Source organism: Cervus canadensis, chromosome 4 (assembly GCF_019320065.1).
Source record: "Cervus canadensis isolate Bull #8, Minnesota chromosome 4, ASM1932006v1, whole genome shotgun sequence".
In the NCBI taxonomy this organism is placed as follows: domain Eukaryota; kingdom Metazoa; phylum Chordata; class Mammalia; order Artiodactyla; family Cervidae; genus Cervus; species Cervus canadensis.
Window position 1 is genome coordinate 48,828,255 of NC_057389.1, and position 243,793 is coordinate 49,072,047.

The 243,793-nt window shown below is 40.1% G+C and overlaps 1 protein-coding gene and 1 non-coding gene across 14 annotated transcripts; one reads left to right on the forward strand and one right to left on the reverse strand.

Moving 5' to 3' along the window:
- The first annotated feature begins 58,839 nt into the window (after positions 1-58,839).
- HTR4 (5-hydroxytryptamine receptor 4) lies at positions 58,840-242,874 on the forward strand. Of its 13 annotated transcripts, none has more exons than XM_043465031.1 (9): positions 60,981-61,439; positions 82,568-82,640; positions 113,641-113,710; positions 160,227-160,352; positions 161,838-162,038; positions 183,439-183,592; positions 184,514-184,555; positions 186,874-187,442; positions 240,613-242,873. In XM_043465031.1, the coding sequence occupies exons 3-9, from the start codon at positions 113,667-113,669 to the stop codon at positions 240,695-240,697; spliced, it is 1,221 nt and encodes a 406-aa protein (XP_043320966.1). In that variant the 5' UTR covers positions 60,981-61,439; positions 82,568-82,640; positions 113,641-113,666; the 3' UTR covers positions 240,698-242,873. The 13 variants fall into 13 exon arrangements, with proteins under 13 accessions (XP_043320968.1, XP_043320966.1, XP_043320974.1 ...); XM_043465039.1 differs by lacking the exon at positions 240,613-242,873 and adding an exon at positions 213,439-213,502; XM_043465030.1 differs by lacking the exon at positions 240,613-242,873 and adding an exon at positions 209,825-213,390.
- Positions 165,978-166,084, reverse strand: LOC122441074. The gene has a single exon (XR_006269218.1). It is a non-coding gene; the product is annotated as a U6 spliceosomal RNA (small nuclear RNA).
- Positions 242,875-243,793: the final 919 nt, after the last annotated feature.

Consider the following 243,793-nt stretch of genomic DNA (forward strand, 5'->3'; position numbering starts at 1 on the left):
GAATTGAGCTGCCATCTTGTGCATTGCGGGCAGATTCTTTACCAACTGTGCTATCAGGGAAACCCTCCTTTATAGCAATAAATTCTAAAAGCAGATCATGGTAAAATGGTGCTAGCATTTATTTCCACTGCACTTATTTATGCTAGCATTTATTTCCTATGGGAAACCTTGTTCTTGTTCTGGTACCTGATGGCCCATACACTAAGCAACGACAAAAATAACCATCTGTATTCTCAGGGAATTGGTCTAATATTTATTTAAACCCTGAAGTTTATGGTGACTCTTGCTTCCTGACTTCTGCACTCTTTCCTTCCTGCCTTCCTCCACCCACATCTAGTCCAACTTGGGGCTTCATGATTTCACTCTGGCTCACTACTGCCCACCCTTTTTTCACCACTAGTTAAATGCTACCTCTTCTTGGACAGTGGGACTAGTGACTTTTTATGTCTTAGATCAGGCAACTGTAAGAACAGTAGGTATCAAGAACCATGCCAAGGAAAGAGTTGGCTCTGAGTGGATGTAGTCATGTGGGAAAGCAATGAAGTGAGGCGATTTGGGAGGCATTTGGTTATACCAGTAATTTAGAGATTCATTTGCCATTACTGGATTCCAGAAACCTTTCAGGCTGACTTCTTCCAGTTTCTGGGCGTGTCTCCTTCGGTCAGGATTTATTTGTGATGAGAGTCAGTTTCCAGGAATGAAAACAGAAGAAAGCAAGGACAATAGAAAAAGTTGTATTCCAGATTTATGAGAGGTGACTAGGGAATGAAAGAGATAAGGACGGAGCTCTTTAGAGCAGGAGTTGAAGAAAATTCCTGGTATAAGTAGCCCATTCTCAGCTTTTAGATGGGGATGTCCATCTTCACTGTGCTCTTGCCATTTGTGTAAGGGGTGACCCACATGTCTTTCTGTACCTGTAAAATGAAGACTACAGAAAGCCCTGCATATCTCTGGCGAGTCATGATACCTCAAATGAGTCTACTTCATTAACTATAAATTTCTCTTAGAAAGAGCTACTCTTAAGAGTTAAATGAAATCATGAGCCAGTGATTGGAACTCTAGATGCAGAGAGCCAGGGTCATAATCCCAGTTACGCCACTTGCTCTCTGTGTGACCTTGGGGCAAGGATTTCAATCAGTTATTTATTCCAATTTCTGTATCTAAGAAATAGGGATAAAATGTATTGAGCACATACTGTTGTTGTGAGGACAAATGGGATGATCTGTGTAAAACACAGAGAACAATACTTTGGCCCGTAATAATTGTTCAGTAAGTGTTTCATGGAGTAGTTGTGGTAATGTTAGTAGTAAAACATAATGCATATGAAAACACATGCAAAGTCTGGTACATAATAAGCCTTAATTAGGTGGTATCTATTATCACTCCGGCTTCTCCTGTCTTCAGGACCTGCTCACAACTGCATCTGCCCCCAAGTCTGTTTCCAGTTCTAGCCCTTCCCTGTAACAGGAACTTCATCCCTACCAGCAGGTGTGGACTGAGGGTAGTTTGATGCTCTTTGGGAAGGGGGGTGATGTGAATGGGAACTTCTTATTTATCATGGCTCTGATTTTCAAGCTCTCAGGACTGTACTTGTGCCTGGTTTTCTGAGCTTATTACTATGTCTCTGCTGCATCCAAAAACTGGCAGTGAATTCCAGTCTGTCCAGTGACCTGATTCATCCTTTGTTTGCCTTGTTTTACCCTACTGGGGTCCTATTTCAAACCAGCTGGGACTGGGATGTTACCACTCATGTGATGCAGATAATTCTCTGGGCATGGACACTTGCTACAGAGTCCAACTCTGTATCAGCAGCCTTTGATATCTGAACCTGCTGAGACTGGGTGGAATTGTTGACAAGCCTGCTGCCCACCTCTAGGGGACCAACTTCTTACTTAGCCTAGGATGCTTCTCTTGATATCTTTGTCTTATATTTCCTGTCTTCCTGGTCCCAGTTCAACATTGTTCATGATACTTTGAATTATGAGGTTCTGTTACCCCTTGTTGAACTCCAGAAGCATATAATAATTTCAAAAATAAGTCCCTGTGTTGTAGAAAAAGAACAAATGTCCAAGATACAGACGGTCTTGGGTCAGAATTTCCTTTGAAGCTCAATAATGTAGAGGTATCTGGAGACATAGACTTAGATATTTCATTCATTTCATTTTTATTTAAAAAACATTTTTGCTGAGTATCTGCTGGCACCTAGCAGAATCTCTGGGCTTCTTTCTGTCAGGTTTATTGTTTGTTTTTTTTTAAACTTTTCTTGGGAAAAAATGCAACAAACTCAACTATCATAATGGAAAGCTTTAGGATGTGGCATTTACAAAACAGATGTTGAGAACCAGTACAAATTATATTCATGTTACTATTCTGTTATGCTTCAGCAAGAAGTGTTACTTGCTAATTTCATCTTCCAAGAGACATTTTAGAAGGTTTCATTGAATTGATCCGTTAAATTAGGATCTGAACATGAAACCACTGAAAATTTTGACTTTTGAGGAATGTAACACTTAGACTACAAATTTGATTTTGTACCTTGAAATCACTCTTATCTTTAGCTTGTGCATGAGTACACTTTTGAATTGCTTGACTTTTATTGCTAGATGTAGAAAAACTAGCTATAATAAAACTGGGTTATTTGGGTCAGAGTTATTATCTCTATTTAGGTATATGTTTGAAAATTATTAGCATAAAAAGTTAAACATGCAGGTTGGGCAGTACATGAGTGATTCAGATTCATATTGCTCTTCTCTGCTCTCAGTGAACATGCAATCTGGTGAGGAGAGAAGCTAGGAATAAGACAGTTACACTAATTCATGCAATTTGCATTGCCTACTAACACAAGACACTTTTCAATAAGTAATGGAGATAGAGAAATGAACAAAATAAAGTATCTACCCTTACAAAACTTACATTCTTACTTAATAGAATCTTATTTTATTCTTACTTAAAAGAATTTTGAATTAAAGAATTCAGAGAAAGAGAATTTTTTTTCCACCTGTGAATTGGTGGTTGAGAAGAATTTTGACGTATGATGTGGAATGGTTCAAGATTTAAGAGTCTGAACAAAGGCACTGTGATATACAATATGTACACAGAAACTTATGGCTATAGTAAAAAATTTTACTGCAATAATAAGTGGAAGAATGGACATATTATATGGAACACACTTAATTTTCATTTCTATAATGCTAAATCTAATATTTTAAATAAGTCACTGAGTATACGCAACTCTTACATATAAGTTTTTAAGGATCCCAGGGATCAAAATTTGGAGATGTTGGCCAAAACATTTGATTGCATTGAGGATTTTACAGGTAGAGAAGAAAAAATAGGAAATGTTAATAGAAAGAAGGAAACTGATCGGCTGGTCTTCCGCTTGATGGGTTTAACTCACCCTGGGTTAAAATGACCTTGGGGAACATAATGGTGCTGATTAAATTCCCACCCAAAACTGACATGGCCAGAATTTTTACCTAGCCATGCTCAATAGGAGTTCCACCAGTCAGGAAAAGTAACTTGTCTTTGACATGGAGCCCTCATTCTTGACTAAAGAGTAATTTCAGATAGTTGGTCAGTATAGAATTAAACGAAAGAAAGCTGAAAATTTTAAGCTCCACACTGGAACATTGTGATGAGCTGTCATTGTCTCTCTGGAAAAAATCCTGCCTCACTCTCTAATGAATTACAAGTCTTCCCAGCGGGCGATGGTCAGTCACACTGACCACTCTTAATCAGAATTTCTCATTTTTCTAGACCTGTTTACTTGGCCTATAAGAGAATTATATGTCAGGAATTATATTGTTTGAGTTACATTTTAATCTCCTCCATCATATATGAGAGGCATCCTTGTCTAATCAGCAACACATTCATAGATCTTATTGCTGCTGCAGATGGTAATCTCATCTGCTTCACATGGCTTCTTTGGGAGAGTGGTGCCTCATTGAAAAAGAAAATTTCATTGCTTATTTTCTTAGTATAAAAGTCATACACACTTGATGTAGGAATTTTGAATATAAACATAAACAAAAGGAAAAAGCTCAAATCTTCTGTAATTCCATACATACAAAAGGAAACATATTGTAGATAACATTTGATAATTTGCTTTTGCTACAACAGTTAAAAAATCTTTCTGTATAATTAAATATCCAGGTATGAGATTCTGTTCCTTTTGTTGAAGTATAATTAATTTACACTGTTGTGTTTGTTTCAAGTGTACAAAAAAGTGATTCAGTTACCCGCACACACACACACACACACACACACACACACACACACACACACATTCTTTTCCAGATTTTTTTTTCATTATAGATTATTACAAGATATTGAGTATAGTTCCCTGTGCTATAAGTAGGTCCTTTTACCTACTGTTTACCTGTGTTATGTACAATAGTGTGTGTATGTTAATCCTGAACTCCTAATTTCTCTCTCATCCATTCCCCACCCCAACACTCCTCCCACCCCCACTATCCACTTTGGTAACTGTAAGTTTGTTTTCTTTCTTTTTTTAAGTCATTTTTTGTCACTCTATTTTTTTTTAATTGAAGGATAATTGCTTTACAGAATTTTGTGGTTTTTCTGTCGTACATCAACAAGAATCAGCCATAGGTACACACATGTTCCCTCCCTCCCAAAACTCCCTCCCATCTCGCTCCCCGTCCCACACCTCTAAATTGTCACAGAGCCCCTGTTTGAGTTCCCTGCGTCTTACAGCAGATTCCCATTGGCTGTCTGTTTTACACATGGTAGTGTACATTTCCCTGTTACTCTCCCAATACTTCTCACCCTCTCCCTCCTCCCCTCCCCCCATGCCCAAAGGTCTGTTCTCTATGTCTGTTTCTCCATTGCTTCCCTGAAAATGAATTCATAAGTGCCATCTTTCTAGATTCTATATATATGCATCAGTATACGATATTTATATTTGTCTTTCTGACTTACTTCACTGCCTACTTCACTCTGTATAGTAGGCACTAGGTTCATCCACCTCATTAGAACTGGCTCAAATGCTTTCCTTTTTATGGCTGAGTCGTATTCCACTGTATATATGTACCACTGCTTCTTTACCCATTCATCTGTTGATGGACATTTAGGTTGCTTACATGTTCTAGCTATTGTAAATATTGCTACAGTGAACATTGGGGTACATGTGTATTTTTCAATTTTGGTTTCCTCAGGGTATATGCCTAGTAATGGGATTGCTGGGCCATATGGTGCTTTTATTCCTAGTTCCTTAAGGAATCTCCATATCATCGTCCATAGTGGCTGTATCACCAGCAATGCAAGAGAGTTCCCTTTTCTCCACACCATTTGTTTGTAGACTTTTTGATGATGGCCATCTGACTGGTATGAGGTGTAAGTTTGTTTTCTAGGTCCCTGGGTTTATTTCTGCTTTGTATATGAGTTCATTTATATCATATTTTTTTTAAGATTTCACATATAAGTGATACCGTATGATACTTGTTTTACCCTGTCTTCAGTTCAGTTCAGTTCAGTCACTCAGTCATGTCCGACTCTTTGTGACCCCATAGACTACAGCACACAAAGGCTTCCCTGTCCATCACCAACTCCCAGAGTTTACCCTCATGTCCATTGAGTCAGTGATGCCATCCAACCATCTCATCCTCTGTTGTCCCCTTCACCTCCTGCCCTCAATCTTTCCCAGCATCAGGGTCCTTTCAAATGAGTCAGCTCTTCACATCAGGTGGCCAAAGTATTGGAGTTTCAGCTTCAACATCAGTCCTTCCAGTGAACACCCAGGACTGATCTCCTTCAGGATGGACTGGTTGGATCTCCTTGCAGTTCAAGGGACTCTCAAGAGTCTTCTCCAACACCACAGTTCAAAAACATCATTTCTTCTGCACTCAGCTTCTGTCCAACTCTCACATCCATACATGACCACTGGAAAAACCATAGCCTTGACTAGACGGACCTTTGTTGGCAAGTGATGTCGCTGCTTTTTAATATGCTGTCTAGGTTGGTCATAACTTTCCTTCCAAGGAGTAAGCATCTTTTAATTTCATGGCTGCAGTCACCATCTGCAGTGATTTTGGAGCCCAGAAAAATAAAGTCAGCCACTATTGCCACTGTTTCCCCATCTATTTGCCATGAAGTGATGGGACCAGATGCCATGATCTTCGTTTTCTGAATGTTGAGCTTTAAGCCAACTTTTTCACTCTCCTCTTTCACGTTCATGAAGAGGCTCTTTAGTTCTTCTTCACTTTCTGCCATAAGCGTGGTGTCAACTGCATATCTGAGGTTATTGATATTTCTCCCAACAATCTTGATTCCAGCTTGTGCTTCTTCCAGCCCAGCATTTCTCATGATGTACTCTGCATATAAGTTAAATAAGCAGGGTGACAATATACAGCCTTGACGTTCTCACTGTTACTTCACTTAAACAGCTGTATGACTTGTTTGTGTATTTTGGAACTCAATCCCTTATCAATAGCATTGTTTGTAAATATTTTCTCCCGGTTCATAGGTTGTCTTTTTGTTTTGTTTATGGTTTCTTTTGCTATGCAAAAGCTTTTAAGCCTAATTAGGTCCCATTTCTTTATGAGATTCTTTTTAAATAACTATATAGTATTTCATTGAGTGTATATTCCCTGGTTTACTTATACATGTTGTTGTATATTTAAGTTAAATATATTAGGTTAAATGTTGTGCTGCATCAAACATTCTTATAGTTTAGTTTTATTTTTGTTAACTTTTCCGGTCAGCCATGGTTATTTTCATGAGAAGTTTTTGCATGTAGAGTTGCTTGGTCAGTCTACACATACTTTTTAAGGCTTTTGCTAGATATGGTCAAACTGCTGTCTTAGAAGGTTGTGTAATGTATATTCTGAACTGTATTGTTTGAGGATGGTTGTTTTCCTAGATCAAATGTGTTCCTTTTGAGTTAGTCTCCAAATTATGGGGTTTTCAAATTTGAAACCTGTGAATTATGTTGTAGATGATGACTGTGAGGGAAGAATAATGAATTTCCACTATGATCCCTGCTGATGTTTATTACATTTGCTAATAAAAATGAATAATTAGGTAAGAAAATTGTTTTTAGATATAGTAGTACCAAATTCAAAGTCTTTAGTACAATGGAAAGAATTGAATATAAAAGTAGGCGATATGACTTGAATTCTCACTTTGTGGTCTTAAACAAGTGCAATTGCTATAAGCTTCAGTGTTCTCATCTGTACAATGAGCCTCCAGTTGACCCCATTTATAGGTGAAATGAAGACCCCGTGGTCTCGGTGTGGTTGATTCCATTCCCACTTAGGGGGTAGATTTTGATTGATACAAGCCCAAAAGTATAGTCCTGTGTCTCTTACCTGGTAAATGGTTCAGAGATGAACAACTCAATTTATCCCAATCAGCATAGCATTTGAAATAGATTATGTTATGTTCAAAATATATCAAGCTCATCCCATCTACTAATGATCCTACCAAAAGATCTTACTCCCATCCAACTGACGATATACTTAGGCAGTGATTTTCTTTGCCCCATAAAATGTGGGTGGAACTTTCATATGCCATTTCAAAGTGGAGGTTTTGAGGGCCAGCTTGTAGTTCGGCTGTCACTCTTCCCTCTGCCACAAGAGTAATATGCCCTAGAAACTGGTTGCTCCTTCAGTCTTAGTCCCAGAACAAAGAGGACAAGGAGGGAGTCTCAGCTGTTCCACAACTGCCAATATGCAAGTTGGATGAGAAACAAACTTTTATTGCTTTGTAAAACACAAGGCCTGGTGGTTATTTGTTACCACAGCACAACTTAGCCAAGGCTGGCTCATACGTTATTTTTTTAGACCAGAAGGAGCATTTTCCAAGAGTGGGAACCTAACCTGATTTTGTCCTTTAGGAATGAACATCTGGGAGAAGAGGCTCTCTCTTTCTTCAGATGCTGTGATATGTAGTTGTGTCACCAGGAACTACTGTAGCATTTTGTTGTTATAGTAGATATCAGTCAGAGGAAAGAGCAGACAGAGAGAACACAAAGAGAACTGCAGAGAAAGGGAACCAGAACCCTAATTTTAAATTAATGCCTGAAGCTGACCTACCTTTGAACTGCTCAGTTAAATGAACCAGAAACAATGAATTTTTATAGTTTAAGATAATTTCAGTTGAATTTTTTTTTATTTGCAACCAAAAGCATAGATAGTGGCTGATTCAAATTTCTCTCATAGTATGATTCAGAAGAATACAATTTGAGAAGCTTGAAAACAGGACATTAACTTGAGACGATAATTTCTGATAAGTATATGAACTAACTGTGGTTGAGAAAGGACAAAGGTAAAACTCAGAAGATTTCCAGAAGATGAACATCTCTTGAGATTAGGGTGCAGTATAGGTTTTCCACTGTAAGAGGGTAGGCAAAAACCGAGTGGAGGATAGGATGAAGAAGAGATGGTCTGTTGTTTCACATACGCTGATTCTGTACCTTCCTGTTCTTACAGTGCTAATAGTGCTTCTCTCTGCTTTAGCTAAACTGTGTGCTCACTCAGTCCTATCTGACTCTTTGCGACTCCATGGGCTGTAACCTGCCAGGCTCCTCTGTCCAGGGAATTTTCCACATAAGGATCCTGGAGCAGGTTGCCATCTCCTCCTCCAGGGGACCTTCCTGACCCAGGGATCGAACCGATGTCTCTTGCATCTTCTGTATTGGCAGGCGGATTCTTTACCACTGTGCCACCTGGGAAGCCCCTTAGCTAACCTACAGGACTGCAAACACTGCCTGCTTAACTGGACATTCATTTCCAGCCTACCCTGTTTTGTCACAGTCCATACTTTTAGCAGAGAGCTCTCTTCCTGTATACATCACTAAACTGGTAGGGGGCTTAATTAATTAGCATTTGTAAGATGTTTCAGCTCTTTAGCGGATTATGGGTAATTAGGGAAGCAGAGCCAAGAGCTTTTATAACCTTCCTCTCTGCTGGTCTCTTTTCCTGCCTCTTCTGGAGAGAATGGCATTGATGTTGACTTAAGTAAACTTGAACTTGTTATGCTATGTCATTTCATTTTTCATTAAATAGATTCAGAAATCTCCCAGGCCCCATGTGGGAAACACTGTCCAAGGATCAGTCATTTCTCCTATAGACCAGGCAAATTCAACATTGATAAATAATGCAGGCTTAAAATCGTCATAAAGGGCAGAGTGTTTGAAAGCCACAGGCAAAACCTGCTGGATCTTGCAGTTTTCTCTTATAAGAACTCCATCCACTAGCCAGCTTGGACATCACAGTTATCCCTTGGCACTCATCTAGTAATTCCCTCCCCAGAAATGTACCATGCTCTGAAAACTAGAGAATTTTACAATGTTCTCCTTTTTAACATACTTATTAAATATTATTTTTTTGCTCTGTTTTTCTTTTTTTACCACATGGAAGATGAATCAGTTAGGAACTGTATTTGACGGCTAATAACAGAAACCTGAAATTACATGGTTTAACAAGATGGAGAGGTTTATTTTCTCTCATCCATAGGCAGTCTGGAGGCTGAATTTCTATAATTATTACAGTTCTGTGACACAATCTGTGCCCTAAGCTTCTAAAATTTTGTTCTATCATCATTAGCATGTGGCTTCCAACTTCAAGGTGCAAGGTGGCTGCTATAGCCCCAGACATCAAGTCTATATTCCAGGCAAGAAGCAGGAGGAATGAGAAAAATGCAAAATAGCCTCCTATCTAATTTAGCAGCCATCCTGAAAGCCTTATCTTATATTTGGTTACCTGGCTACTGTTTTTTTAAGGTGATGCTGGAAAAAGTAGTTTTGCATCAGTGCATGCTGATGCTCCCAATAAGATCAGGTTTCATTATTAAGGGAGAAATGACAATTGGTAATTATCAGCTTCTATCACACCACATTCCTGAAGTATGTCTTAAGTAATAATCCTTACCTCAATAATAATTACTAATGTGTGCACAGTGTGTTAGGTTGTCAAAATTAAACCCCTCAATGGTTATGACTTCTTGGGGTCCTGGGTGATTTAAAAGAACACAGAGATCGTTTTATCTGGAAGAACACAGGAAATTTTGTTTGCTACATGGTACTCAGCCATAACCTGTCTAAAAGAGAAGCAGAGGGAGAAACCTTCTAAAAGATTTTAATAAGCTCAAATATTATACTGACTTCCCCAGACACCTCCCAGTAGTTTCACCTATAATTACTCTGGAGCAAAAAGGGACAGAATATGAGGTTCTAATTCTTCCTCTGCAGGAGCCCTGTTCAATCTCTTGCTCTTCTGCTTGGATTTATGTCATTTCCAATATCCAACAGTGTGTTTTCAAAGTGAGTTACTTAATGTGTTAGACATCAACTGGGATGTATCCCAGCTCAGGATGCAGGAGGTCATTGCAGAATTCTAGACTTGGGGCAACAACAAAAGATACCCATTGTGCGACTATCTGACCACTGACCATTTTCAGAACTGCTCTGCCTTACAGATAAAGACAGATGGTTGTGAAGGGGTGGGCAGTAGGGGCAGTACAGGGAAGAGACAAGTAGAAAAAGACTGGACAGTCTTCTGAGTTTGATGTTAGGAAAATACCCAGCAGGTGAGCAGGTTAGCAGGTGCTCACTCACTGTTAGTCCTGGGCCCTTTGTGGTTTTGGGACTAGCAAGTTTAAGAACTGCCACGGAGATGATCTCATGAACATAAGTTGGCATTTCATCTCATCTTGTGCTATCATCCAGAAATAATGAGAGAAACTGAGGCCAAAATGCTGAGATCGTATTCAAACCGAGGGTTAGAAAACATTTCCTCCACCACCTTTTTGGGATCATTTAGTATTTGTGTGTTAGACCTTACCCAGAAGCTATTTCTGTCAGCAAAATGCAGCTTTCTTCTGTCCCACCACCCACTTCTTGCCCTGTCCTGCCTCTGCCAGCTGTTGTTTTCAGAGAGCAGAAAGCAGAACTAATACTCCCTTTGATTCATTTCTGGTGTCTACTGACGAGGTTGTGGTTCAAGTATGTGAGGTTGTCATTTTTCCTGTGAGGTCCCTTTGTCCTTGTCTTCTGCTGGTGCTATGTTAGAGCAGCCATCAGTATGCAAAGTTCAGAAGCAGGGTCATTGTTTTGAAAGAGCATATGGAATCTGAATTTCACTTCTCCCCTGGGACATATGCTGTTAATTAAAGGCAGATTCTAAAGACTGTAGTCAGCGTATGCATTGTCACAGAGGAGAGAACTGAAAAATCGACTGAATGTATTTAAGCTTCCTGTCAATCATTCTATATTTGAGTGAAAGCAGTGAGTTATTTGTTATATATCACATTTAACAGAGGTGGTTGATATACTGCTTAAAATCCTCCAGTGCATTCCCAACTCATTGGTGAAAGCCTGAACTCTCTAGCATAGTCTTTATGACCTTTTGTGACCTGGTCTCTGGCCATCTGTCTTTTCAGTCTCATGTTTTAACCACCTTTTAATATATACTTCATTATCTAGCCACATCAAGCAGATAATAATAAAAGTTCACATTTCTAGGGCCATCATCTATGGTGAACACTTAACATATACACACATACACACCTCATTTAGCTCAAAGTAGGAATTCCTGGAAGTGGGATTGCTGAGTAAATTAAGATCTCAGAGGTATGCCCCTTAGAGATGCTTGCATACATTGTTCATTGTTGATTGATGTTCTGGTCTTTTCAAGTTCCCTGAAACCATCATGTGTCTTTCATCACAGTTTCTACCAGTGTCCTTTAATTCAGTTCCTGGCTGATGCTCCTGGGCTGCAGGACCATTCTTCCTGCTCCCCCAGATCTGCCATGAATGCAGATGCTGGCTGATCTGCATCCTCTGAGCTGCAGCCATTCCCTTGAAGCCTCCTGGGGCTGCTGTGACACTTGCATTTCAGCATGTAGATTGACACCTGTCCTTTGTTACCCTTAGGGGTGCCCAAACCTGTTACTACCCAGTCTTGGTCAGCTGTTACGGGTCAACATTGCTTGCCAGAATGTGAAATAAATGGCACAGAGGAAATTAACAGCAGAGTAAACTCTGTATCTTGATGATACCTTCTATGCAGGCTGTTCTTGAGCTCTCATTGGTGGAGGACAAAAGTGTGTGTATAGACAGCACTGTAATGATTCATTATATGTAATTTACTACAATGATTTATATCAATATGCAGTACATTTTAATAAAAATATATCACAGATGACTTTATAACAAAGCAGCATTTTCAACAGGATCTAGCTGTACATGTTTCTTCATTTAGTTCTCACAAAAACCTGTGATTTTAATAACTTAGATTAAGTACTATTATTATTAAAGATGTGGAAACTGAGGCTTAGAACAGCCTCAGTGATGTGTTTAAGGTGGCATAGAGCAGAACAAATCAGCCAATATATTGATACAAGAGGGAGTGCACTAATAGCTCTCAGGTTGCAGTCAGTCATAGATTTTGCCAGAGAAAAAAGAGAAGGCAGAGTAGATGTCATTATTATAATTTTAAGGCATTTGAATAGACTAACAATTAATTTCATACATGCGCCACAATACAGATTTGTATTTCTGTTGAAAAGTGAAGATTTACAGGAACACGAGGTCCTGCCTAGCATTGATCACTGGAGCCACGGAGGGCTGTTCTCTTTGAGTGCAGCACACCCTCCTCAGTTTCCACAGTCTGCAGTACTCCCCCTTGTCTTTCTCAGGACCCAGCTAAGTCCACTCATTCACATTATCTCTGACTCCTATGGCCATCTGAGGTTAGAACACTGACTAACACACATACCCTCTCTTTGTAGCTCCTCCAAAGCACTCTAGTTCACCCTTTCCCTCTTTTACAACTGCTCAATGTCCTATCACTTTAACTCAGCCAATACAATCAAATTCCTTTCCTGACTCTTTTATCACTCCCTCTTCCCAACGCTTTCCACCCCTACTAACAGATGCCTCTATGAGCACTGGGCAATCCTCTGTGTTTGTCCTACTGTAGTGTACTGTTGTTGTTATTGTTGTTTAGTTGCTAAGTTACATCCAACTCTTTTGCAACCCCATGGACTGTATCCTGCCACACTCCTCCTTGAGATTTCCCAGGCAAGAATACTGGAGTGGGTTGCCATTTCCTTCTCCAGGGGATCTTCCCAACCCAGGGATCAAACCTGCTTCTCCTGCATCTCCTGTGTTGGCATGGGGATTCTTTACCACTCAGCCACCAGGGGAACCTGCAGTGTACTGTAATTGTCCTTAAATGTGTTGTTCACACAGCCCACTGGCAGCTGAGAGTAACATAAAGTCTTTCCCCCTGAATCTTGAGGCACAACTTGCCCAGTAAGGATTTGAATGAGTGGATGAATGATAAGTGGATGTATGGATAAATGCATGATTTATTGACCAGACTTACTTTCTACTCTCCTTTCCAGAGTAGGGGAGGTGAATATTAAAAGCCATTGGTAGTGACCTGCCCTTGACTTTTGACCAGAGCATAGCATGTGCTTGAACTGCATGTTGGTTGGGTCAGCAATTGCTTCTAAACCAAAAATATCCAGGAGGAAAGAATATGATGCCTTTTTCTTGCCAGAGGAACTCAGAGCAGTAAATACTATTAAATCACAGATAAAGCTGTATGGTCATTTAATTTTTAAGAATTAAAAAGAACAGGTCTCTAGGATATTAGCACTGACTATAGCTGAGTGTTGAATTTAGCCTTAATTGGCAGTGAAGACAATTCTAGTTCACTTAAGAGAAACAGTTATTAAACAAGACATTATTCTAGCCAGAAAGTAAAAACAAAACAAAACAAAAAGCTTCTTTATCTGATCACATTGCTGAAATATTTTAGTTGACTCTTACTTCAACTAAGCATTCTGCGTTCTGCAAATAATGATATTGTACATACACTTTCCCAACAGCTAGATTTTTTCTTTTGTAACATTGAAAGTGAAAGTGAAGTTGCTCAGTCGTGTCCGACTCTTTGCAACCCACTGTAGCCCACCAGGCTCCTCCATCATTGCATTTGTACAATTCCCCAATCCAACATTAATTCTGAAGTCAAATGTCAACCTTATCCTGGTCCTTTCTTAAAAAAGTCATCAAAGTAATACATTCATATGGGTAAAAAATGAAGTGGAGTGGAAGGCTCGGAATAAGAAGAAGCTGTCCCTTGTTGCTCCTCCTCAGAGTCTCTCTCTAGTAGCAATCATTTGAAACTATTTTTAGTTATCTCTTACTTTAACTAACTTAGTATTTTGAAAGGTTTGCCTTTACTGCTTTTCTTTATTTATTTTAGATATTATATACTTGACTCCTTGTTATGGAAGACGGTGACTCAACTCATATCACCCCTGCTTCTACTTTGCCTCCTCATCCTCTTAACACTGTTATTTTAAAAACAAAATCTACATCCAGTCCTTTTTACTTTTGCATGCAATAGCTCCTTAAAGTCCCCTTGTTTCTACTCTTACCTCCTTCATTCTAATCTTAAGAGCAACCAGAGAGCTCCTTCTAAAATGCAAGAAAGATCTTGTCAAGTCTCTGCTTACAACCTTGCGGTGGTTTCTCAACTTACTTGGAGAACAAAGCTCAAGTCTTTATAATACCCTTCAAAGCCCTATAGGATCTGATTCTCAATACCTTTTGATCTAGTCTCCTACTATTCTCTGCTTTGTCTCCACCTTTCCTCTGTGTTGATCTATTTGCCAAGCATCTCAGACTCTTTCTTACCTTAGAGTCTTCACAAGGGCTGTGGCATCAGAATGTAGCACTCTTCTCCTAAATATTTCTATAGCCAATGCCTTTTCAACCTGCCCCTCTCCTGACTCTTCTAGCATTTTTAGGTCCCTTCATTCTGTTAAGCCTTTCTTTCTCAATAGCACTTATTACCTTCTAACCTACTGAGTTTATTTTACTTTATGTCTCAGTTTGTTTCTATATTCCTACTCCTTGCTAGAGTGTAAGGTCTAGGACAACAAAGATCATTTTGTTTACAAGTGTATGCCATATAGCTAGACGAGTGCCTAGCACCTAGTAACTGCTCAAAGAATTGGATAAATGAATGAATCAATATTATGATTAAATGTGACACAAGGCAATGCCAGGTATAGTATCATGGGGAGCTCATCACTTTTCTTACATAACTTTCTTTTTATCCAAGAATTTATAACTACCCTTTTCTTCTCTTATCCCATATGTTACCCATTCACTCCAGTTTTCATTGAAATGTTCTATAATATCAAAGTTTCACTTTTAAGGAGACTAATTAACGTTTCTCTAATAAAGTATAATTTTGTCTTTGGTGAAAGTTTTTTTTTTTATCATGTTAAGAGAGCATTCTTATGCTATTTTAAAACCGCTTTTTAAAGATGTAATTCATGGATCATACAATTCATTCCTTTAAAGTCTACAGTTTGATGATGTTATGGAAGAATTGTGTCCCTTCAAATTTTATATTTTGAAGTCCCAACTTGCAAGACCTCAGAATGTAGCCATATTTGGAGATAAAGTCTTCAAGGAGACAATTGTTTAAAATGAGGCCACTAGGGTGGGATCCTAATTCACTATGGCCGATGTCTTTATAAAAAAGAAGAGACACCAGAAGTGCAGATGCACAGAAGGATGACCATATGCGGACAAAGAAGCTAGAGGGTGGCCATCTGCCAACTAAGGAGAGAGGTCTCAGAGAAGACCGATCCTGCCAGCACCTTGTTTGTGAACTTCTAGCCTATATACCTTTCTGTTGCTTAATTCATCCACTCTGTGATATTTTGTTATGGCAGACTTAGAAAATTGATACAGGTGTTTCTTTAGTATATTCACAAATATGTGCACCCATCACCACAGTTAATTTTAGAAGTTTCATGACTTCAAAAAGAATACCCTTTAGCTATCATCACCTTCTGCCTTCTCTGTCTGCTCTAGACTTGGGCAACCACTAATCCACTTTGTGTCTATTCCAAAATTTCATATTATAGATATTATATAATATGTGGTCTTTTGTGACTGACTTCTTTCACCCAGCATGTCTTTAAGGTTCATCCATGTTGTAACATGTAAAAGCACTTCATTTTTTTTTTTTTTTTGTGGCCTAACACTATTCTTTGTATGGATATACCACTTTTTGTTTATCCATTCACCAATTGCTGGATATTTTGGTTGTTTCCAGCTTTTGGCTATTATGAATAACCCTCCTATAAACTTGTGTACAAACTTTTGTGTGGGCATTTGTTTTTATTTTCTTGGGTATATACCTAGGAATGGAATTGCAGGGTCATAAGGTACCTCTATGATGAACTGTTTCAGGATCTATCAGACTGCTTTCCAAAGTGGCTGTACTATTTTACATTCCCACTGGCAGTATATGAGTGTTCCAATTTTGCTACATTCTCACCAACACCTGTCATTATCTGACTTTTTTATTGTAACTATTTTATTGAGGGTGAAGTAGAATCTCTTTGTGGTTTTGATTTGCCTTTCTCTGATGGCTAATGCTGTCATGTACGTTTTTATGTGCTTATTGGACATTTGTATATCTTCCTTGGAGAAATGTCTGTTCAAGTCTTTCATCTATTTTTAAATTGAGTCATTCAACTTCTTATTGAGTTGAAAGACTTCTTTACATTTTCTAGATACAAATTCCCAATCAGATATATGTTTTGCAAATTTTTTATCCCATTCTATGGATTGTCTTTTCACTTTCTTAGTAGTGTCTTTTGCAACACAAAAGCTTTTAATTTTGCAGAACTCCAGCTTGCCTATTTTTTCTTTTGTTACTTATGATTTTAGTGTTGTATTTAAGTATCCATTTCCAAATCTGAGTTCATAAAGATTTATGCCTATGTTTTTTTCTAAGAATTTTGTAGTTTAAGCTTTTAGATTTTAAGCCTTTAATCCATTTTGAGTTAATTTTTGTATGTGATGGGAGGTAGGAGTCCAATTTCATTCTTTTGCAGGTGACTATTCAGTTGTTACGATGCTACTTGTTAAAAAAAGGACTAGTCTTTTTATTTATTTATTTTTTTTAGGACTAGTCTTTTTAAATTGAATGGTCTTGGCATCCTTACCTAAAACCAGTTGACCACAGACATATGAGTTATTTTTGGCTTTCAGTTCTTTCCATTGATCTATATGTCTATCCTTATGCTAGTACTGGACTGTCTTGATTATCACTGTTTTCTTTTAGGTTTTAAAATTGGGAAGTTTTAATCCCTCCTAGTTTGTTCTTTTTCAAGAAGGCTGTGAATATTCTGTGTCTATTACAATTCTATATGATCTTTTTTAACGAAACTTTTAATTTATTTTTGTCTGTGGTGGGTCCTCCTTTCTGGCATGCGGGCTTTCTCTAGTTGTGAGTTGGAGCTACACTCTAGTTGCAGTGCGCAGGCTTCTCACTGCAGTGCGGCTCTTGTTGCAGAGCATGGTTTCTAGGCACACAGGCTTAAGTGGTTGTTGCGGGTGGGCTCAGTAGCTGTGGCTTGTGGTCTCTAGAGCACTGGCTCGATAGTTGTGGTCCATGGGCTTAGTTGCTCCGGGCATGTGGGATCTTCTCAGACCAGCTATTCAACGGGCGTCCCTTGCATAGCAAGGTGGATTCTTAACCACTGAGTCATGAGGAAAGCCCCCCGTATGAATTTTAGCATCAGTTTATCAATTTCTACAAAGAAGTCCAGTAGGATTCTGACAGGAATTGTGTTGCTTCTGTAGCTAAATTTGGAGAATATTGCCGGCTTGAAATATTAAGTCTTGTGATAATGAACATGGGATGTTTACCATTTATTTAGACTCTTTCATATTTCTTTCAGTATTGTTTTATAGTTTTCAGAGTACAAGTTTGCATGTCTTTTGTTAAACTTATTTTTCAGTATTTTATTCATTTGATGCTATTATAATTGAATTATTTTCTTAATTTCATTTTAGATTGTTCATTGCAAATACCATTGACATTGTTCTTTTTTTTTCATTTTTTTTCCTCTATGTTCTTTGGATTATATAATGTCTACAGATCCCTTCTGAAGGAGTCTTTGGGCCTAGAAAAGAAAACAATGATCTCAAAGGCCCTTGCTGAATCATCTAACTTCGGAGAAAAAAAAAAAAAACCAAACTTTAGGTCCCGGGCCGGTTGCATCTACTTGGGACTTATTACCCCCTATCCAGAAACCTTCCACCCCCTACATCTGCCTGGGACTTATCACCCCCTGCCCAAAACCTCCCACTCCCTGTTCAACTACAAATGCCATCTCAACTAAAGAATACCCAAAACATCCCGCCTGACTAACGTTTCCCTTGTCGCTTCCACAAACCTCCCTTCAAATATGAAGTCTCCCTGATCCCTCCTGCACTCAGCCTGGTCGTTAGGCCAACTGTCACCCCTCCTTGCCTGAATAAAGGTAACCTACTTCTGTTGAGGTCGTCTCTCCTTTTCTGCCTTGGCCCGAACTATACCTTACACCTTCAGGTATGCTAATTCTTTATTTTGCAGTTCATATCTGCTGTTGAACATCTCTAGTGAAATTTTCATTTCCACTATTATACTTTCAATTCTAGAATGTCCATTTAATTACTTTTAAAAATAATGTCTTTCTCCTTACTAATATTCTCTATTTAATGCAACATTGTCATCATATTTTACCTCTTTAATCATGGTTTTCTTTAGTTCTTTGAACATACTTTTGATGGCTACTTTGAATGCTGTGTCTATTAAATCTGACACTTGATTATCTCACAGGCAATTTATTCTGTCTGCTTTTTTCCTCAGTGTATGTGTTGTATTTCTCTGTTTCTTTGGACATCTTTGCAGTTTTGTTGGAAACCAAATATTGTAGGTAATATTGTAGCCACTCAGCACTGCCTTCTCCCGTTTCTTTTCACGGCTGCTTGCTTATTGACTGGCTTGATTATTTGGTGAATTCTATTTCCCTTATGCACAGTGTTAAGCCTCTGATTATGCTTCTTGGGGGCTGAAGCCGTGTATATGTCTGCTGTCATCTTGGGCTGATAGAGATTTTGGCAGGGCTTTCTTTGACTATCGTTTTCTCTGTCCACAACGGTTAAACTCCATTAACTACAGATTGATCACTCTGTGGTTTAAAAAATGCCCTGGGATATAAATTGCTCTACAGATGAAACCATCCAAATTGTCTGTTTTGAAGAAATAATTTGTTCTGTCTCTACGTGTCTCCGGCTGTGCCTTTCCCTGGTTCTCTCGGACAACTAGCTGGTTTACAGTTCAGGCTGTAAATCGAATGAATCTCCAATCTCTTCCCAATTGCCTTTAACTACAGTCTCACTGTTCTTGAGAACATCCTTAGGCTTGAACTTCTCTACATTGTATTCCAAGTGAAGTCAGTTCTTTTGGAAAAAGATTAGGATCTATCTACATTGTGGCCTGCTTCTTTCCTCAAGCAAAATATCTGAGGTGGTTCTGGACTGAAGGGTGGGGATAATGAACCTTTCCTCCCTGAGTGTTACCACCACTTTAGGAGCTGAGCTCCTGGTGGAGGTGGGAGCAGCAGAAAGGCAATGCCAAAGACTGCTCAAACTACTGTACAATTGCACTCATCTCACATGCTAGTAAAGTATTGCTCAAAATTGTCCAAGCCAGGCTTCAACAGTAGGTGAACTGTGAACTTCCAGATATTCAAGCTGGTTTTAGAAAAGGCAGAGGAACCAGAGATCAAATTGCCAACATCCGATGGAGCATCGAAAAAGCAAGAGAGTTCCAGAAAAATATCTACTTCTGTTTTATTGACTATGCCAAAGCCTTTCACTGTGTGGACCACAGCAAACTCTGGAAAATTCTTCAAGAGATGGGAATACCAGACCACCTGACCTGCCTCTTGAGAAAGCAATATGCAGGTCAGGAAGCAATAGTTAGAACTGGACATGGAACAACAGACGGGTTTCAAATAGGAAAAGGAGTACATCAAGGCTGTATATTATCACCCTGCTTATTTAACTTATATGCAGAGTACATCATGAGAAACACTGGGCTGGAGGAAGCAGAAGCTGGAATCAAGATTGCAGGGAGAAATATCAATAACCTCAGATATGCAGCTGACACCACCCTTATGGCAGAAAACGAAGAAGAACTGAAGAGCCTCTTGATGAACATGAAAGAGGAGAGTGAAAAAGTTGGCTTAAAGCTCAACATTCAGAAAACGAAGATCATGGTATCTGGTCCCATCACTTCATGGCAAATAGATGGGGAAACAATGGAAACAGTGAGAGACTTTATTTTTGGGGGCTCCAAAATCACTGTAGATGTTGATTGCAGCCATGAAATTAAAAGACACTTGCTCGTTGGGAGGAAAGTTATGACCAAACTAGACAGCATATTAAAAAGCAGAGACATGACTTTGCCAACAAAGGTCCATCTAGTCAAGGCTATGGTTTTTCCAGTGGTCAGGTGTGGATGTGAGCGTTGGGCTATAAAGAAAGCTGAGTGCCCAAGAATTGATGCTTTTGAACTGTGATATTGGAGAAGACTCTTGAGAGTCCTTTGGACAGCAAGAAGATCCAACCAGTCCATCCTAAAGGAGATCACTCCTCAGTGTTCACTGGAAGGACTGATGTTGAAGCTGAAACTCCAATACTTTGGGCAGTTGATGTGAAGAACTGACTCATCTAAAAAGACCCTGATGCTGGGAAAGATTGAAGATAGGAGAAGAAGGGGACGACAGAGGATGAGATGGTTGGATGGCATCACCTACTCAATGGACATGTGTTTGAGCAAGCTCCAGGAGTTGGTGATGGACAGGGAGGCCTGGTGTGCTGCAGTCCTTGGGGTTGCAAAGAGTTGGACATGACTGAGCAACTGAACTGAACTAACTGACTTTGTGGCCCGCTTTTTTCCTCAAGCCAAATATCTGAGGTGGTTCTGGACCTGAGGATGGGGATAATGAACCTTTTTTCCCGGAGTGATACCACCACTTTTTAGCTGAGCTCCTGGTGGAGATAGGGGCAGTAGCCCTGGTCTTCTCAGCCTGCCTCTCCTGCATGGACCTACCCCCTTAGGGCAAGGACTGTTGGGGCTCCACTATTCTCAGAGGCAGCATACCCAACATAAAGGCTTCATACCACCAATGGAGGACGAGTGGAAGAAGAAAACCCCCACCTCTCAGTGACATTTGCTTGGAACTTAGCCTTACCAACAGGTAGCTACAGGCAGAATGAAAAGTGCCAACATTCTGCTCCTCTTGGGAAGATAGCCCTTTGACTGGGAGCCAAGGGAAAGGGAGCCCTGTTTTTCTGTCTGTGCCAGTCTGGAGCAGAGTTTCCATCTCATGGTTACAGAGGGAGAAGAGAGTATGTCTCAGTTGAAATGCCAGACTTGCTATTATTATCAAACTTTAATAGATTTTCAGTAAATTTCATTTGCTGTGTTTCCTTGGGACCATTTCCAGAGACTTTAAATTGTTGTTTTTGTTTTTATATAATCTTCACCAGTTTCATTGGAGAGCAAGTCTATGGAGTTTGTCATGTTGTCATGCTGCCCTTTACTATTTTTAAACCATCCAAAAATCAGGAGTGGGTCTAAGGTTCTGTCAAATGTATTGTTGGACCTATCAATGTGATTTTTTGTGAAGAAGCTTTTGAAATGAAAATAGTAATTAGGATATATTTCTTTTTTGTTTTTTCTTCTGGTATACATGTATTCTTCTGGCATCTTCTAGAATGTCATAATTTATTGCTTTATTCAATTTGCTTTTTTATTGAACAGTTTGCATCTATAAGGGGAAATCTCACCATTGGTAGGTGTGTATGTGTGTACTCTAATCACAATTAGGAATAAAAATGATTTTTTCTTTTATAGTAGTATGCTGTTATTTTCTTCTTGGGGAATGAAATTGGTAGGTTGCTATTTGCTATTTGAAAGTTTAGAGAAGTTTTGATCTGAACAAGCTTATCCAGTTATGTGTGTGTGATGTGTGAACAATTTTTGAACATATTTAGTTACTAGATACTAAAATTTCCTCTTCCTTATTGTGACTATTCTGATATTTTACATTTTTAGGAATGAAAACATGGGAAAGTATTAATAGTATATAGGCCTTGCAGATCTGAATTTGAATTCCAGCTGCATGTCCTATTAGTTGGGTGATCTTAGATACATAGCTTCATCTCTCAAAGCTTCAGTTCTTGTCCTTAAAAGGAGGACAAATATTTATCTCTTGGGGTTATCACAGTGACAAAAAGAAGGAATGCACATAAAACATTCAGTGCTATGATTGGGTGCTTGCTTACTGATCAGTATTCAGTAAGTGATAATTCCCTTGCTTTTGAGAAAATAATTCATTTCACATAGAATTTAAAATAATTAGCATTTAACTGTGCAAAATGCTTGCTGATAATTTTTTTTCCTATTATCCTAGATGCTCTATTTCCTTTCTCATTTCTAATTTTATTAGTTTTCAAATTAGATTTGCTGTTTGTTGGCCATTTGTTAGTGTTTTCCAACAAGTTGGCTTTGGCTATATCAATCACTTCTTTACATTTTAGTTACTATTAAACTAATTTATTTTTCATTTTATCACATTTATGACTTCCTATCCTCTCTTTTTCACTCTTTTCCTCATTTTATATAATAGGTGAGAAGTTAGCTGATTTTCCTTTATTTTTTAAAGAATTAAGACAAGCTATGAACTCTCTCTACATATTGTTTTGATCACTTCCCATAGATTTTGATTCATAATTATTATTCTCTTTATATTCTGCTGCTGGATTCTGAGGACGTGATTAGAACGAGACATTCAAGGATGGACTAGAAGTAGGGCCTAGTTAAAGAGCTGAAAGGCCTTAGCCAATTATCTAGATTGGGAATATTGTTGGGGGGCAGAATATCTGGGGCTTAGTAATAAAATCATTCAATACCAGCTGAATGCCAATTATGTGCTGAACACTTCTCCTCATAACAGTTTTGCATATGTAACTCCTTAATTATCACAAGTGTTGTGACACTTATTTCATGTCTTTTCTGCAATTGAAGATACTGAAGTAGCCAAATGACTTGCCCAAGAGCACAGAGCAAGTATAATTCATTCATCAAGAATCCTGGTTAGACATTCTCTGCACTGCTATGTCCTGTCACTCCATTATAAATCTCTCACAGGTTTATTCTTAAGCCAAGTCTTATTCTCCACACTGTCAATAGTGAGCATTTTTATCTTTTAATTTACTTTGTGGTGACAGAAATGGGTTGTGTTTACTTTGCAGTGTTACTTGAGTTACCCTAAGAGAAGACAAGGGTGTCAATGGGGAGAGTTTTCAAGTATAGGAGAAAGCTTACATGTGGAAGAGCTCACTGATCTATTTCACAAGACCCCGTAAGACCAAGCTAAGTAGAATAAGGTGTAAAACACTAATTGCACTATAGCTCCAGTTAATTAAATAACTACTATGTGCCAAGCATTGTGCTATAAGAATATTTCATGCATTATTTTAATTAGTCCTTATCACAATCCAAAGAGGTAGGTGTTATTACTACTATTCCTTATTTATAGATTTATAGATTCTTCCTTATTATAGATTCCTTATTTATAGATTGGGATATTACCACTCCAAAGTATTAAGAAATTCATCCCAAGTTGCAGAACCAGGAAGTGACACAACTGGCAATAAAAGTCAGGTTATCTGACTCCAAAATCTTAAACCTTATCTTTTTTTGCTTAATTGTCTCTCCTGGAAGCTATAAGAAGGCAGAATAGTAATCGTTATAAAGGAAAATATTAAGAATGTGCTACTTCAGGGGGTGATGGAGCTTTCATTTCTGGAAAGATCCAAACAGAGGCTTGTGATCCTCTGTCCACAAAAATAAGAGGGAACCTGTGACCTACAGGCCACAATGGTACTGACCGTGAAAAATACTCTACAATTATTGTAAGAAACAGGATAGTATGTGGTAGAAAAATCAGACTGTCTTGTGAGGTAGTGAGACTCCTGCCAGTGAGTCAGGTGGGGTAAATGCAAGAGCTTAGAAATAGAATCTAAGTTCGGATGGATAATTTAATTCAACAGCCTTTTAATTTTTTCTGATGAATTTTTAAGGACTTTTTACAATCTAATATCTTAACCACTAATTCTGATTTTGCCAGAAAGAGAAGTTATAACAGCAGTTTTCAGGTTTTTGAGTATGTGGCTTACATTCAAACACTAGAAATTTAGAGCTCCCCTCAGGGGATCAGGAGATTCAAAAGAGGGCTAAACAAGTCAACGGTACTTGCAATGTAAATACTAACCCCATATACCAGTGCCTCAGAGAGTCTGTAGAAGCATCCTGGTTTGTGCTGTGTAACTTTATCACCCATCACCATTAGGGAGCTCCTAGGGGACAGCCTTTTGTTGCTCTCTCCTGCTCCTCCTATATACACAGCCCTGTGCCAGCAAACATGCATCCTTTCTTAGATGCCAGCTGTATACCAAACTGTATCAATTATTCAAAACAAATTCTACCAACTCTACACTATTTCAATAAACTATTCAACTCATTGTTATACCCGACAAACAGCCATAACAGTGTGAACCAACAGGTAAAGCAAAATTAAGTTTACACATTGAGTAACTAGGAGCACACCTGTGATGAAACCATAGAACAATTGCTATATGATGAGCATGATAGAAACGGTTGTTTTTTGATCACTAGTGTGGTGTGGGGCACAAACTGGTGGCTGAATTAAGCCTTTTACCATTACTGCCCATGATTTAGGTGTCACCAGTAAATCACGAACATATCCTAATTCAAAGGGAAGATCTGTCCCTTATTTTATTGTGGGCTGGAATAACCTCTATCTGAAGTCTTCAGAAGACAAGGCAAAATCTGGCTGTGACTCAGTGGACACTGTTGCCCAAGGCAAACAAACTCCATGAACCCCTAAAGCCTCATCCTCTTCCGTCGACTTATTGATGTGCAATCTAGGCAATTCACTAAACTTTATGAGCCATGATTCCTTTATCCATAAAATGGTGATACTGGTAATGTTTTCTCTGTAAGATTGTACTGTGGAGGCAAAATGAAGTAAAAATCATTAAAGATCTTTATAAACTGTAAAGTGCCATGAAGGAAAAAGAGTAATTATTATTTTTAAAGTGATGTTCTAACAGAGCCTGGACTGTAGCCGAAAGCAGGCTGACTCAGAAGCAGGTTTGTAGGGGAGCTGGAAGGCTGCTGGGGCATTGCTAAGGAAACCAGCAGAGAAATGTACGTCACTGAGCCCCATCCTTATCTGCCCACTGCACAGTATCTACCAAGAGCACAAACAGTGCAAGGGACTGGTCATGGATAATTTGGGGAAAAAACACACATCAGATTCCATTTAAGGAAGGAGAGAAAGTGGGAGCAGGCTCCAAAGAAGGAAACTATTTCTTTTGGTTACAGAGGAAAGCGCTTCCTGAACATTTCTAATCGACATGTATAATGCCATCTGGAAGGCAGAGGGAGAAAGCTGGCTCTTAGGTTTCCTTTCAGAAGGGGAAGCCTTTGTCCCTGGCATCATTAGGATATTTGTAAGTAGATGAAGTTTAGTAGCATAAGCCCTGGGAGTCCCTGGGCTCAGCTGATGGGTTCCATTGTCAGCTTCTTTGTTGAGTACAACAAGTTGTGTAAAATTGAGTCTTGTGACCCTGGGAATGAAAACTGTGAAAAGTTCTCAATGTGTCCCTTTGAATCTCTGCAACATCTCTCATATGATCCCCTTCTTTGCCATGAATACTTCTGCCACATTCATAATTTCCATGATGGATTCTTTTCCTCGCTCACTTTATACCTGAAAAGAAGATACCTAATAAATATTCCAAATTCAGCTTTCCTTAATGGAGCTCAATATTGGCCATTCTCACCCTTAAGAGTGTTTCTCCCCAGCATTAAAATTTCAGCCACTACTGAACCACTTAAGGAACAAAAGGTTATTTTGATCCTTGTCACTCTTACCTAGTATAATGTCAAAAAATCCTACTGATTGTATCTTCCTGGGACTTTCCAAGTTCAGACCTTCAGTATGTCTTGCCTGGACCTTGGATTTGGGTCTCACCTCTAGTTTTCAGTCACTTTAATACCTCTTCCTGAAAAGGCTAAATCTACCTTTCCAAAAGGTAGACCAATGTGTGCTTTTTCCTTACTTAAAAGTATTTGATGACTCCCTGTTACAGAAGTGCACACTCTTTTCTATGGCATTTGAATGAGTTCCTTTTAGGGGCAATACTGGGAACTATATGACCAAACAAATAACTGTAGTATCAAGTGGGGCTTAATGCAGTGTGGTCTTGAGCTAAGCTCTTGGTATGATCAAGATTCTTCTACAGACAAGAAATTGTTGTAGGGAATAGAGAGAAGCACGGATATGTAATCCAAATTGTTTTTAAAATTGTGCTTTCTGAAAATTCCATTGGTCATTAGCAGCTGTGTAGGTCCCTGAATCACTTTTGGCCTGGATAACTAGGACTAACAGAGATGTGATAAATGAGGGAGGTGTTAAATAAACAGACTAGAAAGTCTTTTCCATTACAGATTTGTAGGCATGAAAACTGAACTTGGGATCATCATTATTGAGAATAAGTGAGTGGGGTTTATTGAAGAAAGCCACTTATAGCTTGTTTTTAACACTGGATCACACTCAAAATTTATTTGTATATTGTTTAGTTGCCTGTATATTCTTATTTTAATCACTGTTTCTGATTTATGGCTTAAAAAGATTTAGAAAACAAAATATCTATTCCTCTTAGAAACTTTTTTGGTGAGGCCCCTTTTCTAACCACTCTTCCATTTAGGGACTGACCTGGAAATTACATTGTATGGCCTTCTGGGTGATGGACAGTTCAGATAGACACATGGAGAGAAGAAACTGGAACTACAATAACTGCTCTTGGTTAAGCATAATTAAAAGCAGACAATACATACTCACATATGCTTAAAATATTCAAATGGATTACACATGGAGTGATGAACAGTGGTTACTTCTGCAACTGGGTGGTTCATTTTTACTTTGTATTTTACACCTTATAGGATTTGCTTAACCATGAAAAATAATTACACATGTTTATATTATTACAGATATGCAGATGACACCACTCTTATGGCAGAAAAGGAAGAAGAACTAAAGAGTCTCTTGATGAAAGTGAAAGAGGAGAGTGAAAAAGTTGGCTTAAAACTCAACATTCAGAAAACAAAGATCATGGCATCTGGTCCCTTCACTTCATGGCAAATAGATGGGGAAACAATGCAAACAGTGACAGCCTGCTTTTTTAGGCTCCCAAATCACTGGAGATGGTGACTGCAGCCATGAAATTAAAAGACGCTTGCTCTTTTGAAGAAAAGTTATGAGCAACCTAGACAGCTTGTTAAGAAGCAGAGACATTACTTTGCCAATAAAGGTTTGTCTAGTCAAAGCTATGGTTTTTCCAGTAGTCATGTACGGATGTGAGACTTGGACTATAAAGAAAGCTGAGTGCCCAAGAATTGATGCTTTTGAACTGTGGTGTTGGAGAAGACTCTTGAGAGTCCCTTGGACTGCAAGGAGATCCAACCAGTCCATCCTAAAAGAGGTCAGTCCTGAGTATTCATTGGAAGGACTGATGCTGAAGCTGAAACTCCAATATTTTAGGCAGCTGATGCAAAGAACTGACTCATCTAAAAAGACCCTGATGCTGGGAAAGATTGAAGGTAGGAAAAGCGAATGACAAAGGATGAGATGGTTGTATGGCATCACTGACTCAATGGGCATCAGTTCAATTCAGTTCAGTCACTCAGTCATGTCTGACTCTTTGCGACCCCATGAACCACAGCACGCCAGGCCTCCCTGTCCATCACCAACTCCCGGAGTCCACCCAAACCCATGTCCATTGAGTCAGTGATGCCATCCAACCATCTCATCCTCTGTCATCCCCTTCTCCTCCTGCCCTCAATCTTTGCCAGCATCAGGGTCTTTTCAAATGAGTAAGCTCTTCACATCAAGTGGCCAAGTATTGGAGTTTCAGCTTCAGCATCAGTCCTTCCAATGAATACTCAGGACTGCCCTCTTTTAGGATGGACTGGTTGGATCTCCTTGCAGTCCAAGGGACTCTCAAGAGTCTTCTCCAACACCACAGTTCAAAAGCATCAATTCTTGGGCACTCAGCTTTCTTTACAGTCCAAATCTCACATCCATACATGACCAACGGAAAAACCATAGCCTTGACTAGATGGACCTTTGTTGGCAAAGTCATGTCTCTGCTTTTTAATATGTGTCTAGGTTGGTCATAACTTTCCTTCCAAGGAGCAAGCGTCTTTTAATTTCATGGCTGCAATCACCATCTACAGTGATTTTGGAGCCCAGAAAAATTAAGTCAGCCATTGTTTCCACTGTTTCCCCATCTATTTGCCATGAAGTGATGGGACCAGATGCCATGATCTTCGTTTTCTGAATGTTGAGCTTTAAGCCAACTTTTTCACTCTCCTCTTTCACGTTCATCAAGAGGCTCTTTAGTTCTTTACTTTCTGCCATAAGGGTGGTGTCATTTGCATATATGAGGTTATTGATATTTCTCTTGGCAGTCTTGATTCCAGCTTGTGATTCCTCCAGCCCAGCATTTCTCATGATGTACTATGCATATAAGTTAAATACGAAGGGTGATAATATACAGCCTTAATGTACTCCTTTCCCTATTTGGAACCAGTCTGTTGTTCCATGTCCAGTTCTAACTGTTGCTTCCTCACCTGCATATTGGTTTCTCAAGAGGCAGGTCAGGTGGTCTGGTATTCCCATCTCTTGAAGAATTTCCCACAGTCAAAGGCTTTGGCATAGTCAATAAAGCAGAAATAGATGTTTTTCTGGAACTCTCTTGCTTTTTCGATGATCCATCAGATGTTGGCAATTTGATCTCTGGTTCCTCTGCCTTTTCTAAAACCAGCTTGAACATCTGGAAGTTCATGGTTCACATATTACTGAGGCCTGGCTTGGAGAATTTTAAGCATTACTTTGCTAGCGTGTGAGATGAGTGCAATTGCGTGGTAGTTTGAGCATTCTTTGGCATTGCCTTTCTTTGGGATTGGAATGAAAATTTACCTTTTCCAGTCCTGTGGCCACTGCTGAGTTTTCCAGATTTGCTGGCATATTGTGTGCAGCACTTTCACAGTGTCATCTTTCAGGATTTGAAATAACTCAACTGGAATTCCATCACCTCCACTAGCTTTGTTCGTAGTGATGCTTCCTAAGGCCTACTTGACTTCACATTCCAGGATGTCTGGCTCTAGGTGAGTGATCCCACCATCGTGATTATCTGTGTCATGAAGATCTTTTTGTACAGTTCTTCTGTACAATTCAATGGACATGAGTTTGGGTAAACTCCAGTAGTTGGTGATGGGCAGGGAGGCCTGGTGTGCTGCAGTCCATAGGGTCGCAAAGAGTCAGACACAACTGAGCGACTGAAGTGAACTAACTGATCTTATTATTATGAAAAGGATACAAAATATATTGTAAATTGAAAAATGTAAGTATAAATGTTGTATATTAAATAATTCCATTCTTGTGAACAAATATATATATATATACACATATATATGCATATATTTTCCAGAGTCTTTATTTATATGTGTATTAGTGCTTAATCTTGTATGTATGTATGTGTACATACATACATATATTTGAATCAAATGAAATCTGGCTCTGAGTCCCCATTTTGTCAGGAGGACAAGATATTCAGTCCTCATGATATTCAAGGTGTTTTGCCCTCTTCTTAGAGTCACATATAAATTACCTGGTGCCACTCTCTTATTTTGGCCACTGATACCTATTTTGTCCACGTTTGCATGGGTCTTTGATTGGGCAATAAGTTGTTTTACATGCCAAGCTTGGAGGAAAATCTTTACTGAGACTAGATTTTCTCTCTGAGAAATCCCTCTGAGGTCCTGGTCTCTCCTTGAGAGTGGCCCTGGAAATTGTAGCCTAAGTTCCTATTGCTTTTGGAATGCAAAGATCTGTGTCCTCTTGCCTGTGTTAAGGATTGTCCTATCTCTAGTACTCCCAATTTTAGCACAAATCACTCCATAAGTTCAAGGTCCAGAAGCAGGTTTCATTTGTAGGCATCTTTTTTTGGCTCTAAGTCAAAGAGACACAAAAGGCTTGGAATTCTTGGAATACTTCTTAGAGTTCTATGTGTGTACTTGTATGTAAGGATTTGTGCATATACATTTGTCTGCACATGTATGGGCTTCCCTGGTGGCTTAGTGGTCAAGAATCTGCCTGCCAGTACCGGATATGTGGGTTCAATCCCTGGGTCAGGAAGATCCCCTGGGGAAGGAAATGGCAACTCACTCCAATATTCTTGCCTGGGAAACCCAATGCACAGAGGGGCCTGGTGAGCTACAGTCCATGGGGTTGCAAAAGAGCTGAACATGACTGAGCAACTAAACAAGAAGAACAACATGCATTTACACCGATGCATATGTATGTGGGGGGTTGGTCAAAATAGAGTGAGAGTGAAACACAATTTACTATTTTAATAAATCACTTTGCCACACTCACTTTATAGATAAGGAAACAGATTCTGAGAGATGAAGCAACTCATACAGGTTTAAGCACTAATAAGTGGCGTGATAATTTTAAATCCTGATCTCTCTAGCTCCAAAGCTCACTCTAATTTCCTCAGACTTAACCATAATCACATTTTTACAGCACACACAAAGACTGAAATTTCAGGCAGACTTTCCCAGATTTTTCAGCTTTTTAGCTATTTGAAAACTTGTGTGGAAAATGCCAAATTGCTTGGTTTTTTTTTTTCCTTCCTTTTCGGACTTTATCAGAAGGGTAGATATTCTGATAGAGAAACAATTTAAGACCTAGGAAGACAGTAATTTAAAACCATGAGGTGATAGGATTGGAGGAGACTTTAGGGGTCATCTAGGTTGTGGTTTTGACTTTTTTGTCTTCTAATAAGCTCTGTGCTAGGTTATTAACAACAGAAACCCACTCTGGTTTTAAACAATGGAAACCCACTTTGCCTAGTATATGCCAATGAGGAATTTATTGAGAGGATCTGGGGTAAGTCACAGATTCCAAGGGAAGTTGACATACCAGACCTTAGAAAGAGCAGGTCTGGACCTCCAAGGCGCAAAGCCCTGAAGCCGTCTTTTCAGTCTTCTCTTGGAGATTAATATGTTCCACTTTTTTGTGCTTTTCTTGAATTCCATGTGTTAAACTTACTTTCCCAGAGAATCTGACCACCCTGATAAGGGCATGGAACCACCCCTAAGTCTGTAGAGGTTAGGGGCCCTTGACTGACACCCCATGAGACCATGCAAAGTGGGATTGGGGACGCTTATCTTTGGCCCAAGTTGCCACCCCCCTGCCCCCAGCAAAACTGGGCAGAACAGAAATCACAATCTAGACTTTCCGACTTGAACCCTGGGCAGCCCCTGCTTTTGATACTATGATTATTATGCATTCCATCCTAAGCACATTCAAATTAGAAGCTACATTACATAATTTACTAGGGGTGTTTTTAGGTGCTAAGCACTTTTTCGAGGATTTTAAAAAACAACCATATCCAAACACTCAAGAAGAAAAATTGAAAACATTGTGGGAAGTGATTATCATTCATCAACTGAGATCAGACATCCTGCAAAACTGTGTTGTGTGTGGTTGACCTGTTGCCTGATTAGCACTGGATGAAGCCTGGAAACCTTTATCTGTCAGTTCTCAAACTTGGCTTCATGTCAGAATCCACTGTGGGTTTCCGTAAGTCCTGGCTTTGGAGCTATTTGACCTGGGTTGGATCCCAGCATTGTGACTACCCAGCTGTTTAACCACATGAAGGTTGCTTAAGCTCTCCAAGCCTCAGTTTCCTCATCTTAAAATTCTGACAACTTTACTTTCAAATCAAGGTTGTTGGAGAATTCAACAAAATCCTTTATGGATTATATTTATCATCATGGCCTGGCATAAATGCCCAAAAATGTTAGCAGTACAGTTCACTAGATTCTTCTTCCTTTAGTGTGGCTTTTTAGGCTTTGCAAAACCTTTTCATACATACCCACCTCATCAATCTTCAGCAACTCAATAAGATCTCTCACAAAAGCTGGAATCCCATAAGACTGCAAAAGAGGTTTTTTCATGAAAGTAGAATTTCAGAGGTAAATTGGAATTGATCTGCTTTTAGAAATGAAAAGTGTTTGATCCAGAAGGTTCACTATTATATTTAAATCAAACAGTGCTTGAAAAAGCAGTAGAAAATCCTATCAAAAGCAGAGTAAGATTCTCTTCCCTTTGAGGGTTATGACTCCTTTCTGGCGGGAAAACAGCAATCAGCCAGGGAGCCACTATGTACTTGCTCCTCTTTGTGAATGAAGAGCGGCTGCAAAGCCAGGAGCCAGAGCAGAGAGATGGCTAGTTCCTTTCTCCTTCCTTCCTGTTAGCTAGAAGCCTCCTCCTTGTAGTATCAGGGCAAGAAGATGGACATGCAGGTGGTAGGCAGAAAGGCTGTGGCTGGCATAAGATACCCACAGAGCAGCAGGCCCCTGCTGGCACTTGGGGACACCTGAGAGCTGACGTCAAACTTCCTGCAGTCCTAGGAAGGGTCTGATTCTAAGAAAACAGACTGTGATGAGTAAGAAAGCAGTGTTCTGATCAAATATGCCTGCAGATTAAATAGTGAATCGTGCCAAGATTTGTGAGAAAGGTGACAGTTTATGAGCAGGTGTTTGTTTCACCCAAGTTGTTTTGTGGAGAGGTGAAACTAGATTTGCCTATAATATTCACGTCTTTTCTAATCTTCAGTAGCTACTAACAGTGTTTTTGCTTAACAGTTTTCTTCCTCCCTTCAAGGACCCATACTTCTGAAGAGAAGAAAGATAAAATTTCAAATTCTGTTAAAATATATATTTTTTTCAAATGCTCTCTTAGGTTATACTATGGGTTTTTACATTCTGATAAAGAAGTAAACTTGTGAGTTGCAGTCATCGGAACAGAATTAATAGGAGCAGCCTTACTTAAGCCCTGGCTAGAGTTGTTTGTTGTCTAGTGTAATTAGGTTAAACACCCACAGGGAAATATTACCAGTAGATAATTCTACAAACTGAAAAAGCAAGGGAATTAACAAAAATTACTTTTAAGAAACTTAGACTTTAAGTTTTTAGTATCTTGTTCTGATTATCTCTTGCCATGTAACATAATTCCTCCCTTTTGCAAGCTAGTGGCACAAAATAACACCAATTTATTGTTTCTGATTTGGGGAGTCAAGAAGTCAAGGGAAACTTGCCTCTGCTTCACATGTTTAGGACTTGAGCTGGAAACACCGAAGGGCCTGTAGTGACACACCAGGTGAGGGCTGGAATCATCTCAAGGCTTAGTCACTGATATATCTAGAGACAAATGTTAGCTGTCCACTGGGGCCTCAGAGGGGGCTGTTGGCAGGAACATCTCTTGTGGTCTTTGCATGTGGTCTTCCTGCTTCCTCATAGCAATGTCAGAGGACCAGGTGGAAGCTGCAACCGTTTTTATGACCTACCTAGGAATTCATGTAAGGTCACTTATCGTCACAGTCTCACCAAGATTCAAGGGGAGGAAAGATAGACCCCATCTCTCTCTGGAAGGGTATCTACTTCACACTGAAAGATGAGTAAGTAGAGTGGGATATTTGCTGTGACTATTTCTGGAAAGTATAATAAGTCATACATTTCAATACCATCAATCAATTCCAGAGCTTAAAACCCTTCCATGATTTCTGACGACACATATGATGAAGTTCAATATCCTAAGAAAACCCCACAAAATCTGACTCCAGCCTCTCTCTGACCTCATTTCCTATACTCTCTACTTTGCTCTTTGAGCTCCTGCTACACCAGCCTCCTTGCTGTTCTTCACTATATAAGCTCTTTCTTACTTGAGAACCAACAAGCATGCTGTTCCCTCTTCTTGGTACACTCTTCCCCTCTTTATAATGTTCCTTCCCAAGGAAGGGACAAAAGCAGGATTATTTTCTCTTTTGAACTTCTTGGCCCTGTTTATGCAAATTCTCTGATTCACATGGCACCAAACATATATGCTTTTTTTTGCTTACATCCTCTACCTGACCCTAACACAGGGGTGAGGAGAATGTTAGCACTCCAAAAAAAAATGCAACCTTCTTTATCCTCTTCCTGTGTCTGAGCAGAAGGATGAAAGAAGTGAGGATTCTAAGCCCTGGCAGCCTTGGTGTCACCAGATGCTGGCTGTCTGCTTCTGACATGGGTGATGACAAGTCCCACAGGGACTTTTTCTTTTTCCAGATATGGCACTGCTAATGGAACTCACGTGCCCCCACCCCTGCAAGTAACTGCCTCATCCTAGCAGGGGCAAAGTGGCTTATGATATAGGAGTGAAGCCTTCAACTGAGGCCTCAGTTATCTCTTAGGGACACCTGGGGCCAGAGAACAGGCAAGTCACTTTTCACACGGTGAAGGTACTTTTCTTGGAACCAATATAATCCCACTGCTCTAAACATTTAAATCCTTCCCTCAAGCAGCAACTTCAATACTGGCAATTTTATCTTCTAAAAAGAAACACTTTCTTATAATCCACAAAAAAAAAAGTTATGGCAAACTTTTTCTGTCAAGGGCCAGATAGCAAATATTTTAAGCTTTGCAGGCCATATAGTCTCTGTCACAGCTACTCAGTTCTGCTGTTGTAGCATGAAAGGAGTCAGAGACAGTGTGTAAAAGAAGGGGTGTGGCCATGTTGCAATGAGAGTTTATTTCTGGAACAGAAATTTACATTTCATATAATTTTCATATGTCATGAACTATTCTTCTTTTGATTTTTTTCTATCACTTAAAAAAGAAAAACCAATCTTATCTCATGAGCTGTGAAAAAAAACAGGGAGTAGTGCCATATTTGGCTCACTGGTCCTAGCAATTTAACTCATTACACTGGAATACTCAGTTCTCTCCAACTTAAATTTAAATTATGAAGTCAAATGGTTTGCCAGGAACGACCTGGCTTGATGGTAATGTCTTCTCAGAATTTATACCATGGTGTCATTCTTCTCTACTTTGTTAGCTATTACACATTCTTTCAATTTCAATTTGGTAGTTTTGCTTTTTTCAAGGGACCTCCATACTGCTTTCCATAACCTCTGTACCAGTTTGCATTTCCACCAACAGTGCAGAAGGTTTCCCTCTTCTCTATACACTTGCCAACACTTGTTATCTCTTGTACTTTCGGTAATAGCCATTCTGACAGGTGTAAGGTGGTAATCTCATTGAGTTTTGATTTGCATTTCCCTGGGGATTAGTGGTTTGACACCTTTTCAAATACCTATTAGCCATGTGTTTGTCTTCTTTGGAGAAATGTCTATTCAGGTCCTTGGTCCATTTTTAAATCATGTTATTGCCTTATCTTCTATCAAATTGCTTGAGTTCTTTACATATTTTTAATATTTATCCCCTATGAGATATACAGCCTATATGATACATGGCAAATATTTTCTCCTACTGTATAGGTTGCCTTTTTATTTTTGTTAATGGTTTCCTTTGCTGTGCTGAAGGTTCTAAGTTTGATGTATACCCCCTTGTATATTTTTGCTTTTGTTGTCTGTGCTTTTGGTGTCAAATTCAAAAATTATCTCCAAGATTATGTCAAGTTGCTTACTACCTATGTTTTCTTCTAGGAGTCTTATGGTTGCACGTGTTACATTTTGGCTGATTTTGTGTATGGTGTAAGATGTTTCATTCTTTTGCATGTGGTTGTTTTTTAGCCTTGGAAAAGAAGGAAACCCTGTCATTTGCAACAACATGGGTGGATCTGGAGGATGTTATGCTAACTGAAATAAGTCAGAGAAAGACAAATACTGTATAATCTCTCTTACATGTAGTATCTAAAATAATCAAATTCAAAGAAGCAAAGAGTAGAATGGTGAGTTCCAAGGGAAGGGAAAAATGGGGAGGTGATGGCCAGAGGATACAAAGTTGCAGTTATGCAAGATATGTTCTAGAGATCCAGTTTTCAGTATGGTGCCTGTAGCTAGCATTACTGTTTTGTATAAATCTGTAAGAGGGTAGATATTTATGTTCAATGTTCTTACTACAAACACACACACACACACACACACACACAAATACAAAGAACAGGGGGAAACCAAGGGATTATGGATATGTCTGTGATTGTGGTGGTGATGGTTTCTAGTGAGTTTTATAAACTCACAAAGCTGTTTATACTAAATATATAAAGCTTTTTAACATGTCAATCATACCTTAATCAGTTCAGTCATTCAGTCGTGTCCGACTCTTTGCGACCCCATGACTGTAGCACGCCAGGCCTCCCTGTCCATCACCAACTCCTGGAGTTCACCCAAACCCATGTCCATTGAGTCGGTGATGCCATCCAACCATCTCATCCTCTGCCGTCCCCTTCTCCCGCCTTCAATATTTCCCAGCATCAGGGTCTTTTCAAATGAGTCAGCTCTTCGCATCAGGTGGCCAAAGTATTGGAGTTTCAGCTTCAACATCAGTCCTTCCAATGAACACTCAGGACTGATCTCCTTTAGGATGGACTGGTTGGATCTCCTTGCAGTCCAAGGGACTCTCAAGAGTCTTCTCCAACACCACAGTTCAAAAGCATCAATTCTTCGGTGCTCAGCTTTCTTTATAATCCAACTCTCACATCCATTCATGACTACTGGAAAAACCATAGCCTTGACTAGATGGACCTTTGTTGACAACACCACAGTTCAAAAGCATCAATTCTTTGGTGCTCAGCTTTCTTTATAGTCCAACTCTCACATCCATACATGACCACTGAAAAAACCATAGCCTTGACTAGATGGAACTTTGTGGACAAAGTTTTCAATACGCTGTCAAGGCTGGTCATAACTTTCCTTCCAAGGAGAAAGCGTCTTTTAATTTCATGGCTGCAATCACCATCTGCAGTGATTTTGGAGCCCAGAAAAATAAAGTCAGCCACTGTTTCCACTGTTTCTCCATCGATTTGCCATGAAGTGATGGGACCAGATGCCATGATCTTTGTTTTCTGAATGTTGAGCTTTAAGCCAACTTTTTCACTCTCCTCTTTCATGTTCATCAAGAGGCTCTTTAGTTCTTCTTCACTTTCTGCCATAAGGGTGCATATCTGAGGTTATTGATATTTCTCCCTGCAATCTTGATTCCAGCTTGTGCTTCCTCCAGCCCAGCATTTCTCATGATGTACTCTGCATATAAGTTAAATAAGCAGAGTGACAGTATACAGCCTTGATGTACTCCTTTTCCTAATTGGAACCGGTCTGTTGTTCCATGTCCAGTTCTAACTGTTGCTTCCTGACCTGCATACAGATTTCTCAAGAGGCAGGTCAGGTGGTCTGGTATTCCCATGTCTTTCAGAATTTTCCAGAGTTTATTGTGATCCACACAGTCAAAGGCTTTGGCATAGTCAATAAAGCAGAAATAGATGTTTTTTCTGGTACTCTCTTGCTTTTTCAATGATCCTGTGGATGTTGGCAATTTGATCTCTGGTTCCTCTGCCTTTTCTAAAACCAGCTTGAACATCTGGAAGTTCATGAAGTGGTTAAAAAATGCAATGTGAATTTCAGTTCTTAGAAAAGTCTTTCAAGAATCATAATTGAAATCCAATTATGTTTTCTCATAGGTTCTTATACTTTTGGGCACCTATAATTTGCATTTATGTCTTTATTTGTGAGAGCAGGTGATTGCACTTGATCTCCTACAAAACTGTAAAGCATCAGAGGAGAAACCATACTCATCCTTTTCACCACCCACTGTATCCTAAGCTCTGGCAAAGTGCTTGAAACATAGCAGGGACCTCATAAATGTTTGATGAATGAATGAAATATAGTTTCCTTTTGTCTGTTTCTGTTCCTGCTTTGAAGTGAAGCAGGTCCCCTAAAAATGGCACTTGAAAAGTCAGATCAACTGTGGAGGCAATAGGAGAATGTCTTGCTTGGGTCTTAAAGTGAAAGCAGTTAGAACTGAACTCAGAACTCAAACATAAAGAGGAGTTTGAGTTGCAACAGACCATCACTTCCCACATTCTGAAAACTTGACCTCTGTTAATCAGGTCATTGTTGCTCCTAGTTCCCTCTGTTTCATACTACTTACTGAAATTGTAATTATACATTTATTTGTGTGATCATCTTATTACTGTCTTCCCTCCATGACTGGAGGGACTATGTACATTTTGTCTAAAAAGTGTTAAAATAGGAAGACTTTTAAGACAAGCATGGAACTTGGAAATTGCATTGGATCAGATAAATGAGCTGGAAAATGAGCTCATTAGGTACTTTTATTTGGAACACAGTTTTTGGTCAACTTTATTTTTCAGCTTTTAATTTTGTCTACTTCTTACATTGTCAGGTTAATATAACTCTGTCTGATGCTCTGATGGGTTTTAGAGTATGTTTAACATATTGTTTTAAGGTAATAGCAGAGAAAGGCTGAGAACTTATTCATTCATTCAATGAATATTGAGAAATGCAAGATTACAAAAACATGTTCCTTGACTTAAGGAAGTGCAACATGAAATACGCATACCACTTCCCTTCCCCATTCCTATCCCATCCTTGGCTTGTTCTTGATTCTATAAATTGGCATTTGGCTCAGTTCAAATCTGGATTCATCCCTGACCAACAAGAAAGTTTGCTCTGGTTTCTGGCTGTCTCTCTGCTCCCAAGACATTAGCATGAGTGAGGGGACACTGTCAGTGTCTTGGATCCTCCACAGCCAGAGGGTCCCCTTTCTTTGTCCCTATGTGGAATGAGACCCTAACAATGAAATTTGGCCCCAACTCTGTGAGGAATCTCCTGCCAGTGAAGGAAGGAAGTCTGAAGGGTATTGCATGGCAATTTGAAAACTTTGGTTTCATCCTTGTTTCCCCCACAACTCACGACATAACCCTAGGCAAATCACTCTTCTCCCTCTGGACTTCAATTTCCTGTAAGAACAAGAAAATGAAAAATTAGACAAATGACCTCTAAGATGTTATTCAGGTCTCACATTCTCACTTTATGCTTATCATTGTATTCCTGTAGTTGAGAGACCGCAACCAAGTCTGAGATTCATGCTTCTTAGTTTACTAACCATCTTGTTTTGTTCAACTTAATTTTTCAGGGTTTATAGAAAGCAAAATCAAGTTCAACTACTTTATCAGGTTTCTGGCTGAAAGCAGATGAAGATTAACAGGCTTTATCGTATAAAGTTGCAATTGAAATTTTGCAGGAAGGAGAAAGCTTCACTTTGATCTTGAGAATCCTTTTGGGCAATTTTTCTTTGGATGAGCCCCAATCTGATAGCAGGCAGAGGGAGAGGGTTTTTATAGTTCAGAACCCTTAACATTTATTGAGCATTTGTTAGATGCCAGGTACAGTCCTAAATGCTTTGTGTGTATTACCCCTATTTGGGTTTCCCAGGTGGCACTAGCGGTAAAGAACCCGTTGGCCAGTGCAGGAGACATAAGAGACACAGATTCAATCACTGGATAGGGAAGATTCCCTGGAGGAGGGCATGGCAACCCACTCCAATATTCTTGCCTAGAGAATCCCATGGACAGGGAGGTTGGCAGGCCACAGTCCATACATAGGGTCACAAAGAGTTAGACATGACTGAAGCAACTTAGCACACATGCATGGACACCCCTATTTAATCCTCTCTGCAACAGTATGTCATTCAAACAGAAAATTTAAAGAGTTCTCTTCTAACAGTACAGCAAGGAGCAGGATGCCTAGCATCATGATGAAAGTGTTAAGGGAGCAATTAAGAATGCATTTTTATGAATTCATGGCTCTGCTGTGAATTGCCAGTGTTTACTCACTAAAGGCTTTCTAGCAGTCTTCTTGGTCCAAAACCACTAGTTATCTCCTGTCACTGTAGCTTAAATCCCATGTTTAATTGTAAAAGATAATAAAAAGGAATGAGGTGAGTCTACTGAAGAGAAAAAGCCTCAACAAGTAGGTGGATGGGGAATGTATGTTTGTTCTAGATTTATTAGCCCAGAGGATATTTCGTGTAGTTATAAGTGGAAGAGTAGTTTGGAAGAGTGAATCAAGGAGAATTAGTAGAAGGATTTCTTATATGATAAAGTCATTGTGTTTGTTTGTAGGGGTCTCAGAAACCAGATTATAAGTGGTTGAAAGTGACAGAAATAGGAAGTGCTAGTAGGCACCCAGGAAAAGAATTAGGATATAGAGCTTGTTCTGGAAAAAAAAGAGGAGGTTGCTTCAGGATAAGGAAGGCCCAACGATGTGTGTAGAAAGGGAGCAAGAGGTGGAGGGAAGGAGGGAGAAGAGATAGAGGGCAAGAGATGGAGAACTCAACTCTCTTGTTAGCTGTTCTATTAAAGTTTCTAAGTTTCTTCAAAATTAGTATTTCCCACTTTCTGGAAGAAAGTGAGTTCAAACCCATTTTATTCTAAACACTAACTTTATCATAGGATAAAATGGTGTTGAATTTGTTTTCATTCTATCATAAAATAAAAACAATCCTCGCCCTAGTTTTTCCCATCTCGCTAAAAAGCATAACCCAATTGTTTATATCCAAAACCTGGGAGTCATTCTTGATTCCTTCCCTGACCTCCTACATTTATAAAGCAAAATTTATTGAGTCCCTATCATGTAGCAGACTTTGTTCCACATTATGGATATCTCATGGATGTTTCTCCCATTCTAGTGCAAGGAGTTTGACAACGAGCAATATAAAAAACAAAATAAGACAACATATTAGAAGGTGGCAAGTGCCAAGAAGAACATTAAGACAGAAGGGTTGTAAGGACTGCCAGTGTAGAGACATACAATCTCAAAGAACATGGTCAATGAGGGATTTGATGAGATTCATTTGTGCAAAGGTGGAAAGATTTGAGGGAGTGAACCATGAGAGGAAAATGGTGACATCCTGGAGAAAATTGTTTCAAGCAGAAGGAACAGAAGAACTGATAACATGGCTTTGATGTTCAAGAAACGGCAAGGAGGTGAGTGTGGTTGGAATGGAGCAAATGAGTGGGACATGAGAGCAGAGAGGTGAGGGGTGGGACAGACCCTGCAGGACCCTCGCCCTATACTCTGAGTCATAAGAAGAGCTGTCAAAGGATTTTGAATAGAGGAATGACACAAGAAGTCCTTTCAAAATATTCCCCCCACACATTCACATCTTCCTGTCTCTCCTGCCACTATCTTGTCTAAACCACCATCTCTTGTTGAAATTCTTGGAAATCTCATGCCTGGCTTTCACATTTTGTTATTCATCTTGTCAAAACTGTCCTCTATGCAGCAACCACATGATCTTTGAAATACATTCTGGATTATAACACACTCCTGCTAATAACACTTCAGTGACTGAATTCCTCTCCACCACACTAGTCAATTTCCTTCTTTCGTACTCTGCTAAGGGACCCATGAAACTTCTTTCCATTCCTCAACCCTGTGACTCTGCCTGTAGCTCTTTGCACCTGCCTGGAACAGTCCTCTCCCAGCTCTTATAGGAGCTTCCCTGGTGGCTCAGTGGTAAAGAATCTGCCTGCTAGTGCAGGAGATGCAAGTTCAATCCCTGGGTGGGGAGGATCCCTGGAGAAGGAAATGGCAAGCCACTCCAGTATTCTTGCCGGGGAAATTCAATGGACAGAGGAGCCTGGCAGGCTACAGTCTATGGGGTCACAAAGAGTCGAACATAACATAACTCAGTGAGTAAACAACAACAGCAGCTCTTCATAGACCAGACCCTTCTCATCTTAGAAGCCTCTTCCTGAGAGAGGCCCATCCCCACTCTCCCCCTATCAGTTTCTATTAAAGCACCTTGTAGTTTCTGTACCTCCCCTGTGCAGTTGGTAAGAATGTGTTTTGTTTGCTTGCTTTTTAAGTTATCTATTTCTTCTCTTGACTGTGAACTTGTTGAAGGAAGAATTTCTCTTGGTCAGGATTCTGTCCCCAGAGCTGACCATGGTGTCTGGAACATTATTATTAGCACTTGTTTTAAAAATGACTGAATGAATAAACAAAAAGAAGAGAGATGGGCATCAATACAGACCGTGCAGGGACCTGTTTATATACATATGTATGTATTTTCTGTTATAGTTACCATGGGCTGCTATAGCAGAATATCATAGGCTAGGAGGCTTAAATAACAGACTTTGCTTTCTCACAGTTCTGGAGGCTGGGAAGTCCAAGATCAAGGTCCCTGGAGGCTGGGAAGTCTAAGATCAAGGTCCAGTTCTGGTGTTTGACAGGAGTCCTCTTCCTAATTGACAGACTGCTATCAACTCATTCATCCTCATATGGCCGAGAGAAGAATCTTTTATCTTCTATCTGTTCTAAGAAGGACACAAATCCCTTTCAGGGTGGCTCCATCCTCATGGCCTAATTATCCTCAGAGGTCCTACTGTCATATTGGGAGTTAGGATTTCAACAAATGAATTTTGGGGGTGGGGGGTGCATAAATATGTGGCCCATAGCACCATGCAATAAATTGTATAATTAGGATAAAAGAAGAAAGCTCTGTAAGTAACAGAAAGTCATCATTTTATAAGCTGTCTTAAACATTCTCCTAAAGGGAAGAAAGAGCAGCAAGTATAATGTGAATACTTAAAGAAGTGATATTCTTTTACTTTGTAAAATGATATTTTTAGTGTGTTCATTTCTAATTGTTGCTGTGTTTATTTTGATTGCCATGGGAACATAAAGAGGTACTTTCCTTATTTTCCACACCCCTTTGGGCTTCAGTAAGGACCATAAGGGATTCTTCAAGAGCTGCTTCAAAATTCATTGTTCAACAGGTGGTTGAGGACAACAAGTATTTGCTGGGACTTGCTCAGTGCCAGATGCTGTGCCTGGCGTTGTGGAGAAGGAGGTGAATGAGCTATCTCATTCTGCTTACCAGAGAGATCTGGGGTACATTGTACATCTCAATACAGTGTAATAAGTGATGTGATAATCTTTGCACACGGTGCTGTGTGTTAAAAAGAGACGTCAAGAGAGCTTCTAAAGAGACAATGCTTAAATTGTTTGAATATTGTCCTGGAGTCACCCCAAAAAAATGGAGAGGAGAGAAGAGTGGGAGGAAACCTGTCATCATTTATCAGTTATTTTCCCATTTCAACGTAAAAGCATTAAGAAGAGTTGAAACACATAAGGAAAAATAATGAAAGGAATCAGACCTCCCAAAAGTAAAAAATATATTCTGCCCATTGATTATGTCCTCTGCAAAGGATGGACATGAGTGTAGGCAAAGAAAACTGTGAACAGTATAAGAAAAGGAAATAACTAACCTTTTGTCATTTTAGGTTTTTCCCAGATCAAAAAGCCACTTTTGGGATATCTTCAATAATCTCATTTAAGAGATTACTTTAGAGTGCATGTAGGGTTGGGAGGGGTGTATCCATCTGAAAGGGGTAAACCTGCCCAGGTGACTCCTGGGCTCTCTGCAGCCAATGGGAAAAGTGATAGTGCCACAGGTTAGAGGGTGGGATGGAGTGTGGTGGTGCCCTGGTTGGTCTAGGACTGGACTAGTGTTTTATCAAAACATACCCAGTTGTCTACAATCGTTTAAAAACAAATTTGTAAATTTGTCTCAGTAACTGAAGCAGAAACATAAACCCTAGGGACTTTCAAATTCCCCCATTTCCTGCTTTCTCCCAGCCACTTGTCAAACTGCAGATTCTCCTTTCCAGTTTCCCTGCCCTCTCTCCCCCCAGATCCTCACGTTCTTCCTGTTATCCTCACCGCACACCATTTTCTTTTGATCCTAGATCCTATAATCCCAAGAATGATAGGGAGGATTCTCTTCCCAGGCAGAGAAGAACCTTCAAAAGATAATTATTGTCATTTTGTCAAATGCTCATTAATTGAATCTGCAGAACTCAATCCTGCTACAGACATAGAATCCTAAGATGTGAGAAGCAGAAGGAAATGGGAGATCTTCTAGCTATTAAAATATGAACATATGGCCTCACGTATCAGACAGTTCCCGGCCCTGAGAAACTATTCTGGCTTCCCCTCTACGTACCTCAGAAGGGGAAGCCAGAATAGTTTCTCAGGGCCAGGAGCTATCTGAGACGTGAGGCCATATGTTCATATTTTAATAACTAAACTCCCTTGAATGAGGCTCAGAACTTAATTTCCTTCTATTGAATTCCCATCCCCAGAAGATTCGCTTGTGTTCCAGTAGGTTCATAATGTTACCTTAAAGATTCTCCTCATGAAGCTAGAATACATTTTTTCCCTTCTATTTTTATGTTTGAATTTGGTTATAATGTTTTTAAAAAGTGCCCTCCTTGTTGGCATTTTTATTGATTCTTTCCCCTCAACCACCCAAAATAATTAAATGCATAACATGGAGCAAAATGGATAGAATGATCCAAATGCTTATTCTTGGTTATGATCTGCCAAATTAAAACCTTGCAAAGAGGGAGTTTAGAACAAAGTGTAATAACAAGATGCCTGGCTCTGAGCCTAGGGATTTGGATACCTTGTGGAAGTCTTACAACATCCCTGTGAATGACAGGCTACCATGTTTTCATTTTAGTAAGCCAAGGTTTAGATTACGTTCCAGGTCAGATGGTAGAGCCAGACTCCAAACCTAGGTATGGTAGAATCAGCATCTGGTAACTTAATCTGTCCATTTTACTCGTCAGAAGACAAAATAAATTTATTCAAAAGGTGTGATCATTTTACATTCCACAATCCAGTTGTCATAGATGGATGCCATGAGAATAAGCAGTTTCCACTGTGTGTAGAGCCCTGAGAAGGGTTTAATTTCAGAGGACTCTTTTGCATGGGCTGTGAGAAGGCTACTTAGACAGCCCCTTTAGGGCAGACCAACCAAAGTATCACTGGTAACAGTTTTGATATCTTATCAATTCCTGACCTGAAATTCTGTCTGCTTGTTCCACCCTGGGCTTCCAGTTGTGTGTCTCCTAGAAATCTTTTTGGATTCCTGGGTCAACAGCAAAGTCAGTGTTTCCTGAGTAGATCGTGTGGCCCCACTGGTCATATATGCACATGCACACGTGCGTGTGCAGACACACACACACACACACATCATGATTGTCTCTTTTGCTTCACAATTCATTGTTAGTGTTTTCTGGTTCAGATACTAACATAAAACTATCTTTACATTCCTTTGATGATTGCTACAATTCCGCTTGTCTATTAACTTTTTTTTTGTTTTTTTGTCTATTAACTCTTAATTTTTATTAAAAATAAATAGGACACAGTCACTGTTAAGTAACTGAGCTTTGATCAGGAATGCAAGCATAATGTAATTTCTCTTGATCTCTCAGCAACCCATGGAGAAGTCCAAATAGTGGTAGCAGCCATTATTCAAGGTAATGTATTTTCCTGTAGCTTTTTGTGGACGTAACTAATAATGCCTTAACCTAATGGATGACCCCTAGGAAGGATTTCAAGCTTGGTGGTGATCCTCCATATTTATGACATTAACAGTGTGAATAACTTCTTCACTTCCATTTCTAGCCTAATTTCTCATCCAAGGTCCCAGTGCTTAATCTTCAAGTAACTTGGAGGCATTGCTTTCCACATGTCCTTCAGGCAAAGCAAATTGAATAAGTTTAAAACTGAACTCATTGTTATTCTTGAACTATGCTGTTCAACATGCAAAGTGTGGCTATTGGGCACATGAAATGCAACTCATCTGAATTGAAGTGTGCTGTAAGTGTCATTGGGCTTTCCTGGTGGTGCTAGTGGTTAAGAGCTTGCCTGCCAATGTAGGAGACTTAAGAGATGCAGGTTTGATCCCTGGGTGGACAAGATCCCCTGGAGGAGGGCATGGCAACCCACTCCAGTATTCATGCCAGGAGAATCCCATGGGCTGAGGAACCTGATGGTACAGTCGTTAGGGTCGCAAAGAGTCAGACACAACTGAAGTGACTTAGCATGCATGCATACTAAGTGTCATCATGTTATCTATCAACCAACAACACAGAACATCTACATCTCAGCTACTATAGGTATTTTTGTAGCTGACCTTCACTTACTTGAGTCACTGAATTAAGGGAAGCTCTCCATTTCCTCTGTAAAACTTCCTAATGCCCACATTGTTGTTGTTTACTTGCTAAGTTGTGTCCGACTCTTGCGACCCTGTGGACTGTAGTCCCACCAGGCTCCTCTGTCCATGAGATTTTCCAGGCAAGAATACTGGAGTGATTACCATTTCTTTCTCCAGGGGATCGTCCCAACCCAGGGATCGAACCCACATCTCTTGCATTGGCAGGTGGATTCTTTACCACTCAGCTCTAGGTGTCATCCACACTCAACTTCAAATACTGAGTACAACAAAAAGAATGCAAAATATCTCATTAATAGGTTTTATATTGATTACAGGCTGAAATGATCTTACATATATATGTAATTAAATAAAACATATTTAAAATTACTTTTGCCTGTTTCTTCTTAAAATATGGCTATTAGAAAATTGGAAATTATGTAGCTTATGTATTTCTATTGGACAGCAATATGCTAAAATATCAAAACTGGGAGTGACTGTCTAATCTTATCCCTCACTTTATGATTGAAGAGTGATAACAATAACTCATTATTGAGTAAGTTTTGCATGCTTGATAAGAAATTAATACCTTAGCACTTACACATATTATCTCATTTAATCTTTACTGTAGCACCAAGAGATAGGTACCATAGTTGCAGTCATTTTACAGATGAAATGCATGGAGGGGAAGTAGCTTGTTCAGTGTTACAAAGTTTGCAACTTGGATGCTCTCTGTGTAGCTTCAGTTCCTATGAATGATGGAATATAAGTACTTTTCAAGACATAGATGCCATGGGTATACTTCTGTGGTTCTCTCCCGCTGAATCCACCTTTCTCTGGTAGCCACAGTATCATGGAATAACTTATCAACTAACTTTACCTCCAATTCTGATCTCATTTTCTCTTTGTAAAAAACATATACCCAATTTAAGGAAAAAGTCATTCTCTTGTAATAGGGATCTCTACAATTATTGCTAAATTGACTTTATTAACTACCAAAGGAAGGTGACAAAATGTTAAGCTCTGTGATGGAAAGTGAGTTTCCATTCTGCCTAAACCATCTTACCTGTCACGGCAATATACACCCATGTGTCCTGGAACACACAGGCACACTCATACACATATTCACACATGTTGGAAATCACTCTTTCCAGATATCGTAGACATTTTACAGTGCAGCTGTATCTTAGACTTGGTCTCCAAAGTTGGTTGAAACGTGAAAATAATATATATGAGCAAAAATTGCAGGGTCAATAGAATCCTTGTAAGGGACAACACTGGAAAGCAACCTTCTATCTCAGAATAAACCCAACTCAACTGATTTCTTCTCCAGCTGAAAATCGATTGTAGCTCCTTTAGTTGAGTATCAGATGACTGGTTGTTTGTATTTAGGGGATATGTTATATGAAAAATGTATCACTTTAGACAGTAAAATCACACTTAGCATAATGAGATGTTCATTTCAACAAATGTGCAGGAAAACTGAGATCAAATGAGGGAAATGAAATTCATTTCTCTCATCTCATGTTAAGTCTAAGACACACAGTTCTTGAAGGAAATGGAGGGCAGAATTGCCTTAATGTATTTAAATTGTTTTTCTCTATTTTTGACAAACATACAAAATTGAATTTGTGCAAGTTAAATGAATATGCATATTACCTCCCAGGCCTCTGGTAAATAATATTGGCTTCTAATGAGTCCATGATGCATAAAAGTCCTCAAGGAGGGGAATTCTGTGAGAGCAGGGGGTCAAGAATTTGTCTTTAGTGGGCTTGAAGAATTCGTGAGCTCATTCACTATTTTTACAAGATGATTGAGTGTACTCTGTTTGCCTGATGCTGTATCAGGTCCTAGAGAGCCAGTGGTGAAATAAGAGACCATCTTTGTTCTTAGCCACTCAGAAATTTTAAAAGATTTGCTCTTTAAAAAAAAAAAAAAAAAAACAAACCCAGAAGCATTCTGGGTTTTGTTCCCAAGGAGTCAGATGAATTGTTCACATTTTATTCATTGTCATTATTATCATTAGTATTAGAAAAAGGAGGAGGCAGAAGCTAGAAGGAAAAGGAATATTGGAAAAAGGTCCTGGCACCTGAGAGGTCTTATTGCAGAAGGCTGTGGGGTAAAAGTGGGAAAACATTTGTGCTTAGGAGAAGGCATGACACAAACCTTGTGAGAACTTGAGTAGAAAACAGTTAGAGAACATATTTTGCTCTTCAAAATCGAAGTATAGCTGCTTTACAATGTTTTGTTAGTTTCTGATGCATAGCAAAGTGATTCAGCCATATATATATTATATTCTCTTTTAGATCATTTCCCTGTATAGGTTATAACAAAATATTGAGTATAGTTCCCTGTGCTATATAGTAGGTCCTAGTTCATTATCTATTTTACATATTGTAGTGTGCTTATGTTAATCCCAAACTCTTATTTTATCCTTCTTATCCTTCCTCCCTCTTTCGGTAACCATAAGTTTGTTTTCTGTATCTGAGTATATTTCTGTTTTGTATATAAGTTCATTTGCATTAATTTCTCTAGATTCCACATATAAATAATATCATATGATGTTTGTCTTTCTCTGTCTGGCTAACTTAGTGTGATAATTTCTAACTGCATCCATGTTGCTGCCAATGGCATTATTTCATTCTTTTTGATGGTTGAGTAATATTCCATAGTATATATGTACCATATCTTCTTTATCCCTTCCTCTGTCAATGGACATTTAGGTTGCTTCCATGTCTTGGCTACTTTAAATAGTGCTGCTATGAACACTGGGATGCATGTATCCTTTTGGACCATGTTTTTTTCTGGATATATTCCCAGGAGTGGGATTGCATTTCACATGGTAGTTTATTTTTGGTTTTTAAAAGAGCTATCATACTGTTCTCCATAGTGGCTGCACCAGTTTAAATTCCTACCAACAGTGTAGGAGGATTCCTTTTTCTTCACACCCTTTCAAGCATTTATTATTTGTAGACTTTTTAATGATGACCATTCTGACTGGTGTGAAGTGATACATCATTATAGTTTTGATTTCCAGTTCTCTAATAATTAGTAATGTTGAGCATCTCTTCATGTGCCTTTTGGCCATCTGTATGCCTTATTTGGGGAAATTTCTATTTAGGTTTTCTGTCCATTTTTTGATTTTTTTTTAATATTGAGCTGTATGAGCTGTTTGTATATCTTGGAGATTAATCCCTTGTCGGTAGCATCATTTGCAAATATTTTCTCCCATTATATAGGTTGTCTTTTCATTTTGTTTATGCTTTCCTTTGCTGTGCAAAAGCTTTTGAGTTTAGTTAGGTCCCATTTGTTTATTTTTGCTTTAAACTATACATGACAAGTGCAGACAAGAGGATTAATGTTAATGAACTGGTGTCAATCTTATATTGGACTCATGCCCTTCTGGTAATTTTACTGTGTAATTTACCAAAAGTTTAAAAACATTAATCTTACCTAATTATCTAATTTTTTAGCCTATAAAATGAAGCTAGAGAAGGCCTTCAAATTAAATATTTACCTTTAAAAAGACTTTATTTTCCTCTTAAGATTATGATGATTTTGTTTTGTATTTAAAAGTCAATTGGCTAATTCATTTCAAAAGTTCCTCTTTGACTCCATGTTCTTAATCTGGAGTTTATTGTACTTACTGGTGCCAACATGAGAAAATATCTTTATCAACTTTGTACCTTCTTTCATTTTCTCTCCTCAGGGTGCTTTATGACCCAGGCTGCCTTCTGGATCAGAAAGATACTAGAAGCCGTAAAACACACAAAGCCAGGCTTTGTTATCACCTGTGTGTGCAGAAGGACACTGGCCCTAAGCATGCGCCACTTCATGCCCTTGTCACGTGCTCCTCTGTCTTCCTGACTCCACTTTCCCGGGTCCATTCCTGGCCAGAAGATGGGGGAAGCCACTTTCATCAGATCTAGATTTTTAGTCCTGTATCACAGTCATTTCTACAAGTAGGATGCTATTAAATGTGCTGTTAGGCATTCCACTTTTTTCTTTCCATACTATTTTGTGAATATTTTTACATATAATTTAATAGTCTATGAGACCTGTTTGAGTATATTTATGTGTGTGTATACACATGAATACAATGCTTTCTAGTGATTTATTCCATAATTTAAAATTTCCCTTAGATGGAGAATTATCCTGGGTTCTATATAACATTAATCTTCATAAGTGGTAACCCTAGAGCTCCCTTAAATCATGTATTTTAGTGTTTACTTCTTACTCTGTGGTCTTTCCATGACTTGTTATATTGCCTTCCTTTTTTTATTTTTCATGTCCAACTTTCAAAAATCAAATAATGTAGTGCTTATAGGAAAAGTGATAGTCATCTGTCTACTTTTTCAACTATCTGAGAATCAGTGGTCTCCAGAGAAGGGAATTTTTTGTTTGAGTTCAACTATTAGGACTGTTCAGTTTTTCAAATTATAGAAACACCAGCTATATTGGTTAGGAATAGGTTTACTGAATATAGTGGAAAATACAAATTAATAGAAACTTTAACACTTTATCATTTATTTTCTTGGGTAAAAGGAAGCCTGAAGATACACAATCAGTCTTTGCTATGTAAGCTCTACATTCATCAGGGACTTGGGCTCTGTTATTTTCCCACTTCCTCATGCCTTCCATTTTCAAGGTTTCAAAATGCTTGCTGCTGAAGCTCCTCCATCCACACGACAGGAAGGAGGGAGGAGCAAAAGAAACACAGCGTGCTCTAGCTGCAGTAAGAACCCTGAGGGAGTCTTCCTGGAAGTTCCATGCAGCACATCTGTTTAAATTTCACTGGCCAGAGCTCAGCTAAGTGCTGGGGGTTGAGAATATTTATATGGGATCAGTGCCCCACTGAATAAAATTGGAATTTTATTACCCATAGAAGTAGATGAAGAATACTGTGTAGGCAATCAGGAAATATATTGCTTTACATAACTAAGTCAGTCGAAGTTTATCTATGGCCCCATGTACAGTTTGATCCCACTGATGATGGCATCATTTGGACTTTTGCTCATTTCTCTGGCTTATCCTCCTCATGCATTATTTTTACCCCCAGACTGGCTCTGCCTAGAATGATAGAGATGGCTGGAGCATTTCATGATTTTGTATTCTATACTTCACTGTAAGAGAAGGGCACTTTTTTATTTCTTCATTTGTGGTTGTTTATTGACCTCCCAGTATCATAGTCTCAATTCCTTCTGTGGTCACCTCTACAACTTTAAATAACACAATTAAACCTTCATTTCTCATTCCATTAATCACAGGGATTCTCTTGATTCCCAAACTGTATGATAAGGACATTTGCCACACTTTCATTCATTTACCACACCTTCTCACTTTTACTTCTCAAACTTTGTCAGTTGTACTGTTATTCATACAAAGTTGAAGTTGAGAAATACACAACCTGACCGTCTTAGTTAAGTGTTCTTAACTGTCTCCAGGCTGAAAATAACACTTAAATCATTATAATATTATTTTGCCCGTGAACATCCAAATGGTATGCTTACATTATGCTTCTTTCCAGGTAGTCAAAGAAGCAAGTCTGTGCCACTCAAATTAAAATTACTCCTTTTGTTTTTGTTGTTGTTTTGTTTTGCCATACCACAAGGCACACGGAATCTTAGTTCCCTGATCAGGGATCAAATTCTGAGAAGTGGAAGTGCAGAGTCTTAACCACTGACTGCCAGGGAAGTCCAAAAATCCTTCTGTTTTTAAACACCACCAAACACTGTTACCATTTCTGTAAGTTTTCTAAGATCTTGTTTAAACCGATTCACCTTTTTTTTTTAATGTTTTTCCATAGGGAGAGCTCTTCCATGGTCATCTAGGCCAAATTAGACCAAGTATTCCCAAGACCAACAGCCTGGATATCTTATATTTGAGAGATATAACTGAAGCTCTGAAAAGAATTCTGGGCTCGAGTTTGGCACCTGTTAGCATACAGATGATAATTAAAAAGCAAGCACAGTGGATGGAATAGTATAGGGGTGTACAGAGAGTGAAAGAAGAGTAAAAGTTTTGACATTTAAGTGTTAGTCAGAGAAGGTGCTGGAAAAAGAGACTGAGCTTTTCAAACTTCAACATAAGAAAATCAGTGAGCTGGGGAAGTAGCAGAGGTGATGCTGAACCTTGCATCTGGAACAGGAGTTCTTGTTTCAGCATTCCTGGCAGATGGCATCCAGCCTGTGCTTTGGTACCTACAGTGCTAGACGGCTCCAAATGTTGAGACAGTCTTAACATCAAGCTGAATTGTTTCTCCATAATATCCTGGCCCTTGTTTTGCTTTCTCATGCATCAAAACTTCAGCCTGATTTTATTGTTTCTCTCTGAATAATAGCTCTTGGAATAGTATGAGATGGTTTAATTGTTGTTGTTGTTCAGTTGCTAAGTCATGTCCAACTCCTTGTGACCCCATGGACTACAGCACACCAGGCTTCCCTGTCCGTCACTATCTCCTGGAATTTGCTCAAACCCATGTCCATTGAGTTGGTGATGCCATCCAGCCATCTCATCCTCTGATGCCTTGTTCTCCTTCTGCCCTCAATCTTTCCTAGCATCAGGGTCTTTTCTAATGAGTCAGCTCTTCACATCTGGTGGTCAAAGCTTCAGCTTCAGCTTCAGTCCTTCCAATGAATATTGAGGGTTGATTTCCTTTAGGATTGACTGGTTTGATCTCCTTGCTGACCAAGGGGCTCTCAAGAGTCCTCTAGCACCACAATTCAAAAGCATCAATTGTTCGGCTCTCAGCCTTCATTATGGTCCAATTCTCAAATCCATACATGATTACTGGAAAAACCATAGTTTTGACTATATGGACCTTTGTTGACAAAGTGATGTCTCTGCTTTTAAATACACTGTCTAGTTTTGTCATTGCTTTTATCCAAAGAAGCAAGTGTCCTTTAATTTGGAGATGCAGTTTTGATCCCTGGGTTGGGAAGATCCCTTGGAGAATAAAATGGCAACCCAGTCTGATTCTTGCCCAGAATATTCCACGGACAGAGGAGGTTGGTGGATTATAATCCATGGTGTCACAAAGAGTCACACATGACAAACACATACTTTGGGCTTCCTGGTAGCTCAGATAGTAAAGACTTCCCCTACAATATGGAAGACCCATGTTTAATCCTTGAGTCAGGAAGATCCTCTGAAGAAGGGAATGGCAACCCACTCCAGTATTCTTGTCTGGACTATTCCATGGACAGAGGAGCCTTGATGGCTATAGTCCATGGGGTCACAAAGAGTGACACACGACTGAAGTGACTAACACATATTTTGGGCTTCCCTGGTGGCTCAGACGGTAAAGAATCTGCCTACAAGGCTGGAGACCTGGGTTTGATCCCTGAGTTGGGAAGATCCCCTGGAAAAGGGAATGGCAACTCACTCCAGTATTCTCTCCTAGAGAATTCCAAGAACAGAGGAATCTGGAGGGCTAAGTCCATGGGGTCATAGAGAGTTGGACACGACTGAGCGACTAACACACATTGACATAGATAAATGCCCAATACATATAATACATCAACCATTAGCATTGTTTATATATTGTTGTTATTATTGTTATGATTTTTATTTCACAGTTGATTTGGAAAAGTCTTTAAATTCAGACAGCCTGAATTCTAACCTTGACTCTGACACTTTCCAGCCATGTCATGTCATCTTAATACCAAGTTCCTTAAACTTTCATAGTGATTGACTAGTAAATAGTAGGCACTTAATAAGTATTTGTGATGTAATAATAAAATGATAGCAATAATAAATACAATGAGTTCTATTTACCACCTATGCTTACCTTATTAACATTTACAATGTGTTGAAATTATCTCTGATTGGCTCTGGATGCTTTGAAAAGAGGGATCCATCCTCTTATCTTATTCGCCATATTCTCATGGTTGAGCATAGGGTCTACCACATAGAAAACTAGTAAATCATTTGCGAAGCAGATATTTGGGACAGCTAGCCAACCTCCTAGCTACCCAGGTAGCCCTTCTTTAAACATAAAATGATAGTTGAAATCCTTCACTAACCATCCTATTATGTGCTGTGCTGTGCTTAGTAGCTCAGTCATGTCCAACTCTTTGCTATTCCATGGACTGTAGCCCACCAGGCTCCTCTGTCCATGGGAATTCTCTAGGCAAGAATACTGGAGTGGGTTGCTATGCCCTCCTCCAAGGGATCTTCCCAACCCAAGCGATGAGGGAAACACAGGTTTCCCGCATTGCAGGTGAATTCTTTACCATCTGAGCCACCAGCAAAGCCTAACCATCTTATTGTAAGTGCCACCTTATTATCTATGGGAGACCCCAAAATGATTCCACACATGTACCTAGAATCCAGCGATCTCATCCATACTCACCTTGTCCCTCTTTGCTCTGACCACTTCTATTGCCTTCAATGCTTCTTGGTGACAGGCCCCTGCTGCCTCTACCTTTCCTGGGACTGCCAGCATCTGTGCCAAGGGGTCTGGTTCTGAATGATCTGCCTCTTCAGGTCCAAGGACAGGCTTCCTCCCTGGGTCTGAGCTCTGCTTCACTAGTTGAATCCTAAACACAGAGTCTTGACTTGTGCCCAGCCTCTCTGAAATCCTTCCTGAAGGCTCCCATTGGTTTCTGCTTCTAATCCCTTCTTGCTACAACTCAAACCAGTCCAAGGAATCTCGTGGGGTGAGAGGCCACTCCATATCCTCCATTTTTCTCTTCTTTTCACTGTAGCTTCTGCCCTCATTAGAGCTCCATCTTCTAGCTACAGGGGAAAAGTTTCCAAATTCATGAATGGGACATATTGATATAAGGCAGGGAAGGATGCGCAGTGTGGAGGGGGAGGAGACTTGTTCACATTAGCCAAAGCTAGTTAAAAATATCCCGCTAAATATAATATTTAAAATTTATCCTTGTCCATATTAAAATTTAGTTTTTCCATATCCTGAATGTGGTTACAGAACTCTATAAATTTGTTAAAATTCACAGAACTATACACCAAAAAAAAAAAAAAAAAACCAGTAAATTTTTACTACTTAGAAATTTTAAAATAAGTTGTACAATTTCAGTTGCACCAGAGTTTTACCTGGCAGATCACACTCATGATGTTTTTCTTGTGACTTGGCTGTTCTTGGAAAATTTTATTTTCCAGTTTTCCTTCCCAAAGACTAAATATTCATTTATTTGATTTTTATCAATAATAAAACATGGATTAGTTAATGGCCATAAATAGATTACACCCAACAATATCAGAATGACTAGAGGACAAAGAACAGCAAAGCACAAAAAAGGGCCAGGAGCCTTTTATCTGGACATGATAACTCTGCTTGGCTGCTTTTATTTGCCTCTGTTCTCTGCTAATTCAGGCACCCAACATTTCAGCATTCAAAGCAGGTTCATAACAGACTTTGACACGTAGCAAGTTACTAAGAACAGCCTGCCTTTGAATTTTTGTGGTCTCATACTCTCTTACTTAATATTGTTAATCCCTTTTGGAATAGACTGACTTCTGGACAGCTCTTCCTAGTTAGAGGCAACCTGAAGCTTCTCACTTCCTTCTTTGGATCCTCATCCACTTTCAGTTGCAGGCATAATGTCAGAGCATCTAAACCACCTGTTCCATTTAACAGCCCCTCCCGCACATGAGTCTCTGTCTCCCAAAGCCACATCCTCTCACAGAAGTGAATGATCATCCTTTCATCCACAGAGTTATGGGTTCTTTTGGTCTCGTTGGTTCTTGGGCAACTTTGACTCACTGGAAAGCACAGTCTCAAATTCTAGTGTCCCGTTCATATTTCGGGAGTGGATACCAAGGAGTATTCACTCTAACCCAGGCTCTTCCTGAAGTTCAGAGTCTCTTACCTCTAGTAGCTTATGTTTTATTGGAGAGGCAGAGAGTAAGCAAGTAAAAAAAAAAAAAAAAAAATGCCAGTGAATTAGTTACAGAGTGAGATGAGGACTATAGGTGACTTAAACAGAGTGCCAGAATAGAAAATAATGGAATGGGGGATAGCGGTCAAGGGGAAGCCTATCTCTAAAAGGCTGAACCAGAGGAGAAGCATTTCAGGTTTATTAAACAGTCAATACAAAGGTCCCCAGGCCAGAGAGCCATGCATGACTAGACACAATAGCCCAGAATGGCTAGAATACAGTGGGAGAGCAGAGCATGTGAGCTGGGCTAGAAGTGGAAGCAAGCTCAAGACAAAACCTCCCTGGAGGCTGAGTTGAGGAGCCTGAGCAACAACCCTGCTCAACAGATCTGCTTTGGGTTAGGGGATGTTGGAGATAATCATACACTCCAGGGTGTGTAGCAAAGTAAGAATAAATATAACCCTCTGTTGGGAGATTTGATTCTTACCAACAACAAGTTGCAAATGTTTATGCACTTTCAACTTGATTTAGAGAAGATTTTGTTAGAAGTTGTTTCTTGACATAGGATGATGCCACAGTGTCTTGTTCTAGGGTCTTATTTATTCTGTGGTGTTTATTAAAATGAAGGCAACCATCCTGGCTTCATTACAGGAAAGGTATTCACAGTTTGGTTTCCATTCTTTTGCAGCTGCATTAAAACTCTTTGTTCAACTGTTTAAATTTTTAGAAGCTCTTAAGTGGATGGAAGGTATGCAGACTTCGAGTTTGTGAGTTCAAGAGAAGCACTGATTTATTTCAGTAATTTGGATTTGGAATTTGATTTCTATCTTCTTTGCTCCTTTCTCTTTGTTCTCTGCCTACTTTCTTTCTCCCTCTCTTTCCCTCCCTCCTTGTCTCTCTCTCTCTGTCTCTCTCTCTCTCACACACACACACACATACCCCTCCACCTTGCAGCTAAGGAACCCAGAGCCAAATAAACTTAAAACAAGCTTTGAACCTTTGAAGATAACCCTCATGCTGTGTTGCTGAGAAGATGCTTCAGTCTGTGGTAGGCTGCTATGGGGTAAATACATAAGAGGACTTTTGTACCAGCCAAGCAAAGTGTGGACAACTAGAAGAAGAAAATAGTATTTTTTTTTTCAGACTAGAAGAAATTAGCAATAGAAAATCTTAACATTTTCAAGTTTATAAGTGAAATAATAAATCAAAGCTTTCTTAAATCTCCCCTGAGTGGTATTTCTGTATCAGAGGTTTCTAGCAGGGAAAGTGAGTCTAGAAGGATGCCTGGCACATCTCAGGGGCCTGGAGTGGTCATTTACTATGGTGGGGCTGTCAACTTCCATTCTGCCTTCCTAACAACACCCCAAAATTACTGGAGATATGAAATTTCCCCTCCTGTTTGTAGTCTTTGTGGAGGGACTGGATCTTTCCTTCCTCACTCTCTGATTCAGGACAGGGGAAGGAGCAGACGCAAAGATAACTTGTGCCTGTGTGGTGTGTTTACCAGTAACTTTGGACTTGGTTGAGTGAGTCAAGGATGGAGAACTGGTAGAGGCCATTCACCACTTCATGACGGATGGCACACGGTCCCGATGGAGTTCTTCTGTGAACCAGGGGCTTAACTTTCTTCTTTTTCGGTTCTCTGGAGCTCTCCTGGTACCTGCTCCTCTAAGCCTGGCTTCCAAAATCTCAGCAATTCTGCATCCCTAAATAACATTCCAATAATTTCCCTTTTGCTTAACTTTTCTACAGTCCTTTTCTGTTGCTTGCTGTCAAAGACGTTAAGTTAATTGAGACGGTACGATAAATGTTCCTAGGGTGAATGAATTAATGGAATGAGTTATATTTCAAGCCTTTGTGATTTTCCCCTGCTTTTGTCATAGTCAGAGAATTTGAATCTCATCTGTAGATGAGTTTTCTTGGAATTTGGAAAAATATTGAAGTTTTATGCAATTTTTCTTTTGGAGGCAAAACTATTTTAAAATAATAATTAAACCTAAGTTTTAAATATAAGCTTATTATATGGTGGCTAGAAAATAAAAATAAACATAGAAAAGAATATAAAAATATTCATAGACATCTTTCTATATAATAAATATCAGTTGACAAAATCATGTTTGATAATTGAATGATATCTCATGGCAGAGATAATTTATTTAGATAACCCCCCATCACACTTTGGGGACTTCCTCATGACTCAGATGATAAAGAATCTGCCTGCAATGCAAGAGACCAGGGATTGATCCGTGGGTTGGGAAGATCCCCTGGAGAAGGGAATGGCCACCCACTCCAGTACTATTATCTAGAAAATCCCATGGACAGAGGAGCCAGGAGGGCTATAGTCCATAGGGTAGCAAAGAGTAGGACCCTACTGGGCGATAACACATTACTACAGCACCATTACATTTGGCCTATTTCTTAATCTTATAAAAGATCCCACACTGAACATGCTCTTAGGTAAACCTTTGTGTACATAGGTTTATTATCCTTATGATACCTTTTTAGTAGTAGAATTGTTGGAGTAAAGAGCCTGCATGATTATAATAACTTTACTTATAATAGTAGCACCTTTTAAATAAAGCTGATAAAAAGGAACTTTTATGGTGGGAGGCTTCTTTAGAAAAAGCAAAACAAAAACAAAAACATAAAGAAAAGGAAAGAAAAGTCTATGTTTTAAGCTATGCATCAAAGCAGTGCCATTTAAAATCATAGCGCATTAACTGAGGTACTTCAATTGACCAGCCCAACTAAATAGAGACAAATGTGCAAGAAAAAATTATTAATAGTCCCATCTGTTCAACACAACCAGACATTGCACTTGCTCTCTTCATCTATTCATTCAAGAAATAGTCACTGAATCCCTACTGTGTCCCCCATGGATCTAGGGGCTGGGACACAGAAAGGGAGGTAAGACGTGGTGTCCACCTTGGAGGCACTCATCATCCAGTGGCCAAAGAGACCTGTAAATAACTCACTGTAACACAGTGTGGTGGTAACTGCTGCAGCAGAGAGAGGAAAACAGCCTTGTGGGAAGAGAGAACCTGGAGCAGTTTCAACCTGTGCATGTAAACTCCATTCTTCTCTCTTGTTCCCTTCTCTTCCCTTAGAAAGCACCAATTGAAATGGAATATACCTTGAAAAATCAGAGTTCTGGAGAATCAGAGAAGGGAGAGAAAGCTCCATGGAATCCATGAGCACTGAAGAAGGTAGGTCAGGCAGCATCTGGAGGAGGGCACTCTGGAGACAACACTGTGAGCACTGGTACAGACATGGAAAGAAAAGCAAATGTTCAGGGGACAGATTGCTTGAAACACAAGGTTTGGGTATGAAACAAAAGGTTTGGATATGCCAAGATGACTGAAAAGAGGTGCTGTCTTGGATTGCTGTTAATAACAAGACAAGGCATTTGTGTGTTTCTCCATAACTAAAAAGGGCTTCCTTGGTGGCTCAGACAGTAAAGAATCTGCCTGCAATGCAGGAGACCCAGGTTCCATCCCTGGGTCAAGAAGATCTCCTGGAGAAGGGCATGGCAACCCACTCTCGTATTCTTGCTTGGAGAATTCCATGGACAGAGCAGCCTGGCGGGCTACAATCCATGGGTTTGCAAAGAGTCAGATATGACTGAGTGACTAACACACACACCATAGCTAAAAAAAGAAGTGTTGTATTAGTTACCTATTCCTGCTGTATTGTTACCTATACCAAAAAATTACTTGGCGGCTTAAAACAACCCAAATTTATTATCATACAACTCTCTAGAGCAGAAATCTGACATGAGTGTTATTACACTAAAATCAATGTGTCTTCAAAGCTGACTTCCTTTTTGGAGACTCTCAGGGAGAATCTGTCTCCTTGCCCCATGTCTCAGCTTCTGCATTCCTTGCCATGGGACCCCTTCTTCTTCCTTCAAGGCTAGCAACAGCTGGTCAAGTCCTTCTCACACTGCATCACTCTTGACCTCCTCTCCTGCCTCTCACTTCTACTTTCATGGACCCTTCTAAAGGCCCACCTTTGCAACCAGGACAATTTCTCATCTCAAGATCCTTAACTTACACTTGATTTGGTCCAATAGGAAGAGGAGGAAAGAATAGTTGCCTGTGGCAGAGTAAGGAGAGACTCCCTAGGAAATGGGAAGAGATTGACTAGAAACTGGGGAGAAGGGGAGGGAGGTAGAGTTGTCAGAGATGAATCAGGCTTTGCACTCCCATGAGTGTGAGGATCATGGTGTCATTCATCAGGAATATTTGGTTTAGGGAAGTGACACAGTGATAAATTTAAGTTTGGATCTTTAGAGAAATAACTGACAACTTTTCCACTTTCAAATTTTGAATGGGGGATATATGATCAATAAATATTCAAGACATACAAGCCAGGGAGAGAAATCATGGGTGGGAACGACTGAGAGTGAGACCTGTTGAGATAGACACAGGGCACAAAGAAGGTAGAGAAGAGACACCTAGGTGGGGGAGAGACTGAGATGGGAAGAGAGAGATTCAAGTGAGAGAAAGTGTACAAGTAAGATGGGGAAGGAATACCATTAAGACGGGCCAGGTTGGCAAAAGGAGGAAGTAAGAGGCAGGAGTATCAACAGAGAGAATCTTAGAAAGGGACCAGCTCAAAGGTTTCTGGCATGAATTTGTTGGTCAATTTAAATTTCCCGTTCACTTGGGTTGTGCTCACAATTGTAAGTTAATAATTTTTCAGATTGTCTGGAAAGATTTATTTGCTTTCGGAGGTTAATTACTATCACAGCTCCTCTGTTTTGTTAAGCTTCCCCGAAGACTCTGTGGTCCAGGAAGTGGGGGTGGGGTGGGGTGAATTATCTTCCCAACAGGCCCTTTGCCACTTCCCTCCCTCGACCCTCCCCCGCTCCCACCCCACTCCCACTCCCCCCAACCTGTCTCACTAAAGGAAGACTTTCCTCTTCCCTTCCCTACATGACTTATTCTTGAAATGGTTTGTCTCTGGTATTGGAGGCCTTGGAAAGACGAGTTGAGGAAAAATGTTTCTCATTCTGTCACGATTCCTCACAGGTGTTACACACAGGCAGGAGCTCTGGTAAGTCCCAACACAGCTGGGAGTCTACGGTCCCCATTTTACTCACAGGAGCCCAGGAGCTAAGTCTTTTGTCTAACCCCTCGCTCAAGGTCACAAACTGATAAAGCCAGAATAGGCTTCCTCCAGATTATGGAAGCAAAACGAGTGTTGGCAGGATCACTTGGGAAGACCAGTCAGTTGAAATACTGACCGGAAAACTTGGACGCCTTATATCTAAGGGACTACGGATCTCACGCTGAACCCTGCTCACAAGCTAACCATGCCCTGGCGGAGTCAGAGGCTGAGAAGGAAGTAGACTGTAGATTTCCCCTGGCACGGACACCGCAGGCGCCTACCCTTTTCACGTTTATTATCTTTCGCTAGAGGAGTGGGTACTCAGAGAGGTTAATCAACTTGCCCAAGGTCACCCAGGAGCCAGCAGTGAGCCCAGGACTACCTTCCTCGGTTGGGCAGCGGTCTCCAGGCGAGGCGCCCGCTGGCCCGTCCTCGAGGAGTGAGGTCCCTCTGGCCCCCGCCGCGCCCACTCCCGTGCGCACCCGGCCGCGCCCCCGCCATCCCTGGCCTCCGGAGGGGGCGGTCGCGGGGAGGATGCGGGCTGGGGGCCGCTGAGCCCGCGGAGCCACCGTCGGTCAGCCGAGAGGGGGACGATGCTCGGCGCGCTCAGGTGAGCCGGGGCTGGGGGCTCTCCGCCGCAGCCCCAGGCGGGCCCGCGCCTCTCGCTCGCCGGCCTCCCAGCGCGGGGGCTGGAGCCCGCACTCGAGGGGGCGGCGGGGAGGGCGCAGGCAGCGGCTGGGAGCGCGGCGGCGGCAGAAGCTCGGCTCCGCGGCGAGGGGTGGCCGTTCCCGTCCGCCGGGGCGCCTCGCTCCCTAGCCTCAGCCGAGGGTAGGTGCGGCCAGGGCGCCCGGGTCACAACCCCGCGAGCCCAAGCGTGCGCGGGGACGTGGCGGCGCGGCGGGGACGGGCTGGGGGCTCTGGATTCCTGGGACCCGGCTTTAGCTCAGGGATGGGCTGCGTGGCGACTCAGACTGTAGGTGGGCTGGCTGGTTGTGTAGTACACGCCTTCAGCATGGGACCACTAGGGTTGGGGCTCATGCCCTGCACTTGGGTACGTAAGTACTTGTGAAACTGCTTCTGTGTTTGCTGACTCTGTGAGGTAGTATAACGTGTGCGTGTGTGTGTGTATGTATGTGTGTGTGAGAGAGAGAGAGACATAGGCTGTGCGTCCATAACCGTGTGTGTGTGTGACAGGGTACATGTGTGGACAGTATGGATGATCCTGGATGTATAACGGAGAGAGTGGACTCTGGCTAACTCTCTCTGTGCATAACAAGATACGCATATCCAGCGTGTATAACTGGCTGTGTGGCTGTGTGTGTGAGTGACCGTGAGTGTGTGGGCACGCGGTACTGCATGAAGTATTGGTGGTGGCTGCCAGGGCTAGCTTCCTGCAGTTGTCTCTCACAGAATCCCAACCCCAGTTTAAGATGCCTTTCAGTTCAGCTTGCTCCCCAGTGTCTGGCGCTGTGCTGTTAGTCCCCTTTGGAAGAAGTGGCTGTTGATACAGGGAAGTGGTGGCTGGCAGAGGTGGAGAAGTCGTGGCATGAACTCATGTTCCTAGAGTTCAACGTTGAGAAAACATTGGCTTGGCTACCTATTGATTCGTTAAAATGGATAAAAAATGTTTAAGATACAGGTTCAGCATGACCCAAACAGTGGCTTTTGATGGAAAGACCCTTAGGCTAGTTTGCTCTTCTTGTCTTAATATTACTGCGATGGAGTCCATGGGTCAGAAAGCTGTGGGTGACCCTGAGGGTGATGGATGATGTTTGCCTAGGCCCCTGTGTGGAACCCCGGCCTCACTGATGAGGGAGGAGAGGTTGCTATGTGCCACTGGTGAGCCCAGGTGATGAAGGGAAAGGACACTGATGATGGACGCAGTGCCCTAGAAACAAGGAGTAAGTCAGGACATGGGGTGAGACTCGTGGAGTTCTGAGGAGCAGCTCTCTCCAGTAAGAAATGATGAGTGTGGAAAAAAATTAGTAAAAAGTATTTGCATCATTCTCACGTCATTTTTCTGTCTTATGTATATTTTTTCCATACCACCCTTACCCTGAACTCACTCCTGTGTCTGTATCATTTTCCACCTTGGAAATGTCTTCATTATAATTATTATTGTACAGCTGAGTGGGCCATCACTTAAACTCCAGGAGAGCTGTAGCACATTAGACAAGCGGGGGCATCAGGGAGTGTTCGGTTCAGCCCAGTTCAGCCCAGTTCAGCCCAGTTCAGTTGCTGAGGCCCAGAGGACAGTGATGCTCTTGGTTCCTCTCAGTTATCTGGATTTTGCTCCTGATGCTGCTCCTTCTAGGCGCCACGATGGCCTTGCAACCACCAAATTGAATACGCCTTCTTCCATTTGAGTTCTTCCAAATCTCCCTGACACTGTTCATCCCCTCATCTCTTTCTTTAGCTTCACAGACTGAAGAACAGCACCCGAAACACAGTGTAAGCAACCTGCTACCCAGACCTCTTCCTGACTTTCCTGTCTTTTATTGAACCATCACCATCCTCCAAGTCACTGTGGCTGGAACCGAAGTCACTTCTTTATTTCTCCTCTTCATCAGTAGCAGCCATTGCTTAATTAATAAGCAGGTCTTATTCATTTTTCCTCAATACCTATTGAAGCTATTTTTTTTGTTTTGTTTTGTTTTGTTTTTTAATCTCACTGCCAGCACCTAATCAGGTGAAACCCATATTCAGGGATTTCCAGAGATAGAGACCGATACTGTAATCATTGAAAAAACGCAAAATAAATGCATGTAGAGGAGTCCCTTGATATTATCAGTGACTAATAAATAAATTCTTTGGAAGAATCTGGACCTTCTGATGATTATAGTATTATGTGATCAGATCAAATCTCTTGGTTTTTTAAAATCTCACTTTCTTTATCTATGAAATGGTAGATTTCAAGTAGAATTTATTTGTTAAATCATATCTAAGGTTTTCCCCAGCTAATCATATCTAAGGTTTTCCCCAGCTAATCATATCTAAGGTTTTCCCCAGCTCTAAAATTCTCTGCTTATCATTGATGTTCTTTGTTTTTGTGAGAAACTTTTAATGCTTTATGGTTACCTTCCAGTATCCAACCATCATTTTTTTTTTTTTTTAATAGAATTCAGCTTATCTTCAGGGAAAGGAACTAGGCAAAGAGAAAAGGGTGGAAATGCACTGTTGCCTTTGTTTTGTGGTTCAGAGTCCACAGCACACATCAAGTCTCAGAGTTGAAAAGGTCTTCTAGGTAACTATTCCTGCCTCCCATCAAGTGTCAGAATCTTCCATACTATTGCCCATTTGAAAATTTTTAAAAAGTGCCAAGTCTTACTAAGATGACATCAAACAACATTGTAATTCAGGGTTTCTCAAACCTCTTGTACTGTTAATGTTCTGGGTTAGATAATTTTTGTCGTGTGGGACTAGCTTGTCCATAGTAGGATATTTAGCAATATCTCTGCTATTATTAGATTCCAGTAGCAACTCCCTGTTGTGACAACCAAAAACATCTACAGATATTACTAGTACCTCCTTTGGGGACAAAGTCCCCCCTCCAACACCTACTGAGAATGATTGTTGTAATTCAAACACAAGTCTTGGGACCTTGAACAGAAAGACCTTACAACAAAGTATGTTAATAGACAGAGGAATGCTGTGTTGTTAGCTGCTTTCCTACCCGCTTCCAACTTAGCCACCATCACACGTTTACCTTTATGCCTCCTGGTTTCTCACTGCCTTGTTGCTATGTCTGGAAATGCTCAAGATGCTGCTAAAGGCTGAGAAACGTTTTAGAGACAACATAGTAATAATCCTAATAGCTCACATTAATCCAGCCCTTATTATGTGCCAGACACAGCTCTAAATGCTTTACATGGATAATCTCATTTAATCTGCATTAAGAATCCTTTAAAAGAGATACTTTATTTCCTCCATCTTAGAGATGCTGCTGCTAAGTCACTTTAGTCGTGTCTGACTCTCTGCGACCCCATAGACGGGTAACTCAAATTTAGAGAGATGGAATAGCATCCCCAAGTTCTCTCAGCTGTAAAGCAGTGAACCTGGGGTTGGGCTGTTTGCTCCAGAGTCTTTCTTCTAAACCTCCATATTAAACTGCCTTCTGAGAATGAGATCTTGATGTCACAGGGTAGAAAGGATCTTAAACATGGGGTAGTTCAATTGTAGAATCAACTGATTCTAGGTAAGTTAGAGATTGTGAGGTAGATATTTGTGTTCAGCTGATGTATTGTGACTTCTTCCCTGTTTTGTCTTCTGTCTCTGTAATTGAGGTTATTTAGAAATATCTCTAAGGCATATGCAGAGTGAGAGAGGTGGTGGCGGCCTTGGTTAAATTAGGGGAGAAGGGCTCAGAGAAAAGGAAGAATGGCAGGAGGAAGCAAACAATGGACGAAACATTTTTCCCATTAAGTCCTTACTATTATCTAAACTTTAAGTATCTATGTTATCACCCAAATAAAGTCACCATACTTTTATCAGTTCCCTCCTTCTGTATTCTTCTTGGCCTGCCCTTTCATTCGTCCATTCTGCTTGCTGTTTTTATACTATGGGGCATTAGAAAGTGGTATACATTTGGACAGATGGAAATATAAATGTGATATAAATAGCTACTAAACAGGCTTATCAATAGGGCTAACCTTAAATACAGTCAGAGTAAGAAGGACTACTTTACCAATTACCAATTACTTTACTTTACCAATTGAAGATCCAAGGCAAGTCCTATATCAGTACACAGATTGCTGGTCCCTGCTCTGAGAGTTTCTGATTCAGTGTTTCTGGGCTAGGGTCTGAGGATGTGCATTTCTTACAGGTTCCCAGAAGATGCTGATGCTGCTAGTCCAAGGACCACAATTTGGGAATAACATACTTAAGACCTAATAACCAAATAAAGCTCACGACCCACCTACCTGAGACTTTTTAAACAAAAAGTTATCTTATTTTTAAGACAACTAAATATTTGGATTTATGAGAATCAACACAGCAAGATTAAAAGAACAATAGTTGCTAGGGACTAATTGACATCTCTCACTTAGCCTTTCATTTTGAATTTCAGAAAAACCTTTTGTTTTTTTTCAGCTATGGTATTTCTGGGTTAATATTTCTGATCTTAGATCTTTTCTTGTTCCCTCCTTCCACCTATTGCTCAATTTGGGTGACAGAAATCTTCATTATTCACAGGATAATCCAAATAAAAAGTACTTTAAAATCTTATCTATTGCCAGATAAATTCTGACCAGTCCTTCTGAGATTAAGAAAGATGTTACCTCTGCATCCAGCTTTTGTTTCCTGTTGCTTTATACTTCTTTTCCCTTTTAAATCAGTACCAGCCCACTGAAGAAACCCAACAGAAATTCAAGTCAAAACAGTAATAGGTAACTGATTAATTTGTTTTAAATTTCAGAAAACTTTCTTTAAAATCAAATTTCAAACTCAGTCAACCTCTTCCTTCTTCTTGACTGCAAGCATGTGTTTCTTTTTGCAGGACCACACATCCTCCACCTAAACAAGGTGTCTCCAAATACTTAGAAAGATTCAGTGATTCTGAAGCTCAGATGCAATTTAAATAATGTTTATTGAATATTTACTCTGTGCTGTGGAGTTGTTACACCTATTATTTTTTATTTTTCCATCAGTCACAGAGAGATGAGGTTTGTTTGTGTAGAGACGAGGAAAACAAAGCCTGGAAATTTAAACTCTCGTAATATTAGAAAGCTAATTGTCTTAGTAAATATATATAATTTTCTCGTATATAATAAAGGCCACATTAGTTTGCTTAAACAAAAAGTGAAATTTATTGGAAGGATAATGAGGCTTCTTGTAGATCAAGGCACTAGACCCCGGGAAAGATGGGAACAAGGTCACCTCCAGAGAACTCAGTTCCAGGCGTTCACAGTCTTTTCCCCATTCTTCTTCAGTTAATGTGACATATTCCCGCGATTGTGTCTCTTGGTTCAAATTCTCAAGAGAAAGGATCTGATGGCCCAAGGTTATAGCAGAAAAGTGGTTGCCAGGGCTCACTCTTGTACTATGGTAGGTATTCCTAGTAAAAGTGATCTAGAAGATGCTTGAGTGAATATCTCCTGTTGTCACATAATTAGTTGGCAGAGACTGGATTTGAGCTCTGGTCTGACTCTAAATCCGATGCATTTCTCCTACCAAAGGGATAGTTGAGAGAGAAGCACGTTAATTTGGCATGTAGTAATGGCCACTTGCCTTTATTTTCAAGGTTCGCCCATGTTAGACCTTCCCTGTGTAGGGTCTTACAGCTTTCATTTGTGCATGCCTCCTGGGCTTCCCTGGGTGGCTCAGATGGTAAAGAATCTGCCTGCAATGCAGGAGACCTGGGTTCAATCCCTAGGTTGGGAAGATCTCCTGGAGAAGGGAATGACTACCCACTCTAGTATTCTTGCAAAATTCCATGGACAGAGGAGTCTGACGGGCTACAGTCCATGGACTCACTAAGAGTTGGACATGAGTGAGCAACTTACGCTTTCCCTCTGTCTCTACCCTGGTTTCTGATACTTCTGTGACTGCATCCTGGCTCCTCTCTATCCATCCGATTTCTGTACCATGTGGCCTGCTTTCTTATCCTGCTGAGGCATGTCGTGTCTCTGGCTCACCTAGAACAGCTCTAGCTCACAGATTGTACAAGCTGAAGGAATCTATCGTCTTGTCCCATCTTCTACCTGTATAGCAAATCATTTCTAAAGTATGCCAGGCACTTACCACGAGCATTGCTGAGAGCTCTATATCTCATTCAACTCTTCTAACAACCCTTTTGGGGGGTTTAGGTTTATTTCCCAATATTTTATTGTAAAAAAATATTTAAGAGAAAAGTTGAAAGACTTGTATAGTGAATACAAAATACTTACCAAGTAGGTTCTGTAATAATATTTTACTAACTCCTTTTTAAAAACTATCATATTTCTATCTTCACTCCTCTATCCATTCAGCAATTAATTTTTTTTGATAATTTCAAAGTAAGCTGTTGTTTCTAATTCTCATTTTTATCACGGGGAAACTGAGACCAAGACAGGTGACAGGCCTTACCCGAGGTCATTCATGAGGAGGCAGTCGATTATCACTGGAGCTCTGACTCCCCCAAGCCATTTTCTTAACCACCAAGCAGTATTGTTTCTCCTGGAAGGGCAGAAAGAAAGACTCACTCAAGGTTGCTTAGTGTCAGGGCAATGACTAGCACCAGGTCATCTGATTCTCAAGCTCCCAAAATTTCCATTGCATTGAACCATGATAAACAGTCTACTTTCCACATAGAAGCAGGGTTTCTTCTGCTCCACAAATATCTGCAGATCTGGTGCTTTATAACCTACAAAATCTCTGGAAAAATCTGATTTTTGACACAGGTGATTTTTGCAGAACTAATACACTTTTTCTTCCTTCTCAACATTTTAAAATAATTTGTGGAAACAACAGGCTGGGAAATTATCATTTTAGATAACTTGTTACAGTGTTCAGAGGACTTTCACATATGTTATCTTATTTGAACTTCATGAGTAATAGCAGACCTACAAGACAGGTGGGCTGGATATCTAAACTACCTTGAACAGCTGGAGACCTGGGGATTATGGAAGCAAAATGAGGAACTTAGTGTCACATACTGCTATGAGCAAAGTTGGACTTTGTTTTAAAAAAAGTTTTCTCTTCAAGTGTCAGTAGACTTTCTTGTAGGTTTTAATGAGCTACACAAATAATTAATTAATAAAACTGAGCTGCAAAAGTTGAGGCGGGGAACTATTGAGGTCTAGATCATTCATGGGATAACTTAATGGTTGAAAGGTCTGGGCTATGGTGTGGCCTTGGATAATATCTTCTTTCTATTCCTCAGTTTTCTCATCTGTGAAATAGGATAATTGTAGTAGCATCCTTTGTAGCATAATGTGAAGATGAAATGAGGTAATGCATGTGAAGAATTTGGTCCTTAGTATGTGTTAAAAAGTATCAGTTATAGAAACATTATTCTTCTCCTGCTTCTTACCCTAGAAGTCTTATCTGTGTTAAGTGGGCCCCCTTAAAATCTACAGTTTAATTTTACATTTTCCAAGAGGTTTGTTTGCAAACTACTGGTAGAAAACTGTGGGCAGCAGCCTTTTGGGAGGTAACATCTTATCAGTCCAGTAAAGATGCAGATTCTGCTCAAGAATTTACATCTAAGCTCTAAATAGCACATGTCCTCTGAGATTGCACTGGTGTGCTTAATTGTATATGCTAATCAGCACATGATATCTGGAGTAGAGAGTTCTGTATATACTGTTCTCTACTCCAAGAGGTTTAGAAGAATTAGAAAAGAGTGGGGACAGAAGAGATAAACATGCTGGCAGAGATCTTTCTTTCGGTATGCGTGTAGCAAATACTGTAATCTTGGTTTCTCAGCTGATGAGGTATTTAAACAGATATAGGAAAACAATGAAAGAGGATTTCAGAAGAGTGTGCTCACCTGGTGGATTGCAATCCAACCTTGATGTGTTTTCCAAACTGCTCTCCATGAATCATCTGCACCAGAATCACTGAGACATTTGTTAAAATGCAGATTCCTGGACCTACTGATTCAGAAATGCTTTGAATGAGGCACCCAAACCTTCAGTTTTGCAAGTGATTTTAAGTAATCTACTGTTTGAGAACCACTACTGTCAGCAACATAATACTGCAAGATCTAAAACACTAATTTGGAAGCTTAATTTTGATGGAATGCAAATTTTAGCTTGACCTGCTCCCAATTCTAGGCCTCTGAAATCAATGGTGACAAAACCCTTTGGGCATTTCCAGGCTCAGGTTTCAGGGGTCTATTTTATAGAGAAGAGGAATAATTTCTGTAACCATATCCCAAAGTAGGGAAGATCAGCCCCCAGATGCTTAGCTGCCTTTGTGGAGAAGCAGAGTATGAAGCATTCAGACTCCAATGACTGAGGAACTGCCAAACTGGAGACCAGCCTTGCTACAGTAGCTGGCTAACATTATATTGTGAAATCTCTGGGCACCTGCTTTTTAAGTATTCATTTTTACTTATTTTTTGCAGTAACTTTGTTATATCGGTATTACCCTTGCCCCTATTATACAGATGAAGTCACTGAAGCTAAAGAAAGTAAGCAATTTGTCAAAGGTGTAGTGGTAATTGATGCCTTGAGTCAGGGGCTTGCAAACTATGTGACTGGCTGCCTGTTTTTGACTGGCCTACAAGTTCAGAATGTTTTTTTACATTTTGTGATTGTTGAAAAAAACCTAAAGAAGAATAATTTTGTGACACATGAAAATTGTTAAAGATTCAAATTCAGTGTCCATAAATAAGTTTTATTGGAAAGCAGTTATGCTCATTTATTTATGTATTGTCTGTGGCAGTTTTTACACTGTAGCACCAGAGTTGAGTAGTTGTGATGATGACCTTATGCTTGAAGAAGCCTAAAATCTTTGCTAAATGGCCCTTTACAGAAAACAAAACAAGCAAACAAGCAAACAAAAAGCTGCCAATTTCTTCTTTGAACTGCAATGCTAGAATTTCCCAAACTTCAGTTATTTGGGAGTAACTACTGTTGTGATTACTGCCACCTTCTCTTGCAAGCATTTAGAACATTATATGCATAGCATTTTCCTTTAGATCAATTAGTTTTCCTTAGATAAATTTATTTTACAGAGAAAGAAAAGTATAAGTGCAAACCAGTATGAGTTGAAAGAAATAGAAGGTAACTGTGAAAAAGACACAAAAAAACACACAAAGCAACATATTAGATTTCAGTTAAATAGTTGGAGCAGATAACTATCAACTCTTCCTCCCATTTTCCTACAGATCCTCTCAACATTTCTGTGTATACCATCCTGACTTACAATGGTGAACCAGCATAATATTTGGAGGGCTGCCCTGGGTCTGCTGAAATCAACCTTTTTTACAAGCACAATGAGATGACGGTGCTTAGGAATCCATGTTCCCCTGTGGATGGCTCTTAAGCAATACCTAATGGCTGTGGGAGTATCAGTATCCCAGTTCCCTCCCCACTTGTTCAGGATAGTTTTGAGGCATATGTTTTATACTGTTTCCCAGAACTTCCCAGTGGGATTAAGCTTCAGTAGCTTAATAAGCTGCCTTTCATCCTCTCTCCTATATCATTACTTCCCTGCCAGTGTACCTGCAACTGTCAGATCAACTATGTGCATCTCTTTAACCCTCACTTCAAGATCTGCTTCTTAGGAGGAAGCCAAAAGACAGCAGTGCTTCTAACAAAAGACTGTGAGACGCTGACCTGTTTTTTTTTTTTTAATTATAAAAGAGAGATTACCAAATATGAAGGACTTGACGATAAGCTATCTATGAATCCTTTTCTTCAATGTAAATAACAGTAAATAAAATAGAAAACCAAAAAAAATCACATTTTTTACCACATGATCCAATGGTACTTCTGTCCACCTATTGCCTAATATCATGTGCTTTTTCCAGGAGGTATGAGAACCATACTTGCAAAATCTATGTTCTACCTTAAGGAGTCATCTAAGAACAGTAGAATCAGCAATATCTGGGAACTTGTTAGAAATGCAGTTTGTTCACTCTAAACCTACCGAATCAGAAACTTGAGGCTTGTGCTCAGTCATTGTGTTTTAACAAGCCTTCAGGTGATTCCTGTGCATGCTTAAACATGAGAACCACCACTGTACAGTAAACAGTCTCTTATTTAGTTCTGCTTTCATTGCATTCCTGGATTTCATCAGAATTCAGAATCAACCAAGACTTGCTCTTCCCCTCAAACGTGACTGACAGATGGTTTTCTGGCTTCTGTTGAGCCTCCCACTGAGATGGACCTTGTTGCTTGCCAAAGCATACAGGTCAATAATTGGACAGCTCTGGTGTTAAATGACCCACCTCACAGTGTGGCTCAAACTTCTCTTGAGACTCCCACTGATTCCCCTTTGGCAACTCAAAGACAAGTCTAATTCCTTCTCTAATTATCAAGTGGAAGTTTCACATCATGTCATGCCATTCATTCAAGAAATACTGATCATGCACTTGTAGATCATCCTTGTAGAACCTGTGACTGTGTTGGGAGTGGGACAGTAATCAAGTGATCAGAAAAGTAAATACGTAAATAAATGACCCTTGAATCTTTTTCTTTATGAAATACCCAGATCCACATTTACTGGGATCGGGTTTCTTATAATGTCACTGTCTTCTTCACGTTCTTTTGTGGTGGTAGAGAATATGTGCCTTATAAAAAATATGATTTCTTGAAATGCTTTAGATATACTTCATTCAGTTCTACATGAAATGGACATTCATGTTCCTCCTTTACATTTCCTGTAATTCATTTTTTTCCCCCAAAGATAGAATGAGTATGCCTCTTAAATAGTCTTTCATTGGTTAAGGGCTATTTTCAGTATTAGTTTTTTAATTAAAAGACTAAAGTTTCCAGCTGAGAAATATTTACTTACCTAGGAAGAATATTTTTTTAGTTATTTTGAAAAAAAATTAAAAGCCATTTTTCATGCTAATTGTATATATCAGCATAGTAGTCCCTTAAGTGTAACTGAATTGGCATCTGTGTGGATTTTCAGCTATGGAAATGAGACAGCTTTTTATTTAGACCGAATCTTTCTAGATGACTTAGCACAAATAGCATTTTGACATCCAGTCCTAGAAAGAAACACTTGCAATGAAGGTTCAACTCCTAGAATACAGATATTTTTTTCATGGTTTATACACATTTGTACTTGTGAACTACCATCACTTAGATGTCTCAGTCAGTTCAGTCATTCAGTCATGTCCGACTCTTTGTGACCCCATGGACTGCAGCATACCAGGCTTCCCTGTCCATCACCAACTCCTGGAGCCTACTTAAACTCATGTCCATTGTGTCAGTGATGCCATCCAGCTATCTCATCCTCTGTCATCCCCTTCTCCTCCTGCCTTCAATCTTTCCCAGCATCAGGGTCTCTTCCAGTGAGTCAGTTCTTCACATCAGGTGGCCAAAGTATTGGCGTTTCAGCTTCAGCATCAGTCCTTCCAATGAATATTCAAGACTGATTTCCTTTAGGATGGACTGGTTGGATCTCCTTGCTGTCCAAGGGACTCTCAAGAGTCTTCTCCAACACCACAGTTCAAAAGCATCAATTCTTGGGCTCTCAGCTTTCTCTATAGTCCAACTCTCACATCCATACATGACTACTGGGAAAACCATAGTTTTGACAAGACAGACCTTTGTTGGTAAAGTAATGTCCCTGCTTTTTAATATGCTGTCTAGGTTAGTCATAGCTTTTCTTCCAAGGGGCAAGCATCTAGATAAACAAATAATGTGAATTTTTACTAATTTATAGTGAGATTCTTTTAGAGAGTATGATCAGCTGATTGAAGTAAATTTCTGAGCCAGCATCCTATTGATTCCAAACATTTTCCAGAAAACAAAGTCTTAGTAAGTAGCCAAGGAGAGGACTTTTTTCTTCCATTTAGTGAGAATTTATACAATTTCAGTCTTTCAGATTATCCCTGAGTCTCTTTCACAGTGAAGGTAACTAGGAAATCATGATCACCATGGGATGCAGAAGACTTTGGGGAAAATGCTTGTGTGTTTGATCCTGGTGAGATTGACTGTTTTGGTACATGCAGCTGGTATTGGGTTAGGGTAATGGGGTAATGAGGCTAACAATAAGCATCTGACAGCCAACTCTTAGCAAATATCTGGCTTTAGTTAATTATATATTTCTGTGCTCTTCTTTTAGTCCTACCTGTTCAGAAATGACTGGGATAATGCTCAGGAGATGAAATCTGTTTGAGACAGTATAGGTGAATTGAGCATGCATTTGTTTTAATTGGAAAATTATTAAAACACTTGATCTCTTGCTGGGGTTTTGAGCAGAACTAACATAGAGTATCACAGTGCTACAGTTTTAGCACTGGAAGAAACCTTACCAGTCACCAGTCACCAGAATTATATCCTTCATTTAGATATCCTTAATTACCCATATGCTGCCTAAATACCTCCAATGGCAAGTGACTCACTTTTTCAAAATTTCCTTTAACTTCTAAGAAGTTCTAATTACTTGAAGTTTCTTCCTTTGCTCAGCCTGTCTAGTACTGTCTGGCCCAGTTGATTCTACTGTTGGGAAAATTGAGACCCAGACTGATGAACAAACTTGCTTAGGAATAGGAGCAGTGAGTTAGTAGTGGGTCAGGCTGAGTGATTCCTGGTCTAGTGTTCTTTCCAGCGTGCCAAGCTCCCCCTCTCAATTTGGCAACTAAGATAAATAATGTTTTACTTATTCCTGACACTTGTCCAAAACAAAGGTATTGGAATATGCCCTTTGATGTAGAAATTTAACCCATGGAAGCATACTCTATAAAGAAACGTGGTCAGTCCTCTCACAGTTATGCATGAATATACGCTCATGCAGCCAAAACCAAAGGAAAAAAACCAAAGTGCAACAAAGCAAGCTGAGTTATGACATTGCTCCAAGTTGGCAGATGCTGGCACTGCACCAGCCTACATCGATATTTCACTCCAGTAGGTGAGGACTATTTACAGGTGGGCCCTGTGCTCACACTCCTCATAATAGAGATGCAACTACACGCCTTGTGTTAACCATTAACAACTGTTCCACAGAAGTCTTTCAGAGAATTCTCAGTAAAAGGACACAGGTAAAGATGAGATGTGCTTACCTTCAGGGTTCACCCTTTAGTTATTCACAATTTGTAAGTCAGAAAACTAAGGGTTGGAATCAGCATTTGGTGGCACGAAGAATATCACCTCTTTCTTCTCCTTCTCCTCCCCTTTTAAGGAAAGATAAGTCTCAATGTATACAACAAAGAAAAGAAGCTTCAAGGAATCTGATGAAGTTGCATGGTTCTGTATCTTTACTTTTATGGCAAAGTGTTTTGAATGATTAATGGCTTGAGCTTTTCCTACTGCTGAGATAATACTGAGACCTTCATTTATACCTCAAATGCTAGAAAGGTTTATTTGACTCCCTCTTTCTCTTGTTCCCCAGGACTTGCTCTGCTTTTCTTCCCCTGGTTATGACAATCTAAGACTGTTTCTCCGAAGGAGATGAGGATACAGTATGACTGTCATTAAAACACACACATACACATGCATGTGTGCCACAGACATACACGGTCTAATTGAATTTGAATTAGAAATAAGATAAATAAATAAATTAGAAATTTTAGAAGTGACATAGCTTATATCTGAGCATGGGAGATACTCAGTTGACTGTGCTTTTAATTAACTAGGTAGTATTTTGTTAAGGTGTCAGAAACATAAGTATGTAAAATAAAAGCATGGTTCCTTACACACACCTGTCACTCTGAGTATTCTTCCCAGCAGCTGGTGTCCCTATAATCAGCTCTGATTAGATATTCCTGGTAAGCATGACAAAAAATAGTGGACTGTAATCAATGAATCAATTTAGGATAGGTACTGATCACCATTTTCTCTTTTGTTATTCTTCCTTTATCTCTAACAAAATGCATGTTCTCACTGGTTTGTTAAATGGCAGTCATTTAAAATTTGCTCACTGAGTTTCCATGAGCAAAATATAATAATGTACATTGCTATGTATATACAGTTTTTCTCATGTTGTAACATTTTTCAAATGCAGTTTCAGTGACTCAAGCTAGCTTTTAACTGTTGTTTTTTTTTTTTTTTTAGTTCCAGCTTTTCTTCCCTCTAATCTATATACAAATATAATATTGATTTTCCTGTATATCTCTAAGAATTTTTTTTGTTTCAAATAACACTTGGAACCCAACTCAAATTGGCTTAAACGTGAAAAAAGAGAATTTATTGGCTCAGTATAATTGGGAAGTTCAAGTATAAAACTGTCATAAGACACTGCTAGACCTTAAGTCTCAAATTATTTCATCAGGATATGGCAATCTCTGTGTTACAACTCTGCTTTCCATTGGTATTAACTTCATTCTCAGACAAAATTTCCCCCATAGTGGCATGGTTGGCCACCATCAGCTTTAAATTTAAAGTTTAGCAACACCAGGAGAAAGACAGACTCTTTCTAGCAAATATCTCAGGGCTGGCTTTACAGTCTAGCCAGTGAATTAATGAATCCCTGGGGCCAGAGAATGAACTGTTCTGATTGGCCAGTCCTGGTCAGGTGCTCATCAGTGGGCTTGAGGCAGGGGAGGGGTTCCCAAAAGGAAAATCAAGGCATTATTCTCAGAGAAAGAGGAAATAAATGGTTAGCAGAAAATTAAAGCAACATGTTCCCTTTCATGAGGAGTTTCCCTTTTTAACAGTGGGGGCAACAGTGATAGGATGAAAAGAACTATGCAAGATAAAGCTTGAGTTTCAGAATTCCCAGCCCTGAATGCAATTCCTAGTTTGGTTAAGTACTAGCTATGTGACTTTGGCAAGTCAGTTAACCTCTTTGATTCTTAGTCTCTCCATCTAACAATAAATTCTCAGAGGTTGGAGGAGAAGGAAAAGGACAGCATTTGGCACTTGTTAATACTAATGAGTAAATAAATAAGAGGAACTGATTTTTTATATTTTTAAAAATTATATTTATTCTGGAGTGGTTCATATTCTACCTCCCAGAGGGAAAGTCACAAGCTCTCAAACCTCACTTTCTTCATTTGCAAAACAAAGTAACTACTTAGTTGACTCAAGATATATCTATGAAGGGGATACAGTATGTTAGGCATTTTTATAGGCACTGATGTTATAATAGTGATCAAGATATAACTATGCCCTCTTGAAACTTACATTCTAGTAAGGGAGATAGATCACTAATAAAGAAGCAAAGGAGTATATATAATGTATGTACTAAGAAGAAAAAAAAGAGTGGATTACAGAAATGTTCAGAAAATGAGGTCTGAAATTTTACTTAAGTCATCAGGAAAGTGGCATTTGGGCTGTGTCCCTAGGGAACTAACAGAGTGGTCTACATAGTAGCTTTCCAGGGAGAGGAAACAAGTGAAAAGGCCCTGAGGTGAGAGCCTACATTGATGGTCAATGAGAAAAGCAAAAGCAGTGAGTACAAAGGCAGTGAGTGGATGGGGCATTGGAGAGGAGCTGGGCTCAGACTGTGATAAGCTGGTTGTTCAGTCACTCAGTCATCTCCAACTCTGTGACTCCATAGACTGCAGCACACTAGGCTTTCCCTGTCCTTCACCATCTCCCGGAGCATGCTCAAACTCATGTCCATTGAGTCAGTGTTGCCGTCCAACCATCTCATCCTTTGTTGTCCCCTTCTCCTTCTGCCTTCAATCTTTCTTAGCATCAGGGTCTTTGCTAATGAGTCAGCTCTTCACATCAGTTCACCAAAGTATTGGAGCTTCAGCTTCAGCATCAGTCCTTCCAATGAATATTCAGGACTGATTTCCTTTAGGAATGGCTGGTTTGATCTCCTTGCAGTCTAAGTGATTCTCAAGAGTCTTCTCCAACACCACAGTTCAAAAGCATCAATTCTTTGGTGTTCAGCCTTCTTTATGGTCCAACTCTCACATCCATATATGACTACTGGAAAAGTCATACCTTTGACTATACAGACTTTGTTGGCAAAGTAATGTCTCTGCTTTTTAATATGCTGTCTAGGTTGGTCATAGCTCTTCTTCCAAGGAGCAAACGTCTTTTAATTTCATGGCTGCAGTCACCATCTGCAGTGATTTGGGAGCCCTCCAAAATAAAATCTCTCACTGTTTCCATTGTTTCCCCATCTATTTGCCATGAAGTGATGGGATCGGATGCCATGATCTTAGTTTTTTGAATGTTGAGTTTTAAGCCAACTTTTCACTCTCCTCTTTCACCTTCATCATGAGGCTCTTTAGTTCCTCTTTGCTTTCTGCCATAAGGATGGTATCATCTCCATATCTGAGGTTGTGGATATTTCTCCCAGCAGTCTTGATTCCAGCTTGTGCTTCATCCAGCCCAGCATTTTGCATGATGTACTATGCATATAAGTTAAATAAGCAGGGTGACAATATACAGCCTTGATGTATTCCTTTCCCAATTTGGAGCCAGTCTGTTGTTACATGTCTGGTTCTAACTGTTGCTTCTTGACCAGCATACAGATTTTACAGGAGGCAGGTAAGGTATTCCCATCTCTAAGAATTTTCCACTCTTTGTTGTGATCCATATAGTCAAAGGCTTTAGCATAGTCAATGAAGCAGAAGTAGATGTTTTTCTGGAATTCTCTTGCTTTTTCTATGATCTGACACACGTTGGCAATTTGATCTCTGGTTCCTCTGCCTTTTCTAAATCCAGTTTGAATGTCTGGAAGTTCTCGGTTCACATACTGTTGAAGCCTGGGCTTGGAGAATTTTGAGCATTACTTTGATAGCATATGAAATGAGTGCAATTGTGCAGTAGTTTGAACATTCTTTGGCATTGCTCTTCTTTGGGATTGGAATGAAAAGTGATCTTTTCCAGTCTTGCGACCAATGCTGAGTTTTCCAAATTTGCTGGCCTACTGAGTGCAGCACTTTCATAGCATCATCTTTTAGGATTTGAAATAGCTCAGCTGGAATTCCATCACCTCCACTAGCTTTGTTTGTAATGATGCTTCCTAAGGCCCACGTGACTTCACACTCCTAGATGTCTGGCTCTAGGTGAGTGACCGATCACACCATCATGTTTATCTGGGTCATTAAGATCTTTTTTGTGTAGTTCTTCTGTGTATTCTTGCCACCTTTTCTTAATATCTTTTGCTTCTATTAGGTCCATACCATTTCTGTCCTTTATTGTGCCCATCTTTGCATGAAACGTTCCCTTGATATCTCTAACTTTCTTGAAGTGATCTCTAGTCTTTCCATTCTATTGTTTTCCTCTATTTCTTTGCATTGTTCACTTAGGAAGGCTTTCTTATCTTTCCTTGCTATTCTTTGAAACTCTGCATTCAGATGGGTATAACAATCCTTTTCCCCTTTGCCCTTTACTTCTCTTCTTTTTTAAAATTTTTAGAAATTTATTCATTTTTTAATTGAAGGATAGTTGTTTTACAGAATTTTGTTGTTTTCTGTCTTTTTTCAGCTATTTGTAAGGCCTCCTCAGACAGCCATTTTACCTTTTGCATTTCTTTTTCTTGGAGATAGTTTTGATCACTGCCTCCTGTCCAAGGTTATGAGCCTCCATCCATAGTTCTTCAGGCACTCTGTCTATCATATCTAGTCCCTTGAATCTGTCACTTCCAATGTATAATAGTAAGGGATTTGATTTAGATCTTACCTTAATGGCCTCACGGTTTTCCCTACTTTATTCAATTTAAGTCTGAATTTTGCAATACAGAGTTCATGATCTGAGCCACAGTCAGCTCCTAGTCTTGTTTTTCCTGACTGTATAGTGCTTCTCCATCTTCAACTGCAAAAAATATAATCAATCTGATTTCTGTATTGACCACCTCGTGATGTCCATGTATAGGGGTCGTCTCTTGTGTTGTTGGATGAGGGTGTTTTCTATGACCAGTGCGTTCTCTTGGCAAAACTCTGTTAGCCTTTGCGCTGCTTCATTTTTATTCCAGGGTCAAACTTACTCTGGTTATCTCTTGACTTCCTACTTTTGCATTCCAGTCCCCTATGATAAAAAAGACATCTTTTTTTTGCTGTTAGTTCTAGAAGGTCTTGTAGGTCTTTATAGAACCATTCAACTTCAGTTTCTTCAGCATTAGTGGTTTAGGACATAGACTTGGACTACTGTGATATTGAATAGTTTGCCTTGGAAATGGACAGAGATCATTCTGTCGCTTTTGAGATTGGACCCAAGTATTGCATTTCTTGTACTCTTTTGCTGACTATGAGAGCTTCTCCATTTCTTCTAAGGGATTCTTTCCCACAGTAGTATAAATAATGGTCATCTGAATTAAATTTGCCCATTCCAGTCCATTTTAGTTCACAGATACCTAAAATGTCAATGTTCATTCTTACCATTTCCTGTTTGACCACTTCCAATTTACCTTGTTTTATGGAGCTAACATTTCAGGTTCCTATGCAGTATTGTTCTTTACAGCATCAGACTTTACTTTCACCACCAGACACATCCACCACTGGGAGTTGTTTCCGCTTTGGCTCAGCCTCTTCATTCCTTCTGGAGCTATTTCTCTGTTGTTCTCCAGTAGCTTATTATGCACCTACCGACCTGGGGAGTTCATCTTTCAGTGTCATATCCTTTTGCCTTTTCATAATGTTCATGGGGTTCTCAAGGCAAGAATGCTGCAGTGGTTTGCCATTCCCTTTTCCAGTGGGCCATGTTTTGTCAGAACTCTCCACCATAACCTGTCCATCTTGGGTGACCCTATCTGACATGGTTCATAGTTTATTGAGTTAGACAAAGTTGTGACCCATGTAATGAGTTTGAATTTTACCTATTAAGCAAAATCCAAACTGATAAGGGGTTTAAACTTTATTCTAAGTGTGGCAGTAAGCCACTAGTATTTTATATAGGCAAGAAATGATCTGACTTCCATTTCAAAAATGCTACTGTGGGGAGAAGAGATGATTGTGGAGCCAGCAGGAGACCAGTTACAAAAGTTAGGAGAGTGGTTAGGACACCAGGTGGGAAAGGAGATGGTGGCTTGGATCAGGTGTGGTTTTGAAGGTAATGAAAGAAAAATTCAGATTGAGGAATCATTTTCAAAGTAGAGGAGGGCGTTTCCTAATAGTTTGGTTATAGGGTGTGGAAAAAAAAGTGTTACTGGATAAATGGTGGAGTTATTTACTGTGATGGAGGATGCTAGGGGAGGAGCATCTCGTTGTGCTGGAGGGGAAATGAGTTTAGTTTGAAATTCTTTTTAATCATCCAAGTTGAGATGTCAGGTAGGTGATACGAGTCTGGGAAGGGCCTGGGATGAAGCTATAACTTTGAGATTCTTTAGCAAATAGACTGTATTTTAAGACATAGGGATGAATGGTAATCTGTTATTTTTTGCTCTTCAAAAACATCAGTTATTTGTATGATCTGCATTAGGACTAACTACTATAAATAGGTTACTGTATTGCTATGATTAAAATAGTATGAGTATTTTCAGTTTTTTAAGCTCTTTTTGAAGTGGGTGGCTTATCCATGGTGGCTCAGACGGTAAAAGCGTCTGCCTGCAATGTGGGAGACCTGGGTTCAATCCCTGAGTCGGGAAGATCCCCTGGAGAAAGAAATGGAAACCCACTCCAGTATTGTTGCCTGGAGAATCCCATGGATGGAGGAGCCTGATGGGTTACAGTCCATGGGGTTGCAAAGAGTCAGACATGACTGAGCGACTTCACTTTCTTTCTTTGAAGTGGGTAATCATATCCCTTTGGCAATCTAGTAAACTCTTGATCATTGTCTGCCTAGAAAAAAATAGATGTGTACACATATCATTTCACTTCAGGAATGATTCTAGATAGACTTGTACAAAGGGTGGAATCCCACTACTTCAGTGCTTAGGGCTTTGTACTTATGTATTTCAAATAAAAGATTATTCCAGATTCAGAATGTAAAAGAGATAGAGGTAGACAGAGGTGTTTTGCTTGAGGTCAGAGTAGGGAATTGAGCCCTGTAGGCTCAGCCTTCCTCACACCTGTCATAGATGCACAAATGCACATGGGTGCCCATGTTAATCTTACAGGTTTTAAAGAATAAAAACACACAGAAAAAAACACACAGAAATCTATGTCCTTTCCAGCTCTGGTGGCCTGTCATTTTTTTCCTGGCTGCCAGACATATGTGTTTGGTTCATGCTGACCAAGGAATCCCAGGACTCAGGCTGACTTTCATGGTTGTGTTATGTACATAAACATATTTACAGTTTCTTCCCTGTAAAATTTTACTAGAAAGCCAGCAGATGGAATTATAGAATATCAGAGCTAGAAGTAAACCCAGCGATCATCTCTTCCCATGCCTTCTGTTTATTGAGAAGTATTGAATAGATGATGTAGTTAGAAGAAAAAGGGTCTTGCTTAGGGTAACTTCAAAAGAAACAGACTGACCTCTGCCCCTGTGTTCTCTGATTCACCATGTTTTGGAATAAATGTGGTGAGAAATACAGGAATTTTTCTGCGAACCGAAACTACACAGCCAGGTCAGAGGACTGACTTGGTGGAGATCAGTGAGTGTCTGTCCATTAAAGAGTGTAAGGTCTTCTAAAGGTCTGTGCTAGAGGAACTATCAGTAGTTTGAAAGTTGACCTCCTCTTCGATTGTGAGTCCTTAGCCTGGGCTTCATGGAAAGGCCTCAAGGAATTGTGGGCTCCCCAGAAAAGGTGTATGTGTATGCATGCACACCTATTTTTTTTTTTTTCCTAGGAAGAGGGTTCTCAAGAGTTTACTATTACAGAGTCTCAAAGAGATATGATTATCCACCCTCAAAAAGGGTTTTTTAAATAGCAACCTGAAAAATTCTCGTAGGAAACAAGATGGCTGATCATCTTAGACAGTGTTCTAAGTTTTCACCAGCTGGTGTCCTAATGTAGATCATATAAATAAGTATGTTTATGGGAAGAGCAAAAAAATAATAAATAAATAGGTTAAACATGGAGTAAAAAGAAATGCCTTTATGTTCTAATCTCTAGGAGATTAATCAAATGCAAAGAAACTCATCTGTGTGTTTCTTTGATGCAGCACTCATCTATGCCATATCTCAGTATGCCAATAACTTTTTACTGTAATATTGTTTATTACTTTTCCAATCCTGTACAAAAGTCTTAATTATTAAGAAGCAATGATTATTTGGCATTTTTTCCCCTAATAGACTTTTATTTTTCTACATTGCCTTCTTGTCTAACCCCCTTTTTGTTATTTCCCTGTTATAGTACCCAGTGGGCGCTGATATCCAACTCACCCATGCCTATTTCCTGTAATGGACGAACTTGATGCTAATGTGAGGTATGTTGCATTTTTATATATGTTGTGCTATAAATTGTGGTTATTTGAACTCTAAGACTTCTGAAAAATCTGTTTGGGTAGAGTTACAAAGTTAATAAATGTATATTTTCTTCAACATTTCATATATCAATATAATCATGAGTGTGGTACTGTTTATTAATTTTTTTTATTTCATTTACACTTAAATGTTAAGTATAATATAGCTGTAAATGATTCCAGATGCCTATGCTAAAAGTTAGTGTTACAGGAGATGCTGTTGCATGAAAATATTCATCTCTGTAACAGGAAGGAAGAAAATGCATTTAAATGGGGGTAAAAATAGCTTAAGAATATTTATGTGTGTATCTAAACTTTAGATAGATACTTCAATAGCTTTTTGTGACAAGTGCTAGTTTGCTGGTTCTCTTATCAACCAGGTCATTTTATTGTATGGCATAATGGTTGCATGGTATAGTTACAATAAAGCTAAATTATTTTTGCTTTCCTATAATTTCCTGCAACTCTTAGAGATCAAATAATAGGATGACTCCTAGGGAAGTTGTTTTCTTAAAGGCTTGCTGCATTTTTTTCGGTACAACCAAATAATGTGAAAAAATGTATTCAATAAGATTTAAATATTATGAATTGGTGTTTGAGGCTGAAGATATCATTGATATCAATAGCTGGAAGACATCCTCAAAAAATACACTCTTGATACAAGCACAGGAGCAGTTTTTCTTTCATTTGAGATCTGTAGGGAAGCACATTTCAGTTATAGATCAGGAGCACCGTGCCTCTGTGTTTGATGTAGGAGATCCCTGTGACAAAATGAAGCTGTCAAACATCTTGACAGAAACTCTAGTGTAATGTGACTGGAGTTGCAAAGATGTACTATCGCCCTAACCCAGGGGATACTTAAGGGTCGAATATGTCTCATGAATAATCCCTGACACCTGGTGGGTACTTAATAGGAGTTATTGATCAGCCAGTCATTGTGCTACATATATTTCAAATGGGGTGACATTCTAGTGCACTTAGGTATGCACAGAGACTCTATATTCAGCAATAAAGCATTTTTCTCTCCCAATGGAAACATCATGGGTTTTGTTATTTACCTAAAATACTGACTTGATGCAGAGCCTTAGAACTTTAACACAGATTTTTAGGCTAGTGCCACATGTTTAATTTTCCTCTATAAGTTTGGGACATTATTTGAACAGAGAAAGCATAATGGAATCTAAAGAGTTTCCATTTTACTTTTATTAATTAAAAGGCTGAAGTGAGCAATGTCAATGGTGATAAGTTTATCAAATTGTTTTAAGTTTCAGACACTGTATTAAAGTGGATCAGTTGGTTAAAATGTATTTCTTTTTGGATAATTCAGATAGCATGATCCCTGACATTTCTAGATTTTCAACATTTATTTATAGTGGCCTTGAATTCTAATAGCAGAATACAATTCAATTAAATTAACATTAGCCTTTCTCTTGGGTGCTGTAGAACTGTAATGCAGGATACAAGATGGTATCAGTCCTCAGAATCTTGTCTCTGGACCATCCTCTCTGTCTGATTTCTAAACTGATCCCATCAATATATACTCACCCTCACCCAATCCCTCTCCATACCCACAGTATTAGTAATATGCAAATACAACAGACTTTCCACACATTTCCTTCCCAGCCCACACTCTTGGTGTCCATGAAAGGACATTTATTTACCAAATTTTGATATATGGGTCACTAGTAATGCATGATGATTTTAGGTGGCACATGAACATCTGTTTTATTTTAAAGTAAGTATTTTAAGGTAATCTTATGGTGGCAAGTAATGGTGGCTCAGACAGTAAAGAATCTGCCATCCTTGAATCAGGAGGATCCCCTGGAGAAGAGAATGGCTACTCATTCCCGTATTCTTGCCTGGGAAATTCTATGGACAGAGGAGCCTGGCGGGCTACAGTCCATGGGGTCACAAAGAGTCTGACATGACTGAGAGACTAACATTTAAACTTAATACTATTTTGCCACTGATAGTAGTGAAATAGAATTTTCTTCTAAAATACATTTACTTAAAATTTAAAAGTAAGTTTTACTTGAAGGAAGGTTTTATACAACTGTGTTAATTATATTTATCATATTGTAGTTAAACTTATCCTGTAATTGGGGGTTGGCATCTTTTAATTGCCTTCATTCTTGTTGAGAGTAAATCCTAAGAACTTTCATGGCAAAGAGAAGTATTTTTTTTTCTATTTCTTTAATTTTGTATCTATATGAGATGGTGAAAGTGAAAGTCACCAAGTTGTGTCCAGCTCTTTATGACCCCATGGACTGTACAGTCCATGAAATTCTCTAGGCCAGAATACTGGAGTGGGTAGCTGTTCCCTTCTCCAGGGGATCTTCCCAACCCAGGGATTGAACTCAGGTCTCCCACATGGCAGGTGGATTCTTAACCATCTGAGCCACAGGGAAGCCCATATGCATTGGTGGATGTTCACTAAACTTATTGTGGTATTCATTTCATGGTATATATAAGTCAGCTCATTATGCTGTATCCCTTAAACTTATACAGTGCTATAAGTCAATTATATCTCAATAAAGCTGGAAAACAATATTATGTACTTTTAAACTATTCATTAATAAATAAATGTGAAAAAATCCACACAGGTACTATGAAGATGACTAGGGTCCAAAAGCCCATATTCTAGGTATAACTAGATAGAATAAATTTTGTCATTTGAAGAGTAGAGACCAGAAATTCTTTCTTTGGTAAGGAAATGTCTTCATTTGGTAAAGTGTCCATATAGAGTGAAAGCCAAAGGGCCTGGGTTCCTGGTACAGGAGAGGAATTTTTTAAGTTACTCAAGACAGGAAAATGAGTGGCCAGAGGAGGAAGATGTAGGAAAAAAGTAAATTCCAAGAAGGAGAGTCTGGATTCTGCTTAGCAGAAGGTGAAGTATCTAGTTGTGTGGTGGCTGTAAAATGTTGAGAGGAGTTAGGTTGCATATTTTTTTTTGTTTGTTTAAAATGCATGATGTATGTGCTGACCTCTCCCAGCACTGAGTTCTAGAGCAGAATTTTCTAGCTTGGCTAGGAAATCAGTGTTGAATATTTACTATGTATGAGGTCATCATAAGCTATAAAATTAACATGTATTATCTCGTTTAATTTTTAAAACAATCATCCATTTTACAGTGTGTGGTAACTAAGGTACAAAGGGGTTAAGCAACCTGCTCAAGGTCATAAAATCACATTGCCTCCTACTATACTACAGATATTCTATATGAGTGTGTGTGTGTGTGTGTGTGTGTGTAAGTTGGTGAGATGGCTGACATTCCTGTCTTGGTAAATGTAGTTTGGAAGAGAGAATGAATGTGTGAGAATGGACACCCCAAAAATCACAGGATGGGAGAAGAATATAAATGGGGAAATTTCAGAAATCTGGGAGAAAGATTACTATGGGATATAGAATTGAGAGACTCCATCCAGTTTTTCCCAGATATCAAGGAACAGAGAGGTCCTAGGATGACACTTAAGGCTGAATAAAAATGTCTAGCATTTAAGTATTTGGTCAGGCCATACTGAACACCTGACTTTTGGTTTGTTTGGTTTCATTTAATTGAGTTTCTTATTTCATCTTGATCCTTGCTATTGTATATCTACTGTTATTGACTGTAAGCATCAGAAACTAATTTGCTAATATATTCAAAGGTAATTTTGGGGAAGCTATAATGTATAGGTTCAAAGAGTTAAGGTGAAAATTCTGGGGGTCTAAGCTTGCAAATAAAAAAGAACTTTGAGAATTCTAGTAGAGCTAAAAAGTGGAACAATGGCCAGCCATGGGAAGAAGTGATCAGTACATTTCTGCATCATGGATGATGTCCAACTATTTGCTCTATCAGTATATGCTGTTCAAGAATCAGAATCAGACGTCTGATTGACCAGGCTAAGTCATGTGACAGTTTGTTGTCCAGCATTCATAATGGGAGGTGGGTATCACTCAGGAAGATGGTATGCAATGGAGGAAAGTTAAATCCTCTGAAGAAATTTGTACTTTTTAGGAAGGGGGAATTGAGGCTTGGTAGCCAAAATATGTTAATGTCAAACTCCATTTGTTTTGTTGCAGTTGGATTTATCTATGTTATTTACAAGTAAGTTCCTCCATGGGTAAATAAAAATATGTAAGGTTCCTTCATTAGTTTAATATAATTAGTTAAGCACCTAAGTAATGTGCCAGGAAGAGTTAACATAAGTGCCTATTCTTAAAGATCTCAAGCTAGAAGACTGTTACACAAATAGAACTTAGTAAAATGACAAGAGAACCTGAATAGTGAGCTATATACAATGAGCTGTATTCTCTGTGAATTAACTGTAAGGTACAAGCTGGAATCAAGATAGATAGGAGAAAACATCAACAACCTCAGATATGCGGATGATACCACTCTAATGGCAGAAAGCAAAGAGGAGCTAAAGAGCCTGTTGATGAGGGTGAAGGAGAAGAGTGAAAGAGCCAGTTTAAGACTAAAGATTAAAAAAATTAAGATCATGGCATCCTCCCCCATTACTGCATGGCAAATAGAAGGGAAAAAGTTGGAGGTAGTGACAGATTTTCTCTTCTTGGACTCCAAAATCACTGCTGATAGTGACTGCAGCCATGAAGTCAGAAGACAATTGCTTCTTGGCAGGAAAGCGATGGCAAACCTAGACAGTGTACTGAAAAGCAGAGACATTACTTTGCCGACAAAGGTCTGTATAGTCAAGGTTATGGTCTTCCCGGTGGTCATGTACAGTTCTGAGAGCTGGACCATAAAGAAGACAGACACCCTAAGAATTGATGCCTTCAAACTGTGGTGCTGGAGAATGCTCCTGAAAGCCCTTGGACAGCAAGGAGATAGTCAATATTAGAGGAGACCAGCTCTGAATATTGACTGGAAGGACTGAAGCTGAAGCTCCAGTATTCTGGTCATCTGATGCGAACAGATGACTCATTGGAAAAGTCCCTGATGCTGGGAAAGATTGAGGGCAGAAGGAGAAGAGGGCATCAGAGGATGATATGGCTGGACAGCATCACCGATGCAATGAACATGAACTTGGGTAAACTCTGGGAGATATTGAGAGACAGGGAGGCCTGGCATGCTGCTGTTCATGGGGTTACCAAGTCGGACACAACTGGATGACTGAACAACAACAAAAATAAAAAAAAAAAGAAGAAGAAAGAAATGCTAGGTCTGGATTTTAGAAATAGGAGAAGCATTACAAGCATTTTTCCCTTAAGAGCTTTCATTGCACAGAGCAGTTGATGTACGATGGATTGACTCAGGATGAAAAGCCAGCGATGAATCAGGCCCTGCTTGGAGGGGCAAGCACCTGATGAGTCCTAACCTTTGAGAAATATGTCTCACAAACCTTGCAGCCATCTCTTTCCAGACAATCTGACACACATCTGATGTCAGTTTTTGGTCTCTTTGCTTCTTGCTGGGGCTCTGTAAGACAACAGCATTCTTTTTGTAGGGTTGAAGAAAGGAAAATGGAAACAGTGGCTTTGGTGACTTTGAAGCAGATTTTCCTTGAGGATATCACTGGCCTGAGTTTGGGCGGTGAGCCTGGCAGTTCCTAACCCCTGTGCTCACCCTCAAGCTGCTGTGGCTGCTTAATGTGGCTCTGAAATAGTTACTGCCTGACTTCAGACATAACTCATGCTTTTTTCCCCCCAAGTTGTGTAGCCCTTTATTAGCAACTAAAATAGAAGGTATCTGTTGTACAAAATGGACAGTAATTGACTATAACTGGAGATTTTTATATTCTAAAGGCTGGAACCTTTTTAACCTATGCTTTTTATTTTAACTACTAGATTCTTCCCACTGACATGCGTCTTTCCTCAGCTCATGTGTGAGTCCTAAAGGTGACCCAGGTCTGCATCCTTTTCTTCCTGCTGTTTATTGCTCATGAACAGTTTCTGCTTTCCAAGAATTTTTTTTTTCTAACAGTTTCCAATTTAAAAAAGTATAGGGTTCAGGCAGCAGTTAAGTAAGAGCAGAAAAGTTCAAATATTCACAAATTTGCTCTTTGAAGATTTCTCAAGATAAAGAGCTCAGACATTGAAGGGAGAGAAAATTTATTTTTAAATCTTGATTCTTTTTATTTTATTTTTCAGTTTTTTTATCTCTTTATTTTTGTATTTTTTTGTGATGGTTTTTATTTTTTACTCTATTGGTTCCTCTCTTAATTGTATTATCTAACACAATCATCTATTTCGTTACTTATTCCTTAATTTGAATGATAATGAAAGTTTTCAATATTTGGTTCTTCCTCTTTTCCCTCTGCCCTTCAAAATTATCTAATTTTAATTGAATATATTATTAATTGAATATATTATTTTCCTCAGTGTTTACCTTTAATATCCTTAAATATACACTTTCATCTCTATGACTTGATTTATTGATTTTAAATACTCTTTTCTGAGCACAAAATATAGATTGATTGGAAAGTAGCATATTCATATATGCGGTTCCATTCCACCTTCTGTCCAACTTCCTCTCTTGGCTTCTGTCTAATCATTTTAATTCTGTATTGTTGAGGTTTATCATGTACAGATTGTTCTACAACTGTAATTTGTCTTTGACAAAGTCCTGTAGTTCAGATTACTTAAAGCTCACCTTGAATCATTTTCCTATTATTTTCCCTTCTAATATATTATTTACCCAAGGATATTTTTTTAATTTTATTTATTTTTAATTGGAGGATAATCGCTTTACAGTGTTGTGTTGGCATACATCACCATGAATCAGCCATAGGTATACATATGTCCCTTCCATCTTGAACCTCTCTCCTACCTCCCACCGCATTCACACCTCTAGGTTGCCGCAGAGCACCAGATTTGAGCTGTCTGCGTCATGCAGTAAATTTCCACTGGCTATCTAATTTTACATATGGTAATGTATACGGTTCAATGCTACTTTCTCAGTTTGTCCCACTCTCTTCTTCTCCCGCCCCCCTTGGGTATCCACAAGTCTGTTCTCCACCAGCTGCGGCTTCCTCCTAGCCCTGACTCGTCTCCCTGCTCCAGTACACTTCCCTGGTGCACTGCCCCTCTTCAGTAAGAGCACCTTGGTTTAAGACTCTGTTTCTCCTCTAAAGAATAACTGTTATGCTTTCTCATTAATGTTTCTCATTAGCAACCAAACAGCATCATATAGGAATGATGAATCGTGTAAATGGTAGCATTTCCCTCCTTTTGCTATGGTTTCTAGCAGTCAGAACTGCATTTATAACTACCATTAACAAGTATAGAAGATCTCTATAGAAGCACTTATTGTGGCTCTAGCATGCCTTTATTTTTCCAACTCTTTTTGCCACATCATCTTGTTTCTTTTGATTTTTTTAAACTACATCTTATATTGTTTATTTTTGTAAACCACTTTATGAAATGAAGGAAAGAAGGAAGAGAGGGAGAAAAAACCCAAGAGGCATTTTTTTCCCAAGGGAGAATCTTTCTTCTTTCTTTGGTAGGGCTTGCCATGTGACAGGGAGCCACTTAGCATCACTGAACAGAAGATCAAAATGGCAAGCTTTTGTATAGAGCCCACATAAATCTGAATAAATACCAAAAGCTGAATACTTTAAAATATAAAATATGTACACAATGTAAATGCAGTTACCTGTTGTATACATGTCACAACATTAATTAGAAACCATGATATGATAAGTATTTGGCTTCAAGTTACAGTTGATCCTTGAACAACATGGATTTGAGCTGCTTGAATCCACTGATATACAGATTTTTTCAATAGTAAATACTACACTACTGCATGGTTCAGGGTTGGTTGAATCCATGGATGTGTAACTGTTGGTACGGAGGGCCAACTACAAGTTATACATAGATTTTCAACTGCTCAGAGAGCGAGTACCCCTTACCCCCGAGTTATTCAAAGGTTAACTCTAATTCCCCAATTGCCTTAATTCTGTCATGGCACTAAGTTGCAGTTCACTACTTCAAATCAGTAAATAAAATTCATTGGAAATCAGTGTGACTACAGAAATTAATTGAAATGATACAATTTTAGCATAGAGAAAAAAAATAACAGTTTTACAAATTAGAGAGTGTTGTATAACACAGGGAAGTTCAAGCTGGTCTGTGATGACCTAGAGGGGTGGGATGAGGAATAGGGTGGGAGGGAGGGGATATATGTATACTTACAGCTGATTCACATTGTTGTATGGCAGAAACCAATACAACATTGTAAAGTAATTATCCTCCAAAAAAATAAATTTTAGAAGATAAATAAAAATAAATTTTTCAGTTAAAAAAATAAGGGGAAAAAAAGTAAGGGAGTTGATTTCTGGTTTGATTATTAGTACTGGTGACAGTACTTATGTGTATGTGTTTAGTCACTAAGTCGTGTCTGACTCTGCAACCCATGGATGATAGCCTGCCGAATTTCTCTGTCCTTGGAATTTCCCAGGCAAGAATACTGGAATGGGTTGCCATTTTCTTCTCCAGGTGACAATACTTAGATTTCACTAAAGACTCAGGATGAAGTTAGAATTTTTAATGCTAAATATCCTAAAGCCTTGAAATAACTCCTAGAGTTTAAAATCAAGGTGTACAAGTTGTCAGCCCTGAAGACTTATCAATACGTAATTGATTTGGAAGCAGAGTTAATTCATGTTTGTAACCTGGCAATTGCAACTGTGAGCATGTGCAACTTTAAGTCAGTGAAATGTTTTGCAGGAAATCTCTCTTCAGGCTTTGAAATTATGACAAGCATTAGCATATAAGGAGAAAGTGAGTGGGTACCATTTAAAAGGGGTTATTTTTATGTTGCTTTAGAAATGTAAATGAGAATCATACTCAACATTATTACTTGACTGATACAATGGTGATTATTCAGTCAGTTTTCTGATTAGATCAGAAGCCTACAAACTGGAACCTACCTTGTTCCTCATGGGGTCACAGGGGACCTTAAAGGGGAGGATGACATTTATGGTCCTAAAACAGTAGACTCTTGCAATGTGTGAAATTCGCTGGTTATGACTTGAAGCTAGCAATCCTCTACATGATGTCACTCCATGCAGCTTCCAAAGTACATATACCACAATGATGTCAACTGGAACCATCACAGGAAGCTGAAAGAGTGGGGTTTTTGGGAAATAAAACGACATGGGTTCAAGTCTTGGCTTTCTTACTTACTAGCTATATGACTTTGAACTAGTTATTTCATTCTCAGATCCTTTAATTTTGGCATCTTGAAAATGGGGTTTTGGTAAGGATTATAAATAATGTAGGTAATACTCAACATAGTATCTCACACATACGTGCATCAAACAAATGGTGAATGTTGTCTTTAGTGATCACAATAATCATGAGCTATAGGCTTTTATTAGCCCCGAGGACTGCTGATTAACTGTGATATAAGTTTCTTGATTGCTTAAATTTGGTATCCATTTAATTGGCTGATCTTATTAATCACTTGTTCAATTTTTTGACTGTCTGTCCTTGATTGTGCCCATTCTCTGCTGAGAAAACTGAGGCTCTTCCAAAGGTGACAGAAAACCTTCAATGTTGGGTCTCACAAGTGGCATAATTGGGATACTCTTCTCTACCCTATTCAGCACTGTTTTCTCTTTACTCTGTGTCTTCCATGAACATGGATCCATTCCTGTTTGGGAATTGGAGGATCTAGGATTCAATCCTATGTCTTGTTGACTCTTAGTCTTGTGCTCTGTTCAATAAAGCCATCTCTCCATTATATGCAATGCATCTCTTAACTGATGATTTTTTGTTTAGAGGAAAGCACCTCTGACTTTTTTCTTTCTGTTTGTATGTGTATCAGTATCCTGTTGGGAAAATAGAGACTGTTTAATAAATTTCAAACAAAGGTAGCTTTAATGCAGGGCGTTGGTCACAAAGCTCCCTGAAAGGACAGGAAGAAGGGGGTGTTAACCAGAGGTCATGAAGCTTCAGGGAACTGGCGCGAGCCCTGCTCTCATCCCGTTTGTTGCTTACGGAGGCATTTGCTACTGCTCTCACTGCTGATGGCACTTCCAGATACTCGAGAGAAATGGTTCTTTTTTCCTCTCAAAGTCCAGTTTCCCATTCTTGACCTCTTATTTAGAGAACATAACCAGAGCTAGCTAGTAAGGAGGTAAGGAAAGTGGAGTTTTTAGATTTCTTCGCTCTCTGATTGGGAGCCACATTTCTATATGAGGTGAAGCCAGTGTTTTCACTGGGGTTTGCTTGATGTCAGAGTCTAAGTTTCACAGTTTGCTTATGCTGAGATTTCTGTGTTGTAGAGTATCTGTTCTGTTCATTTTAAGACTTGGGTTCCCAAACTGAAGGCCTGGCACGAACATTTGTTTGGCCTGTTTCAGTTTTTAAAAAATTGACTTAAGTGCCTGTGGGGAACCTGGGCACTCCGCAGTTTACCAGAGTAACAATGAATTGTATTATCTGCAAACAGCCATTATGTTACCCCCTCCCTAGCCATAGCATTCAGTTGGTCAGGGAGTTCAGTCTGCCTACCACACCCTCAAAGGCTTTTTATTTTATTAATTAAATTTTGAAAATGGGGTAAGAACCATTTTCAATTTTATAGATCATATTATGACATCTAGTACCTGCTATTTTGCTCCCTGAACTTTGCTTTATTATCAGTTAGCAAATAGGGTTATATTGAATTAAAGAACTTTTTCAATTAAGGAATTGAAACAGGTTTCTAACTAAATATCTGTTAAGTGATTACCATTTTATCAGTCAGGTAATGATGTGCAGGCAATGTTCTTATTTGCATTTCTAAAGAACTGTAAGAATAATCTTTCCTTTCCCCCATTCTCCTCTGCCCACTCACTTGCTCCTGAACTTATAATGGCTTTATTAATTTCAGTGCTTGAAAAAAGTATTATACAAAGTACTCATCCTTGAATGTTCAGTACTATCGTGTATTTTGCTTAACAGATATAGATGCATATTTATTGTAAGATCTCACTGTCTACAGTGTAACTGGCTTTTTTAGCCTCACCATATCTCAAATATCACCCTTGTTCATTATGTATAATTATTGCAATCCAAACCCTCAAAGTTGAGTTCTAGAAAAAGTGTATGTGTAGATAATATAGCACTCCTTTGTTGGTGGTGGTCAGTCTCTAAGTTGTGTCCAACTCTTTGCAACCCCATGAACTGCAGCACACCAGGCTTCTCTTTCCGTCACTATATACCTGAGTTTGTTCAAACTTATGTCCATTGAGTCAGTGATGCCATCCAACCATCTCATCTTCTGTTGTCCCCTTCTCTTCTTGCCTTCAATCTTTCCCAGTATAGGTGTCTTTTCAGTGAGTTGACTCTTCGCATCAGGTGGCTAAAATATTGTAGCTTCAGCTTCAGCATCAGTCTTTCCAATAAATTCGGTTCAGTTCTGTTGCTCAGTCATGTCCGACTCTTTGTGACCCCATGAACCACAGCACACCAGGCCTACCTGTCCATCACTAACTCCCAGAGTTTACCCAAACTTATGTCCATTGAGTCAGTGATGCCATCCAACCATCTCATCCTCTGTCGTCCCCTTCTCCTCCTGCCCTCAATCTTTCCCAGCATCAGGGTGTTTTCAAATGAGTCAGCTTTTTGCATCAGGTGCCCAGAGTATTGGAGTTTCAGCTTCAACATCAGTCCTTCCAATGAACACCTAAGACTGATCTCTTTTAGGATGGACTGGTTGGATCTCCTTTCAGTCCAAGGGACTCTCAAGAATCTTCTCCAACACCACAGTTCAAAAACAGCAATTCTTCTGCGCTCAGCTTTCTTTATAGTCCAGCTCTCACATCCATACGTGACTACTGGAAAAAACCATGGCCTTGACTAGACAGACCTTTGTTGACAAAGTAATGTCTCTGCTTTTTAGTATGCTATCTAGGTTGGTCATAACTTTCCTTCCAAGGAGTAAGCGTCTTTTAATTTCATGACTGCAATAACCATCTGCAGTGATTTTGGAACCAAAAAAATTAAGTCATCCACTGTTTCCCCATCTATTTGCCATGAAGTGATGGGACTGGATGCCATAATCTTAGTTTTTTGAATGCTGAGTTTTAAGCCAGCTTTTTCACTCTTCTTTCACCTTCATCAAGAGGCTCTTTATTTCCTCTTTACTCTCTGCCAGTAAAGTGGTATCATCTGCATATCTGAGGTTGTTACTTCTCCCAGCAATCTTGATTCCAGCTTGTGCTTCATCCAGCCCAGCATTTCTCATGATGTACTCTGCATATAAGTTAAATAAGCAGGGTGACAATATACAGCCTTGATGTACTCCTTTTCCTGTTTGGTACCAGTCTATTGTTCCATGTCCAGTTCTAACTGTTGCTTCTTGTCATGCATACAGGTTTCTCAGGAGGCAGGTAAGGTGGTCTGGTATTCCTATCTCTTTAAGAATATGCTACAGTTTGTTGTGATCCATACAGTCAAAGGCTTTAGCATAGTCAATGAAGCAGATGTAGATATTTTTTTGGAATTCCCTTGCTTTTTCTATGATCTAGCAAATGTTGGCAATTTGATTTCTGGTTTCTCTGCCTTTTATAAATCCAGCTTGAACATCTGGAATTTCTCGGTTCACCCACTGCTGAAGCCTAGCTTAAAGAATTTTAAGCATAGTCTTGCTGGAGTGTGAAGTGAGTGCAATTATACACTAAATTGAACATTCTTTGACTTTGCCTTTTTTGGGGATTGAATGAAAACTGATCTTTTCCAGTCCTGTGGCCACTGTTGAGTTTCCCAAATTTGTTGACAAAATGAGTGCAGTGCTTAACAGCATCATCTTTTAAGATTTGAAATAGCCCAGCTGGAATTCCATTACCTTCACTAGCTTTGTTAGTAGTGATGCTTCCTAAGACCCACTTGACTTTATGCTCCAGAATGTCTGGCTCTAGATGAGTGACCACATCATCATGGTTAACTGGGTCATTAAGAGCTTTCTTGTATACAGTTCTTCTCTGTATTCTTGCCACCTTTTCTTGATCTCTTCTGCTTCTGTTAGGTCCTTGCTGTTTTTGTCCTTTATTGTGCCTATCTTTGTATGAAATGTTCCCTTGGTATCTCCAGTTTTTTAAAAGAGATATCTAGTCTTTACCATTCTGTCGCCATGAATCTGATTCCCTGTCCAGGAACCAATAGAACTACTAAGTTGCTTTTTAAATATGAAAAAAAAAAAAACTACTTCTCAGCATTTGAAAAATATTTGTAATAGTAAATGAATAAAACTAGATATGGAAGGTCCAGAAATGGGATCAGTGTGCACAGAAGAGGGAAAAGTCATGTCAGGTATTGTGGGAGGATGACTGAGTGCAGGCTGAATTATGGTGGATGACAGGAGCTAGGGGCTCAGGGACTCCAGAGACTTGTCCAGAGAACAGTGGATGAGGACCAGAACTCAGATTGAGGGAACAGGGATAGAGGAAGAAGACACAGAAGTTAAGAAGTGGAATTTCTGGTAGAAAATTGAATGAACAAGAAGAGGAAGACATTTTGAAGGTGACATGAAGGAGTAGGGTGTATGGAGAAATCGAGTATAGTTTGGAGCTGGTAGAGATGAAGAAACTGTGAGACATTCTTGTGATAAACAACAAATAGAAAGTTGGCTAAATTAGTGTGGAGCTCAGAGGGGAAATGTTTGTGGAAAGATTCTGATCCCATATGATGCATGATGGATTGAATGGAATAGATGTTGACCCTCAAAGCTTTAATGATCTTCTAGACATGGGAAAAATGAATGTAGCTCTTTAGAAAGACTGCCTATATATGAAACAACTTCTTTCTTGAGGCTTTAGGAATTGTTTCATACTCTAACTTACAAGTGATAAAGAAGTTTTGCACAATTAGTATGTGTGTAAAAGTTACAACTACGACCCTGTTGAATTTCTAAACTCAGAAAGCCTATGGTAACAAGCTACCTGCTGTACATCTGGAAGTACTAAGTTATTTCATTTGTACTTTCATTTCTAGTCACTGTGATTGTGAGTATTGAGTCAAATATTTTTCATGGTTAATAAATTAATGACTCATGAGGGTTATGATGTAAGAAATGCACAAGTATTTGGAAAATAAACAGTGTGTTGATTTAATGTGAGTTTTATACAGGCTATTATAATTAAGGATTTCAACCAATGTAGTACTTTAGTAGAAGATAGGATAAAATTCCCTCCTTAAAAGGGATTTTTTTGGTGGCTTGTTGTGGAATTGAACTGAACTTTGTCATTGTATCACTGATAGAAGTTTTTGAAAATAAGTTGAGTTGCCCCCAAAGAATCCCGAGAATCAGGAAAATTTGGCAGGTTTCTGTTTTTAACTACAAACTTGTTATTTTCTGTGATTGTGTTGTTGACAGCTATCCAGTTTGACACTCCTAATTGATGGGAAGAAGTACCAGCCAACTAGTCTAGCTTGTTGAAAGATTTTATAGGCATCCCAGAACAGTTCTCTGGGCAATCAGCCTGAGGTCAGGGTTGTGACTTTTTACACTAGCAAAAGAGGAATTGGCTGTGGGCAAAGATCAACTTTGGAATCTGGGAAGCACATTTGTGGGAAGAAGGGCAGAAGAGAAAAAGATTCAGTCCACTTCAGAGAAGAATTTTGCTTCAAAGAACCTTATTTAAATTGTTTGCAGGAACATTGATGCTGCTAATTAAAATTAGGGAAGTTGAAAGGTATTTAAAGTATCTCATCTAGTCAAAAAACCCTAAGCAGTTAGTCATATTTTTAAAAATTTGTAATTCATATTTGATTAATTGTGACATGCTTCTGTCCAATTATGCTGAACTGATGAGGTTTAACTCTGTGGGGGAAGAAAAAAAAAACAACTAGCAACCTTTTTACACCAGCTTAATTTTAACACTACTTCATTTAGAATTATGTAACCTTGACTCTGCAACCCTCTTCTTCCCATCCTGTCATTTCTGTCATTAGACCTCACCGTTTATTTCTAAACTGATTGGTGTCGTCACCAAACATTTTTCTTGATTGTGGCTGTCTTATCTCCAGTTCATTTAACAGTCCCAGACCGGCCATCTTCTATAGCTTAAGTCTGATCATGCCTATCCCCTGTATTTTGTAAACTTCCTATTCACACTTCAAATTGAAACTCATCTTCTACAGACCTACAAGCCTTCCCGCCCTGCCCTCTATGCTCCCAGAGCTCTGTATATGGATTGCTGTTATCAGTTGTTTTTAATTGTCAGAGTTGATTGTAGTTATTTGTTTAATAGGTCTGCCTCCTTTGCTTGATTTCATGTTATTGTTGTTCTTTAGTTGCTAAGTTGTGTCTGACTCTTTTCCACCCCATGAACTGTAGCCTGCCAGGCTCCTCTGTCCTTGAGATTTCTCCAGGCAAGAATATGGGATGGGTTGCTATTTCCTTCACCAGGGGATTTTCCTGACCCAGGGCTCCAACCTGTGTCTCCTGCATTGGCAGGTGAATTCTTTACCACTGAACCACCTGCGAAGCCTGGATTTCATATGGTCAGTGTTTAGTACACTGTCTAGCATTTTATAGTGTTGGAGGTAAAAATTTAGCTGACATTGAGAAAGTCTTTATGTTTCACCTTACAACTCTTTAGGCAAGATCTCATCATCACTGAAGGCCTATATTAGACAGGTTTGCACCCAGTGGATATTAACAATCTCTACCCTCTACCTCCTACCCCCCAAACCCTGAATTTCACTTGCAGTTATGGATTCTGAAGCTATGAGATTTAGAGAGGAGATAGGAGGATGGAAAGAATACCAGTTCTTATTTGAAGTTGGAAAGACCTCTCTGGTGAGGCTCTTTACAGATTTCATGGCATGGGACCTCTAGTGACAGGGCTCATGGTCCCTTTTCCTGGGATGGACTCTTCTGCAGTGTTGCCATCACCACCACCATTCCTGCTGTGTCTCACTAACAGATATCAAACACTCAGTACTGTAGGTATGGGGCTTCCCTGGTGGCTCAGTAGTAAAGAATCCACCTGCCAATGCAGGAGACATGGGTTCAACCCCTGGTCTAAGAAGATCCCACATGTTGAGGAGGAACCTAGCCCGGGCACCACAACTATTGAGCCTGTGCTCTGGTGCCCGGGAGCCTCGACCATTGAAGCCTGTATGCCCTAGAGTCCAAGTACCACAGCGAGAAAAGCCACTACAACTAGAGAGTAGTTCCCATTCACCACAACCAGAGAAAAGTCCACGCAGCAGTGAAGACCCAAAGCACAGCCGAAAATAAATTGATTAAATAAATAAAATTTAAAAAGATATTGTAGGTGCTATGCTAAATCCCTTATAAGTTCTTTTTCATTCATTCCATATAATAGTTCTGTGAAGGGGGTGCACTTATCATCTGCATTTTATAGATGGTCACATTGAAGCATATTAAGCCAGTATTATTAAGTCAAGTCCTAAGACCACCATTTCTCATTTACTTCTACAACTTGTACTACTACTTCAACTATTACTAGTAATTCTGTTATTTCTACTGTTTGTTCTACCACAGCTTTGCGTTCCTAATACTTTCTTTGTCCTGAGTCCTGTGCTAAGTGCTTTGTGGACAGTGCCTTGTGTCCCTGGGGAACAGTGCAGATGGGCGGCTCTGAGAAAGGCTGTGTCATCCCAGGGAGAGGACCCTGTGTGCTCTGTGACCAGAGGAAGTTAGGTCCTTTTCAGCAGGCATTCTGTTTCTCTATGACTGCCTCATTCTCTAGAATTCTTCCTCACCTCTAGTAAGAAGTTTGTTAGATGCATTACTTCTGTTTTTCTTTTTTCCATACTCAGAGGAGACTGAGCTACTGAGGACCTGGAGTGTTAGCATAATTATGGTCCTTCAGGGACCTTAAGAGAGTTGAAGTTTCTCCCATATATCAGAATTCCCACTGTGGTGTCCTGGAAAGTAGACACCTGCTTCTGCTTGAAAATTCTAATCCTCTTTTTAAGTATGTCCAGGTAATTGGCTAAATTAGATTTAATCATCAGTTCAGTCCAGATTGTTTTGTATTTCAGTGAAGAAAGGTAACCATGGTGAGATTGTGTCAAATTATACGATATTTTGATAGTCAAGTCTGGCAACAGGTTTCATTTTATAGACTGTTAAGTGTGTGGCCTCTGCCCCTTTACTGTCTGTCTCATTTTCTGTGCCTTAGTTCAACATCCTACTTCTTTGTTTGCTCAGTTGCTGTCTCCCTCTCTTCCCACAGAGCAAACATTGTCTGCATCTGCCTCATGGGGCCAAGTTCGCTGGACCGGATGGCTTTCCTTAAGACAAAGTCAGGCAGCCAGCTGAAAGCCACTGGGGAGCCAGGAGCCCTTTTTCCCTCAGTCCCTGGATTCCCCAGCAGATGACTCTAGTTTAAGAATAACTGACACCTTTTCTCCTCTCTCACCTTGCCCTGTCCCTGCTGTGTCTTCCATATTGTATTACTGGCATGCCATCTTGCATCCCTCTGGCCCTGTCTCCTCCAGTTTTGTTTTTCTCTTGCCTTTCTACTCTGACCAGGACTTCCACTCTCCTTCACAACCCATCACTTTCTACATCTTCTTTTCTCAATGTTTTTATCTCCCCTAACCCCTCACTTAGGTCATTGGCAAACATTTCCTTTTTGTTTTACAAATGAATTTTCAGGAATACTTACATACATATTTGTAAATTGACAAGTATTCACCAACTATCCACAATATGTGTGGCTATTTGTAGTTGAAAAGCAACATGAGATAGTAATTCTGGCTAATGATAAGACCTCATATTTATAGTTTATTTACATGGTATTTCAGAGTTTACTTTGTGGTTTCACATCCATTATTATCTAATTCTCACAGCATCCAGCAAAATAGGGCAGCTATTATTAACCTAACTTACAGATAAAAAGAAATAAACATTTGAGAGGTTATGAAAGATATTTTTAGTGCTTAAAGTCATACCACTGGTATATAACAGAACCAAGATTAGAACTCAGATGTTTTTGCTCTCAGTCCCACATTATTTTTAAACTATACATTGGCCAGTAAGTGCACACAAGAGTATCTTAAGTATATCAGCATGATAACAGTGATGTTATAATATATAACTAGAGGCATGACGTAAAACCTAGGTATTTGTCCTAGGCTGAGACATGTGGAAAGGTTAACTGAAGTTTGGTGAGAAATAGCTGATACCTAATGACAAAGTATACATCAGGATACATTTGTTTATGGAGAAACATAACAGGTGCATGATGGAAAGGTCAGTCCATAAAATGATGTTTTAACAAGCAACTGGCATTAGGCAAATCCAACAAATGGTAATATTCATATCCAGCAGTGGGGAATCTGGAAATCAACCATTTAAAGTCATATAGATAGATCATTGTCCTTAGGGAGGTTTCACAAGATGTACTAGGGACTGGTGGGAAGACTGGTGAGAGAGACCTGTGATGATGAAGTGACTGAGTTTTGGGGGAGGTTATTGCAAGAGGCTGTCAGAAACATAGGGGTGCATTTAGATACCAGGCAAAGTTGGAATGTAAATTGGCAGCTGGGTCTCAGTCTCTATACTGAAGCCAAGAGCCCAGAGCTGGGATATAATCCAAATGAACAGTAAGGATGACTTGATGTCAAGCACTGTAGGTAACTCAGCATGAAATATTGAAGTGACCTTTGAATTCTCTTGGTTATAAATGAACCAGATCTCCATGGCAGGTTCTAATAAAGATAGTGTACCCTCCGGATGATTTATTGGAAAGGATAAAATAAAAAGGAAATTCAGGATGAGCTTACATTAACAGGAGAGACTTAATGAGAAGCTGCTTTTGAAATACAGGAAAAATATAGATTATCCATGTAGCGGCTAAATATTTGAAGAGTGCTGTTAGAATTCTTGCAGTTTCAGGCCAATGCAGTTACTTCAGCAGCAATGAGAATTCATTAACTCACCAAGCTGAGAAGTTCAGGAGTGCAACTTGCTGGACAGGGCCTTAAACAAGATCCTTAGAATTTGTCTCTCTGCTCTACCATCCTGCGAAAGCAGGGCCCTTTCAATCTAGCACTGCCTTGACGTTTAGGCTTACATCCTACTAGCGTCTGATATGGATGAAACAAAGGTCTTCCTTCCTAACAGAATCCCACAGTTAAGTCCCTTGGACCAGTTTGCATCCATGTGCTGTTGTGTTGTTTTAGTCACTAAATTGTGTCCAACTCTTTTGTGACCTCATGGACTGTAGCCCGCCAGGCCCCCCTGTCATGGAATTTTCCAGGCAAGAATACTGGAGTGGGTTGCCATTTCCTTCTCCAGGGGATCTTCCCAACCCAGGGACTGACCTTGAGTCTCCTGCTTTGGCAGGCGGATTCTTTACCACTGAGTTACCAGGGAGAAGCCCTTCCATCCATGTTGCCATCTCTTAACCACTGTGGCTTGTACTGTATTTCTATTGAATTTCTAGGGGAACTAAATATGGCAGTTGGCTAGTCCTAGATTCTGGTCTGTCCCTGGAAATGAGAGTGGGGAGAACAGGCTCAGTCCTGCCCAAAGCACGTGGACCAGAGTAGGAGCAAGATGCTTCCTCCAAGGAAAAGGAAATTCTGTTACCAAATGAAGAGGAGATGAGTGCTGGACCACTTAAAAGTGCAGATGTTCAATATATGGGCCCAAATCCTTACTTAGAGGAGACTAAGCTCAATAGTCAGAGTTCTTCGAGGTTCCTTTGTGAAAGAAATCCTTTAGTGTATCATTATGCAAATTTTTGTATAATTGTATCATTATTATGTTAAGTTACTGTGTCACCATGGTGGACCGAACAGAATTTAGACCAAGAGTTTGATGCAGTTGGCAGGTACTGATAGATGGATGTGCCAGGTGATAGGGTCCAGTAAAACTGACAAGGCTGTAAGAATTAGGTGGCTCTTAGGATTCACAAAGAGCAAAAGTCCAGAGAAGACAACTAAGAGAGTAGGATCCAACTGTGCTGGTTGGTAAATCACACTAGAGGTTTTCATTACAAGACAGAAGCTTGGTTTTCACACTCAGTTATGTATGAGCAGTCCTGGAACTCCGGATAATAGGTAGAAGATTTATGCTAGAATTGCCTCCTCAGTGAACTAGTTGTTTATTAGGAAATGGAAAACACAAAGTTCAAACATTCTTTTGAATTTTAAAGAATCTCTTCTTATCAACAAGCACTAATGACTCTCCTCCATTCAAACAAAAGATTTCCATCAACAGTAGAAATGTGAATGTAACTAGTGATTCTGCTAATATTCCTTCCCTATTTATGGATATTATTCTGACACATATAAGTATGGTTGTGTACGTATATGGTAAGTGGGTGTACACTTGAGGAGGTGGTGGTGACTGTTTTCTAAGTATATATTCCTGAGTGGATGTGAGTTGTTGTGTGGATACAGCAACTGTCTAATCTCAATGTGGTTTTCTTTTACTTAGACTGAAATTAGGCTCTGCTTGAGATAGGAAAGACAGTGAGGGCTAAGTTTGTCTTCTCCAATATAATATCACAGAAACCTGTAGAGAGTGGAAAGAACTTTACACAACAGCTCTATCCAGTTGAAATTACAACGAGGACCACAAATACCTGCTACATAAGTGGTTTAAAATTTTCTAGGCTTCCCTTGAGGCTCAGACAGTAAAGAATCTGCCTGCAATGCAGGAGACCTGGGTTCCATCCCTGGGTCAGGAAGGTCCCCTGGAGATGTGAAGGGCTACCCACTGCAGTATTCTTGCCTGGAGAATTCCATGGATTGAAGAGCCTGGCAGGCTACAGTCCATGGGGTTGCAAAGAGTCAGACATGACTGAGTGACTAACACACAGCAAATGTATTAAAATAAGTAAAATGAGACAAATTAATTTTAATAATTTATTTTAACTCAGTATGTCCAAAACATTGTATCTGCATGTAATCAATATAAAAATTATTGAGATCATTTACATTTTGTTTTAATACTTAGTCTTCAAATTGTGATGTGTATTTTTCACTTATGGCACATCTGAATTTAGACCAGCCACATTTCAAATGTTAAATCGCTATGTGTGGCTAATGGCTACCATAATGGACAGTGCAGCCCTAGAACTCATATTCCAAGGTCAACAAATTACTCAAAAGAGCCACCACTCTCCATTCTTACCCCCACCCCTCACCCTAACTGCAGATGCTACAGACCAGTTTATTGCTCTGTGTTCCTGTGTTCTGGTCCTGTGACCTTACCATCCTTCTTAGAAGTTTTTAAGGCAGACACTACCAAATGACCAGTTACTGGGCAAGTGATTTGAAACCATTTTGCCAATGCACAGTGTTCAGCCTCTGATTTCTTCTCTGTATTCTTCTCACTGGGTTCTGCTACAGGTATCCTGTCCTTGCTTGACCTTTTCCTGAGTAAACATCTAAATCTTCCCCTCTGTTTTCCCCCAATATACACACAAGCTTAGATTCCCACACTCTGTCTATTGCCTGTTCTTATACCTGACTATTTATAATGGATATTTCTACCATGAAATATCTCAGAGCTTAAAAGGTTTTTTTAAATCCTTTTAAATAATATCAACTGCCTCATTCTTGAATAAACAAGCTACTTTTTCCATGCTCCTTCTTCAGACCTGATATGTTTCATGTTTTTCTGTTTTGTGTGTGTGTGTGTGTGACTCTGTCAAGTTACAGCTCGTTTCCTGCTTCAGCCTTTTTTTGATCTTCTTCCTACAGCTTCCACGATCTTGGCTGGGCCAGGCAAACTACACAAAGTAGTGCAGAGACTCCTTACTTTGCAGACTTGCAGCTGTATTTCTAATCTTGCTTTGCGTCCATGGCCAGGCTGTGTGGGCTCCTGCTGGCTTCATTAGTGCTTTTCTTGGGCTTCACTGCAGATCCCTATTGATAGCCCCACAGTGTCTCTACATAAAATTTTGGTCTGAGGCAAGAAGCCTAACAAAAACAATTTTGTTTTGAATTGAGGTCAGTGCCTCAGGTTTCCATTCCATTATTAACTTAAATGAATGCCTGGTTTTCAAAAAGAATTTACTTTTCTTGGTCAGGAGAGACATTTTTTTCCAACTTAGTAAAGTATCTTTATTTTCTTTGAACTGGCAGTGTTTGTAAGTGCATTTGTTTTACAGACATCATTTATTGTAGTTTGTTAGGACTTAACGAGCTACAATAATTACGATAACTACAATATTATTTAAATCCCAGTATTTGACAGATCAGGACAATGAAACCCAGTGAAAGACCCCAACATCTTTGTTATAGGCAAAGTTGGGTTGAGTTTTCAGGTTTACTGACTCCAAAGTCAGAACTCTTTATCCCTATATTCTTTTTTCTTTTCCTTCTTTCCTTCCTTCCTTTCAGTTTTTACTAGGAAAGCTGGATCAACAGCATTAATGTATAACCTTCATAAGGTATATTCTAGATGTACTATGCTAAGTTGCTTCACTGGTGTCTGACTGCGACTCTATCATAAACTGTAGCCCACCAGGTTCCTCTGTCCATAGGAACACGCAAGAATACTGTTCCTCCATGCAAAAATACTGTTGTGGGTTGCCATGCCTTCCCCAGGGGATCTTCCAGACCCAAGTTGGCCCACGTCTCTTACTTCTCCTGCATTGTCAGGTGGGTTCTTTACCACTAGTGCCTCCAACAAATATGAAAGCAGCTGGAATGATTAGTATGTGTTATAATCTTCAGTGTATTCCTGTGGTTGCCAAAGCTTAGATGACAGTGACAGTTGATTTGTATTAAATTGACTGTAGCCCTTAGCCTTGAACTTTCAGTGTTCACATTTATTTCTTGAATGAGGATTTTAATGGTTAACCAGATTTATGGTTGATCTGAAGGAGCAGTGATAAGTTGTGCAACCTGGCTGGAGGCTGCACCTGCCAAGGTCCCCAGGAAAGAGAATCTGAATGAGGTAAAGTTGTGCAGGGTTAAAATAACAGGGGGTAGTGGAGTACCCTGGAGCTCACACAACAGGAAGCTGTTACCACCCGTATGTTTGAGGAGCAAAGAAAGAGAGTTGTTAACAGAACCCAAAGAGGACCTGCAGCGGGTTGTAGAAGTTCATCCAAGAGGAGCTGTGATCTTTAGTATGGGGGTACAGCTGCTGCCAACTGGAGACTAGCAAGGAGGGAGTTGGAGATATTCTCTGACCTCACTCCCCTTTTGACTAAACCCAACCAGAAGCCAGAGGAAAGGGAGCTGATTGATACGGTCCCTACACAGAGCCCAGGTGGAGAAAGGTGGCGAGTGGATCTGAAGGAGCAAGTGGGGCACAGAGGATAATGGCAGTGAACAGCTGTTGTTCCTCAATGCCCAGTATCTATGCCCACTTTCCCTGGTAATGGCACCCTGGTTTTGCTTCGACCCTTCCTTGACTCTTGTGCTTTGTGGTTATTGGATGTGGTAGACTTTGTCCCCAGGCTCCAGGATGGGCATTTCCTCTAGGCCTGGCCCTCATTAGAGCACCTGGCCTCTGGCCACAGTGTTTGATTCAGGCAGGTACAATCAGAGTAACTTCTAGGACTAAATCAGAGGAATGCTCTTTCCCTTGGAATTCCTGAGAATGTAGAAGCCTAGAGATGTCGACTAGCCATCTGGTCACTATTAAGGGGAAGCCTTCCCAAGAATTAAACCTTTACAAAAGAAGGAATTGCCAGGAGATAGAGGGAGTGAGGCCTTGTCCATTGATTTTATTTGAGTTCATGGATCTCACTATGCATTCAGCTAGCCCCTGCTAGTGAAACTTTCGACTGTATAGCTATACATTTACTTTTGCTTCAGCCGCTTTGAGTTGGGGTTTCTGACATTTAGGACCAAAGTGAAGCGAAAAAGTTGGTCAGTCGTGTCTGACTCTTTGCAACTCCATGGACTAAGTCAATGGAATTCTCCAGGCCAGAATACCAAAGAGAGTCCTAAATAATTCATAATTGTAAGAAATAAGGTAAGAGACTTGTACTGGCTAATACTAGTAAAGATGGAAAGGAAGTAATGATGTGAGACTGGGGAATTAACAAAGCTAGCGGTGGTTGTGTTCAGGAGATAAACAAAACAATGTAATGAGATTAGTAAAAATATCTGCAACTGGTCATTTATGCTGTTAATTATCCCAAGTTCTATGGAAATGGTTAAATTATTATGGCATAGTATGTGCTATATACTGTGCTTAGTTGCTCAGTTGCGTCCAACTCTGAGACCTCATGGACTGTAGCCCACCAGGCCCCTCTGTCCCTAGGGATTCTCCAGACAAGAATACTGGAGTGGGTTTCCATGCCCTCCTCCAGGGGATCTTCCCAACCCAGGGATCAAACCCAGGTCTTGTGCATTGCAGGTGAATTCTTTACCATCTGAGCTACTGGGGAAGCCCAAGAATACTGGAGTGGGTAGCCTATCCCTTCTCTAGTGGATCTTCCTGACCAAGGAGTCAAACCAGAGTCTCCTGCATTGCAGGCAGCTTCTTTACCAGCTGAGTTACCAGGGAAGCCCAACACGGTATAGAAGCCATTAAATACTATGTTGGCTCTTGTTGATTTTATGACTTCATTGTATACAGGTGATGCAATTATGTAAGGAAAAATTCTGTGTGTACATGCACAGAAAGTAATCTAGATTGATATGCTTTGAGATATTTATGTTGTTTGTCTCTCATGAATGGGATAATGGATGTTGATATTCATTTATGTATCTCTATTTTTCTGCTTTTTGTTAATGATTATGCACTGCTTTATCATAAGAATAAAATAAACCAGACTTAATTATTGTCAACAATGTTCTATTTTTCACCACAACTGAATGGGTAAATGCTGATCATAGGGGATGGAAGTTGCTTGTAAGGAGATAGAAAATGATAGAAAACATCCTTGTAATTAATCAGTTAGGTGAGATGAACTGGTGTGGATGGGGAGGAAACAAATACGGATCAGGTTGAAGGCTGTTGGAATAGCCAGAGTTATGGGGAATGCATACTTAAACTTGGCAAATAGAAACAGAGATCATTTTTACCTACTTTCTCCATTTGAGCTGATAATCATTATAGCATACTGTGCCAACCTTCCATTGAAGACAATTTTCAACACATCTTGGAAAAATAAACCACCAGAAAGGTTTAAAATAAGTGTGCCTTCTCCATTCTCAGGAAAATCCAGGAGCATGTATGTCAAAAAGTAATAACCCTTGCAGTTATCCAGACAGTTCACTCATAGGCTCCTTCTATTTCTCCTTTGTGCAGATGCTCAGAATCCATTCATTGAGCTCATACATGGCCCTTGTTGCCTAGCAACATGAGTGGAATTGCTATGTTTGCTTCTTAATCACTACAAAGTCTTGTCCTTTATTTTATATCAAAAAATAGAAAGAGGAAAGGGAAAGAAAGACTATGGAAAACAAAATGAAAAAGAAAATGCCCAAACTGTATCACTCAACTGCAAATTAAATCATATGCTCTGAGTAGATTTAGGCAGGGGAACATTTTACAAAAATATTTTTTGTTTCACCTGAGGGATTGATTGACAAATGAAAGTCCTGAGTCACATTTTACCTGAGCAGCTGGAAAGAAAAGCAGTCATAGAACTCATTTCTTCAGGAATATCCATCTGCAAGGTCATGAGGGCTGCGAGAAAACCCCATTGATTCTTTTTCTTGGATAGTTGTGACGAACGATGTTTTCTTTTTTTTTTTTGGAAGGATAACATCATATTAGCATTGTTCTGAAACCTTTCTAGTGTTTTTTCATAACCTTTCTGGAACTTACAAAATTGATATCAATTGGAATTTTTAGGTTCTACAACTTTTAGGATAGTGAATTCCATTATTTATTTTCCTTGAAGTTGAATTTCACTCAAGGGTTTTTAAGGTCAGTGCCTAAGTTGTATTTTCATAGTAAAAAAAAAAATCATCCTTAAAAATTCCTTAAGCTATAAAAGTTAAAGTACAGTATACAAAAGTAGAGATCAAATGCCCTCTTTCAGTAAACCTACATCACCATTTTTCTTCCCTTGAGAACAATATGAAGCAATTGTCTTATATTTTGGGAAAGCATGTTCTTAGAAACTCAAAACTGTGTATTTTTGATTTTCTGATTCTGTGTATTTCTGATTGTAATCAGAATTACAACCAGAGTGGCAAGGTTTGTACCCAGTGCGGAACAGTGGGAGTCAAGTTGATTGAATGAACAGCTGATTACCTGGCTCCCTTCTCACGCTTGTTTGGGGGCAGTGGTCATTCAGTGGAGCAGTGAGCAGAATGCCTGCAGAATTCAATTGGCCCCTCCCTTTCTCTCAGGGTTAGTTAAATGAGTGCACAGTGCAACTTCATTATGAGTAGTATGTTTTATTTTTATGTCTAATCGTTTACCAATTTTCAGGCAACAGGGGGATCCCTACTTCTATTATCCAAGAAATCAGTGAATAAGTAATTATTTACTCTTAATCCCTGTTGCCAGCACAAAGTACTACAGACTTGAAAGGGATCCTGAGTGATGTGAACCAGTCCCCTACCTGACATAAGAATCTCTTTTGTATTTAAACCTTTAATAAAATATATCATCTTGATTAGCCACCTAGGAGTTGATAGCTGAAGATCAGGCAGGCTCAAAAACTAATCAAATATTAAGTCCTACTGCTTCTGTCTCTTAGAACATTATCAACTCTCTTCTGGCTTACTGCAAAAGCCTCTTCGTTGGTCACACAGAGGACTGATGGAAATGTTTTCCTCTCATCTCCCTTCATTCCATTCTGTCACTGCATCTGGAGTGACATTTCTAAACCATGAATCTTGTTATACTGCTTCCTTACTTAAAAACCTTTATCAATTTTCTGTGGTTCTCAGATTAGATCGAAATTTCTTACCATGGCTTTTAAGGATTTCTGCAATTTGGCCCCTGGTCTGTCTCTCTTGCATCATACCACTCTCCCCTTTACTGATTGCATTCAGTCCTTGTGAAGTACTTCTGTTTTTCCATATCTTGCATTCTCTTTCTATTGAGAGCATTCTTCTCCATTTCTTTACCTGATTAAGTTATATCACATCCTCCAGGTCTCAGCTTACATGTTGATTTTACCAGAAAGCTTTTGTGGACCACCCAAGCCTGGGTGGTTAGATAACCTTCCAAGGTGTCCCCCTAATACTTCATTATAATACTTATGATTTTATATGATAATTGCCTGTTTGTTTTCTCTGCAGGGTCTTAAGATCTATGAAGGCAGAAGCTGTTTTGTTTTAGCCAAATCCTTAGCGCAATGTATGCCCAATAAATACTAGTTGAGTAAGTGCAAAGGTAAACCAGGTTTACTCGTTGGGTTCCAAAATAGCCATAGTTGCTTCTTGATAAGATAGCTCTTCATCCAGACAAGACTATATAGACTGTATTTTTGGGTGGAGTTCAGATCTTGGAGTGTGATCCAGACTACCTAAGTTTCTAGTTGTAGTTAGTACAGAGTAAGTATATAGGCTTCTCGACCATTCATAATCTTAGCTGTCACCCTCCAGTGTTCTGATGAATCCAGTGATCAGGGACTTGGCAGTGTAAAACTTAGCCAAGTTAACTTTGAAAATCTAAAGAAATAAGTTTATTTTTTTTTCACTTCTACATTAGCTCACCTATTGAGTAAGGTGGAGTTTAAACCATAGAACTTAATTAAGTTTTATGTTCTAAGTATTCAAACACAGTAAGAAGAAAAATAGAGAATCTTCTCTTGGTAGCTCCTACACATGTATCCTTATTCTTATGAATGGACCAACTTAGATCATATGCACAATGATGAACCATTGAATCAAAATTGTACTTTTAATTTTTTCTTTCATCATCATTTTCCTTCATCATTTTCATTTCATCACTGTTGCCAGAGAAATGTGGTTCTCTGACTGACTGGGCCTGAGTTACATGCTTTATCTCTGAAGGCAAGTGATGCCCCTCCCTCCTCCAAGCCACTTGGACTGAATGGGGGAGTGGAGAAATTTGTCAAAACAATTTAAGGCCCTGTTAGGAGAAAAATGGTGAAAGGATACTGGAGAGAAGGGTATAAAAATAACAAAGACACATCGAAAATTACTAATTTTATTTCCTTCAACTATTAATATCTTCAATAAATTACAGCCCTTGTACAACATTCATTATCACTTCCGACGGTGGAGAATTGGACAGGCTAGGTCAGTGTTGAAACTGTCTCAGGTTGTCTGGTCCAGTCTGTGCCCCATTGCATTTTTTGTTTATGTGGTGTTCTGAGAAAACAGAAAAGAAGTAAATATCATATGCCTCGGTACTGTGTTAAAAACACAGGTATTTTATTTCAGTTTATAAATGAGGAATTGAATGCCTGAGAGATGAATCAACTTCTCTGAAGAGGAAGGAACAGAATTAGACACTAGTCCAGATCAAGCTGATTTCAAAGTTAGTGCTTTGCCCCAGAATACCTTTTTATTTCTCCCATGGTGAATAAGGCTTAACTGAGATAGGACTGGCTTTATTCTTCAGAAATGGTTTACGGGAACCCTGCTCAAATGAGAGGGGCATAGAAACATTGCCAGGTAGGCTTTATAGCTAGAGTATCCACATCCTTCAACTAAAAGTTGCATACTTCCAACATGCTATTATTTTTTATATGAGGCTAATCCATGGAGGTGACAACTGAGTTATATACCCCTCTTACGTATATATTGGAGAAGGAAATGGCAGCCCACTCCAGTATTCTTGCCTGGAGAATTCCATGGACAGAGGAGCCTGATAGGCTACAGTTCATAGGGTCACAAAGAGTGGGACATGACTAAAGTGACTTAGCATAGCACAGCATATATATATATATATATATTTAAAGATAGGTTCCCGCCACTAAATATTATATACAGACTTAATCTATAGCATCACATACACAAATTATAATAAAATTTATAACACTTCAAAAGCTGGTTTTTAAACATCATTATGTACAGGCTTGAGAATGTATGTTACCCTCCTTCATAGTGGTAGCTGTGGAGTATGAGGATCAGGAACTGTCAGATACTTGTTTTCTTTATCTAGGAAAATCTAGCTTGCAGTAGCAGAGAAGGACTCAAACATTTGGAGAAAAACAGAGACCCCAAGAGAACACACAGGAACATGTCCTGGCCATGTTAGATCCATTGGGTCCAGTTGGTCATAATACTCAGCTGAGCCAACACCCTTTATTGTGGCTATGTGAGATATTTCAGTGAGTTTCTATATTGCCTGAGCTATGAAATGGAATAGGTATAGTAATATCTTACTTTGCTTAGTGGTTTACAGTTTGCAAAATGCTTTCCTTCCTCATCTCATTTAATGAACTATGTAGCCAGCCGTCTTCTCCATCTTCCTACCCAGCTGGCCTGGGGAAGTGGTAGAAGAAAGTGTTACTCTTGGAACAGCTGTGCCTGTGAGTTTACTGTTTTTACAACAGTTACAGCTATATGAGGGATGAAGTATTCTGTATTTGTAACCTTCTATATTATGTAAGTGGCGTTATTATCTTGTTAAGATGTCAGTTTTGATAAAGGTGTTTCTGGAATCTTTTCAAATGAAAATTGGATTATAAAGTCAAAGGAAGAAATCAGGAGGACTAGGAAATGACTTGCATAAGAGAAAACAGATTGAGGAAGAGCCTGATGAGAAAAGCAAATGTGGCTAATTACTTTTAAGTAAATTTTTTATTGAATTATAAAATGTACCTAGAAATGTGCCGAGATAAGGGTACACCTTGATAAATCTTCTCAAATGAAAAGGCTTATGTAACCTAAACTCAGATCAAGAAATGTGTTTCCTACACCAGAACACCCAGTTACTATCCCTCCCCATCAAAGGTATCCATTTTCCCACCATATGACATTTTAAATTAGTTTTGAATTTCATATAAATGGAATTGTAGGTTCTGTATTTACTCATTTTATCTTTGAGATATCTTTATAATGTTTATTCCTTTTGCTGCTTGTAGAAGTTGTTAGTCCATTCTCAAGGCTGTTAAGTATTCTGTTGTGTTGAGTATACCACAATTCATTTATTCACTTTACTGTTGACTCTTTGTTTACAATTTTAGGCTATCATGTTTAATGCTCTACAGACTTTTTATTTGAGTGGATATGCATACCTGTTTGTACTGTGCATGAATTAGCAGTGAGATTGCTTGGGCCATGGATATGAATGTTTTTAGCCTTAGAAGAAACTATCAGTTTCCTATAAAAGTATATGAGAGTTCTAATTGCTTCATATCCTTGCCAATGGTGGTATTTTTAATGAAACTTTTGTTCAAGTCTGTTGCCCATTTTACTGTTGAATTGACTGCCTTTTCCTTGTTGATTGTTAAAGACTCTTTCTACAATTCTGGATTAAACTTTTTTTTCTCTTGATATATGTATTATAAATATCTTCTGCCATTCTCTAAAAGGTGACTTTTGATGAACAGAAGTTCTTAAAAATGCAATCCAGCTTATCAATAGCATTTTTTATGGTTAGTACTTTTTAAAATCTTTGGTTACTTGAAGGTGAGGAAGATATACTCTGAAGATACTTTTTAGAAATTTGTTACCTTATTATTCATATTCAGTTTATAATCCATGTGGGACTGATTTTTCATATGGTATATGGCAAAAGTTAAAATGAATTTTTTTCAATATATATATTTAGTTGACCCAGCACTATTCATTAAAAAAGTCATTTTCACCCATTGCACTCTGTATTCTAAGTCAGTGATGGGAGTCCGCTTCAGGATTCCATTGTGTTCTTTTGTTAGTCTTTATTGGTCTATTCTTATGCCAACACCACAGTCTTAATTACTGTAATTCAAGATATTTAATGTATGATTGTGCATCTGTTAATAGCATCATTTGAAATTTCTTATGCTAATTATTTTGTTGCTCATGTATAGAAATAAAATTTGCTTTTAAATTGACCTCGTATCTAGCAAATTTGTTAAATTCTTTGATCAATATGTTTCATATTATTTTGGATTTTCTACATATATAGAACCAGATTTCTTTGCAAACAATGACAGTTTTGCTTTTTTCATTCCTATCTTTGTATTTTATTTTCTTGCCTTATTATACTGGCTAGGACCTCCACCACACTGTTGAATAGACATGGTGAAAGTGAACATCTTTGCCTTTTTGATCTTACAGAAAAGGTAAGGTGAGGTCACTCAATCATGTCCAACTCTTTGTGACCCCATAGACTATAGCCTACCAGGCTCCTCCATCCATGGGATTTTCCAGGCAAGAGTACTGGAGTGGGTTGCCATTTCCTTCTCCAGGGGATCTTCCCGACCTAGGGATTGAACCTGGGTCTCCTGCATTGCAGGCAGACATTTTACTGTCTGAGCTACTAGTGAAGTCCAGGGTTTCATCTTACAGAAAAGATTTCACTATCTTCCTATTAAATATGATATTTGTTTTACAGTATCATTATAGGATATTCTTTGAGATTAAGAAAATTTTCCTCTATCCCTAGTTTGCTAGTTGAGGTTAAAAGACTGCCTAAGGTTACATGGGCTTCTCAAGTAACGCTAGGGGTAAAGAACCCACCTGCATAAGAGATGTGGGTTCGATCCCTGAGTCAGGAAGATCCCCTGGATGAGGAAACGGCAACACACTCCAGCATTCTTGTCTGAAGAATCTCATGGACAGAGGAACCTGGTGGGCTAAGTCCATGGGGTCGCAGAGCTGGACACGACTGAGCGACTGGCACACACACACAGTATGTGTCTCTGATGTGTTCCATATTTTATTTCTAACACTAATAACTGGTGCCTTATCTCTCTCTTTAAAATTTTTTTAATAATGTCTGTTGTCTGTCTTGGATCAATTTTATTAGTCTTTTCAAAGAAGGAAGTTTGGATTTGTTAATTTTCTGCATTGTTTGTTTTAATTTAACTAATTTCTGCTTTAGCTTTTTCTATTTTCTTCATTCTACTTTTTTTGGGGATTCTACTTTCTTTAGGATTCTACTTTCTTTACATTGTTTTTGTTTCTCTAACTTCTTAGGTGAACATTTAAATTACTTAAGTTTTTATTTTTTATTATGTTCTGAATAAATGCTTTTTTCAACATGTGCATTTAAGGTTATAACTTTACCTCTAAGTACCTCTTTATTTATGTCTCACAAATATTAATATGTCACATTTTAATTTTTATTTAGCTCAAAATACTTTCAATTCCCATTCTGATTCCTTCTGTGGCCCATGGTTTATTTAAAGACATACTACTTGATTTCCAAATATTTTAAAAAATCTTCTAATTGTTTTGCTACTGATTTCTAGTTTAATTCCACTGTGGTCAGTGGGTTACTCTGAATGTTTTAAGTTTTCAAAAAATTTCTTGAGATATGCTTCTGATCAGCATATGGTCAGTCTGATAAATTTCCATGTGTACTTGGAAAAAAAAATTCTGTCATTGTTGGATACAGTGTTGTATGTGTCAATTAGGCCACATTTGTTAATCTAGATTCTCTGTCTGTATTGATTTTTTTTAAATCTGTTTTTTTGCTACCAGTTCATGAGAAGAGGTCATTAATGTCTCCTACTCTGATTGTGGATATATCTATTTTGCCTTTTAATTTTGTCTCTTTTTTCTTTACTGTATATGTTTTGAAGATATGATATTAAATACATAAAAATATGGAATAAATATATCTTCTTGATGAATTGGCAGTTTTACAATTTTGAAATATTTCTTTTTACCTCTGAAATACTTTTAGCCTTAAGTTTATCTGTTCTGATGTTACAATAACTCTGCCAGTTTTCTTTTAGGTAATGTCATGTATATATGTGCATATGGTATGTATTAATGTAAATACAATTTGACCCTAGAACAATGTGGAGGTTAGGAATGCTGACCCACCCTGCAATTGAAATCCGTGTATAATTTATAGTTGGCCCTTGGTATACGTGGTTTGTCTGCATCTCCCATTCCACATCTGTGGATTGAGCCAACTATGGATCGTATAGTATTTACTATTGAAAGAAATTAACATATAAGTGGAAACACACAGTTCTTGCTCTGTTATTCAAGGGTCAACTTATTTGTATTTATATTTATGTTTATATTTTACTTGTGTTCTTAAACTATATTATAAGCAGCCTGTATTTTTAGTCATCTATCCTTTCCTTTTTATTGGTGTATTTAAACTATTTATTTTCCAATATACTTGAAAGATATATTAACTATTTATTATATTATAATTATAATATAATTAATTTTATAACTTGTCTATCATATTAGCTATTATATAAACTTTTATTATATTATTATATTAACTATTATTTTCTAGTTGTTCTATTTTATTATTTTCTTTGCTTGCCTGCCTTATTTTGGACTAACATTTTATTTTTAATTATTGTGTTATCTTCTTTATTAGCTTGTTAGATGTACATCCTTTTAGTCATTACCCTAGGGATTAAAATATGCATTAATGTGTTATTAGAATTTAATAACACATTCCTAAATTTGTAAGTTATAAATTTGTACTTTTACCACTTCTCAGACAACCCTAAATTCTTAAATATTTTCCCATATATTTATTCCTTGTTTATGTTTTGAATATTGGCTACATAAACATCACGTTATGTATTGCTTGTATAGTAAAAAGTAATTTAGATTTACGCGTGTATTTAGCCTTCCCATTTTTCCTTATTCTTATCCATATTCCCTTGTTTTTCTCTGTGGTCATTTTCCTTCATAAGGAGAACTCTCTTTAAGATTGCCTTTAGTGAAGGACTAATGTTGACAAATTCTCTTAATTTTACTTGCATGAAAGTGCTTTTATTTTTCTTTCACTTTTTAAGAAAGTTTTCACTGAATACAATGACACTTGTTTTCTTTCAGCACTGCAAAAATATTTTATTGTCTTTTGGTTTGTATACTTACTGTTGAGAAGTTTGGTATAAATCTTGTTGCTAGTATTTCTTGAATCTGGAGTTTGATGTAGTTGAGTAGTTTTTAAAATGTCTTCAAATAATGCCTTTACCTCTTCATTCTCTTCACTTTTTCCTCAAATATTGATTTCATTTATATTAGACCTTTTCAAAGTATCCTATTTCCATGTTATTTTTTTATTCAGTATTTTTAAATTCTCTTTAAAATTTATTTAGTTTAATTGTAAGATAATTATACAATATTGTGAAGATTTTTGCCATACATCACTGTGAATCAGTCATAGGTGTACATGTGTCCCCTTCCTCTTGAATCCCCTTCCCACCTCCCTCCTCACCCCGTCCTTCCAGTTTGTCGCAGAGCACCAGCTTTGGGTACCTGCAAGATTCAGTCAGCATTTTTCTATTTACCTATCATCCTGATTTTTAATGTTCTCTTCATTCATATAAAATCTTCTATTAAACTCTTCTAGTGTTAGTCATTCAGTCGTGTCTGACTTTGTGACTGCATGGACTATAGCCCACCAGGCTCCTTGTCTATGGAATCCTCCAGGCAAAAATACTGGAGTGGGTAGCCATTTCCTTCTCCACGGAATCTTCCTGACCCAGGGATCAGACCTGGGTCTCCCATAGTCAGATTCTTTACTGACTGAGCCACCAGGGAAGTCCCCAACCCATCTCTTACAGTCTTAATTTCAATAATTGAATTTTAATGATCTAGAATTTCCATTTCAATTAAAAAAAATAAAGTTTTTTACTATGAAATTCTGTCCATCTTGTCATCTGTTTTCTTGGATGTATTTTATTCTTTTAGAGTCTTCATCTTTTTTAAAGTTCAAGGAAGGTCTGGATCACCCACCAGTAATTCTACCAGTGATTCATTCTACGATTCAACATGAATTTTGTTACCACAAGGAAAGCTAATAGGCAGGCAGGCCCAAGGACATTAGCCATACTGCTGAATAGTAGGTTTATTTTAAGTAGAAGGAGATTTGGTTAGAAACTATTAAACAAAAGTTTATTTAGTACGTGCCATGTGCCACATCACTTTTTTAAAATGCTAAGTTACATGACTTGATGATCTCATTGACCACTAACCTTCACTAATTTCACTTACTCCGATCTCAACTCCAGCCTTCTGAGCATGACCTTCATATTCCAATTCTTCATTCCCCTTCCCTTCCACCCCAATCTATTTTTCTCTCATTTCCTCATTCCTTCTGACTGTTATATTCCACCTACATTTTTCCTAGTCCTACTGTTTACTCTTAATCTCATAATCTCACTAGAGTTCACTGGATTCAAGCTTGACAGATGCTTAAGTAGTCTCAAATAAACCTTTCTCTGCTTCCAATAACATTTAGTCAAGAGCTTTGAATGCCTGGATAAGAACTGAACTTTGAATGGTGCACAGTGAGACCCAATCTAGGGTTGACATAAGGGAATGACTGAATTGAAGCTTTTTGTTTCAGGATGTTGAGTTAGGATTATTTGTTAATGAGTTAGAGGTAATTGTTCCATTTCAATAGATAGCATATTAAAAAGCAGAGACATTATTTTGCCAACAAAGGTCCGTCTAGTCAAGGATATGGTTTTTCCAGTGGTCATGTATGGATGTGAGAGTTGGACTGTGAAGAAAGCTGAGTGCTGAAGAATCGATGCTTTTGAACTGTGGTGTTGGAGAAGACTCTTGAGAGTCCCTTGGACTGCAAGGAGATTCAACCAGTTCATCCTAAAGGAGATCAGTCCTGAGTGTTCATTGGAAGGACTGATGCTGAAGCTGAAGCTCCAATACTTTGGCCACCTCATGTGAAGAGTTGACTCATTGGAAAAGACCCTGATGCTGGGAGGGATTGGGGGCAGGAGGAGAAGGGGATGGCAGAGGATGAGATGGCTGGATGGCATCACTGACTCGATGGACATGAGTTGGGGTAAACTCCGGGAGTTGGTGATGGACAGGGAGGCCTGGTATGCTCTGATTCATGGGATCGCAAAGAGTCGGACACGACTGAGTGACTGAACTGAACTGAACTGAATGGTAAAAAAAGAGTTTCCTGGGATACCTTCAGAGACTACTAATAGGCCATTATCACCATGCCCTAAAGCTTTTACAAGCACATTGTCACACATGTGGTGCTTATCACTTAAAAGGGATGTCAAATAACTACAATCCATACATTTTGGGTTGTAAGACAGTGCATTAGTATTTGCTTAATTACCGTGTCCTTATTTGCTGCTTGAGGTTGTCATAGAAGCAGAAATGCCATATACTGTGTTTGATTGCCAGCCACACACATTGATCGGAAGTCTGTGGGCTGCAGATTGGTGTCTGAAGCAACTGATCTTTTGCGCTATATTTTTAACTAACTTGGAAAGATAAAAGCATAATGTTGCAATGATTATTAGTCATAGCAATAAATAAGTGTGTCACTACTCTAACTCATGCAGCCCACAGTTTATGGATTTCATCCCTGTAAATCATTGGTATCATTTTTAGAATTTATAATATTTAAATTGGAAAGAGCTTTTAAATAAAATTTTTTTTGAGAATGCTAGAGGATGGAGTAAGTAAAGTCCAAAGAAAATTTAGAAATTATCTCTCGTATCTGGCATAAATGAATAGGAAAGGATTAAGTGGAGTATTTCCTGCTGTATCAGTGAACAGGGGTGTCACATTCACCAGCAACTGTAGCCACCATGGATGGTGAGCTGGTGAGCACTGAAGGAACTCAGGAAGGAAAGAATACCTGTTATCTAGCAGCATCAGACTGCAGCCACTCCCTGTGGTGAGCCCTGAGGAAACTCAGGACGTGAAAACAGGATACTGGCCCCAGATAGCTAAGGTGCATATCAGAGGAATGATTTCAGTGAGCCAAGGCTCCTGTATCTTCCCATACATAAAAAATTGCTAAATTCCTTAGCTTGGGATATTTGACTTTGTTTATTAACAATAATCTTTTGATATTCAGACTACCTGCCTTGTGTTGCAAAACTTCATAACCTGGCTCCTCCCCTCACTTCCTCAGAGCAGTTCTCTCAGGATTACTTGAGATGCTGTCTCCCAGGCTTGAAGTCCTAAAGATCTCCACCAAATAAAACATAGCTCTCAACTTTTAGGTTGTGAATATTTTTTAAGATCACAGGACAAATGAATTATTTACTACATTTGGAATCAATTTTCATTGCTTTAAGCAAGGTGATTTTATAGGTCAGTGTGTCAGTCTCAGCAGGTTAGTAATATAATGGTGTCAGTATAAATTAAAGCAGCCATAAAATTAAAAGATGCTTGCTCCTTGTAAGAAAAGCTATGACAAACCTGGGCAGCATATTATCATTCCAATTTTAGTATATGTGCTGCCAAAGTGAGCACTGGGCAGCATATTAAAAAGCAGAGACATCACTTTGCTGACAAAGGTCAATATAGTCAAAGTTATGGTTTTTCCGGTAGTCATGTATGAATGTGAGATTTGGAGCATAAGAAAGCTGAGCACTAAAGAATCGAGAGTTTTGAAGTGTGGTGCTGGAGAAGACTCTTGAGAGTCCCTTGGACAGCAAAGAGACCAAACAGTCAATCCTAAAGGAAATCAACCCTGAATATTAATTGGAAGGACTGATGTTGAAGCTGAAGGTCCAATATTTTGACCACCTGATGCGATGAGCCAACTCAGATAAAGCCCTGATGCTGGGAAAGACTTAGGGCAGAAGGAGAAGGGGGCAACAAAGGATGAGATGGTTGGATGGAATCATTGACTCAATGGACATGAGTTTGAGCAAACTTGAGATTCAGTGAAGGACAAGGAAGCCTGGCATGCTACAGTCCATGGGGTCACAAAGAGTCAGACATGACTTAGTTATTAAACAATAACAACATAAATTAAAGCAACAGAAATATATTAAAATTTCTCCTGCTACAAATGTTTTGCAAGTGAAAGAGGAGAGTGAAAAATCTGGTTTAAAACTCAACATTCATGGGGAGGGAAGTGGGAGGTATGTTCAAGTGGGAGGGGACATGAGTAAACCTATGACTGATTCATGTTGATGTTTGGTAGAAACCAACACAATACTGTAAAACAGTTATCCTTCAATTAAAAATAAAAAAAACCTCAGCATCAAAAAACTAAGATCATGACATCTGGTCCCATTTCTTCATGGCAAATGGATGGGGGGAAAGTGGAAACAATGACAGATTTTGTCATCTTGGGCTCCAAAATTACTGCAGATGCTGACAGCAGCCTTGAAACTAAAAGACACTTGCTCCTTGGAAGAAAAGCTATAACAAACCTAGACAGCATATTTTTAAAAAGCAGAGACATCATTTTGCTGACAAAGATCTCAAAACTATGGTTCTTCCAGTAGTCATGTATGGATATGCGAGTTGGAGCATAAAGAAGGCTGAGCACTGAAGAACTGATGCTTTTGAATTACGGTGCTGGAGAAGACTCTTGAGAATCTCTTGGATAGCAAGGAGATCAAACCAGTCAATCCTAAAGGAAATCAACCCTGACTCTTCATTGGAAAGACTGATGCTGAAACTGAAGCTCCAGTACTTTCGCCACCTGATGCAAAGAGCTGACGTATTGGAAAAGACTCTGCTGCTGGGAAAAATTGAGGGCAGGAGGAGAAGGGGGTGACAGAGGATGAGATGGCTAAATGTCATCAGCAACTCAATGGGCATGAGTAAACTCTGGGAGATGGTGAAGGACCTGGTGTGCTGCAGTTCATGGGGTCACCGAGTTGGACACGACTTGGCAACTAAACAATAACAACACATGTTATATCACTATATTGTAAGATCTTTAAACAGCTCTCCTGTGTTTGGGGCGTTTTTGTTCTTTGTGAGTAGAGTATGTCCTGTGTTCTGGATGCTGTTAGTCAAATCCACTTCAGTGAAGTATTTGGAAGAGAAGAATATGAGGGTGCAGATGCTATGGGAAGTCCATTTTCTGGCTTTGGGAGGCAATGGAGGATCTGGCTTTGGCAGGAGGTCAGTACAGGTGGTATTGGCTCTAATGCCTACCCAGCACCAGAATGTGAACTGTGGCTTCTGTGCCCAGAGGTGGTAGCAATGTTTAAATTTTCCCTGAAGTAGTCTCATAATGTTGTTTGTGCCTTTTCTGGTCAACTGGACTCCAACCCTAGCTCTTTTATCTTCCTAGAGATTCTGAAACTTCCTAATGTCTTTTAATAAATGTCTTCTCTGTCTAAATTAGCTGAAGAGTATTTTGCTGTTTGCAACTATAAATGCTAGCTAATAACCCTTGTATGATACTATTTGGCTAAAAGAAATTATGTTTGCATAGAAAAAAAAAGTCTCAGTGATTATTTCTGCCAGGTGGAATTTCTGCAGATCTCAATCTTTTATGTATTTGCTTGTCTTCAGTTTTGAAATTTTCTACAATGAGTAGAAATTATTTCTTATGTCAAAGCTTCTGGATAGTAAATACATGGGGAAATATGTTACTTTATAGCATTAATCCGTTTATGGAAGATGAGAAATGAGAAATTCTATTGATTTTCTGAGATTAGGTTGATATTGTTTTTTAAAAAATAGGAGTCATAGCCATAGCAGTTCGTGAAGATTCAGGGGATGGAGTTCATTGCCAGTATTATCTTTGACTAATTGTGTGACCTTGAGTACATCATCGTCTTTTTGGCTTTATGTTCTTTCATTTGCACAGTGACTGAGTTGGGGTAGATGAATGATTTTTAAATTTGGCTCTGTATAGCCTCTGTGTTTCTGGCAAAGGATAAAAGGATTACATGTGCCAGGAGCTACAGTGCCCTATACTTTAAATTAAACAAGAAAAGATTGACATGCATTTGTCTTGTATATTGAATTTCAAAGTTTTTCTTTTTTTTTTAAGTTTCCTGACTTGTAACAGATTTGAGAAACTATGGACCTAAATTATCTCTAAGGTCACTTTTTGTCCTTATAGTCAATGATTTCATTACTTTTCCCACTGAATTACCTTTATTATAATACTAGGTAGCTTTATACACACACACACACACACACACATATAACACTAAAGTACAGAATGCTGAAAGAACCTCTCATTTTTACTCTGATAGTTTCTAATCATATCTAAGAAGCTAGTTCCCTTTTAAGAGCTCACTTGCCTTAAGAAAAGCATTTATCTGTTTCAGTTCAGTTCAGTTCAGTCACTCAGTCATGTCCGACTCTTTGCGACCCCATGAATCGCAGCATGCCAGGCCTCCCTGTCCATCACCAACTCCCGGAGTCTACCCAAACCCATGTCCATTGAGTCGGTGATGCCATCCAGCCATCTCATTCTCTGTCGTCCCCTTCTCCTCCTGCCCCCAAATCCTTCCCAGCATTAGAGTCTTTGTCTGTTTATGAAGAATCTATCATTATGTTTGCCATTGACAGTATATTTATAGGACATAAAATACATTATTATTATTATATATTATGCTATGACTGGAATATGAACAAATGTACGTAATTCCACTAGAATTACGTAAAAAGTAGACTATTGTTGCTGACTACAACAATTTAATGTCTTTTCACTATTAAGCATAATGAAAAATAACAGTCTCATTGTCAGGAAAGATATGACAATAATTCATACTGAGAAGCTTGCACCTGGACTTTATGGATCAGTTCATTGATTTTTTTTTAGTATATTCAAAATACTATATTCTGGGGAACTGAAGTAGATTAAAAATTTAGGATGGTTGAGGCATTGGTCATTTGGAGGCATTGAGAGGAAATTGGTAAGAGGTGAAAGCTTAAAAGAGAGCTCAGATTATCTGTGGCCTTGAATTTCATCTTAGATTTTGGGTGTTAGCTTGGAGGCAATAGAGGGACTGTAAAGGTTTTTAAACAGAAAAGTGATGTAATTAGATTTGAGTTTTAGAAAGATCGGTCTGGCTGCAGTACAGATAATAAGTTAGAAGAAGTCAAGTCTTGTGGCAGAGAGAATAACTAGAAGTTATAACCAGTCAATCTTAAAGGAAATCAACCCTGAATACTCTTTGGAAGGACTGATGCTGAAGCTGAAGCTCCAATATTTTGGCCTCCTGATGCGAACAATTGACTCATTGGAAAGGACCCTGATGCTGGGAAAGATTGAAGGCAGAAGGAAAAGAGGACAACAGAAGATGAGATTGTTGGATGGCATCATCAATTCTGTGGACATGAACTTAGGTAAACTCTGGGAGATGATGAGGAACAGGGAAGCCTAGTGTACTGCAGTCCATGGTGTAGCAGAGTCAGACACGATTTGCCAACTGAACAACAACAGTATTTCAGATATGAGATTTAAAAACTAAAGTAGTTGCATTAGAGGTGGAGGAAAGTAAATGCATTCCAGAAAAAAAAAATGGTAAGAGAAGCTGTAGGACTCACATATTCTTGATGAGGGAGTAAAGAAATAAGAGGCATATTAAGAAGGATGTGTTACTTTCTTAGTTTAATGGAATCAAATCAGAAGGAAGAGTAATTTTGGAGCAAATGATGAAAAGTCATATTTTGTAAGGTAGATGTGAGGTTTGAATTTCTGCTACTTTACTAGTCCAGTAACTGGCAAGCCAAGAAAATATAAAATTGGACCTGGAAGGTCTCCTACCTGAAGAAAATTCAGATATCTTCTGAGAGACACATGCTGAACCTAGGTTGTCTAAAATTCTCACAAAGTCCCACCAAAGATGAACTTAGTCCCAAACTTCAAAGTATATGAGGGAAAAGATTGCTTTCAGTGAGTCATGCTATGCTATGCATGCATGCTAAGTCACTTCAGTCATGTCCGACTCTGTGCGATCCCACGGACAGCAGCCCACCTGGCTCCTCTGTCCATGGGATTCTCCAGGCAGGAATACTGGAGCCGGTTGCTGTTTCTTTCTCCAATGCATGCATGCATGCTAAGTCACTTCAGTTGTATCTGACTCTGCGACCCCACGGACAGCAGCCCACCTGGCTCCTCTTTCCATGGGATTCTCCAGGCAAGAATACTGGAGTGGGTTGCTGTTTCCTTCTCCAACGCATGCATGCATGCTAAGTCGCTTCAGTCGTGTCCGACTCTGTGCAACCCCATGGACAGCAGCCCACCAGGCTTCTCTGTCCATGGGATTCTCCAGGTAAGAATACTGGTTTGCCAGTCAACAGACCCCCAAATCAATAGGATTTTAACTTAGAGAACTTGAGATAATAGGCCAATGTAATAGAAGCTACAAAAAATTGCTTACAATGCATAAAACTATAAAAGAAGGAATCAAAACCATAAGACAGTCATGAGAGGTAATATTCCAAGAAATTATGACTGAAAATTTTCCAGAATTGATGGACATCAGTATTAATGTATAGGAATCATAATGCATCCTAATCAGACTAAATGAAGAGTAAGTGCATTTGTAATCACATTTTAGTGAACTTGTGCAACATTAAAGATGTATAGAAGACTTAATAAAAGTTATCAGAGGGAAGAATAAGTTTAAGTGCAGAGCAGCAGCAAACTTTCAGCAACAATAAGGGCAGGAAGACAAAGGACTATTACCTTCAAAGAGCTGAGGGGAAATAATTTAGGCATCTGTATCCAATCAAAAATCTTTTGATTTTAATTTTGGAAAAAAAAAGACATTTCAGGCAAGACTAAGAGCAATTATATTTCAGTTCAGTTCAGTTCAGTTGCTCAGTCGTGTCCGACTCTGCAACCCTATGAACCACAGCACACCAGGCCTCCCTGTCCATCACCAACTCCCGGAGTCCACCCAAACCCATGTCCATCGAGTCGATGATGCCACCCAACCATCTCATCCTCTGTCATCCCCTCTCCTCCTGCCCTCAATCTTTCCCAGCATCAGGGTCTTTTCCAATGCGTCAGCTCTTCGTATCAGGTGGCCAAAGTATTGGAGCTTCAGCTTCAACATCAGTCCTTCCAATGAACACCCAGGACTGATCTCCTTTAGAGTGGACTGGTTGGATCTCCTTGCAGTCCAAGGGACTCTCAAGAGTCTTTTCCAACACCACAGTTCAAAAGCATCAATTCTTCGGCGCTCAGCTTTCTTTATAGTCCAACTCTCACATCCATACCTGACCACTGGAAAAACCATAGCCTTGACTAGATGGAACTTTGTGGACAAAGTTTTCAATATGCTGTCAAGGTTGGTCATAACTTTCCTTCCAAGGAGAAAGCGTCTTTTAATTTCATGGCTGCAATCACCATCTGCAGTGATTTTGGAGCCCAGAAAAATAAAGTCAGCCACTGTTTCCACTGTTTCCCCATCTATTTGCCATGAAGTGATGGGACCAGATGCCATGATCTTCGTTTTCTGCATGTTGAGCTTTAAGCCAACTTTTTCACTCTCCTCTTTCACGTTCATGAAGAGGCTCTTTAGTTCTTCTTCACTTTCTGCCATAAGGGTGGTGTCATCTGCATATCTGAGATTATTGATATTTCTGCTGGTAATCTTGATTCCAGCTTGTGCTTCCTCCAGCCCAGCATTTCTCATGATGTACTCTGCATATAAGTTAAATAAGCAGGGTGACAATATATTCTTCGATGTACTCGTTGTCAGTCCTTTACTTAAGTATTAAGGGTGGAATTTAGGAAGAAGGAAACTGAGCCAGAAAGTAGAAATACAATGAAAAAAGCAATATCAAGCAAAGAATTTGATGAACATATGGATAATACTAAGCAAGTATCTGTTATGCTGTTGTATGAAAATAAAATAATAATAGTAACGATTTGATGAAATAAGAACAAGGTGGAGCTAAGGATATTTCAAAGACATAGGATGATATTGGGATAGGAAGAAACATCTTTAATGAGACATAAAAATCATAACCTAATAATAAAAGATTGCTATGTTTGATTACATTAAAATTAAAGCTTCTAAATGGCAAATATACTAAAACACAATTAAAAAAAAAACAAGCCAAACTATATTTATATAATTTTTATTTATATTTGTAAGCCATATAACCAACAAAGAATTAGTGCACAGAATATACAGTCCCTACAAAGAGAAAAAAAACAAACAACCAGAAAATGAGAAATAGGGAATTTTTTTGAAAAAGCAAACTGAATGACCAATAAATAAATGAAAGTCTACATGATCTCACAAGGAAATACTTACTACCACACACGAGATACCATCTGATACCTATCATATTGGTTAAAAATAAAAAATCAATAAGGCAAAGCTACCAAGTGTTGACACATAATGTAGAGAAACAGGAGCTCTTATTAATGGGATAATTAGAAAATATAATTATTTTAAAGAGCCATTTGGCAAAATTTTCATCTATGTATTTGGCAAAATTTTAATGTAACTATTTTGAAGAGCATTAGAATTAAAGAACCCACACCCAGTAACTTAGCAATCTATCTTCTAGGTTTTCTCATTAGAGAAACTGAACTTGTGCCCAGGAATGTTTATAGCAGTTTGCTTATGATAACAAGACAGTGGAAACAAATTCTCTGCCCCTCACAGGAGAATGGAAGCTTTAGCTATACTTGGTTTTCCCTATCGTCAAAGCCCAGTGCTATCCTAAAGTTTAACCTGTAGTCAGCTGTGATAGGGCTTCCCTGATAGCTCAGTTGGCAAAGAATCCAAAACAGGTAGCAGGAGACCCTTCCATGCGCGGCTTTGATGTCTGCTGAGAGGTGTTGAGTCTGATTTACTGACTTACTTCTTGGTAAGACTTTTCCTGGAACCCAGGTGGGAGGATTGGCAAGAAAAGAGGAGAGCCCTCTACTCAGGATTGTCTTGTTTCCTCGGAGGTTTGGTTAAAGGAACATCATTCTCTCCCACAGTTTGGATCCCCGCATACCCGGCTTGGAAAGAGTAAACAGTAATTAGTTATATAAAATGACAGAAAAGATACAGATACAAATTAGTGAAGGAGGATGAAAGCACAAATGTATCATTAGGTGGGAGGAGCAATCATCCTACCTTTCAGAGTGTGGCTGGGAAGAAAAGCCTGTAAAAGGCGGGCTCAGCCCAGACAGAATCTTGATGATGTTCTGAAAACCCACGCCCCCATCTCCTAGCTTCCTCTCACCCCCAGGGCCTCAAAGTACCCCTACCCTGTACCAGACCAGTTTGGTGTGATATAAGCAAGTTTGAGTTCCCATCCTAGATCTGCCAGTACCTTGCTCTGTGATTTAAGCATGTCATCTGCCCTTTTGGGCTTCCCTTGTAGCTCAGTCGATAGAGTCTGCCTGCAGTGCAGGAGACCTGGGTTCGATCCCTGGGTTGGGAAGATCCCCAGGAAAAGGGAATGGCAACCCACTCCAGTATCCTTGCCTGGAAAATCTCATGGACAAAGGAGCCTGGTAGGCTGCAGTCCATGGGGTCGCAAAGCGTCGGGCACAACTGAGCGACTAACACTTAACTCTGCCTTCCTAAGCTTCACACTCCCCATTGTCAAATGAAGAAGTGAAATCAGACCACTTCTACATTTTTTTCTACCTCTGATATTTTATGCAACAGTAAATATCTTTATTTCTCTCCATGCCACAAAATTAGCCCTGAATCCTTTACTCTTGGTCACGTTTTATCTACTGCTAGGAGCTAGGGAAATTACATTTTGGCCCTAACACCAAGATGTGGTCAGGAACCAGGGAGGTAATATAATTTCTGAAGCAGGCAGGTGTGACATAGTAGGGGGCAGTGTGGGTGTTGGGGAACTGGAGAGTGTCTGCTTACCGAAAGGCATTCACGTGCAAATGTTTCATAAACACTGTGCTGAACAAACAGTTTTCTGGGGCTGGGTTTGGGCCAAGAGCCACTAGTGTGCAGCCTCTGATTAAAAGAAAAGGAAACTCTGTGATGGAATTTTGGGCATCGATCACAGGAGGTTTAAGAGGACCAGGGGCAGCAGGGAGTGAAGAGATGAGAGATGTAAGGGCATATTATAGTCAGTCATCTTTTGCTATCTCATCCAGCATTTGTCTAACTCTTTAGGCAGGTAGCCTGTGATAGATTTCACCCCCAACCTCATCCTCTATTACACATTAGTTGAATTTAGTCAGTTGAATGTTTTTTGGTTTTTTTGTTTTTTATATTGGGGTATAGCTGCTTTACACTGCTGTGTCAGTTTTTGCAGTATAGCAAAGTGAATCAGCTATATGTATACATAGATCCCCCTTTGGATTTCCTTCTCATTTAAGTCACCACAGAGCACTGAGTAGGGTTCCCTGTGCTATGCAGTATACACAGTAGTGTATAAATTCAATCTCAATCTCTCAATTAATTCCACCCCCTTCCCCCTTGGTATCCATATGTTTGTTCTCTACATTGTATCTTTATTTCTACTTTACAAACAAGGTCATTTATACCATTTTTCTAGATTCTAAATATATGTATTAATGTACAATATTTGTTTTTCTCTTTCTGACTTATTTCACTCTGTATGTCAGTCTCTAGGTTCCTCCATGTCTCTGCAAATGACACAATTACATTCCTTTTTATGACTCAGTGATATTCTATTGTATACATGTACCACATCTTCTTTATCTATACCTCTGTTGTTGGACATTTAGATTCTGTGTCTGGCTAATGTTAATAGTGTTGCAATGAGTATTAGGATGCATGTATCTTTTTGAATTATGGTTTTCTCTGAGAATATGTCCAATAGTGGGAATGCTGGGTCATATGGTAGTTGCTTTTTAAATTTTTTAAAGAACTTCCATACTGTTCTCCTTAGTTGCTCTATCAATTTACATTTCCAGCAGTGTAAGAGGGTTCCCTTTTGTCCACACCCTTTCTAGCATTTATTGTTTGTAGATTTTTCAATGATGGCCATTTTGACTGGTGTGAGGTGATACCTTATTATAGTTTTGGTTTGCATTTCTCTAATAATCAGTGAGTCAGTTGGATCTTGAGGCAAGTCCTGGGCTTCACTTCCTTCCTGTTCCACATGAAAGGCTGGAGTAACTTTGTTCCAAGATCTCTTCTGCATCTTATATTCTACAAGGCTAAATATGAAATCTAAAGCGTCTCTGAGTACCATGCTTTGCTGACCTGATTTATGTCGATTATGGAGTGACAGTTGAAAGAATGAAGGGCGTTAGTTTAATAGGCACAAAATGTTTTATATGCTTTTATAAGATGTGAGAGAGCTTTTGAATACTACTTGTCTCTACTGAAAGTTGAGTGAGAGGGGGTGAAAAGCTTAAAAATAAATAACAGGTAAAATTAGACAAAGGAAGTTGTATAACCAAGAAACAAAGATCAAATGAAAATGCCAAGAGGACTGGATTTTGCACTTTGCAATGCAAATTTCACCATCAAGTTGATATTAAGAGACTGCAAACTTCTTGGTTCTGGTGTGGTCAGTTCTAGGACTAGAGTTTCAATAGTAACTCTAGGGTATTAAAGAACCAGCCAAAAAAAATGACCAAGCATCTTCCCAGAGAACAGCTGCTCCATAGAAATGCCTTACAAAGTGCTCACCATCTCCAGGGTCTTTTCCTGGCTTGTGTGAGGAGTAGGTGTTTGGTAGATGCTCCTCTAGGCTTTTAAGGTTCTCCCTCTAATATAAGGGGTTTCCCTGGTGGCTGAGACAGTAAAGCATCTGCCTGCAATGCAGAAGACCCAGGTTTAATCCCTGGGTCAGGAAGATCCCTTGGAGATGGAAATGGCAACCCACTCCAGTACTCTTGTCTGGAGAATCCCATGGACAGAGGAGCCTGGTAGGCTATACACTCCACGGGGTCGCAAAGAGTTGGACATGACTGAGCTACTTCATTTCACTTTCTAATATAAGAGTTATGATGGTGGTGGTGGTAACTAATATAAATTTATGAGCATTAATAGTATATGCCAGAGGCTGTGATAACCACTTTATAAATATTATCTCTAAGCCTCAATTTATTCATCTTTAAAATGTAGGTGTATTAGTCTCTGCCTCATTCTTTTGTAGAATGAGTAATTATTAGGGACCTAATCAGCAGCAGCCATCCAAGGAACTTCTATACTAGGTTCATTTCAAACATCTGCTCAGAAGATAAAATAATGAAAACAGAGAAACTAATCCTGAGCATATTCAGTACCTGGAAGCATTTGTCATTGTTTCTTTGTATCCAACTGATATTTTTCTGTGTAGTGAGCACCATTGTCCCTCTTGTATGCCTGAAGCTTATGGGGCCAAAGTGGCTTTCCATGGGTGTCAGAACTTGTAGATGCCCCCCAAGATTTCCTGCTCCCTGGAGTGCTCGTTCCTTCTTCTGTACTCAATGGAACACTAATCTAGGTACTGCAGTGAAGGCATTTTGCAGATGAAATTAAGGCCCCAGGTCAGCTGACCTTAAAATAGGGAGATCATCCAGGTAGGCCTGAGCCAATCACATGAGCCCTTTAAATCTAGGTCTGGAAGTAAAAGTCGAGGAAGTTGGAGAGGGAGTTGATGTGGCGGAAAATGCCTCCTGGCTTTGAAGATGAAGGAGGAGGCCCCATGGCATGGGACGTGGGCAGTCCCCAGGAACTGCGTGTGACCCCAGCTGACAGCAGCACAGAATGGGGGCTTCAGTCCTTCAGCAGCAAGGATTTGAGTTCTGCCGACAAACGTGGGAGCTCGGAAGAGGACCCTGAGCTCCCCACGAGACCCTGATCTGCCTACATCTTGACTTCAGCCTGTGAGATACTGAGAAGACAATTCCGTCATACTGTGCTCAGACTTTTGACCTACAAAACTAAAGATTGAGTGTTGTTTGAGGCTGTTAAATGTGAGGTAATTTGTTATGTAGCTATAGAAAACTGAGGTGCTTACCCTGAGAAACCTGACTAGCCAATGATAGAGCAAGAATTTGAATTCAGGCCTGGCTGACTCTAAAGCTTTTGTTCTAGATCTCTGTTATATTGGGAAATGATGCAAATTCCAAATTTTATATTATATTTTAAATTGTTAGTGCAAGTTTAAACAAGTATTAATAAATGATGTGGTTGATTTGGAGTAAACACTCTGAACTATGAGGACAATAGATTGCCTGAAAGTTAACATATTCTATGAGTAACTCAACCTAAAATATTATTAAAATGAATGTGAGAGAGGAAAGTTGGCCATGACACCAGTCTTAATTTAAAAAAAAAAAAAAAACAGAATGGTGACATATAAATACTTAAGTGTATTTCTCTAGTTGCCAAATTAACTTGGCAGTATCTGACAGCTATGAGCAAGCTGAAGAAATTCTTCTGTAAGAAAAGAATGGCTGGAATTTGGACAAATAGAACTTGGTGTGCAGAAACCCAGAGACTGAACATTGCCACGGGTTCTGTGGTATTTTGAAGGGTAACTGATTTCCAAACTCTAGCACAAGTAGAAGAGGTAGACAAAGGAACATCACAGTTGTCCTATGGAGTGGCCATGAACTGGGCTTAGTATAAGGATGTTGTCGTGAGAACCCTTCCCCATAAGGTGTAAGAGACAGTAACTGTAAATAATAATAGTAGTGTTTATCAAGGGCTCCCTATGTGCCAGACATTTCTCTAAATGCTTTTAATGAATTTCCTCATCCAATCCTTAAGCAATCCTGAGCAGTTAGTACTTGTGATTATCTCTGTTTTAAAGATGAGAAGCCTAAAATGGGTAACTTGAATAACTTACCCTAGGTAAATATTAAGCATCAACTGGAACTCAGGCATGTCTCCAAAGTCTATTTTCTTAGTTGCTGGATCCTTCTCCCTGGAAAAACTGTTGAAGTTCTAGGAAAATGTATTTTTGTTAATGAGGAAAGTGTACTTATGTGATTAAGAGATAATGTTAATTAAAAGTATATGTTACATTATCACATAAAAAGGAAAGACACTTGCTCAAACAATGCTATATATGTTGAGTAGAAAAGAACTAATAATTAGTAACAGTATATATCTTTGGAGTGTGCCCAGAATGGACATTGGATAATAGTCAAAATGAGGTTTAAGGTTATTTAAAATGTTTGATTTTTTTTCCTGGGTATTTACAATTTATTATGATATAGGTCAAACAAACAAAGTGGCACATAGTATAATAGAACAAATTCCCATATACCATCATCCAGTTTAGGAAATAAGGCATGACAAATATGGGAGTCCCTCATGTTTGCATCTCTTTACTTCCCCCAGCAGAGGCAGTTGTACCTGAGAATTTGGAGTCTGTTGTTCTCTTGTATTTCCTTATACTTTTTAGTATATAAAGCATGTATTTAAAAAATTATTAATAGGTTAATGAAGTAGGCATGTTTCATGTTTTTAACTTTATGTAATAATATAGTATATGTATTATTTTACAACTTAGTTTTTTAAACTCAGCATCATATGTGCAAAATGTATTGATATTGATATGTTTATCTAGTTTAATTTTTTTCACTCCTGTGTAGTCAGCTATAATTTGTTTTTTTGGTTCTGTTGATAAACATTTAGATAATTTCTAGTGTTTTGCAGTTACAGAAAATTATATTATCATGTCACTGGGTAAATGTGTACATTTCTGTAGGTTCTATGCCTAAGAGTGGTTTGTGGGGTAAATACATCTTGACTTTATTAGGCAGTGCCCATATCCTCTCCAATGAGACTGTACTTGTACCAGCAGCTCATAAGAAACTCCATTGTTTCAGATCTCTGTCAACACTTGGCCACGACACATATTAATTATTACAAATCCAACTTTGTTTAATAAAAAATGTACATGTCTTCTTTAGTACTTACATGTACCCATGTACTTACAAAGAAAGAGAAGTGGGAGGATAGAGAGAGACAGAGAGATAGAGGCAGAGAGAGAGAGAGAAAGAGAAGAAGGAAATCAGGCAAGAGGCACAGGAAAGGAATCCCATTGCTGAACCACAGTGCAGCTTTGGTGTTTGAATAAGGCAAAACTGGAGCCCCAAGCAGGCTGAGGTGAGCTTGAGATCTCTAGGTAACCGACCAGGGCTGCTTACCTCTCCATTTATTAAAGGCTGTATTTTGTGAAGTGTCAGTTGCTCAGTTGTATCTGACTCCTTGCAACCCCATGGACTGTAGCCTGCCAGATTCACCTGTCCATGGAGTTCTCCAGGCAAGAATACTGGAGTGGGTTGCCATTCCCTTCTTCAGAGGATCTTCCTGACCCAGGGATTGAACCCAGGTCTCTTGCATGGCAGGCAGATTCTTTACCATCTGAGCCACCAGGGAAGCCCATACTAGCCTCAGAATTGGAGGTTGAGAGGAGCCTGTAGTGGCTTCAAGTTGGTGAGAAGAGACAGGTAGAAGCAGGTAGACAGAGAGGAGATGCACTCAGAAGCTCTTCTCTTGACTGGACCATCAGTTAGCCAGCCCTTTTATCTGCAGATGATGTGGCTCATTTTCAGGGTGCTTGGTGGTTAACTCTCATGTGGACAGAGTCATTAGTTATCCTGTAATGCTGGCTTCCTCTTGGGATACAATAATCAGCTTCACTATGAGGACATTTTAACAGCATAAACCAGAGAAAATTACTTTATGTCACTTGGCGATTTATAAAAAGTAAAATGAATTCCATGGTGGGTGGAAATTTGATTTAATGTAGAATGTCAGAGATAAATAATTTCCCTGAGAAAATAAGAAGGTACCTTATAGTATAGGACTCGTGGTGCCTCAAACCCAATCTTCCATCACTGACTCTGGCAATGGGGAGGTGTTAGTGGGGTGATGAGATGGTTCTTTTTCCCTTATGTCAACATGTCAACTTTGACACATTAGGAAGTCTGTTTTTGGCACACACTCATTCAGAGGCTTTTTTGTGCACTACACACACACCCCTAGAGAGAGGGAGAGACTTAGATAATAGAGAAGGAATGAAGTTCATCTTTTTGAACCCGAGTTTCCTTATCAGAAATGTCAGTTATAATAACAATCCTAACCTCTCTGAAACATGTGCACTAAACAGGAATATCCAGGGAAGTTTTGCTAACTGAAGGCTGAATTCAGATGCTAACTTTAAAAACCTTTTGTGTGTGTGTGTGACAGCCTTTAATGCAGTTTCTCACATATTTTATCCGTCACTACTTAGTCTGACTGACTGCTAATGGGCTTGGGTGAACAGCCGATTGTTTCCTCACCTAACCACTTGCTGTCCTATCTGTAGCTGAATAGGGAGGCTGCTAGTAAGGTTCTGGTTTTTATAAAGAAATTTGGTAGCACTACAACTCTTGCCATAGGGGTTTCTTCCAGCGGAAGTCTTTTGCCTTGTTTTTGTTTGATTTTTCTGATCGTCATCTCTCCCCAAGGAGAGAGGTAATATGATTGATTCTCTTGCGAAGAAGAGAAGCAATGACGCAACAGTGGTGGTCAGCCCACATTTTCATCTGTTTCGACTGAGTAAAATTCACACCAGTGCTTGGCCGTTTAGTGGTTTGAGAACTAGATCTGGCTGCCTTTAGTACAGGGTTCCACAATGCCCAATTTGTTTCATTTTATTGTGGTAAAGGACTCATGTATAAACGTATAATCATGGGCTTCCTTATTGTTCCTCTAATCTGTTATAATAGACGGGGCTTTCCTGGTGGCTCAGCGGTAAAGAATCTGCCTGCAATGCAGGAGACGCAGGAGAGGTGTCTCCGTCTGGAAGATCCCCTAGAGGAGGGCATGACACTCCAGTGTTCTTGCCTGGAGAATCCCGTGGACATAGGAGCCTGGCGGGCTACAGTCCACAGGGTTGCAAAGCGTCAGACACAACTGAGCGACTGAGCACACGCGCACTCAGCCTGTTAGGTGGTGGGCAGGCGTTGTGGTGTTACTGACTTACAGTTCTCCGAGCTTTTCTGGCACCCTGTGGTGTTGGGTAGCTCACTACATCGAGAAGTTTTGCCGTGATTAGGGCAGGACTGAAAGTATCAGACTTAAACACCAGAATGTCTTAACTGGACCCATGGGGCACACCCCTGCTCACCGTGCTGCTTGTGGTGCTCATCATGCTGCTCACTGTTCTCTCCTGGTCACACTGTAGGTTTGAATATCATACCCCCTCATGGATGTGTGGGGACATGTGTCTAGTTCTGGCCAGCTGTTGAGTGGAAGTGACATGAACCACCTCCAAGCAAGAGCATTTCTTTACCAGTTTGTGATACACACAGGCACCCACCCACTGCTTGAGTTCTCTTTTCCTCTAGCATGGCAGCTAGCAGCATTTTAGATGGTGCCTACTCTATCAGTCTGGGTCCCTGAGTGAAGTGATGAGCAGAGCCTCCCTGACCAACCACCATGAACATGTACATTGAGTGAAAAATAACCCTTTGTTATTTTATTATTAATTTTTTTGGTCATGCTATGCAGCATGCCGGATCTTAGTTTCCTGACCAGGAATTGAACCCATACCCCCTGCATTGAAAATTTGGAGTCTTAACCATTGGACCTCTAGGGAATTCCCTAAACCTTTGTTCTTTGAAACTACTGATGAATGGGAGTTGCTTGTTACCAGAAAGAATCTAGCCTATTCAGACTGACACAATGATGACTGAGGGCCCTTTCTCAGTAACCTTCCCAATATAGCATTTCAGCTATACAAGTGGATTAAGCTTGTAATATGAGGAAAAAAGTATTTGACATTTTCTCTTTGGTTGAGTTGAATTCTACCTGTCAGTATTTTCCCTCACTGGATCCCATCACACTTTTCAGAGCTACTTGATAGTGTTTCAGAGACTGGAGTTTGCCATCCCAGCACCTCTGAGCCTTTTGGCCTTTAGGCTGAAATCCCCATTTCCTCAGCTGCTCTATTTGTGATGCAAGGAATAATTCAAAGGGCTTTTTAAAACTCTGGTTAACTTTGTCTAGATATGTTTTACATCCCTGGATAATCATTATCCAAGACAATTCTTGGGATAGCCTTAGACTTCTGGCATCTTTATCATTCCTGTATTTAAGATCCCATAACCTATCTGTGGTATCTGATGTTCTAAGGTAATAAGAGTGAGGACTAGTGAAAAAGTGTTAGGATCAATGGATTGACTATCCTAGGAGAGTCCAAGAGTTTTTAGAATTATACTGCTGGAGGAATGGGTTCTTAAGATAGTAAATAATGGTTGTAGAGTGAAATATTTGAAATTGAGTAGTTGGGAGTTACAGCTATTGGTAATAAATTTAAGGTTTGAACATTGGAGTAACTGAGGAAGTATAGAACACAGCTTACTGTAGGAGAGCAGGTTCAGAAACTGGTATTAATAGTTCTCAAAGGAGTTTCAAGGAAGTTAGAACATTTATAAGATGTAGCATTTATATTCATCTGTATTCCAGATTATGTATCTTAACTTTTAGATTATCTTCATAAATTATACCACTGATTATTGAATTTTCTCTAACATGTTGGAACATTTATCCTAGTACATCATAGTTTCTGGAATTAGGGAGATCTAGGTTCAAACCTTGAATTTACTGTTTACTGGTTGTATGACTTTGGGCACGTCAGTTTGAATCTTCGAGAATCAGTTTCTTCATCTGAAAATTGGATAGATTTGGAACAGCCATCTTGTCGTGACAAAGGAATGAGTTGATGCCTTCTGCTGGCATGTGGTGGCACTAAGGTAATGATAACAACTAATATTCTTTATCCCATTATTATTAAAGTAGAGAGGCCAAAGAGGCCTGAGGTGCTGGAAAATTGCCACAGTCAACCCCAAGGGAATATCCTAATTATATTACATTACATTATGTTACATTACATATTGCAACCTAGCATTTGTTTCAAGCTAACCAAAAAATTAATTTTTCCAGCTCAGCAGTTTCTAGGACAGAGAAGCATTTCTTCCTCATAAATTACTGAGAATGAATAACACACACACCAGAATGCCACAAACTTGATTTGTCAAATTAGATATTCATAAGATAATGAAATACAGCTTTTTACAGAAGATGTGTGTTACAGCTGTTAAAAATCCTTCAGGGTTGTGAATGAGAGAAACTTAAAGCTAGAGTAAATCTTTCTGATTTTCTTGATAGATAAGTAGTATGCTGCCTCTGCCCCTGCTCTTTTATTTCCAACCTTTGACATTCACTGATCTTCTTTAATTGCTTTTTTCCAGGACTGATAAATCAGGAAAACTTCAGTGCTTTCATTTTAGACAAGACACCTGAAGTTCAGGAGAAGAAAAACCAGGCTCTTAAAAGTCATTACACTTTGCTAGACTAGTGATTCTTGACCATAATCAGATCAGCCACTACCCTACCCTATTTTAAACAAATATTTTGTAATAACCCTTGACTATACAGAAATGAAATCTGAGGATAATATAACCTATCTATTCATAGTTAAATTATGCACATACTTCCTTAACTATAATACAGAAAAGCAATAAAGCAAAAGTTATTTATAATAAAATAATATATGTTTCATTATATAAATGCTCAGATTTGTCTACAGTATGAAACATAATAAAGCAGTCAGATACGTGTCCTGCACGTTAAATCACTGTGAATGCACCCTACAAATGACAGTCAGCACAGGTGTGTTGGATTGTCAACTCTAGTACCACAGGTGGGATCACTGTTGGTGACATTTAGAGAATCCCTGTTCTGAACAAAATGAAAGCATAATTTCCCCTTCGTTTAGTGTATATAAATTACCATGCAAAAAATTATTAGTGTTTATATGTAAAGGGGGTTTAGTTCTAAGTTGAGGAATTATAAACAAATTTTTACTTACACAGATGCGTGATAGGACATTCTAATCATGAAGAATGTGGGATGTGATCTTTTTAATGAGAGATTGTCCCTCATATTATAATGTCACCTGTCTTCTCCCTAAATGCCTATGTGTGTGTGTGCTAAGTCTCTTCAGTCCTGTCTGACACTTTGCAACCCTACAGACTGTAGCCTGCCAGGTTCCTCTGTCCATTCTTGTCCAGGCAAGAATACTGGAGTGGGCCATGCCCTCCTTCAGGGGATCTTCTTGACCCAGGGATTGAACCTACATCTCTTGTGTTTCCTGCCTTGCAGGCAGTTTCTTTACAGCTGAGCCACTGGGGAAGGCTTAAATGCCTATAGTGTTCCCCAGTCATAACCACAAACCTAGGCCCCCCCAAGGATCTTAAAGTGCTTTTGGGGGTATTAACACTTCTACTGAGAACCATGTTCTAGATATGTTTACTGGAGTACCTGTAAGTTTTAAAAATTACTAAGGCCAAAGGCCTTCCAAAATAACCCTACAATTGTACCTTTATACTCTACATTCCAGAGATGTCAAAATGTAAACCTAATCCTGTTACCCATTTTTTTTTTTTTGCTTGTGCTGGATCTTCATTGCTGCACAAGGGTTTTCTGTAGTTGTGGTGAGCAGTGACTACTCTTTGTTGTGATACATTGGGGTGGCTTCTCTTGTTATGGAGCACAGGCTCTAGGCACGCGAGCTTCAGTAGTTGCAACACACAGACTCAATATTTGTAGCACATGGGCTTTAGCTGCTCCAAGGTGTGTGGAATCTTCCCAGACCAGGGATTGAACCCATGTTCCTTGCATTGGCAGAAGGATTCCCACCCACTGTACCACCAAGAAGTCCTGATCATGCCATCCTTTATGCCAACTTTCTTTAGACAGTTGGTGACTCCACTGAACTCATAATGAAGACTTAAATACTTAGCCCAGTCTGTGGTCCCCTTCTGATCTGACCCTTGTTGACCGCAACTGCTGGTGGCTCCCCTGGATCCCAGCACTCCAGTTAAGGTGGTCTTCTTTCACCTGCTAGAATACATCATATTGCTTTCACTGCTACACTTCCAACCTTGTGCTGTGCTGAGTCACTCAGTCGTGTCCTACTCTTTGCGACCCCATGTAGCCTGCCAGGCTCATCTGTCCATGGGGATTCTCCAGGCAAGAATACTGGAGTAGGCTACCATGCCCTGCTTCAGGGAATCTTCCCAACCCAGGGATCAAACCCAGGTCTCCTGCATTGCAGGTGGATTCTTTATCAACTGAGCCACCAGGGAAGCCCCCCTAACATTTCCTACCTGTTTAAGTTAACTCCTGTTCCCCCTTTATTTATTTATTTATTTTTTTTAGTTTTCTGAATGTTGAGTTTTGTTTTTTTTTTTCCCAGTGGGTTTTGTCATACCCTATATGCAAAACAGAAAAAGAGACACAGAAATACAGAACAGACTTTTGAACTTTGTGGGAGAATGTGAGGGTGGGATATTTCAAAAGAACAGCATGTATACTATCTATGGTGAAACAGATCACCAGCCCAGGTGGGATGCATGAGACAAGTGCTCCGGCCTGTTCCCCCTTTAAATTGCAGCTCAATGACCACACCTTCAGGGAAGTGTTTGCTGATCTGGCAACAAAGTTAGCACCACTACATACATCTCTTCTCATAGCCTCCACTTTTATAGCAGCTGCAATTTGATGTATACACATAGTTGGATTCATGTCTGTCTGCTCTGATAGCCTCTGAGCTTTCCGAGGGAGGGAATCATGCCTGCTCTCTCTTCTCAGTGACTGAAATAGCAAAGCCCCTCACATATTCTGTTGAATGCATACACAAATAACTGAGTAGACAAAGGGATGGCTGGGTTAACAAATGAGCAAACATATGCCTATAGCTTAGCTAACATTCCTGGGCCAAGTCTAGTTGAGTCAGTGAATTTGTTTGTTTTCTAATCACAGCAGAGCTCACACCCAGCTGCTTAGAGAAATTAATGCTGTCATGTATGACTTATTTGGCAAGAACAATATGTTAACCTTCTAGTGTGAAGTAAGAAATGTTGTGGTTGAGAAGTACAAGATGAGATTCACAGCAGAGGGGGTAGTACTTCCTTATTCTTAAGTTGAACAAGTAATACATAAATCTATTCTTGTCATTTCAAATTCCAATAATATCCCAAAGGAAAAAGTCTCCCATTATCTTCTAGTCCTCCACCCAAAACATTTATGATTGACAATTGGTTGTACATTCAAATGACCATAACCTCTGAATTTAATTGTATATATGTATTTATATGCTTACATAGCTCTCCTTCTCTCCCTGTTTTTATTTTTTTCCTCCCTGTTTTTACTTTCATTCAAATATAATTTTATTTGGAAATAAAATATGTAAAGTCTTTGTGAAAAAGATAGCATGTTTGATTTGTAAGTAGATTATTAAAGTACCTGAAAGCAGTAGTTTGGTCAAAATAAATAACTACATGTTATTTGTTACAGATTGAATTTTGTCTCCTCCCATTCATATGTTGAAGCCCTGATCCCCCCAGTGTGGTGGTATTTGGTGATGACACCCTTTGGGAAATAATGATAATTAGATTTAGAAGAGTCCCTCATGGTGGGGTTGATGATGTGAATGTGAAGTCCCTCAGTCATGTCCGATCTTTTGCGACCCCATGGACTGTAACCCATCAGGCTCCTCCGTCCATGGGATTCTCCAGGCAAGAATACTGGAGTCAGTTGCCATTTCCTTCTCCAGGGGAACTTCCTGACCCAGGGATCAAACTCCGGTCTCCTGCGTGGCAGGCAGACACTTTAACCTCTGAGCCACTAGGGAAGCCCTGCTGGGCTTGGGTTAGTGCCCTTTTAAGAAGAGAAACCAGATATCTTGCTCTCTCTTCACTGTGTAAAGACACACAGAGAAGGCAGCCTTTTGCAAGTTTAGAAGAGAGTTTTCACCAGAAACTGATCTGCTGGTTTCTGCATCTTGGACTTCTCAGCCTCCAGAACTATGATAGAATAAATTTTTGTTGTTTAATCCACTCAGCCTGTGGTATTTTGTTATGGAAGCCTGAGTGAACTAAGGCTTTATGGTAGCAAGTGGTGTAACCATGAATCCAAGATAATCTTATAGCATCGTTTATTCCTTACCTTAAACAAATATTTGTTGAGTACCCACTATGCGCCAGGAAAACAAAGGCTCTGCTTTCATGATGTTTACAGTCTTCTGAAGGGTGGGGGTGGGGTGGGAGATACAGTCAGTAGTATTACACAACCAAGCAAAGAAACAGGCAATATGTTAGATAAATGTCATGAAGGAAAATAAAGTATTGGAAGGAATTTTACAAAATTCAAGTATAAGAAATGCCTCATTTCTTGTAATCTCTAAATTGGTTAACTTTTTAATGAAGCCCTCTAGTGGGTTTCAGGGAGAAATGGAATCTCAGACATTTGGTGGACTTCTTCCACTTGATGGGACAAGCTTGGCCTTTTACTTTCTAGTCCACTCTGATTACCACACCAGGCTAGTTGTCCACTTTTACCTGGTCCCTGGAAGAAAGGTGGTTTTGCTGCTTCCATATCAAGTTGACATTGATTACAGCCATTGGTCTCCATGGATGCTGAAATGGAGTATGGTGTTCCTTCTAGCTCTTCTTGGAAGAGCTACAAATACCTGCTTTCTCCTTGTTATGGCTCTTCAAACCTTCCTTCCTCCGTAGTTGGCTACTTCTGCCTTTAGGTCAGGTGGCTATGCTCTCATACTAGAAACTGCTGCCTTCAACTCTGCCACTTAAAAAACCCATAACCAACGTTGCTAATAATTCAAAACACAAATTTTAGTTTTCTTCTTGGGACAGAGGAGAAAGATAACTACTCATTTCTTCTAGTCTTTTTTGTGGTATTAAGAAAAAGGTCACAAATCAATCTCTCAATGTTATTTTTCTGGACCTTTATGTAAAGATACATTTTTATTTAAAAAATGTACTTGCTTTTAGCACTGAATAATATTAATGAAAACTTTCCCCTGTTGTTAAATATTATTTTCAATCCTGGATTTTAATGGCTTTGTAAATATTAAATAAATATGAAATTGTTGATGTAACTGATGCTCAAATTTAGATTTAGGTTGTCTCCAATTTTCCTAATTATAAGCAATATGGTTATGACTCATACATAAATCTTTAATTGCAGTTCTAATATGTTTTTAAGGTTAAATTCTTAGAAGTGGAGTAATTGGAGCATGAATGTCTTTAAGATTCTTTTTACATTTGTCATAGTATAATCTGGACATGCATTTATGAATTATAATACAGTGCAGTTCTTAGGTTGACAAGTGGGAAATCCCAGCAGTCATTTTTAAATGATCTGACCTTATAAGCTCTAGAATGTCTAGTAGTATCCAGGTGGAGAGGCTAACTGTGACCTGTCTATCCTTGGTTGATGCCACAGTTACTCTCTACCTGGCTTCCTTTATCCCCATCACTGCCCAGCCTGCTCTTTTGGGTTGTGTTCATGGAGGTGTGAATGAGTGTGCTTGTGTGATGGTGAACTTGAACGCAGAGCCTTTCTCTTCAAAGTCCTCATGCTTATCAAGATGTTAGATATCCCCCACTTATTTTATGCTTATGGTAGCTCTGTATGCATCCAAATTCTTACTCCTTACATTTGTATGTCTTTGTTCTTTAGTCACTAAGTCATATCCAACTCTTTGGCAACTCCATGGAATATAACCCACCTGGCTCCTCTGTCCATGGGATTCTCTAGGCAAGAATACTGGAGTGGGTTTCCATTTCCTTCTCCAGGGGATCTTTCTGACCCAGGGATTAAACCTATGTCTCCTACATTGGCAGGCAGATTCTCTACTGCTGAGCAACCAAGGAAACTTCCAAACTCTATCTCCACGTCTGTGAACTTTCAGCATATTTTTTTTCCTTCTCTGTTCAATCACATTTGCTTTTCTACTAGCTCTGTCTGGAAGAACTCCAGTGCATTCTTACTATATCTCATCTCTGGACTCTATTTTTACTTGTTATTTCAACAGCCTCCAGCCAAATTACAACATGCTGTCATAGTGATCAGTCATCGACCAGACTTTCTTGCAGTCCTATGAGCTTGAGGACCAGGAAAAATGTAAATGCCATTTGTGCATTTTCAAAATGAACAGAAAAGAAGAATACTAATAGCTAACATGTATTGGGCATATAGTATATGCCAGGCAATATCTCAAGTGTTTTACATGTATTTTCTTATTTACTGCTTACAATAGCTTCAGGGCATAGGAAATGACTAGAAAATATATTTAGAAGTGTTGTTCTAGGAAATAGGTTTGGAAGTATTGTTAGCCTTCAGAGCAAATTGTGGGAAAGGCTTCTATTATTCACTGGAGAAACTAGCAAACTATTTGGTAATCTGTAATGTTAGCAATTGCATGTTGTAATTCAAAGAGATGATTGATGACCCTAATACTCCTGACTCAGGGAGTGGTTTAGATGTAGGATTAAATAGACCTGTTAAGTTTAAGAAAAAAAAAAAAAACTTCTTTCAGATGAAAGAAGAAATTGCTTAGCATTACTCTACTGCAGAAGTAGCCAAACAATGGCCAATGGACCAAATTCAGCCAATTGTCAGTTTTGTAAATAAAAGTTCATTGAAACGCAGGCACACTCAACTGCTTATGTATTTTCTATAACTGCTTTCCACTATAAAGGCAGGGTTGAGTAATTATAGCAGCAACAGTATGGCTGCTGGAGTTTAAATTTATGGTGATTGCTGGAGTTTAAATTTCTTTCAAGTAACGGCTAACATACATATCTTTTTAACTTGTTTGGTAAATATTTGTTGTGCTAGGCAATATGGATACCAAAATGAGTAAGATAATATGGTTGTGGTGACATATATTTAAATGAATAATTAAAATATAGTGTGATAAAAGCCATGATGAAGTGCTATAAAGCATGTAGAAAGAAGAAGTTCTTGGAGTCAGGGGTGGGATGACTTCCCAGAGAATACGTTTAATTGAGTATCAATGGACATAAAAGAGCCTGCCAGGTAAAGGAGGGGAAAGAGAGGTGGGGCTTAAGAAGTGTGTCCCAGCTCCCTTTGTGGGCATTTGAGTACTTTCCTCTGGTAGAGTTATGGAGCAGTGTCAGAAATAATCCTGCAATGCAGGAGACACAGGCGACATGGGTTTGATCCCTGGGATGGGAAGATCCTCTGGAGCAGGTAATGGCAACCTACTCCAGTATTCTTGCCAGGAAAATCCCATGGACAGAAGAACCTGGCAGGCTATAAGTTCATAGGGTTTCAAAGAGTTAGACATGACTGAGCAACTGAGCATGCATGCACTCATGTCAGAAATAAAGCTGGAGAACTAAGTAGGGACTGGGTTAAATGAGGTCAAATTTGATATTTTACCAAAATTACAATGAGACTACGGGCTAATTCCTTTTTGAAAAATATAGAAAAAAACATTTTGACTTCAGTGCTGACAATCGGAGGGAAGAGAAAGAGTCAAGGCAGAGATGACCAATGAAAGGTGACTCCATTCATTCATTTATTCCACAAATACTTTTCTAGTATTTGTATGTGCAAGGCACTGTTTTAGGTACTAGAAATACATCAACATCTATAGACATAGCAGAGTAAGTTCCTGCTTTCAATGAGATTTCAATCAAGCCATTCTAGTGTGTGGGAGGGCATACTAGGTAACAGCTGTGAAAATCAAAACTACAAGACAGGAATAGAGTGAGAGGTCCTGTTTTCAATATGGAAGTCAGGAAAACCCTCTCTTTAGGAATGAATCTGAGCATGGACCTGAATGAAGTGATCCCTTGGGATAAAGAGATCCAGACGGAGGCAGCATCAAATGAGAGACCCTAAAAGGGGAGCCTATTTGGCTCCTTTAGGGAATGATGAGGAAGCCTTCATGGCAGGAGCAGCCTGGGAAAAGGAGAGAGTGGCAAGAGCTGAGATCATAGAAGCAGCCAAGATCCAACCTTATAGAGCTATTTGGGCAAAGGTAAAGGCTCTGGGTATTATTGAGTGTGATGACAAGGCATCTCAAGGGTAGTGAGTAGGACAGTGGTATGTTCCACCCTAAACATATTGCAAAGCTTGATCTGTCTACTGCTTGAAGAGAAGGTTATATACAGAAGATGGTGGAAGCAGGAACGCAGTTGGGAGCCTTTGCCATCACCCAGGTAAGGCATGATGTAGTTTAAATTAGGGTGGCAGAAGAGCTGGAAAAGAGCCAGAATCAGAAAACATTTTTAAATTAGAGCTAACAGGGTTTGTTGACATATGTGAGGTCTGAGAGAGAAACTTGTTAGGAATTACTCCAAGGTTTGGCCTGAGCAACAATATACTTGCTGCTAGTTGAGACAAGAAGCAGGTTTGAGGTGAGGGAAATCAAGAGTTCAGTTTTGAACATGTCTAATTGACTGGCAGCTGAGGACAGAGCAGACAGTACTGCTTGTAGTAGTCTAGGCAAATGAAGATGACAGAAAGCTTCCGTTAGAGCAGGGGTCCCAACCTCAGGGACCTAAAGCATAATGATCTGAGGTGAAGCTGATGATAGAAATAAAGTGCACAACTAATGTAATGTGCTGGAGTCATCCCGAAACCATCCACCTCCACCATCCGGTCCATGGGAAAATTGTCTTCCATGAAACTGGGCCCTGGTGCAAAATAGGTGGAGCTTAAAGTACTGACAGTGGACTGGAGAGAAGTGAAGAGACTTAGCAGATACTCAACGGACCACCCTGGTGGTCCAGTGGTTAAGACTCCACATCCGCACTGCAGAGGGAATGGGTTCAGTCCTTTTTTGGGGCACCTAGAATCTCACATGCCACAGAGCCAAAAGAAAAAAAAGGGGAGATACTCAAAGTAGATAACAACTTAGGTAAAGGAGAAGAAATGGGGAAAGATGCCTAGCTTCTGGCTTGGTCAACTGGAATGATATTGTTTCTCACTTAGTGAGAAAATCGAGAGGAATGAATCACCCCCAATTAAATAGAAAGTCTTCGTGTCTCTCCCATGTTCTTCTTTAGACCTAACATATCTCTGGTTCCAAAAAAGTGGGGTCATCAAACTTGTTTCATAAAGGGTCAAAACATAGTTTCACCTTTTGTAGGCCATACTGTTGCTGCTGTAATTACTCAACCCTGCCTTTATAGTGGAAAGCAGTCATAGAAAATACATAAGCAGTTGAATGTGCCTGTGTTTCAATGAACTTTTATTTACAAAAACTGACAGTGGGCTGAATTTGGTCCATTGGCCATTGTTTGGCTACTTCTGCAGTAGAGTAATGCTAAGCAATTTCTTCTTTCATCAGAACTTAAGATTTTTATATTGTCAGAAGCAGAGGTGAGACAGGAAATCATAATACTTACTATACAAGCAGAACCACGGCAAAATGTGCAGAGCTGGATTCATTAGCAGTGGGGCCCAGTGACAGAGCAATGGGGAGCAAGACGTTATCAGAGGAGGGGAAATTCCGCTTTTCCTTGAGGCCTTATCTTTCTGGTAAATGATTGACCATGGTAGAGAGATTCCATGTGGTCCATATTTTTCCCGGGGATGGATTCTCATAACAATAAGAATAATTTCAAGGAAGTAAATGATCAGCTAAATACTGAAAACATGCCATGTGTTTTACTCCAAAGGAAGGCCTTTCTGTACCTGATGAATATTTCTATACCCTGAGCAAATGTGGGCAAAGAGATGTTTGTAAAACAAACCAGAGAAGAAATAACATATGGGAAAGAAAAAAAAAAAGATCTATCTCTGGAACTGTTTGCTGAGTTCCAGTTTTGGAAGAATAGGTTTTCTTAAAGTGAGACTCACCTCTAAGGTATAACTTACTGGCAACTGTCATCTAGCATTTTATTTCCTGGAAGAATGGAAGCCCTGGTAGTTAACACACTGTGCAGCAGTGAGAATCTTGTCACATCAGTTCTGGCTTGGCTTTACATCCAGACATGGCCTTGGAGCACCGTGTCTTTGATCCTGATATCTTTTGTATTCCTTGCAGCTTTGAACTCTATTATACGCCATACAGACAGATCCTCTTTGGGCTTTGAAGTTTTTCTCATTCTCAATGTGTGTGATCTTTGAGGCTCTGGAAAAGTCTATTTAGAGCTTGCCATAAGAATTTTCCTCCACGTGTTGGCATTTGAAAGATACCTAGCCTGCTTCCCTTATGTACTAACCCCCACCCTCACCCTCCCACCTTCCTCTATAAGGTCTTCAAAAACAATCAAAAGTAGTGCTTTTAGAATTGCATAGAAAATCCATTAAGCATAATTTCCATCTGTGTGAATTTTTTCCCTGGCATTTTCTATAGCCAGCATATTTTTAAAAGGCATATTAAGCTGTCATCATCAACATGTTTGATTCTAGGTTTCTAGATACACAGTAAAACTTTAGCTTGTCTTTTTTGTCTTAAAAGGAAATTTATTCAATTTCAAATGAGCACATTTAACATTTAGTGGGTAAAGCATTGATCTTGGAATCAGAATGTGTAGGTTTATAATCCCAGGTCTATTACTTGATCTTAAGTAGGATCTTAAGTCTCCTTACCATGCTGAGCACCAGTCTGTTCTGAAAAAAGGGCATCATGCTATAGATTACATAGTTATTGTGAAGATTAAATGAGCCAATGTTAAAACTGTCCTTAGTGTGTTGCTTGCTATGTAATAGGAGTTTAATCAATGTCACAGTCTCCGCACTTCCAAGCAGGAAGTTCTAAACCTAGGAACAAAGAAAGTAATTTGCAGTGGAGATGTGAGGGTTAGGGCATCTTTCACGATGCTCTTGGTCAGCTGGTCCTCAAAATGTGGTCCCCAGACCAGCCATAGCAGCATCACCTAGAAACTTGTTAGAAATGCATTTTTGGGGCCTCATTCCAGATGTACTTGAAACTCTGTTGGCGAATCCAGCCATGTGTTTGAACCAAGATTTCTTGGTAATTTTGATGCTCTCTTGTGATCCTGGAGCACCAGGATGCTCTGATGCTCTTATTATGAAAATATTTCATATGTTTTTTTTAAAGCATTTTTAAGAATAAAATCATACTGTTAAAAAAAAAAAGTTAGCTGGACCACCTGAAAAGTTACTATTAAAAACCCAAAGTAACATAAACCAAAAAATAAGAAATTTTTCTTCCCCAGAAAAGATTCTACCTGATTTGAAAATATAGTATTCTGGGTAGGTGTATACCTAGAATATGGAAAGAAAGATCACATGGATGAGAACGGAGGCTGTTTCTTCAGCACTTGCTGTAACAAGGAAGTCAGCCATCGTCACTTGCATTTAGCAAAGACTCAAAGTCAGGATGGGGAGTAGAAAAGCTTGTCATGAAACAGAACTTTAGCTGTGCTCTGATCAGAGATTGTTGACCTAGAAAAGCAGGAAGTGCATAAGAAGTGGGGCATCTAATGTAATTGCTTTGAGGAGTGTATTTGGCTTTCTGTGGTAAGTCTTGAGTTGGAAGCAGTTAGGGTGGGTGGTTTTGGTCAGTGTTTCCCCTAACAGCAGGAGGGGGAAAATATGGAAGCTAGCAGTCACTGAACAAGTCCTAACCTTTCTGGACTGGTACCGCAGAGACTGCCAGAGTTTTATTGCTATATAGGGTCTGGCTATTGTTTGTATGTCAATTTCCCAAGAAATCTAGAAAGAAATGGCATATATTTAAAGGAATGCCGACAAAGGTCAGTTTGGTCCAAGTTATGATTTTTTAGTAGCTGTGTATAGATGTGAGAGTTGGACCATAAAGAAGGCTGAGTGCCAAAGAATTGATGCTTTTGAACTGTGGTGCTGAAGAAGACTCTTGAGAGTTCCTTAGACTGCAAGGAGACCAAACCAATCAATTCTAAAGGAAATCAACCCTGAATATTCATTGGAAGGACTGATGCTGAAGCTGAAGCTCCAATACTTTGGCCACCTGATGCGAAGAGCTGGCTGATTAGAAAAGCCCCCGATGCTGGAAATGATTGAGGGCAGGAGGAGAACAGGGTGACAGAGGATGAGATGGTGGATGGCATCACCTACTCAATGGGCATGAGTTTGAGTAAACTCCAGGAGGTAGTGAAGGACAGGGAAGCCTGACATGCTGCAGTTGATGGAGTCACAGTCGGACATGACTTAGCGACTGAATGACAACAAAGGAAAGACAAAGTAGTTTTACAACTTGGAGCAACCTGCCCACGGAAGATAGGACCATAAGTTTCCACTTTCTCACAGAGACTGGGAGATGGGGGCTTTCTTTTCCTTGATTGCATTTCAAAGGGCTACCACATCCTTGCAGAAGACATCCTTGCTTGAAGCAAGAGGCTTTTAAAAAGACTTACATCCCAAAGGGCAGAGAAAGAATTTACAAGTTTTCTGAAGTAAAATGCTGTAAGAAAAGGGAGGCCATAGTCTGGAATAAGAAGTCTATCTGAAGTTTAGTCAAACTGAGTGAAAAAGTTAAGGCCTTCTTGTTCAACATCCAGTCTTTTATTACTATAGGAAATGCCATGGACCTTACACTTAAGGTTAATAAAATTCACACTGGGAAGAAACCATCCAGTTTTAGTCAGGCTCTCCCATTTAATTCAGAGTGCTTTTGTATTCTTTGTGCTGACTGTTGATTGGTAAGAAAATGAACACTGTTTTCTCTAATTTACTTGCAATTATTTGACAAAGGACTTCGCAGTGGTGGGCAGGTTGGGTAAAGAAAGCTATTGGTTAGGGAGTATTTTGAACTGTTTGGAATGCTTAATGGATGTGGTGCGTGTATTTTCAAGAAGAGTGTTTTTTGTGTGGTTGGCATGCACAGCAGTGGCAGAGGAGAGACTTTCTGCAGAGATCGTTGGTCCAGTGATGAAGCTCTGTGGTCAAACATGATTTTATTGCAAAGTGCAATACATAAAAAGAAAAAGAACTACTGTTATTACCCTGTCTCCTTGTTTCCCTTCCTTCCCAGAAGGAGCCCTGCGGTGATTCCCAGGGAACTGTCAAGAAACACCTTTTTTTCCCTCATTTGATATTTTCTTTGCACTTGACTTTTATAGCAACACACTCACCTGGTGTTCCCCAGTGATGTCCTCTCTGCTTTCTTTCTCAGTTTCCTCTGCTGGTTCTTCCTTCTCTATTGCATATCTCAGTATCAGATTTCATCAAGACTCTGGCCCTCTTTTTGAATGATTTCATCCTTCTTCAAGGCTCTAAATTGCATAGAAATGCTGGAAATCCCAAGTGTGTTTCTCAGACCCAGTCATCCTTTCTGAGCTCCAATTGCCTGCTTGACATCTCCACCTGAATGTTTTATGCATATCTCACACTTAATGTGTTTCCCATCTCATTTAATGGTACCATCATTTACTCAGAGAAGCAAATCAGAATTATGACGTTCATTTCTGTTTCTTTCTGTCCATTCATTGTATATATTGTTCTTACCTATACCTCTATTTCTCAAATATACCTTCATTCCACCCACATCTCCATCTCCAGGGCCACCACCCTACTCCAAGCCATTGTCTTCCCTTACCTGGACCCTGGCAAGGTCCAGGGTTTACTTACTTTCTCTCACATTTAGATTCCCAATGTCATTTTTCTCCTTAAATCACTTTACTGTATTCTCATTTATTGGCTAATAAAGCATGAGCTTCTTACCAGCCCATCCAAAACCCTCTGGATCTGACTCCTAACTGCTTTTTGAAGTTCATCTTGGATTTTTTTATTCCTTGTTCATTCCTCTCTGATAGTGAACACAAAAAACATCTTTCCTGTCTCAAGGCCTTTGTACTTGTTCTTCTCCTGGTTCCCCTAACCCTAACTCTTGGATCCTTTGTGTGTATCAGAACAACTAAATCCAGTGTTCCCTGATTGCTTAAATGTTCCCTCTAATCTAGTTGTTCTCTATCACCATCATGCCAATGCCCTTGAGAGTCTTACAGCCCCACGTGTGATTCATGAACTAGTGGCAGGAGTATCGCTGATACTCTTCACGAGCCTGTATGTGGGCTTGTGAGGAATGCAGAACCCCAGACCCCGTGTTAGGCCAAAACAATCAGAATCTGCATTCTAACAGTATTCCCAAAAGATACATGTGAGCACTAAGGTTTAAGAGTGTAACTTTGAAACACTGATCACAAACTGTATTTCTTTGTTAGTTGTGTACTTTCATCAGTGGTGAACTCCATGAAGGTGGGGACGTTGTCCACCTTCTTTACTGTTGAATCCTAGTGCTTGGCATAGATTTTGGCATATGGTTGGCAATGATGCTGAAGCTGAAGCTCCAATACTTTGGCCACCTGATGTGAAGAACTGACTCACTGGAAGAGACCCTGATGCTGGGAAAGATTGAAGGCAGGAGGAGAAGGGGACGACAGAGGATGAGATGGCTGGATGGCATCACTGACTCGATGGACATGAGTTGGAGTAAACTCCGGGAGTTGGTGATGACAAGGAGGCCTGGGGTGCTGTGATTCATGGGGTCGCAAAGAGTCGGACATGACTGAGCGACTGAACTGAACTGAACTGGCAATAAATACATATCTGATAAATGAGAGATTTACTCTGACTTCCTCAATTGATCCAGAATGAAATAGGCTCAGAAAATTTTGATACATAGCTATTTTAACAAAACAAGTGGGAGTGCAGCTGTGGGGGGAAGAGAGATGTCCGTGTATGCCCTTGAGACCCATTATTTTGGATGATATAACAGAGCATAACCTAAAACTTCCTTTGCTATTGTCCCTATATGGGCTTCTGGTATTAATACCAGTGATTACTTGTTTATATTACATTTTGTCATTTACAATCCATTTTCATGTATAAACCTATGTTAAAATTTACCCAGAATTATTGTCATAGATATTCATTTGTTAAGAACAGAGAAAATGGTAAACAGAGCCAGCAAATTTGTGGAATTTCCTTAATGGGTCAAGAGATCACTGGAAAAGCAAAAGAAGAGAGGGAGAGAAAGTAAAATTTCTCATAAGAATAACTGTCAAAGAACCGATTTAATGGAGTGGCCAGCCCTTTGGCCAGATGAGAGTTGCTTGGTGGTGGTTGACAGTAATCTTGAAGGGTGTCAGAGGCAATCCAAGGACCTACCATGAAGTTAGTAGACATAGTTCCTAACTTATTTTAATTATCTTGACTGGACTTAAGTTTAGTTCAAAGGACAAATCTGCCTAATTAAAAATTCTGTGGTTACATTTTGCTCTTCACTTGCAAAGTTTCACTGTATCTAGCTCCTAATTGGCATGCCATGAATGAACCATAACACTGAACTTGGGGATCTCTGACCCTGACATTCCCACTTAATTTGAAATATACATTCTCTGGAGCCAAAGGTGTTCACTTCAGATTCTGAATCTGTTCCTTTCTTCTGCAAGAGGAAGGCAATTCAGGGGAGATGGTTCTTATGGTGAGGGTGTGGTTGATGGACAATCTGTGTTCTGAGGATATGTTCAAATACTGTCCATAGACAAGAGAGGGACCTAAAATCAGTCAGTCCTACCTGCCTCAAGTACAAGAAACCATACAGCATCCTGATATAGGGTCATCCATGTATTCACTAGGAGCAAAGCTAGTGGAGGTGATGGAATTCCAGTTGAGCTTTTTCAAATCCTAAAAGATGATGCTGTGAAAGCGCTGCACTCAATATGCCAGCAAATTTGGAAAACACAGCAGTGGCCACAGGACTGGAAAAGGTCAGTTTTCATTCCAATCCCAAAGAAAGGCAATGCCAAAGAATGCTCAAACTACCACGCAATTGCACTCATCTCACACTCGGATAAAGTAATGCTCAAAATTCTCCAAGCGAGGCTTCAACAGTATGTGAACCATGAATTTCCAGATGTTCAAGCTGGATTTAGAAAAGGTAGAAGAACCAAATATCAAATTGCCAACATCTATTGGCTCATTGGAAAAGCAAGAGAGTTCCAGAAAAACATCTTCTACCACTTTATCGACTATGCCAAAGTCTTTGACTGTGTGGATCACAACAAACTGTGGGAAATTCTGAAAGAGATGGGAATATCAGACCACCTGACCTACCTCTTGAGAAATCTGTATACAGGTCAGGAAGCAACAGTTAGATCTGGACATGGAGCAACAGACTGGTTCCAAATAGGGAAACGAGTACGTCAAGGCTGTATATTGTCACCTGCTTATTTAACTTATCTGCAGAGTGCATCATGAGAAACGCTGGGCTGGGTGACGCAGAAGCTGGAATCAAGGTTGCCGGGAGAAATATCAATAACCTCAGATATGCAGATGACACCACCCTTATGGCAGAAAGTGAAGAAGAACTAAAGAGCCTCACTTTCACTTTGATGAAAGTGAAAGAGGAGAGTGAAAAAATTGGCTTAAAGCTCAACATTCAGGAAACTAAGATCATGGCATCTGGTCCCATGACTTCATGGCAAATAGAAGGGAAAACAATGGAAACAGTGAGAGACTTTATTTTTTTGGGCTCCAGAATCACTGCAGATGGTGACTGCAGCCATGAAATTGAAAGACGCTTGCTCCTTGGAAGAAAAGTTATGACCAACCTAGACAGCATATTAAAAAGCAGAGACACTACTTTGCCAACAAACGGCCCATCTAGTCAAAGCTATGATTTTTCCAGTAGTCATGTCTGGATGTGAGAGTTGGACTATAGAGAAAGCGAGAGCCCAAGAATTGATGCTTTTGAACCGTGATGTTGGAGAAGACTCTTGAGAGTCCCTTAAACAGCAAGGAGATCCAACCAGTCCATCCTAAAGGAAATCAGTCCTGAATATTCATTGGAAGGACTGATGCTGAAGCTGAATCTCCAATACTTTGGCCACCTAATGTGAACTGATGTCATTTGAAAAGACCCTGATGCTGGGAAAGATTGAAGGCGGGAGGAGAAGGGGACGACAGAGGATGAGATGGTTGGATGGCATCACAGACTCAGTGCACATGAGTTTGAGTAAACTCCAGGAGTTGGTGATGGACAGGGAGTCCTGGCGTGCTGCAGTCCATGGGGTTGTAAAGAGTCAGACATGACTGAACAACTGAACTGAACTGATGTATTCTTCTTTTCTATTGTGATAAAATGTACATGACATAAAACTTACCATTAATATATACAGTAACCATTTTACATGTACAATTGAGTGACAAGATGATCACTCACAGTGGTGTGCAGCCATTACCATTATCCATTTCCAGAATTTTTTCATCACCCCAAGTAGAGATTCTATACTCATTAAATAAATCCCCATTCCCGTCTCCTCTAGCTATCTCAGCCCCTGGTAAACACTATTCTACTTTGTTTTTCTAAGAATTTGCCTGTTCTAGGCTCTTGGTATACATGGAATTATACAATGTTTGTCTTTTTGTGTCTGGTTTATTTCACGGAGCATAATGTTTTCAGGGTTTATCCATATTGTAGCATGGATGAGAACTTAATATCTTTTTATGACTGAACAGAAATTCCGTAGTCTGTTTATACTGCATTCTTTTTATCCTTTCACCTGTTGATGGACTCTTGAGTTGTTTCTCCCTTTTGGCTATTGTGAATAATGCTGTTATGAACAATGGAGTGCATATCTCTATTCATGTCCATGCTTTTGATTCTTCAGAATGTATACCTAGGACTGATACTGCTGAATCAGATAGTCTTTCTGTATTTAGCATTTTGAGAAAGCACTAAACTATTTTCCATAGCAGTTGCACCATTTTACGCTTCTGTCAGAAAGGCACTGAATTTCCAGTTTATTCTCTTTCTCACCAACACTTGTTATTTTTCAGTTTTTAATAACTATAGTTTATAATAACTATCCTAATAGGTGTGAAGTCATATCTAACGGACACCTAGATATTCTTAAACACTTCCTGAGCCAGGGCACTCAAAATGACACTGGGAAGCTACTGTGGATCATCCTTAGTTATTAGAAAGTTATTATCCACTACTAAATCTTCCCTCCCTTTAGCAGTGATTCTTAACTTTGGTTGCACATCAGAACCACTTAGGAGCTTTTAAAAATTCTGATATTCAGGCTGCAACCCAGACTAACTAAATCAGAGTCTTTGAGAGTCGGGTTCTAACATCAGCATTTTCTAAGGCTCTTCAGGTGATTTCCATGTGCAGCCAATGCTGAGAGCCACTGTTTAGAGACTGCTCACTGGTCCCACATAGTCACATAACCTGTAGGCCATAAACTCTGACAACCTATTGCTGAGCTTCACTGACGACCCCCATTTAACAGCCAGGCTTTCAGCCCCCACTTGCTGTTCATATTACTAGCTAAATGTATCTGTATTCTTGCTTATCTATTTATTGCTCTCTGTTTTGCTTATTTCTGCTGTTCTAAGGCTACAACAATGCCTAATGCAGGGCAGGTGCTTAGAAAGTATTGTTGAATGAATTAATGCGTAAATCTACTCTTATTTCAAAGGACAGTCCTCAGAGAGTTAACAATAGCTTTTATGTCTCATCCTTGCGTCTTCTCTTGTCTAGGTAAAACCTTTTCTATACCTGCAACCTGTCCAAAGACATTGAAGAATAAACCTCACCATTATGAATTCACTATCTTTCTCTCAGCAAGTAATTATGCACTTCCTATATACTTCATCTACCTTTACACTGCACATACCATAGGTTAGACACTGTGCCAGTTACTAGGAGTTGTGGTGAAAAAGATAACCAAAAGTCAGTCTGTGGAGGTAGGGCACAGACAATAATAACAGAAGTTATTATTTTGGATAACAATAAAGGTTATAAAGAAAATGAAAAATGTTTGAATGTGGCACATTAAATGGTAGTGAACTTTAATCTGAGACCTGAATATTGAGAAGAAGCATTCCAGGAAGAAGGCACAAGTTTAGAGACCTAGAGAGGGGAACAAGTTTCACAGGGATTCTGAGTCAAAGCCTCCAAGAAGGACAAGGCAAAAAGCATTGTTACCTCCTTTATTAGACACTTTGCCTTGATTAACATGGCCTAAATCGAAATAGTTTGGGGTGGGCTAAACAGCCTACTGAAGTCTTTCCTCATTGAGTTAAATCTCACCTGTCTATGATTTTTACCAGCAATAGCTGGAGTTTAGGTGCAGAAGGGTGATTTAGATGGACATAACCTAAAATTTCCTTTCATCTGAATCCAGCCATAAGGACTTCAGTGAAGCAACAAAGCTACTTGTGAGCTGAGTGGAAATTTCTGATTCCTTATTCCAGTTGTCATCTTGTCTTCTATGCCAGGCTTAACAAAAGAGGTTTCAGTCAAAGCCAGAGCCCAGATTTGGAGGGCTGGTGCCATTTCAAACTAGCAGGTATCTTGGTTTTCAATCAAAAGAGCTCAGTGAAGATAGATCTTTCTTGTTGTTTGGACCTGAGTGCCCAGTTCAGTTCAGTTCCTCAGTCATGTCTGACTCTTTGCAACCCCATGGACTGCAGCACGCCAGGCCTCCCTGTCCACCATCAACTGCCTGAGTTTACTCAAACTCATGTGCACTGAGTCTGTGATGCCATCCAACCATCTCATCCTCTGTCGTCCCCTTCTCCTCCTGCCTTCAATCTTTCCCAGCATCAGGGTCTTTTCAAATGACATCAGTTCACATCAGGTGGCCAAAGTATTGGAGATTCAGCTTCAGCATCAGTCCTTCCAATGAATATTCAGGACTGATTTCCTTTAGGATGGACTGGTTGGATCTCCTTGCTGTTTAAGGGACTCTCAAGAGTCTTCTCCAACATCACGGTTCAAAAGCATCAATTCTTGGGCTCTCAGCTTTCTCTATAGTCCAACTCTCACATCCAGACATGACTACTGGAAAAATCATAGCTTTGACTAGATGGACATTTTGTTGGCAAAGTAATGTCTCTGCTTTTCAATATGCTGTCTAGGTTGGTCATAACTTTTCTTCCAAGGAGCAAGCGTCTTTCAATTTCATGGCTGCAGTCACCATCTGCAGTGATTCTGGAGCCCAAAAAAATAAAGTCTCTCACTGTTTCCATTGTTTTCCCTTCTATTTGCCATGAAGTCATGGGACCAGATGCCATGATCTTAGTTTCCTGAATGTTGAGCTTTAAGCCAATTTTTTCACTCTCCTCTTTCACTTTCATCAAAGTGAAAGTGAGGCTCTTTAGTTCTTCTTCACTTTCTGCCATAAGGGTGGTGTCATCTGCATATCTGAGGTTATTGATATTTCTCCCGGCAACCTTGATTCCAGCTTCTGCGTCACCCAGCCCAGCGTTTCTCATGATGCACTCTGCAGATAAGTTAAATAAGCAGGTGACAATATACAGCCTTGACGTACTCTTTTCCCTATTTGGAACCAGTCTGTTGCTCCATGTCCAGATCTAACTGTTGCTTCCTGACCTGTATACAGATTTCTCAAGAGGTAGGTCAGGTGGTCTGGTATTCCCATCTCTTTCAGAATTTCCCACAGTTTGTTGTGATCCACACAGTCAAAGACTTTGGCATAGTCGATAAAGCGGTAGAAGATGTTTTTCTGGAACTCTCTTGCTTTTCCAATGAGCCAATAGATGTTGGCAATTTGATATTTGGTTCTTCTACCTTTTCTAAATCCAGCTTGAACATCTGGAAATTCATGGTTCACATACTGTTGAAGCCTCGCTTGGAGAATTTTGAGCATTACTTTATCCGAGTGTGAGATGAGTGCAATTGCGTGGTAGTTTGAGCATTCTTTGGCATTGCCTTTCTTTGGGATTGGAATGAAAACTGACCTTTTCCAGTCCTGTGGCCACTGCTGTGTTTCCAAATTTGCTGGCATATTGAGTGAGGCACTTTCACAGCATCATCTTTTAGGATTTGAAAAAGCTCAACTGGAATTCCATCACCTCCACTAGCTTTGTTCCTAGTGATGTTTCCTAAGGCCCACTTGACTTTGCATTCTAGGATGTCTGGCTGTAGGTGAGTGATCACACCATCGTGGTTATCTGGGTCATGAAGGTCGTTTTTGCATAGTTCTTCTGTGTATTCTTGCCACCTCCTCTTAATATCTTCTGCTTCTCTTAGGTTTCTACCATTTCTGTCCTTTATTGTGTCCACTTTTGCATGAAAAGTTTCCTTGGTGTCTCTAATTTTCTTGAAGAGACCTCTAATCTTTCCCATTCTATTGTTTTTCTCTAATTCTTTGCATTGGTCGCTTTCTTATCTCTCTTTGCTGTTCTTTGGAACTCTGCGTTCAAATGGGTGTATCTTTCCTTTTCTTGTTTGTTTTTCGCTTCTTTTTTTCATAGCTATTTGTAAGGCCTCCCCAGACAACCATTCTGCTTTTTTGTATTTCTTTTTCTTGGGGATGGTCTTGATCACTACCTCCTGTGCAGTGTCATGAACCTCCATCCATAGTTTTTCAGACACTCTATCAGATCTAATCCCTTGAATCTATTTTTCACTTCCACTATGTAGTCATAAGGGATTTGATTTAGGTCATACCTGAATGGTCTAGTGATTTTTCCTACCTTCTTCAATTTAAGTCTAAATTTGGCAATAAGGAGTTCAGGATCTGAGCCACAGTCAGCTCCGAGTCTTGTTTTTGCTGACTATAGAGCTTCTCCATCTTTGGCTGCAAAGAATATAATGAATCTGATTTCGATATTGACGATCTGGTGATGTCCATGTATAGAGTCTTCTCTTGTGTTGCTGGAAGAGGGTGTTTGCTATGACCAGTGCAGTCTCTTGGCAAAACTCTGTTAGCCTTTGCCCTGCTTCATTCTGTACTCCAAGGCCAAATTTGCCTGTTATTCCAGGTATTTCTTGACTTTGTACTTTTGCATTCCAGTCCCCTATAATGAAAAGGACATCTTTTTTGGGAGTTAGTTCTAGAAGGTCTTGTAGGTCTTCATAGAACCATTCCACTTCAGCTTGTTCAGCATTACTGGTCAGGTCATAGACTTGTATTACTCTGATATTGAATTGTTTGCCTTGTAAATGAACAGAGATCATTCTGTCATTTTTGGGATTGTATCCAAGTACTGTTTTTGGACTCTTTTTGTTGACTATGAGGGTTACTCCATTTCTTCTAAAGGATTCTTGCCCACAGTAGTAGATATAATGGTCATCTGAATTAAATTCACCCATTCTAGTACATTTTAGTTCACTGATTCCAAAAATGTCGATGTTCACTCTTGCCTGAGTACCCGGTGGTGGCCTAAAGAGCAAGCAGCTTCTCCCAGTCTAGATGCTAACACACTCTGGCAACCTAGTTCCTCTCACTGGGTCTTAGTTTCTTCATATTGAAATGTGTGTTTGGGTCTAAAAGTTTTAAGATCCTTTGAAACTTCATTTAAAAGAACATTTTAAAAAACACATTAAAAAACAAATATTTTCCTGCAGCTTCTGAATAATCTGCATTTTTTGTGCTTTTATTGACAGGGGACACTCACTTCCAAGTTAGCAAGACAAAATTGAGTTGACATTAGGAGGGCAGGGTTTATAGAAACAAATTGGTTGCTGAAACTCACAAGCACACAAATTTGAGCTGTTGTATTGGGCACCAAAAGAAATGTAGTTCAAGGCAGTGAAAGGAATCCCTGAGTTTATTGATGGATTCTGTATTTCCAGTGGGTTTCACATAATCCAAGAACAGTTTGTCCAAGTCAGCCATTTAGGAACAAACAACTTTCAAACCGTGACCTAGTCCTTGGACAGCCCACTTGCACACAGCAGCTTCTGTGTGGACTGGGATGAGATACTGAACACAGATGGCCTTTGTGTTCACACAGATACTGGTTCAAGCTACCTTCATTTGCTCATTTCATGCCGTTTTCCTTCATTCTCTAAATATGAATGATGTGTTGAAATTGAATTTGTCAATGGAGAAAACAGGCAATGTCCCTGCCTCATGGAGCTTACAACCTAGCTGTGTTGCTGTGCCAAACAAGAATCAACCAAATAAGCTTTCTGAGCACAAGCTAAGCTCAGTGCTCTGAAGGAAAGCCTCAAGTTCTCTGATAGAGAATCACTGTGCAATCTCAGGGTAGTTAATCTACCTCTCTGAGCCTCCTCCTTCTCATTATGTAGGAGTTAACCACAATAACATGTAAAGTGACAAGTGCAAACATTGGCATATATTAGGTGTACGAGACATGTGTGTTTGCAGCTTCAACAGTGAAGTTACCTTTCTGAAAATGAATGAAGGAAAAAACTAATTTTCTTTCTTGTGTCTCAAGAGTTTTCTTCAGTTCTTCGTGTTTGTGTGTCTTCCAGTTCCAAGGAGGGTTTCGGGTCAGTGGAGAAGGTCGTGCTGCTCACGTTTCTCTCGGCAGTTATCCTGATGGCTATCTTGGGGAACCTGCTGGTGATGGTGGCCGTGTGCAGGGACAGACAGCTCAGGTGAGTCATGTGAGGCAACCTCATGAGAAAACCTGGGTGGATTTCGGGGCTCTCCCTGGAGAACTGGAGTCTGAATTTATAATTTCTGCTAGAATTTATAGCTATGAAGGGAAAAAGTTACATGGCAATGATGTTTGAAAAATGATGCAGGGGAAAAAAAATCACATGTCATCTCATAGTTCTAACATAACAAGTATAAACATGTAAGTGCATTTCCATCCTGACTTTTTTCCTATGTTGTTTTTTCTATAATAGTTGTGATCACTATATATATAATGGCTGAGAGCATATCTAACCTCCTCACTTTATTAACTGATTCAAAGAAAGGATAGCTGGATGTGTGCTTAGTCGTTCAGCCATGTCCAACTCTTTGCGACCTCATGGACTATATAACCCACCAGGCGCCTCTGTCCATGGGATTCTCCAGCCTAGAATACTGGAGTGGGTTGCCATTCCCTTCTCCAAGGGCTCTTCCTTATCAGCGATTGAACCTGGGTCTCCTGCATTGCAGGCAGATTCTTTACCATCTAAGCCACCAGGGAAGCCCCCAAAGGATAGCTGAGTAGTAGCTGATCTAGGATTTAAACCTCGGTCTTCTGCTCTTTCCACTTCATCCTTGGCTGCAATTAGAATCACCTAAAGACCCTTTTAAAATTACTAATGTATTGCAGGAGTGTGTCTCATGTGATATCTGGAGTACACTTATATTGGAAAATTATTTGTTGTTTATCTGAGGTTCACATTTAATTGAGTGCCGTATATTTTATTTGGCGAGCTTGGGTTCATCACACAGAATTCCTGAACTAATAGATCCAGGGCAAGACCTGGGCATTGATATTTAGACACATTTACTAGGTGATTCTATTGTGCAGTCTAGATTAAGATCCACCAGGCCACAAAAGGGGATGAAAGGTTCAGTTCTGTCCCATCTGCTGCTATCTTCCTCTTAAAGCAAGACATGCTGTAATCAAGAAAGCATAAAAACAAAATTCTAACCACTGTGACAAATGTGAGGCACATGGTAGTCAGTCTAAAAGTGGAAAATGGTGGAATTTGACACTGTTTGTGAGGGGGGGACACCTTGGGAGGGTTTCCTGGGAATGACTAATCCGAGGCCCAATGAGTTGGTAGGATATAGCTAGGCCAACAGTAGGGAGAGAGAACACCCCATAAAGACCCTCGGGAGGGTCTCTGTGCATGGGGGGCTCAAGTCAGGCCAGTGTAGTCAAAGATGAGGGCAACAGACGATGTATGGTGCCAGGGGTCTGGAGAAATCCAAAGTGACTGGACTGCACACAAGACAGAAGGGGAAACTGAATCCCACAGAGTATGTTGCACATCTGACTTTTCTCTCCTTTTCTTTCCTCCCTTCTTCCCTTATTTCTTTGCTTCCCTTTCCCTCTCTTTTCTCCCCTGCTCCTTTCCCCCTAACCTCTTTCCTCCATCCTTCCCACTGCCTCCTCCCTTACACTTTTTCACCCACAGGAAAATAAAAACCAATTATTTCATTGTGTCTCTCGCCTTTGCGGATCTGCTGGTGTCAGTGCTCGTGATGCCCTTCGGTGCCATTGAGCTGGTTCAAGACATCTGGATTTACGGGGAGATGTTCTGCCTTGTCCGGACATCTCTGGATGTCCTGCTCACAACAGCATCGATTTTTCACCTGTGCTGCATTTCTCTGGATAGGTAAGGCCAGCGCCATGTACGAAGTGTACCTCCATGCTGGAGACAGCAGCCTGATGCCCACTGGGCTGTGTCTTTTTTCTTCTCTGATTCATAAGAGGAAATGAATCTCAGAGAGGTAAATCTGGCTGTTCACTTATTTATTCACTCTCTGGCTTTTGTATAGCACTCTCTCTTAGCCAGGCATTCTCTAAGGCACTGCAGATGCAGAGATGAGTAAGGCCTAGAAACTGCCTGCAAGGAGCTTACAGTCTAAATAGTGACAGGTACTAGCAACCATGCTTCCCATAGGTAAGCCTGAAATTGTATGCTGATGGCACAAAGAAAATTCTGAGGATGCTGAGAAGCAAGAATTAATCTATCTGCCCAGTAGGCAGCAGGGTAGTTCAGAGTGATAGTGTTCTGTTTGAACACGACCTTCTGATAATGCACCTGTATCATCATTTTATGTGCATATTTAGATTTGTGCCTGTGGCTGGGGAGGCTCTTTTCCAAAAAATCAAAGGTGATTATAAAATCCCTAATAATTGTTGGCTTTTTGGACCCAAGTTAGAATTTCATTCCTCTTGCATAGCTGGGTTCTTTTTTTTTCACATTTGACTTCAGGAGGCCTAATGATTTCCGTCTTTGCCTCATTTGTCAGAGGCACATGTTTATCAGTTGTATCAGCACTTTTCATTTTCCAGTTCATGCTTATTTATTTTCAATAATAAAGGGAGAATACAATTTAAAAGTCAGATGATTAACCGAACATACACTGCCATCACTGTAGTCATATCTTAGGGGTAGATCCCAAAAGAAACTGTGGTGTGAAAGTCTTGTGTTATCAGAATTGCCAGGGACAATCCCTTACTGTCTCTTGATTAGTCCAGAAGACCCAACTTTCCCCCTAATCTTGGGATAGGTCACTAGAATAGGTTCCTTAATAGAGGAATAGGAAGAATAGTTGACTTAAAATTAGAGGTTGTGGTTTATCTAAAATATGTACCTTTATACACTAAAATCAGAGTTTGTCCAAATAATTACTCATACTGGAAAAGATCCTTAGGGACTCAAATCAGTTAATTCATCTCCTATTTTATGGGACACATGCTTATGGATTAGAATGGCAGGCATAATGGCCTGCTCTGTTTAAAATGTGCATGTTCTCTGTTTCTTGCTCTGCCAAGAATATATAGATGAATGTGTTTAATTTAAATGCAGTGTATAATGAGATTCCATTCCACAACTAGAGATAATAACATTGGTAAAACAGAGCTGTTGGTTGGCAGCCAGAACCAGAGTGTCACAGTTTGAAATTTGTGTTTATTAGCTTATTTACAACAATCTGACTTCAGTGCTTGAAAGGCTTTATAAGACAGTCAGTATATACTGTAAAAAAGAAAGAAAGAAAGAAAGAAAATCCACAATAGGAAAAATAAACTGTGAGGAAGTTGAGAATATATGGACATCTTGCAGGGTAGCCCACATGAGACTGTTGCCAACGTAAGTGGTGAGACTGAAAATATTACAGTATTTTGGAGAAGGCAAAGTTGAGGAGATCAGGGCAACTGGAGGTAACCTTGACGTTTGGCCAAAAGCCTGAGTGGGTGGGCAGTGAAGGATGGGAGAAAGTGTAGAATCATCTTGCTGATGTGGACAGTTGTTCTGGGAGGCCTGGAGAGGAAAACTGAAGGTTTGCTAGGAAGGTTTGGCTTCAGAGTTCTAGGGTAAGTATCATGCCCTTTTGAAACCATGAAATTTTTCCTAAGTAGACCTCAGTTGTCATGAAGCAGTATGGGCTGGTAATTAAGAACCATCTGCTTTAGAACCAAGGAAATCCAGGTTCACATCCCAGCTCAGTCAATTTTTAGCTCTGAGAATGGCGATAAGTTACTAAGTCTTTCCAAATCTCAGTTTTCTCATCTCTAAAAATGGGAGCAGTAGCACCTATTCTATAGGATGGCAGTTAGGATTAATTAGATGATCCATTTAAAGCATAGCATTGACCCAGCTTGGCACAGCCCTCAGTGTTAGTGGATGCTAATTTCAGTTTCTGTCCATACAACCCATGGTCTTTCTTACCAAACGTGGACCTCCTTCTCAGTGAGTAGCTTTTCCAGCAGCTGCACACCTAGAAACCAGGTAGTTACTCTTAATGCGGTCTTTCCTTATCCACTGCATTTAAATAATGACAAGTCCTATTGACTTTCCTTCTGGCACAGATCTGAGTCTATTTCTTCCCATCTCTGTCATTCTAGTCCAGACTATTATTGTCTGTTGGATATCACTGCAACAACCTCCTAATTATTTCCCCCACATATATTTTATCCCCTCTAATCCCCTCAGTGTTAACAAAATCTCTTCTAATACTGAAGCTGTTACTCTGTTGTTCTTTTGCTTAAAACCCTTCAATGGCTATTCATTGCACCAGCAATAAGACCAAACTCCTTGGCCTGTAGAGTTTTGCATCATCTATTTCCTATCTATACGTCCAGCCCCACTTTATGCTCTTGGTGCCCTTCACCAGCCTCACTCTTGACCTTCTTTCTTTCTTTCCAGTGCTCTGTACTCAGCCACCTCAGGGCCTTGGCTCATCCCTCTGCGTGCAAAGCTCCTTTGCTTCCTCCTCGCTTGCATGTGTTTCACATTTTAGCTCAATCCTCTCTTTCTTGCAGAAGTCCTCTCTGAGCTGGTCCGATCTGGTCTTCTCCTTTAAAAACTTAATGCAATTGTGATTAAAACCACAATTGATTTTTCTTTCATTTTTTTTTCTTAAATGTCTCTATCTCCCCCAATGGGAAAAAAGTGCAAGAGCATGAGTAAGGACAAAGCTCTTGCCCTCACAGAACTTACCTTTTATTTGGGAGATTGTCAGTTAACCAGTAATTACATAAATACTGATTTAGGAATTTTATAAACACCATTGAACAAAAGGAATGTTCGGCACATTTCTCTTTTTGAACAGTGCTGCCAATAATTCCGTTTCTTTCTCTGAGAGTGGACATCAGAAACTCCAATACCATAAGTTTTTTTTTTCATTCCACAAATATTTTTTTTTCTCTTTCACTTTTTTCTTTTTTTCATTTATTTTTATTAGTTGAAGGCTAATTACAATATTGTAGTGGTTTTTGTCATATATTGACATGAATCAGCCACGGATTTACATGTGTTCCCCATTCTGATCCCCCCTCCCGCCTCCCTCCCCATCCGATCCCTCTGGGTCTTCCTAGTGCACCAGCCCTGAGCACTTGTCTCATGCATCCAACCTGGGCTGGTGGTCTGTTTTACCCTTGATAATATACTTGTTTCAATGCTATTCTCTCAGAACATCCCACTGTTGCCTTCTCCCACAGAGTCTCAAAGTCTGTTCTGTACATCTGTGTCTCTTTTTCTGTTTTGCATATAGGGTTATTGTTACCATCTTTTTAAATTCCACATATATGCATTAGTATACTGTATTGGTCTTTATCTTTCTGGCTTACTTCACTCTGTATAATGGGCTCCAGTTTCATCCATCTCATTAGAACTGCTTCAAATGAGTTCTTTTTAATGGCTGAGTAATATTCCATTGTGTATATGTACCACAGCTTCCTTATCCATTCATCTGCTGATGGGCATCTAGGATGCTTCCATGTCCTGGCTATTATAAATAGTGCTGCGATGAACATTGGGGTGCATGTGTCTCTTTCAGATCTAGTTTCCTCGGTGTGTATGCCCAGGAGTGGGATTGCTGGGTCATATGGCAGTTCTGTTTCCAGTTTTTTAAGGAATCTCCACACTGTTCTCCATAGTGGCTGTACTGGTTTGCATTCCCACCAACAGTGTAAGAGGGTTCCCTTTTCTCCACACCCTCTCCAGCATTTATTGTTTGTAGACTTTTGGATAGCAGCCATCCTGACTGGCGTGTAATGATACCTCATTGTGGTTTTGATTTGCATTTCTCTGATAATGAGTGATGTTAAAAATGTGAAATGCTTCACGAATTTGCGTGTCATGCTTGCACAGGGGCCATGCTAATCTTCTCTGTATCGGTCCAATTTTAGTATATGTGCTGCCGAAGCGAGCACCCATAAGTTATTAATAAATGAAGTCAAATGATTTTGTTTTCTTCTGAGAGTCTTGGAAACTTGCCATTTATCTCCCATCATTTTCTGTCCCAAGAGTGACATTCTCATTGAGCTGGAAGGTTCATTCTAGATGTTACAGGACAGTTTAGTCTGAAAGAGTGTGATCTTATTTATATCTAGCTTCTATTTTGCTGTGTTCCTCCCAGCATTACAACTGGGCTGGGCCGGGCTGGACTGAAGTACAGAATGAATATCTCAGAGAAGTGTGATGATACTGTTTGCCAAGTAGCACCTAGCAGGATGTCTTTTCCTCTGTAAAGCTGCTCTGAGTTTTTGGGGGTGACTGATGTAGGCAGTGCCTCTCGAGCAAGAATGCTCATCTTGATTTCTAATTCCACCCAGATGGTAGACCTCTGTATCAAAGCAAAATGCAAGACTCCATTAATATATTATTAAATGCCTGTGCATGGCTGAGTTGCTCTGCTGTGCACTTGAAACTATCACAGCATTGTTAATTGACTATACTCCAATATAAAATAAAAAGTTAAAATTATACATATATATATAATGCATTTCTCTAGCTATCTTTCTCTATCCACTGTGCTTCCTAGTGCTTTGAGGACTGAGACCTGTTAATGAAAGTTTATTGACTCATTAGAAATAATTTCCAAAATATGACTAAAATATATATGCATCAGATAATATTGGTCAGGGGAGGTCAAAAACAGCATTAAAACTTTACATATAATTGATTGTTTGAAATCTAAGGTTTACTATGAAAATTAAAACCAACCAAGTATTTGTAATAAAGTACTAATTTTTAAAGTGAAATATAATGCAGCCAATGAAACCATGAGAAAAAGTTATGTGTGATATCCTAGAAAGATATCACTGGTATATTATGTGGGGGGTGGAGAAGCAAGTTTCAGACTTGAATGTTTAGAGTAATTTCACTTTTGGAAAGTAAATATGTAGATGTTTGTCTCTGTATGTACGTGAGTTAGTGTGTATGAGAGAATATGAATGAATGAATGAATGAATGTAGGAATGTAGGAATGAAATTGTACCAAACTGTTAAAATGGTTATCTGGGGGCAGTAGAGAGTAGTGTTGGCTAGGCTGGATGGTCATTTGGATCTTGGTCATTTTTACTAATTTCTGAAATATGCACTCAGTTTTCTCTTTACTGGAAGTTAACACTTCTTGACTGTAAGTCTGTCCACAATGGGATATAAGCTGGACATGGTCCTGGGATAGCACATTCCTCAAATCTCTGAGAACATTCTGACTTAGGTATGCGAAGTTCCCTCTGAGGTCAGAACAAGGTGGGGAGCATGGACATCTTTCTGACCAATGAGTTTTCTCTGCTTTCTCACAAAATGCCCTAAAATCTCCCCCAGGGGAGCCCTCACCATCTCCTATTAGCAGATTCTTCCTCACAATGACCCTCACCTTCGTCTTCATTCATCCAACCCCAGTTCATGACCTTGTGTTTGATTTATTTCACCAAGGTCCTTTCTAATCATTACAGTTTTAAAATATCATAACAATAATATCTGAGCATTGTAAAAAAAGTCATTATTTCACAAGTAAAACATAAAAATGTCCCCATTTATTTCTCTCCACCTCCACAACTATATACCCTAGAGTTAACAACTGTAAATAATAGTCCCCTCTAAATGCCAGTCATTTCATGTGCAATAAGCAGACTTGTTATGTGAATATATTTTTAGTTTACTCAATGGTTTTATGTTTTAAATAAGACCTTGAAGAGGGCTTTCTCTTTATATATCCTAATGAATTGCCTGAGTGTAGTGTTTTTACCAACCTGCTTCTCAGGTGATATTTTAGTAAGGTCTTTTTCATCATCGTGTGACAGAAAATAAACTGATTGATTTGTAGCTGAAAAGTCAGGCTTCAGACATGGCTCTGCAGGGTTTGACCAATATCATCTAGTCTAGTTCTTTCCCCGTGTCTCTGTCTCCCTCTCCTCTTTGTCTCCTTCTTTCCTTCTCTTTCTCTCGGTCCTTCTCTCTGTGTCTCTATTTCTCTATGCCTGTCCCTATGTTGTTTACTTGTTGGATTCATTTTTAGGCTGGGTTGAAAAATAGCTGTAGGCAACATGAGTCTTAAAGCATCCTTACCTCATGAATCCAAAGAAGATAAACCTAAATGCTATTTCTCATTGAAGACCATTGACTGTGCCTGGGTCAGACACTCTCCTCTTGGCTAATCATCTTGGTGTGGGGCTGACACATGTGATTGCTGGGCAGAGATGAGGCCCTGTGACTGCCACCTTTACCAGAAGCAGCTGTCTCAGGAAAAATGGCATTTCATTTCCCCATGGAAAGAGGGATGTTGGGCGACATGAATAGCAGCTATCAACATCTCTTAAGCTGACCTGAAGACTTACAGGTATCTTTATGAAGTCTCTACAACATGACAGAGGTGTGTCATCCCCAAGTCTTCTTTACACTAAGCCATATATTGCTAGGTCCTCCCACTGGCTTCACATACCATACTTCTTGACTTTTTGCCGCTGATGCTCTTTCTCTGATCATGCTGTATATTGCCCTGTATTTGGCTCAAATGTAGTTCCCTTTCACTTCATTGAGGATACCATTACCTGTAGCACTGCATCATCTTCTCTTTGATGTGTCCATCTGAATTGCCATCCTTCCTCTTGGCAGCCCAGGAATTTGATGTGTTTTATCTGCAAAACTCCTCCAGCAGATACTCAGTCACACATTTTCTTTTAAAACTGTTTTGCTTCTAAAACCTACAATTCTGAGTCAAAGATTGTATATTTCATCCTGTGCTGGAGATAAATGTGCTGGCATTTCTTAATGATCTCCCTGGAGCATAGCTCAATTTTGCAGTGTATAAATGAAAAGTGTCTGTCACCCTGAGCTTGTGTCACACAATTACATTTGTTTTCCCAACAGGATTGAAATGCATTTCTGCAAGGAGTGGGGATTACAAGTTTCCCCTTCTCACATACTCTTTGAAGTTCATGTTTTTATATAATAGTAATATTTGTTGAATTGAAGCTCATGCTAGAGGATATGAAATCTTACTTTTATATTCATTTTATCAGCTATTTATTGAGTGCTTACTAATTGCTCTGAGTAGAGCACTGGAAGTACAATGGTGAACAATCAGAATAGCTCTGAATCACAGAGATTTTAATCTAGTGAGAAATATAGATAGTAGGTAGATAATTATAGTAAAATTTGTGGTTATTGAAATAGAATAAGGGGAAGTCAGAGGGGTTGTTGGAGCACGTGACTTCCTATGCAGGAAAAGCTCTCAGAAGAAGTGATGGTGAAGCTGGGGTCTGTAGGTGATGTAGGTGCCAGTAGGTGAAGAGGGAGAAGGTGGGGTATGGGGAGCAGCAGTTCTAGGAAACAGCATGTGCAAAGCCCCAGAGGTTTTTTGGTGACAGATTATTAAATATAGACTAAATTCTTAGCTTGTATTTCAGTCCTTTTCCTCAGAATTATCCTCAGTCTGTGTATTCCTGTCTCTGTTCCCACCCATGAGTGGTATGTTATCATTTCCCAAGTGTGGTGTGATTCCTCATAATTCCATGTTGCACCTGTGTCTTGAATTCCTCTTCATTTCCAGGTGAATATGCAGCCTTCTTCAGTACTAACCTTTTCCACTAACTGGCTGAGCTTCATTCCCAAAGAAGATTTGTTACTTCTTTCTCTGAGCTCCCATAGAATGTTAAATATTAACACAGCAGTTGCCGCTTTTTAAATAATTGGTTTATTTACCTGTCTCTCACCAGCTCCTTAAGAGGCAGTCTTTATCTCGTCTGTTTCTGTGTTCTTACGGATCAGTAGTAGCTGCTCCAGGCCTGTTTAGCTGAGCACAGAATGCTCTGAAATGTGACTTGTGGTTTGATATGACTTTAGTGTTAGTTTTTCTACCCTTTAAGAAATCTTGATATATACATGTATCAGAATGAGACCTGGGATCCTAAGTTTCCTGGATTCAAACCCAGCTTGACTAATTATCAATTATATGGTCTTAATAAGTTACTTAAATTCTCAGGTTTTTATCTTCTCATCAGCAAAATTGTATTAATAATATTAATGAGTGAGTGAGTGAAAGTTGCTCAGTCATGTCCAACTCTTTGCAACCCCATGGACTATGCAGTCCACGGAATTGTCCAGGCCAGAATACTGGAGTGGGTAGCCTTTCCCTTCTCCAGGGGATCTTCCCAACCCAGGGATCAAACCCAGGTCTCCTGCATTGCAGATGGATTCTTTACCAGCTAAGCCACAAGGGAAGTCCAATAATATTAATAGTATATTCCATTTTGTTGTTGTTGTTGTTGTTCAGTTTCTAAGTTGTGTCCGACTCTTTCCCATCCCATGGACTGCCGCATGCCAGGATCCTCTCTCCCGGAGTTTGCTCAGATTTATGTCCATTGAATAAGGGTCCTTGAATACAGGAGTGAGTTGCCATTTCCTCCTCCAGGGGATCTCCCCGACCCAGGGATCAAACCCACATCTTCTGTGTCTCCTGCATTGGCAGGTGGATTCTTTACCACTGAGCCAGTTGAGAAGTCCCATATTCCGTTTGGAGTTTCTGAAGATTAAATTACTGAGTATATGCAAAAAAAAGGTATGCTGGTGTGCGACAACTAGTAAGTGTTCAGTAGATGTTAGCCACAATTATTATTCCATTATTGCTTCCCTTTCCCAATGCGAATTCCTGGTGGCTATTGTGAGTGCCCTCCGTGACGCTGATAGTCATCTTTTTCTTCCTGGTGCATAGCTGAGTGTCCTTCAAGGTTAGACCCTCAGCCTTCCAGCCCTCGATATCTTCTTTCTCTTTTTTGGAAGGATCACCCATACCCTGTGGCTTTATCTGCACTTCTGCCTTCATCTCTCCTGCTGTAAACTTGTCCTATGTCCCATGTCCCATGCCTCTGGTCTCTGTAGAACATGTAGCTGCCTGTTCAACATCTTGCCTTAAGCATCTTTCTGTCTTCTTAAACCCAAAGTGGAAATTTCCATCATAAACATTATCCTCTCCACTTTGTACATCAAAGATGCATTTATTAGTTAACTTTTCATCATTTAAAGGTAATTCTTTGAGGGCATCTTTTACTTATCTACCATGACCATCCAAATGCTGGGTCTTAGTTATATTTTCATAAATAGTTGTTCAAATCTATCTTCCCTGTCTTAAACTTTTTTCATCTTGTTTCTGGGTTATTGCAGTAGCTTCTTAGTTATTATTTCTGTGTATTATCTTATCTGTCAGTTTCACCTTTAAATATGTCTTTTTTCTTGTGTCCTCAGCTCAGAAAGCTTATAGGGCATTACATACAGTCCTTCCTATTTCTAGATGAAGTTACTTGTGTCAAGCCTTGCCCTTTTGTTACCATTACTAGGGTATGAACTCTGGCAAATGTGGGATTCAGTCCCAGTTCTACCATATCTGGCTGTGTGATGTTCGGCAAGTATATTAAATTCTCTGGGCCTTAGTTTCCTTATATTGAAAGTGTGGACTTTGAATGCTGCCTTGCAGAGTTGTGTAGGAATTAGAAATAATGTAGAATACTTCTGACACAAAGTGTGTCCTAAAAAAATAGCTGGTATGTATAGTAGGAATGGGCTTCCTTGGTGGTTTAGTGGTAAGGAGTCCACCTGCCAGTGCAGGAGATGCAGGTTTGACCTCTGGGTAACAAAGACCCCCTGGAGAAAGAAATGGCAACCCACTCCAGTATTCTTGCCTGGGAAATTCCATAGAGGAGTCTGGGGGACTGCAGTCCATGGGGTTGTAAAAGAGTCAGAGACAACTTGGCAACTAAACAACAGCAACATGGTTTGAATAGCAGTAATTGTAGCAGAGAAATAAGTGGCAGTTGTAATATAGCTAGAGAAATGCTGTGTCACACATATATACGAGGTACTGTAAAGCAGCAAGGCGGAGGGGTTTCCCTGGTGGTCCAGTGGTTAGGACTCAGCACTTTCACTGCTGGGACATGGGTCTGATCCCTGGTCAGGGAGCTAAGATGCTGCAAGTCATGTGCTGCAGCTGCTGTTCAGTTGCTCAGTCACGTCCAGCTCCTTGCGACCCCATAGACTGTAGCCTGGGCCTCCCTGGCGGCTCAGACGGTAAAGACTTCGCCTGCAATGCGGGAGACCTGAGTTCGACTCCTGAGTCAGGAAGATCCCCTGGAGGTGGGCATGGCAACCCCCTCCAGTTTTCTGGCCTGGAGAATCCTCATGGACAGAGGAGTCTGGCAGGCTACAGTCCAAAGGGTTGCAAAGAGTCAGACCCTACTGAGTGACTAAGCACAAGACCGTAGCCCTCCAGGCTCCTCCGTCCATGGGATTTCCCAGGCAGGAATACTGGAATGGGTTGCCATGTCCTTCTCCAGTGGCTCTTCATGACCCAGGGATTGAACCCACATCTCCTGTGTCTATTGCACTGAGGCAGATTCTTTACCACTGAGCAACCGGGGAAGCCCACAAGTCGTGTGGCATGCCCCGCTCCCCTCCCCCAAAATGCAGAGATGAAGAACCAATCCACGTCTCTGACAGGAGAGAGTCTCCCCTGAGCTTTTTGGGGCCAGAAGAACTTTCCAGGGAATGTGACCCTTGGGCTTAGTCTGGAAGGGTCAGTGGGATAATCATCCACTGTCTGCTGACAGATTGATCAATTCATATATATCAAAATATACCTTGGAAACCTTTCTGTGTGTTCAGTAAACCCTGCTAAGATTTTTGCAGGTTATACTTTTAGTGGATTATCCTTTTTCCTTTAGTCAGTATTAACTCAGGAGACACCTTCCTAGACAGCTGATATTCCCCTTCTTGCAAATTTTCTTATCATGAGTGTACAGAAGAATATTTAACCAAGAAGAACATAGTAAACATTAAATCTGCACATTGCATGTGGGATTGTGTGCAAAGACTCGATCTGATGCCCTCTGCATCTCTGACAGGAAGCAGTCGTTCCCTGTCCTTCCACCCCTATAGTTTTTCCTTACTGGAACCCACAGTTTTATCTCTGCTCTTGGCTGCATTCTCAGCCCCTTCCTGTGCCTGGCTCCTGGTGAATATCCCTGTGAGGTCTTCCCCACTGATCCTCCAGGTGACTGGCAGCTTGCCGAGCCTCTTGGGATGCCAAGAAAAAGGCCTTTAATTTCTTCTTGAGCTACTGGTGCTTTTCTCTGTTCTCCACCTCCTCAGAATAGAACTGGAGGAACTAAAATACAACAAAATCAAGAGCAGAAAGATCAGTTTCTTTCTCTAAAATTCTGCCACAAAAATATGGATCACCTCCTGGAAGGAGAATTACTGCCCAGCTGCTAAACCCCACAGTGACCCGTGACTGTATGCTACCTGTTTACCTCTGTGGTTGTGTGTAACATCTACCCCAAAACTTAGTGCCTTAAACAACCATGCATTATTATTAGATATCACAGTTCTGTTCATCGGGAACTTCGGCTTGGCTGAAGTCACTTGATGGCTTTTAATTGGAGACTGAACTGGCCTGGAGGGTCTAAGGTCATGAGTTATATACCTGGCATCTTGGTGGGGTCATCTGGAAGGCGAGGCTCAGCCAGGCTCTTCTCTCTGTCCATGTGATCCCTATTCATGATCTCATGTTGATGCATGCTGGATGTTTTACATGACAGCTCCTGACTCCAAGAAACCAAGAGTCTTATTAAAAATTGGACCTGAAACTGTCATACAACACTTCCAATGTACTCTGTTGGTGAAACCAGTCACAGGGCAGCCCTGTGGGAAGGATGCAGATGCCCTGTCCCTGGATGGGAGATGTGGCCATCTTTAATTCATTACAGTTACAACCTATTATAAAAACTCAGGTGTAAGTCAATACCCTGTTTACACATAAGAAAACAGAGACACAAAGATGTGTAGTGTCCAAAGATTTGTCCAAAGTCAAAAGGAACATGCATGAAATATTTGGGACTAGAACTTACTGATTTTCTTGCTAAAGGCAAAATGCACTTGTAAATCCTAGGTTTGCTGGTTCAGCGAAGATCTTTAACACTTCTAAATTTTAAAAATGATTGTGCTTTATTGATTAGGAATTGTGAAAATATTGGTGGTGAAAGGTTTCTGTTTTCTCATTCCATTCCAAAATCCAGGTCTTATCAGCCACCTGATACTTCATCTCTTCTGTCCCGTGATTGACATTTTTTTTCTTTAGCTTATCTTAATTGGAGATTTGATTTCTGTGGATCATCCAAGATGTGATCTTCAGCCATGCCAGGTAGAAAAGCTGGGCTTGGATTAAGTCTATGAGAGGATGCTACATCTAATCAACCTCGCTGCTTGTAGCCAGTATGGTCTCATTGTTTCCATTCACCTTGAGGGATCAACTTATTTGCCTTTTGTTTCTTCGAATCAATGACCAGGAAAGAGGTTGAACTCAGTGGCTTCTATTTTATTTGTTAAATGATTTAGAGTCCCAGTTCCAAAATGTATTTAAATTTGTTTATAATAATATTTATTATATATATATACACACACACACACACACACATATACATATATACGTATAAGATCAGGGCTTCCCAGGTGGCACCAGTGGTAAAGAACCTGCCTGCCAATTAAGGAGATGTAAAAGATACAGGTTCGATCCCTGGGTTGGGAAGATCTCCTGGAGGAGGGCATGGCAACCCACTCCAGTACCCTTGCCCAGAGAATCCCCATGAACAGAGGAGCCTGGTGGGCTGTAGTCCATGCAGTCACACAGAGTTTGACACAACTGAAGTGACTTAGAACACACGCACGCATACCTGTAAGGTCAGAGGGGCTGGGAGTAAAAATAGTAACTACTCTTTCTTAAGCTTTGTGTCAGAAACTTTCTAAGTTTTAAACATATTGTTCATCAATTCTCACAGCCAGTCAATGAGCTGGGCATAACAATCCCAGATGAGGAAACTGAGTCTTGGAAAGGTTAAGTAACTGATTCTAAGACCACAGAGTTGGTGGTAGCCACATGCAAAAACATAAGATGACTGCTAAAATCTCCTCTGATTCCGAAAGTCTAGGGCTCCAAGTTGTTCTCTTTGCTCCTTCTGCCTTCACTGTGGTTGGAAGGGCAGTAAGTGAGGAGGAAGAATTTTCCTTAATTGCAAGAGGAGTGGGAAAGATTAGCATGGAACTTAAAAATACATGACTGCCTTCTAAAAGTTGTCAAAGTAAATTCTGTCCCCAGAGACATTTAAAAGCAATTTGATCACACAGTTACACATGGCTATAGTTGGGGAAACTAGTGATTGGTCTACCAAAGGGGATTCTAATGGAGTTTTGTGAGCAATGCTTGGAAATGTTTTGCATAATATATTACTTTGTAAATATCCTTGCTACATTTTAGTTAATCCTGGCCATCTGGAACCTCATTTGTCATTTAAACATTTACTTAACCACTTTGTAAAAGTTTTCTAGTTAAAAAAAAAAAGGGTGTGAATTGTCCAGTGGAAGTCTAGAGAACAGACCTAGATTAATCCAGTGGATTAACCTAGTCCTCAGATGAGACAGAATTGCTTTTTCTGATGAACACTATCCAGCTAGCCTGTGAACCAACCACTCTTTTTCTTGAATTTGTTGTAATTCAGTTCCTTTGGTAGAGCAGTGTTGATTGTGATGGACATTTCCCAGTTCAAAAAAACTTTTGGTGACTCTTCCTAGCATAGCATTCAAAAACCTCTAAGACAATTGTCTCAAAGTGTGGTCACCGGATGACCATCAACAGATCATTTGGGAACATATCAGAAATGCAAATTCTTAGGCCCCATTCAAGATATACCTGTACCTGTGTTTCAACAAGCTCTCCAGGTGATTCTAAAGCACATCATCACTGGAGAACTATTGCACTGAGATCTGCCCCTCAGTCAGCTTTTTTAGGCTTACTTCCTTCTACTTCCATATAAACACTCTCCCTTCCAGCTAATTGTACTCTGTTGTATTTATGTGTGTATGTGGATACGTGGATGTATATTTATAGATGGATGTGTATATGTATAAAATTTCTGCCCCAGGTCTTTGTCCATGCTCTTTATAATACCTGGATCATGTTTTCTCCTCCACTCTCCTTGTGCTATGTTGTGCTAAGTCACTTCAGTCGTGTCCAGCTCTTTGCAGCCCTGTGTACTGTAGCCTCCCAGGCTCCTCTGTCCATGAGATTCTCCAGGCAAGAATACTGGAGTGGGTTTCCATGCCCTCCTCCAGGGAATCTTCCTAACCCAGGGATCGAACCCGTGGCTCCTGCACTGCAGGTAGAATCTTTACTACTGAGCCACTGGGAAAGCCCAAAATCCAACTTAAAAGACACTTATTGGAGACAGCCTTTCCTCATCCCTCTGATAGACACAGCTTTTCACATTCTCAAAACCTGGTCCCACATTTTAGTGTAATTTATTTTAATTGGTAGTGATCCAGGGTTTACTATTTATTCAGCCCTTTTGTGAGTATAACTCTATATATAGCATTGTACTAGGCATTGAGGATACAATTGAGAACAGGCAAACATCTCTGAAACGTATAAATCAGTTCGGGGTAGACTTTCTCACAGCCTGTCCTAGATCATAGCTCTGAGAAGGTGCAGGTCTCTTATACTGTGCTGCTGGGTGTCCTGTAGGTTGTGTTAAGTTATGGTGGGTAGAGCGGAAGGTAATATTCTAGGCTTCTCTGATCTGTATAGAATACACCAGAGAATTATGCTGTCCTTATAGCTACCATTCTTAACAGGGAATGGCACACTAACACATACAGAGGACAGAGTCCCTGCCGTTGGTGAAAATCACCTCCTCTAGACCAGAGTTTTTCAACTGCAGCACCACTGTCATTGGAGATCAGGTGACTTTGTTGTAGCAGGCCGTCTTGTGCATTGTAAGACATTTGGCAGCATTTCTGACCTCTGCTCCCTGAATGTCAATAGCATCACCCTTTCCAATCATGACCACAAAATATGTCTCCATACATTGCAAAATATACTTTGGTGTGAAAAATCAATCTGGGTTGCATGCAACTGGGAATATTTTTACCTGCAGAAAATAAAACTCAAGAGAAATGTGAAAGCTCTCCTTAGATATCTAGGACCACTGTGCAGAAGGAGAATTAGAGATAGAAATTTAAATTCGAGACAGAGGGTAAAACTGGAAGTTACAGAAAATCAGTTTTGAAGGAGACCTTTTTAACTTCGGGATAGTCTTAAGTTTAGAGTGTACTGTTGTAGGACTTGGTGAATTCCCAGTCCTTTGTGCTTTCATGCAGGCTTGGATATGCTTCATTTTAGAAGAGATGTGGGGACTTGGGGATTTTGAGGATCCTTCAAGTTTTGAGATTCAACATTTTTTATGTTTTGATTGTTTTTTAAAATGGCTTGTAAAGAATTAGAATAATCCCTTGGGGGTTTCAGGGGAGTGACAGAGTGAAGTGACAGTAATGAGGTCAACGTCCTGGCCCTTGTGCCAGGCTGCCTGGGCCGGATCCCAGCTTGGTTCTTACCACCAGCGAGACCTTGGACAAGTCTTGACACTTCTGTCTTTCCTCATATGTGAAATGGGTGCATTTATAGTTCCTTTCTCAAAAGTAGTTGTGAGGAGGACCAAATGAGATTACAAGTAGGAAATTTCCTTGGTAAGGAAATGAAGAGTAGATCTTATTATTAACTCAGCATGCTTTTCGTAAACTCCAAATAACTTGCAAATTTAACTAGCTATTTCTGTCAATGTTGCACATGTGTTTGGGGGGCAGTTCATTATAGGAAAAATATGTTTGTTATTAACACTGGTAATATAATCCAAAAGTAAGTATTAAAAGCAACCATGATAGGTAAAAATCAAGTTTTTTTATATCTATCTGGTCCTTGATCTACAAACAAAGCTAGAATGTTAAAGAAGCTCCCTTTATTAGTCAGTTCATAGTGGAACTCAATTTTTATTCATCATTTTCTTCAGTGATATTGATTTTCACATACTTAATTTACATCCTTCAAGAGGATGTTTATTTTTCTGGATCCTTTGCTAGAAAGCAAAGATTGGAGAGATATGAGGAAAGAAATTAGAAGGATATGAGGTGGCTTATTTATGACAGCTGTCTCAAGGGCCCCAAGGCCTTGGTGAGAATCTTGGGCCCACAAAGTCAAGTGAGAGCTTTAATTTGAGCTCCAAATAAAAACCTTATAGTTTTTAGTCTTAAAGTCTCTATTCTATGTCACTTAAAAATCATATTATTTTTATTGTAGGACATGACACCAGATTGAAAGTGTAGAGGAGAATATTTAAGTAAAACACATACTTAGACAAAGTTTAGTATTTTTCTTAGTCATCCTTACCTGTAATTCACAATTTCAGTCTAGTTTGGAGAAGGCAATGGCACCCCACTCCAGTACTCTTGCCTGGAAAATCACATGGACGGAGGAGCCTGGTAGGCTGCAGTCCATGGGGTTGCTAAGAGTTGGACACGACTGAGCGACTTCACTTTCACTTTTCAATTTCATGCAACCCACTCCAGTGTTCTTGCCTGGAGAATCCCAGGAATGGGGGAGCCTGGTGTGCTGCCGTTTATGGGGCTGCACAAAGTCGGACATGACTGAAGCAACTTAGCAGCAGCAGCAGCAGCAATATAGTTCAGAGAAAACAAAATTCTTTTTCCCCCTTTACTTATTGTTATTTTTTATAGTAGGAAATAAAGGATTTTTCCTAGGCTTGCTCCACCACCTAACATCAGTTTGTGTGTGTGTGTTAGCCTGACTCTTTGTGACCCTTTGGACTGTACCCCACCAGACTCCTCTGACCATGGGATTCTCTAGCAAGAATACTGGAGTGGGTAGCCATTCCCTTCTCCAGGGGATCTTCCCAACCCAAGGATTGAACCTCGGTCTCCTACATTGCAGGCAGATTCTTTACCATCTGAGCCCCAGGGAAGCCCCCACCTCACATCATGCAAGAGTAACTTTCTACAGCTGTCTGTGCATGAAACCATCACTATGTCCTACCTTATTCCTCTGGGAAATGAACTTTCCAAGCAACTTTATTCCAGTCCCTCATTGTTCAGAGCACAGACTGTGTATGTAAATGTGTAAGCGATAGGTAGGATGTGTACTGCATCCACAGGATGCCTCTTAAAGTTGAATTTCAAAAAAGAACCTGTCCCCATTATTTCTGTAACAGCAGCTCCAAGTAGCCAAGGGCAACACAAGTTAAGTGGCTCAGTGGTCAAGAATCCACCTGTCAATGCAGGAGATGCAGGTCCGATCCCTGGGCTGGGAAGATTCCCATGGAGAAGGAAATGGCAACCTACTCCAGTATTCTTGCCTGGAAAATCTCATGGACAGAGGATCCTAGCAGGCCACAGTCCATGAAGTCACAAAAGAGTCAGATACGACTTAGTGACTAAACAACAACAATGCAAATTAATGCATTGAATGTTTGGACAACAGAATTTGGGGAGCTCTTATTGTCCACATGATATTCATTATGCTATGAAATCAGACAATCACCTTGGCCAAACTAGGCTTAGAAAAGAAAGTGAAAGTGAAAGTCACTCAGTTGTGTCTGACTCTGCGACCCCATGGACTATACAGTCCATGGAATTCTCCAGGCCAGAATGTAGTGGGTAGCCTGTCCCTTCTCCAGGGGATCTTCCCAACCCAGGGATCGAATCCAGGTCTTCCGCATCGTGGGCGGATTCTTTAACAGCTGAGCCACAAGGAAAGCTCAAGAATGCTGGAGTGGGTAGCCTTTCCCTTCTCCAGAGGATCTTCCCAACCCAGGAATCGAACCGGGGTCTCCTGCGTTGCAGGTGGATTCTTTACCAATGAGTATAACCTTGTGGTCATAGTCCGTTTCTGTAAATTTTGTTGTCTTCCCAACATAATCCTCTAAACATACATATCTACTTATGGAAATCAGAAGAATCTTCATCTTGCCTCTTCAAACATACCTTTTGTCCTATAAAATATTTGATTTGGTTTTGCCTTTTTGAATTTTTGCATCTACATGACAATGGAGATTCAACCAAATTCCTGAAGTCTCCTGTCTTTCTTTACCCAGTATCTTGGTACCTGTTCCAAACCGCAAAAATCATAAGTTATTCAGCAAAGATAGGGAAGCACCTTTTTTCAGTTATTTTTTGATTGCCTTCTTTGGGTTGGTGGATGAAGAGATGCTATAATTTGAGCTTTGACCTGGAGGTGTAGTGAATAAAAATGAAAGCATTCTTACTTAGAACAAAGTTTCTATGAAGGACATATCTGGCATTCATTACCATTTTCACAGAGGCAAGGTACTTTGGTTACAAGTAGCAGAAACTTCTTTTAGCCAACTTTATTAGGTTTTGCTAGAGCTGTCATAATAAAGTACCACAAACTGAGTGGCTTGGAACAACAGGATATTTATTATCTCAGCTTTAGAGACTAGACATCTGAAATCAAGGTGTTAGCAGGTCCCTGCTCCCTCTGAACCTGTAGGGAAAAGATTCTTCCTTGCCTCTTCCTAGCTTGAAGTGTTTTGCTGGCACTCTTTGGTATTTTTTTGGCTTGCTGAAGCGTCATTTCCATCCTCTGTCTTCACATTGCCGTTTTGTCTGAGTGTGTCTGTCTTGTCTAACTTCCCATTTTTATAAGGATTTCAGTCATGTTGGATTAAGGCCCATACTAATCACCTCATTTTCATTTTATTACTTCTCTAAAGAACCTGCTTGCAAGTAAGTCCATATTCCAAGGCACTGAAGGTTTGGATTTCAGCATATCTTTTGGGAGAGGGAAACGCATTTCAACCCATAACATCGACTGAAAAAAGGGAATTTAGTGGAAAGATATGAGGTGGCTTGTTTAATTGAAGGAAGAACTAAAGAACTGAGAACCTAAAGGGGCAAGAGCATGACTGCCCAAATATCTAAGGAGCAGGAGCTGCTCTCAGTCCTGCTAAGAGCAGGAGGCAGCTGTGGGAATAGAGGGACCTTTGCTGACTTTCCCATCTTCTCATCACTCTGCATGACATTCAGCGTTCCAGGAAAATGTCTGATTAGGTCACTCCCTAGCTAGAAAAGTCAGAGTCACATCATTTATTTTCCCAACTATACAACAGCAAGTGAAAAGAGAATTCCCAAAGGACTTGGGATGCCATTACCAAGAAAGAAGAGGGAAGATGGTAAATGTACAAAACCAATATATAATCTAGCTAATCTAGGCCCTCTAGTAGGAAGTGAGGAAGGGAGCAAATTTTGAAAAAAAAAAAATTATATTTTCATATACTCCAAATTCATCAACTTTTTTGTAAGTAAACCTCTGATGATTATTAATACAGCCATTCAGAAAAATTTGCCTTTCTTATGTAAGTCAAGAGTGTGAAGAGAATTCCACTTAATCATGATTCTTTCCATTACTGAGTTAGCCTTATTTAGATTTGGCTATCATGTCAGTTTTATAGATAAAGAAATGAGTTCCGGAGTAATCCCCTCTCTCATTCTTTGGTTTGTTGTTCTTTGCACCCTGGTCCAGACCAGGACACTCTCTTGCTGGGCACAGAGAGTTCCCTGACGCACTGTGGTCGCCTACTCTTTGATGCCTTGGAGGGAAGGGTATAATTCTCCTCTCCCATATCCTATGGCACTCTCTTCTCATGCTCCAACACTGGGCTCTCCTTCTCATTTCACCCCCTCTCCCAATTCATGCTGCCACCAGCTTGTCAAAGAATATAGCCTTTGTTCTATTAGTTAGACTTTGAATTAAGAAAAGAAAGGAAGAGGTGGTAAAAATTAACAAACTGAATTGCATAAAATGAAGGGTATAAGGGGGTGGCTTATCATTAAATGGTGTAAAATCTTAAAGAATAGATTTAGCCTCCAGGCTGTCGTTTTGCTTTTTTTTCTTTGACTTTTCCAAAGACAAATGGCTGATAGGCTTACCATGATATTTTACTTGTTGTCAGATTCAGTGAACTGTCTGGGGATGGAAGTAATGGTCTCCAAGATTGGAACAACATACAAGGAACAATCTAGGAATTAGAGGCCAGATCATTGAGTGGGGCAAGTTGTACCTCTCTCTGGAGATAAGAAGAAAGCTAGTACCATAGGCAGGACTTCCTTGGTGGCTCAGATGGTAAAGCATCTGTCTACAATGCGGGAGACCCGGGTTCGATCCCTGAGTCGGGAAGATCCCCTGGAGAAGGAAATGGCAGCCCACTCCAGTACTATTGCCTGGAAAATCCCAAGGACGGAGGAGCCTGGTAGGCTACAGCCTGTGGGGTCGCAATTAGTCAGACAGGACTGAGTGACTTCACTTTCACTTTCAGTAATATAGGCAGAATCTGAGCTCTGCAAACCATGAGCAGAGAGTCCACTGAAGGAGATCAGACCCTGATAAATGGGAATGAGATGGTCTCTACCAGTAGGTAGGAAATGATGGAGCAGGAAATATTTGAAGCTTTACTTTCTTGGTATCAGAGAGAAATGCTTCAGTCCAGAGATAATACATGTTGATTTTATTCATGACTCAGGCCAAAATAGTCATTTGGCCCCACTCAACCACAAGGAGGCCAGGAACTGGACATATGTAGCAAACAGCAGTGATGATTTCCACTTGTCAGAATGCAAACTGCAGGTTCCTCCCCCTCAGGCTCTATTTCAGGAGATCTTTGAAATCTGCATTTTAAGTAGATCTCCTCAGGTGAGTCTGATATAGAGAGGAAGGGCAGAATCCCTGGACCAAAATTTAAAGAATACTGACTTAGAGCATCAACTCAGTGTAGGTAGGTATCAAGAGGATGGGGCAAGTTTGAGATACTGTTCTTAGAGTTCAGATGTAGGGTCAACTCTGGGTTACCTCACATTGTTGTCAAAAGGACTGCATATATCTGGACACAGACGCCCAGAGAGCTGGGCAGTAGCCTTTAAAATTCCTAGGCATGAGGGTAGTGTTAGGTCTGTGCCTGAGACAGAGCAGACTCTCCAGTATATGTTGAGTTTCTCAGGTATCGGGAGGGGAAGAGGGATATGGGACCAATGTCTGGTAATGGTTCTCATATGTGTGATCTAAAGTTTATATTTATAGTAGCAGAAACTCACTGGACAATACAATATTTTATTGTACAATTGCTTTTTATTTTCTCTGTTGTTCTCCCACTTCTCTCTCCCTTCCTCTACTACTCACTCATCCAATTTCCCCTTCTCGTTCTTTTTTCCTCCTTCCTTATTTTTATTCTCTACTTCCCCCTCTAATTTTCCCCTTTCCCACTATTCCCTCTTCTTATTTCCCTTCTCCTCTGAACTCTCTCATGAATTATGCCTCCTCCTTCTCCCTCTCATCTATCCTTTCCCTTGGCACCCACCCCCTCTATTCTCTCTCCAGGTATTATGCCATCTGCTGCCAGCCTTTGGTCTATAGGAACAAGATGACCCCTCTGCGCATCGCATTAATGCTGGGAGGCTGCTGGGTCATCCCCATGTTTATCTCTTTTCTCCCTATAATGCAAGGCTGGAATAACATTGGAATAATTGATTTGGTGAGTACTCATGCAGACCCTATGAGTTTGCTGTCTGACTAACTTTGTTTGCTTGGGATTCTAAATAAACAAACAATGTCAGGTTAGGTGGGTATCCTAAGAAAGATCCTGACAGAATAACAATAATAACAACAACAACAACAACAAAAAGCAGGCTAACATTTTTGAAAGTTTACTGTATGCCAGAAAGTAGTACACTAAATACATGTAATCCTGACAGCAGCATCCCTTTGGGAAAATTACAATAATTTCCCCCCATTTCACAACTGAGAAAACTCAGGTTCAAAAATGGTGAAGTAATGTGCCTGTGAATTCACAGCTAGTGAATAGCGGAACAGGTATTCAAAGCTTAGCAGACAAACTCCAGAGCCTGAGTATCCCAAGACACCTTCATCTCATTTCATGCTGAGACCCTTTGAGGCTTATGGTGACCCACGGAAAACCTGTCATGGGGGTGGAGGTTTCCAGAGAATGATGGGCCAGGAGTCCAGAACTGGACCCTGAGCCCAGCTCTGTCACTGAGCCACTTCCTGAAGGGCTGTGATGATAAGATCCTTGGGTCCTCATTGGGAACAGTGTCTTTGAGCAGTGCAGGAAAACACAGGTTGCAGGCATCTGTCAACTCCTGTCTAGATGCTCTTGAAGAGTTTCCAACTCTGACATACTTTGTTTTCAATATCAAACTTGCATTGAAGATTGAAAGCTATGGTTTGGATCCATTAGCAGATATATGTATATACTTTTTTCCCTAAGGAAGTTGTCAGGCAGTTACTTTAAGATGGATCCCAGGACTCTGACCAGGGAATGGGGAGGAGAGATTGAGAGTGAGCTCTGACCCAAGAGGACCAGTCAGAATAGGAACTGCCTATTCCTCTCTCCATCCCATTCCTAGCCCCTAATCTTGCCTTATTCTTTGTCCAGGAAAGGATATCCAAGCCAAGACTGGGCCAGGATTTGCATGTGGTATGTCAGAACAAGAGTTCCTTGGGCTTCTGAAAGAAATGCTGGGGACAGAGGAGTGGAGAAATGAAAGGGGATCCGTACAAGGGAGACTGTATGGATATTTTTTTAAATCCTATCCCTTTTCTTTCAGGCTTTCAGTTTTATCACTCTTGGGGGAAGTGAAATTCAAATTTCTAATAATGAGTGGGTAAATATAATAATGGCCAGCAAATGTCGAACACTTACTGTGTGCTGAGCCCTGTGTTAATTTAATCATTGTCTCACTCAGGACTCACAACAGTGCTGTGAAGTAATCCTGTTATCATCCTCAGGAAACTGAGGGTCAACGAGGTTAAGTCATTGGTAGGGAGTGCTGGTGACTAGAGCTAAGCCCAAGCTTACTGGACCCAAGAGTCTATGTCCTTATGTTTGTGCTAAACTTAATCCCTAATGGAGAAGACCTTTGGAAGTATAAGCTTCTGTGCATCAAAATTTGTAACAAGGACTCAGCACTCTTACCTTCTGACGTAGAACTTCCAAGAGAAATAACCTAGTGAACTGTGTTCTTTTGTGACAGTGAGATAGAAGCATCCCCTGTTTAATTCATGTAACAGGAATGGGGCATCTGCTTACTATTAACATGCTTAGTGTTTGCTCCATGATATTGTAGTTGCATTTCATATCTTTCACTCATTTGCACATTGAATTGGCCTAGATAGAAACTAGCGTAACCCAGGTGTTCTCTATACATGTGTAGCTGATCCTTGTTATTCATGGTAATAAAGTTGCTGCAAATACTGAATTAGCAAATCATGAATCTTTGTTCCTAGGTGAAATATAGGATTAAGTTCCTGTGACTTGAGGCAAGTAATACTGAGATAAAAAGAGATTTTATTATAATAATAATGTCAATTCAATAAGAAGGTATACTATAACCTTACAATATACTATAAGACAAGATACTAAATGTGTACACAGTGAATGAAATAGCATATTGTTTATAATACATATTTTTGTTCATATCTGTATTCACGTGTGTGTTCACACTGGATGCAGGCTGACCTCAGGAGGGGAAGTGTCATTGGGTTACACAGCTCTCTTCAACCAAGATCTATTCCTAGAGAAGACTGATAACCAAGAGCCATCAGCATGCAGAGTTTATAAGTGGAAGAAAAGTCTTTCAGTTCCTAAGATGAATCTAGTATATCACAGTATTCAAGGCGAGTGAGGTTTATACCAGTAATACAACACTATATGCCACTGTATGAATTAAAGAAAGAAGGGAAAACCCACATGATCATCTTATTACTATCAAAAATGCATTGACAAGTTTCAACATACAATCATAATTTAAAAATTTTTCATCAAAGTAAGAATAGAAGGAAGCTTTCTCAAATAGAGGGCATTGACAAAAAACTGACAGCAAATATCATACTTAATAGTAAAATATTGAAATCTCCCCTCCTAAAACTGGGACTGGAACAATGGTGTCCACTGTTACCATTTTTATTCAGTATTGTACTAGAGATCTTACTAAGTTCAACATGCAAAGAAAAATGGTATTAAGACTAGAAAGAAAGAAATGAAGTTGTCATTATTTGCAGATCACATGATTATTCATGGAAAACATTCAGAAGAATCTAAAGATGAAATATTAGTTACTAATTTAACAAAATTGTTGAATACATAACCAATATACAAAAATTTTTCAGAGTTCTGCATATTAGCAGCAGACAGTTTGGAATATGAATTTAGCATAGTACTATTTGCATTAGAATAAAAGTGCAAATATTTATGTTAAATCTGGCAAAAGATATTTATATAAAAATATAAAATATTACTGAAATAAATTCTGAAAGACTTACATAAAGAGAAAGAATTATCATGCTTGTGAATTGGAAATCTTAGCATTGAAAAAATGTCATTTTTCCTCAGTTATGCTATTCTAGTTCCTATCAAAATTCTAGAAGTTTTTTATGGAAATTCTGAGAGATAAGAAGACCCAAAGCAGCCAAAAGCATATTCCTTTTCTACTGTCATGGTTGTATATGCTGTAGGCTTATTAGAAGAAAAACAAAAGTTTTTCTGATAAACCTTTTTCATTTTCTTTCCCCTCACCCTTTTCTTTTATCAATCCCTCCCTTTCCTTCTCTATTCCTTTCCTCTTTCTTTCGACCTTCCAAATCCTCCTTTTCTCTTCTTTTTCATCCTTTGTATTTTCTTACAATTTTTCTCATTCCTCTCCTGCTTCTTCCTATTCACTTTTTTCTTCCTTTCCCCCCACTTTTTTCTTCCTTTCCCCCCCACTTTCTCACTTCCTCTTTCCCTCTAACTCTCAGATAGAAAAAAGGAAGTTCAATCAGAATTCTAACTCTACGTACTGTATCTTCATGGTCAACAAGCCCTATGCCATCACATGCTCCGTGGTAGCCTTCTACATCCCATTTCTCCTCATGGTGCTGGCCTATTATCGCATCTATGTCACAGCTAAGGAGCATGCTCACCAGATCCAGATGCTACAACGGGCAGGAGCCCCTACAGAGGGCAGGCTCCAACCAACAGACCAGCATAGCACTCATCGCATGAGGACAGAGACCAAAGCAGCCAAGACTCTGTGCATCATCATGGGCTGCTTCTGCCTTTGCTGGGCTCCATTCTTTGTCACCAATATTGTGGATCCATTTGTAGACTATACTGTTCCCGGGCAGGTGTGGACCGCTTTCCTCTGGCTTGGCTACATCAATTCTGGGTTGAACCCCTTTCTCTACGCCTTCTTGAATAAGTCTTTTAGACGTGCCTTCCTCATCATCCTCTGCTGTGATGATGAACGCTACCGAAGACCTTCCATTCTGGGCCAGACTGTCCCCTGTTCAACCACAACCGTTAATGGATCCACACATGTGCTAAGGTGAGTGCTCTGGGGCTTCTTAGATTTTGATCACTTGCATGACTCAGAAGAGGTAACTTTTGAGTTTTCTGTTTCCAGATGGATTATTCTTAAAAATTTGTATAGTATTTTCAAATATTAAAATAAACTTCTCCCATCTGTTAATGGAATAGAGTAGTGGATAAGCGCTTAGGCACTGGGGGACAATGGCCTGTATTCAAATCCAGCCTCCAGAGTTCTTTGACTTCAGCCCAGTCATTCAACCATTCTGAACCTTTAATTTCATTTAAAAAATGAAAATCATAATCACAATTTCTACATCACAGTGCTTTTTTGAGAATCATATTAGCTACTATGTATAAAGCATATGATACAGAATCTGACACCTAGTAAGAATATAGTATATATTATCTACTCCTATTTACAGGTACTATTTTAGGGTAGTAATTAAAGCCATAATAAAATAGTCTTTATTTTGATCCACAGTGCCACTACTAATCATTTGCATGATCTTGATTTTTACTTTTTTCAACTGTAAAAATTGGTAATAATCATAACACCATCATATAGGACTTTTATAACAATTAGGGGTAATCATATATAGGGCCTGACACATAGAAAGTGCTCATAATACTATTAATAATATTGTAAATATTAGTAGGAGTAGAACTAATAGCACATAACCTGATACCATAAGATGGCTATAAAATAACATGATAAACTAAAATTAAACAAAGTGATAAATGTGCAATAGTAATGCCATGTGATAAATGATATAATGGAAGTATGGACAATGTAGACTGGGAATACGAGTAGGAAAGAAGCTGATTTGGTTAAGGGAATGAGGGAAAACTTCACAAAACAACATTTTATAAGAATTCAGCCTTGGAGGAGATGTCAAAGAAGGCATTCCAGATAGAATGAGCAGCATGAGGAAGGCACTGGAATATGAAAGAGTGTGGAAAGGTCAGGTGATTTACCCAAGGTCTCATAGGTTGATGTAGGTAGGAGAAAATTTGGAGTTGATTTTCAGTGACTAGGCATGATGCCTCTTTCCCAACTCTGATAATTTTCTTGCTACCCTGGCTTACAGTTGTTCTTAGCTGTGAAACTGTGAAAGCCATGTATGATAAGTACATTTATCCTTTAGCAAAGATGAATCATTAACAACATTTTTTTCCTTTGTCCTGAGATGCACAGGAATTTCCACACAGCAGCTCCTTCTCTGAGAAAAGCATTTAATTTTTCTGATGATGACAGTATTTAGCTGTTTTGGCAGCTGAAAACTGGGGACTTTTCATTTGCATGTGTAAGAAAAGAAGAAAACATAGGAGATTCTATGAAATATCAATACTTTGCTTCAGAGATTTCTCAGAAACATAAATTCAATTTTCTATTACCGGTGTGAACAGACTTGCAGTTAAATCCTAGTATGATGTTGAGATTCCAGCTGGTAGAAAGGCCTCAAAGGATACTCCTATAGGCTGGCATTCTTATTTATAAATAATTATTGTGCCTTCATGAGTGTCGCAGAAAGGATCTTACAGTAAAGTGAAGTTTGTGTATTAGAACTTCTGTGTGGGTGCCAGAGAGCTTTTAGTGATTTAAGCTCAGTTGCCTACTACTTAGAGAGTCTGTTCTAGCAGTGCCTTTACTAAGACAGTTGTTTAGAACTGGTGCCTTTTCCCCACACTAATAGTCATAGAGTTTAGGGTTTCTAGGGAAGCCCAGGAAACCTATTTTACTAATACTATATTATTTTATCCCTCCTGCTTTTGGAGATCTGCAGCATGATTGTTAAGCAGAGAGAGCAGTTTAGAGATGGCTTATGTATATATTCTTCACACTTTGTTCTTTACATTTATTTCTTCCTGAGGCCATGAAAAGTACAGGAAATTGGTATCAGGTATTTCACTGTGGAGGTGAAGAATCTTGTAAGAGTGGAGGTAGCCTATACAGAGAAGAGAAAACTATTTGACTCCACAAGAGTGTAAGCCTTGCAAGGACAGGAATCCTGCCCGTTTTATTTCCTGCGACGTAACAAATGCACAATATGCTGCTTGATGGATAATTTAACAAATCATAAAATTAATTCTCCAGATTGGCTATTTTAACTCAATCTAAGAAAAATGTGTGTTTTTCCTAAAAATCCCACAAGTAGGACATAAACAAATACAGATGAATGAATGAAATATAAAACCTGTAGCAATGAAAAGTAAAGTCAGCTTTTATTCTACTAACCCAGCCCCTAGACAACAATTACCACTAGTCTATAATCTTTTCAGTGCATTTACAAACATTCAGAAAAACATACAGATTCACAGATTTTTTCTCCCTTCATTTTACATAAATGGAGCCATTCTGTGTGTACTTTTCTGGACCTTGCTTTTTATTCTTTAACAATGCGTTTTAGAGATCATCCCACTCAGACATATAGATCTAACTCATTATTTTTAACTGTTACATAATCTTCTGTACTAAAAATACATATTACATTTTATTTAGTTATTTCCCATTAATGGATATGTAGGTGTCTCCAATCTTTTGCTATTACTAACTGTACTATTTTTAATGTCCTGAAACACATTTCTTTGTGCATGTGCCAGTATTCCTTTCAGATAACTGCTGAAAGTGAAATTGCACTATTGACAATTATGTGCATTTAAGAATGTTATGCTTACCATAAAACTGACCTCCCAGAGCACCACTGGAGAAGGCAATGGCAACCCACTCCAGTATTCTTGCCTAGAGAATCCCTTGGACAGAGGAGCCTGGTGGGCTGCTGTCCATGGGGTCGCACAGAGTCGGACACGACTGAGGCGACTCGGCACAGCAGAGCACCATAGTACCTTGCATTTTCATCAGCAGGCTGTGAGAGTATCTGCTACTCTTTCCCCTCACTGGATATTATGCATCTTTTATTAATATACTACTTTGAAATATGCTCTTTCATTTTATTTGCATTTCCCAGATGATTTGATAGATTGGCCCTTTTTAAAATTAGTTATTGACTGCACCTTCCTATATTTGGTACTTTGTCTGAAAACTATGTTTTATTTTTCTGATTAATTTCTGGATGTTCTTTATTATATTCCAAATATTAATCCTTTGTTAGATAAGTTGCAGAAACGTGCTCCCATCTTCTGCTTGATTTTGAACTTTGGTTAGCTTTTTTCTTACAGAAGTTTCAAATTTTGAAAAAACTCTTCTTATTTGACCTCTTGCAGCTGACTCAGCTTTTTTCTTGAAAAATTTCCTAAATTAATTTTCTTAAACACCATATTTGTCTGGGTTTCCTCTTAACTCAATATCAGTACCTTCTGAGAATCCTTAACAGTTCTTCCTTTTCTATCTGGCCTCTAAATGTTGGAGTTCTTCAGCACTTGGTTCCTAATACTCTCCTCAAACTACATTCTCACTTTATGTGATTTAAGCATCCATAGCTTTAAATGCAATCATCATGCTGTCAGCCCTCTCTTTAATTTATATCTCCAGGTCATAGCTGCCCTTTGAACTCCAGGCCACAAGATCCAATTTGCTTCCTTGACAACCCCATTTATATGTTTCTTTGGAATATCAAATTTCATGCATCCAAAATAGAATTCTTCTATTTCTCACACCCCAGCCACAAATTTCCTGAGTCTTCCCTGTCTCCATAAGTAGAGCTATCATCTACCATATTAATAAATGGCCCTGAGGGAGAGCTAACATGTTAGAAGGCAGACTTAAAGGTTTTAGAAAGGAAAACCAATCAGCCAATGTTGGAAATATGGAGTTAAATCTAAATAAATGCAAATTTTAACCATACAAGCAAAATATAAATCACAGAAACGTAGGATGATGCCTGAACAAATTTATAGCTGTGTATGTCAAATTTGGAACTGTGTGTCAATTTCCTCTTCCAAGGCATCTATTGACAAAGTATGGGGCAGCCCACCAGAGACCTCCTTCCATATCACTAATAATAATGATTATGATCATGATGCCTAACATAATTCCAGAAAAGTGTGCCAGTTACTGTATTTAAGAACTTTGAAATCATTGTTGCATTTAATTTTCACAACACCCAAAGAATTTGGTGTTATAATTATTGTCATTTTAACGATGAGTAAACCAAGGTTTAGAGAGGGTAAGTAACTGGCCCAAATTCATACCAGTAATAGTAAATGATGAAGCTGGAAGCTGGAATCCAGATCCTAGTTTTCCTGACTCCAGAGTTCAGTCTTGTCCAGCCCACTTAGAGTCGGGAATAGGGTTACCACTTCTCATGTTCATCCTGACTCTTTGGATAAATTAGGTGAGATATTTATTAGTCTGTCAACTCTGCCATCATGCTCATATTTCTCTATCTTGTCTGCAAACTGTGAAGATTAGTAACTTGTTCAAATCCAGGCATTTTCTCCATCTCTTTTCTAAAAAGGAACTAAGGTTAGGTCAGATAAGTCTATTCTTTGTAATCTCATTGACTTCTTGCCTGGGCACACATTGACTATTCAAAGAAATAATCAACTTAATAGAAACTCATCTCAGGATAGATACTAACCTCGTCTATAGAAAACACCCTTTTTGTGTTTTTTCAATTGGATCCTTTGTTCTTCTCTGCTTCCTCTGAATAGCAGTGACCTGTTTACAGTACTCTTTCTCGCATTTGTACTGCTTGAGATTATAGAGTTCCTTATTTAACCCCTATAAGGCCAATTATTCCTCGAGGGTAGAAACCGTGGCTTTCTTTTCTCTGTATACCATTTAGCCCCTCACACAGTGTCTACAAAATAGTATATAACCAAATGATCAGTACATTTTTGCTGATGAAGTATCTTCGTGATTATCTTCAGATTTATGAAAGATTCACATGCTCAAAACTGAAAGTTACTTTTTTTTTTTTAATCTTCCCTACGTCTCTTATTGTAGAGGACTTAGTCTACAATCCAAGACTCACACTGAGGAGAGCCAGTTAATGGCAGCACTCTGAGACTCTGACCTTTTTTCCTCTTAAAATCTTTTTGAAAAAATGGAATTTTACTTTTCCAAGTTGAATTAAAAACAAGCCAATCTGACCTCGGTGGTTTAGAACAGTAGATTTCCCATACTTGGTCCTATCTTCACAGCCCTTTGACTTACATGACATTTTATTATTAAACAAACAGTTGGGTAGCCAGTGAAATAATACATTTTTGCAAGACATTTTTAGAGGACTTTGGTCACTCAGCTTGTACTGACTAATGTGCCCATACTAGCAGAATAGTCTGCAGTTGTGTTTGGTTGTTTTGTGTTGGATAATTGTCTTCTTTGGGAATATCCAGCCCACAATCAAAATAGAAGTGAGGATACCATTTGGTTAACTGATGAAATAGTTTGTCCAGATATGTAGGTTACATAGTCTTTAAAAAAATGGTTTCCAAACATGAATTATATCATATGAATGTTTCTTGGGGCAGTTTTAATTTGTATGCACACATGTATAAGAAAGAGGCATAATGCTAGTAACATGTGAGCAATGGATTCTAACAGGTTCATCCTGTGTATAAATTGATTGTTAGTGAATTTGGAGCTCGCTTCTCTCTCCTTATCACATCTTTAACCCAATTCTATAGCTAGGTTTTCCCCATCTGCCAATATCTCTCTTAGTCTTATAGAAGTCACTTTTGCCACTCTAGAAAACTCACATCAAATATAATGACAGAGAAAGGAAGAAATAACCTAATGAGAAAATATTGGCTGCTTTCCTACTCAAGTCAGGAAGAAAACAAGGATGCCTTTTCATCTCTGCTGGTCAACATTGTGTATACAAAATTCAAATGACAAAAGGAAGAAACATGATAATTTTATCTGATATTAACCAGTAAAATATGGGAGAATATTCCTTTGGAAGCTTGCTTCAGCTCAGTCATTCTTTAAGTCAAGTGATGCTCCACACTTGGGAGGCATAGTGTGGACCCGCAGACTGTGACCATGCATAGTCACATGGGGGACAGATGATAGGAATAAGCCATGTTGATTTGATGTGGGGTTATATAGGGATTTGATTCTGGAGTTCTTTGTGCATTGGATAAATGCCAAGGATTTTGCCAGTTTTGTTCACTACTGTGTCCTCTGAGCCTCGTAAAGTGCCTGGAACATCGTGTGATTTGACAGGGGAATGGAGGAGTGCTTCTGTTTCTTCTCCCTTGGTCTAGCTTCTCTTCTATTTATGTTGATTAGTTCAGATGATCCCTGGCAGAGTAGGGACTTGGGGTGCTAACAGTAACTTCAGAGCAAAGATCATTCTCTACCTGAAATCCACTGAGAATTCCAGTTTGGGCTTCTTGGGTAAATAAATCCTTTCTTGCCTAACTCACTGTGAAAATCAAACAAGATAATGTATGTGAAATTGCTTTGCTAACTGCAAAGCTCTGTCCTCATGGGGGAGATAATTATAAGAGCAGACTATTTATAAGTTAGGGAACACAAGCAGAATTTGCATGGAACGTTTAGCTTCGGGGGTGGGTTTCTCTGCTCATGCTGGGTTTCAGTATCTTCCCTGACATTCTGCAAGATTAGATCTTGCTCGACTTAAGTCACTCACCTAATTCCTAAGAAGGCTGAACATTCGTGCAGCACTTCCCAAAGAACTTCTTACCTATCTGACTTGGCTATCATCTGTTCTCCACCCTCAATCTCTTTGATGAAGTCTTTCCGTTGACCTGGAGGTCTCTAGACCTGCCCTGTCTAGTAGCCACATCCCGAGAGCTCAGTGGTTACATACAGCAAGGTTAGGTAGTGCGAACGAAGACTATTTCATTTATCGTGAAAAGTTCCAATGGACAAAACTGCTCCAAAGCAATTTGATCCTTCTCTCTGGAAGGAAGCAATATATATTTTTCCTCATACTATTAACTCTTATTATCCACTAGAGCTTAATAATAAATAAAATGATTCTAATGGATGGACTGTATAATCTTTGACATTTCCATGACAAGATTAGTATATTCAGATTTATATGTAGCATCAATAAAGAGAAATGTGAAAATAGGAAAAAGTGAAAGTAAGAAAGAGAATGAGTTTCCCCCAAATAACAGTAGGAGAAAAAAGTTTTTCAGGTTCATTATTGCCTCCTGTTATCGGAATTTTTAATTATATTCATGTTTCGTTTACTTCTTTATTATCTGCACCCAGACTGTCAGTCCCTGAGGGTGGATAATGTCCATTTTATTCCCAAAAGTTACTGCAGGGTATAGCTCATTGTTCAGTTAATACATTTGTCTAATGAATAGATGGATGCCCTTATCAGACCCTGCCTAGACCCTATCATTTACCAGGACTGTGTACTCAAATAAATTTTCACCACAAAAAGAAATTTTTTTGTTAACTCTTAACTGGAATAGTTGCTTTTGTCACAGTGAAGCCACTTACCAACCTTTAGTTTCATCCCATCAGAATTCTGTATTTAAATAAAGGTTTTCATTTAGTAGATTGGAAGATTACCCACAGATGAGGAAATAATTTAGGTTTAATTTACTTTAGATCCCTAGAGGTTTCTGCTAATGTTGGAAAGCTGTTTGGCATTTAAAAGCCTTTTTTTTTTTTTTTTTTGGCCTTTACCTTGAACTTTGGAGGCTACAATTGGATTCAACATTTACCTCATTGTTTTGAGCCAATGCAGACTTACTCTGGGTAAGTCAAAGATGGATGAAAGGGGCTTCGCTGATAGCTCAGACAGTAAAGGATGGATGAGAATGACCTCGCCTTCTCTTCCTCAATCACCTCCAGAGCTGGCTACATAATTTGTAGCCCCAGTGAAAATTGAAAATGTGGGGCTTCTGGCTCAAAGGGCAGGAACAAATTTCTGTTAAAAGTATTAAAATGTAAAGCCATTTTATTTCCTCCTCAGTCTTTCTCTTAATTTGTCATATGTATTTTATTTGCTACTTACCTGTTCTCTAGTAGAAAAAAAAATGCATTTTTAAATTATTAGCAGAAAATTTACCATCTATCTTTATGTTGTGCAATGGCAGTGTTAAATGCAAAAATAAGAGCACTTAACTTGTATGTGGAATAACCAAAATTACACAGATTGTATTTTGAAATTCAGACATGCTTATGTATTTTATTTTTACCAGACAGTGCATAAAACTAATGCACCTATTTTTATTTTACTTCTTGTTGCATACACATTCTACTAACATTCTCCCCGCAGCTTACTGAGGAGTAAAGAAGGACTGCAGAGAAAAGAACCTTGACTTGCTCTATCATATCCTTTCTTTCTATGTCAGTACTTTAAACATAAATGCTTAGCTAATACAGGAGAGCAACACTGTGAAAAAGACATGGTAGGGTTCCTTGATGGTTTCTTTTTCTTAGACAATCTCTGCCTTCTTTCTGCATCTGGCAAGTTCTGTTTCAGATGGAAAACATGTACTCTCAGGGCCACCAGTCATTCGCTGGTGTTGGTAGATGTGTTGATAGGAAACATGGGTGCAGAATTGTAGCAGACCCATGTTCTGTGGAAATTCAGCGAGACTCAGCAAACACAAGGTAAGCATGTTAGAGAAGCTGATGACAGAAAGACAATGGAAAATACTTCATTTAAGTTATGTGTTCACATTGTGCTTGCTTTGAGTATGAGTAAAGTCCATATGTTGGGTGGGTCTACCAGAATTCTGTGCTCATGGGGCATCGCTAATGCGATAGGCAGCAAGGAACTACGGTGTGCCTGCCCATTGCACATGGGCACGTCTCTGCTCACGTGCATGCCTCACTGTCTCAGGGTTCACAGTTTCAAAGATAAAGTTACTGCGGATTCCGAGATGAGGACAAGCAGCAAGCTCTGAGTTCCTGTGTGATGACTATGATCGCACAGTCATGAAGCTGGCCCTGTCCTCAGTTTTGTCCCATCCCTACCTGAGGCAGCTCTCACAAAACATGGTTCTTGTTGACATCACACTAGAACATAGTGAGAATAACATCACAAGAGCTCCACTTGCCTCATCAAATACTCAGGGTTAGAAAAGTTAGTGCTGTTTGCAGAGCGTACCTGCAAAAGTTTGGTAATCAAGTGACTTAAGCTGCCCTCCAGGATGCCCACTTCTGGGCCAAAGTGCTGAGACCTAAACATTTTCCCTTCCACTGAGACATATTGTCAAGGAAAAGTTCCAGTCTCTGACTCAGAGGAAGCTGACCTTTGGTTTGTAACCAAACAGTCATTCGACCCAATGTAGCATAATGGCTGTAGGGGCTGGAGTCTGTCACACCTGGCTGTCAGTCCTGTTTCAGATCTGCCATTTACCATCTACATAATCTTTAGCAATGTGGCCAAACATCTTTAGGCTTCTATTTTCTCCCCTGTAAAACAGGGATAATATTAGAACCCGTCTCATAGGACTTTTGTTAAGATTAAATATGATAACGTATGTGCAGAGCTGAGCCCAGCTCCTGATACATAGGAAAGTGCTTCATGAATGGAAGCTGCCATCACTATTGTTATTATAATTGTAGATATAACATTGCTCATGTCTTGGTTAAAACAAACAACTTATCGGTTATTTTCTCAGCTTCCTGATAAGCGTTTCTTGATGAACGAGTCAATAGAAATCTCTATGTTATAAACACTGCTTAAACAAGGAGCTTCCTCTGTTAGGAGAAAAGCCAGAAATGAATGAAATGAAATTAATCACACTGTTTGTAAATAATTGTTTAAACAACATGAGACAAGACTTGTTTCCTGAGTACATCATGCCCTGTGCTGAACAGTTGGGGCTGTTATTTTGAATATGACTTCTGGCTTTTAAATTACCTGTAGGCATTTCTTTGATCCAGTGCAAAACGTGCTAGCTTGTTGAACAAATTGGTTACACACTATGTGTATTTGTTTTCCCCCTTTTGCTCTGCAAGTGCTCTTGTTTCTAGGGTATTAGGGTCCGATGTACCAGGCCTCTGAGATTGGTGCCCCACTGTGCATGTCACCCTGCGGGGCAAACCACAAACCACACCCAACTCCAGAGGTGCTCAAGGTGGTTTATTGGAGGCAAGAACAGAGGCAGTGCGATGCAAGTCTCTGACCCTTGACCCTGGCTGCACACTGGAGTCACTGGGAGCTCCTGGCTTCCACATGTAGAGATTCTATTTTGATTGGTCTGGTTAGGGACCGGAAATGCATGTGTTTTAGGAGCTCTAATGTATACAGCAGGATTGAGAACCATTAGTATACTGGAACGAGCGAAGCCTGTCTTCTAATTTCTTACTGATTGCTATCATTTCTCTCTGCACCAGTAAAATGAGAAAGTAGAAGTAGGTAATGCTTCAAGTTTAGGTCTAGCTCCATGTCTTAAGGGGCTTCCCTGGTGGCCCAGACGGTAAAGAATGTGCCCACAATGCAGGAGACCCAGGTTTGATCCCTGGGTCAGGAAGATGCCCTGGAGAATGGAAAGGCTTACTCACCCCAATATTCTTTCCCGGAGAATTCCATGTACAGAGGCTACAGTCCATGGGGTTGCAAAGAGTCAGGCACGACTGAGCAACTAACACCATGTCTTAAACTACTGAGATAGTTTGGATTTAAACTGGCAATTCTCAATTAGGGGCAGTTTTGCTTGAAGGAAATGGCAACCCACTCTAGTACTCTTGCCTGGAAAATCCCATGGATGGAGGAGCCTGGTGGGCTACAGCCCATGGGGTCACAAAGAGTCGGACACAACAGAGCAACTTCACTTCAGTTCACTTTGTTTGCCAGGGGACATTTAGCAATGTCTGAAGGCATTTTTGGTTTTCACAACTGGTGGGTGTTCCCTGGCAGTCCAGTGGTTAAGACTCTGTGCTTCCACTGCACGGGGCACGGGTTCTATCTCTGGTCGGGAAGTTCCACATGCTACGTGGTACAACCAAAAAAAGAAAAAAAAAAAAAAACTAGTGGATGCTACTGGCAGCCAGTAGATAGAGGCAAGAGATGCTACTAAACATCCAAGAATGCATGGGACATCCCACTCCTCCCAAGAATTGTCTGGTCCCAAATTTCAAAATAAATCTGAGGTTGAGAAACCCTGATGTAAACTAATCCTCTGGGCTTTGCAACAAAGAATCTCCTTACCTCTGCCAGGGGATAGCAGGAGCCAGGAGCTGTGTGTGCTGTTATCTGCCTACTACAGTGCAGCCCCTGCATCATTTGACTCTTCTTAATCCGCATCCACTCCCAAGACAGGACCAAAGAGTGGAAACCCCTGTAAAAGGCAGGTGTTTGTGAGAGGAAGGGCTCTGAATGTCCGTGGTTAGAGTGCCGGCAGTAAGCTTGCAGATAAGCCCTTTCTATGAGGCAGGCTCTACAAGCTTGTTCCCTTACAGCGTGTACTTGGCAGAGACACAGCCCTCCCGATTTAGTCGGAGCAGCTGTTCAGGAAGGAATCGCTTCCAAAGCACACTGAGAGACCCACTAGAAAACCACACCACCGTGCAAACGTGCGCTTAGTCCTCTCTGGTGACACGCGGCCCTGGTCCATGGCAGTGGGAAAGCTTCATCTTATTCTGGGTATCCACAAACAAAAGTGTCTCCAGGAGAAGATAAACATCATGATTTTTTTTTTTTTTTTTGCAATATTCATGCCATGTGAAGAACAATGTAAGGAATGGGGGATGATGAGCTTAGGGCTCAAAGATGATTCAGGTCCTAAGTGTTGTTTTTAACATATCTGAGGGCTTTTTTGGGAAGAGGGGACCAATTTGTTTTGCAGTATCCCAAGGGAAAGAGGTGGGCTTCCCTGGTAGTTCAGTGATGAAGAATCCATCTCCCGATGCAGGAGATGTGGGTTCAGTCCCTGGGTTGGGAAGATCCACTGGAGAAGGAAATGGCAACCCACTCCAGTATTCTTGATTGGGAAATCCCATGGACAGAGGAGCCTGGTAGGCTACAGTCCATGGGATCATAAAGAGTCGGACACAACTTGGCAACTAAACAACAACAGCAAAGAAAAGAGGTAGTTATAAAGGTTTGAACTTTTAAAGATACATATTTCAACACAAAATGGAACGGATCTGCTTACTAAGATGTTCCTAATAAAGTAGAAGGATAAAATTGGATGATCACCAGTCACTGGAAGCATTGATTGATCATTAGCTTGGCCAAGGAAGGGGTGGGAGGTCAAAGGAGATGTTCTCAGACCCTTCATTTATGATTGTGTGAGTTACAGATCCACTAAATCCTCCCACAGTGCAGTTAAACACAAGAGAGAGCAAACCTACTTCAGCCAGCATAGTGTCTTCTTTGGTTGAAGCTGGAGACCTTCTGCAAAGGTTACTTGTGGGAAGAGATATGCCAGAGTGATGCTGTCAGTTCTCTTTTCTTTTATGATTCTTCTGGCTGATAAGAAATTTAGATGCATCTGAGGAAGGAATCCGGGCTTCCCTGGTGGCTCAGTGGTAAAGAATCTGTCTACAATGGAGGAGATGCAGGTTCAGTCCCTGGGTTGGGAAGATTCCCTGGAGAAGGGCACGGCAACCCACTCCAGTATTCTTGCCTGGAGAATTCCGTGGACGGAGGAGCCTGGCAGGGAGTAGGAGTCCATAGGGTCGCACACAGTCAGACACAACTGAAGCAATTGAGCATGCATGCGTGCAAGGAAGGAATCCATTCCCAGCCTCTGTAGGTGCTCAGTGGTAAGCAACTGATTTTATGCCTGAGATTCTGTCTGACAATCAAGATAAATTTCTATTGTTTCAGGCTTTGATATGAAAGAAATTGCTGATAAAGATTTTTAAGGAGAAGGATTGAGATTCAAGAAACATCCCCTCATCCTGGTTTTCATGTTCTTCTTTTTTTACATGTGGACAGTTAAGACTGTTAGGACTTCACTGGTCTGAAAGTAATAAAGCAGGATCCCAATCCAGAGGAAATCAGAACACTGGTGAAGCAATTTAGTATTATGGCTAAAAGAATAGGACTTGGCATTTGATGAGCCTCAGTCTGAATTCAGGTCCTGCCACTTTGAAGCTGCGTGATCCTGGACAAGTTCCTTGACCTGTTGGTGCCCCTGTTTCTTTCTATGCAAAAGTGAGTGAGTGAAAAAAGGGAGTGAAGATGATTCTTGCCTCATAGCATTGTTATGAGGCTGATGTAAGATATTATACAGATGGAGCCTGGAATTAGTAAGTTATTGATGAATTGTGTTCTCATAATCATCATCTTAGTAGGTGAAAAAAGCAGGAACTCTAAGTTAGGAAGACAAGGCTCCTATTTCTGAAACACTGGTTCGTTGTCAGAACTGGGTCTGAGGGGAAATGGTTTGGGGTCAAAATTACCTTAATATCCTTTTCATAAGGTATAGGATAGTTCCTGAACAAGAAATTCAGAAGGAGAAGAAAATTACTTCAACTGCAAGGAAAGGGGAACTGTGGGGAAGGGAGTGAGGCTGAAAGTTCTAGCTTCTGTCCTCCAAGAAGTGCTGTGAAATTACCCCTAACCCTTAGGTGAAGAAACCTGGTGGACGGCTTCTGGTTATGTAAACAGACATCTGAGTGTGCTCCAGGTTATTTTCAACCAAAGAGCCAAGAACCTGCTTTCCACAAGATGATTTCCAAATTATTTTCCCATCCTCATTTTTTACAAGATTCTTCGAAACATTTCACAGTTAGAATTATTCTTGGAGAGGTTTTTATTCTCTAAGAAATGGGTGAATCTGTATTTTGATAAACCTAACAAACAAACATATTTGGTGCCTACTCATGTTCCTTTTATTCTTCTTAGACTTTTATTTCCTTTGCTGGCTGTTATAATGGAATTTTTCTTCTATTTGTGAATTGGCATTGCCTGCTTTGAATTTCTGACTATGGGGGAAGGTGTGTGTGTGTGTGTGTGTGTATGGTTGTCCTGTATACCACCTAGTTGCCTATGAATACTTTGGTTCCTGGTCCAGACATCACCATGTTTATTATCATTATCTTAGCATCAGCCATTTACTGAGTGCTGGTTTTATGTGCCAGGGATTAAGCTAAATGCATTACATATGTCATCTCATGGAATTCTTAATATAACCCATGGAGCAGGTATTATTATCCCCATTTTACTGATGGGAAAATTGAGACTCTGAGAGGTTAAATTACTTGGCTACTATCCTATAGCTGGCAAGTGGTGGGCCAGGATTCTAACAAATATTCATCTGATTTCAGACCATTGCTGTTAACTACTAAGCTATGCTCCTTGCTAGTTAATTGAAAACTCTTGAAATAATGCAGAACATTTGGTTCTTAGACATGGGCTGGGCTTCAGAAGCAATCTGGTCAAATATCCCAACCAGTGCAGTGATCTCTTCTATAACTTATCTGGTAGGTAGTTGTCTGTCTCTCCTCCCAGTGAGGGGTAACTTACTATTACCCAAGGCAAGACATTGGCAGGGTTGCAAATTATAAATTTTTTGCCTCTGGTTTTCTTTTGGGACTATGTGTATAATAATCACCATAGAGAGAGAAGCTATTTCACATGTATCATTTAAGAGGATGTTAAGGCCATTCAGGCATGTGGGATTTTAAACCGTAAATGCCAACTGGATTGAGCTGTAATAGAATAACCTTGAGCAATGTAGTGTGATTTGCAGTAGGCAAATAGTGAAGGGCATGTAAAGTCCTTCTTGCCTGACCCAATCTGGTTTTCTAACTCATTTCCCCCAACTCTCCCCTGACCTAACTTCCTATGCAATAAGCATGCAAGATTGATCAGTTTTCTTTAGGTAAACAGTGAATTCTCCAGCCTGTGAATTACTTCTGCTGCCCTAAATGCTCTTTCTCAATTTCTTGCCTGGCACAAGCCTACTCATTCCTTGAGGCATAGTTCCAACATGAGTTCTAAACTTTCCTGATCCCTACTCCCCCAATCTTTGAGGTAATCACTTCCTCCTCTGGGCCCTCACACTAACTGCTTCTCTTTTTCTTGGAGACTCAGCTTATCCTGTAGGATCTTAAATACTTTTATGTATTTAAAGCACTCTCTGCTCACCTGGGCAGCTTCTAGAAAGCAGGACATTTTCTACCTGCAGTGTCTAAGAGTCAAGAATACTTACTGAGTGAAGGTGCACATTTAGCAGTGCGGCTGTTGAATTTGCCTGGTTCAGATTGTGGCTCCACCTCTCCCTAGCCGTTTGACTTGGGCAAGTTGCTAGGCCTCATTCTGCTCAACTAGATACTGTAAAAAAAAAAACTCTGTGATAGGATTGTTGTGAAAATTACATGAGATAATCCGTGATTAGCCTAGCACAATCACTGACACATAATAAATATTCACTTAATACTGGCTGATTTTATCGTGGATCCATACCTTTAAGACATTTTTCTCCTGCAGATTTTTAGGTGCTTTCATATCAAAATAGTTTAGCAGAAGAAGCAGGCAGACAGTCTGATTCCCCAAAGATTAAAAGTTCTAGTCTTTTATTTGTCCTTCAAGAACTATGGCAGGCAATGGAAAAAAGTCTCACAAGCAACTTGGTTTGTCTTTAATTATATGTGCATGTGGATAAACAGAGGTGCATTGGGATTAGAATAAGCCATATGTACTGATTTGATCTTGCACTTTGGCATGTTGAAACATGGACATGTCTGACACTGGTGATGGAATTAAAGAACCCCTTAGAATATGTTTTGTCCAAGCTACAAAGTTAGGCATTCCAAACTGCAAATTCAGCTAACTGGGGTCCTTTCTGCAAGCAGCACAAAATAATAAAAAGAGTGCTGGCCTAAGATACCAGAGTTTCCACCCCGAGAATGCATTGCTTTATGTCCTTGTCAAGACACTACTCTCTGCAATTAGGTTTTCACATCTGTCTGACAGGGTTTTTTTTTGGTCATTTGCCTGCTATTTTCACAATTTTTACCCATATCAGCATTCTGCCCATGCTATTTGCTATCTATCTTTAAATACCTTTTTTGAAATTTGAATAGATCTATTTGTAAAGGAAACTCTCAGTTCCATTCAGTCGCTCAGACATGTCCAACTCTTTGCAAACCCATGAACCACAGCATACCAGGCCTCCCTGTCCATCACCAACTCCTGGAGTTTACTCAAATTCATGTCCATTGAGTCGGTGATGCCATCCAACCATCTCATCCTCTGTCGTTCCCTTCTCCTGCCCTCAATCTTTCCCAGCATCAGGGTCTTTTCAAATGAGTCAGCTCTTTGCATCAGGTGGCCAAAGTTTTGCAGTTTCAGCTTCAACATCAGTCCTTCCAATGAATACCCAGGACTGATCTTCTTTAGGATGGACTGATCTCCTTTAGGATGGACTGGTTGGATCTCCTTGCAGTCCAAGGGACTCTCAAGAGTCTTCTCCAACACCACAGTTCAAAAGCATCAATTCTTCTGTGCTCAGCTTTCTTTATAGTCCAACTCACATCCATACATGACTACTGGAAAAACCATAGCCTTGACTAGATGGACTTTTGTGGACAAAGTAATGTTTCTGCTTTTTAATATGCTATCTAGGTTGGTCATAACTTTCCTTCCAAGGAGTAAGCATCTTTTAATTTCATTGCTGCAGTCACCATCTGCAGTGATTTTGGAGCCCAAAAATATAAAGTCTGTCACTGTTTCCCTATCTATTTCCCATGAAGTGATGGGACGAGATGCCACGATCTTCATTTTCTGAATGTTGAGCTTTTAGCCAACTTTTTCACTCTCCTCTTTCACTTTCATCAAGAGGCTCTTTAGTTCTTCTTCATTTTCTGCCATAAGGGTGGTGTCATCTACATATCTGAGGTTATTGATATTTCTCCCAGCAATCTTGATTCCAGCTTGTGCTTCTTCCAGACCAGTGTTTCTCATGATATACTCTGCATATAAGTTAAATAAGCAGGGTGACAATATACAGCCTTGATGTACTCCTTTTCCTATTTGGAACCAGTCTGTTGTTCCATGTCCAGTTCTAACTGTTGCTTCTCAAGAGGCAGGTCAGGTAGTCTGGTATTCCCATCTCTTTCAGAATTTTACAGTTTATTGTGATCCACACAGTCAAAGGCTTTGGCATAGTCAATAAAGCAGAAATAGATGTTTTTCTGGAACTCTCTTGCTTTTTCGATGATCCAGCGGATGTTGGCAATTTGATCTCTGGAAATTGGAAACTTTATCATGCCCTTAAATGCAAAATCACATACAGAAGATGATTTAAAAAACAAATACAATGAAAACAAATTATTGTTATTTGCATAAATTTTTATTAATATTAAAATTTAATAATATTTCTTGCCAAAAACTCTGAGCAAAGGCCTACTCTCCATTTTATTAGGTACTAGAGACTTGTTAAAGCCAGAGTGGAGCCAAACTGAGTATTTCTCTTTAAAATAAGCAGAATGAATGAATGAAGTATTGAATCTCCTTACTGCAATTCAGGCTGTTTAATGCGATGCCTCTTTTTTTGGCATATCATCTGTGGCAAGCACTGCATATTTGGGAAATACTGGATCTTCCAGCGTCAAAATTCTGTTCTGGTTGATAGTGTTCTAAAGACAAATGAAGAAATTGGCCTAGACTGTCACCTTCTGGGCCATTACACTTACTAATAACTCAATACAAGTTTATATGCTCACTGTTTATAAACAGTTCTATTAGTTTTTATCAGTTAGTTGTATCCAGTCATTCTTTTTTTTTCATCACATAAAAAACACCTTAAAAATATTGCTTTGTGCAACTCGTTTTTTGTGCATTTACATTTTTTGCTATCTCATTTTTATGATTCATCACCAAATTTTTCCTCATTTTATCATCAATGTCATAAAAGCCAACAAATACCACTTGTCCACTCAGCTAAAACGAACTGTTTGCATGCAATTCAATGTTTTCTTTTTGGTCCCTTGTGAAGAATCACTGAATGCCTCAAACTCTAGTTCTTTGTATTCACATGTCCTTTCTCTTCCCTTTGTTTCTGTTGCTAAACTCTGCTTCAGGTGTGAGTAAAATAACTGGACATTCACCTCCTCGGGGAATCTTACACTTCCATGTGCCCAAGAATAATATGAAAGCACCTTTTAAAAAATGCAGGTTTCTGCTCTCCCCTCCTCACCTCTGCCCTCTCCCCACTCCCTACTCCCACGCTGTCGTTAGAGGTCTGGTGTGTGGGTCCTAAGAATCTGGATTTGTTATGGGTATTCAAGATAACTCTGATGCACACAGTCTCTGGACAGTTTTGTGAAAGATGACTTAGTGATCTCTTCTCCTCTTTTCCTCTTTTTCTTTCTCTTCCTCCTTCTCCCTCTTCTTCTGGAACAATTGTAATTTTAACTCTGTCTCATCAACCATTCATATTAAACTTCATCACAAAGCTCTTCCCACCATACAATGATTTCCATGTTTCCCAGTGGACAGAATTCCTGATTTGGGAGGCAGGCCACCTGATTTATAGCACTAGATCCACTATTACCTATCAGTTAATCCATGCCCCTACATTGTACCTACCTGCCTTCCTTACAGAGTTACGTTGAAGGTTATTTGTGGAATGATATAGTGATATAAGAATGTTTCATGAATTGTAGAGGATTTTACTAAAACTATTAAAACAAGAAATTGCATTTTAAAAACTCATCTGTTAAAATATCAGAGATTCTTTTTTAATGGTGTTTTGCATCAGGGGTTTTGAGTGGCTCTGCCAATGTTTCTGATCAAGCATATGTTTGAGGAAAGACAGTTGTGATCTCGCTGCATTTTAAGTTGCGGCATCTTGGCCCCTCCCTGTCCTATCTTAGCCAGATATATTTAACAGCTTTGCACTGTGACTTCACAGATTCAGAAATTGAAGTATTTCAGATTCTTTAATACAGATCCCAAAATTATCTTTCTGTGTTTCCAGAGAAACCTCCTCCCTCCACACAGAATATAAAGTATCAGATACTAACAATAGAATATTAAAAGCCAAATTCAAATACCCACAGCTTTGGAGAACAGTCCCACACACAGCTGGTGCCCAGTCAGAAGGTCTGCATCTGTCACCCACCATCTCTGCTACTCATAGAACCAGAATGTCAAAGATTATCTTCCTGGTTTAACACATGAGAAAAATGAGGCACAGGAAAGGGACTCAGTCATCAGAGGCGTGCCATGACTGAAGGCTAAAAAGATGTCAGAATCTAGCTTCCTGTCTCCTGGTTTACTGTTTGCATTGCTTAGTTAATAGGGTGGCCTTGCAGTTGAAAGTGAAAGGTACTCACTGACTGTTAAAGTCATGTTTCCATTGTATGAGGCTTCCCAGTGGCTCAGTGGTGAAGAATTCACCTGCCAATGCAGGAGATGCAGGAGATGTGGGTTCAGTCCCTGGATTGGGAATATCCCCTGGAGTAGGAAGTGACAACCCACCTCAATATTCTTGCTTGGAAGATTCCATGGACAGATGTGGGAACAATATCTCTTGGGGGACAGCATACTGCACCATGATTCTGTATCTTGAATGAAGACCTGAAAAGGAGAAGACTTTAAACCTTTAATTGTTACACTACAGTAGTGTAAACTGAGGCTGACACAGGCCAACCAGGACACAAGATCACCCCCTCATTATTCTCAGGTCTCTTTTTTGCTGAGAGGGAGTGGATTGTGAGTTCTCCATGGAGTTAGGAGGCTGGGATATTTTCCTTTCTTCTCTCCTTGACAAGAGCTATATTGATATTATCTGAATAAAAAGAGTGGTACCAAGCATCCAATGGCAATTCTGCAGAAGTCTCAATCATTAATTGACTATCTGGAAGGATTATATGAGAGAACCAGTGTAACCTGATGGAGATACTTCTCAAAGAACCTCCTCCCAAGCTCCACAACTGCTCTGGAGCCTTCCACACACCCAGCTCAGTGGTTCCGTTTATCCCAGGTCTTCCTGCTCTGTCTTCCATCCCCTCTGCTCATTCTTTGTGATGTTTACTCACTTAACCCCTTCCTTTACTCTCTGCTATCCTGACTTCACAGTTTCTTTTTCCTTTTCCACCTAGTCTCCCTGGTTCTGCATCACAGAAAATGTGTGCACCTCTTGGCAAAGATGCTCCTTTAGTGGGCAAGAGGAAAGAGTTCCGTATTAGTGTCCCAGTCACACTGTGTTTCAGTAAAAGAAGAAGACACATCATACTGTAGGCTTCCCATAGGAGGAGTAGATGTAATGTACACCCATGTGCATATTCCCTTTACCCTAGAGTCCCTCATAATGGGACATGGAAATGCTGGAGACACAGAACCTGAACCCTGAACTTAGCAGTAATGGTTCTTAAGATGATGAGTGACAGTGTATCAGGACAATTCAGGGTCCAGATTTTAGAATCAAAACTGACCAGAATTTTTAAGTTCTGATTTACTTATTAACTGAATAAATTTGGGCAAATTATTTAACTCTGAAACTCAGTTTCCTTGTCTGTTAAATGGGTTTAAACTATACTAATTAATGCGTATAACACACTTAGCCCAGGCCCTGGCACATAGATGCTACCCTAATGAGTGATTGTTTTTATTGTTGCTAATAATAATAAAAAGTATGATACAAAAGGAATTTGGCCAGTGAGAAATGAGAAACCCTTCCTTCTCTCCCCTCCTTCCTTTCTCCCCTTCCTCTTTCCTTCTCTCCTTTTCTTTCTTCCTTTCTCTTCAGTGAGTCTTTCTTTTAATAGATATGGTCAGTGAATAAAACAGAGGAAAATACAAGGGGTATGTAAAGACATGAGGTTGCATTTTGAATTTTTCTAGGGAGCTCATGCTTGAAAATGGCATGTGAAAAATCTGAACGAAGGAAAATATAACTAAGGATGAATCAATAGCTATGTTCAGAGCAAGTAGAAAACCCAAAAATAGTTAGCTCTCATTATTTAGGGAAGAAATCTTACATATTCTGCTTCAGTAAGAATAGTCTTCCAACTGGAAAGAAGAGAACATCACAGGGAGAAAGTTGCTGCCTGAGATTTATGGAAAGCTTTTAACTGTCTCTGAGCCAAGATGTATTATTAATATTTCTCAGGGGATTAAAGGAACTGATTGAAGAGACCTCTGACTGGTGCTCTTTTGTGGATTCAGGGTTTGATAGCAGCCTGGAGATCAGTAAATATTGCCCTAGTTCTTAAAGAAAGAATAAAGTAGACTCCAGAAACTGTAGCCTCACAACTTGAAATAGACCTTACCAAAAATTGAAAACAGTCATTACACAAATGGTATGTATGCAAGAGTCAGTGTTGTCTCATTAAAAAATAATTCATGTCAACTCATTTCATTATCTATCAGGACAGACTTACTGCTTGACAGAGACATTTCAGCAAGGCACCATTCTCAGGCACACTGATGATTACCCATTTGCTGGGAGGCTAGTCTGTGTTGGGGTACCACAGGGTTCTGGTTTATCCCTGTGTGATCAATAGTTTTTTTTTCTCTTGACTGAAAATTAAATATCTAAAAGGCAAATGATACTAAACTGAAAGATCTAGGTAGCAATAGTTATCTGATCTTCTTTTTTTTTTTTCATGTTTTTAGAAATTAATTTATTTATTATAATCAGAGGCTAATTACTTTACAATATTGTGGTGGGTTTTGCCATACATTGACATGAATCAGCTACGGGTGTACATGTGTCCCCCTATCCTGAATATCTGATCTTCTTATGTGCTTGTAGAAGCCTTAAAGTCTCACTTGAGTCAGTGCTAAATAATCCTATCTTGAATGTTGAAATTGTTATGATTTAGAATGATCTCAGTTGACTAAAATGATACCAAATCAATAAAATGAAATTAAACTGAGACAAATGTAATATCCTATATTTTGGCAAAATAAGTGAATGAGTAAATAAACAAATATACATATAAATAAAAATTGCACCAGTGTAGTAAAGAACCACAGGAATTGACAGCTGTTTGTATCAAAAAAGATAAAACCTGGCAATTAACTAAACATGTAGCCAATAGAATATTATCATTGTCAGAAATGAACTTAATCACATCCATAGAAGTAAACTAAATTGATGAAAAGTTTGTGACATAAATCAGATTCACTATGTAGATTTGGGCTCTTTCCTGGTTCTGTATTCCAAGAGAGATAATTTTAATAAGGATTGTGTTTAGAGGACAGTGACTATTATGGGCAATCATCTGGAAACCATAATATATAATGAACTATTAAAGAAAATGGAAATGTGTAGCCTGGAGAAGAGAAAACTTGGGGGATATAATTAGCAGAGAGAAGAATTTTGAGTGGGCCTGGAGGGCATAGTAGTTCCACTAGGTAGAAGCTGTAGGAAGGCTCATTTTGGCAGAACATGAATAAGCTATTTCCAATAACTAAAGTCGCTCAAAAATAATGTGGCCTGGTGGGTCAGGGGAGATTCCTAAGCAGGGGCTAAACAACCACCCGTCTGCATGGCACAAGGGGCTTTCCTGCAGTGGGTGGGTTCTTGCCCCAGACTATCTGTCCATTCCAACTCTGAGGTTCTGTGATCTTCTCCCCTCTCTAGGGATGCAGTGGAATGTGGTGGCCAATGGGAGAGTCAGTCCCACCCCCCAGCAAGTTCTCCTTTGGTGGCTGCACAGCCCAGTGACACTTAGGCCCCTGGGGCAGTGACCCTGAAGACAGCCATCCCTCCGGGAGAGGGCCAGGTCCTAAGCTGCTGCTTGTGCATGACTGCACCCGGTGTCCTCTTCACCCAGCATTCCATCTGTTGGTGCAGGTGCCCTGTGCCCATCGAGCTTTTCCTCCAGGATTCCAGCAGGTGGCAGGGGACCGGGTGGCCCCCTAGTTCACTGGAAGGTTCTTCTCCAGAGATCCCCCTGGAAGGGATCGTTTTGTTTCCTAGCTTTCCCTCTTTCCGGCCTCATAGTCACCCTTGCCTCATAGTCTCTGTTGTCCCCAGTATATACCCTTACTATGCCTGGTTTGTCTTGCTCATGTTCCAAACATGATCACTCACTGTGTCCTATCTCAATCATAGACGTTTCCAAATATTCCTTCTTTGCTGTGCCTGCTCACATGCACTGCCAAAACACATCCTCCCTGCGCCTGCCTTGGTCAGAGTTCTGTTCCAAAAGCACACATCTCTTGCTTGTTCGTGTCTGTCACAGCCATGTTCAGACTTCTCACTGGCTCATCTCTGTCCTGCTCTATGCCAGACACTAATACACTTTCCACCAGAGTCTGGGTCCAACTGTGCGTCTTCCCGTGTCCGTCACAGACTTCTACTTGCTCTTTCTTATGTCCGTGTCAGTCCTTCTCTTCAGGACATGCTCCAATTATTCACCATGGAAGAAACAGGGCAACAGTCTTTCAGAGGAAAACCATTTCTGCAGCAACCTCGGAGGGAAGCAGAAGATAGACGGCTCCCCATCAGTCCCATGGCCTCAAGCCCTCCTGCTCTGAGATGCTCACTTTCCTAGAACAAACCATTTCCTCGAGAGCCTTGGGCAGGACCAGCGGCATCATAGTGTTTGTTGAAAGATTTTGGAATCTTTCTCGTGAGCTTGTGGCAAAGTCCATGGTACCAATTTATAACCCTTAATCTGGCCTTGCTGCTTCCAAAGGAGAGAACTGTTGGAGGCTCATGCTACCAAGACTTGTCACTCACTGCAGTTTCCCCGGGTGGAGGAGCAGGACCAAGCAGTGCTCAGGGTGGAAAAACGGCACTTCACTTGAAGCCAGAGGACCTAGATTCCAGCCCTGGCTCCACTTCTAACATGATGTGAGATCGCGACCCATGCCCTTCCTTCCCTGTACCTTACTTTCTTCATCTATCAACTGAAGTTTGGACCAGGGGATCTCTAAGATTCCTTTCTGTTTCTATGACAACAGGATGCTGCTATAGCTATCAGCTACCTCGAAAAGGTGTGACCTGCCTGCCTTTTGACTTGGTTTCAAAGGAACTAGCCACCTCATCTGGGCCTTCTAGACCTTTGACCTTGCCAGCTTTGCCCTTTAGATAAACCTGGATGTTTTTCATTCAAAACTGAGTTCACAGCTCTTGCCACCTGTCCCAGAGTGAAGGTCCCAGGGAGGTAAACACCGCCACATCCTAGAACCCTGTGAGGTGTCCACTTTGGTCTTGGCTGTGGTTTGATAGCATCTCAGGACTTCATCATACTGTCCTTGTTCCTTCTGTTTAAGAAGTCAGGTATCATTTCCACTGATGTTTACTTTATTTCTGGAATTGCACCAGCCTGGAAGAGACTTTGGAATGAGAAAGAAAAGATTGCTGTCAAACAATCCAAACGCAAAAAAAAAAAAAAAAAAAAAAAATTCTGAGTCCTGCAAAGGCTTACAATTTTTTTTTGTGGAGAAAATCACTTGTTAGGGAACAGGAAAAGACTCTAATGAGAAATGTGACTTAGAACTGCCAAATGCTGTTAAGGAAGTTGTGCCATGCTGAAATGCTCCTGGTGTGGCCTGGGGTTGTCACTGATCAGTGGGAGCAGATTCATCTGGGGACCTAGTCTCATCATATATGAAGAAAGTTTATCTAAGTCCTGTCTTGTACATTGACTTTGGATGGACCAACTGCCTGTGCTTTTTCAAGTCACTGTCCCTCTGCCGTTAGCAAGATTGGAGCTTAGGAGGCAGCCACCTTTAGGAGGATGATCCTCCTCTAATACAAAGGAGAGATCAGCAAGGTTTTGAACCGCAAGGCCCTGAACCTGGCAGTGAAACTCACACTCTATCTGTTGGGCTGCTGCCCACACTGTCCACAACTTGCATGAACGTGCAGTAAGGATGAGGAAGAAGAGAAGCTGCACGGGCCCTGAATCAATTGCTGTGACTTACTGTGTGACCGTGAACTAGTAACTGTACCTCTCTGGCCTCAGAAACAATCTCTCCTGCCTCCTTCATGAAGCTGTTGTGGAGATAAATTAGATAATTTTTGTGAAGATGTTCTGTAAATCATAAAATGCCATTTTGTTTACTATCACTTTGAATTACTTTGAGTGCTCCTGGGTAGTCAAAGGCTAAGAATTTCTTCACCAAGAGGTGGACCAGTTTAGAGAGTGAGCTTTCTATACTGAAAAACAATACCAAGGGATCATCTTTTTGGGGATCCAATCTCCCAAATTTAGTCTTCTGCATTTGATTATTCTAGGCTACCCAAAACACACCAACACTGCAAATTTGTGCATCACAAACACTCTCATTTGAAAGGATTTTGTTGTTCTCAAAGTAAAGAGGTAGGTGGAGAGAGATGAGGACTACAGTCTAAATTTTGTGATAATGAGCCTAATTTTTCATGTACCTTCAGAGTCACATGGAATAAATTCATATACCTTTTTGCCATGAAAACATTTATGTAGACAAAGATTTGGGTCATCGAAATTGTCCCCACCCTGTTAATTCTCTCTCTCTCTCTATATATATATATATAATATATATATATATATATATGAAAAGAACCCTCCAACATGAATTAAATCATGAATGATAAGCTGATAATGTTATATAAAGAGTCTACTGAGATACTGAAGCAAATAATTTTGAGATTTTTTAAAATCTGATAGTCTATGTAAATTATTGTTAATTATCACTTAGTGTTATCTAGATAGTACCTTCATTTTGTTTACATTTTTAATAAAGCAGAGTTACAAGTGGGGCCACTCATGCATTATCCAGCAAACTAAGTCCCCTTGTGTAATCAACATATAAAGTACATGTGTGTCCATTATACAGAACATGGGATTTAAATATATATCTTCAAAGACTTGCAAGTTTTAATGATGGTTATATTTTTGTTTTATGAAATTGTTACTTACACATATGATTTATTTGAAGCTAAAGCTTTGAAGTACTAGGACCTCTGATTCTAATTTTTTCCTATACCCTTGGCTTTATGATGCAATTCACTTTTTGATGCAGTTCCCAAGAATATGTTCTAGGAAAAACAGGAGCCTTGTTTTTTTAATTGATAAATTCTATTTATTGATAAACATTAATAAAATACATATGTTTATATTTGTGCATTCTTTACATGTTATAGAATTGCATATGGAGGGAAATCTAATGTCTTAAAACTATTAGGAGAATTTTGAGTATACAATAAAATGCCAAAGTCAATCCCATGCCTCAGTTCTCTGCAACTTCTCTGTTATCTCATAGCCCAACTCACCCCTCAGAAGCTTTGGATGTTTGACCCTGGAGAATTTTCTGTCTCAAGCGTCAGGCTCTCTTCAAGGTAAAGACAGAAGCCCAGGACTCCTAGATAATGTGATATTGCCTGTCTGCCTGTCACCTTTGTCAGCCTCAAGTACTAAGACATATCTCTCTTACATGGGTCATCCCACAAAGGGCATGGGGAAGGCTTCAGCCCAGCCACTCTCAGCATACCCAGCCACTCCTATGGCATACGCCATAGGAGCCATTCAAGTCAGTGTGGCGGTTATAGTGTATATTCACCGGTCTTGAATTGAGGTTGTTAATCATGTGCCTCCTCTTTCTGTGTCATGAACAACTCAGGATTCTGGAGTTCCTGGAATTTGAGGCCCAGAATATAAGTCAGTGAAATTCAGGTCCTAACTGTTCTGAGAATGGGGTGATAGAAAGACCCCCATCAGCAGTCAGGGGCAGTGTACTCACCCAAGTTCTTCTGTTTAATCCTTGGGGCCACCATCATCTCACATATGAAATGCAGAGGGTGGGCAAGAATTAGGTTTTCAAATAAAAGCTCTTTCTTCATACACAAGATTTACCTGGAACTCCATTGCAATAGCTTGAAGTAGGATGGAGAACAGGTGTAGGATGGAGAACAGGTATATCTGGGTTTCCTCATCTCTACTCATTACGATCCATTGCTGGAAGGAGATTTCTTGACATCTAAAAACCTTAAGCAGCTGGATAAGGCACTCTCCACTGAAAGTCTGTGATGGTGCTTGGCTTTTCCTTCCTTCTTTATTTTTCTAAAACATTTGTAAGATTCCTGTGAGCCATTTTTCCTGATGACTTTCCTCAGAATCACACTTGTCAGACTTTATTTTTTGGGGCTCCAAAATCACTGCAGATGGTGATTGCAGCCATGAAATTAAAAGATGCTTACTCCTTGGAAGGAAAGTTATGACCAACCTAGATAGCATATTAAAAAGCAGAGACATTACTTTGCCAACAAAGGTCTGTCTAGTCAAGGCTATGGTTTTTCTAGTGGTCATGTGTGGATGTGAGAGATGGACTGTGAAGAAAGCTGAGCACCGAAAAATTGATGCTTTTGAACTTTGTTGTTGAAGAAGACTCTTGAGAGTCCCTTGGACTGCAAGGAGATCCAACCAGTCCATCCTAAAGGAGATCAGTCCTGGGTGTTCATTGGAAGGACTGATGCTGAAGCTGAAACTCCAATACTTTGGCCACCTCATGCGAAGAGTTGACTCATTGGAAAAGACCCTGATGCTGGGAGGGATTGGGGGCAGGAGGAGAAGGGGACGACAGAGGATGAGATGGCTGGATGGCATCACTGACTCGATGGACATGAGTTTGAGTAAACTCCAGGAGTTGGTGATGGACAGGGAGGCCTGGCATGCTGCGATTCATGGGGTCTCAAAGAGTCGGACATGACTGAGCAACTGAACTGAACTGAACTTATTTGCAGAACCTCTTCCTCCATGAAGAAAAGGCCTCATCTCCTGAAACATCCATCAAGAATGGCCACCTGAGCCTTCACCTCCTGTGAAGCATCTGCTGTGTCAAGGCAGAGAACTATCATATCAGTAAGTTACTATGGGCCAGGCTTTATGGGAAGTATTTTAACTGAAACTCTACAAGGTAGGTATCATTTTTCCATCACATGGAAGTTAGCCTGGAATTTCCCCAAGAACAAAGAGATTATTTAGAGCCAGAAATGGGGAAATGGAACCCAGACCCTGCCAAGTGTAGCCTTTCTCCCCAGTGTCACTAGCTGAGGGGACTCGACCCACCTGATACCTGTTCTCTTTAGCAACAAGAACCATCCTTAACACAGATAATTCTCTTCTTGTCTTTTTCCTTTTGCCTCCCTTATTTCTCCATGAAGTGTTGCTTACATTTATAGCGATTCTTCATTTATTTCACGTATGTTAATTCCAGTGAAAGTGAAAATGTTAGTCACTTAGTTGTGTCTGACTCTTTGTAACCACATGGACTGTATAGTCTGCCAGGCTCCTCTAGCCATGGGATTCTCCAGGCAAGAGTCTCTTCTCTAGTGAATCTTCCTGACCCAGGGATTGAACCTGGGTTTCTGGAATTGCAGGAAGATTCTTTACCATCTGAGCCACCAGGGAAGCCATGCTAATCCCAAATAGCACATAACTGGAAGTTAAAAAGTCAATTATTATCTAGCCAGAAAGTGATTTCCTATAAAACTATTCATTTCATCAGAAATAAAAGGAAATTGAATCTGGTTATGTAATCAGTAGATTTTTCTCATGCATTTTTTAAATCTTCATCCTACTTACATCATCCTTCTACAACTGATGCTATCACCTTCAGACTGGGGAGTTAGGCTATAAACACAACTTCGAGCATGCCGTTTCTCAGATCAAAACCTCCAAAGGACTCCTCCAATGAAGTGTCCACAGAGTTCTCTAGGCCAAAATACTGGAGTGGGTAGCCTTTCCCTTCTTCAGGGGATCTTCCTGACCCAGGGCTCGAACCCAGGTCTCCCGCATTGCAGGCGGATTCTTTACCAGCTGAGCCACAAGGGAAGACTAAAGGACTCCTCATTGTTAACCAGATCTGGGCTGCCCATAGTTTTCTAAGTCTATCAGAGTTTTGCCTCCAGTTATTTCTCTTTATACATAGTTATATCCCTACAAAGCGAGCCGTCTGCTCTGTGTTCCCCTTACATGCTCTTCACATTTTCATCCTCAGTTTATTGATTCTTCTATTCTTTCCCTTGGGCATGCATCTCTTAGCATCTCTTATATGGTCTATCTCAAATACCACCTTCTACTTGAAGTCTCTTCCAGCCTCCAAGACAGTGTGAGGTTTTTTCATCTATTTAAGCCCCTGAAGCACTTTATTTGTGCTCTTATAACTTTTTTCTGTGCTTCTCAGTGTGGTTTGTATTGTTCGTTGCTCACCTGTGTCCTACTCGTTCTGAACCCATGGACAGGAGCCCGCCAGGCTCCTCTGTCCATGGGTTTTCCCAGGCAAGAATACTGGAGTGGGTTGCCCTTTCCTTCTCCAGGGGATCTTCCAAACCCAGGGATCAAACCTGGGTCTCCTGCATTGCAGGCAGACCCTTTGCCATCTGAGCCACCAGGGAAGCCCTCATGGTTCATTAATGATTCCTATTCTGAGCTTCCCTTCCAGAGTCCAGATTTTGAGCTCCTTGAGGACAAGAGCCAATTCTTATCAATCATCATTTTTTTCACCTTTTTCTTGTGCCCAACACAGGTTTTTATGCACTGAAGCTTTTCAATAAATTCATTGAATTTACTTATTTGGAAGAACTTGCTTTTGTTTATAGCATCTGCACTGCACATCCTGCTTAGCTCTTTCAACTCGCAAATCAATTCTCCATCCACTGCAGTAGCTGCAGCTTTCTGATAAGAAGAAAATTTTCCTGTGACCATTTTGAATAAAATCAAGATTTTATCATATTTCTTGAAAGTAGCAAAAGACTAGAGTTTTTTTTTTTTTAAGACTAGAGTTTTAAAATACCATTATTTCCATGATTTATGGCAAGCTTTCCCCCCCCTTTTTTGGTTCATGTCTGCCTGTTGAAAAAGAACTTAAGCTTAAAGTTTTGTGTTTATAGAACATGGTGGTGAATCAGACTGAATTGTGAGTTACTTGACATTGTATAATCCTAGAGAGCACTGGCTACCATTTCACCTGTAATGGCATTTATTGACACAGCACAGAGAATGGAGTGAATGTTGGATGGTCCAGGCCAAGGATGTGGGAGTTGCCCAGGCTAGGATATGATACAGCATGCTCAAGAGATGTCAGGAAATGTGTCCTTTTCTCCCAGCATCCTAACTTACTGTATGACTCTCCACATGTCCCTGCCTCTATCTGCCTTCAGTTTTGTATATATAAATTGAGAAGCATTTTGTGGTTAAGAGCTTGGGCTTTGTCATTAGATAGACATGGGTTTAGATTCAGGCTTTTCCAGTTACTGACTGTGCATCACTTTGAGAAAGTTCGTGACTCTCTGGCATCTGTTTCTTCTTAGCGGAGGGATAACGATAGCCCATCCTGTAGAGTGTTGTTGTGAGGTTCAGTGGGTTAAAGCTCATAAACAGTGGAGCATAGTCCCTGGCATATACACTCACTGAAGTGTACCTGTTACTATTAGTACTCTGATTCCATGACATTTGAAATTCTGAAGCCGCGTGTAGAGACATATGGAAAGGAAGTTGAGAAACCAGGGGTGGGGAAGTGGTGAAAGTGGCAAGTTTATTTCTATGTCAGGTGTCTAATCCAGAAAAGGGCAGACTGTGAACACTATTCAGGAGAAGCTGGAGATGATAAGATATTTGGTTACAGAGTCAGAGAAGATTTGTATCATGTGCGTAGGCAGGAAACAGAGTTTAGTTGATTCAGTGTCTTATTATGGAAAGCCTAAAATGTCTCTTCATTTTCTCCAGTTCATGAGTTTCCTAAGCAGTAGCTGCACTTTACCTTTTAAGATGGTAAAGGGACACAACTTTATTGAGTACCTAAGATATGTCAATACTATTTTGAGGCTTTACATGTAATATAGCATTTAATTCTCAAAAATAGTATTGACTATATTGAATCCTTCCCAAGTTGCCAGCTGAGTTGCCTTGGATGAGTTAATTAACTTCTCTGAGTCTCAGTTTCTTCATGAGTGAAATAGAGGTGTTGCTACCTGACTTATGAGGTTATATTATTTAAATTAAATTTTATATATGATAGCAATTACAATACTACCAGGCAGATAATTGGTATTTTATTATTATTTTCATTGTCATTTTATATAATAATCCATTTTATGGATAACTGAAATGAGGCTGAGGGTGACTGAGTTTCTGAACCTAGGTTATACAAGTAATAATGAGCAAAGCCAGGATACGAGCATAGAGTTGTCTATCCTAAGAGTTCAGAGTTCATACTCTGTTTTTCTGCCTGTGTAGAAACAATGTCATCAAACTTTAAAGAGATCCTCCTTCCAAAATTAGAAGATGTTTTATAATATGTCTGGGTATCTTGGTAGCCTGGATGGATAGTCTTTTAAATTGGTCTAGAGCCTTTGATAAAAGGTCAGACATTATCTTTATTTTTAAAATACTTGGTTGAGATCACATAATTCAATTTCAATTGAGTCTTTCTCAGTATTGAATGTCATTGAAGGGTTATATTATTTCATTCCAGCCTTGGTCCCCTGAATTAGCATGGTAATCATTAGAATATAGTCTTCTTGTCAGCAGGGTCCAAATGGGGGCCCATATGCCATTGCTTGATGATGAAATTCTTGGTCAGAACACAGAGCCCCCCCCCACACCCCATATTCATTCTCTGAAGCCTTATAGCAATCTCTCTTTATCATCCTCAGGAACTTGCCATGGAGGAGACTGTGAGTCATCCATTACTAAGGCTTTGTGAAAGGGAAATCAAGCCAGGGATTCATAATTTCAAGTGAAAAGCCCCTGGATGACTGAGCCAAGGCACCATTTCTAGTGAACCTTTCGTACCAGCTGGCCAGAGAGTGGGCAGTTGGTCAAGGGGATGTGAGTCAATGGAAGGAACCAGCAAAGAGTGGTTTTATCAGGGTTACCCTTATTACTGCATCTCCTCATCTCAATGCAAAGCCTTCCGGAAACATTGAGTTATAAAAGTAAAATGCCAAAGTCATTCCAGAATTCTGTCTCATCTAATAGAAGCCCTCTCAGTAGCAGTCTCTGTTTATTTTCTAATTTCCTGGCATTTATTTTCTATTTAAACCTTCCTTTGTAACTGATGGTTTCATTTGTGATAGCCTATGTGAAAAAAAAAAAAATCATGAATTCTGATCCCACTGTGAGTCACCAGCTGGGTGACTTCTGGCAAGCCACTTCCCTTCTGGGTCCCAAATTTCTCATGAGACAAATTCCATAGCCCACCTCACAGATACCGAACTTTATTTATTCACTTGACAAAGGTTTTTGTGCTGTTAGAGGAGAGAGAAACAAATCAATTTTTTTTTTTTTTTTTTTTGCACAGGCCTTCAATTGCTATAATATTTGTAGTCAGGGAAAGACACAGTTACAAAAACTAGAAAACCAGGCAAAAAGTGATGTTTGGTGAGGTTAATTAAGACACACTATTCTTTCTAAAATATATAGGAATGGACAACAAATGCAGAGTAATATTATTATTAGCAATCCAGTACTAAATGCTAGCTAAGTGCTAGTAATGGGGGGAGAAAAGATCTCTGGGCTTGTTATGACACCCTCTGTGGCCCTGATCTCAAGGGCAAAGGTAAAAATGGAAGAGGCCCTGTTGCTGCATTTTGTAGCTGTTTTTACCCTCCTGGTTTCTCTGAGTGTTGGTCACTCACCCAGCATGGATGGTTGGTTAATCTTCTGGATGGATTCCAGACCCAGACACCTGTGCTAGTGGGGAACTGGGGAGCTGCTATAGGATCCTAAGTGGGTATCTTGAGAGTATAACAAAGCATCATACTGTCAGGGACATCTGGAAAACCTAGCACTGATCACTATGCACTGGCAGGTTTTATCTTTCCCTTTTCCTCATCAGGTGGAAACTACAATGCATCAATTTTATTGTAGTCCTAACAGTTAGGGTATAATAAAACTCTTTTGAGAGTCTGATATAATCTATAGCCTTTCCCTTAGAAATCTGGAAAGAATTTTGAATACATTTCCAAGAAGTTCACTTATTCCCTGAAGTAAAAACCCAAGGTTAAAATGAAAATCTCCACTTTGTTATAAGACTGTATTGGTGGATACAGCAGTATTAACTTGATGAAGTCACAGACTCATCCTTATTGTCCTGTTTCTGGCTAGTGATGTATGTATCTCAAAGTCGTAAGCAGAGTCTCCAAGTGCCATTATTGTCAACAGAACAATTCATTGTGAAGATCATATTTCTTTACATAATATCTTTCCCCCAAATAGCTCTATGGAAATGATCTCATAAATTGGTATAGATTCCCTATGAGCTAAACCAAAGAATATGTCATTGCCTTCATTTACAGACTCAAACACAAGGTCTAGAGAATTTGAGCAAATGGTTGAGATCTTGGTTAATTGCTGAATCTAATCAGAAATCTTTCACTCAATAGAGATTTATGGCATGCCTACTATGTGTTAGGCACTGTACATAGCATTGGGTCTGCTAAACCTCAGACTGTTATCTTGTCCCAAAGACAAGATATAGGAAATTTGTTCAAATAGGGAAAAGCCTGTTCTCTTTGGAAATTGACTGGGATGACTATATTGTCCCTAGCTCAGCAAAAATATCTTACATTTTAAGAGCATATGTGAAAGCAATAGAGTGTGGGTTAACACACTTTATGAAAGCCAATAAAACTGAATTAGAATCCTGATTTCAATGACTTAAGTACTTGAGTATTTTGAGCATTAGTCTCCTTATCTGTAAAGTTGAAGTTATCTCTAGAGCAAAGGTCATCAAACTATGGTGGGCCACATCCAGCCATTGGCCTATTTCTGTGTAACCCTTGAGATAAGATTGATTTTACATTTGTAAAGGGGTATGAAAACTCAACAATAACAAGAACTAAACAGACTTCCCTCTCAGAAAAAAACAAAAGAGAAGAATATGCAACAGAAATGGCATGTGGTCCCCAAACCTAAAATTCTTACATCAAGCCTTTTATAGAAAAAGTTTGCCAACTCCTGTTGAATCAGAATGCCTGTGTTTGGATCCTTGTGGCCTCTTTCCACCAGCTTAATCTTGAGCAGATTACCCAACTGATGTGTCCAGTTTTTCTTATATGTGTCAGTTTGTTGTTGTTCACTCAGTCATGTCCAACTCTTTGCGACCCCGTGGACTGAAGCATGCCAGGCTTCCCTGTCCTTCACCATCTCCCAGAGCTTGCTCAAACTCATGTCCATCGAGTCGGTGTTGCCATCCAACCATCTCATCCTCTGTCAAACCCTTCTCCTCCCGCCTTCAGTCTTTACCACTAGCACCACATGGGAAGCCCCACAAAATGAGATAATCACATATAACATTACCACCTAGAGATACATCACATTGTTCAGTCACTCAGTTGTGTCCGACTCTTTGCAGCCCATGGACTGCAGCATGCCAGGCCTCCCTGTCCATCACCAACTCCTGGAGTTTACTCAAACTCATGTCCATTGAGTTGGTGATGCCATCCAACCATCTCATCCTCTGTCATCCCCTTCTCCTCCTGACTTCAATCTTTCCCAGCTTCAGGGTCTTTTCTAATGAGTTGGCTCTTTGCATCAGGTGGCCAAAGTACTGGGGTTTCAGCTTCAGCATTAGGCTTTCCAATGAATATTCAGGATTGATTTCCTTTAGGATTGACTGGTTTGATCTCCTTGTAGTCCAAGAAACTCTCAAGAGTCTTCTCCAACACCACAGTTCAAAAGCAACAATTCTTTAGCACTCAGCCTTCTTTATGGTCCAACTCACACATTCATACATGACTACTGGAAAAACCATAACTTTGACTATAGAGATAATAATAAGTACCTATTTCACATGATGTAACATGTATAAAATGCTGACACTGGAGGCCAGTATATGGTAAACAATTAAGAAATGCTAGCTATTATTATTAATATCATTATTACCACCATCATCAATTTTTCCAAAGATTTTTGTAGGGATTAAATGAGATGGTGTCTATTAAATACTCACTAGGGTGCCCTTTCATGATAGGCTCTCAGTAGATGTCAGCTAACTTTGTTATTATCATGATCATCAGCAGCAGCATTATTGTTTTCAAAACTCTTTCACATACAACATCTCATTAAAATCTCCCAACAGCCCAGTGGCTGGTGCTGTGATCTCCCTCTAATAAATGAGAAACGAAAGCACAAAGATATGAAAGGAGAGACACTGAGCCAGAAAGAGGCAGAATATGGAATAGCGTTAGATTTTGTGTTCTGGACCAGTGCATCCTCTTTCCTCACCATGTTGCCTCTCCATCAAAACATCTGAGGATCTGTTGTTTGTTAGTTTTCTCCAAATGATATACTTTGAGTCTTGGGAGCCTGACAAGGCAGGCAAACATGACTGTGTTCTTCCCTGGCAGGGCTCAGCAGACAGGAAGCTGGGATAATTGGATTCCAGCCATTCGATCTTAGGGCTGCATTTGTAACCAGCCAACTGCTGATGACCAAACCTAATGGAAAAAGCCCTGACCAAACAAACACAACCCCCCTGCAGGACCTCATTGTTAATGCTACAGAGAGTGAAATTCATCAACAGCAGCCAGATCCTATCTAATAGTTCCTATCCAGGGCAGAGGTGGCTTCAGAATGTGCCAGAACTTAGCCTCCCACTAGGGACAAGCAGAGGTCCCTAGCATAGGGAAGAGTGAGGTAAGGAGCCAAGACATTTTTGACAGCAGGGCTGATGTAGTCAGATCAGAACTGTATTTTATTTGGCTTTAGCCAAACTTGATTTGAGCAAAGTGTGCCCTCAGAGTGATGTTACAGCAAGTTGTTAAGATCGTTAGTGGTGCAGCCTCAGAGTGAGTTAATGACTGTAAAAATAGGTGATATTTCAAAGTTAGCTCATGGAAGGAGTCCCAGTCATTTCCAATCAGCTTTAGCTTAGAACAACTTCAGGTCAGATGTTTTTAAGGCAGTAGATTAAAAAAACACGCTGTTGTTGGGCAGTATGTTAAGTTGTGTTTCCTGATATTGTTACTGCAAAAATAATGAAAATTACCCTTAAGAAGCTTCATCGTTGTCCCTGATGTATAGGGCAGAATTTATGAAAGTACACTTTGTAGCTAAGGATTTGCCATGCTAGGGGAAGCTGTCTTTGGTTATGGCATTAAGCTTTGCTTAAAAACAACTTTGAGACTTGGTCCTCAACTGTTGTCCCAAAGACATAGAGCCCTCAGTCTGAGGAAGAGGATAATATGACCTCCTTTCCCAGGGAGGATACTGCTGTGGGTCCCTACCTTGGGTCAGATACAGGCTTATCCTCTGAGCTTATGGCAAATGATTTTAAGGTATTAACTCAGTATTTGTGGATAAGACCCTGTCTAGTAGCAAAGAATTCCTCCAAGCGTAACAGAGATTGAGCTAATCAGGAAAGCCAAGGTTCTTAGTCACAGCAGGTGGCAGGAGCTATCCGGGTGTTAGAAGTACTCCCGGCCATTATCTCGGATGCCAGCTCTCTGTCTGACCTCTTCCCTCTTTCTGCCACCAAGCATTGTCTTTTTGGCTTTGAGTTTATCTAACACCTGCTGTCAGGCAGTTGGCTAACCACCAACCAATCCCCAGCCTGTCACAGCTGCATCCAAACAGTAGCCAAAGCAGCCGTCACAGTGCTGTTTCCTGGGTCTGTGACCTGCCCCAGCTCTGTCCCAAGCTGCCAGGCCAAGACTCTGCCTGGACCAAATATGTTTGAATTTAAGAAAGGTAAGGCTGATCAGTTAGCATGGTCTTCTACATGTCTTGTCTGGGCAAGGGAAGGAACGTGTGATTTTTTTTCTGCTCATACTTTCACAATACCAACCTCTTAGGTTCGTGGTGGGTAAAAAATAAAATGATGTATGTCAAAGGCTTTATAAGATCATGGTCTACAGTACAAATGTAAGGGAAAATCTCTGTATATAAAAATGTAGATTTAGCTGGGCGAGGTCTTACATTAATACTCCAGCCAGTAAAAATTCAAACAGCCAGAGGTCACAGGAAAACTATTCAGCAAGGCTGACATGGACAAGGGACAGGGAATAAGGTCTTTAAGACATTTTATAAAATTTATGAAAATATAAATTCTTATTTTATACTAATATTTTAAATTTCATCTTAACATTTCTGCAATGTGTAATTTTAATCTCATCCCCCATGTTTAAGTGTAATGCAGAGCAAAAAAAGTGTTTGTAAGATTATATCTTCTTCTGAGATTTTTATAAGGAAAGTTTTTTTCCCCTAGAATTGCTACTATTTCAGACATGTCTATAACTTACCTATACATTGCACTCCCAAAATTTGCTCATTAAACTCGTTAAGGGTTATATCCAAGAAAAACAATATTGTTACTCACATTTAAAAGGATGTAAGAGTAATTACAGTAATTAAAAGCAGTAAGGGTAATACAAGAGTAATTAAAATTTTAATTAAGTAATTATTAAGGTCTAACATATATTTGTAGTATTAGTTATTTATAGTAGTTTGTATTATCCTATGTATAATCTCAGCCCCACACAAATACTGGCATCTATTGAACTGTGGAAGCTCAGAGCCATGGAGTTTCTCAGCTCCTCTTGCACTCGGAAACACCCTGGCTCCTACTGTTAGGAGCCATACCATATATGAGTTATTGAAATTGAAACTTTTCATAGAATAGACATTGTACTTGTTACGGTAACCCTTAGGAGAGCCTTGATTGTGAAGGATATTAAAAGCATGTCATCAGGCTAATGAAGGGCTAGAGAGAACCAGTTGAAGGAAGAAAAACATGTGGGTCCATGTCACTGTGAAATCATGTAGTTAATGTTTGACTAGCACAATACTGGAGAAGGCAATGGCACCCCATCCAGTACTCTTGCCTGGGAAATCCCATGGACGGAGGAGCCTGGTGGGCTGCAGTCCATGGGGTCGCGAAGAATCGGACATGACTGAGCGACTTCACTTTCACTTTTCACTTTCATGCATTGGAGAAGGAAATGGCAACCCACTCCAGTATTCTTGCCTGGAGAATCCCAGGGATGGTGGAGCCTTGTGGGCTGCTGTCTCTGGGGTCGCCCAGAGTCAGACATGACTGAAGCGACTTAGCAGCAGCAGCTCAATACTGGCTAATAGTTCATGAGCACCATGCCAGGCGCGATGAGCAATATGATCATGTCTCACCATAGCTAGCTGAGGGAAATACTGTTTTTATCTCTATGACAGATGAGGAAACTGTGGTATAGGGATGTCTGAGGTTGTGAGGCTTCTAAGTAATGAAGTTGTGATTAGAATTCTGAATATTTGACTCTCAACCACCATTGTTTGGCTAATGGTCAGTAAAGTAAAAACTACTAGATGAATAAGTCATAGTTCCTTCCCACAAGAGTAATTTATCTGGAAATACGCTATCTAAGTGTATGTACAGTTGTATTTAATAAGACACAGTAAAGGCTATCACAAAGGCAGTTTATATTGTCAAGTAAATTATAGAGGCAGAAAGGGCTATGTTTGATTAAAAGAGGGAAAGGGAATATCATGTTGAGATGGCCAGAGATGGCTGAAAGGAGGAAGTGGCCTACCCAACTACATTCTCAAAGATTCCTCATCATGGACATACCATAGGGAGTTAGCTAAAGAAGAGGGAAGAAGGGCAAAGAGGGTATGGTCTGTGCTTTTTTATCCTTATGATGAATTATTCCCTGATAGCTCAGTTGGTAAAGAATCTGCCTGCAATGCAGGAGACCCTGGTGCGATTCCTGGGTTGGGAAGATCCACTGGAGAAGGGTTAGGCTACCCACTCCAATATTCTTGGGCTCCCCTTGTCGCTCAGCTGGTAAAGAATTTGCCTGCAATATGGGAGACCTGGGTTTGATCCCTGGGTTGGGACGATCCCCTGGAGAAAGAAAAAGAAATTGTTTTAATCAGCTTGCCCTTAACAATTCTGACTCCAGGTTCCTGGCTTTCTACCTGGCTTCTTGCCTCATGAAAAAGTGAAATTTGATGTCTTGTTGAGGGAAGAAGTGGGCAGAGCTAGGAGAGCCTTTTAGAACCTGGTGTCTTGAAGGTATGAAGAAGTATTTGGATGGGGTTTCCTAATGCGGAGATTGGGGTATCTCTGGGAAATATAAGAAAGCCATGCGTGGCTTTTCTTTCTTGGAATGGGACCCAGAGCTCAAGATGAGCTTCATTCCTTGCCTGATCCAGAATCTACTGGGGGCTAGTTGGATGGGGATGGGGATGGAGATGGGGAATAGGTTGCTCTAGCTTTTAGAAGGGAGGCTCTGTGATCAAGATGCTCACTTTAAATGTGTGTGGTTCTGTCAGAAGGCCTTGAGGTCAGATCATGGTTTTCCCTCTTTTTTTTTTCCCCACAAAACCATTTTAACTTTACTCAACATTATGTAACAATCAACACGACTTCCAGTGTTTTCTCAGTCTTCTCTTGGTTAAGTCTTTCTCCTTGAACTGTTTTCAAAGGTCATAGATCTGAACCCCCCCATCCCTCTTACTAACCAGATTATTTTGGTCACAGTCAAGCCTGCTTCCAAGCCTCAGGTTCCACATTAGGAAATGAGAGTTAATAGTGTCTACTTCACAAGGCTGGCTTGAATATTATGTGCAACATTATATACGGGGATGTTGTATTGTGTATATTACATGGGATGATTCATGTATGGAATACAAGACAAGGCCTAGTTAGTGATGACGAAGAGGAAGGGGAAGGAAAAAGGGTGGCTTTCTGTACATAGCTTGGCCATAATACCATAAAAGATAATTTAGAATACTTGGCTTTGGTTCTGCCTCAGATGCTAACTACCCGGTGCCCTTGGACAGGTAACTTTCCCTCTCGGTGCCTGTTTTCTGACTTGGTTAATTAAGATAGCAACCTACAGTATAAACCTCCCAAGCATTTCTGTGACTCAAATGAGATTCTAGCTATAAAAGTGCTTTTCAGAGGTACTGCGTGGTATAACCGTGTTGTGCAATAATTATGCTCCCTTCCTTACCCTCCCCTAAAGGCACTTTGATTCTAGCAGAATGTTCAGCTGGGCTAAGATCACCTGTACACTAACCTCTGCATTTTTTGTTTTTTGTTTTTTCCCCCAACTTCTGTGGCTGTTTTCTGTTTCAACTAAAAGTGGCTGCTCCTCTGTCTCCAGTTTTTTCCTGCTCTTCTGCAATAGACCGGTTCCTGTATAGCTCTGAACATACTCTGTAAGTCTGTCACTGTCTGTGTTGTGAGTATACCTGCATCTGTCCGTTCACTTCTTCTCACAAAAGGTCCTTGGTTTCTCTTATTCTTCTGCCCTCACTGGGCCATGTTGAGTCCAGTGGACACATCACGTATCATGGAAACGTCACAGTTGTTGGCTGAAGCCTGTGCAGAGGTCCTTCTGGACCTTGATTGCTGTTGACCTGAAGGTCAAAGATTCACATGGTTTGAGAGCTTTATTTTCTATTACTTAATTTTAAATATTGTTTTGGGCTTCTTCCCTGTTCTGGGCGCATGATCTTCTCAAGCCCTCTAGGAGATGAGCACTTGATCGAGCTGAATTCCACCAGTGGTAACCGTGGTCCTCGGAGGCTTTTTCCAGGCCCCAGTTCATCCTGTGTCTCCTTGGCTGTAAGTGGTGAACCCCATCTTTCTCAAACAAATGATTGTGACTAAATTTTTTTTCTTTCAGTTTTTAAAAAGTCATTTTGTTTTGAAACACTTTTGTATCTGTAGAAGAATAATAGAGGGACGTCCCTGGTGGTCCAGTGGTTAAGAAACTGCGTTGCAATGCAGTAGTGTGCATGCGTTCATACTCAGTCATGTCCGACTCTGTGCAACCCCATGAACTATAGCCTGCCAGGCTCCTCTGTCCATGGGATTTTCCAGGCAGGAATACTGAAGTGTAGGAGATGCAGGTTTGATCCCTGGTCACAGAACTGAGGTGCCACATGCTGCAGAGCAACTAAGGTCATGCACCACATCTAGAGAGTCTGTGTGCCACTATGAAAGATCCTGCATGACACAACCAAGATGCTGCGTGGCACAACTAAGACCCAATGCAGTCACATAAATAAGTTACTTAAAATGAATAGTACAGTGATAGTACATAGTATGCATATATACCTTGCACGCAGCTTCCCCTCATGCTAACAGTTTAAATAACCATGGGACATTCATCAAAAGCTAGAAAATTAGCATTTATCCAATACTATTAAGTGAAACACAGACTTTATTTGGATTCCCCTAGTATCAAATCAGATTTTGAGTAACTTTGTTCGAAGTCATTATTTTGAATTTCCATTATTAAGTTATTTTGCACTACAGTAATGGCTTTGAGGGATGTTTGAAATATTTTCTTCCACCCTGTGTGGTCCCAGTTGGTTCTGCTGTGTTGATTTTTGTAGACATTCTTATGTTTCTGTTCTCTCTGCACATGTCACCTCTCCTTGTTTCCTGTAATCAGTTTATCTACAGTAGCATCACATATTTCCCTTCTCATCCTAGTTTCCAGTCTTTGCTCTGCTGTGTGTAGAAGGACGGGGCTTTCTAGAGTTGTAGGCAAACTAAGTTTACATATTCTCTGAGTGAAAAATGAGGAAGACTAGGAAAGTCCACACCTTTGGGACAACTGCTCTGATTACTGAGACCTTTGAAAAGAACAAACAAACCAAAGGTGTAGGTTTCTGGATAATTAGGGTCACTGGATACTGACCTTTGGATAAATGAAGTGTTGCTAGTAAAAGATTCACAGGAACACATACATACAGATGTCCCCCTGGTGGTTCATTTTCTCTTGATGCCTTAGGTTTTCCTGAATTAATGGCTAGCAGCGAAAAGTCCTGTCTCCACATGTACTGTTGTTTTCTTTTCCCTCCATCCCCATTCTTTCTTTGACTCCTTGAGACCTTCTGTATTAGCCTGCTCAGTCTTCCATAACAAAATATCATAGACCAGGTAACTTAAACACCAGACATTTATTTCTCACAATTTTGGAAGCTGAGGAGTCCAAGATTCAGGTGGAAGCAAATTTGGTTCCCAGTGAGAATCCTCTTCCTACCTTACAGATAGATATCTTGTCACTGTCCTCACATGGCAGAGAGAGAGAGAGTGTGGAGGTGGGGGGATGGAGAGAGAGGAGTCAGTTCTTTCTTCCTCTTCTTATAAGCGTGCTAATCCCATCATGGATGCCCTACCCTCATGACCTCTTCTAAACCTAATTACCTCCCAAAGGTTCCACCTCCAAATACCATCATATTTGGGTTTAGACCTTTAACATATGAATTTTTGAAAAAATAAAAACATTTGGTTTATAATACATTTCCATCCTGTACCAGCTGAGAGATATTCCTTTTTTAATCTTCAGACTCCTAGCTTCTTTGCCAGGGGGTGTCCATGGAAGTGACCGAACCCATGATGTGAGTTTTGTGTTTCTCAGTATCCTCCTCATGGAAGGATTGAATGACACAATGCCCACGATCCCTGTATTCCATGTCTACAATGACTTCCCACATTCTATCACATCCAAATCCTACACGCCCTTTAAGATCCATTCGATGCCATCTCCTTCCAGAGCCTTCTACACCACCCAGGAGCATTTATAATCTGTAGGAACACAAATTATCTGCTAATGTGAGGTGTCTGATTGTACATATGTCTGGCCTCCTGACATGGAATACCCACAGCCAGAAATACTCTCAGCCTGGTTTTTTCCCCAAAGAGGAATGTGTGGAGGGGATTACATCTCCCCACCCCATCCTCTGGAAGATATGGCATAGCACAGGAAAGAATAGAAAGTACTGTCATACAGCAGAGATAACCTGAGTGGTGAACACACAGGGCTGCTGTGAAGATCAGTGGGAGAATAGTTGCCAACATACTTTGTAATCAGTATAAATTCCAGGCAATGTGGGGAGGGTTGTCTCATTCTGTAATCCAGTCAGTAAACATTTCTATATATTCTATGATATTCTGCACTATATATTGTGAGCTATGTAGCAAGTATTAAAAAGAATAAGGCTGCGAAGTACTAATAACAGAAAGGGCTTGGGATTCTACCATGCCTGGGTTTGAATCCTGGCTTTGCTAGAAGGCAATGGCAACCCACTTCAGTACTGTTGCCTGGAAAAAAAGGACGGAGGAGCCTTGTAGGCTACAGTCCATGGGGTCATGAAGAGTCGGACACGACTGAGCGACTTCACTTCACTTTTGCCATTGCTAGTTGAGTAACCTCTGGCAAATCTTAACCTCTCTGAGCTTCAGTGTTCTCATCTGTGAAATGGAAATATATAAAATAACAGTGCTAACATCATAGACTCATTGTTAGTATTAAATGCAATAACATTTTAAAGTACGCAGTGCAGGGTCTGGTACAGAGGGCTGAAAGATTGATTCTTCTTTTAATAAGATGCCGGCTCTGCCTTCCAGGAGTGTCAGGAGGCCAGACATATGTCCAATCAGACACCTCACATTAGCAGATAATTTGTGTTCCTACAGATAATAAATGCTCATGGGTGGTGTAGAAGGATTCTGGAAGTAGGTGGCATTGAATGGATCTTAAAGAGTGGGTAGAATTTGGATGTGGTAGAATGTGTAAGTCATTGTAGACATGAAATACAGGGATTGTGGGCATTGTGTCATTCAGAATACTTTGGCCTGTGAGTGCTAGAATTCCTAACTAAAATTAACTTTAAAAATAAGATTATTTATCCATTTACATGATAAAAAGCTTGGTTTGGTAGAGTTTGGTAGTTTTAGGATTGGTTATTTCAGTGATTCAACAGCACTGTGAAGGACCCAGATGCTTTTCCTCTGCTCTTTTCAGCCTGTTAGCTTTCATTCTAAATGATACTCTTGTGATCACAAACTAGCTGCAATAGTTCCAAACATTGCATCTTCCTCACATAATCATAACCAAGTGCTAGAAGATAAGGTAGACTCTTATTGTACTTGTCTTTTATTCAGGAGGAAAACATTTTCCATCCCCCTAGCAGACCTTCAAGTATTGTTAATCAGAAGATCACAGGCCAAGCCCTTAGCTGTAATGCACCTGGTATTTTTGCCTATACTAGGAGACAGATTCTGTTAGAAAGAAAAAAGAATGTGTGAGCCTTTGCTTTAAATAACTCACAATGTTTACTATAGACTGTAAACCCATTTGTCCTTCCTGGAGAAAAACACAGGGAGATTTATTGAAAAGATACAGAGATGTTTCATGGATCCCCAGAATAGCAAACTCACTGGCCTTCCTGGTGACAAATGAGGAACATGGGTACTTTTAGGGATTAAGTTCCTCTTTCCATCTCTCTGAGACCATAATCTATTTCTGTTTTTTTCACTGCATATCAGCTTTATTCTTTTCTCTTTCTAGATCACCTTTCTTTGCTTCTATGAACACATGAGTCAAACCTGGCTCCCCTAGGCAGCCCTTCCCATTCTCAGCTCAAACACTAAGACCTTGATAATATCTCCATGTTCCCCAGTCACATATTTCCTGGAGATAGAAGCAGAGTTAACTTTGGATTCTGCCATGACCTGGAGGTGGACTTCCCTATAGCTCAGATGGCAAATAATCTGCCTGCAATGCAGGAGACCCAGGTTCGATCCCTGGGTCAGGATCGTCCCCTGAAAAGGAAATGGCAATTCAATCCAGTATTCTTGCCTGGAGAATCCCATGGACAGTGGAGCTTGGTGAGCTACAGTCCGTGGGGTCATGACTAAGTGACTAACGCATGACCAGGAGGTAGAGCCTCCTGACTAACACATGGCCAGGAGGTTAGAGCCTCCTGCAGGGGTGGGGACTAATCTAAGGGGGTCCTTAGATTAGGAAAGAAATGGCTGGAGACCACAGCCATACCTCCAGCCACAGCTGTGTGCTGTGGTTAAGAAGCATGTGTAAGAAATTGTGAGCCTGTGATAGTGTGGGGTGGGGAGACCAAGAGAGGAACACAGTTAAAGGAAACATTTCCTGTTTTGGAGTAGTTATAAATTCCTGTGTAAAAACAAACAGCTGAATTATAGGTGTGGATTTTAATCCCAGCTCCACCAACAATCAAAGAGAGGACCTAAGGCCAGGGTCCCTTAGCAAGAATATCTGTTTTCTAATGACAGAAATAAGCTAGTGCAGAGGGGAACAACCAGGGAGCCAGGGGAGAATAGGAACCCTGGTCTATGAGGAATCCTGAAGGAGTTGGAGGTGTTTCTCCTGGAGAAGGAAAATCACAGGTGATTGAGAGCTCCATCATTAATGACATTGGCATCCCATTAGGTTTGCAGGCTAAATTCAGACCGGACACCCTTCTCAATCGGTGGGACCAGTGAGGGTGTCCTGCTCACCATTCTCTACAAGGTCCTTCTCTCTCCTCCCACTTACTGCTCCTACTTGTTCTTATGACCTGTCTTGTCTCTTCCTGAGGAACGAGCCTCCACACTGGTCTCAGTGTCCCCATTGTCCCTGTTATTTCCCACAGTGCAGCCTGTATTCATTTCATTCTCCTTTACCTCAAGATTCAGCCCAACTTCCTTACCCTCAGTCATGGAGCCTCAGCTTCCTCTAAGCCTCATCTCCCAGGAACCTCATCCCTACCATGTAGGATGCTTTTAGAACAATCACCATTCCACAAACTAAGGATGCCACTCTAAGTTCTTCCCTCCTCCGCACTTCACCCAGCCCATGCCAGACCTTGAAAGCCCTCATCGTCCCCACGTCCAGGGCACTACCAGGTCCTGGGAGCCCTGCCTTCAAGGTGGAACCTGAATCTGACTACTTCCCAACACCTTCACTGCTACCATCCCAAATCTCCGAGTCACTGATATCTCATCCAACCATCTCATCCTCTGTTGTCCCCTTCTCCTCCTGCCTTTAGTCTTTCCCCACATCAGCGTATTTTCAAATGAGTCAGTTCTTCCCATCAGGTAGCCAAAGTACTGGAGTTTCAGCTTCAGCATCAGTCCTTCCAATGAATATTCAGGACTGATTTCCTTTAGGATTGACTGGTTGCATCTCCTTTCAGTCCAAGGGACTCTCAAAAGTCTTCTCCAACACAACAGTACAAAAGCATCAAATCTTTATAGGCACTTAGTTTTCTTTATAGTCCAGCTCTCACATCCATACATGACTACTAGAAAAAACCATAGCTTTGACTAGACAGACCTTTGTTGGCAAAGTAATGTCTCTGCTTTTTAATATGCTGTCTAGGTTGGTCATAACTTTTCTTCCAAGGAGCAAGCGTCTTTTAATTTCATGGCAGTGATTTTGGAGTCCCCCAAAATAAAGTCTCTCACTGTTTCCACTATTTCCCCATCTATTTGCCATGAAGTGATGGGACCAGATGTCTGACATCTCTAGACACCTTAAAAATCACCTGTGATATATTTTGTATAATTGACTCACTTTACTGCACACCTGAAACTAACACATTTTAAATTAAATATACCACAATAAAAATTAGGAAATAGAATAAAAATAAAGAGTGCCAGTCCACACTGCCTACTCCCCCAACATAAGCATAACAACAATGTTAAAGTCAGCATGTTGTTTTTGTGCTCAGTGGCTCAGTCGTGTCAGACTCTGTGGCCCCATGGGCTGTAACATGCCAGGCGCCTCTGTCCATGGAATTTTCCAGGCAAAAAAAAAACTGGAGTGAGTTGCCATTTTCTACTCCAGGGGATCTTCCTGACCCTGGGATAAAAACCAATGTCTCCTGCATTGGCAGCTGGATTCTTTACCACCTGGGAAGCCCCTAAAATCAGCATGTGCATGTGTGCAAAGTTGCTTCACTATATACCATCTTAAAGAAAAAAAAAAAAAAAGAAAGAAAGAAAAAAAATCACCTGTGACAGGCAAAATAGTGTCCGAAGAGGTTTGCATCCTATTCCTCAAAACCGATGAATCTATTACCTTAGATGGCTAAGGGACTTTGTAGATGTGATTACGGTATTGTAGTGAGATGGGGAGGAGATTTCCCTGGATTATCTGGATGGGCCCACTGTAATCACAAGCATCCTTATAAGGAGACAGGAGGATCAGGGTCAGAGGAAGAGATGTGATGGTGGAAGCAGAGGTCAGAGCAATGAGGCCACAAAGCAAGGAATGAGGGCAGCCTCTAGATGCTGGAAAAGATGAGGAATGGCGTTCTCTCCTGGGATCTCCAGAAAGAGTGCAGCTCCACCCAGAACCTTGACTTTAGCCCACTGACACCCATTTTGAACTTCTGACCTCCAGAACTGGAAGATAATAAATTTGCATTCTCTTGAGCTAGTAAGTTTGTAGTAATTTATTATAGAAGCAATGGGAAGCTAACTCCTGATTTGCCTCTGGCCCCCACTGCAACCCCACCTCTGCCCACTCTACACATCACAGCTAGAATGGTCTTCCAAATCATTAAGTCCTCATGAGCCCACTCTCGTTCCCTTGGCCAGCTTCGCGCTGCTCTGAGGATGAGCAAAACGGCCTTTAGCAAGGGGAGCCTTTGGGCCTTCACCCTCCTCCTGGAATGCTGCGCACCCTGTTCCGCTGTCACACCTGCCCTCGGGATGGTGGTCCTCTATTCTTGCTGGCCCTTAGCCAGCATCTTCCCCCTCTTTACCTGTTTAACCCTTACCCATCTTTCAGCTCTCATCTCCCTCACTTCCTCAGTCATGCTACCCTGACACACTAACCTTGGCCACATCCCCTGTGACATGTTCTCACAGCACCGCCAAGAACCTCTCATCCCTAACGCTTCTCAGGCTGGCTATTTTCCATCTCACTGTGGGTCTCCCACACGGCCCTGTGAGCTCCTCGTGGACAGGGACTATAGATTTTCCTCACTGCCCTGTTACCTTCAGGGCATGACACAGTGGTAAGCACTCATAATACGTTTTTAAATAAATAAGTGGCCGAATGAATAAATGCCTAAGAATTTGAAAATTTCATTTTCCTCTGAACATCAAAAAGCACCCAATATGAGATCTTTGTTTCCAGGTGATGGTGCTCCGGCTTCCATGAAACTTTGCTTTAGGGTTGAATCTCTTTAAACTCATGCACCTTGCATTTTAATTAAATCATCTTCTTGCAAGTGCCCCCATGTGAACACTGCCATGAGGGGGAGGGCCGCATGTGTAATAAAGTCTAATCATTTCCTTATAATACTAGGTTGGGCAGGCAAAGGGGGCTATTATCATGTGACTAATTACTGCATCCAGGCTGCTCTAAGTGTGATGCTAATTGCTCAGTGAATGAATTGTAGACTCAGGTAATTACCAAACCTAATGTGGCTTCAGTCATGTTTGAGTAAATTAATGCAGAGAGGGAAAGCAATCCAGCTTGAAGGGAGCTGCTTCCTGCCTTCCTGTTGCTTAGGAGACAGCAGTTGGGTTTTTTTCATCTGGACTCAGAGCTGTCCAGGTACACTCACACATCTGGGGTCTGCTTTCCACAGCTCAGCTCCAAGATTGCAGCTCTTTCATCAAACAGATCTTATACCAAACCAACCCGGAGACTTTTGTCACTCAGGACAACCTCTCTCTGGGGCTGTTTCTTTATCTGTAAATCCATCTTCAAGGTTTCCTTCAGCAGCCCTATGATCAATGACTAAGTGAACAAATATTTGATTAAAGAATGGATTTCTGCAAATCAGCCATCAAGTACTGGGTTCAGGTCTTACTTCTATCATCAAATAGCAAGTTTTCATAAACACTTATGGAGTGGTTACTAGCTGACTGGCACTGTTCTAGTAAGCATTTTATGTGTGTTATTTCACTGAATGCCCACAGTGACTCAGAACATTTTGAGTAAATCACAGTGCTAGAGGTAGGATTAAACTTAGGCATTCTGACTCAAAAGCCTGTATTCTTAACTACCTCATACATAACTACTTCTATGACCTTGGGAGTGTCACATATTTTGCACCTTGGTTTCCTTACCAGTGAAGATTTCTGCACCCACTACATGTCCAGCCTTTTGTGAAGGTCTTTATAGATGTTGATTTTATCACAACAAAGCTGTGAGGTAGGTAGAACTAAGCTACTTGATCAGGTAACACATCTAGTAAATGGTAGAGTCAGGATCTGAATGCTGTTTTGCAGTATCATGCGCTTTCATGCACCCTTGTTGGAGAAATGCTGCCCAAAGTCAGTCACTGTCACCACATCAGGCGGACCTGAACTCACAAGGCAGTATGAGTCCATAAGATAGCTTACCATATCATTCCAAATCTGCTCAGGTTACTTATTTACTGTCAAAGTGAAAATACCAAATTAAATATAGGTCTCATGAGATTTGGAGAAACCTCTGCAAGTCAGACAACCACGTAAGACACACCGCCCTCTGCTAGAGTCCTATCGAGGAAATCTCAGACTGGCCTCTCCTTTCTGGGTGTATCACCCATGATGGTGACAGGACCATCCCAATGTAACAGGAAACATGCCCATGTGTAATGGGAGCTTCTGTCTTTCCACTGAACTCTGGAGCCTCCACTTGTTATTCCTAAACAACTCACTCATTAGCACACGAGAAACAGATACTCAGGAGAGACATGTTAAAGGCTGCTGTGGAGGTGTGCCTGATTCCATGGCAGCATATCTTTGTATATAAATATGAAAAGATGCCTCAAACAGGACACCCTCTTCATGCGGACTTGATTGATTGCCAGTGAGCATGGCTTATTGGCCATGAAAAGGGCAAAGGTTTGGGAATGTGTTTTGAGGTTAAGAGTGTGGGTGTCATAGACACTGTGGCCTTAAATAAATTGCTTGACTTCTCTGAGTCTTAGTTTTCTCATCTGTAAAATAGGTCCTAGTATAGTTGCTACTTGGGTTCCAAAGCCACTGTGGATGATGACTGCAACCACAAAATTAAGAAACTCTTGCTCCTTGGAAGGAAAGCTATGACAAACCTAGACAGTGTTTTACAAAGCAGAGACATCACTTTGCCAGCAAAGGTCTGAATAGTCAAAGCTATGATGTTTCTAGTTGTCATGTATGCGTGTGAGAGTTAGATGATAAAGAAGGCTGAGCGCCAAAGAACTGATGCTTTCAAACTGCAGTGCTGGAGAAGATTCTTGAGGGTCCCTTGGACAGCAAGGAGATCAAACTAGTCAGTCCTAAAGGAAATCAACCCTGAATATTTATTGGAAGGACTGATGCTGAAGCTCCAATACTTTGGCCACCTGATGTAAAGAGTCAACGCATTGAAAAAGACCCTGATGCTGGGAAAGATTGAAGGCAGTTGGAGAAGGGGATGACAAAGGATGAGATGGTTAGATAGCATCACCGACTCAATGGATGTGAATTTGAGCAAACAGGTGGGCCTCTGACTGTGGTCCTGGTCAGGCTCTGCCACTCACTTACCACAATGCTCATTACTCACTTGGATGCACCAAGTTTCAGTTTTTTCTCCATATAATGTTGGTTTTATTGCCTACCTTACCTGGCCTGAAAAGCTACTTTTGAAGTCATGGGTGGGAAAATCAATTAGTGCTGCTTTGGTGCCCATGCTTGCCAAATGAGAGCTTGTGTTCTGATAAGGGAGAAAGAACAAGATCTGGGAGCCTTCAATATCTTGAATTCTTTTAAGTTTTGCCTGTAAAGGAAATTAAGCAGGAAAATATTTTTAAGCCTAGAATTATATATGCTGTCATTATTATATACTCACATCTAAATGAGATATTGAGGGAAAGAAGTAAATAGAATAATTTTAGCTTCAATATTTTGAGATTCTGTTTTGTGTCAGACTCTGTGCTCCTGTTTTTCATACATAATATAATTTGGTCCATACACCAGTACTGTGAGGTATCTCTGTCACTCTGTCACACTGGAGGAAAATGAGGCATCGTGACATTGAATAACTTGCTAAATATCACAAAGCTGGTAAGTGGTAGAGCCTGGTTTGGGGAAAAGGTCTGCTGACTCAAGTCATAGTTTTTTATCACTGTGCTGCACAACACAGCCTCTAGTTGGTGAGATAAGGTCAGGGAAACCCCACCACACATGACAGAGTCTGAGAACAGTTTTAAAGGCTAGATCTTCTGCTAGGATTAAGTATAACAGCAAACTACTCCTTCACTCAGATTATTGCTGTAACCTCCTGAATCCCCGTGCTCATGTCAACTCCATTCCATCTACTCTCCATAGAGCAACCAGACAGAGCCAGCTAAGAAGTCATTCAGATTATGTCAGGGCACTGCTCAAACCTCTCACATGTAGTGAAAGTCAAAGCCTTACAGGAATCTGCAAGCCGTGGCCCCTCCACCTCCACACTCTGGCCCCAGCTACCTCACTGACCTCAACTTTCAACTCCTTCCACTCTTCCCCTCACTCTTTCTGCCTTGGCACCCAGGATCCTTGCTTTTCTTCAGACCTTCCAGACAGAATCTAACCTCAGGACCTTTGCACCTGCTGTTCTACCTGGAATGTTCTTCTCCCTGATATGCACCTGTCTCCATTCTTTATTATATTTCATAGGATCTAGTCAGAAGACAGAAACCACACCAGCTATTTAAGCAATATTTTAATATTTTAATATATGGAGGTAGTAACTGTAAGAAGCAACCACTCCCTCTAGGGCTGAGAGAACAAAAGGAGTAACCAAAAAAAAAAAAAAAAAAACCCCTAGAAATTTAGAGAGATCCCACAGAGCAGAAACTTGGACCTTTGAGGAAAAAGAGGCACTACCTCCGAGGGGCTGTTATGAAGCTGGTTATGTAAGAGTGGGAAAAACTGTAAAAAAGACTTTCTGCTGCTACAGCAAGGCAGCGCTGCTGCTGAGGAAGCATGGGTGGGGTGATGCTCATGAGAAGCTGAGTAGGTAGGAAGCTCGCAGGAGGAGCAAGGCTCTTCTCTTCCATCCAGGCTTCCAGTCATCTGCTGGAGAAGTCTGAGAGAAGCCAGCTCACAAGCCAGAATTTGCTTTGCAGAACCACAAAGCCAAGCTTAGAAGAGTGGTATTGAGGCTGAGAGATTATGACTCTATAGCTGGAACACTGACCACCCTAAAGTCTTTACTCACATATCTCACTGGGACTGTCCTGGCCACCCTCATGAAGACTGTGTGATCCAACCCTTTCTATAACTCTTTCCACCTCATTTTTCTCCTCAGCACTCACCTAGCAGGTACTTGTGGTTCTTCAGGTCATGGCTCTGCTGCTCACCTCTCCATTAGCACCATCTGCAGTGACACTTCTGTCACTGAGCAGACTCATGCCCTTCGTCTTGTGTTCCTCAGCTAACACCTGCTTCTGTCTAGCTAGGAGGATATTTTATTCTGGATCAGGGCACCATGGACATTTTGGGCCAGTTATTTCTTTGTTGTCGGAGTCTGCGCCATGTACTAAACAATATTTAGCAGCGTTCTTGATCTCTACCCACTAGATACTATTAGCATCACCCCTACCATGACAAGCAAAAGTGCCTCCAAATTGTTTCTGTTGAGACTCACTGTTCTAAATTTATAGCTGGTCCATGGCTTGTGTGTGAACCAGTTAAACACATGGGTGTTGGCATCAAATAGACCAGGTTTGATAGGCTGTATCTTCACATATTACCTGTACTCCTTTGAGCAAGTCACTGAGGCTACGTGTAATTTGGCTTAAATGAAAAATAGACATAATCTTATTTCATGGGGTTGTTGTGCAGATTATATAGAGTGGAGAGAGTTTAGTACAGTACCTGGTATATACCAATCAGTCAACACAAGTCAACAATAAATTAATATAATTCAAAGGAAAGCATCAGTATAATTCTTGAGAAACCACCATCAAGTTGGTTGTCAACACATGATGCCGAGTAACTAGTGTGTGTTTATTTTACTGAATGGACTTGACATTGGCCATGAGAATGAGAGGTAATAGCCCTTCTAAACTGTAGAAATGTCAAAAGAATCACTGCCAGATGCTGTAAACCGGATTACTGGTGACAAGACCCACTTGCGATTAAGACTGATTTAAATGCAATTAACATATTGAGTGCAAGTGTGTGATACTGCAGAAAAATAATAAACGCTAGTCAAATGGTAAAGTTCACTCTGATGCTGTTGGATCCATCTAATTGAGTTACTGTCCCAAATGTCACCAGAAGAAATTCAACTAACAAATACAGCTACATTGTCTTTCAGGCTCTGAGTGGTTTATGAGTCTCAGTTCAGAATCTGGGTATTGCTGAACCCAGAACCATCTCTGCTAAGATATTTATAATAGACACTGCCTGAAGTGGTACGTAGGGTCCATTTTGATGAGTAACACAAGAACTCCAGGTTTTGTCGCAGGGAAATAAATCTGAGTACCAATGCCAGTTCTACCCCTCACTCTATATAACCCTGGGCCTGTCCTTTCCTCCGGGACTTCAGTTAAAAGGAGCAGTTCAGATGCTGTTCTTTGGGCTTCCCTCTTGATGAAGTGCCAGCCCCACCTCGCCAAGCTCTCAGAAGCGGGCGGGGAAAGGACATCAAGAGTCATGGGCGTGCTCTCTTTGGTGTCCTTGAAGAATGCCTATCAGACTCTCAAGCTTTCTTTCCTTCCTCCTTAGGTACACGGTTCTGCACAGTGGACACCAGGAACTCGAGAAACTGCCCATACACAATGACCCAGAATCCCTGGAATCATGCTTCTGATTGAGGACATGGCTCACAACTGAGCCATTCATTCCCATTCATGTCTGCATGAACAGGACACCCTGGCATCTCTCCTGACCCTCATCACCACCTGAGAGGCATGGGCCGTGGGGCCAAGGGCCCAGGGAAGGCACGTGGATGACAGGGTTGGATGGAACCCAAGGGCAGAGCGTGGAGTACCTCAGAGCTGAGAAGAGGCTTCAGGTGCCATCAGATGCAGGCTCCCAGCCCACACAGAAGCGGCGTCCTCCATTGCGTCCTGGAGGCTGGTCAGTCTCTGCTTGTATACCTCCAGGGACAGGAGCTTACTCCCTCCTAACACAGCTCCTTCTATTGTGGAGAAGATTTAGTTATAAGGAAGCTCTTTCCTTTGTTGGGACACAGATTTGTCTCTGCTTTAGTTTGCATCTAGGACCAAGCAATTGGCCCCCTTCTTTCACTGAGAGCTCTCAAATATTGGAAGACCATGATCTGCCACCTACCCATCTTTTAAAGTCTTCTCTCTGAACTCAACGACTCCAATTTCCTCTCCATTCTGGCCATCTTCTGGATGTGCATTGGTGGGTGAATTAATCAAGGCTCTCACAAAGAGATTAGGTTGATGTCAGTGCCAAGATATCTGTCCAGAAGCACTGAATTTTCTCAAGTGAAGCATCAGTGTTTTTTGGTTCATAGACTTGAACATTTTTCTTTTCTTGGGGATAGACTTTGGAAACTCTGCTTAGGTTTTGGTTTGGATCCATTATCAAAAGGCCTCTTTATAGCTGGTCTGATGTGTGTATGTATGTGTGTGTGTGTTTAAAGATATTTTCTCATTGGCAGACTTGCTCTGAGGTCATTCAAAATAAATCTTGATTCACTCCCCTTCCATGACAGTGGGAAAAGGACTTACCCCTTTACCAAGAATGTTGACTGAGAATTGTCCTACACTTCAGATTTTGGGAGGGATACTCAGTTGCTCATATAAGCCCCTTTTAGAGGCTTACTTTCTTGGGAAACTTCATTGGCCTCCTTCCCATGAATTTCCTGGGCTACCATTTTTCTACATCTTTTTAGGTATCTCATTTCTTCCAAGCTCCTAAGGAGATGCTTCCCTGATGTCAAAGCCAACACCAAATGACTTTATGTTGGGGTGAATTATCCCCTCAGCTGGAGACTCTATGGTTATTCAGTTGCCTCTCTTTTGGTTGCTGATAAAAACCCTACTGAGAGTGTTCACTGCTGGTCGTTATGGGGAAGCCTAGGGAAGGGGCATCGTGGTGGGTAGTCGGGAGTGTATAGAACGTGAACTACAAGATAAAGAAGTGCCAGAAGTTTCTAACCTCACCAGTTCTCCTTGCCCTTTTACTTGGTCTGTTGTCCCCACTTTCCTTCCTAAGTGATCCCAGAAGCCACAGTTGCCTCCTTATCAGCCATTTCATCCACGAGGGAAGGACCTGTCAGTCCCCAGATTGTGGGAGGATGGTCAGACTCAACATAAGACCTGGGTGAACTACACCCTGATTTTAGCACCCAAAGCCCCACATTCTAGGAAACCTTTTAATCTCACATAAACTAGGCTGAATGGTCACCCCGTTGATGGGGACCTCCCTGTGCTGAGGGTTAATATGCCTCCTCAGAATTGCATTTCCTTTATTTTCACTTTTTCATGGAAAAGGCAGAGATAAGTGAATTTGGGAGTCCAGACTTTTCTGCATGCTATCTAAATGTGGTCTTTGTTCTCAAAGGATAAAGGACTTCTTAGGGAAAGACTAAGGAATCCTTGCTTTGAGGCAGCTGGTACACTTTAATGTCTCCCAAAGTAAATAATTGCTACTATATAATACATATGTAATACATGCATATACAAATACAGTAGGATTTCTTCCCTATGAAATGTTTCTTTTCCCAGGAATGTAGAAAGCATATTTGCTTATGCAAAATATTATTTCTCTGTGGTAGCCTCCCATATTAAGTGGCAACTTGAACTCATCAGGGATCCAAAGATTACAACATGGATGGGAAAATGAGACTTGACCGTGTCACAGGTCCGTATCTTCTGGACTCTCTGGATATGCTTGTGTGGGCCAGCCCATGAGTGGTGTCTGTAGAGGTCACAGGCACCCTGGGTCAGGGAAGGAACAGCAATTGCAGGAACAGGAGCCCTTGCCGTTGTCAGGAAGATGGTCCCTTCTGTAGAGAGAGTCTCACAAGCATCTTTTGCCATCTCTTTGGAGGAGGGCTGGGAGGACGTGGGTGATGCGCCAGATGCTCACATTGGAGCCTCACAAAACAGAAGCAGAGTTGCTCTATCTGGACAGCTGCTGGCGTGGCATTACTTAAATCTCTGGCTTCTGGGAATCTAGGTAATACGGCATGTGTGTGGAAGAGTCAGAAGGAGAAGAACTGGAGCTTTTCAAGGAAGAGGTACTTTGCTGTCTTCTCTGAGGTCATCCTTTTCCAGAAAGCTTGCAACATCATGAAGGGATGCTCCTGGGGGGGCACACGACCCCAGCCACATCTGCTAGATTAGCCTTGACAGCCAGGCTGCCCCATGCCTGGGATAAAGAAGGTTCACCTGTGCTGCTCTGCACCTTGACTCTCCAGCCCACAGGGCTGTCCAGGGAGAAGCCCTGACACTCCCCATCCAGCTCATGATCAGCAGCTAGGAAGCAAAAATGATAAAAAGCCAACTTCAGTTAACACTCAAGTATGTGTCTGCAAAAAAATCCTTTCTGAGACTTCACCTTTCACCTCACCATTTCCTCTTCATGCTGCTAACTTGCTCTGTGCTGTAGCAAATTGCTGTCTAGCTGGGGCTTGGGGGGTGGGCATGGGGGTGGATGAGGGAGGGAAAGGGGGTGGTCTGCTGGCGAGTGGCTATAACTAAATTCTTTCGCTATTGTCTTCAAGAAACAAAATAATGTCTTCTTGGTGCCTTGCTGTCTATCCGTTTTTCTCTTTGGTGTTCTATCTCTCTTTGGTGAGAGATCAATATTGCTTTTCTCTTTTTCTGTATGACTCTGGTTTACTCTGGTTACTGTAAGAGCTAGTCTAGAGCAGGGGTTGGGGGGTGGGGGGGAAAGACTAATGCACTTACCTCTTCTAGCCATAACG

Excerpts from the sequence above, each read along its gene's own strand:
- HTR4 (XM_043465030.1), top strand. The coding sequence starts at position 113,667 with ATGGTGAAAGTGAACATCTTTGCCTTTTTGATCTTACAGAAAAG. Across the intron at positions 162,039-183,438 it reads TGCTGCATTTCTCTGGATAG|GTATTATGCCATCTGCTGCC; the intron begins GTAAGGCCAGCG and ends TTCTCTCTCCAG. Across the intron at positions 187,443-209,824 it reads GGATCCACACATGTGCTAAG|GGATGCAGTGGAATGTGGTG; the intron begins GTGAGTGCTCTG and ends TCCCCTCTCTAG.